General features: G+C 49.3%; 18 protein-coding genes and 1 pseudogene across 28 annotated transcripts; 9 read left to right on the forward strand and 10 right to left on the reverse strand.

The window, feature by feature from the left end:
- Positions 1-902: 902 nt before the first annotated feature.
- On the reverse strand, positions 903-44,826 carry Mmp9 (matrix metallopeptidase 9). Its single transcript, XM_032902652.1, has 16 exons — positions 44,765-44,826; positions 44,354-44,598; positions 43,998-44,300; positions 8,754-8,911; positions 8,199-8,431; positions 7,821-7,969; positions 7,184-7,312; positions 6,901-7,074; positions 6,553-6,726; positions 5,992-6,168; positions 5,705-5,860; positions 4,614-4,899; positions 4,360-4,499; positions 3,956-4,106; positions 3,749-3,852; positions 903-1,892 (listed from the first exon to the last, which is right to left on the reverse strand). The coding sequence occupies exons 1-16, from the start codon at positions 44,824-44,826 to the stop codon at positions 1,780-1,782; spliced, it is 2,754 nt and encodes a 917-aa protein (XP_032758543.1). The 3' UTR covers positions 903-1,779.
- Znf335 (zinc finger protein 335) lies at positions 43,957-64,213 on the forward strand. 5 transcript variants are annotated; one of them, XM_032904821.1, is made up of 28 exons: positions 43,957-44,202; positions 44,845-45,095; positions 46,279-46,516; positions 47,508-47,585; positions 47,761-48,063; positions 48,222-48,371; positions 50,648-50,794; positions 53,157-53,397; positions 53,531-53,708; positions 54,448-54,560; positions 55,360-55,378; positions 55,502-55,618; positions 55,702-55,778; positions 56,054-56,214; positions 56,624-56,853; positions 57,927-58,020; positions 58,123-58,217; positions 60,036-60,295; positions 60,993-61,104; positions 61,183-61,557; positions 62,279-62,421; positions 62,506-62,648; positions 62,773-62,876; positions 63,148-63,222; positions 63,327-63,410; positions 63,493-63,558; positions 63,637-63,718; positions 63,811-64,211. In XM_032904821.1, the coding sequence occupies exons 2-28, from the start codon at positions 44,895-44,897 to the stop codon at positions 63,933-63,935; spliced, it is 4,011 nt and encodes a 1,336-aa protein (XP_032760712.1). In that variant the 5' UTR covers positions 43,957-44,202; positions 44,845-44,894; the 3' UTR covers positions 63,936-64,211. The 5 variants fall into 5 exon arrangements, with proteins under 5 accessions (XP_032760712.1, XP_032760709.1, XP_032760711.1 ...); XM_032904818.1 differs by having other exon boundaries at positions 43,958-44,202; positions 63,808-64,213; XM_032904820.1 differs by having other exon boundaries at positions 43,958-44,202; positions 48,225-48,371; positions 63,808-64,213.
- Positions 64,214-64,673: 460 nt separating this feature from the next.
- Positions 64,674-77,393, reverse strand: Pcif1 (PDX1 C-terminal inhibiting factor 1). Of its 2 annotated transcripts, XM_032904824.1 has the most exons (17): positions 76,071-77,393; positions 73,099-73,269; positions 71,810-71,952; positions 71,600-71,724; positions 70,391-70,528; positions 70,090-70,217; positions 69,818-69,972; positions 69,367-69,514; positions 69,200-69,283; positions 68,874-68,973; positions 67,533-67,695; positions 66,796-66,968; positions 66,581-66,667; positions 66,318-66,502; positions 65,547-65,640; positions 65,281-65,456; positions 64,674-65,180 (listed from the first exon to the last, which is right to left on the reverse strand). In XM_032904824.1, the coding sequence occupies exons 3-17, from the start codon at positions 71,931-71,933 to the stop codon at positions 64,946-64,948; spliced, it is 2,115 nt and encodes a 704-aa protein (XP_032760715.1). In that variant the 5' UTR covers positions 71,934-71,952; positions 73,099-73,269; positions 76,071-77,393; the 3' UTR covers positions 64,674-64,945. The 2 variants fall into 2 exon arrangements, with proteins under 2 accessions (XP_032760715.1, XP_032760714.1); XM_032904823.1 differs by lacking the exons at positions 73,099-73,269; positions 76,071-77,393 and having other exon boundaries at positions 71,810-71,999.
- Positions 75,937-76,386, forward strand: LOC116901089 (putative uncharacterized protein FLJ40606). Its single transcript, XM_032902653.1, has one exon. It carries the CDS (start codon positions 75,937-75,939, stop codon positions 76,384-76,386), a length of 450 nt encoding a protein of 149 aa, XP_032758544.1.
- A 20,514-nt stretch (positions 77,394-97,907) lies between the features above and the next one.
- Positions 97,908-116,516, forward strand: Pltp (phospholipid transfer protein). The gene is made up of 16 exons (XM_032904828.1): positions 97,908-98,144; positions 98,740-98,850; positions 98,934-99,033; positions 100,467-100,595; positions 101,169-101,324; positions 102,728-102,791; positions 102,871-102,934; positions 103,822-103,913; positions 107,843-108,019; positions 108,115-108,174; positions 110,743-110,907; positions 111,001-111,068; positions 115,539-115,581; positions 115,676-115,739; positions 115,882-115,958; positions 116,200-116,516. Exons 2-16 carry the CDS (start codon positions 98,751-98,753, stop codon positions 116,329-116,331), a joined length of 1,491 nt encoding a protein of 496 aa, XP_032760719.1. The 5' UTR covers positions 97,908-98,144; positions 98,740-98,750; the 3' UTR covers positions 116,332-116,516.
- On the reverse strand, positions 116,453-122,257 carry Ctsa (cathepsin A). Its single transcript, XM_032904827.1, has 15 exons — positions 122,121-122,257; positions 121,770-121,948; positions 121,545-121,656; positions 121,226-121,276; positions 121,050-121,136; positions 120,670-120,825; positions 120,290-120,381; positions 119,533-119,617; positions 118,966-119,057; positions 118,787-118,862; positions 118,563-118,705; positions 117,953-118,028; positions 117,309-117,398; positions 117,072-117,176; positions 116,453-116,882 (listed from the first exon to the last, which is right to left on the reverse strand). The coding sequence occupies exons 1-15, from the start codon at positions 122,172-122,174 to the stop codon at positions 116,799-116,801; spliced, it is 1,482 nt and encodes a 493-aa protein (XP_032760718.1). The 5' UTR covers positions 122,175-122,257; the 3' UTR covers positions 116,453-116,798.
- On the forward strand, positions 122,054-124,786 carry Neurl2 (neuralized E3 ubiquitin protein ligase 2). Its single transcript, XM_032904825.1, has 2 exons — positions 122,054-123,262; positions 124,543-124,786. Exons 1-2 carry the CDS (start codon positions 122,521-122,523, stop codon positions 124,656-124,658), a joined length of 858 nt encoding a protein of 285 aa, XP_032760716.1. The 5' UTR covers positions 122,054-122,520; the 3' UTR covers positions 124,659-124,786.
- A 2,368-nt stretch (positions 124,787-127,154) lies between these two features.
- On the forward strand, positions 127,155-129,342 carry Spata25 (spermatogenesis associated 25). Its single transcript, XM_032904835.1, has 2 exons — positions 127,155-127,488; positions 127,859-129,342. Exons 1-2 carry the CDS (start codon positions 127,434-127,436, stop codon positions 128,479-128,481), a joined length of 678 nt encoding a protein of 225 aa, XP_032760726.1. The 5' UTR covers positions 127,155-127,433; the 3' UTR covers positions 128,482-129,342.
- Zswim1 (zinc finger SWIM-type containing 1) lies at positions 129,044-133,498 on the reverse strand. The gene is made up of 2 exons (XM_032904830.1): positions 132,503-133,498; positions 129,044-131,259 (listed from the first exon to the last, which is right to left on the reverse strand). Exon 2 carries the CDS (start codon positions 131,116-131,118, stop codon positions 129,751-129,753), a length of 1,368 nt encoding a protein of 455 aa, XP_032760721.1. The 5' UTR covers positions 131,119-131,259; positions 132,503-133,498; the 3' UTR covers positions 129,044-129,750.
- Positions 133,499-133,573: 75 nt separating this feature from the next.
- Positions 133,574-148,591, reverse strand: Zswim3 (zinc finger SWIM-type containing 3). The gene is made up of 2 exons (XM_032904829.1): positions 148,260-148,591; positions 133,574-135,933 (listed from the first exon to the last, which is right to left on the reverse strand). Exons 1-2 carry the CDS (start codon positions 148,412-148,414, stop codon positions 133,992-133,994), a joined length of 2,097 nt encoding a protein of 698 aa, XP_032760720.1. The 5' UTR covers positions 148,415-148,591; the 3' UTR covers positions 133,574-133,991.
- Positions 148,481-160,281, forward strand: Acot8 (acyl-CoA thioesterase 8). 4 transcript variants are annotated; one of them, XM_032904833.1, is made up of 7 exons: positions 148,837-149,000; positions 150,499-150,635; positions 151,581-151,932; positions 153,606-153,831; positions 157,270-157,427; positions 157,882-158,076; positions 160,039-160,281. In XM_032904833.1, the coding sequence occupies exons 3-7, from the start codon at positions 151,920-151,922 to the stop codon at positions 160,155-160,157; spliced, it is 711 nt and encodes a 236-aa protein (XP_032760724.1). In that variant the 5' UTR covers positions 148,837-149,000; positions 150,499-150,635; positions 151,581-151,919; the 3' UTR covers positions 160,158-160,281. The 4 variants fall into 4 exon arrangements, with proteins under 4 accessions (XP_032760722.1, XP_032760725.1, XP_032760723.1 ...); XM_032904831.1 differs by lacking the exon at positions 151,581-151,932 and having other exon boundaries at positions 148,481-149,000; XM_032904834.1 differs by lacking the exon at positions 151,581-151,932 and having other exon boundaries at positions 148,794-149,000; positions 157,882-157,979.
- Snx21 (sorting nexin family member 21) lies at positions 160,275-168,542 on the reverse strand. Of its 2 annotated transcripts, none has more exons than XM_032904836.1 (3): positions 168,138-168,542; positions 167,600-167,757; positions 160,275-161,313 (listed from the first exon to the last, which is right to left on the reverse strand). In XM_032904836.1, exons 1-3 carry the CDS (start codon positions 168,394-168,396, stop codon positions 160,639-160,641), a joined length of 1,092 nt encoding a protein of 363 aa, XP_032760727.1. In that variant the 5' UTR covers positions 168,397-168,542; the 3' UTR covers positions 160,275-160,638. The 2 variants fall into 2 exon arrangements, with proteins under 2 accessions (XP_032760727.1, XP_032760728.1); XM_032904837.1 differs by having other exon boundaries at positions 161,295-161,313; positions 167,607-167,757.
- Positions 168,543-174,775: 6,233 nt separating this feature from the next.
- On the forward strand, positions 174,776-177,677 carry Tnnc2 (troponin C2, fast skeletal type). 2 transcript variants are annotated; one of them, XM_032902478.1, is made up of 6 exons: positions 174,776-174,873; positions 176,496-176,547; positions 176,640-176,783; positions 176,879-176,993; positions 177,119-177,255; positions 177,506-177,677. In XM_032902478.1, exons 2-6 carry the CDS (start codon positions 176,538-176,540, stop codon positions 177,535-177,537), a joined length of 438 nt encoding a protein of 145 aa, XP_032758369.1. In that variant the 5' UTR covers positions 174,776-174,873; positions 176,496-176,537; the 3' UTR covers positions 177,538-177,677. The 2 variants fall into 2 exon arrangements, with proteins under 2 accessions (XP_032758369.1, XP_032758368.1); XM_032902477.1 differs by lacking the exon at positions 174,776-174,873 and adding an exon at positions 174,972-175,077.
- A 4,438-nt stretch (positions 177,678-182,115) lies between these two features.
- Ube2c (ubiquitin conjugating enzyme E2 C) lies at positions 182,116-184,939 on the reverse strand. Its single transcript, XM_032902479.1, has 5 exons — positions 184,370-184,939; positions 184,048-184,075; positions 183,403-183,489; positions 182,620-182,884; positions 182,116-182,341 (listed from the first exon to the last, which is right to left on the reverse strand). Exons 1-5 carry the CDS (start codon positions 184,468-184,470, stop codon positions 182,283-182,285), a joined length of 540 nt encoding a protein of 179 aa, XP_032758370.1. The 5' UTR covers positions 184,471-184,939; the 3' UTR covers positions 182,116-182,282.
- Positions 184,940-185,740: 801 nt separating this feature from the next.
- Dnttip1 (deoxynucleotidyltransferase terminal interacting protein 1) lies at positions 185,741-209,187 on the reverse strand. The gene is made up of 13 exons (XM_032904839.1): positions 209,007-209,187; positions 208,414-208,484; positions 207,558-207,654; positions 200,647-200,745; positions 196,557-196,625; positions 196,267-196,320; positions 195,952-196,010; positions 194,602-194,647; positions 190,818-190,876; positions 190,664-190,724; positions 188,497-188,568; positions 186,214-186,269; positions 185,741-186,111 (listed from the first exon to the last, which is right to left on the reverse strand). Exons 1-13 carry the CDS (start codon positions 209,109-209,111, stop codon positions 185,973-185,975), a joined length of 987 nt encoding a protein of 328 aa, XP_032760730.1. The 5' UTR covers positions 209,112-209,187; the 3' UTR covers positions 185,741-185,972.
- A 2,766-nt stretch (positions 209,188-211,953) lies between these two features.
- On the forward strand, positions 211,954-225,148 carry Wfdc3 (WAP four-disulfide core domain 3). Its single transcript, XM_032902480.1, has 4 exons — positions 211,954-212,237; positions 221,710-221,841; positions 224,045-224,230; positions 224,951-225,148. Exons 1-4 carry the CDS (start codon positions 212,159-212,161, stop codon positions 224,965-224,967), a joined length of 414 nt encoding a protein of 137 aa, XP_032758371.1. The 5' UTR covers positions 211,954-212,158; the 3' UTR covers positions 224,968-225,148.
- A 1,632-nt stretch (positions 225,149-226,780) lies between these two features.
- On the reverse strand, positions 226,781-227,406 carry LOC116900768 (annotated as a pseudogene).
- A 365-nt stretch (positions 227,407-227,771) lies between these two features.
- LOC116900770 (ragulator complex protein LAMTOR5) lies at positions 227,772-228,192 on the forward strand. Its single transcript, XM_032902481.1, has one exon. The coding sequence runs from the start codon at positions 227,812-227,814 to the stop codon at positions 228,085-228,087; it is 276 nt and encodes a 91-aa protein (XP_032758372.1). The 5' UTR covers positions 227,772-227,811; the 3' UTR covers positions 228,088-228,192.
- Positions 228,193-239,546: 11,354 nt separating this feature from the next.
- Positions 239,547-241,220, reverse strand: Spint4 (serine peptidase inhibitor, Kunitz type 4). Its single transcript, XM_032902483.1, has 2 exons — positions 241,019-241,220; positions 239,547-239,854 (listed from the first exon to the last, which is right to left on the reverse strand). The coding sequence occupies exons 1-2, from the start codon at positions 241,218-241,220 to the stop codon at positions 239,547-239,549; spliced, it is 510 nt and encodes a 169-aa protein (XP_032758374.1).
- Between the last annotated feature and the right edge of the window lie 14,105 nt (positions 241,221-255,325).

The following is a 255,325-nucleotide window of genomic DNA, read 5'->3' on the forward strand; positions in this document are numbered from 1 at the left end:
GAGATGCTATTCAGAGTAGGTCGCTTGGTGGGATCAGGGAACAAGTATCTGGGAGGACTCTGAGAATTGAACCTTAGGGTGCACTACCACGAGAGGACACAGAGAGGAAGAGAAGCAAGGAGGGAAGGGGAGGAAAGTATTTCTGGAGAGAACACAAGGTGGACTGTCCCATCCACGTGTGGATAGAGAACAGAGAGTGTTCACTCTGCTGACTGGGAGTCACAGGTGAACTGGTGGCCTTGTGAGGCGGGTGCCTGTGGTGAGCAGTTGTTCAGGGCCTGGAACAAAGAAGTCGAGAGATGAGTAGGACCTACCTGTGGGTAAGTTCTACTGGGAGTGGGCCTGGGAGGTGAGAAGCGGGATGTAGTAGTAACCCCGGGAGTCGGGATGGAAAGATGTTTTAAACAAGTAGTGTTAAGGAATGTCCAGCAGGAAAAGGAGCACCCCAAATAAACCTGGGGGAGAGGGTGGTTCTCTGGGCTACTCCTCAAACTCCCGCTTGGGCTCATGAAGCAAAACGCAATTACATCCCACCAGCCTCCCTCCTCTTTCCAGCCTTTCACTGAGAGCACACCCCCATGCTCATCCTGGTTGGGCTCTCCTCAGGGCGCACTCATCCTCATTGCTAGGTTCTCACGATTTGAATACCGTGATCGCCATCCTGTGTGTTCATTCTCAGGCTGGTTTGGCGGGATGGTTGGCTGGAGAGAGAGCTCCAATTTAAATGCTCTTGCTGCCATTCCGGGGGACCAGAATTTGGCTCCCAGTCCTGGCATGAGGCAGCACGTTACACCTACTACTCTGATTCCAAAGGATCTAATGCCCTCTTACGGGCCCCCGAGGCATCAGCACACAAGTGCACACAAACACACAAACACACACACACAAATAAACAAATATTGATTTATTCATTTATTTAAAAAAGAGTGTCCCAGGAAGATACTTGGTTATCCTTCCAACTGAGGGATCATCTCGGCTACCCTACCTCTCTAGCACACATGCTTTAAACGGGCTGCTGTTGCCAACAACCATAGGGTTTCCCTGTGAGTGAGTTGGATTCTCCAGAGTGGAGTCTGGGGTCCAGTTTCAGCATGTTTTGAGGACACTGAGAATCCCTGAGCAATTCTTGAAGGAAGAACCAACATCCAATAAATTCCCCTGTCCCTAATGCCCAGTAGAGAGCCTGGCTCCCTAGGGATGCTCACAATAAATGTTTGATGAGTGGATAGCTCGGTGGTGTCCTCCGATGTAAGAGAGGAAATGGTTACATAATACCTTCCAGTAGGAGTAACTGAATACCTTAATATTTATACAGCAGTTGGAGCAGCGCCCGACGCACAGTAAGCATTCTATAGGTTAAATAATGTGTGTGAACATGACCACATACATAATAAATAAAAGGGCCGGTAAGGTGTTGCAGCGGGTGAAGTATTTGTCACAAAAGCCAGCTGAGTTCAATCCCCAGATGCCCCATAAAAACAAAAGGTCAGAACCAACCCTACAAAGTTGTCTTTCTTCGGACCAGCCACAGGCTTGGATGTGTATACAACTACAGACAAGCTGATTGGTTCGAGTAGCTGGTAAAGATTGGGGGATCCGTGTTTATTAGAAACAGTCCAACAAGAAAGGACAGCGTGCAGAGAGGGCCCTGCCCGCCTCCACTCCTTCCTAGTCTGTAGAAGAGATCACCAGTTTGTATCCAGCAAACTAGCTCCTCCCCCTCAGGGGTGGTCTCTAGAGGCTTGCGCTGCACCGCTGAAGCAAAAGAGGAGCCTTAGTTCAAGGGCACTGCAGGAGGTCATAGGTCACGTAGGCCACGTGGTCCACCTGGTTCACCCGGTTGTGGAAACTCACACGCCAGAAGTATTTGTCATGGCAGAAATAGGCCTTGTCTACAGGAAACAAGAAGACACAAGAAAACTGACTCTTCTGCTCCGTTATCAAGATGAAAGGAACAAGATCTTTACAAGCACCCTGTGGTGGTCTGAATGAAAATGGACCCCACAGTCTCATAGGGAGTGGCACAGGAGGAGGAAGGGGGTATGGCCTTATTGGAGGACCCGTGTCCCTGGGGGCAGGCTTTGAGATTTCAGATGCTCAAGCCAAGCCCAGGGTGTCTGTCATCCTGCTGCCTGATGATGATGATGTAGAACTCTCACCTACCTCTCCAGCATCATGTTTGCCTGTGAGCCACCACGTTCCTCACCATGATGATAATGGACCGAGCCTCTGAACTGTAAGCCAGCCCCAATTAAATGCTCTCCCTTAAACATTAACTCTTAAGTTGCCATGGTCACGGCATCTCCTCACAGCAATTGAACCCTAAGACTCACTTCCTCCTGGCTTTTCTCTATCTTTCTATGGTTTTTACATGATACTTCCTTCCATCTCTTCTGCCTGCCGCGAAATGCCGGAAGGCACAGACCTTGATACCCAAAGAACTGGCAAACCCGGGGAATAGGTGTTCCACATACAGGATGTGAACTGATCAGAAGATTAGCGAATGGTTACTATTTTAAAGCTCAGATCAGGACAGGAGAGATGGCCTCGTGGTTAAGAGCACTGACTGCTCTTCCAGAGGTCCTGAGTTCAAATCCCAGCAACCACATGCTGGCTCACAACCATCTGTAATGAGATCTGATGCCCTCTTCTGATGTGTCTGAAGACAGCTACGGTGTACTTATATAGAATAAATAAATAAATGAATGAATAAATCTTTTTTTAAAAAAAGCTCATCGCTTCTCGGCCTTTTGGCTAAGATCAAGTGTAAAAAAAATGAAGCTCAGATCAATTTATCCAATTACATTCATTGGACAAACTCATCCATTCATTCAACAAATGATTACTGAGCACCAGCTATGTACCAAGTACTGAGGAAATACAGTAAAAAAAAAAAAAATACAGACATGATCTCCAGATGTAGGAAGAAATAAAAAGAAGAAAATAAATAACGAGGGTCAGGAAGAGGCTCTCTGAAATGGTAACCTTAGCACTGAACCTGAAGGATGAGAGAGAGGCAGCCGGGTGACAGTTTAGGTAGGTGGGTCTGGGGGAACGACTGACCCAAAGGCCTTGATCTGTCTGTTCAAAGAGCAGCCATCCTAGGCGGAGCAGAGAGAATATGGGGAGAGAGAAGAACTTGGACATACAGACGGGGCCAAGTGAGTTTCTTCTACCTTAGTATTGTTTGGAATCACTGTCAGAACTATTGCCCTCCATTCCTATCTCTCCCCACACTTGGAGAATATCTTAAAGGTTATCGGATACCTAGTATGGCTGGAGGGAAGGGTATAAAGGAAATGACTGAAAAGTAATAGATTTGGGAGGGTTGATCCTTAGAATCAGCCTAACAGGACTCCAGATGATATCTCTATTCTACAGATGGGGAAACCGAGGCCCCAAGAGAGGCAGTGACTTGCCCGAAGACAGCCAGCACTTCCTTGCCTCTCCATGTATCCCTAGTGGCAGTCCTGCACATTATATTGCCTACTGTTTACTAATCAAGGAATGAGCCTTCTAGAGAGCTGTGTTCTCTGCTGGAGAGAAAGATATGCAAGCAATCTGGGACTTAGATCCGGCTGTGTGAACTTGGGGTGCTCTCTACAGGGCTCTTATCTGGAACATTTCCTTGGATCTCCAAGGGCTTGCTCTCTCCTGCTAAGAAACTAAACAGTCGCTAAGGGAGGGAGTCCAGTGTGGGAGGCTTCTCATGAAGGGACCCTCCCCAGCCAGCCTCAGCAATCCTCACCTTGGTAGTGAAAGACGTTGTGTGAGTTCCAGGGCACGCCAGAGAACTCGTTATCCAAGCGAGTAACGCTCTGGGGATCCACCTTCTGAGACTTCAAGTCGAATCTGCAACGAAGGTGAACAAATGTATGAGTCCCTCTCGCTCCCCACCCCAGGGCTGCGGGCGAGTGGCGCTAGGGCTCCTCCTACTGGTGGCCGCGGTGCTTACTTCCAGATACGCTCCCGGCTGATCAGCAGAGCCTTCCCTCCACGACGCGGGAGAAGTCCGGTGACCAGGGTTACGTCTGAGCCTAGACCCAACTTATCCAGACCCCTGGGGCCCAGCACCGACTGGCCGGTGTACACCCACATTTTGCGCCCTACGAAAGAGAAGGGTCATATTGGTCAGTGGACACAAAGGTGGGGGCACAGTCTCTTTGAGAGTTAGGAGGGATAAGCCAAAGAGACCAAGTATCAGAGCTACTCAAGGGGCACTGAAATTCAATCCCCTCCCCCGATGTCAAATCGCACCAGCCGGGCGGGGGCGCACTTGTGCAGTCGCAGTTAAACTAGGTCTCTGTCCTAAGCTGATGAGTTCTGAGGAATAGATGAGCTCGAAACGCTCGCACTAACCAGAGAAGAAGAAAATCTTCTTGGACAGCGGATCCTCATAGGCTGAGTTCAACTTTGCAGGCAAAGCTGGCCACGTGCGGCCAATAAGAAAGGGGCCCTGCAATTGGCTTCCTCCGTGATTCGAGAACTTCCAATACCGACTGAGAAGAAAGGAAATATAATGGCCCTGAGTCTTGGCCCTAGGAAGTTGGTGGAAGATTCGAAGAGATTCCTCTCCAAGCCCCATCTCTCACCCACACACTCTTCCTGCTCACCCGTCCTTGAAGAAATGCAGAGCGCCCTGGATATCAGCAATGGCATCAAAAACATCCACATTGCAAGGATTGTCTACTGGAGTCGAAGACTCTGTAGGGGCCTCAGAAGGACCAGCAGTAGGGGGACCTGTGGGGCCAGGTGAGGGGGCGCCTGTAGGGGCGACTGTGGGGCCCCCTGTGGGATAGGCCATGGGAGGTGCAGTGGGACACATAGTGGGAGGAGCTGTCGGCTGTGGTTCAGCTGTGGTGGTGGCTGGAGGCCTTGGGTCAGGTTTAGAACCACGACCTAAAAACAAGACACTAGGGTCAGACACTCTAGTCGCCATTTCTCTGTAGCCCCAGCCTACTATCACACCCAGTAATGGTGCCTTCAGGCTTCCATTGAAGCTAGAGGCTACAAGCAAACCTCTTCTCATACACCAAGCCTAAGTATCCAGAACTGAGCTCTGTGAAAATATGGACTGAGTTCTCAGAACAGAACGGACAGAATCTCCCTCCCTTCCCCAAGTCAGGCAGGAAGAGAGTCTTTTGGGTCACCACCATGTCAAACAGTGCTGTGAGCTGCCTCTGCTTTGTAAGTGCAACCGTGCCTGGCTGGCTATGCCTTTAAAAGCTTGGGGGCTGAAGATGTGGCTCAATGGTCAAGACCACTGGCTGCTCTTCCAGAGGACCTGGGTTCATTTCCCAACACCCATCCGCTCACAGCAATTTGCTTCTCCAGGTTTCTAACGTAAGCGATCTAACGCCCTCTTCTGGCCTCTGCTGGCATTGCATATACACGGTACACATATATTCAGGCGAAACACCCATACAAATCCCTATGAAGTGGCTTGGCTGACCCTTCTTGGTGAGCATCAAACCCAGGGCCTCGTGTCTGCTTTGCAGCACTTAGTATGTCTCTAACACTAAGCTACACACTCAGCCCTGGGCTGGCTTCTGAACCGTGGGCTAGAGGGCCATCTCCAAGCAGTTACTAGGCACTCACTCAGGCCCTGACCCAGATAGATTCGGAGGTTCCATTTCTCCCCTCCCCCTTCCTACAGCTGAGCCACGCCCTCTCCTCTGCTCTGCCATCTGTCCCCCAGCCTCACCATACAGATGCTGGATGCCTTTTATGTCGTCTTCATGCAGAGGGGAGTCCTCATGGTAGCGATACATGGGGTACATGAGCGCTTCCGGCACTGAAGAATGATCTAAGCCCAGCGCATGGCCGAACTCGTGCGCTGCCACCAGAAACAGGCTGTACCCTGAAAGATAGAAGGAGCTGAAACGTAAACATCAGCCCAAGGCCCCAGCCTTGGCTGCTCCACCACGACTGCCGACTGACTGCCGGGAGGTGACTCGGACCCCACTCCAGGAGCCTCAGAACCCCGCCCACCTTGGTCTGGACAGAAACCCCACTTCTTGTCAGCGTCGAAGTTCGATGTCGTCGCGCACCAGAGGCGCCCATCACTGCGGCCCTCGCCGGTACAGGTAGAGTACTGCTTGCCCAGGAACACGAAGGGGAAGACGCACATCTCTCCTGCCGAGTTGCCCCCAGTTACAGTGACGTCGGCTGGAGAGACCAAGAATCATAAGTGAGCCAGGTGGGTGAATGGAATATGGTGCTGGGGTGGGGCCAAACTAAACGGGATTAGAGAAACTCGATGACCTTTTTTTTTTTTTTTTTTTTTTTTTTTTTTTGAAGCCTACAGGCGCTGTGGAGCACTGCTGGGGCCCGGAAGTGCTAATGAGCAGAGCCTAGGCTTGGAGACCAAGGCTTGGAGACTTAAGTGCAAACAAAAAAAGGCTGCCCAATTGGGAGTCAAGGAAAGGAGATGTGGAGGCAGATGGTGGATGGTAAGTAGAGAAAGGAAATGAATGGATAGAAAAGCCTCCTTTGGAGACCAAATGCTGGAGGGTAGAGTCGGGCTGACCCTGGTAGGCGGGGCAAAGGTACCTCGGCTAGGACAGAAGCCATACAGCTTATCCTGGTCATAGTTGGCGGTGGTGGCGCACCAGCGGTAACCATCGGAGCGACCTTTAGTGGTGCAGGCAGAGTAGGAGCGGCCCTCGAAGATGAATGGAAATACGCAGGGTTTGCCGTCTCCGTTGCCATGCTCCGTGTAGAGATCTGAGGAGACCCAGTTATTACTCCCAAGCCTGGCCCCAGGCACGTTTCTCATTTCACAGAGGAGACTGGACCCAGCGATAGGGAGAGTAGCCTGCCCATACCATTAATGGCACAGAGGGATTGGAAACGAAGATTCTGGACGCGCCCCGCTCTCTACCCCCAGTGCATACTCACTCTCACTGGGGCAGAAACCATATTTTCTGTCTGTGTCGTAGTCAGCTGTCGTGCCACACCAAGGCTTGCCGTCGTTGCGGCCATCCGTGGTGCAGGACAAATAGGAGCGTCCCTCGAAGGTGAAGGGAAAGTGACATGGGGCACCATTTGCGTTTCCAAAGTAAGTGGGGACCACTGTAGAAAGGAGGCTAGAGTAAGGGCGGCTGGCCACAGGCCAGTGTAAGAGAAGGGAATTGGGACAGGGTTCGGGGATCGGGGCGTGGGGGCGGATACTGGATCTCACCGGCGCCTTTGCCCAGCGACCACAACTCGTCGTCGTCGAAGTGGGCATCTCCCTGAATGCCGGGGCCAGGGGGAAAGGCGTGTGCCAGTAGACCGTCCTTGCCGTCGAAGGGATACCCGTCTCCGTGCTCTGCAGAGGCGGTCGGAGAGGGAGGGAATCAGTCAACAACATTTTGCTCTCTTTAAGGGCTAGAGACTAAAGGCGACAGTATCCCCCTCCCCCAGCAGCGCCCCAGGTCTTAAAAGGAGGTGACTGCGGCTCCAACCCTGCTGGAGGGGGAGGGGGCCATTTGTGGGGGCGACGACTAGGGGTTGTGAGGCTGGCATAAGAGTAGAAGGATCTGGGTTGGGGATTTAGCTCAGTGGTAGAGCGCTTGCCTAGCAACCGCAAGGCCCTGGGTTCGGTCCCCAGTTCCGGAAAAAAAAAGAAAGAAAGAAAGAAAGAAAGAAAGAAAGAAAGAAAGAAAGAAAGAAAGAAAGAAAGAAAGAAAGAAAGAAAGAAAGAAAGAAAGAAAGAAAGAAAGAAAGAAAGAAGAAAGAAAGAAGGAAAGAAAAAAGAAGAGTGGAAAGATCTGCTGTCCCTTCTCTTCTATCGGTGGTCATCCGTCCCATGGCCTGCCCACCCCAGGAATTCTCACCCGCGGCACCAAACTGGATGACAATGTCTGCTTCGAGCCCGTACACGCGGGTGAAGGTGAGCGGTGTCACCGCGCTCCACACCGCGAAGGCGCGCGCGAAGGAGTCATCGATCACGTCTCGCGGCAAGTCTTCGGTGTAGCTTTGGATCCTGGAAGTGAAAAGCCGGCGTTGGGGAAGGGGGTGGGGGCATGCAGGAATCACAAATGGAAGGGGGCGGGACAACAGCTACACCGGATGGATCCGCTCGGTCTTCAAAAGACCCAGGGCTCCAGCCTCTCGGAACTTGTATTGCTAAGGATTCCTTGTGCTCAGCCAAGAGGACGTGCAAACTGGCCTCTAGTCCCACCCGGGCACCTGCTTCTAGCCCAGCATCTCACCAATAGGTGATGTTATGATGGTGCCACTTGAGGTCGCCTTCGAAGGTTTGGAATTTGCCCACGTCTGGGACACCACAGCGCGGTGAACGAATGGCCTTTAGTGTCTCGCTGTCCAGCTCACCAGTCTGGGGCAGGGACAGCTGCTTCTGAAGCATCAGCAAAGCGGGCCGCAGGGACTGCTTCTCTCCCATCATCTGGGCTGCCCGACTGTAACCATAGCGGTACAGGTAATCCTGTGGGTGGGGAAAGGGGCGAAGATATCTCAGAGTTCTGGCATCTTCCCTTCTGGGAACACACATTTAGGGACTCTAAGCCCAGGACACCAGTTCTTCCTGCACAGCTAGAATTCCCCTATCCGGATAGCATCACTCCTCCCCACTTCAGATGACATAAGCCATGCCTACCACACAGCCCCCCACAATTTAAGGGCACCTCTTTTTCTCCAGACATGCCCATCACTCCCAAATCCAGAAAGCACTTGAGGCCCCCTTCCTTGGGATAGTGGACCTCTTCCTGGCCAGCCCTTCCCAACTTTCCACTGAGCCATCTGTCTACCTCTGCCAGCTGTGTATCCGTGAGGTTGGAGGTTTTCAGGTCTCGGGGGAAGACCACGTAAGTCGGCTGGCGCTGGTGAGGGGCAGCAAAGCTGTAGCCTAGAGCCAGGAGCGCCAGGAGCAGGGGCTGCCAGGGGCTCATGGTGAGGACCGGAGCTTCTGGGTGAAGCAGAATTTGCGGAGGTTTTAAAGAGGCACGAAAACTGAATCAGTGTCCCCGCCCCTCCCTCCAGGCTTACGCTGACTCAGGGTGTGTGTGTGTGTGTGTGTGTGTGTGTGTGTGTGTGTGTTGGGCAGCCCAAAGAAAGTGCTTACACTACCCACTCCTTTATGCCCTGCCCACAGTCCCCCACTGCCAAGTCAGGCAGGACCCCAGACCCACAGGAAACCACAGCACTCAGGGAAGTGGTTGAGTTTTTTGCAAACTGCAGAATCTGTGGGAAAAGGAAGGCGGGTACGCATGGTGGAGGGGCCATCTAGCCCTAGGTCTGAAGGCCCTGAGTGGTCAGCCTTGTAGAGGATTGGAAGACCTGAAGCCCAAGACCACTCTTCCTTGGGCTTCTGAGATACCCCCTCCCTGACCAGAGGGCAGCCTGGAGCCCCCCCCCCACGCTGTGGGTTCTATCCTCTCATTCCCACCCCCTGTTAGCGTCTTTGACTCAGCTTCCTCTCCTGCCCTCTGGGAGCAGGCTCTTTGAAGCAGGATTTGGGGGAATTCCACGGGGCAACCCCCTAACCCCAGCAGGCTGACTCCTTGGGGAAGGAAAGATGAGCCTCAGGGGCATGCGGAAGGAGGCAGAAGCTTCATCCTCTCAGGCTGGCTAACATCGTTCCTCTTCTGTATAGAGAACAAAAGACAGACCCTTGTCCCTCAAGCCTTTGTCCCTCAAGCCTTTGTCCCTCAAGCCTTTGTCCCCATGTTGATCTGAAGATAAAATGAGACTCAGGAAACACAGAAATGCTTTCAGCCACCGTGTTCACAAGACCTCAGTTGATGGTGTCAGCTTTGTGACTGGAAACTAGACTGGGGTCTTGGCTCTAAGCCTCGGGGTGACCTGGATGGGACATACACCTTCTTCTCCCGAGCTCTGAATTCTTCATGGACCCTTCCCCTCCTCCAGCCCTGCTCCAATCAGGAAAGCTTTTTCCAAAGTCGTGTTGACAGCCAGCAGCCTCCCTGTCTTCCCTCTTCCCAGCCTGCCACCGCAGTGAAGCAGGGCCGTAATGTGCCTTCAGTAAGCTGCTCTGATTGAGCCTCCTGTGTTCAGACTGTCGGATGCTTCCTAAAGCACAGACCCTGTGAGACGGGCGGGGAGGCTGGAGTGCTCCCCGGCTTCTCTTATATGCTTCTGACGATGGTCTGCAGCACTGGATTGCAGTCCTGGGTCCACCATTTCCCAACCTCACCATTTCCCAACTTTGTCACCTTGGGCAAAGCATTTCGCCTTCAAGCCACAGTGATAATTCACTTTTTATGATTTATTGTGTTGAGCATTGTGATGTGCTCTCTCTATCCTATGCCCTAAAGGGACGTATGAGTCTGTGTGAGTGTGAGTGTGTGTGTGTGTGTGTGTGTGTGTGTGTGTGTGTGGCTGTGGCTGTGTGTGGCTGCGTGTGAGTGCGTCTGCGTGTGAGAGTGTATGTGTGTATGTATCTCCAAGTGACTGCGTGTGTTAGTCTGCGTGTGCATATGAGAGTCTGTGTGTATGTGAGACTGTTTATGTGAGTCTGTGTGTGAGTTCGTGTGCATGAGTTTATGTGTGTGTGAGAGTCTGTGTGTGTGACTATGTATGTGTGTGACTGTGTGTGTTAGTCTGTGTGACTCTGTGTGTATGAGTCTATGTGAGTGTGTGAGTGTGAGTGTGTGTGAGTGTGAGTGTGAGAGAGAGAGAGTGTGTGTGTGCTCCCACATCCCTAGGGTCTTACACATGCTAGGCAAGCACTCTACAACTGAGCTGTTCCTAGCCCTTGTTTTTGTATGTTAATTCGTCTTAGGGGGTATGTGTGTGTGCGTACATGCGTGTGTGCAGGGACGCACATCCATAACTGATAAGACAAGAGGAGATGTTGGTTGTCATCTCTGTCATCTTCCCTTTTTTTTCCCCCTTTGAGGCAGAATCTCTCCCTAAACTTAGAGCCCATGACTTGCAGACAGGCCGGCAGCCACCAGGCCTTGGTAATCTGTCTCTGAGTCTCCATCTGTCTGTATTGGAGATACACACATAGGTGACCTTGAGTCTCCATCTGCCATGCAGGGGATGCACACATGGGTGCCATGCCCAGCTGTTTACACGGATGTCGTGGATCCTAAGTCAGGTCCCCATGCTTCTACAACAGATGCTCTCACTGAGTCATTCTCCCAGCCCACCCTTGATTTATTGAGATAAGTCAAAGGGAGGTCAGGTTTGTGCTGCGCTCCCATCTCCTGGCTCCGCCTCCCGAGTGCTATGTTACAGGTGTGCCCACCATGCCTGGCTTACGGGTTGGTTTGGGAGGTAACGCTGGCTTCTTTGGAATAGGAAACTTCGGCTCAGAGTAGTCAAGGGACTTGCCTGTGATCACAAGTCCCCATGATGTGAGTTAAAACAGAGCTCCAGGGTTCAAGCCTTGAGCAGCCTGAATCTTAAAGATTCGTCTGCTATGGGGACTGAGCGGATCAGAGTGCAGGTAGACGAAATAGATGTGTTTCCAGGGCCTTACCACCTGAACCCTTCTCCTCTTCCCCTGCTACCTTACGATAAGGCTTAGGACCTTGAGGGATCATACGCTGAAGACAAGGATCCAGGGCAACTATATTACAGACTTGGAAGTATAGGGTCAAAGAGTAATATAAGAGTTGAACTGGAAGCAAAATATAAGAGGCTCTCCCATCGTGATCTTCATCAAGGTGACAGACAAGAACTTCAGAGAAGGGCTGGAGAGATGGCTCAGCAGTTAAGAGCACTGACTGCTCTTCCTGAGGTCCTGAGTTCAATTCCCAGCAACGACATGGTGGCTCACAACCATCTGTAATGGGATCTGATGCCCTCTTCTGGTGTGTCTGAAGACAGAAATTAAAAAGAACTTCGGGGAAACCTATGAAGTACCCCCATCTTGCTAACAGTTGTGTTGAGGATGTCATACATGTGGATGTCATGTCTGTGGACTATGCCATGTCTGTGTTAGATGTCACATCTATGTATGTATGTCCTATCTGTATGGTATGTTACATCCGTTATATGTCACATTGATGCCATATGTCATCTGTGTTGTATGCTACATATATGTCATGTCTATGTCCTGTGTCCTGTGTTAGATGTCACATCTATGTAGTATGTCACATCTATACCACATGTCATGTCTATGTTTGTCTTGTTTCTTGAGCTTTACACCCTTGTTTTTGTTTATGAGACAGGGTCCCTCTATGCAGACCTGGCTGGCCTAGATGTTGCTATGTCGACCAGCCTGGCCTCAAACTCATAGAGATCCCCCTGCCTCTGCCTCCCGAGTGATGGGATGTGTAAGCTACCACACCCATCAAGTTTGACATCTTTATACTTGAGGCTGATGGTCCTTTGTTTGGGGATGTCCCCAAACGCTGAAGTATGTCTAGAGGTGTCCTCACCCTCTTCCTCCCAGTGCCAGCAGCACCCCCTGTACCCATTGTGACAACTATCAATGTTACCAAATGTTCCCTGGGTGAGTGAGAAGGGAAGAACCTCTGGTGTGTGTTCTGTTTTCTTTATAAATGGTCCAAAAGTTTCATCCAATGCTCAGACCATTAGTGAGGACCCTCCTTTTTTGTTTGTTTGTTTGTTTGTTTGTTTTGGGGTTTTTTTTTTGGTTCTTTTTTTTTTTTCAGAGCTGGGGACCAAACCCAGGGCCTTGCGCTTGCTAGGCAAGCGCTCTACCACTGAGCTAAATCCCCAGCCCAGGACCCTCCGTTTTTGTTCTTGTTCTTGTTTAGTTGGTTGGTTTTTGTTGTGGGGACAGGGTTTCTCTGCATAATCCCGGCTGTCCTGAAACTCTGCAGACCAGGCTGGTTTTGAACTTAGAGATTCACCTGCCTCTGCCTCCCAAGCACTGGGATTAAAGATGTGCACCACCACACCAGATAGATCCTCAAATCTTTAATGACTGCTCAATTTAGCTGCACTAACACTTGGAAAATGAAAGCAGGAGGGGAGAGATTTCAAAGCCAGTCCCTAATACATAGCAAGTTGGAGGCCAGCCTGGGCTAAATGAGACCTTGTTATGAATGAATGAATGAATGAATGAATGAATGAATGAATGAATGAATAAAATAAGCCCTCATGGTGGTGGCACGTGCCTTTTATCCCAGCACTCAGGAGGCAGAGGCAGGTGGATCTCTGTGAGTCCAAGGCCAGCCTGGTTTACAAATTGAGTTCCAGGATAGACAGAGCTAGACAGCGACCCTACCTCAAAAAACAAACAAACAAAACAAGCTATTCAACACATTTTATTGAGTTTCATGAGCTAAGCATTATGCTAAGAAGTGTGCTATGTCCTCATGTGTCGGAGGAAGGGGGTCAGGAGTCTAAGATCATCCTTGGTTGCATAGCAAGTTCTAAGCCGGTCTGAGCTACTTGAGGTCCTAGCTTCTTCCTCCTCCTCCTCTTCCTCTTCTCCTCCTCCCCTCCTCCTCCTCCTCCCTCCCCCTCTTCCTCCTCCTCCTCCTCCTCCTCTTCCTCCTCCTCCTCCCCTTTTCCTCCTCTTCTTTTGTTTCTGAGCTAAGGATCTCAAGTTAGTTACAGAGAGCCAGTGAGATAGTTCAGCAGTTAAAGGAGCTTGTCACAACGCACAAGGACCGGAGTTCATCTTTCATGGCAGAAGAGAACCAGCTCCTACAAGTTGTCCTCTGAGCACTGTGGCACACACACTCACACACTCACACACACACACACACACACACACACACACAGTTGAAATGTAATACATGGAGTGTGCTCCTGTATGTGTACCTGTGTGTGTATATGTGCCCCTGCATATGTGTATATGCATGTATGTGTGTGTGCTCCTGCATGTGTGTACATGTATGTGTGTGTGCACCTGCATGTGTGTGTATGTATGTGTGCACCTGCATGTGTGAGCATGTATGTGTATGTTTCTGCATGTATGCATGTGCATATATGTGTGTGTGCATTATGTATATATGTTCCTGCATGTGTGTATGGTGTGTGTGTGTGTGTGTGTGTTTTCTTGTGGTTTGAGGCAGGGTCTTACCAGGAAGCTCTGGCTCATCTAGAACACACTGTATAGATCAGGTTAGCCTCAAACTCACAGACCTGCTTGCCTCTGCCTTCTGAGTAATAGTACTAAAAGTGTACATTGCGTGACTGGGTAGAAATTTGGGGGAGAAAAAAAAGAGTCAACAGAAATACAAACACCACAAGTGGAGGTGTCTCCATCTACTCTAGTTTCCTTATTGTGTAGATGTGGAAACTGAGGTTAAGCAGAGTCACAGAACTTGGCAGAGAGAGTGTGTATAGGGCAAAAGGGGCTTCCACTCTGGGCCTGGGCTGCCTAAATCCAAGCCTCAACTCATTGTGTGACTCCAGCTACCACACAACCCACCATTTCCCCCATCTTAGAAATGGTGTTGGGGGCTGGAGAGATGGCTCAGCGGTTAAGAGCACCCAACTGCTCTTCCAGAGGTCCTGAGTTCAATTCCCAGCAACCACATGGTGGCTCACAACCATCTGTAATGGGATCTGATGCCCTCTTCTGGTGTGTCTGAAGACAGCTACAGTGTACCTACATATATAGAATCAATAAATACGTCTTTAAAAAAAATAAATGGTGTTAATAACAGTGTTTGCCATGCGGGCCTGTTAGAGTGGTTCTTGGCACACTGTGTAAGCGATGGGTACCACTTCTCAGCTGTGCTTTCCTTCAGGATCGATGCTGGGTTTTACCAATGGGAGAAGGAGATCTCAGGGCTTGGAATCCACCCAAGCAAGAACTCTTCTTTCCCTACCCCCAACTTCCTCCTTTGCCACCCCCACACATACACATACATACACCCTGCTCACCAACCCCCATGAAGGGGAACTTGGGGGAAGCTTGGTTTTCAACATAGCCATAGCAGGAAGTGGTTCTGGTTACCACATCCCCTTCCCCACTTCCTCAGCTCCCCCTAAGACTACCACAGAGTTTAGTTAAAGACCCAGGAAAGAAGATAAATAGCAGGAAGTGTCCCCCAAGGGTCAAAAATCTGTCAAACCTGTCTCCCCAGAGCTCTGAACTCTTGACCTGGAATCATTGCTTGGACCCTGAACCCCTTACAGTAGCATAGGGACTGGGTTAGACCTGGAGTCCTGAGTCACTCACTGGCTGGATGACAGAGCCATGGAAGGCCTCCACAACAGGGATAACCTCAGAGACAAGGAATGGCTTCCTCTGTCTAGCATGGGGGAATTCTAAGCCTGCTTCTCCCAAATTTGCTGAAGAGGAAAAGGCCAGGTAGGCCTCAAAGGCTCTGACAGGCAGGATGTGAGGGAGACTCCTTGTCTGAGATGAAACAGATGCCCCCAAGGAAGTGTATCACTAGATCCCAGGTTCCCACCACAAGCAACCCTCCCAGGTTGCCCCAGGATAGGGGCAATTCCCCTGTCTGACTCCTGGATTATTTCCTGATGCTGAGCCATGCCTCCTGGTTGCCTGTGCTTAGCGTCTTACATGGGGAAGTACTGACTTTGGAATTAGACCTCCTGGCTTCAAACTCGGGCTCCTAGCACTTACTGTGTGACCTCAGGCAGGTCACTTTGTCTCTCTGGAACGCCGTTTCTTCCTGTGTAACACGGGGGGAAGACTGAGGTGTAACTCATCTGTGGGGTGTGTTCTGCTTGCTCAAGGCCCTTCATCAAGAACTTGGTACCCAGGAGTCTACTTCAAAGAGTAATACTGAGGATTTTGTGAGCCTATGCGTTGCAAATTTTTAACACAATGATTGACACATGACAGGCAGGGGGCTGTGTGGGGGGTATGATGATTCCTTTACTCTAACACTCTCATCTCGTTACACAGAACCATTCATTCATAATTCCATTTTAGAGATGAGAAAATTGGAGTTCAGTCAAGTCCACACACCCAGCAAGGGAATCTCCAGGGACTCAGTTCAGCCCCAACCAGGACCCCAACCTTCCCTTCAGAATCTGCATGTGTCCCAGGTGCCTCTGACTGAAGTAATTCTAAATCCGTACACTCGGACACTAGACAGTTTGCCCAGCACCATCACAGAACTTAGCACCTCTGTACTGAGGTCATACTTGGATCTGTGCTTTCAGAACCCTTCATATCTGCTAGAGGCAGAGACTGTGAACTATTTTCAAGGTGTCAGTCACAAAGCCTAGAGAAGTGCTTTTTTAGTTTCGTCTTGCATTTTTGGCACAAAGTCTCATGCAACCAGGCTGACCTCAAACCCACTATACTGCTGGGAATTACCTTGAACTTCTGAACCTCCTCCCTTCATCTCTGGAACGCTGATATTAGAGGTGTGCACTGCATACCTGGATTTATGAAGTGCTAGGAATGGAACCCGGGGCCCTGGAAAAAGCGGTCTACCAATAAGCTGCACCCCAGCCCTTTGACTTATAAGGCAGGAGGGTCTTACTATCTAACCCAAGGTGGTTTTGAACTTCAGGTTCAATTGCCTCTGCCTTAGGAGCATGGGGGTTACGGGAATGTGTCACTATGCCTTGTTCAGAGAAGTGTTTTAAATTGCTCATTGTCCCCCAGCCTGCGAGTGACAGGGCTCCTGCCTCAGCCTTCTGACTCTAAGTCCCATGCTAAGATCGGGTCATTGGTTCAGGCAAAAAGGAAGTCAGCCGGTGTGTGTCAGGTGGAAGCATCCGGGTTGGGGGTGGGTGTTCAGAAGCTAGGCTGGGCGGGGGGGGGTTGTGTCTCAGAACCAGCAGTGGGTATATCTGGCTGGGTTCTGTAGAAAACAAGAACGAGGAAGGACAGGAATAATGAGGAGAGAGAGAGTCAGGTAGCTGGAAGAGGCATGATAGTCCAGAGGACTTCCCTTAAGGCCTGAGGGTCTTGTTCCCAGGAAGAGATGCTGCTGAGGTCAGGTCCAGGGATGGAGGAAGGAGGGTGGAGGTGAGACCCATTCCTTCCACGTTACCTGGTCCACCCACAGTTACGAATATGCTTGGGGTCTCCGCCAAGCAGGTGCAGTCTCAAAATATGCATTTTAAAAGTTGCTTTCGATATTTGGGAGGGAATAAAAACAACCCTTAAAATGGCCAGTGTGCAAAAAAATGTCCACCCTCAGTTGGACTTCCTTATATGGTAATTCCGTGGTTTGGCTTTGGGGGACGTCAGGAAAGCACACTGTGGCTCCTGTGATCACAGTGTAACCTAAACCTGACTCTTCGCAGTGGGGGACAGTTCCAGGGAAGCTAACCCTTCTCCCCCAGCCCCCAGATCCAAGGCTAAACATTCAGTGGGCTCAGCCTTTGCTGACGGATTGAAAGAAGAGGCCCTGAGGAATAATTCAGGAGGGAGGGGTGCACGTAGCACACGGATTTGGCTCCTGTTCCAAAACCAGGTTGAATCTGCCACCAGGAACCATTTCTCAATCCTTTTTCAGGAGTCCCTGATGCCTGCAACAGCAGCTCCTGGGGACATTTAGAAAAGCAAACCCTCACCCGTCCCTACCCAACAGTTTGCCATTCATTCACTCATTCATTCATTCACTTTTGTGGTGCTGGTATTCAAACCCACAGCCTTACGTGCACTAAGCCTGTCTCTGTCTGCCCCACCCCTACATTCTTAGACTTAAGAAGGCTGCCAAGTAATTAACTCTGGTGCCTCAGCGCTCTGCTTTAGTGTAGCTTCATCCACACATAGAATGGGAAGGGTTTTGACCCCATTTCCAGGGGGAAACTGAAGTCAGAAAGATAAAGCCAGTTGCCCCATTACATAACTAGTGCTAGCACTGGTTGCCAGTCTAGGCTTTTTTGACCATAAAGCTGATGTACTCCTTGATAAATTATAGATGGAGGATCCACTCAAGAATTTCAGGAGCCCTGGCTACCAAAACTGGTTCTAGAGGGTCCAGGAGTCTGGGTGCAGCCATGCGGTGCCAGGCACCAGGTACATTCAAAGTCACCCATGGGAATCTGTCGGTATGTTAGTAAGACTGGCACTGTCTTCACTCCAGAAGACCCCTGACGGCTGCAGCACCAGGCAGTCCCTGAGCTCGACAGACTCCAAAGATCACAGATAAAGCATAGGAGTACATGATCAGCAAACCCACATACACGCTGGTCTCTCCTGGTATTTTTGTCTCTTGTGTGTGTGTGCGTGTCAGTGCTGGGGATAGAACCTATGTTCACACACACACCCCATAGGCAATCATTCTGCCCCTAAGGTACCAGCCCTCCAGAGACAGCCTGGGACTTTTTCTGGCTAGTAATATTCATGTTTCATCATCTTCTCTGACTGGGCCACAACCTGAGTGTGAAGCACCTGTGATTCAAACAATCACGACTGATAACACACCTACAAAACCCTTCCCCCACCTGTAAGAGACTCTATTACAAACTCCCGGTTTGCATCAGTATTTATCAAGGTTGGGGACATTTTTCTTTAAAGACCAGGGTCTCACTATGCAGTCCAGCTGGCCTGGAGCTCCCAGTGTACTAGAATTTCCAGTGTAGACCAGGCTAGCCTCCCTCAGACTCACGGAGACACTGGAATTAAAGGCATGCTCCACCACACTCCGCCCTAGGCTGGGGGCTTAAAAAAAAAAAAAAAAATAGAGATTCTGATTCAGTAATCAGTGGGGTCCGGAAATGGGTGTTAGCAAGATCCCTGGATGTAGAAATAACAACAGGAACAGCCGCCCCCCCCATCCGGCTGAGGAAACCCAAAGGTGTTCAGAGACTCCCCGCCCTCTCCCCATTGCACCCCCAACAGAGCTGAAGCAATCGAGAACACCGCCAGGAAGTATCCAGAACCAATTTCCGCAGCGCTTCCTCCCCTGTGCTGCGGAGACACTGCTTCAAAGCACAGACTCTAAAAGAGCACGAGACACCCTCCCCACTGCAGTGCCGCAGAGCCCCGGGGCTGCGGCAGGCCGGGCCAGCTCTGAGCTGCTCCAAGTCGCGAATCCTTAGGCAGCCTCATTTCGATATCTGCATACATTTGCATACTGAGCTCCAGCGCCGCCCTTCCCCCCGCCCCCCAGCTCCACCTCCGTAGCGTGTTAGAGGAAAATAAAACTAATTTATTCACAAAGCCTGCTGAGACATATTCGAAGCTGAACTTCCCGCTGCGCTGCGACTTTGATACACCTGAAGGGGCTGCGGGGGCGGGAAGAATCGGGAGGATGGTGCGGGAAGGCCTGTGGCTTGGAAACAGCGGGTCCCTCCCGCTCCTGCGGATGGACCATGCGGAATTTATCTAGTGGGAGCATTAGTAAGATGGGGAGGTGGCAGCTGCCCCTTTCCAGGGCCTGACCGAGGTTTCTGGCTTAGAGACCATCCAGAAGGTTCTCCCAGCAACAGTCCTGGGCAACAAGTGAAGGCCAGTTAGGTAGCAGATGGGGCAGGTGGCTGCGATCTGGCAGACCCGGACTTGACCGTGTGACCTTGAGTTAATAACTTGATCTCCATGAACTTGAGTTTCTTCATCCTTATAAAATAAAGATGAGACCTGGCTAGATGACTCTGGCAGTAATCACTTGCCTTGTTCACGCCTGATGACCTCAGTTCAAGCAAATCAGACCCCCAGGCCCACAAAGTGAAAGGGAAAACCTGACATTTTTCCCCTTGAGAAACTGTCTTTGCAGAACCCTGGCTACCCTGGTGCTCACAAAAGATCAGCCTGCCTCTGCTTCCCAAGTGCTGGAATTAAGGCACTGCCACGCCCACCTTCACCACCGGACTTCCCTATCCTCCCCGCACTCCTCCCACTCCACCTCACAGAGAACTGACTCATTGTAAACTGCTTCTGACCGCCACATGTGTGTTGTCATGTGCTCCCCCAGGCACACCATACACATCTACTATCCCAGCACTTGGGAAGTGGAGGCAGGAAGGTCAGGGGTTAGTTACACACAAAATTCAAGGCCAGCCTAGGCTAAATGAGACCCTGCCTCCTCCAGTAAAATCCAGGGCGTGCGTGCGTGCGTGCTGTGTGCTACGTGCGTGCGTGCTGTGTGCTACGTGCGTGCATGCGTGCTGTGTGCTACGTGCGTGTGTGCGTGTTCTAACTTTACTCTGTGGTGAGAGGAATTATGTCTTCCCCAGGCCCTTCTGAAATTGGGAAGGAACTGTTAATGCCCTCAAAAACTAAAAATTGCATGGTGGCACTTGCCTTGAAATCTCAGCACTGGGGAAGCTGGTGCCAGAAGAATGTATAGATCCTAGGAATTCAAAACCATCTAGAGTAACTAATATAGTGAGACCCCCACACACACGCCAGCTGAAAAACCAAACCCGCAAAGCCAGGTCTGTTTCATAATAGCACCATTTCTTTTGACTGTAGCTCACTAGTTTGTGGGTAAGGAGTTTAGATAGAAGACACAGGGCCAACACGGTGACACTGCTCTGCCACACGGATTCGTCACAATGAGGTTTCACTTAAATTTCTGGACGTGCTACCCGTGTTATAGTTCTATTGTATGATGCCTCCATATCTAAGCTTCTAGGCCTAGACTGGGACTGCCCCTCCCAGGATTAGCTGGCTCCCAAAGAGAACAACCCAGTGAATAAACAGACAAGTGGGTCCAGAAAACCCACGCCTCTCAAACCTCCTACCTCCTCCTGCAGTTCAAGATCCTAGCCTTATTATGACAAGTCTTATGTGCCCAGGCTCTGGGCAATGGGGCTAACTCCTGGAAACCAGAATTCAGTGAAGTTATTGAAAGCAGTCAGCCCTGGGCTGCAGTGTAGCTCAATGGTTAGAGACCATGCCCGAGGCACTGCGTTCGATCCTCAAGGCTGTCTCCTCCTCCTCCTCACGTCCCCCACCCCACCCAACACACACACACACACACACACACACACACACACACACACACCACAGTTACTGTGGTAGTTTACTCCTGTAATCCCACCACTCAGGAAGCTGAGGCAGGAGGATTGCCAAGAATGTTAACCCAGGGAACTATAAATAGCAATCTCTTTTTCCCCCCTTTATTTTTTTTAAATTTTATTATTTATTTACTTATTTTTAGAAGCTTCCAGTTTCCCAGGCTGGCACAGTGCCACCTCTACGCTGGCCCTTTGACTAAGACAGTCACGAGGGATAGGAAGTAGGGACAGCCTGTTTCTTCATGGAAAGAGAATCCTAGAGCAGGGTTCTCACCCTCCCTAATGCTTTGACCCTTTGATACAGTTCCTCATGTTGTGGCGACCCCCTAACCATAAAATTATTTTTGTTGCTACTTAGCTGTAATTTTGCTACTGCTGTGAATCATAATGTAAGTGTTTGGTATTCGACTCCTATGAAAGGGTCATTCAACCCTTAAAGGGGTCGTGACCTGCAGGTTGATTGAGAACCATGGTCGTAGAGCCGCCAGCCATCTTACCTTCCGGGGGACCAGAGGCAGCTTCCCACTGGACACCTCCCAAGTGTTTCTAGGATGCAGACATCTGACTAGACTCGTGCCATAGGATGCTTCCTCCCAGAGCGCTCCATCCGGGAATGCACCGTGTTCTCACACAGAGTCCTCCTAGGCTGTCTAGAGGCAAGTCACAACCTGTCACACTCTCTGGTGATCGGAGTCTTGGCTCATTTACCAGATCTGGGCCTTGACCTTTACATCGCCAGGGGCCTCTGGAGGCTTCCGTTACAGTCTTGCTTGCTTGAGCTAACTGGAAACAGATGTGATGAGTATAACCAAGGGTCTCAACTGAGACAAGGACCATTCCCCTCCTCCTGCTCAACCAAGTGTCTGGTACCCCAGGCTCACGTCCTCCCGCCTCTAGAGCATCTCCCGAAGTTCCCCCGGGGTTTCCAATATGACCTGGTCCCTCAATGCATTTCCTCACTCTGGATCTTCCCAAACCTTCTGGGTCACATCCCACAGGTCTCTTCCTGTTATGTCCCCTCTTCCTGTCCCTCAACCAATAAACAACCTCAACAATCCTCTTAAACCATCCCCTCTGAATTCACTGGGGTTGTTGTAACCAAATCCCACGGGCTGAGAGACTTAAACAGCAGAAAGGTCATTTTCCACAGTCCTGGAGGGGAGAAGTCACTGAGCGGTGGCTTCTTTGGTTTCCTGGTGGCTTCTCTTTTTGTGCCTTCTTCACATGCTTTTCCTCTGTGCATGTGCTCTAATTTCCCCTTCTTAAAGACATCAGTCATAGTGGATTAGTGACTGGCCTACTGACCCATTTCACCTTAATTACCTCTTTAAAGACCCTATCTCCGAATGCAATCCATTTGAAGGTGCTGGGGGTTAAGTGCCCAACATATAAATGTGGAGGGCACTTGGGTTAACCCACAACACCCTCCTCCTCTCTTCTCACAGCTTCTCCCTGAGCTTCAGGCCTTCCCTCCCTCCTGTTTCTGTAGGAGCTGGGTCCCTGAATACTGGGCACCGTATTCCCAGGTTCACGCCCTTAGTCAGTGATTCCTGGCCATGCCCAGAGAACTTCTGTAGCTCCCTAATGTCTCCAAAATGAACTCTGTATGCTACCGTTGAAGCTTTGCAGGGACTGGCTCCAATCTGCTTCTGCAGTCATGATCACAATTAGGGGCAGAGAGGGAAAGACCGTGTTGTCACTAGACTGGCTTTCCTGTTCGAAGTGTAGCTTACAGATCCACAGTAATGCTGTTGTCTTGGAGTCTGTCAGAAATGCAGAAGCCCAGGCTAACCCGCTTCACCTGCAGGAGCCTCGGAGATGGGGGAAGCCCCCTCAGGGGACTGGGGATGTAGTTTAGTGTTCACGTGCTCGACCAGCGTGTGTGAGGCTGGGTTCAGGTTCCTGAAGGAAATCACAAATTCCAGAAGTCGAGAAGCACTACAAGAAAACAACACGGATAATTTCCTATGAGGCCCTTTAAGAGTTCAAACTTGGCCGGGTGGTGGTGGTGGCAGTGGTGGAGCACACCTTTTATCCCAGCACCCTGGAGGCAGGGGCAAGTGGATCTCTGAGTTTGAGGCCAGCCTGGTCTACAGAGTGAGTTCTAGGACAGCTAAGTCTACACATAGGAACCCTGTCTTCAAAAAAAAGCTCAATTACAGTTATAAACAAATGAAAAACTGGCTGAGCCGGCCACGACCTGCAATGCTCACTGCGTTCAGCCCAGTGTTAGGCCGGGTGCTGGTGCAGAGAGTGGAAGGGCCTGTAAGCTTGGCCCTAGAGGAAGAGAGACAGAGCAAGGTGATGGATTGATACACCGGGCTCTAAGCCAGGGGCTCACACCCACCAGCACTCTACCCCACCCCCCCCACACACAAGCAGAGCCCCCAGCTGCCGGATGCTGGCACTCCCCTCCTTCCTGCAAGCCTTCCCACACCTCCCTCACCCTCCCACTTTGTCCAGCTGTTTGATTCATTTCTTAGATTTCAGCTGAGTCAGCATTCTTCCAGGAAAATCCCGCTGACCACCTAATCTGGGAAGGGGACCTCTTCCCTGCTCCCATGACTCCCCTAAACCTACCACTTCCCTTATTGTGGCATTTGTTTTTTTTTTTTTCATAATTCAGAGTGGATTTCCTGTTTGTCTCTCTCAGCACCACCCGGCTAGGGGCTGTGTTTGCTGTGTTCATGGCGTTTACAGGTATTTCTTTTTTTTTTTTTTTTTCTTTTTTTTCTTTTTTTTTTTTTTTTTCGGAGCTGGGGACCGAACCCAGGGCCTTGCGCTTCCTAGGCAAGCTCTCTACCACTGAGCTAAATCCCCAACCCCAGGTATTTCTTAAATAAAGAAACATAAGTTGCATAGCAGTCTACTTGTTTATTTTATCACTTTATCTGTTTGGAGTATGCAGGTGTTGGTACGTGGCTGTTTGAGCGTGTATGTGCCATAGTGCATGCACGCCACAGTACACGCACAGGGGCCAGATGACAACCCACAGAAGAAGTCAGCTTCCACCTCCAGCATTGTGGCTCCGGGAGGCTGGCGAGGTTGAACTCTGCAGCAGACACCCTTGGCACTGAGTTGTCCTGACAGCACCCTTTTTCTTTAGGTCATCTCATATGCCAGGTACTATCCTAAGACTTTTATTTAATAACTCATTTAATCCTCGTGGCTATCCAGTGACCTGGGCACTGTTATTCTCCCTGACCCTCATTCCCCAGATGCAGAAACAGAGGCACAGAAAAAATTAGGCAAGCTGCCCCAGATCATACAGCTAATAAATGGCAGAGTGGGATTCAAACCCAAGTGCCCATCGGAAGAGGGACTCTGTGAGAAGTCAGAGGTTAGGGAGGTCTGCCACAGGAACAACACCTTCAGCGGGTTTTGAGGACTGAATAGGAGTTTGCTGCATGGGCAAGAAGGAGCAGGGATGGATGACCTTGGTAATCTTCAATCTTAGTCTGCCTGTTATTGCCACAGCCTTCTGGCAGAGCGAATGAGAAGCAGCTGGCCACACCCCAGACACTGGCAACCCAGACTCAGACAGGGCAAATAAATGCCTTGGGGCAAAATGAATACCTGGTCCAGTTTCAGCCTGAGTCACCCATGAGCAGGGTAGAAACAGGGCAGGGTGCACATCCTGAGGTAAAAGGTGCAGCATCCTCTGGCCCTAAGGGTCAGGCTTACTCAAAGGTGAACCTCCTTTCTCCAGGGCACTCCTCCCTCTCCCAGAGGCACTTTCAAGCAGGTGTGGGTCCACCGCTGACCTGGAGCCTCCGGGGAACACCAACGAAGTCCTGTGGCTCTACAAGTCAGTCTTTGTCAGCTTGACCCTGGGATTTAGGGAGTGCCTACCGCTCCTCTTGAAGGATCAGAGGGGGCCCCTATGCTGTGCCTAAATCAGACTGAGAAGAGGGACCACCCACCACCTACGCCTTCCTGGGCTCTGACACTGATACAGCTCAACCTCCCTGACTTCCTACAGGAAAGGACGAGGCTTTGAGGGAGAAGCTGGACAGCACCTGGGTGGAGCCCAGTCTGGCCATAGGGAGACCCCAGCAGCCCAGCAGTGCCTCCCCTGGACATTAAATGAGCAATCCACAAACTCCCCCGCCCTCTTCCCTCTGAAAACTTCCTTCGTTTGCTGTTTGGTGATACTAAAGATTGAACTCAGGGCCTTAGGCATACTAGATAGAGCTTCTGCTAATAAGCTGTCTGTCTGTCTGTCTCTGTCCCTATCTCTCTCAGACACACACACACATATGCACACAGATAGACAGACAGAAACACATATGCACACAGATTGACAGACAGAAGCACACACATATATACACAGGTAGACAGACAGACACACATATATATACACACAGATAGACAGACACACACATATGCACACAGACAGAAACACACACATATATACACAGGTAGACACACATATATACAGGCAGACAGACACACACACACACACACACACACACACACACACACAGAGGTCTCATGTAGTACAAGCTAGTCTCCAACTCGCTGGACAAATGAAAATAACCTCAGACTCCTGATCCTCCCTGGCCTCCATCTTTAAATACCAGAAATTCCAGGTATTTGTACCACACCAGGCTCTCTGGGATCTGTTTTTATGTTTTTGATTTGTTGTTTGTTTGTTTGTTTGTTTTTCTTTTTCTTTTTTCAAATCTTGTTCTGGGAGACTCTCTCTAAGTTCCCTGGCCTTAAACCCCTTATGTAACATAGATGGGCCTTGAACTTGCAACCTCCCTGCCTCACTCTGCTGAGTAGCTGGGATGACAGCCATAAGCCACAGGCCAGGCCTCAGAAAACCTTTAGCAAGCTCTTTCTGACTACGAGGCACAGAGCCAGGCCTCTGACCTCAGAGGATGATAAACGGATGTACAACAACACACATACAGTCACAGACATTTACCGTGACCTCTGTCATAGCCACTGCAGAGACCACATCTGCTTCGTTTATCCCTTAGGACGTGCTTAGTAAATACGCATGGAGCTCTAAGGAAGGAGAGGCAGAAACTTAGTATACAGAGGAAGCAGGGGAACCACAGATGCTGTAGGGCCCTCCCTTTACCCTCCCTTCTCCCAGAACAAAGCAACCCCCCAGGAAGAGGCCCCAGGAACCAGAACACAGCTCTTGTCCCTGCCAGCACTCCCGGCTGTGTGTTCAGCCTGAGAAAGACAGCAGGGGTGGGGTGTTGGGTGCTGCCCCCGTGAGATCCAGCGGTCATTTCAGTTTACAGTGAAATGAAGTAAAATTAGAAGCGAAGCCAGTTTTGGTGTCAGCAGACACATTTCAAGTGTTCGGAAGTCACTATCGATGCTCCACAGGCCTCACAGATGGCTTCGTATTTGCATCTGGACAGTGCAGCTAGGCTACACACACAACACCACCCAGATGTCGAATCCAGGACCAACAGTGTTCTGCATTTCCAAAAGCCTGTGAGGGATGGCCAGACAGCAGGGTAGCGTATTTCTTTATTTGAAACTGTCAACCCGACACAATCTAGATAGAATAAACCAGCCAGCTCAGGTTGACCTGTGGGCACGTCGGATTACATTTATCAGTGCGGCAAGATCCAGCCTAAAAGTAGGCTGCCCCGTCCCCTGGGGCTGGGCTCTGAACTGACTGAAAAGTAGACTGGGAGCTGAGCACTTTCCCAGTACTCATTCATTTCTCTTGGCTCTTGACCGGACAGGATGCGACCAGTTGCTTCGTAGCTCCAGCTGCCTCGATTTCCCCACAGTGATAAGCCAGACCCTGGAGTTGTGAGCCAAATAAACCCTTCCTTCTTCTTTTTTTTTTTTTTTTTCAGAGCTGGGGACCGAACCCAGGGCCTTGCGCTTGCTAGGCAAGCGCTCTACCACTGAGCCAAATCCCCAACCCCAAACCCTTCCTTCTTGAAGCTGCTTTTATTCTGTTTTGAGGCAGGATCTCACTACATCACCATGAATAGCCTAGAACTACTACTATGTAGACCAGGCTGGCCTCGATCTCAGGGATCCACTTGCCTCTGTCTCCTAGAGTTCGGAGTCCAACACTATTCTCAACTCCAATATGAAATTCTTCATTGGGTTCTGGGTGGGGGTGAGGGTGGCACTTGCTTTTAATCCTAGCACTCAGGAGACAGAGGCAGGCACAGATTTCTGAGTTCAAGGTCAGTTTAGCCTACAGATTGAGTTCCAAGACAGCCAGGACTCCACAGAAACCCTGTCTTGGGAGAAAACAAAAACAAAAACAAAATGGGTTGGGATTTAGCTCAGTGGTAGGCGCTTGCCTAACAAGCGCAAGGCCTGAGTTGGTCCCCCAGCTCCAAAAAAAAAAAAAAAGGAAAAAAAAACAAAAACAAAAGCCCAGGAGCATGAGGTAAAAACATTGTTCCTATAGAGGAAAATGGGAGGAAGAAACCATTGTGCAGACCTTAATACAGACTGCCTTCCACAGTCATCCACTGGCTATGCAGAGACAGAGACAGAGAGACAGAAAGAGAGAGATTTGGGTGTAGTGACACACATTAATCCCAACACTCAGGAGGCGGAGGCAGGCTGGTCTCTGTGAGTTTGAGGCCAGCCTGGTCTCCGGAGTGAGTTCTAGGACAGTCAGAGCTGCACAGAGAAACCATCTCAAAACCAAGACTAACAACTATGAAAGTGAATGTGTGTAAACACCAACAGAAACAAAGGGGGGGGGCACGAGGCTGGATGTTCACAGCTGTGCTGAAGTGAAAGTCATCAGTGCCCGCTGAAGTGTTCCTGCGACTTCTCTTGAGTGCTGAGGTTTTTTTTAAAGACAAAAACTCAAAAGGAAATCAAGTCATGCCAAACAGGGTGTGAGGAAGTCTCCTGGGGCTGTATGTTGTTGTCATTGTCTTTATTATTTTGTCACTGTCGACACCGGCTGTCGTCACCACCATCATCGTCGTCGCAGTCATCATCGTTGTCATCGTCATCATTTTGCCACTTCTGGAGACTGAACTGTCAACCTCAGGAGTGTTGATCAATTGCTCTACTACTGAACTACAACCCCCAGCAGAAGGTCCTGTTTCTTGCTGTGGGATTACCACACGTTAGTTACCAGAGGAAGGCTGTGGGCTGGTAGACTGTTATATTTACCTTATTCCCATCCTGCCCAATTCCCACCTCTGTGCTCAGGGAGATGCTAGGACTTGTGAATGTGACCACATTTGGCAAAAGAGATCCTTCAGGGGGAGATTATCCTCGGCTAGGCTGAACCCTAAACTCAAGGACTGACTGTGTTTGCCTTAGTTCTTTTCTTTACCTGAGGCCATCTTGCCAGCTCCAGGGCCCATCCCTTTAAGCCGCTGAGTCCACGGTGCTTAGTTACAGCCGCACTAGGAAGTTACCACAGGTATGTTCCATTAGTGAGTGCTCACTGGGCACAGGGCCAACAGAGAGAGGGCTTGTGCGCGTCTCCATATATGAGCCTAAAAACCAAGCAAAAACAATACACTAAAAAATACCCAGAATGACCTTCTGTTAGTAACATGTCTTAGTCGGTGTTCTATTGCTATGAGGAGACATCACGGCCACAGCAATGCTTGGAGAGCATTTAATTGTGGTTTAAGTTTCAGAGGTTTGGCCCATTATCATCATGGTGGGGAGCGTGGAGTCAAGCAGGCAGCCCTGGTGCTGGAGAAGGAGCTGAGTTTTACATCCAGCTCCGCAGTCAGCAGAAGGAAGCAGAGATCCTGGACTTCGTGTGGGCTTTTAATACCTCAAAGCCTGTTCCTGTAACACACTTCCTTTCAAATAGTGCCACTCCCTGGGGGCCGAGCATTCAACTCTACAAACCTATGGGGGCCAATCCCTTTCAAACCGTGGTGGAATACTATTTACACGTTTTCAGAGCGAGGGTAGTGGATCTCTAAGTGCGAGTCCTTGGCAGGGAATTTAGCACGGCTACTTTCCCCATTCGCTGCCAAGAATCCACTGTTGTTTCTCAGCACAGAGAGGTACCACCGTCAAGCTCCAGGTAGACCGCTGACAGACACCACCAACCAGAAGCCTGCACCTGGGAGCTTGGTATCCGCTGAAGGCAGAGGGGACTACAGATTATGGTGGTAAGCCAGCTTGTCAGTCACTTGGAAGGAATAAAGCTACATCCATCTTCCTCGTTCCAGTTACCTCAACAAGAAACCTTGTTTTGGGGAATGTCCTCTAGAGAGAAGTATGAATTGTTTTTCTTTTATAGTCTTGAGGTAGGAACTGCTTTTAAGCACCACTTACTGTATCCTCACGGTCGCTGGGCTTTGTGCTAGGGGCTCGCTGATGTTCTAGGAGCACTGACCTAGAAGACTGGCTTTGCATTTTTAAGTCCGCATTGACTAACGAGAGAGGTTCGAGGTTCGGTGGCTCCACAGCATTCCCAGCCCTCAGCAAACTGGGGAAAGAGGGTTGTTGTGAATTCCCAAGCACCCTGGACTACATAACAAAGCCCCGTCTCAAGACTTTGCTTTGACCATTAAAAATGATTTCAAAATCCTTTGCTCTTTAATCATCATGGATGGGCAGAGCATTCAAATGTACAATATAACCCCCCCCAAACAACTGAGAGCCTAACGTATGGCTCAAAACCAAAGCAGGAACCAGTGGTCTAGGGTTACAAACCTGTAATCCCTGAAGAGTGTGTGTGTGTGTGTGTGTGTGTGTGTGTGTGTATGTGGTAGGGGTTCCGGAGGAGGAGCAGGATCAAGAGTTAGAGGCCAGGGGGGCTGGAGCAATGGTTTAGTGGATAAGAGCACCGACTGCTCTTCCAGAGGTCCTAAGTTCAATTCCCAGCAACCACATAGTGGCTCACAACCATCTGTAATGGGATCTGATGCTTCTTCTGGTGTGTCTGAAGACAGCTATGGTGTACTCATATACATAATATATACGTTTTTTAAAGAGTTAGAGGCCAGCCTGGGCTACACAGTGAAACCCTGCGTCAAAAAAAAAAAAAAAAAAAAACCACAAAGCAACCTAATGCTGAAAAGGCCCTGCCTGGATTTGCGCCCCATCAATAGTTCCTGCCCCACTGACAGAATGTTCCAGAAGGAGGAGATGGCTGCTTGATGACTATGAGCTTTATGTTTTTGTTTTGTTTTAGGTGTGTGTATATGTGCATGTGATCAAGCTGCCCCATGGTCCTGTGCAGAAGTCAGAAGGACTCAGGTGTCCTCCGTCCCTCTGCCTGTTTCTTTGAGGCAGCATCCCCTAAGTTTAGCTGGGTACTGAGTTTTCTTTTCTAGACTAGAAGCTAAAAAGCCCCAGAGATCTTTCTGTGTATGGAAGTCACAAAGGAAAGGCGACTGTGCACTTCTCTGTCGTCTTGTCCCCTCTCCCCATCCGAGGAGCTCGAGCACGCGTGCAGTGAGGTTTTCTTGCTCTGCTGTGCTGTGAGGCAGCAGACAGCACATTGTTCAGGACTTGCTAGTCCTTATGCAAACAGCACTGCGCCCCATTGGAGTGCAGATCCTGGCAGGTTCAGCCTTGGACCTCAACCTTTAATGATGTCTCCCCCTGGCACTCTGCCACCTCTGCCCTCTCCATGGCTGAGACGTGTTCTCAGCTGGAGTTTCAGACTCTGAGATGTCCCATGCATAGTCCTTGGAACTCCTGAAGGCCCAGCCCTAAGAGCCTCAGGTACGCCTCTAGTGTTCCACAGGACACTTTCCAGGGTCCATCCTCTTGAGAGTGGAGCATGACTCCACTGGCTACTCTTGGTGTAGAGCAGGAGGCTGAAGACAGAGATGAAGCCATACAGTGCTGATAAACTGGAGGGGTTGGAGTGCTCTCTTTACAACCTTCCCCCCACCTCCTCCTCCTCCTCTTCCTCCTCCTCCTCCTCCTTCTCTTCCTCCTCCTCTTCCTCCTCCTCTTCCTCCTCCTTTTCCTCCTCCTCCCCCTCTTCTTCTAAGACAGGTGTATTGGCTAATTTTATGTCAACTTGACACAAGCTAGAGTCATCAGAGAGGAGGGATCCTTAATTGAGAAAAAGGCCCCCATAAGATTGGCTGTAGGTGGGGCTGGAGAGATGGCTCAGCGGTTAAGAGCACTGATTGCTCTTCCAGAGGACCTGAGATCAATTCCCGGCAGCTCACAACCATCTGTAATGGGATCTGATGACCCCTTCTGGTGCTTCTGAAAACAGCTACAATGTGCTCATATACATTAAGTAAATCTTTAAAAAGAAAAAGACTGGCTGTAGGTAAAGCTGTAGCATGTTTTCTTAATTAGTTATTGATATGGGAGGGGCCAGCCTATTTTGAATTGGGGGGTACCCCTGGGCTGGTAATCCTAGGTGCTACAGGAGAGCACACTGAGCAAGCTAAAGCAAGCCAGTAAGCAGTACCCTATGACCTCTGCATGACCTCTCCATGACCTCTGCTCCTGCCTCCAGGCTCCTGCCTCTAGGCTTCTGCCTTGGTTGGGTTCTGGTCCTAACTTTCCAAGTGATGCAGAAATGTTAAGTCAAATAACCCTTTCCTTGACAAGCTGCTTTGATCTCAGTGTTTCACCTCAGCATCTGTAACCCTGGGGCTCGATTCTTGCTTTTCCAAGCTTGACGTGGCATAATTTCTTTAACGATACCATGTTGGGTGCTGTGTTCATATCGTTTGATGTTCATTCCCCTGCTGTATCTCACTGAAATTTTGGAGTTTCTGATGCTCAGTCCATACCCAGCAGAGCCTGATAACCACACAGAGGGCCTGGAGGGTGGGTACCAGGCAGCCTGACAGACCTTCAGGGAACACAGGGCACCACCCTGCAAGACAGGGGGGTAGAGACTGAAGAAAAATACATCAAGAATAACAACATTCTGGTGAGAAGATGACCTGTGACCTCCACAGCACACAGTGACAAGCACCCACACACACAGATAATGTGAGTGGGGGTGGAGGGTGCTTCAAGACACGGTTTCTCCATGTAGCCCTGGCTATCCTGGAACTAGTTCTGTAGACCAGGCTTGCCTCAAACTCACAGAGATCTGTCAACCTCTTCCTCCCAAGAGCTGGGATTAAAGACATGCACAACTATGCCTGGAAAAAATGTATTTTTTTTAAATCAATACATTAAAGAAGCCGTTTGGCATAGGAAGACTGGAAGTCCTCCCCCCAACCTGGGCTACATACAATGAACAGGTTCTCAGCCCAGCATATTTGAGACATACCTCTCCAGCTCACTAGCTTGTCCGCTCCCTTTCTCAGGAGCACCCCTTTTTGAAACTGTATCTGCCGGCAGCTTTTTAAATAAAAATTATGTGTATGCATGTATTTATCTGAGTTTATGACCATGGGTGGAGTCCTCTAGAGTCTGCTGTGAGCCCAGCTGAATTCGAAAATCACTATGAGTCCTGTGTACTCAACTGTTAAGCCCTTTCTCTAGTTCTTCCTTTTATAACAAACAGCTCTATTTCTATATCTGCCCACGAATTCCTGGCCCAATCTTTTGTCCTGGGATGCACAAAACCTGTGCAAGTGCGTTACCGCTCAGACCCAAGCCTGTATCACCCTGGCTTTGCACTGGCTACCTACTCTGGCTGGCCTTTCCAAGTGCTCACGGGACCCACAGGCTAGACTTAGCCTACACCAAGTCGCCAGCCAGAGGCCCTGACCCAGGCAGAGTCAGCGGGCTCCCCCTGCTGTAAGGCTCAGGAAGTGAGTGGACAGACCTGGCATTCCTCCATGAGAACCGCCTCTGGGGCTCATTTAAGCCCTACTCCACTGAGACATGAATAATTGCCTTCTCTCCTGGATCCAAAAACCTAACACAGATATTCTAATGGCTCCCATTTCTGGATCCCTTGTTAGGGATGGCGAGGAGTCTGCTAGATTCAGACTGTCCACTAATCACTCTGTGACCTCTGGCAAGACACTGGACCTCTGGGTGACTCAATTTCGGGAACAAAATAGAGACAGTCTGTCACCCAGCTCAGAGGCCTGCTCTGAGGATGAGAGGCAAAGTGTAAGCTGTTGAAAGTGATACCCAGCATGCAGCCAAGATTAGTCCCTGTGAGGTGCCGGACCCGGAGCTAATGAGTGCAAGGCCACAGAGGGCTACAAGCTACATCCTTTTTAGTTATTTAAGAAAAATCTTACACATATGAATACTTTACCTATATGCATGTCTGTGCCCCAGGTGGATGCCTGACCAGAGCCCACTGAGGGCAGAAGAAGGCATCAGATCCCCTGGAACTGGAGTTAGAGATGGTAATGAGCTGGTCAGATGGGTGGGTGCTAGGAATCGAAGCCAAAAGAGCAGCTTTAACCACTGAGCCGTCTCTCCAGCGCCTAGCCAACATCCTTTCTCTTGATCGTACCGTCTAATGTCACAGCTCAACGAAGCAGGGGGACTTATGTGAACCCCTACTTTACCGAAGAGGGCATAGGCACAGAGAGACTAAGCATATCAAGGTGACAGGGCCAGCTTTGAGCTGAGGTAAGTGTACCAGCAGCCACTCCTAAACCGCTGTGTCCCCAAGTGCTCATGAGACAGGCAGTGGCCGATATCTGAATGGGAAAAGAAGTCTCAGACAGGAGACACGACATAGGTCATAGAGCTAATTAGCACTGGAACCTGGCCTGGACTTGACCCAGTTCTGTCTCCCCACGTTGTCTCGTGTAATGCCATGACAACCGAGCAGGAGTGATGACCCTGCCTGTGACACATGAGGACACTGACTGACCTGCGAGGTTGACCCGCTCAGAGCCACAGGACAAGTATGCAGGGAACTTTGTGTTGGAGGCAGACGTTGGGGCTGGGGCCCAGCACATTCTCCGTGCCTCACTGCAGTTCCCTGCCTTATCTTGTCTTTGTGATCATCCTCTCAGGCTCCAGGGTAGCCACGTGCTTCCAGGCCAGAGAACAGCTGTCAAAGGCCCCTGACAGGCTGCCGCTTAGCCCAAGCCTGCCCTCGTCGTCCATCTTCCTGGCATACTCGCTTTTGTGCTGCTGTGATAGAACGCTCCGAGAAAAGCAACTTGAGTTTCATTATGGCTCAGTTTAAGATACAGAGGATCTTGGGGAGTGGGGAGCCAAGGCAGCAAAACCTCGGAGCAACTGGTCACCTTGCGAGCGCAGTTAGGCAGAAGGAAGGAGTGGATGCTTTTGTTCAGTCACCTTCCTCCTTTGTATGAAGGTCAAGACTTTGTCCAGGGAATGGTACTGTCCCCTAACCAGGATAATCCCTTCCAGGAAGCTCAGACTTCCTTACCAGGCTGCTCGTCTCCTGTCAGGTTGATAATGTTACATCACCGCTGGCTTCTGGAGGCAGCTCGCACAGGAGGCCCCAGGAAGTGGAGGAGAGGGTCCAGAGTGGAGTGCACATACAGATCACTTCTGCACAGCCTCGGTGAGCTTGCCTTTCCCAGAATTCTTCATTCGTCTCTGTGCTCTGTACCATGGAGGCGGCTTCAAGGATAAAAGACAGTGCAATGTGTTCAGCCTCTGTCGCACCATTGTGGATGTCTCCACAGGTCCAGAAGACCCCACCATCACTTGCAAGGTGGTCTCCTGAACTGTGTAACACTGCTGGACTGGGCTGATACTCTGTGGTATCTGGGGCAGAAGGGACGGTCCCAAAGCACTGGGCATCTAGGCAGAATAGTGTCGACCATCACTAACCTGGTCCTTGTTTGTTGACTCAGTGGAGATGGGTTGGGCCCCCACTCTGCCAGTGTCTGAGCTCTGTAATGGAGCTACAGCAAAGCAAATGTGACCCAGGCTCCCCGTTCAGGTGTGTGACGTCACTCTGTGTCAACACTAAGCAAATGCAGGCCATGTATGTTGCATCACTAAACTTTTGCAGATGCCGTGTGATACATTAATGTCATCCCAAGGTTAGAGGTGAGGGGACAGAGCAGTCAAGAGACCCTCATCCCGGGGTTGGGGATTTAGCTCAGTGGTAGAGTGCTTGCCTAGAAAGCGCAAGGCCCTGGGTTCGGTCCCCAGCTCCGAAAAAAAGAAAAAAAAAAAAAAAGAGAGAGAGAGGCCCTCATCCCACCCCAGTGTGGAGCCTGCTCCAGAGCCCAGGACTTAGTTCTTAGCTGCCATGTTCCTGCCTTCCACTCCTCAGGATTACCTGTGCTGTTCCAAGCCAAGATGAGTGGGGCTGTCCCAGGTCAGGCTGGGCATAAATGTAGTTCCTCAGCTATTGGGCCTTGGTTTGGTGTGGTTTTCCTGGCATTCTCTATGCCAAGTCTTCCTACCGAGAGCTGATTCATACAACAATCACTTCTGGGCTGGGGGAGGTAGCTCATTGTGCTTGCTAGTCTGCACGAAGCCCTGGGTTTTACCAGGGATAGCACCACAGAAAACCAAGTGTCATGCCACAGCCTTGTAATCCCAGAACTCAGAAGGCACAGGCAAGATGATCAAAAGTTCAAAGCCATCCTTGTCTATGTAAGGAGCTCAAGACCAGCCTGGACCTCTTGAGATTCCGTCTCAACAACAAACTCTAGGGAACAGAGAAAAAAGCAAGCCCAGGTCTAGCTCAGTCTGCTGGAGACACTGGACGGTCACTGGCAGCGACATGAACTATGACAGGCAGAGGCACATAGAGGGCATCAAGGGAACTTATAATCCATTTATTATATTACATCCACTACAGAGAAATTCCAGTTCCAGGCCAGCCTGTTCTGCACAGAGTGGTGGGCCAGCCAAGGCTATCTAGTGAGACCCTGTCTCACATATATTTGTGTGCGAATGAACAAATAATTATTATTACTATATAATACAATATAGCAGTGGTTAAACAGATGTGTGGTCTCCTGAGCCTACAAACTTCACTAACTGTTGAGGATGCCATAGGCAAGAGATGGAAAAAGAGGCAAATCTTGCCTCTGTCACTTGTCTTCTTGCCATCGGGAGAAGCGTTTGCCTCTGTGTCACCGCCTTCAGGAATTGCCATCACATGCAAAAACTGTCCAATCTCAGTCCATTTTCTGATCCTGAGGTCTGTTCCTCCACAAGCCCACCTTCCTCCAGTGCTGAAAGATGCAGGAGAGACCAAAAGCAGTCTCCATTTCACACCCCGGGGAGTCGACCTTAGGGGCTCATTATCCCAAGCGGGAGGGCAGTTTGGGGCTATAAATAGGTCTTTAACAACAGGTTTAACTCAACCCTAGTGGCCTGGAGAGAAATAGTGACTGGCAACAGTGCGCCTGCCTGGCCTCAGCTCCTTAGTGTCTCGGGCAATGGACGGGGCACTGAAGTGATAGTAAGGAGATAACCAGGACTCCACGGGGTGAACTCCCGAGGGCACGACTCTGGTCAGTCTCCTCAGGTGTCACAGCCATGTTAGGAGTATCTAGGGACCCACCTGTGATTGCAGCACACAGCGCATTTGCAGCCCCCGGTGAGGGCTCAGTAAGCACCTGTTGTGACAGCGCAGGTATCTCCTGCAGAAGATCCGGCCTGGAGTCCGCTAGACCAGATGTTGGGTGCCGTTTCCTGGGAGACATGAACCAACATCTGCTCACCCCAGATATGGACAGCAAACCAAAGGAGCAGCTCTCCTCCAGTCTATCTTGGTGAACCAAGTTCACCGAGTTCCCTGGGGTTGCTATGGGTAACTCCAAGGCATTGCATCTCAAAAGCCCACCCCAATGGATGATTCACAAATGCTGTGCCTTCAGGGCTCCCTCCGGCCTAGCTTGCAGGCAGCTCGGCTGAAGAGACTCCCCTCCCCCAGCAGGCATGTAGGATTTGTATAACCTTGGTAGGGGGGTCTCAAGAGTCTTTCCACTTTGAGCTTCCTGGATCTTATGAGTTTTGTTTCCTGAGCCTCGGAGGTTCCATTTGCTAATGCCTCGATGGCTTGCATCCAAAACAAGACATGTCTTTAGCAGTAGGGTCTCACACCACACTCTGCCGTGGACTAATAGCAGTAGTCTGTTCCTTAAGATTTCCATTGCTGTGATGGAATAGAACACCATATCCAAAAAACAATTTGGAGGTTTATTTGGTTCACACTTCCACATCGATGTTCATCATCAAAGAAAGTCAGGGCAGAGGTTGGCGAGGTGGCTCAGCAGTGAAGAGCACTGGCGGCTCTTCCAGGGGTCCTGAGTTCAAATCCCAGCAACCACGAGGTGGCTGGTGACCATCTATAAGGGGATCCGGGATGTGTGGGTGTACAGGTGCCAGAGTACTCATAAATAAATAAGTAAACAAACAAACAAACAAACTCAAGCAGGGCATAAACTTGGAAGCGGGAGCTGATGCAGAGGCCATGGAGAAGTGCAGTTTACTGGCTTGGCCATGGAGACATTTTCTTGCTCTAGCTTGCTCAGACGGCTTTCTGAGAGAACCTAGGACCACCAGCCCAGGGATGGCACCATATGCAATGATTTGGGCTCTTACCCAATCAATCACTGATTAAGAAAAATCAGGGCTTTTGTAGAGTCCAATGTCATGGAGACATTTTCTTTTTCTTTTTCTTTTTTTCTTTCTTTTTTTTCGGAGCTGGGGACCAAACCCAGGGCCTTGCGCTTGCTAGGCAAGCGCTCTACCACTGAGCTAAATCCCCAACCCCCATGGAGACATTTTCTTAATTGAGGTTCCCTCCTCTCAGATGACTTTCACTTGTATTGACAAAAAAACCTATCCAGTACACGACAACAGTTTTTACTGTTTTGGAGGCCTCAGAGGACTCCATGTCCATGTATAGAGGTAGTCCACCCCTGGCATGGGGGTTTCCACTCAACAGTATATGGCTTCTGGGGTGTCTTTCCCAAGCCATAAGCTGCTGCAGTCACTCTTCCTTCCTGTTGGTTTTGTTCTTTCAGACATTCTCCCAGATCTGTAAGACGCTCAGGGTTAGCACTGTGTACTGAACTCTTTCTGTAGAGGGTGGGCAGGGGCTCTGAAGGCTCTACCAACTGTTCCAGGAAAATGATAATTCATCTTTGGCAGCTAATGGAATATTAAAAAAGAAACACTAGCAAGGCCCAATGCAGCAAGAAAAACCTATCGTTTGTATCAATTATTTCTTTAAAAAAAAAAAGGGGGTTGGGGATTTAGCTCAGTGGTAGAGCGCTTGCCTAGAAAGCGCAAGGCCCTGGGTTCGGTCCCCAGCTCCGGAAAAAAAAGAAAAAAGAAAAAAAAAAACCTGTGTATGGGGCTGGAGAGTTGCCTCAGTGGTTAAAAGCACTATTCTTCCAGAGGTCCTGAGTTCAAATCCCAGCAACCACGTGGTGGCTGACAACCATCTGTAATGAGATCTGATGCCCTCTTCTGGTGTCTGGAGACAGCTACAGTAACTTATAATAAATACATAAATCTTTTTAAAAATATGTTTATGCATATAGGTGCATATATGTCTGTGCTGTGTCCCAAGAGGCCAGAAGAGGGCATCAGATCTCCTGGAACTGCATAAGTCAGTGAGCTGCAGTGTGCTTGGTGGGAATTGAACCTGGGTCCTCTGGAAGAGCAGTCAGTGTTCTCATCTACTGCAGGGCTGTCCCTCCAGCCCTTTAATCAATCATTTCATCAAAAAGGCAGTGCTAGTAGCTGCAGGGAGAATGTCACTACCTGTCCATCTCTCTGCAATCTGATGTCATTCTCCCCAAACCATCCCCATTTTCATCCTGATGCATGGTTGTGGGGCTACAGCTCATCTCCATACCCACTGGGCTTGCTGGGGGCTGTCTGGCATTGCTCAGCCTAGAACAGGACCAAGAGGCAGCAAGCACTGGGCTTGGTAGTGTGTAGTTTTAATCCCAGCACTGGGGAGGGAGGCAGGTGGTCTCTCAGTTCCGGGCCAGCAAGGGCATACAGTGAGACCCTGTCTTTAAAATCAGCAATGGGTGCTGGAGGGATGGCTCAGTAGTTAAGAGTGCTGACTGCTCTTCCAGAGGTCCTGAGTTCAATTCCCAGCAACCACATGGTGGCTCACAACCATCTGTAATGAGATCTCTGCCTTCTTCTGGTGTGCCTGAAGACAGCTATAATGTACTCATACATATAAAATAAATAAATCTTTAAAAAATCAAATCAAATCAAATCAAATCAGCCATACCTACCTGCAGAAAGGGCCAAGACTGAACAGACAATCTCCATTCCTGATACGCTTTCTCCCATGGGACAAGTGCACACAGCATACCTAAGAGAAGTAAGCAACCAGTTCTAGAAGCCTAGTGATTTTCTCCTGTAGTGTGCGAGCATCCGCTCCCTCTTTGGTAAACTGTTGCTCAGGCATTAAAGCTTTCAACAAACTCACAAACACAGCATTTCACTTCCTTTTTCTTTTGGGGGGTTGGGGGTGGAGTGGGGCAGGAATCTAGCCTCACTCCAACGCTCGCTGCCTATGTGCTTTTGACTTACCACATAGGCCCTGGTCTGCTTTGCCACTCTCTCGCCACCTCCTGACTGCTTTAGCACTTTATGAATCGATTTACAGGTTGGTCTGAATCATTCAGCTCCGCTAGAGCCCCGCCTACCTTGTAAAGGTCATGTCTACCCTGGGCTTGTCAAAGCCACTAAAGTTGCACAGCACAGTCCCTTTTGGATGAACTTGTCAGCTGTGAACACAGCTTTACCAGGCTGAGCAAACTACACATCAAATACCAATGGCTCCGTGTCTCGTGTTCTTAGCAGTGTCTGTCCTTCCTGCTATCTACCAATCCCTGACGGCTGGTTTTCCTTGAGTTTCCTCAGGTAATGCGCTCTGTCTAGAAGAGGAGGTAGGTGCTTATTTTTCCATCCCTATAACAATCATAGGAATCCCACCTGCCCCGAGTCCTACAGCCTCCGGAGCTAGGCCCATCCATCTCATTTTAAAAGCTTCCCCAATTCATAGAGCTCAGAGGGAGAAGACTTCTGATTCTCAGTTTTCTACACCAGGTATTAGTCAGGTCAGTTAAATGCTGGGTCACAGGTTGCTCAGCACAAGGCTAACGGTTGGCCCCAAGACACCACAATCAATCCCACCTCTCTCTCCATCTCTGTTCTCTGAATTTTTCTGTTTTTTTGTTTTGTTTTTTTGTTTGTTTTGTTTTGTCTTTCTAGTTTTGAGTCCCAAGAAGGGCTAATTTGTGCCCTCCGGTCAGTCCCGGCCCTTAAAGGAAATGATTGCTAACATCTGTGCCTCATCTCTCACCATGTCTCCGGTCAAATCAGAGGCTAATGTCGTCAGCTCATCGTGACGTTGCACTGTCGTATTGCTGTTTCGAGGAGACACCACGACCAAGGCAACTATTACAAGAGAAAGCATTGTGGGGAGGAGCACAGCTCTGGCAGTGTACCTGAGAGAGCTGCATCCTTATCCACAGGCAGAGAGGCAGGCAGGCAGGCAGGCAGACAGACAGACAGACACTGGCCCGGCTTGGACTTTTGAAACCTCAAAGCCTACCCCTACACACTTCCTCCAACAAGGCCACACTTTCCAATCCCTCTAATTCTCAAACAGTTCCATGCTCTAGTGACTTAAGCATTCAAACATTGGAGGCCATGGGGACCATTCTCATTCAACCAGCACAGCTCACACCCCACCACTCTTCTGTGACCCTGGAGAAGTCTCTCTTCATCCTCAGGTTTCTTCTCTCTGTGTGGAAGACAACCTTTTGCTATGAACTGGGCATAAGGTCTCTCTCTCCTCCCCAAATGGTCTGTATGGAAGGCTTGGTCCTCAGCTGATGATCGATTGAGAAGTGACTGGACTGTGATGTGCTAAATTCACCACTGAATTCATAGCACAGTTGCCACTAGGTGGTACCTTCTTGAAAGGTCACTGCCTTTGAAGATATAGTACTACTTTGTCCCTGTCCCACCCCCTCCCCTCTACCCACCATGATTGGTTCTTTACATTTGTCCCAGGCCCAAAGCAGACATCCGACTGGACAGAAACCTCTGACATGATCCAAACGCAATCATCCTCTCCTTCTGTTGTTACTGAAAGGGTTCAGATTTGGGGGGTGTGCTGGCTAGTTTTATATCGACCTGATAAAAACTAGTCAGAGAGGAGGGAGCCTCAATTGCAAAGATGCTTCCATATGACTGGGCTGTTGGTAAGTAAGCCAGTTTAGTGATCCAGGTAGGAGGGTCTGGCCCCATTGTGGGTGATGACACCCTGAACTGGTGGTCCTGGGTTATATAAGAAAGCAGGCTGAGCAAGCCAGGAGGAGCAAGCCAGTAAGCAGCACCCCTCCATGGCCTCTGTATCAGCTCCTGCACTCAAGTTCCCGCCTTGGTTGAGTCCTGTCTTCATTTCCTTTGAGGAGGAACCTGATATGGAAGATAAACAAAATAAACTCTCTCCTTCTCAAGTTGCTTTTGGTCATAATATTTAATCACAGCAAAAAGATATACCCAAACAGGGTTCAAAGGCCATATTGAAGTTGATTTTTCTTTGTAAAATAAACTTACTCGACGAATATTAATGAATAGACAGACAGACAGCAACATGGCAGGGCACTGAGGGGACAGCAATCTCAAACCTTTTGGTTACCTCAAATATTTTGCCAGTAACCACAACAATAATTAAAAACAAACAAACAAAAACAAAAACAAAAATCCCCCAATATCTTAGATATATTTCTATTGCTGTGAAGAGACCCCATGACCAAGGCGATTTATAAAAGAAAAAAATTATTCAGGCTCATGGTTCCAGAGGGTTGAGTCCATGTTCATCATGGCCAGGAGCCTGGCAGCAGGCAGGAAGGCATGAAGTTAGCCCAGTAGCTAAGAACGTACGTACATCCTCATCTACAAGTCAAAGGCGGAAAGAGTTAACTAGGAATGGGGTGAGCTTTTGAAACCTCAAAGCCCACCTCCCAATGACACACCTCTTCCAACAAGGCCATAATCCCTAGCCCTTCCCAAACAGTCCTACCATTTGGAACAAAGCACTCAAATGTAAGGGGAGGGTGTTCTCATTTAACCCCTCCTCCTGTGCTTTAAGAGGTGCTGGGCATGGCGATATGTGTAGATAATTCTGATGCTCAGAAGGCAGGAGTTCCAGGCCGGTGTGGATTACACAGTGAGACTGTTAAATGACACACTGACACGCCCATAGTGCCTGGTAGAGTTCCTCCTCTTCCTTCTTGGATTCTGGTTTTCTCAACTGTCCACTTTAACATCCTTGGGTGAAAGCAGCTGTCTTCACTGCTTTCAGAATTTTTTCCAACAACACGCTCTGCTGAGACCCCTGGACTGGTGGTCAGGAAAGCAGGGTTTGACCTCAGCTTAGTGGCACATGCCTTGTAATTCAGGCCGTTGCCAGGAGAGGCAGGAGTATTAGGAGGTTGGGTCAGCCTTGGCTAAGCAGCAAGTTCAAGGCCAACCTAGGTCTCATTAGTGTGTGTGTGCAAGCTCCTTTTTAATTGGCTTAATCTCTGTTCTTGAAGTTGTACATGCATGTACGTCTGTGTTGAGGTATGCAAAGGGACTGCAGCTGTCCAGGAAGGGCTAGAAGAGGATCCTCCTAGAGCTGAGTTACTGGTAGCTGTGACCACCAGAAGTGCCTATGCCATTAATCACTGAGCCCCCTCTCCTGCAGACCTAGTTTCCCAAACCCAACACAACAGAGGTGGGAAGCAGAGGGTGAACCAAGGAAACCAGCCACCAAGAGAACCTGAGCCATCTTTGCCTGTCTTGGCCCTGCTCTTTTCTGCTCCATGATCAGGCTGCTAACACCCACACCAGGATATTCTGGAATCCTGTCATCAGGTTAGGGTTGGAATTGGGTAGCCTGACGTAGGTGACCTGGACAGAGACAGAAGGCACCTATAGAAGTGTTAAAACCGGCCTGCCATGAAGCCAGCCTGAACACAGGTCTCAGGGATTGTTCTAGAGGCCTGGTAATGCTGGGTGGGAAGGAGGGTCAGACAGACAGAACACAGACCTCCTGGCCTATTTCTACCAAAGAGGAAACACGAGGAAGGGAGGACTTTTTGTGACAAGAGCGTAGGAGCCCTCGTGTCCAGGTGCTGGCAATTAACTCAAAGCAGCTGTCCTTTTCACTACATTGCTTTTTCTTCTCTCCTCCTCCTCTTTTTTTTTTTTTTTTTTTTTTTTTTTTTAAAGACACGGTTTCTTTATGTAGCCTTGGCTGTCCTGGAACTAGCTCTGTAGACCAGGCTGGCCTTGAACTCACAGAGATCCATCTGTTTCTGCCTCTCAGTTCTGGGTTTAAAGGTGTGTGCCACCATTCCCTGGCTCTTTTTCCTTTCTTTTTGTTTTGTTTTGTTTTGTTTTGAGATAGGGTCCCAGAGCAGGTTGGCCTCTAAGTCACAAAATCTGCCTGCCTCTGCTTCCCAAGTGCTAGGACTTAAACAGCATGCACCACCACTGCCCGGCTTTAAGCATTTATTTATTGTTATGTCTGTGAGGGCACACATGCGACAAAAAGCGTGTGGAGGTGGGAGGACAGCCTGGAAGAGACTGTTCTCTCCTTTTACCATGCGGATTCTGGGAAAAACTCACTACGTAGCCCCAGCTGGTCTATGTGAACTCAAATGAGGTTAGCCTGCCTCTCCCGAGTGCTGGATTAAAAGTCTAAGCCACCACACTGGGCCCAAGAACTGCAGGCTTCTAAAAATACCTAATACTGCGCACGTGTGTATGCTAAGAATCGAACCCAGGGCCTCATGTTTGCCACTGAGCTAATTCCCCAACTTCTAAACACACCTACACTATCTACAATGACCAGAGGACAGCTGGGTGTCTGAACCAAACAGTCCTAATAATGTTAAAAAATACAGCTCGAAGTGCACCATGGTCCAAGCATTAAATCTTCTCCAAAACTCCCTGACCTCCCTATCTGCCAAGTCGCCTTAGCTGTGACTCCGGATCAGCCTTTCCTGTCCTCAAATCTGTTTTCCCATCTGTATACGCTCCCTCCCCACGGTACAGCAAACCTAACCCCGGAGGACCCGATCCGGATCGAGAGGAGCTTTAAGCTATAGGTGAAAAGCCAGGAAAAACACTAACGTCTCCTCCCCTCTGAACACCTCTAAGCCATCCTAGGTCGCTGCGGTTCCCTAAGCGACCCCTGGAGGTGTGGCTAGACGCTAGAGGCCACGCCCACGAGAGCTCGGAGCCTCCGCCGCGCCTCGTCCTGCGAGCCTAGGATGGGACCTGCGTGACGTCACTCCACTTCCCGTGTAGCCATCCGCCACGAGAGAAAGTAGTCCCCGGGCCCAGCTGACCTCAGCCCCAATACTAGGCAACGTACAAACTTCTAGAGTCCTTTTGGGCCCGACGACGGTTCTGAGTCCTCTGAGAGACCTTCTGAAACTCCGCAAATCTGCCTTTCCCCGGGGGGCGGCGGCGGAAGTAGTTCCGGTTCGAGGGAGGCTGATGGGTTCCTCCGCGACGGGGGTGAGAGGATGGCGACCTCGTCGATGCCGGAGTCGGAGAGCGACACAGCAGCCAGAGGCTCAGGTTAGTGACAGCCGGAGGCGAGCCGCCCCACTGCACACTGCCGTGCACTGGGGCTCTACCGCGGGGCTGCCGGGTGGCGAGCTCCCGGGCCGGCGGGGCTGTCCGAACAGGGCCCCGGGGTCCCAGGCCCTTTAGCCGCTCTCGCATTTGCCTGAGCGGAAACCCAGCGCCGCCACAAGATGGCGTCGGGCCTGGAGCTCAGGCAGCGCCGGGGACAGCCCCGAGTCACCAGGCCCCGCGACCGTCGCTGTCAGCCCCCTCCGCTGGGGAGCCCGGGGAGGGGGAGCGAACCACTGACCCCGGGGGCCTGCGGGCTGTACCACTGGCTCCTCATCCGAGGGGACGCGAAGTCCGGAGGGCTGAACTGCCGTGTCCGCCCAGGGTCGATTCACGCCTCTGGGAGGAGCAAAGGGTCGTGATCACCCACCAGGACTACCCTTCCTAGAGGGGCCCTACCCTGAGAGGCCAGGCGTCCCTGTTCTTTTCTGGAAGGTTCCCTTTCCAGGAAACCCCGCCCCGTCTAGTCTGATGCTCAGTCTGTGCATCTGCGGAATGGGCACACCCGTGCATCTGTGTGGGTCCTGCTTGTCCGGGTCCGAAAGGTGGACCACTTGTTGCAACCATGGTCGTATTATCCGGCAGAGTGAAAGCCTCATACCCTGCGCTTCGCTGTCAATCGGTCCCCAGAACCAATGGAGGAGAACGAGGTGGAGAGCAGTAGCGACGCGGCCCCTCGGCCTGGCCAGCCGGAGGAGCCTTCTGAGAGCGGCCTGGGTGTGGGCACCTCGGAAGCTGTGTCCGCGGACAGTACGGACGCTGCGACCGCCCCAGGATTAACGGAGGCCGATGACTCTGGAGTGGGGCAGAGCTCAGACAGTGGCAGCCGCTCTGTGGTATGGATCAGTCTGGATAGTGTGGGCCGGGGGACGTATGCAAAGCTTACTTGTAGAAAACAATTGCTTTTGAGGCAGACACCCCATGTGGTGCCAAACTGCTATCTTAGGTTTTATCGTCTGACACGCCTCATAGTTAAGAGACATACTTAAACCACTTGTTTCCAGAATCTGCAGAAAGGGAAACTGAGGCGGAGCATGCCTTCAGAGCCACAATTCATTATCTACTGTCTTACCCTCAGGCTCTGTGAGCCCTTCCTGGTTCAAGTGTTAGATTGTCTTAGTTAGTTACCTTAGTCCTCCTATCGGTCAGTTGGAATGGGAGGGCCTAGTTCTGTGAGTTCTAGGCTGTAGGGGGAACACTGAGCCATCTCTTCCTCACCCCGTACTTTGTGATTTTTGCATGCTACCCAGGTTCTGGCCCTCTGTTAAGTGAGAATGAGAATATATTTCTCTCTGGTAGCTTCATGAGTAATTTTGGGAGATAGGGGTTGTATCTGGACTCCCCTTGATGGAGATATGAGGCAGTGGCCCTGGATGGACAGTCTAGGGTTTCATTATGTCAGCAGAAGTGGGCCTACTTTGAGTCTAACGTATGCTAAATTACAGGGTTACTGCTAGGGACAGGACAGGTGTGGTCTAGGTCCTTGCAGAGAACACAGCATGGTGTGGAAAACGTTGAAGTGCTGAGTTGGGGTGGATCTGGGTCCATATAAGAAGGCTTCTTTTCTCAGTGTAGACCGAACCTGTCATTCCAGAGTGATGAGGTGACAGAGTCTCTGCAGAGTGCTGGAGGCGAAAGGTCCTAAGTGAGCTTGTCCTCCAGAGCGGGCAGTGCCTAAGTGGTTGTGAGAGGACTGGTGTAGACTTGGTGGGCGACCATCGAAGAGTTTGCAGCAGAGGGAGTTGATTGATGCAAAAGCCCAGAGACAGTTGTCCCTCCTGACTGGGATGATTGTCCCTCCAGGCTATGGCCTGTAGTCTAGAGAGGTTCTTTTCTAACCCTGGGGGAGTACCTGACCACACCCATAGGCTCTAGAGCTCTTACTGACTACAGCGCTTTCCTAGTCCTCTGTAGGGTTGAAGTATGGCTGGCTTTGTTCGGTGTTTCTTGGATGTCTACAGGCTGCTCTGCCCTGCCCCACCCCTGGCTCCTGAACTGCCCTCTGCTTCCTACTCCTAGGAGGAGGTATCCGAGAGCATTTCAACAGAGCCCTTGCCTCAGGGCTACCTCCCTGATTCATCTTCTGTGTCCCGGGGACCAGTGGCAGAAGTGCCAGGTGGCCCCCCAGCCCTGGTGCATTCCAGTGCTCTCCCAGACCCCAGCATGCTGGTGTCTGACTGCACAGCTTCCTCTTCAGACCTAGGCTCCGCCATTGACAAGATCATTGAATCTACCATTGGCCCGGACCTCATCCAGAGTGAGTAGGGAGAGGGTGTGGCCCTATAGAATCCCACAGCCATCCATGTGAGCGAATGAATGAATGAAGATTAGTTACCTTACTGTGGAATGTGTAAGGGAAACTTAGAACTGTCTCCTAGTGGTAAATAGCACAAGAATCAAAGAAGATGTCACACTAAGTTCTTAGTATGATGCCTGGATGTCACAGTGCTCAGAAGTAGGGAGAGTTGTAGCTGGGGGCCAGTAAGATGGCTCAGCTGGTAATAGTGCTTGCCAGGCAGACATGGTGACTGCCGCTGAACCCACGTAACAGCGGAATGATGGAGCCAACTCCCAAAGTTGTCATCTAACTAGTACATGCATGCACGTACACACATGGAGTACATGCAACAGTACTAGTTTTAAGAAGTAGAAGCAGTTGTATCTGGCCTTGTGCGGGGGGCAGTTATAAACACTTGACACATGGGAGGTGGCTGATCTTCCAGGAACCTCCAGAGGAGATGGCTGCCATTAACCTAGTCCATATGAGAAGTATAAGGCACTTGAGAGACACACCAAAAAATGACTTACCCAGTGACACTGTTAAGTAGAAGGTGCTCCTGGCAGTAAGCCCAGACAGCTGAGCCCTGAGTTCAAGCTGCTTACTGTTATGCTGGGTCTTTATGGTTAGTAACTTGCGTAGAAGCACCAGCATTCCAAAAGCTCTGGCATAGTCTGAGAAGGAAGCATTCTGAGACAGGGTGCCTGCAGGATCTGTGTCCCGAGGAAGTTTAGAGAGGATAGAGGACCACTAGGCCCATTTGTCAAACCCCAGGCAGCCAGGGTAGCTCTGGCATCCTGGTGACTGGGCCAGCACATCAACTACAGCAGACCTTGCACCAGCCTGCAGTGGGTGTGCCCAGGGCGCAAGGGGGTGACACAGCTGGTCTCCAGTTGCCAAGTAGAGTCCAAGGGTGTGGGCCTGCTGCCAGGATCCCTCTGAGAGTGTCACCCTCTGCCTTTTCTGCCAGGCTGCATCACTGTGACCAGTGGTGAAGAGGGAGGAGCTGAGACCACACAGTACCTGATCCTGCAGGGCCCAGATGATGGTATGACTACCCCCAGGAGCCTGTGATGATGGGAGTAGAAGACGAGACTCCATATGACCCTGCAGGGTTAGCCCTGGCCTCTGATAAGATGGCCTCTGGGAAATTTGGACCTGCCAGTGAAGAACAGCTGAAGCTCATGGTCAGTCTTGCCTTCTATTTTCTCTCCTGTCCTCAGGTGCTCCCATGGCGTCATCAATGTCTACTTCCACCTTGGCCAACAGTCTGGCAGCCATTGAAGCCCTGGCTGATGGTCCCACATCCACATCTACTTGCCTGGAGCCTGCTGAGCAGCCACCGGGAGAGCCTAGTTCTCTAGCACAGCCCCCAGCACCTGTTGTCGAGGAGCTGGACCTGCAGGGCCTGGAGGCCATGATGGAGGTGGTGGTTGTGCAGCAGTTCAAGTGCAAGATGTGCCAGTACCGGAGCAGCACCAAGGCCACCCTGCTCCGCCACATGCGGGAGCGGCACTTCCGCCCAGGTGCACTGCAGTAGCCAGTGGGCTCGATGGGGGTGGGACGCAGCCACAGTGGGCCTGATGGGGGCAGGGCACAGACACAGTGGGCCCGATGTGGGGGGACACGCCTGATGGGGGGACACAGCTGGAAATGGCAGCTTGTTCTGTTCTCATTCTTTCAGCAGCACTAGCAGTAGCAGCAGCAGCAGCTGGTAAAAGGGGACGTGTTCGGAAGTGGGGTACTTCCACCAAGACTACAGAGGAGGAGGGGCCGGAGGAAGAGGAGGAGGACGACGACATTGTGGATGCTGGGGCAATTGATGATCTGGAGGGTGAGGAGCGTACTGCTTAGCCCTCTGTCCTCACACTCATGTATAAAGACAGAGAGAACCAGGCAGCACAGGAGAAGGTTCAGCTGTGGAGCAGAGCAAGAGTGCCAGCGAAAGCATAGATGCACTGCTGTTAGTTGATTACCTGTGCATCAGAAATGATTCAGTGTGTGCACATAAAAGCTGTTAGTAAAAGTAGGCGTGGTAGCAAATGCCTACATCCCAGCACTGGGGAGGCAGAGGCAGGAGGATGGGGAGCTCATCATCACTTTAACTACATAATTTGAGGCCAACCTCAAACGAGACCCCAATTCAACCCAAAACAAAAATAATTCACTTTTTTCTTGCCCCGCCCCATATGTGTTATATGTGAGTGTATGTGCAGCCAGAGGCAGTGTCAGGCGTCTTCTACAATTGCTCTCTGTCTCACTTTTTGAGGCAGGTTTCTCGCTGCACCTAGAGCTCGCTGATTGACCAGAACAGCTAGCCAAGAAGTCCAGGGACCCCCCTATCTCTCTCTCCAGTGTTGGACTGCTGTCAAGCTCCACTTTTTTTTTAAAACAAGATTCGTTCATTTATTATATATAAGTACACTGTAGCTGTCTTCAGACACACCAGAAGAGGGCACCGGATCTCTTTACAGATGGTTGTGAGCCACCATGTGGTTGCTGGGAATTGAACTCATGACCTCTGGAAGAGCAGTCGGGTGCTCTTAACCGCTCCAGCCCCTAAGCTCCACTTTTTGACATGGGTTTTGGGAGGTTGAACTCAGATCCTCATGTTTCACACCAAGTACTTCATCGACAGGGCCGCTTCCCTGACCCCTTGATTCGCTCCCAAGTTTTTGTTTTAATTATGTGTATGCCTGTGTGCATTGTTGAGTGCAATGCCGATGGAGGCCAGCAGAGGGTGCTGTTCCCCCGGGCTAGAGTTATAGGCAGTTGGGGCTGTGCCCTGTGAGTGCTGGGAACTGAGTATGACTCCCTACAAAAGCAGCAAATGAGCCCTCTCTCTAGTCTCTTTTCCTAACTTAGGGGTGGGATTTCCCTGTGGGTAGCCCTGGCTGGGCTCAGGTGTTTGTTCCTCCCGAATTTTGGGATTCAGTAACTGGCTCACTTTCCCCCCTAAACTTTATGAGATCTAGCATGCATTTTTGTTAATAGGATGCTTGAACCTGATTCTAGTTAGGGTGTGGCTCAGCCAGGAGCACACACCTTTAATCCCTCTGGCTGGAATACACACATGCCCTTAGTACAGGACACATCTCTAATCCCAGGCAGTGAAGAGAAAGTTTGTTTATGGAAGGAAGCACCGTGTTTGAAAGTCTAATTGAGTGGCAGACAAAATGACGACTGATCAGAAAGATTTGACAGAATAGGATATGCCCAACTCATGAGAAGAGGGGGAAGCTACTTAAGGTAGAGACAGTACAGAAGAGTGCAGTGCAGGAATACAGTCGAGCTCACCGAGAGCCGTGCAGTAGAGTTGGGAGGGAGAGTAGAGCATCAGGGAGGGAGAAGGAGGCAGGTTGACTGGGAGAGTTTTACAGAGACAGGTGGAAGACAGAACAAACTAGACATGGGTAAAGACAGATCGGAAAAGAAAAAGGCAGAAGGTTAGAAAAGGTTCCTGGAGTTATTTTGAGGCAAAGCAGAGCAATTCAGAGGCTGAGAGAAAAGCCAGGTTGAGTAAGTCAGCAGGCTTTTGAGCCAGAAGAGCTGAGTTAACAAGCCAGCCAGAGCTCAGAAAGAACTAGAAAGGGTGAGCTTATTCAGCAGCAAGTGTCAGGCTGAGAGCATTCTGGGCCTCGATAAGATCGTACAGAGGCCAGGAAGTTTCCAGGACCAGGCCTAGGTCAGCAGACGGAAGTACAAGCTTCCCAAACAACAGAACAGGAGAGTAAAAGTTACTTTTTACACATTACTTTCTGTGTCGGACTGCACCCATTTTACTATTGAGTGTTTTTGCTGTTGTCCACCTGGTGGGACAGTTCAGCTAGGAGTTTGTAGACACTGCTTTCTACCAGTGGCTCAAGTGGCTTTAGAACCAGATACCTCTTTGTGCTTCTGGTTGAGGTGAGCTATTGGCAGGTGCCAGGAGAGGTACAGAGAAAGGGGGGATAGTCAGACCCTTGTAAGGGAAGATGCAGAGGGCCTCCTAGGAACACCTCACTGGTGGAGAGAGAAGTACGCACTGACAGATGGGGCAGTGGGTGTCAGCAGGGTAAGGGTCAGGACTAGAAGTGTGGGTCTACACGCTGTCCTTTACTGTGGCCACAGAGGACAGTGACTACAACCCAGCTGAGGATGAGCCCCGGGGCCGGCAGCTACGGCTTCAGCGTCCCACACCGAGTACCCCGAGACCTCGACGGAGGCCTGGCCGGCCCCGAAAGTTGCCTCGCCTAGAGACCTCAGACCTCCATGATGGTAAGATTTGGTCATGTGACGGGCTGTATGTGTGGATAACATGTGGCTCTGCTGCCTGGTGCTTGGGTGCACCAGAGACTGAGTGTACGCAAAGCAGCCATTTCTAGCCACTGGCTGCAGGCTTCCCAAGAAAGGAGCCTCCTTTGTCGGTCTAGAGAAACCTAGCCTTGGTGGCCATGCAGGCTTTTGGAGATGCCTTCTGGCAACAAATTGTCACAGTGAGAGAAGGGGCTGGGCCTTTCTTACTGAGCAAGTAGAAGCTTAAACTGATTAGGAAGAGAGGAGCCGGTGGTTGAGTAGTGTCTGAGGCACTGGTCAGAGCGCTGCAGTGGGCACAGGAAAGGCTCAGCACAGCTGTGAGAACAAGCTCTTTCCCAGACTGGCTCTGACTGGAGCATGCCGCTTTGGGGCTCTTGTTTATAAGTGGAGGGGTGACAGTGTCTACTTGTGTGGTGGCCACTGTGTATGCACCATTCGGAGGCAGATTCTGCAGTCTCCAGAAGAACTGTCCTGTACAGAAAGTAAACATGCCCCCCACAGGCCGAGGCTTCATGAAGAGAATGGCGGCCTTGTTTCAGGGGACCAGGGAAGTGGCTCAGTGGGTAGAGAATCTGCTGTGAAAGCATGTCCTGAGTTCAAACCCCAGCACCACAAGGAAAACTTGTGATGTCAGTGTGTGTCTGTGTCCCCAGTGTTGGGCTACAGAAACAGGATGACCCTGGGAGTTCATTGACCATCAAGCCTAGCCAAGATATGGAACTTCGGGTTCGCTGGGATAACCTGTCTCAAGTGAATAAGGCAAAGAGAGGAGCACTTTTGCTGGTATAAGAACTGCTACATGTGGGCTGGGGATTTAGCTCAGCGGTAGAGCGCTTACCTAGGAAGCGCAACGCCCTGGGTTCGGTCCCCAGCTCCGAAAAAAAGAACCAAAAAAAAAAAAGAACTGCTACATGTATTCACACACACCTACACACACACACACACACACACACACACACACACACACACACAGGAGACACTGTTTCTAACTGTATCATTCTTAATTTTTAAAAAATAGTTCATATTTGTGTGTGTGTGTGTGTAAGCATGCACAGTATTCACACACACACACACACACACACACACACACACAGGAGACACTGTTTCTAACTGTATCATTCTTAATTTTTAAAAAATAGTTCATATTTGTGTGTGTGTGTGTGTGTGTGTGTGTGTGTGTGTGTGTGTGTGTGTGTGTGTGTGTAAGCATGCCACAGCATGTGCAGGTCAGAGGACAACCTACTAGAGTTGGTTCTCTCCTTTGCCCAATGGGCACTGGTGATTGAACTCAGTGGGCTGGCTTGGCTGCAGAGGACTGTTTACTCACTAAGCCTTCACTCTGGATCTGGTCTGTCTGTCCGTCTGTCTGTCTTGTTGTATGATCTGAGCCAGGGTCTCACTTATGTAGTTCTGGCAGGCCTGGAACTCACTATGTAGAAAGATCCACCTAAATTCTGAGATTAAAGGTGTGTAGCACACTAGTTGACGTCACTCTTAATATTAACATAGGACTTTGTTGATAATGCTAAGGGTTGCAGTAGATTTTTTTTTTTTCTTTTTTTTGGAGCTGGGGACAGAACCCAGGGCCTTGCACTTGCTAGGCAAGCTCTCTACCACTGAGCTAAATCCCCAACCCCTTGCAGTAGATTTTATGGGTTTGTTTGGTGTGTTATTTCTACATGCTCAGGCATCTGTATGTATGTTTACCATATGTACTCAGTGCCTGTGAAGGCATCACATCCCTTGGGACTGGTGTCACAGACAGCTCTGAACTGCCCTGTGGTGCTGAGTCCTCTGAAAGAGCAGCCAGTGCTCATAACCACAGAGCCTTCTCTCCAGCCCCTTAGATGGTATTTTTACACACTGAAAAGCTATCACATTCAGACTAGACTTCAAAGAGTTTCTACGCTGTCTATGGAAGTCCTCTTGCCACAGACCCTCCCTTGAGTCATCAGCCTTTCAAGGGTGCGCCAGTGTCAAAGACACTGTTGTCTCAGGAACCCACAGTATCCCTGTGGGTGACTAGATCAGTCGGCAGATGGGACAGATGAGGCTCAGGGAGGGAAGACTTGCTTGAGGGTGCACAGCCACCCAGGGAGGGTGCTGAATCTGAACTGAGCTGTGGGAGCCATTGTGAGACTATCCCACTTCAGTCTTGCTTTGCTGAGTAGGTCAGGTCCGAGGCGTGTGGCATCTGTACTGCCTTCTGACCGTGGGCTGTCTGTGTGTGATCTGATGTACCCATCAGTGCTCAGCTTGGGGGTTGACTGGCCTTGGTCCTAGCACGTGTGACTGATGGTTGTGTTCTTTGTGTCCATGGCAGGCATAGGAGAGCCGCTAGTGAGTTCGCAGAGCACACAGAGCCCTCCAGAGCTGCAGGATCTCGAGGCTCCCAGCTCCTCCAACCTAAGGGCCCTGGGCAAGGTGGGGAGAGGCCTGGTGGAAACTGGTGTGAGTCAGTCAGATGCTGAGAACGCAGCCCCGTCTTGCCAGGATGAAGCTGATGTCCCACCCCGCCGCCGTGGAAGACCTTCCAGGCGGTTCCTAGGGAAGAAATACCGAAAGTAAGTAGAACAGAACATAGGTGAGCTTGACTGGGTGTGGGGATGAGGAGGTTGGGGGGTGCAAAGAGGGGGTGGGGAGGGTGGGTGCTCCCTGACCTGCAGCCTAGCCAGTGCCTCCACCCCTTTCTGGCAGGTACTACTACAAGTCGCCCAAGCCACTGCTCAGGCCTTACCTGTGCCGCATATGTGGCTCACGATTCCTGTCCCATGAAGACCTTCGCTTCCATGTCAACTCCCATGAGGCTGGTGACCCACAGCTCTTTAAGTGCCTACAATGTAGCTACCGCTCCCGCCGCTGGTCCTCACTGAAGGTGTGGTGTTCAGGGGCTCCCAGGGCTGGAAGGACCACCCAGGAGTGGGGCGCTTCTGCACTCCAGTCACGTAGCTTGTGAAGGATGCTGGGACATGGGGTCCTGAGGAGGCTGCCACAAGTGTTCAGTGAGCAACACCTGACCTTCAAGGATTCACTTCACATTAGAGAGAACATAGACCTGCTTATTCTGACTGCAGGACTGGCCTGTGGGTGATTTCTTCACAGTGACTCCTTCCAGCAGATGGCAGTGGTCTGTCTCAAGGAAGGCTCCTTTCCTCTTACCTGAGAATGTAGTCAACAGCAGTCCAAGCTGCAGTTGGTCATTCTGTGCCCCAGTGAGGTTTGGTCTGTCGTACCAATGTGCTGTGGAGGACTGCACGTTGGCTGCAGCCGTGCTGTGGCATAGTGGCCTGTAGGTGGGGTCCTTCAGGCCCTGGCGGCCTGGCCTAGAGACCGTTCCATAGGACATAGTTAGGAAAGGCGTGGGCTACAGAGCCACAGTGCCCAGCTCCAAACTCTATCTTGGCAAGGCCCCTGCACTGTTGAGCGTTTGTTTCCTTTCTGGTCAGATGGTAAGCCAGCAGCAGAACTGGCACAGTAGGTGCTCTCTCTCTCCAGGGAGGGTTCTCAGTGTTGCACAGGCTCTGCTGTCCACATTCACCCCAAGGGCGTGAACACAGGTGGGGACTGGGAGAAGGATAGGACACTGAGCCTCCAGTGCTGTCTCTCTCCCCCAGGAGCACATGTTCAACCATGTGGGCAGCAAACCCTACAAGTGTGACGAATGCAGCTACACCAGTGTCTACCGCAAGGATGTTATTCGGCATGCGGCCGTGCACAGCCAGGACCGGTCAGTGAGTAGTGCGGAGGCAGTGGAGGGTAGACAGGGAGAACATGTGTCCTGTGTGGCACACCCACTCTGGGCCTGTGTCGTTCATATGGTATTAGAAATATTCAGAGTCCAGGTGAATCATCCCTGACAGTTGTCCCAGAATCCTCAGGGCCTTGAGGGCCCCAGTTCAGGCTCTTCCTTCTTCTGGGAAATGGAGGCAGTGTTGAGGAGCCTGAGGGAAATTGTGAGACTACGAGGCTTTACACATGATCAGAAGGCCTTATGGTCAGCTGCAGCTTCCCCTTCCTTCCCAGTGCTGAGAGCAGATGAGGACTGGGCGAATCAGATGTCTCCAGGCCTAGTGGCTGCTCAGGGACTTACAGCTAGGCCTGTGGCTTCAGCAGCTAAGAATTGGTTTCTTTGGCATATGACCTATGAACAGAGAGTAGATAGAGACCTGAGAACCAGGGTGTATGACAGTTTTCCAAGATGTTACTGGTTTCTTTAAAGAGAAGGAGTTGTGTTGCCAGCTAGGATTCTGGTCACCAGGTTGAAGCCCATTCCCCAGGGCTTTCTCCTGTGGAACTTGTTTGAGCCTGTCGTGTCATGTAGTGTTCTGTAAATGGCGAGAAGACCCTTGTCCCAGATTAACCAGCATAGGGCGGTCACCAGTGGAAACTTAGTGTTCTCCCCAGAGGACACCAGCTGGTTTTCCATGTGTTCAGAAGGACAGGGCATGGGTAATGAGGAGTGGTAATCAGGCCTAAGGCTGGGCGGCCCATGGGGAACTGTGGTGTAATGCTTTCTTCTTTCCTAGAAAGAAGAGGCCGGATCCGGTGAGTGTGGGGCCCTGGCCTGGGAAGAGCCCTAGACTGCTGATGGGTGGTGGGTGGGCAGGAAGTGAGCACTCCTGCCGTTTCCCCTCTTTTTCCCTCTGACCTCTCATTATACCTTCCCAGACCCCAAAGCTGAGCTCTTTCCCTTGCCCAGTGTGTGGCCGTGTGTACCCCATGCAGAAGAGACTAACACAGCACATGAAGACTCACAGTACGGAGAAGCCACACATGTGCGATAAGGTGGGTGAGCCAGGCAGAGCCGTGACTAGAGGCAGGACTTGCTCTGGCCCATCCCCATCTAATTCCACCTTCCCCACCCTCAGTGTGGAAAGTCCTTTAAGAAGCGCTACACCTTCAAAATGCACTTGCTCACACACATCCAGGCTGTTGCCAACCGCAGGTATGTCCCCACTGGAGGCCCATGGCCTAGGGAGAATGTTCCCACTGGAGGCCCATGGCCTAGGGAGAAATGTCCCCATGGAGGTCTGTGGGCTAGGGAGAAGGTCCCCATGGAGGTCTGTGGGCTAGGGAGAAGGTCCCCATGGAGGTCTGTGGGCTAGGGAGAAATGTCCCCACTGGAGGTCTGTGGGCTAGGGAGAAGGTCCCCATTGGAGGTCTGTGGGCTAGGGAGAAATTCTTGTGTTTTTGAGCTTCCCTTCTTCAAATCACCTCCAGATTCAAGTGTGAGTTCTGCGAGTTTGTTTGTGAGGACAAGAAAGCACTGTTGAACCACCAGCTGTCCCATGTTAGCGACAAGCCCTTCAAATGCAGCTTTTGTCCCTATCGCACCTTCCGTGAGGACTTCCTGCTGTCTCATGTGGCTGTGAAGCACACAGGTCAGGCCAGCCCACCAGTCCCTTTACCCACGGCAGAGCTCAGCTCTCTGTCCCTCACCATAGCCCAAGCCACAAATGAACTTTTCCTTGTGCCATTCTCTCTGGCTGAGCCCAGTGCCAGCAGCAGCTTTCCCTGACTCAGTTATGAAGGAGAAAGTGGGCTGTATCTGCTTGGTCAGGAGGGTGGCCTTGAGAATGAACCCTTGGAGAAAGGCTAGGATGAAAGTAGGTCTGGTCCTTTCCGCTCTGACCCACCAGAGTGGGCAGTAGTGTCCGCTCTGACCCACCAGAGTGGGCAGTAGTGTCCGCTCTGACCCACCAGAGTGGGCAGTAGTGTCTGTCCACATGGTAATGACTTGCGACTAGGGACCCCCGGGGCAGGGCTGCAAGCTTTGCCTTGTTCCCGTAGGAGCCAAGCCCTTCGCCTGTGAGTACTGCCACTTCAGCACTCGCCACAAGAAGAACCTGCGCCTGCACGTACGGTGCCGACATGCGAACAGCTTTGAGGAGTGGGGACGGCGCCACCCTGAGGAGCCCCCATCCCGTCGCCGCCCCTTCTTCTCTCTGCAACAGATAGAAGAGCTGAAGCAGCAGCACAGTGCGGCCCCTGGCCCTCCCCTCAGCTCAGCAGGCCCCGAGGTAGGCTGGGACCCAGCACAGGCATGGGGACAGGTGGTGTCTCGCTTGCCTCTGCCGCTGTGGCAGACACCAGCCTAGATGTGGGTGCACGTCTCAGCTCAGAGACAGGCAGCTTTCCAGTGCTGGTCCAGACAGCAGAGACACCTGGAGCAGCAGCTTCTGATGCTTACACGTGAGACGTGATGTGACTAGGAAACTCAGCGGTCCTGAGCTGCTGCGTCCCCAACTCTTGAATATTTTTGCACACTATTCAAGGATCTGACATTGGTCTTTGTGGTTACCTTCATGGTCCAGCAGAGCTGCAAGAGCACCCTCCTAGCTACATTCCAGGCCAGAAGCAAAAGGAAGGGCTGGGGAAATGGTAAAAAAGATGCCTGCTGTCGTCCACCCATGTATTCCTCATAAACTCCTGGGAATCCCTGCTTAGTTAAGTGGCTACACTTTGGAAAGAGCCCTGAATGAATGATTGAAAAGTCTAGTCTTGTCTGGGTATGCTGTCCTCCCTGACGAAACATAAGATACTTGTGACAAGAAAGAGATAAAGGTGCTTGTGAGGTGGCTTGGCAAGTCAGGGTGTTTGCTGCCGAGCCTGATGATGTGACTCAGATCCCAGGTCCTAGAGGTGGAAGTGGAACGCTGACTCCCCAAGTTGTCCTCTGATATCACTATGTGTACTATGGCGTTCATGTGCCTATAACACGCGCGCGCACACACACACACACACACACACACACACACACACTAAAATGTATTTAAAATTAAAGAGGAGGATGGATTGGACTTGGGGTGAGCAGGCTTGAGATGAGCAGCTAGTATTCTGTCCCGGGAGTTCCCAATGGTCCTGGGAAGATGACCACACTCAGTTCACGGGCTCTGAAGTTGGCTGTTTTGAGTTCAAATTCCAACCCTTCATTTTTCTGATTCTCACCATTCCACTGAGCACTGAGCTGGTAAATACCTTTCAAAATAGTAGGTGAGATAAAAAAGGGACTGGGAGGGAATGGTGGCATCAGATGTACTTGGGAAATGCACTTCTGGATACCCCCTCAGGCTCTACCCATTCCCCTCCTCAGGCCCCCCAAGAACCAGCACCTTTCCAGCCACCTGAGACTCCCCCACTACTCTGTCCTGATGCCCTAGGTGGTGCCACAATCATCTACCAGCAAGGTGAGCCTTGAATAAGGCAGGGTTAAGGTATGAACATGACAGGGGTGGCATTGGGTGCCAGGTATACAGCCTGTTCTCAGGCTCAGGTTCTACCCAACCCAGGCGCTGAGGAGTCCACTGCAATGGCCACTCAGACAGCCTTGGATCTACTGTTGAACATGAGCGCCCAACGAGAGCTGGGGGCCACGGCCTTGCAGGTAAGCACCCAGGACTTCCCAATGCCCAGTCACTGAACATCATCAGCTCCTTTGTGGGACACGAAGTAAAGGAAAGTAGTGACTCCAACCTACCCTGTCAGGGACAGGTCACCTAAGCTTGAAGAAAGTGGACTCTGTAGGGCCAAGGTGGGCAGTCTTTCCCAGTGCATTCCCTGGCTACTAGTAACCATTTGTATTAGGCACTCTTCTGTTGCTGTGAAGAGACACCATAACCAAGGCAACTCTTGTAAAAGAAAGCATTTAATTGAGAACTTGCTTACAATTTCAGAGACTAATTCTATGTGCTGAGGAGTAGCTGAAAGCTAGATCCTGATCCTGCAGCCTTAGAGACTCAGAAGAGAGTGGGTCTGGCATGGGCTTTTGAGACTTAGAACCCTTCCCCAGTGACACACTTCCTTCAACAAGATCACACTACTAATCCTTTCTAAGAGTTCCACTTGGTGGTGACTAAGCATTCAAATATATAAGCCTGTGGGGGCCGTTCTCATCCAGACCACCGCACGACTGCTGTGTGTGGGCCATGCTCTCCTTGGCTTGCTGTCTCAGTCTACCATTCCTGGGAAGCTCCTGAGGGCGAAACAGCTCCCTTCTGTACAGCATATTCCCAAGGCCTTGTCTCCCCAGAGGCAAGGCTAGAGCTCTCTTGGCTCTTAAGCAGCCCTAACACCATCTCATACCCCACACACCTCCCCCCAGTTCACCAATACTCCTCCATATCGACAACCTAGCCCTCCTTCAAAACATAATTCTGTTCAGGTGTAAGCCAACATGTAGATGTCCCTAGAAGATAGGCTCCCTGCCCAGCCCCTCAGTGAGGTTGTGCAGGATGTCATGCACAGCTTGGCCACTGTGTGCACATGTCATTCTTCGTAATGTTGTGCCTCTCAAGGATGGAGGTATAGTTTATGATCCTACTTTTTAATTTTGTTAAATACGGTACAGGGATAGATGTCTGTCCACAAGTTCAGTCTGAATCGCCTGTTTGCTGCTCTTTTCTCTAAGTTGCTAGTCCTTTGTTACTGCTTTGCAAAAGCATACTCTTTGAATATGAAGATGCCTATCTCTCATGTAATTCTTGATAATGTCCCCTCCATATTCTGTCTCCTTTAATACATGGTTTCTTTTAGTTGGTCATGGTTACAAAACTCTATGTACATTGGGTTTTTGTGAGACCATGTTTCATGTAGCCTTAAATACCTCAAATAGCTTCAAACTCTGATCCTAGTGCTTCTGCCTGTGTACTGGAGTTACAAATGTGTGTGTCACCACACCTGGCTATGGGTTTTCACGTGGTTTGCCATTTGACCCTCTACCCCAAGGTGTCATGGTTACAGTGCTGATGTCCTTGTTGTGGAGGTCACTCTGCACTTTGTGAGGTGTTTAGTAGCCTCGCTGGTCTCCACCACCACTTGACAGCATCATTCTCCATACCTAGAAGGTTGGCAGATATTGCTAGATGCTCCCTCCCAAGTCCATTCTTGCCCATCTGTCTGCAGTTGCCAAGTGTGCTTTGCAGTACCTGTGTGTGTGTGTGTGTGTGTGTGTGTGTGTGTGTGTGTGTGTGTGTGTGTGTGTGTGTGTGTGTGTGTGTGTGTGTGTCCTGGAATTTACTCTGTAGACCATGCTGGTTTGACTTTCAGATCCGCCTGTTTCTGCCTTTGAGTGCTGGGAGAAAAGCCCAGCTGCCAAAAGTGTGTTTTAGGAAGGACTTGGGCTGGGTAATGAGAGGTGACAGCAGAGGCCCAAGAAGGGCCTTGGACAGCGGCTCTGTTCCGGAAGTGCCTGTTGGTATTACAGGTGGCTGTGGTGAAGTCAGAGGACGTGGAGGCAGAGTTGACATCTACTGCTAGGCAGCCTTCCTCTGAAGACACCACTCCACGGGTGGTGACACTTCATGTGGCAGAGTCAGGGAGCAGTGTGGCAGCTGAGAGCCAGCTAGGCCCGTCTGACCTACAGCAGATTGCCTTGCCACCTGGGCCATTCAGTGGGGCCAGCTACAGTGTCATCACAGCACCCCCCGTGGAGGGGAGGGCATCAGCTTCCGGCCCATCTTACAGGTAACTCTACCCCTTTCAGTCTTTAATAGGGGCTCCCCATTCCTTAAATGTGCCTATGTGCATCTGTGTACTGTGCACCATGTGCATGCGGGAGCCTTCAGAGACCAGAAGACATTGGATCCCCTGGGCCTGGAGTTACCAGGGTTGTGAGCCATCATGTAGGTACTAGGAACCAATCCTGGTCCTCTGCAAGAGCAGTCAGTGTTCTTAGGTGCTGTACCATCTTGCCACCTCCCCACCCCCCAACTTTTACCATCCTGAGCATTTGAACAAGTATGGGCTCTTTTGTTGACCTGCTGCATGAACCTGTGCTTGGCTTCCCTCTGCTGCAAATCTGTGACATGTTTCTCCACTCACTGAACTCTTCAGCCATCTGAGGAACTCTGACCTGTGCTAGTAGCAGATGCATCCTGTTCACTCCTGTTGGCTTGGCACCCCACCCCACCCCTGTCCCTTTGGCCAGACCTGACAACTCCTGGAGCTATCTTCTTCCTACTGAGGGGATGAGGGTCACCCTTTAACTAGGGTGAACCACTGAGCTCTTGGCAGTCATTTATGAAGAGACAGCTGGGGTCCAGGTTGGAGCCCTACATTCACTCAGACTCCTTGAGTTTGATTGTTGCTTGAAGAGGGATTCTTAGAGCGTTTGGTCCTTTTCTGGAGCCCTACCTCATGCCTCCTTTCTCTGTGCCCTCAGGGAAGAACCTCCAGGAGAGGCAGCCCAGGCTGTGGTTGTGAGCGACACTCTCAAGGAAGCTGGCACCCACTATATCATGGCAGCTGATGGGACCCAGTTGCACCACATTGAGGTGAGCCTTGAGAGTGGACACCCTACCCAGTGTCCCGCCTCTCCCCCTCCACAGCATCTCATGCTGTCTTTTCTACAGTTGACTGCAGATGGCTCCATCTCCTTCCCAAGCCCAGATACTCTGGCCCCTGGAACCAAGTGGCCCCTGCTGCAGTGTGGAGGGCCACCTAGAGATGGTCCTGAGGTTCTGTCTCCAACGAAGACCCACCATACGGGAGGCTCCCAGGGCTCTTCCACCCCACCCCCTGCAACCAGCCATGCCCTAGGCCTGCTAGTACCCCACTCCCCACCGTCTGCAGCAGCTTCATCAACAAAGAAGTTCTCCTGCAAGGTGTGCTCAGAGGCCTTCCCTAGCCGTGCAGAGATGGAGAGTCACAAGCGGGCCCATGCTGGGCCTGCTGCCTTCAAGTGCCCTGACTGCCCCTTCAGTGCTCGCCAGTGGCCCGAGGTCCGGGTAGGTGCTCTCTGCCATGCCTCTGCCTTCATTCCTGTGGCCACTCATTTATATAACAGCTCTTTATTGAGTTATCTCCTCAAGCCTGGTCCTCTGGTCCCCTTTAGGGTCAGAGATGACTCTGCAGGATTCCAGCTTGAGGAGCTGCCTGGTCAGGAAACTAACCAGATATAAAGTGACTAATGCCAGACTGTTCCCATTGTAAAGGGCAGGGAATGTAGATCAGGGACAGCAAGGATGGGAGGGGGAGCCAGGGAGACACCAGGTGACAGTGGAGCCAGGCACAGAGGATGACAACATGAGCGAGGGAGAGAGGGAGGGTGAGAAGACATCAGGGCAGCTTCTGATATGTTTCTGGAGCTGCTTCCACTTGCCAGAGGGTTCCCAGCTTCCATTCTGCGTCTTCTGAGTGCTGTCGTCTTCTGAGCTGTAAGCCAGGGCCTAGAGACCGGGCCTCCAGTAGGGAAGCTAAGACCCAGTGAAGCAGGGCTGAGCCCAGGCGTGGTGCAGGAGGCCCCTCCCCAGTTCCTCTAAGTTACAAAACAGCCACAAACTGACACAGAATTGACAGTGCAGCCTGTGGCTTCAAGCTTTCTGTCTGTGGTAGACCAATCCCTATCAAGTCCGCGATTTTGATCCTCAGTGACACATGGTTTAGTTCTCGTGGAGACTTACTGCCTTTCATGCTGACCCACTGGCGCCTGGCCTCTGCCCTGTCTAGGCGCACATGGCACAGCACTCCAGTCTGAGGCCCCACCAGTGCAATCAGTGTAGCTTCGCCTCCAAGAACAAGAAGGACCTCAGGCGGCACATGCTGACACACACCAACGAGAAGCCTTTCTCATGCCACGTCTGTGGGCAGCGGTGAGACGGGAATGGCTAAGAACGGGACTTGCATGCACACACCTGGTGGAGCTGCTTCCTGCTGACTCTCCTCTCTCTTCTCAGTTTCAACAGGAACGGGCACCTCAAATTCCACATCCAGCGGCTACATAGCATCGATGGTAGAAAGACTGGGACTTCTACAGCCCGAGCCCCAGCCCAGACCATCATCCTCAATAGTGAAGAGGAGACACTGGCCACACTGCACAGTGAGCCACCCCTGGGCCAGAGTGGACCATTTGGGTCCAAAGACTAGAACCACAGCACAAGGGAACCACAGGGATGGGTCAGTCAAGTTTTCCCTAAACCCTGAGTCCCCTTCTCTCTGCCTAGCTGCCTTCCAGTCGAATCACGGGACTCTGGGGACAGAGAGGCTACAGCAGGCACTGAGCCAGGAGCATATCATTGTGGCCCAGGAACAGACAGTGGCCAATCAGGTAAGACCTGCAGAAAGGGTAGGACAGGCAGGCAGAGACTAGAAGGCCTACAGTGGTAGCTCAGAGGGGTAGAAGCGTTTGCACAGCCACATAATAAGCCAGGTGTCTGCGTGTCATGCTCCAAGAAGGGCGGAGAACAATGTGCTTGGCACCCTGTTCTGGACTCCTGGCCTCCATGCCAGGTTGGTGGCACACATACACACCAAAACCACTTAATATCAGCATATGAGTTCAGTAAAAAACCGAAGCTACTCTGGCTTGGCCTTGTCAGGAGGAAGCTACCTACATCCAGGAAATCACGGCAGATGGCCAGACGGTACAGCATCTGGTGACCTCAGACAACCAGGTAACCTGTCTCCTGGGCCCTTGCCCATAGCTGTGTCTTCTACTCTGCCCTCTTGCTCAGCTCCCACTGAGTGGAACCCTGGCATCTGCCCCGACTCCCCTTAGGTTCAGTATATCATCTCTCAGGATGGTGTCCAGCACTTGCTGCCTCAGGAGTACGTTGTGGTCCCTGATGGCCATCATATCCAGGTAGGCCAGGCCTGGGGCAGGGTGGGTTTAGAGGAAGGCTGCAGCCTTATAGGAAGGATCACTGGCCAGCTTCTATCTCTAGGTCCAGGAGGGCCAGATCACACACATCCAGTATGAGCAAGGCACCCCATTCCTACAGGAGTCCCAGGTAGGGTGCCTGGAAGACCAGGCAGAGCTGGGGTAGGGAAGCTCCTTGGGGACTGTTCTTACTGGGTTCTTTCTCTAGATCCAGTATGTACCTGTATCCCCCAGCCAGCAGCTTGTCACCCAGGCTCAGCTTGAAGCTGCAGCACATTCTGCTGTTACAGGTATGGACTGGACACTGAAAGCCAGGAGACTGAGGTGAGGCCTGGCTCTTGGAGCCTCAGGCTTACTGTGCTTTTTCCCTCCCCGGCAGCAGTGGCTGATGCTGCCATGGCCCAAGCCCAGGGCCTGTTTGGCACTGAGGAGGCAGTGCCGGAACACATTCAACAGCTGCAGCATCAGGGCATCGAGTACGACGTCATCACCCTCTCGGATGACTGAGCCTCAAAGGCCCAACGCTGATCGTGGATATCGGGGCCAGCTCTCCTGGAGACTAGGGACTTTCCTGTCCTACTTAGGGCCTCCAGATACTGGACAGTTAGTGTCCCTTGACTCCAAAGGAGCCAGACCTGTGCTCGTGGGGGGCAGCCAAGGGCTCCAGCCAGGACATGCTGGGCGTTTCAGCCTGCTGGCAGGCTATGGGAGAGAAATTTATTTTTGTTTTGATGGACCCACTGGCTCCTGTCTCAATAAAGGGACCAGAGTCCAGCTCTTGCAGCTCTCTTTGTATATGTGCTTAATAACCTGAACCAGGTAAGGGGCAGGAAACCCGGCAGAAGTCCCAACAAGGGAAGGCTACCTGGCTCCAGCCAGCTGACCCTGCCTTGTCTGAACAGTGGTTGCAGTATGGCCAAACCAGCCTCATCTCAGGAGAGAGCTGAGCTAGTAAGAACGCTGCTTCCTCCATGGCTCCCTGTCCCCAGGGTCTCAAGAGGGCAGGTACTACATACCCTGAAGCCCTTCTAAAGCAACGCTTCTCCTAACCTCATGGAAAACATTTAGCAGCCCGTAAGTCTGGTTTAGGCAGGAATTGGATGTCTCTTCCAACCTCCTGAGCTCAGGTAGATGCCTCTAGGGGTTCAGTACCACAAGGACCTGTGGATGGGTGTGAAGGCCTGGGACCTTAATAAAGGGCACCTAGGGAATGGTCACCGAGGCAACCACCCCAAGACCCTCACACACTCTTGGGGAGTTTCTGTATTTCCTTTTACAAATGAAACAAGGCAGCAACAGGGTCAGTGTGGGGCTGGGGAGGCACGGGCCTATTTACAAGGGACTTGGTGAATCTGAAAGGGTGGGAGCAGGAAGGGGGAGCCCTGGCAGAGCCATAATATTCCTATGTCCCTGGCAGCTCAAGTCCTGCTGCCACCCCAGGGCCCTCCAGCCCTGAGGACTGAGTCCCAGCAGTCTGTAACAGCACCCCTGGAGTTCCTCCTTCCCCACAGGATATGTTAGGTGGGGTGAGGCTCTCGACTAGGGCCCTGCTCCCGGCCGGAGTCCCGGTCCTTGGCCTCTGAGGAGGAGGAGGAGGAGGAGGAGCTGGAGCCATGGCTGCGGCCCGACTGCTTATAAGCAGCGGTGAGCTCCTGCAGCCGCTCTGGCGTCGGCCCCCACTTGGCGAACCCGGGGTCATTCTGCAAGAAGAGCACTGCCGTGTTGTGGACGGCCTTGTAGTGCATTTCCTCCCTGTGGGCAAAGGCAGCTGTTCAGGGCAGGGCACGGACCGGGGCCTGCTCACCCAGCCTGCCATCAGACCTGGCTTCCTCCCCATTGCCCGGGCACCTACTTCTTGCAGATGTGCTGGGAGCCACTGCGGTACTCGTGCTCAAAGGCAGACAAGACCAGCTGGTGGCGTTTGAAGCGGCTCTGCTCCATTCGGGTGAGCGCTGGTGTCGGGGGCTCCCGCCACTCCGGGATGAACACAATGAAGGACAGGGGTTCTGGTGAGCTCTCCAGCAGTTTCTGTGGGAGGGACAGTAGGGGGTGGACATGAGGCACTGCCCCCAGGAGGCTTGCAATGTTGCCTGCCCCATCAGCTGGCAGCACACCCACCTCGAAGTGAGAGACCATAGCATCCATGAGCTCCTCGCAGAACGGAGGGTTGGCCTCAAAGGAACCACTCAGCGGGGTGAAGTCCAGGCAGGGCCTAAAGAAAGGTGAGCACTGTAGCCCCACCAACACCTAGTCCTTCACACAGACATAAATGATGTCCCCATCCCTAAGCAGCCACAGTGTGGGCGATCTCACAAAGAAATGGTCACAGTTGGACCAGAGGCCAACATTCTCTTTTAATTGTGCTGGGACAAGGAAATGACCTTGCCCTCAGATAACTAAACTTGGAACGGAGGCTAAGGGCTGGGTGTGCGTGCCTGTGTCTACTAAGTTGAGGAAATAGTCTCAAGCCACCCCAGCAGAAGCCACACCCAGGGCTTTCCCAGCCTCGAGCCTGAGCCTCTCCTTCCTCCAAGTTTTCTTCCTCCTGGACAGTCACCTGTTCATCCGCGCTCCTCACCTGCTATCTCTGAGGTCTGTTTTACTCCCTGGAGCCCAGGATTCCTATTCCAAACCTAAGCCACAGGCCAGCTTAGGCAGTTACATGTTGCGTGTCTGTTACATGTCTGCCCATGGAGCCACAAACTGGAGGCTCCCAGTATTTACATAGCATGGCAGAGGTCAGAGGTCACTGGCTGGTAAATGGTAACCCGGGAGCTGCCTCCCAAAGTGCCTAAGCTCTAAGCATTAAGAAGCAGCTAGTGCCGGGGGAACCGTGCCGTAGGAGACATCTTTATGGGTAGAAGGGGCCCAGGAACTCCTGGATCTCACCCGCGGGAGCCAAAGTAGCCATCTGTGTCAGGGAAGGCAGAACAGTACTGGCGGAAGTAGCAGTTGAGGGGTGAGGCGAAGCACTCGAAACTGACACCAAAGAGTCTGTGGAGGGCCTCAAAGACGTGCACTGGCAGTGACCCCTGCAGGCCAGTCCCCTCATAGAGGCCCACACCAAACATCATCTGCAAATTAGCCTTAGTCAGTGTGAGGCTTCAGTCTCCCTGCTCCCTTCCAGGGGCTCCATTGTCCCAGCTCTGTACCTGATATCGACGGAGAAGACACCAGACTCTAGGCAGGAACCTCTCAAAGGCAGAGTCATCCACACAGCTGTAGCGGTAGAGGAGCCACTGTAGACAGACAGAAGGAGGGATTCCCCAGTGGCTTCATGACCTTACAGTGGCCAGCTGATGAGGACTCTGCTCAGCGAAGATCCCAAGCCTCCACTCAGGCCATCAAGGGCCTCCCCAGTTCTTACCAGTTTGCTGAAGTAGCTGCGGCTGACCTTGACCATCTCTCCCTTGTAGCGGATGCAGACCACACTGTTCTCCATGTGCATCTCCACACTAGGCATGGGGGGTGCAGACACGGCCAGGCGCACTGGGTAGCAGTATACCAGGCGGGGCTCCAACTCTGAGGCCTCTACTTCCTCTGTGGATAGGGAGGACAGTGAAAGACTGTCCACAGTGGACAGCCTCCACACCCACTGTGCAGTGCTTATGAGATGAGACTCCGTTTCCATAACAAAGGAAACCATGCCATTAAGAAGTGCTGCCAGGGGTTGGGGATTTAGCTCAGTGGTAGGGCGCTTGCCTAGGAAGCGCAAGGCCCTGGGTTCAGTCCCCAGCCCCCGGGGGGGGGGGGGTGCTGCCAGGCAAATCACAAGTATGAGAAAGGCAGCCTTCGTCTGGCTAGATGTTAGCGTGATTGTTTGCTGTGGACACTTACGTTGCCACAGCAGGTTACTATTACACTTGGGTCTGGGAAAACAGGTTAAGGGACAGGAATCCAGGTCAGCTTCCAGCTTCTCTGTTCTCATCACATCATTTCCTCAGTGAGCACTGACCCCCAGGGTTGGGACACAGCAGGCCCTACCCAATGCTCTTCAGAAATCAGATTCCCCCAAGTCCATCCAGTCACTGCTTTGAGGCACAGCCTTGTGCGCTCCATCAGGGCCTAGGACAGTAGATGAGTCTGCTCGCCATGCCACCCTACCTGGGATGTTGTTCTCCTTGAGGATGGCAAGGTGCTTCTCTCGGATCCGTTTAACATATTCCAGGGAGATGTGGTAGATCTTGCTGCAGATGCCCTCCACAGAGTCCTTGGCTGCAGCAGAGACATGGGGCCCACACTGCCTCCGCAGGTGCTCCAGGCGGTCCTGAAGAAAAGCCCTCATCAGGACACTGATGGCAAAAGCGCCTCGGTGGGGCTGGCAGGTGGAGCTCTTGTGGGGCTATTGAATCCCAGATGTCCCAGTTTTGAAAGTGGCTCTACTGTTTACTAGCCATGTTGCTTGGACAGATCCCTTGGCTTCTCTGAATCTTGTTCCTATCAAGGTAATTCAAACTAGCAATAGGACATTGTGAATAGGCAGTGTCATTCCCCTCCATTCACCAAGCCCGTCATGTAAACAGTTTTTGTTGCCACTACATTGGCAGAACCCAAGATGGCAGAAAGCGGCAGCCCAGGCAAGCTCCACCTTACAGCATTGGGTGTTTACTGGGAGGGCTGTCAAAGCACAGGGAACCTGTTGGTCCACATTTAAAAGGTTTTGCTTTTTAGTACTTAAAGAGATTCCCCCGTGATCTGCCGTGTGACAATGAGTGACTCTGGATAGTGAGTACTGATCTCAGTCAACAAGTATCAGGTACACTTGCTGATGTGATCTATGACACTTGTCTCTTGTGAAAAACAGTACTGAGAAGAAAGCCCACTGCGAGTTGATGGAGATGGTTGAGTGGCAGACATAGCCAGAGAACACGATGGCTGTGGATACACTGAGGAGGGATCGAATCTGAAGGTGGCCAGCTGTTTTATAATATTTATTTTATTTGTGTATGTATGTGTTTACCTTCATTCATGCCAGAAGAGGGCATCAGGTCCCTTGTAATAGGAGTTAACAGTTGTAAGCAGCATGTAGGTGCTGGAATTGGACCCCAGTCAACGGAGAGCAGCCAGTGCTCTTAACTGCTGAGCCATCTCTCCAGCCCCCTAAAGGTACTTTTTTTTTTCCTGGAGCTGGGGACTAAAGGTACTTTTAATTGTGATGTGGACATGCACAAGGAAAGGTAGATCTCTTCACAAAGATACACTGAAGTGGTGTGTTGGTAATTCATCAGGTTGGAAGATAGCATCTATGTGTCTGAGCTTCAGATTACAGAAACAATGTTAATGGAATTGTTCTTTGGGAGAAAACCGCAGGCCTTAATTATCTCTGTAGTTATGGTTCTGGGGACTGGTGTGCATCAGGTCTGCACACTACAGCCCAGGCTGTTGTGGAAGCCAGCCACCTCACAAACAGTGCCTATCAACTGACCTCTCCCTGTACCCTCTCACCATGTAGTCCTCCTTCGAGGCTGAGTGCTCCTTCCGCAGCCAGCTAAAGGTGTCCTCCACATTCCACTTGACCACTTTTCTGCTGTCAGGGGATGCACTCCTGCAGGTTGATAGCAAGAGAACACTGTGTTTTGTGTGGGGCTCAGCTGTTAGCTGTCTTGTTCCTTGTCCCGATAAGACACCATCTCAGACACTAGCCTCTAAGCTTACGTCCCATCTGTCTTAAGCATTGACACACCTGTGTGAGCATTAGGCAAGTGCGCGCGCGCACACACACACACACACACACACACCATTTTCATTGTGTGGGGCAGAAAAAGCCAAACCTGGACTCAATGAGCCGCCTGGCAGCTTCTGCATATTTAAAGAGCAGGCGTTTGGCTTCCTCCCGGAACTTGATTCGAGATAACCTGGTTTAGAAAATAGGCAAGAGTTAGAACCCTACTATGGGTGACTTGTACGAGGACCAAGCAGCCGAGCTGTAGAGCTGTACCTGATGGGAATGTCATTCATAATTTCACGAAACATGGACGGAGACACAACTGGTTCACAGTTGCTTGGCAACAGAGGATCACAGCCTTTGTCCACCACTTTGCGCTCTAGCATCCAGCGGTTGAAAGATTCCCGGGGTGGCTCAATGCCTATGGGACGAGAGCTGTTAAGGACCTGGAGTAGTTAACGAAGTCCACCAAGACAGAATGGGCACAGCACTTTGGAATTCAAAATCCCCCGAGCCTCCTGAGCTAGGAGGTGTGGGCTCCAAGCTTTTGCTAAGCCTTTTCCCAGTTTCAGGTATGGAAACTGCAGAGAGGTTGAGCAGCACACTCAGCATCACAGAGCCGGGGCCCAACAGCTCTGTTTCCCCACAGCGCACTGAGAGCCACCAGGCCCCTTCCCACATGAGCCCAAGTGGCAAAGCTACGGCGAGGCTGCAGAGCTCTCACCCTCCCGCTGCTGGCACAGTTCCCGGTAGTGCTGGCGCAGCTTCAAGATGAGCTGAGAGCGGAGCAGCTCAACCTCAGGGTGTGGGGGCAGGACCTCAGAAGGACCCCTGTGCTTGATGACAGCATTGGTCTGGATGTCCAGGTCCCAGTACACCCTAGAGGCACAGACAGGAGTTGTGATGAAGGCCTGCCCACCACCACCACCCCACCACAGCCCTGAATAGTCCACTCATCAACAATGGAGGTATCCAAGCCAACCAGCAAAGACTCACTCAGTGGGTCGGAGGAGAGCTGCTTGTTTATCTTCAGTGGATGCACCCCAAATCTTTAGTATTGGGGTTCCTGGGATGCTGGGGGAACTGGGCACCGACTGGCTTGTGGGTGTCACAGGTATTTCAATCTGAAGGAAAAGAATCCAAAAGGCATTAAGTCAGAAGGCTCAGCAGCCAGACCCAGCATCATGTCCTGCAGCTGCACTTGGGAATCCCTCCTGACACAGCCTTTGCAGGGACCTGCTAGCCACATGCCCAAGGTAACCACTTAAGCCAGGTCCTGGAAGCCCCAGATACTCACCTTGGGCTTCTTCACTCCGTTGCCACTTGGCTGCTCTTCTGAGAGCTGTCGCTTTCTGGGCTTGTTCTCTACTGGGGGAGTTTCCACTAAGGTTGAGTCTTGGGGCAGTGGGGTTGCATTTAGCCCCAAAGGGTCCGACTACAGGAGGGAAACCAGCAGAAATGTAAACAGGGCTGTAGTTTTGTCCGACTTTCATGCCTTCCCACCCTGCACTGACTCAGGAAGCCAGAGGTCTGGAATGTAATAAAGAACCCAGCATGGGCTCCTCCCCTGCCTGCTACCTCCGACTGCAGCCAGGGGTGAACTACCTACTTCCGGGTTCCCTGACCTTCAGAAAGGCCAAGTTAACCCTACCTCACCACTGACATTATGACACAAGTCAGTGCTATGATGTCTAACCTTGGATTGGTGCTTTAAGAACAAAACTGAAACCAGGAATCAAGAGAAGTCAAAAAAGTCAAGGCTTTGTTTGGGCCTCCTTAAGTGACATCAAGAATCCTGCACATGCCCCTCTGCCTATAAGCAGCCATGTGGCCTTGGCCCGGTTACTTTGAACCTGTGTCTTCACCTGCGGACTACAGAGGTCCCTGCCTGATGGGTAATAAGGCCTGCTCCAGCTGAGAGGGTCTAGGAGCTCGGGTGGCTGCCTGACCCTATGGTAACTAACACTCTATAACACCCTTCCTTTCCCACTTAGCTTTAAACCCTGATTCTCAGAGGAACTCTTCCTTCTTCCCCAGATCAGGATCCCCAATGAGTTTCAATACCATATTTTTATTTTTTAGTTTTTTAAAAACAGGATTGTCTGTGTAGCCCTGGCTGTCCTAGACTCACTTTGAAGATCAAGCTGGCCTAGAACTCATAAAGATCTACCTGCCTCTCGTCTGCCTCTCAAGTTCTAGGATTAAAGGCAGGCACCATGCCTGGCTCAACACAACTGGAATCTGCTGTCTGCCACAGAGCAAGCATATCATAAAAACAGGAAGGGAGCAAGTCAGCCTTGCTCATCTCACTTGCAATGTGTTCTGGGTTCAGAGTGCTACACTAGTAATCTGACACTTGTCACTCTCTCCAGTCTGAGGGCAGGCTGACTTGCTTTACGTTTTATCTATAGGTATCAGCGCACGGCTAGATGCCTAGTTGTTTAGGATAGCATTTGTAGAAGGAGAGAGACCTGCCCTGAGACCCTTGCCCCAGACTGGCACTCACAAGCACATCGTGCTGACCCAGCACAGGCATCTCCCACAGGGACTGGTTGGTGAATCGGTTGAAGTAGTAGGGACGGCTCTCCCTTCGGCTCCAGCACTTCTCCCAGCCTGCATGTACCAGTTCCTCTGCAAACAAAAGTACAACCCAGACAGTCAGGGCTGTGCACAACACTCCTGCTCTCTTGCCAGCCCACACCACTCCCCCCAGTACCTGGGAGGTCCTGTACCAGGCGAACTGGCTTTGGAGAACAGGGCTGGTTCTGATTGGAGGTGCCTGGAGAGTGACTTAGAAGGGACGCTTCTTCCCGGGGGCTGCCGTGATTCTCATTGGCCATCTCAGCACCCACTCGGGACCTGCCGCACAGGACCAAGAGTGTCAGCTCCATCCCACCCACCAATTACAACCTAGGGCTCTGGTGACTTAGCTAGAGATTGGAGAAGTCCAACAGTCTTGCCCTGGACAGCGGCCAGCTGACACCACAGATGCACTGAGATTAAAGTTGTTGTCCCCTCAGTTGTACAATGGAGCACCCACTGTATATCCTTCTAATTGCCTAGCTTGCCCTTGGGCTCATGTTCTCCAGGAAGCCTTTCCCCCAACCCTCCTTCCCCTGCTCCATGCCCAGGTTTGATGGGCAAAGCTCTTCTAATGCCATGGAAAATGCATTATAGTTCTAGATGGCTAGACCCGACAGTGGAATTCTCAGTAGACTGGGTCCAGGGCATTGCTCTCCAAGGCTAAGAATGCCACCTGGGCCCAAGAGGAGCTCTACTAATCTTGCATATATTTACAGAGCACCAGAGCAGCCAACAAGAGAGAAGTCATTCCTACAAGGACCAGTGCCTTCCTTGGGATAATGGTTTTACTGTTCCCACTAGGTAAAGTCTCAGTGGACCAGCCCAGCTGAAGAGGAAGCATGGACTCTAACTGGTTGCAGTTTCTTGCTAAAGGAAGCAGTGTAACTAAAGAGTATCATCTGGTTCAGTCCTTCAGAAGCCCCAGGCAAACACTGACTCTTAATGCAGCAACAAAGCCAGTTTCTTCAGCTTTCTATTCTCTGCTACCCCTGTGCACACCTGGGACAGGCCCCAAAGGCCAGGTGTATCCTAGTCTGGATCTGTTACACCCCTGGGGACACCTGAGATCAGACTGGGGAGTTTGTTGTTTTTAATATGTTACAAAACCCAAGAGAAACCTTCCCCCACAGTAAGACCACAAAGGCTGATTCAAAGACTTTCTTTGAGCTGATCATGAGTCCTGACTGGTTAACGACATCATAGGAATCATAGAACGTTTATTTTATTTAACACTCAAAGACGCCTGTTAATTTGGAAATGGAAAAATCAAATAGTTACTTTATCTGTACAGTTTGGCAGATAAAAATCACAGGGCAACAGGACATGTAACACAAGAGCCTTGATCACAGAAAGGTTTGGAATGGCTTCTTGAGGGGCTGGCCCATGGGTTTCAAGGCTGAATAAAGTCCCCTTTTCTCTCACCCTCTGGGGTCTGCGATACTAGCATGAGAGTGTTTTCTTCTCTGGCTGATTGAACCCACGCCACGGGGTCCCACAGAAGAGGGGGGAGGCCCACAGGAAGGCGCAGCAGAAGTGGGTGGGCTGGTCAGCAGTTCAGTTGACAAGGACCCAGGGGACTCCGTGAATCAGCAGCTGGAGAGCAAATAGAAGAAAAAAAAGTCATTGGCCTATGATGTGAAACCTTGCCAGGCAGGAACAACAGCAGAGGGACAAGGTCTGGAGGCTCAATGAATCAAAGTTGTGCTTCTTAGAGTTGAAGATCAGCCTGAATGAGACCCTGTCTAAATAAATATGCTGAGACAAACATCCCCCCCTTTTTATGGTGGTGGGGGTTCTTTGGTTCTGAGATGGGTTTCTCTATATAGCCTGGCTGTCCTGGAACTCACTCTGTAGACCAGGCTGGCCTTGAACTCAGAGATTCACCTGCCTCTACCTCCAGAGTGCTGGCCTCAAAGGTGTATGCCAACATCCCTGGCTTTTTTTTTTTTTTAATGTATTTGAACGTCCAACCAACAAAGCTTGCATGCCTAGGCCCTGGACCTGGTTCATCAACAGAACCCTAAACTTAGTTTAATGCTTTCCTAGCACCTCGAAGTTGATTGGTTTGTTTTTGTAGCACTAAAGATAGAACTCAGAGTCTTATACATGACAGGTAAGTGCTCTTCCGTGTGCTCTATCACCAGCTCTTGATTGAGACCATTATGCATAGCTTAACACATATATATGAGGTTCTAGGTCCTTGTTCATGCTACATGAACTTTCTACCACTGACCCAGACCTCTAACTTTTGAGACAGGGTCTTAAAAAAAATGGACAAGATTGTCCTTGAACTTAATCCACAGTTCAAGAAGGCCTTGAATACTTGAATATATGATCCTCCTGCTTTGGTCTCTGGGACTACTGAGATTACAGCTCACCCCACCTGGACTAGGAGACAAAACTTGCTTTACTGGCTATGAAGGCCAGGTCTGAGATTGCTAAGTAGTAAGGGTTCCAATAGGCAACCCCACCTGGGAGTCTGAGGTTGACTCTTTCTTTTCTCTTTTCTTTTTCCAGTTCTTGGGTTGAGATGAGAACTCAAATAGTCCAAGTTGGCCTCAAACTCACTTTGTAGTTGAGTATGATCCTGAATCCCAATGTCTTCTTCGACCTCCCAAGTGTTAGGATTACTGTGAAAGCCACCAAGATCAGCTTTCTTTTTGAATTGGCTCTGCCTGTGTTGCCTAGATCAGCCTTCCCATGAGGTAGAATATAGACACATGCCAATGGGAATCATGTTTTCATCTTGCACAAGAGCCCCCATACACTGCACAGTCAGCTGTGCCAATCAAAGTGTCTGGAAACCAAAGCAATGGAAACAAAGCACACATATGGAAAGTCTGGGGCAATATCTTAGGCCACCCACAATTAGTGAGACACACTTCTTTGAATGTCTTGGAAAAAAATAAAAACATGCAAACACATATAACACATCTCATCCACCTTTATTGAAAAATGTGTGTCCCGGAAAACGTGAAGGGTGCACCTGGTAGATGCATTTGTTAGAGAAGGCAGAAGCAGGCTGGCCCAGTGCCACCTAAACAGGACACTACTGCAATCCCAAACCAGCTGAACGCCATGACACCTGTGAGCAGTCAGAAGCTTGAAGGGTAGAGCTACCAAAGAATTTGTAACTTTAGGGCAGGGTCTCACATAGCTGACACTGGTCTTAAACTCTTAATCATCCCGTCAGCATCTCTAACTGTTGGAATTCCAGATCTGTGCCATCACCCTAGATAAGATTTTGTACTTTTTAAACGCACCCCAGGAGGGGCTGGGAGACAAGATGACAATTTTTTTCACTTTACGCAGCTTGAAAATGTTATCAACTTAGAATTTAAGTGCTCGCAGTGAAGCTACTTTGTACACTGACTGCCCAGCATATGTGAGACCTAGGGTTATACCCCCAGCACCACATACACACACATCAGAGTCCGGTGTAGTGCCGGACACCTTTTATCCCAGCACTCAAGACGCAGGATTTCTGTGAGGGTAACCTGGTCCACATAGTGAATTACAGGATAGCCAGGGTTACAGAGAGAGACCCTGTCTCTTAAATAAGATAAATTCGCGTAGATGGGCGCAGCAGGTCTCTGGCTAAAACACCAGTTCTAAAATTAGCCAGACCCAAGTTCAAGGCCGTACTGCCATCACGACTTTTGTGGCAGAACCATTTGACCCCTGCACCGTAGTCTAGCGTTCTGTGCACTCTCGCTGCTGCTCCCAATTGATTAATGTATTCACTAAGCCTGTGTCTTCCGGACCCCCACGCATACCAAAGTCTGAGAAGCGCAGAGTAGCCTACGAACAAACAAGAGTATCTGCGCAACCAGCGGAACTCAGGCGAGAGAATGCATCCGATTCCCGGATTGGAGGAATATGGGGCGGGAGCGCTTCCCACTGTACCAATCATAATGCTCCGGGTCTGGTGGGCGGGGCCACAGGACGTGCGAAGTGCGCACGCGCGCAGACGGGACCTACCTCCCCAGCGCGCTCCCGCGTACCCCTCCCCCAACCCCAGCGGGGGCGGGATGTTTGGCGCGCGCGCGCGCCGGCCCATCTCCCGGGCTCCGCCCCCCGCCCTGCCGCGCGCTCCCGCCCCCGGGCTGAGGCGACTCAGAGTCGGAGCCCGGCACAAAGGCGGTGGCGACGGCGGCAGCGGCAGCAGCGAAGGGACCCTAGAGGCCGCTCCACCCGGGCTCTCTGGGCCCACTACACTCACCCCAGCCAGCGGCCCTGCTGCCCACCCGCGGGTCTAAGATGGCGGCGACGAAGGAGACCGGGCGAGCGGCAGCCCCGAGCGGGAAGCGCCGGAGGGGCCTCCGCCATCCTGCTTCGGACTCCCAGACCCTGGCGCGGCTCGCAGCAGGACCATGGCTTCCTGGGGCTCTTACCTGCTCGAAGCGGACTCGAGGAGATGCGGCCACACGTTCTGCTCGACCGCCCGTTTTGCCGCCTCCGCCTCGCCCTCCCCAGCGCCGCTGCCGCCATCTTGTGTCCCGGGCCGGGACTCTGCGCTGCGCATGCGTTGGTACCGCCTCTGAAGGACCTCGCCACGGCCGCGCCGCCATCTTGAGTGTGGCAATGTTGGCTGGTTCCCCAGACCTTGATTGCTTTCTCCCTCCCCCTCCCCAACTCCCCATTTTCCGGTCCTTCTCTGTTGTCCCTTGTGGTCCTCAAGAGGAGGAAAAGCAGCTTTGCTGTTCTTGAAATGTAGGTGGGAAGGAATGAATCTATACGCACGCCCCTGCCGAACACGCTCGCAGGGGCCGAAGATCTACTTGGACACTTTAGGGGGCATGAAGCTGGTCTAGAATCTTCTGGGGGCTCTGGCTCAGTTGCCGACCCAGAAGCGGAGTGGTGACGTAGGCCCTGCACGTGGTAGATGCCTGGGTCCTAGTCTGCACAGTGCTCTGCTGCTTCCAACCAGTCTCGTTCTCTCCATCCCTCTGCGCTCTAAGGGTCTTGGAATGTTTTCTCTCTCTGCCTAGAGGCCAGATGACGTGCAAATCGAACCTTTTCCCGTTAGCAACCTGTTCACAAATTGTTCTTGCATAATCGTAGCTTTTGGAGGAGTGCTGGTAGGGCAGAGCTGGCTCTGGGCAGTTGTAAAGTTGTGAAGACTACACAGTTTAGGAGACGCTTCTGCAAGCCTTGGGCTCCCTGCCACAATTAGGCTACTAGCTCCACCCACTTGTGGCCTCCTATGGAAGCTATCACCATTTAAGGTATCTTGAAAGGAGGACAAGTTTGCCACCTGCTGCTGGACTGGGATAGCCACTAAGGTCTGTGACACTGATGATACTGGCTGCCAGTAGTTTGGAGGTGGAATGTTAGGAGGTCAGGAAAAATGGTGATCAGCAGTATAAACTAGTAAGAACTGGAGGATCTTATCTAGTCTGTCCTCAAACACCTGATCCCAGGTGTGTCCATCTTGTATGTCTTGGGGGCTGGTGGGGATAGTCTTGCTATAACCCTGGCAGGCCAAGAACTCAGATCCATCTGCTTCGTGAGTGCTGGAATTAAAAGTGCACCATCATGCCTCTTAAAATCTTTAAGGGTGGTAGTGGTGTGCACTTGTGGAGGTGGAGGCAGGAGAATCAGGAATCCTTGCCTACATGAGACCTTATCAAAATAAAAGCATAGCAGCTGGGCCTCTTGGCTTACAGCTGTAACCCTAGTACTTGGGAGACTGATAAAGAAGGATCACTAGTTTAAGAGGTCAGCAGGGCCGCAAGAAATCTGCTTTTAAAAGGAAAGTTTAAAGGGGATTAGTGGGCTGGAGAGATGGTTCAGTGCTTAAGAGCACTGACTGCTCTTCCAGAGGTCCTGAGTTTAACCTAGCAACCACGTGGTGGCTCACAACCATCTAATGGGATCCGATGCCGCCTTCTGGTGTGTGTGAAGACAGCTACAGTGTGTTCATATAAATTAAATAATACTTTTTAAAAGGGGGAGGGATTGGTAGTTAGGGGTGTAACCCTGTGTTTCTCTAGTCTCTAACTCTGTCCTTGTGCTTTTTTTTTTTTTTTTTTTAATATGCGAACCAGGTGTGAAGGTGGTGGGTTCCTTTAACCCCAGGACTGGTAGCTACATAGGAAGTTTCAGCCCTGATCCTGTCTCAAACAAAAACCAGATGGAGTAAAGTGTGCACCCTTGAAACCCCAGCAGCACTCTAGCCCTGGAAAAGCTGAAGCAGGAGGGTTCTAAGTCATAAGTCAGCCTGGGCTACATAGTGTCATGAAACATTAGCAAAACCAGAGCAGCGCACAAGAGTTGGACATGGCAAGTCCTTGTCTCTAGATCCAGACACTAGGAAAGCTGAGCAAGGGGCTGGATAACACGGGGAAGTGCCATCTGAAGAGAAGAGAAGCATGCCTGCAGAAACAGTCCTCGCATCAACTCCATAAGGAGAGATGGTGGCACTCAGGCCAATTTACCAACTCAGCAAAAAAGCAGAATCTCCTGCAGGTGGTGATGTTCTACTCTGGTAACAGTTACCCCCTGCTTTTTATAGCGCTGCTACCTGACGTTGAGGCCAGCTTGATCTAGCCAGCAAGATGCTGTCTTCTCTGCCCTCCCACCTCCTTTGTGTATTCTGATGTCACTAATTACTCCACGCTTTACATAATTCACCCTTCAGGTCTGGACCCACGTGTGGCTAAACACCAGGTAGCCTCCCTGACAAAGTTCTTTAAGCCTCTCCCACCTCCCAATTCATCCTCCCGCTTCTGTATTCTCATAATGTCCTGAGCATACAGTGTTTGTCAACTCCCTTTGCCTGTACTACAGGACTTCCTTCCTAGCTAAACCTACCATGTTCAAGATTCTTGGTCCACCAACCTTTGAAAGATCACAGTTAGGGCTGTTAACTACCTTCAGCCACAGGTGGTAGGGAAGATCTCAGGACTGTCCAACCAAGTATCCAGCTAGCCATGCAGTTCTGCCCTAATAGCATGTAGTCTTAGGGCTAGAAGGTGTAGGTGGCAGAGGAGAGAGGGTTCCACATATGCAGCCTTGGGGGAGCTAACATTTCTTGGTGCAGAGGTTGGTTTTGGCTGCAACTCTTCACCCATCTTTATGTATGTATGCCTAATAAATACATTGCTACCCAGGAGAAATCTGTGGTGGAATTCTGCCTTGGGGTGCTGTTGGAACATAAGCAGTAGGGGTGACCATTGTATACATCTTTCTCAGGTTTATTTAACAACAGCCATTAGACTGCTTCAGGATGAGGAGGGCTTACTCCTATCTGCCTGGTCCATGCTCGGCCCTGTGACTACTTGTTTGATGACCAGAGACAGACCACAGTGTAAAAATCAGAGTGGCTGTTTTAGGCATCCTGGTTTCTATTCTAGGCTTTGGCTTCTGCAAAGGAAACATGGAAGTGCTGTCCTTGGGAAAACCAAGCAAACCATGAGCACCATGCTAAGGCCCTGTGGTTGGCTTAATCTTCTGTCCTATATACCCCCACTCCCTGACTTAAGATGCTGGGGAGCAAACCTAGAGACCCATATTCCTGGAAGAAACACCTCAGACACTGAGACTGGCTTCAGAATACTCAATTTTGGGGATAATGGCTTTTTTTCTCAATCTGAGTTTGGTTCCCAGCACCCACATCTGGCAGATCACAAACACCTGTACCTCCAGCTCCAGGGGATCTGATGTCTTGTGGCTTCTGCAGTCTACACATGCGCGCGCACACACACACACACACACACACACACACACACACACACACACAACTAAATCTTTTTAAAAGTCAATTTTAGTTTTCTAATGCAGAGTTTTAAAGGTCTGGCAGAGATCATGCCTGTGAACCCAGCACACAGGAAGGAGAATCCTGAGTTCAAGGCCAGTCTGTGCTCCATAGCAATTTCAAGAGCATCCTGGTCTAAATGAGACCCTGTCTCAAGAAAGATCAGTAAGATGGATCAACGAAAACCAGCTTTAAGAACCTTAGAGCTGGGGGCTGGCGAAATGGCTCAGGTTAAGAGCACTGGCTGCTTTTCCAGAGGTCCTAAGTTCAATTCCCAGCCACCACATGGTGGCTCACAACCATCTGTAAGGAGATCTGATGCCCTCTTCTAGTGTGTCTGAAGACAGCGACAGTGTACTCCTAAGTAAAACAAACATCTTTTAAAAGAATCTTAGATGGCTCAGTGGTTAAGAGCTCCGACTGCTCTTCCAAAGGTCTTGAGTTCAAATCCCAGCAACCACATGGTGGCTCACAACCATCTGTAAAGAGATCTGATGCCCTCTACTGGTGGGTCTGAAGACAGCTACAGCATACGTATATATAATAAAATAAATTAAAAAAATATTTTAAAAAGAATCTTAGAGCTGCTGCTGTGGCATACGCCTTCCATCCCAGCATTAGGTGTATGTGGTGCACATACGTGCAGGCCAAGATTCTCACACAAAAATGTTACTGTGATCTAAGAGCCTTCAGAGGCAAGGGCGAGCAGATCTGAGTCCCGGGCTGACCAGGGCTACACAGGGAGACATTGTAAAGATCAAAGGTGACCAGAAGAGGGGATCAAATCCCCTGGAACTAGTTACAGGTGGCTGTGAACTACTTAGTGAGACTTCAAACCTGGACCCTCTGGAAGAGCAGCATTCTATTTCGGTTTCGTGGGACAGTCTGCCTCCATAGCCTCTGACTTCTCTTTGTAAATCAGATTGGCTTCAAACATACACACACAGGGAGCCGGTGAGATGCGCTCAGCGGATAAAACTGCTTATTGCACAAGCCTGAGGACCTGAGTCCAATTCCCAGAACCCATGAAAAAGATGGAAGGAGAGAACTGGCTTGACAAATTGGCTTCCGGACCACACATACATCGTGCAGGAAAACAACTTGTATGAAAAAAGCCTTATCGCCCAGGTTCCCATGCATGTCATTCGTTCTCTGTCACTGCAGCAAGAGCCCCTGGGAGGGAACAAGATCTCACCCTGCCTCCCAGGCCGTGGCAATGGTGGGAGGGAGGCTCTAGCATGATCCTTGAATGGCTGCAGCTGCCCTGGGACCCTGTTCTGTGGTTTCAATTACACTAAGGTAGTTTGTAAAGCAAGAGGGCAGGCTTGCCCTGGAGTGAGGTTACGAAAGGGAGTGGCTTCCTGGCCATTCTGGGATCACATAAGAGAGAAACCCTTTTAGCCAAGAATAGACCAGGGAAAGGCGTGTCTCCTTGGATTTTCCGGGCCCCTGTGTGATGTGGTGGGAGGGTCCCTTCCATTTCTTCGTTTGGCTAGGCAGGATATATGTTGACGCTTGTACTAGAGCCTTGGAAATAAGCAATAAATAAGACAGGCTTTGTGTTCAGGGAGCCCCCACAGAGTTGTGGGGGAAGCAGGTACATAAACAATCCCTCTGTGCTGGGAGATAAGGCCGCAAGGGGATACCAGGCCGGTCAGTGTGCCAAGGAGCCTTAAAAGGAGTTCTCCAGGTCACTGAGGAAAGGGAATAGACTGTAACAGGGCTGAGGTATGGCAGGGGATGGTGAGCTTGGAGAACTGGCCAGTCTTAGCACAAAATAGGAATGGGGATGGTGCAGGCCTTACCAGGGCCTTGATTTGCAATACTGTTCCAGGTTTGTGGACAAGACTGGTGGCAATCTTCTAGCCTTCACTACATCCCTTACAGTGTTGTTTCCCCACTACAGTCAAGAGCCAACATATTTACAGCCAGAGGAGCTGCTGAGTCTGCAGATCTAAATCCCAGAGGACACCCAGTGACAACCAGGTGCTCCCAAAACTCTAAGATCACAAAAAACTACGTCCCACAGAAGAGGGAGAGGAGGCCACCTGGCCGGGTAATCACAGCTGAAGGGATCCTAGGACACTTAAGTTCAAAATCCAGAGGATTTGTCAAGACAACCTTTCTCTGTATAGTCTTGGCTGTCCTGGAACTCACTCTGTAGACCAGGCTGGCCTCAAATTCACAGAAATCCACCTGCCTCTGCCTCGCTGGGGCTGGGGTTTAAGGGTACTTGTCAGGCTGGAGAGATGGCTCAGTGGTTAAGAGCACTGACTGCTCTTCTAGAGGTCCTGAGTTCAATTCCCAGCAACCACATGGTGGTTCACAACCACCTGTAATGGGATCCGATGCCGTCTTCTGGTGTGTCTGAAGACAGCTACAGTGTACTTATATATAATAAATAAATAAATCTTTTTAAAAAAATAAGACAAGGGGTTGGGGATTTAGCTCAGTGGTAGAGCGCTTGCCTAGGAAGCGCAAGGCCCTGGGTTCGGTCCCCAGCTCCGGAAAAAAAAAGAACCAAAAAATAAATAAATAAGACAAAATAAAATACAAATTAAAGGCATTTGTCACCAGCATTTGATTCTCAAGCTAAATAAAAAATAAAAAAATAATAAAAAGGACTGCTGGTCTTCTGCTGGGGCAGTCTCCTATCCTGACTCACCCGCCATTGCACCTCTCCCTGTGCATCTCACTGCTTGCTTCCGGTTCCACTTCTTTTGCCTCCCTCCTACCTCCTGCATCTCCGCCTGCCCAGAAGTTCTGCCAGCACTGGCTGCCCCAGCCTTAGCCGCTGGCTCTTTATTATACAAACAACAACAACAACAACAACAACAACAACAAAATCCATCTCTGTGGGTTGCTTTTTAATATGATAATCTCAGAGAATCTTCTTTTGGGCAGGTCAGGAAGGACAACATTTTCATATAGAAGGCTGTGGAGAGGACAATACTAGCCATTCTGCCAGCACTTAGCTCTCTTTGCACAGCAACCAACAATTGAAAATACCGGGGTACATCTTCTACAAGGTCATCCCAACGCCTCTGGATAGTCATCTGTTCCAAACATACAAACATCAGGTGCTTTCAGCACGTCAGCATTGTACAACCATAACGATTCAGTTTTGTGTGTGTTCGTGTTCATGTGTGGGCACATACGTGGGAGGCCAGAGGACAACCTCCCAGGCCAGCATTCCCCATTCCTTAGCTGCTGTCCTCACCTCCCCGTCCCCCCCCACACACACTTTGATCACAGGGTCCCTCGCTGGCCTGAAGCTCAGCATTTAGGTTGGGCTGGTAGCCAGTGAGCCTCAGGGGCCTACCTGTGTCTGGCTCCCCAAGTCTAGAAAGCTGGGATTACAGATGTGTTCTAGGGATCGAACATTTACTTTAATGGCAAGTACTTTACCAATTAACCCATCTCCTCAGGCCCCCTGGATGGACTCTGACTCTTGTCTGTCTGTCTGTCTATCTGTGCGTATGTGTGTGTGTAAATGTGTGTGTGTAAATGTATGTGCGTGTAAATGAATGTGTGTGTAAATGTATGTGTGTATAAATGAATGTGTGTGTGTGTGTGTGTGTGTGTGTGTGTGTGTGTGTGTATTACATAGGGCACCTCACCCATGCTCCCTCGTCAAACCCAGAATCCCCCTCTCAAACCCCCTTTGTTCTTGGAGGCAGATTCAATTGTACTCTCTTTCTCTCTTTTCCCCGTTACATTCATTACCTGTCTTGTAGGTTTTACTTAAGCACAAACATGACTTTATAGTAGCTGTATAGACTGTAGACCTGGCTGGCCTTCACCTTACTACCTCTGTTCCTCAAGAGCTGGATTCAATGTTTACCCTCCATATAAGTAAGAGAAAACATACAATATTTGTCTCTGCTCAGTATCTGTAATTTCCTGGCCATTTTTTCTGCAAACAACGGAACTTCTTTATAGCTTCAAAACACTCTATCATGAATTGCTGTAAAAGTAACTTTTATTTGCCTGATGTAATTGTGGTCTCAGAGTCATACATACTGCCTCAGCCTGCTAACCTAGTCCTGGAAGCTTCTAGCCTCTGTACCGTCTTATCTAGGCTTAGAGTGTTTTCAGCCTCTGAGACTTACTACTGAAGAAACTCACCCACCCTTTTGTTCTTTCCTAGCTCTGCCTGGCTGACTCCTCTCCAAGCTGACTGATTCAATCTGGCTTCTCTCACGGAGTTCTCTGCTTGACCTCAAACTAACTTCGGCAATGTGTTCTAATCTTCTGGCTCTTCCCCTGTGTCTAGCTTGTTCTTTTATACATTTTTATTTAAGTAATGTAAATGAGTGCTGCTGCATGTATGTCTGCAGGTCAGAAGAGAGCACCAGAGCATGTAATGGTTGCTGGGAATTGAACTCAGGACCTCTGGAAGAGTAGCCAGTGCTCTTAACCACTGAGCCATCTCTCCAGCCCAAGCTCACGGTCTCTGTAAAACTCACCAGGTAGAACTGCTCCCTCCTCCTCCTCCCTTTGTCTGTGTGTCTGTCCCTTCAGTAGCTTCCCTTTTCTTTCAGATTCTATCCAGTCAAATCTGTCTCTGATTCGTCACTTTGCCACCCAATCAGACATCACTTTCAAACACGGGTTCTTCTATCTACAAACTAACTTTACCTACCGTAAAGGAGTGAGCCACCATTCCTAGGCCTTAGCTTTTTTTTTTTTTTTTTTTTAAATATATGTATATTTTTTTAAATATATATATATATATTTTTTTTTTTTGTTTTTTTTTTTTTGGTTGGGGTGGGACCCTGGGCCTTCCTTTCTAGTAAGCGCCTACCCCCTCGGTAAATCCCCCCCCCCCCTTTTTCCCCCTTTTTTTTTTTTTTTTTTGGACCTGAAACTTGCTCTATTCCAGTCTGGCTTTGAACTGAGAGATCTGCTTGCCCCTGTCCCCTGGGATAAAAGGCACGCCCGTATTCTAGCCAGAGTAGCCATGTCCTGAACTAAAATTCTTCTACAAACTGCCCATTTTCTCCATCCATTCTTCTGTTCATGCCAAGGCTGGTTCCTGTCCTAGAATGCTTCTCTGTCGGTGTGACAGAGGGCTCCGACAAAATATTGAGGGAAGCCCTGCAGGAGCTGAAGACAGGGCCGACAGGAGGAGCCCTGCCTTCCGCCTTGCTTCCCATGCCTGCTCAGCTGCTTTTGCACCCCTGCTCCAGGGGCTGAGGACCAAACCCAAGGCCTCATGCTTGCCGGACAAACACTCTACAACTGAGTTAAATCTCTCTCTCTCTCTCTCTCTCTCTCTCTCTCTCTCTCTCTCTCTCTCTCTCTCTCCTCTCTCTCTGTCAAAATTATTTTATTTTATATGATATGAGTGTTTTGTCTACAGCTAGTTTATGTACACTACATGTGTGCTTGGTGCCTGAGAGGTCAGAAGGGGACATTAGCCACCATGTGGGTGCCGGGAACTGAACCCAGGTCCTCTTCCAGAGCAGCCTATATCCTCAATGACAGACAATCTCACAGGCAGTCATTCCTCAATGGAAGCCCCCTTCCTGGTTTGAGCACAGTCCCATAGTTTAGCTCTCGAGACTAGAGCTCCACTAAAAATTGCCATTTGATCTCTCTGCGACGTGCTCGTTTGGGTCCTTAGGGCACAGGCCAGGGAGTGGCGTTGCCGGGTCCTATATCGAGGCGGAACTCTACAACTGGAAAGAAGAGAGGATGAAAACGTGGTAGGTGACTTCATCGGCCTGGAGCACAGCTGGAGAGTCTGAGGCCAGGCAGTTCATTCCCGACAGTTTAAACAGCATGAGTTGGAGGGGGAAAAGGGGTCCTGGTGTAATACAAACCCCTATGCACACGGAAACGGAATTACATTGAAACTGGACTCAGGGTCCATGGTATTTGTCCCAGGAGGATTGATTCTAGGGATAGGCTGCCTATATTAGCTCAAGGGCCTGAGGAAGGGTCCGGTCTGGTCTTGGCCATACGGATAGGGTACAGGTCTTTAGGGCTATTAGCCAACTCTGGTCCTGATTGGGGGAGCTTGTGGGCGCTCCTGGCTATATGGGTAATGTAAGGGTCGTTTGGACTGTTAGGGGCTTCTGGTCCTAGTTGTGGAAGCTTGGGGAGCTGTAAGGGTCCTTTAGATTATTAGCCACCTCCACTCCTGGGTGTAGGAGCTTGGAATGGCCTGGCCCTCCAGATAATGCAGATTTCCCGGCTATTAATGACTTCCAATTCCCAGATCTCTTGATGTAAAAACAGGTTTTACAACTTTTCCATTGTAAAGACGACCCTGCATACTTAACATTCCTGGTTTCTCTAGGGGTCTGTAGGTACAAGAACCTTCCCGATGGTGTTCAAAATACATGTAAAGGTTTTCTATCCCCACACACGTGTGTACGTGCATGCATGTGTGTGTGTGTCTGTGCATGTGTGTGTATGTGTATGTGTGTGCATGTGTATGTGTGTAGGTGTGCATGTGTGTATGTGTACGTGTGTGTATGTGTGTAGGTGTGTGTATGTGTATATATGTGTAGGTGTATATGTGTGTATGTGTGTGCATGTGTGTGTATATGTGTGTGTGTATGTGTATGTGTGTATGTGTGTCGGTGTGTGTATATGTATATATGTGTAGGTGTGTAAGTGTGTATGTATGTGCATGTGTGTATGTATGTATGTGTGTATGTATGCATGTCTGAGTGTGTGCGTGTGTGTGTATGTGTATGTGTGTGTGCATGTGGATGTGTGTGTATGTGTGTGTAGATGTGTATGTGTATATATGTGTATGTGTGTGTATGTGTGCATGTATGTGTGTATGTTTGTGTGTGTGTGTGTATGTGTGTGTGTGTGTGTGTGTGTGTGTGTGTGTACTCCTTGTTGTTCTTTCTTGAGACAGAATCTCACAATATTACTCTGGCTGGCCTGGAACTTACTATGTACACAAGCTGGCCTCACACAGAGATCTGCCTGTCTCTGCCTCCCGAGTGCTCTTATGAAAGTTTGGGTACCAGTTTGGGCATCTGACTTTGATTTTCTTATCCTCCTGCCTCAGTCCCCAAATGCCAGGCGTATACTACTATCCCAGCTGGTTTTCTGTAAAGCTGACCCGTTAGAGTCCTCAGGAAAGAGGGAACCCCGATTGAGAAAATGCCTTCATAAAGTCCTGCAGATATGTGGGTGCTTGTGGACTCACACCTTAAATCTCAGCGCTTGGGGGCAGAGGCAACAGGATCTGTGCATTTGAGGCTACCCTGGTCTACAAAGTGAGTTCCATGACAGCCAGGGCTACACAGAGAAACCCTGTCTCCAAAAAAAGGGGGAGGGAGGAGGAATCCTGTAAGGCATTTTCTTATTTAGTGATTAATGTGGGAGGACCCAGCCCCGTTGCGGGTGATGCCACCCTGGGCTGGGTTCTCTAAGAAAGCAGACTGAGCAAGCCCGAGGAGCAGTAAGTGGTGCCTCTCAATAGCCTCTCCTCAGCTCTGCCTCCCCTTTCAGTTCCTGTCCTGACTTCCTTTGATGATGAATGGTAACACGAAAGTGTAAACAGTGCCTTCCTCCCCAGCTTGCTTTTTGGTCACAGTGTTTCTGTTTCAGTCTCAGCCATAGAAAGAACCACCATGCTTCCCCATTTCCCTCTCCCTCCCCTCTCTTTTCTAGAGACAGGCTCTTGCTGGGGAGCCCTGGCTGACCTCGAATGCCCCAGACGGACCAGGCCACCATTAAGTCCTCTCACCTCTGCCTCCCGAGTGCTGGGATTCCAGGTCTGCAGCATCACAGCCAGGTTCCCCACTTTGGGGTAATGACTGCTGCTACGAATGTTCACACACAGCGTTCCTGCGAGCACACAGTTCCCTTTGTGGCTGAGCAGTGCTTAGGAGTACGAGTCTCTGTGTAGGAAATACACCTTTAATTTCAGGGAACGGCGCAGCTGTGTTCTGAAGTGGCCAAACTGTTTTGCAAGCAAGGCGACCATGAGGGTTCTAGTCAGTTGAATGGCTATGACAACTCCAGAGGCCAGCTGATTATTTAAGAACATCTCAAATAAACGCCTACCTCTGTCCTAATCCAGTAAAGACAGGATCCTGCTTTTGGTTTGGAATAAAATTGTCTACTTTGCCTTTCCTTCTTTCCTTGTTTTTGTTTGGTTTTGGGCCTTGTTGTTGTTGTTGTTTGAGACAGGGAGTCATGAAACCCAGCCTGGCTTCAAAACTACTATGTAGCCAAGGCTGACTTTAAACTTCCAATCTTCCAACCTCTATCTCTAGTCTTCCGGGATTACAGATGTGTGTACTATGCCACTGAGGAACAAACCTAAGGCTTTGCCAAGCACTCCTAACAACTGAACTACATCTCCAGCCCCTTGTTTTTTCCTCCTCCTCCTCTTCCTTCTCCTCCTCCTCCTCCTCCTCCTCCCCTCCTCCTCCAAGACAGGGTTTCTCTGTGTAGCCCTGGCTGTCCTGGAACTCACTCTGTAGACCAGGCTGGCCTCAACTCAAGAGATCCTCCTGCCTCGGCCTCCTGAGTGTTGGAATTGAAGGCGTGTGCCTCCCTGCCCGGCCCCTTATTCCTTGTGAGTCAGGGTCTCACTGTGTAGGCTGTGTGGGACTCATGGCAATCTTTCAACCTCAGCCTCCCTCCCAAATGAATGCTGAGATGACAAGTGGGAGCTTCCCACACCAGAAAAAAAAAAGTATCTATTTTAAAAGCCATGGAGATGGCAGGTCAAAGTGCCCTCTGCGCAAGCTTAAGGAGCAGATTCAATCCCTGGACCCCACACAAAGATGGAAGAAGAGACCCCAAAGCCGTCCTCTGACCACCTTTACATGCCTGACCCAGCATACCCATGTCCTACACATGGGACACACACAATGGCACTAAAGAACTATTAACTGGCTGTTTCTTTTGGAAACTAAAGGAAAGGATGGAAGGAGGGGAGAGAGAGGGAGAGAAAGGAGAAGAGAGAGGGAGAGAGAGAGGGAGAGAGAGAGAGAGAGAGGGAGAGAAGTTGCTGTTGGATCTAGAAAGATGGCTCAGTGGTTAAGAGCAGCAACTGCTCTTTCAAGGGACTGATGTTTGGTTTGTACCACTCATGTTCAGAAGCTCAACAGCCTGCAACTCACAGGGTTGTCTGGTGCCCTCTTCTGGCCTCCACAGGCATTGCACACATATGAGGCCTATACACAAAAATACACATAAATAAACATAAATAAGAAATCTCTCTTTTAAAGATTTATTTAGGGCCAGAGAGATGTACTCAGAGTGACAGTGTACTCATATACATAAATAAATCTTTAAAAAAAAACAAAAACAAACTAGTTATCTAAAAAAAAAAGTTTTATTTATTCTATATAAGTACACTGTCGCTGTCTTCAGACACACCAGAAGAGGGCATCAGATCTCATTACAGATGGTTGTGAGCCACCATGTGCTTGCTGGGATTTGAACTCATGTCCTCTGGAAGAGCAACCAGTGCTCTTAACCGCTGAGCCATCTCTCCAGCCCTGGTCCCAAGCAATTTATAATAGAGCAGCATTGTAATGGTGAAGATAGCTACAGTGTACTCATGCATAATAAAATAAATCTTATCAAAAACAAAAAAACAAATCGTTTCGGGTCAAAGTTGGTCTAACCTTAGGCCTGAAGAAAGAGTTCAGCATGGCCAGTAGCCTTCCTCACACCAGGACACATGTAAGCTGTGAGGAGGAGGCAAGGTACCTCCCACACAAAGGCACTGACGCTGCTGCTCCAGGGCAGCCTAGCGGGGAAAGGGATGGGGGTGGGGGGTTGAATTAGAAGTGCAGATGTTTGTGCAACCAACTGAGATCCCAAGGGGGTACCTCCCATGACCACAGGGATCTGCAGGGCCTCAGAAGAGATTAAGGGAGTATGACATTCCTGGCTGCAAACCAGTTCCACATAACCCGGAGAACTGTGAGAGACCGACAGTGCCAGCATGAAGCAGAAAGGAGCTTAGAGGCTCAGCCAGGAATTAGGCCAGGGCCCACTCGGCCACGGCCGCCACCACACCGCCACGGAACCTCCTCCCTTTGAAGGATCACACATGGTAACACCCACCCATCCTTGAATTCAACAAATGTTTATGGAGTTAGTGTAAACATGAGTACTAGCATGGCCTGAGGTGGAGCTTGGAGTAGGCTGGAAGACACAGGAAATAAATGACCAAGAAAACAACTGGGTGTGGTGGCTCACAAGCCTGTGACCCCAGCAGTTGGGAGGGGAAGGTGGCGGCAGGAGGAAGTTCAGAGTTATCTCCTCCAGCTACAGTGAGTTCAAGGTCAACCTGGGTCAGATGAGATGGGCAAAAAAAAAAAAAACAAGGCAGACAGACAGACAGAAAGAAGGAAGGAAGGAAGAAAAAAGAGAATTAAGCAAACACAATGACCATGGATGGTAGATGTTGAGATGTTGGGAGGGGACTCTCAAGGGACTCTGCATGGCAGGGAAAAGGCACACAAAGCCTGAGGCTGATCAGGTTCCTTGTGTGGTCCAAATAGTGGCAGATTGATGGAATTACAGAAGGAGCTAAATCCCTTAGAGTTGTGTGTGTGTGTGTATATGTGTGTCTATATGTGTGTTTGTGTGTGTCTGTGTTTCTGTGTGTCTCTGTGTGTGTCTGTGTGTGTGCACATCTGCATCTGTGTGCATGTCTGTGTATGTGTGTGTTTGTCTGTATATGTATCTGTATATATGTGTCTGTGTGTATGTCTATGATTGTGTTTGTGTGTGTCTGTGTGTGTGTCTGTGTGTGTGTATGTATCTGTGTGTATGTGTGCACATGTTTTCACCACTTCCTCATGGAACTAGAAAGTTTTTTTTGTTTTTCTTTTTTTTTCGGAGCTGGGGACCAAACCCAGGGCCTTGCGCGCTAGGCAAGCGCTCTACTGCTGAGCTAAATCCCCAACCCCACTTCCTCCTTTTTTTTTTTTTTTTTTTTTTTTCTTTTTTTCTGCCCGGAGCTGGGGACCCGAACAGGGCCTTGCGCTTCCTAGGTAAGCACTCTACCACTGAGCTAAATCCCCAGCCCACTTCCTCCTTTTTTTAACCAGCTGGTTTGAACTCTTTTCTTTCTTTCCTTCCTTCCGTCCATCCCTCCTTTCTTCCTTTTTGTGAAACAGGATTCATTTGTATCACTCTGGCTGTCCTGGAGCTCGCTCTGTAGACCAGGCTGGCCTTAATCTCAGGTCTGCCTGCCTCTGCCTCTCTAACACTGAGATTGTAGGCGTGCGCACTACGTGGAGCACCCTTATTTCCTCCTTCTTTCTCTCCCAACTTATTTATCTCTGTTTTAATTTCTTTTTTTTTCTTTTTTTGGAGCTGAGGACCAAACCCAGGGCCTTGTGCTTGCTAGGCAAGCGCTCTACCACTGAGCTAAATCCCCAACCCTATGTTTTAATTTCTATCCTTCATGGTTTGTTCATTTGATATAGACAGGATATTTTCATGGAACACAGAGATCCGTCACTTTCCCCCCTCCTGAGTGCTGGCATTAAAGGCATGCATTATGGCTGCCTGAGTCTGTTTTAATTTTCAATAAAAACAATGGAAAGGGTTGGGGATTTAGCTCAGTGGTAGAGGGTTTGCCTAGCAAGTGCAAGGCCCTGGGTTCAGTCCTCAGCTCCAGAGAAGAAAAGAAAAGAAAAAAAAAAAAGAAAAAAGAAAAAAGAAAAAGAAAAGAAAAGAAAAGAAAAGAAAAAAGGAGAGATCCTGTTTCAAAAAATAAATGACTAAGGGGTTGGAAAGATGACTCACCAGTTAAGAGCACTGTCTGCTCTCCCAGAGGATCTGGGTTCAATTCCCAGTACCCACGCAACAGCTTACAACTATGTGTAACTCTGGTTTCAGGGGATTTATTGCCCTCTTCTGACCTCTCTGGATACACAATTGGTGCACATATATACATGTAGGCAAAACCCTTCACACACATTAAATACATATATACATATAAACATACATACATACATACAGAGAGGAAGAAGAGCTGAGAGTAAAAGCAGAGTAGAGGGTTGGGGATTTAGCTCAGTGGTAGAGCGCTTGCCTAGCAAGCTCAAGGCCCTGGGTTCAGTCCCCAGCTCCGAAAAAAAAAGAAAAAAAAAAGCGGAGTAGAGTACTCGCCTAGTACAGACCTGGCCTGGTGCCACCACAAGAAAACAGCAACAGCAATTAATGAAAAAAGGAAGTCAGATGTAGCTCAAGGCCCACATCACATTGAGGGGGGGCAGGTGCCAAGACAGAGAGACACAGGTCAGTGGGTATAATGACCTTGGGAGTTAGCACCTTGAACAAAACTTTATTTATTATTTATTTATTTAATTTTATATGCATTGGTGTGAGGGTTCCAGATCTCCTGGAACTGCAGTTACAGAAAGCTATGATCTGCCCTGTAGGTGCTGGAAATCGAACCCAGGTCCTCTGAAAGAACAGCAGTGCTCTTAACCCCTGAGTTATCTCTCCAGGCCCTGAACGAAACTTTGAAACTGGCTAGTTTCGAACCTGGAAAGGCCACCTGGGACCAGAAAGATGGCTCTTCCACAGAAAAAGGAACTGGTTTTCAAGGAGGAAATGGGAAAGAAAAGAGGAACATGGGAGACTCCATCTTCAAACATTAGTAATCTCGGAGAGGCAGGCAACGGTTCTTCCCTGCTGAACTCAGAAAGCCCTAGCCTGTATTTCTTTCTTCCCTATTTGGTGAGTGTCCAGCTCTGCCGGGACTGTTTTGTCCGCTGCGTTCTGGAAACAGATGTAATCACGGTCTTTATGGTCAGACAGCTGCCCTTTCTCATGTCCCCCACCCCAGGTCTCCTGTCATGTGCTCCCAGGCCCGCCTAGGATGACCCTCACAGGCACATGAGCCGAGGCTCCCTGGATGGGGGAGGTGGTGTCAATTCCCGAGGAGCAACTTGGGTGGGCACTGGAGCAGGGGGGGGGGTGGGCAGGGGGAGACGGCTGATTCAGCTTCCCCAAGCTGGGCCGGGATCAAAGAAAACACAGCTGGAGATGAAAGGAAGACGGTGTCAGGGGAAGACTATACATGCTGACATCTTGGGCGGCAATCCAGCTTGGCATCCCGTGGCCAGAGGAGCTTCTGTTTATTTGCTTGGACCAGATATTTGCTCCAATTTTACTTCAGTAGCTCAATCTGCTCAACAGAGAGACATTAATATGACCACAGTGGCCCTTTCCAGTCACCCTAGTTAGGCCAGAGGCCGAGACAGGAGGATCACAAACTCAAGGCCTGGCTGCATTGCTTTGTAAGAGCATGGTCAACCTGGAAAACTCTGTAAGACTCTGTCTCAAACAAACAAACAAACAAACAAGGAGGAGGGGCTGGGGAGGCCTGTGACATGTCTCTGTGGGTGAAGATAACTGCGGCCAAGCCTGAAGTCCTGAGTTCAATCCCTGGGACCACACATTGGAAGGAGAAAAAGGGCTCAAGCAAGTTGTTCTCCACCCTCTACCCACTTCCTGTGATATGCACCGCCGCTCTCCAATAAAAACCTAGATAGATAGGTTTTAAGAAGGCTGGAGATGTAACTCAGGAGCCCAGGGCTTGCCTAGCATGTGCAAGGGACGGGAGTTCCGTCCCCCAACACCTAAAGAACTAAAAGAGAAGACCAACAGCCTAAGTGTGGGCTCGGGATCACACATTACACTGGATTGGGCTGACTCCTAACCCGGTTGGAAGCCATGAGGCCTATTTTATAGGAGACCCTGCAAACGTGGTGTAGTGTGAATGAACAAATTCTCAGTGCTGTCTGTCAAACAAGTAAAGAGTAATTATCAACTCTATCTAATGAGTCCTCTGGCACCCATATACGTCATATACATTGAAAACATTTCGTTTACTTTTTTGCATAAGCCCTCACTGCTGCTTCATTACTCTCATTTTGCAGAGGTGAAAACTGAGGCACGGGATCAGACTTGCTTTTTCCTCTAGAACAACGTGCCCCAATCCAGGCAGCAGCCTATCCACTTAGAAGTTGGTCATGTCTGTTCACACTGCAGCCGTAGAGCCCAGCAAAGGCTAAACTGTGTCTCCTCTAGCCCTCTCCCAGAAAAATTGGATGACATGCTATAGCAAAAGACTTGAGCTCAGGTCTGTGCACAGAGCACTTGGCTAATGGGCTAGTCTGGTGATGAGGACATGGTTGGTCTGGGTGCACCGAGGATTCCTTTTGAGTTCCTCAGAGCCAGAGGCAAACACGAAGGGCTTTGGCAGGGGCTCCCCCTCCATCACTTCAATCATTTGCAAGGCAAATTCTGACACTCAGGGAGAATGCCAAGGTCCTCTCTGGGCTGTACTCTGACTCTGCCAGCGGTCACTGAGGGGTGAGACCACAACACACTGTAGGGAAAGGAGAAATCCACACAAATGAAAAGAGAAGCTGGACCTGCAAGCCCTGAGTCCGACTGAGGGAAGGTACATTCGCCTGTCCTTGCCAGGTCACACCCCTGCCCGGGTTAAAAAGTGACTTTCAGCTTAGATGTCCATCAACATAAGAATGGATGAAGAAAATGTGGTACATTTACACAATGCAATACTACTCAGCTGTTTTAAAAATAAATGACGGGGTTGGGGATTTAGCTCAGTGGTAGAGCGCTTGCCTAGCAAGCGCAAGGCCCTGGGTTCGGTCCCCAGCTCCAAATAAATAAATAAATAAATAAATAAATAAATAAATAAATAAATAAATAAATAAATAAATAAATGACGTCAGGAAATTTGCAGGCAAATGGATGGAGGTAGAAAATGAATGTTGTTAGTCCCGGTCTGTGTGGTGCTGGGGAGACTGCACACTCGACCTTGTGCGTGCTAGGTCCTACCAAGTGAGCTGCATCCCCAGGCTTACGTAAGGTTATTGTAAACATAAATGGGTCTAGGCAGGCTGGAGAGACGGCTCAGTGGTTAAGAGCACTGACTGCTCTTCCAGAGGTCTTGAGTTCAAATCCCAGCAACCACATGGTGGCTCACGACCATCCGTAATGGGATCTGATGCCCTCTTTTTTTTTTTTTTTTTTTTCTTTTTTCTTTTTTTTTTTTTTTTGAGCTGGGGACCGAACCCAGGGCCTCGAGCTTGCTAGGCAAGCGCTCTACCACTGAGCTAAATCCCCAACCTGATGCCCTCTTCTGGTGTGTCTTTTTTTTTTTTTTTTTTTTCCGGAGCTGAGGATCGAACCCAGGGCCTTGCGCTTGCTAGGCAAGCACTCTACCACTGAGCTAAATCCCCAACCCCTCTTCTGGTGTGTCTTAAGACAACTACAATGTACTCATATAAAATAAATAAATCTTGGGGTTGGGGATTTAGCTCAGCGGTAGAGTGCTTGCCTAGCGAGCGCAAGGCCCTGGGCTCGGTCCCCAGCTCCGAAAAAAAAAATGCCAATGCAAAAAAAATCATGTTATAATCCACAGACCCAGACAGCTAAATAACAAGGAGGGGAGGGGGAAAGGAGGGGAAGGGGAAGAGAAGGAGAGGGGAGGGGGGAGGGGTGCACATGAATCTCCCTGTGATAAGGAAACAGAATAGATTTTGGGGGTGGGTGGAGGTGGGTGTATCTGGGTGGCAGTGTCTGGGTAGGGGGTGGGTACAGGAACAGGAGGGTTCAGGTTGGGGCAGCATGTAGGGAAAACGAATGGGGAGGGCATCTCTGGGACAAGCTAGAAACCTAGTGCAGTGTAATCTCCCAGGAATTTAAGAGGGTGACCCTAGCTAAGACTCCTAGCAGAGGGGGCGGGGGGTATGGAGCCTGAGGTGGTTAGGCACGACTTTCAGTGGAGGGACTGGGACACCAACTCAGTCATGGAACCTCTGACCTACAGTTTGTCCTGCCTACAGGATGCGCTGGGATAAAGGTAGCACACCTAATGACTGGTCCAGCCTGAGAGGGAGCTCGCCTGTGACAGTGCCTGGAGGGCCAGGAGCCAGATAGCCTAGAGACATAGGGTAGAGAATGACTCCTGTGGTGTTCTGCTGTACTCAGAGACTGGCGTCTTTCCCAGTCATCATCAGAGAGGCTTCATCCAGCACCCAGGGGAAACTGACACAGAGACCCACAGCCAAACGCTAGGTGGAGCGTCGGGAGTCCTAGAGGAGAGAAAGGGTTGTAGGAGTCAAGAAAACCCACAGAATCAAACCAACCAACCTGTGCTCATAGAGGCTCACAGGGTCTGAGCTGTCAACAGGGACCTAGGCTCTGACCTAGGTCCTTTGCGTATATGTCACGGTCACACGGTTCCGCGTTCTTGTGGGACTCCTAACCGTAGGAGCAGGGGCTGTCTCTGACTCTTTTACCTGCTTTAGGGACCGTTTCCTTCAACTCGTTTACCTCACAGAGCCTCAGGACAAGAGAGGGAGGTACCTAGTCCTACTGCAACTTCATATGCCTTGGTTGATTGCCCTCCGGGGGAGGCCTGCCCCTTTCTGAGGGGAAATGGAGGAGTGGATGGGAAGTGGACAGAGGGAATGTGAGGGGAGGGACTGGGAGGAGAGGAAGGAGGGGAAAGTGTGGTCAGGATGTAAAAAAGAAATACATTTATTATATACATAATATATATTAGGGAGTTCCAGGTCAGCCAGGGTTACCTATTGAGATAACTGGATTGTGAGGTTGGGAAAAAGTGCTAAGTCAGCAGGGAAGGAAAGTTGCTGAAAAAGGTCGGTCCCCATTTAACCAGAGGCCAGAAGCACAGGAGCCAACCTTAGGTGGAAGAGCATTCTAGGTAGAGGGAACAACAGATGCAAAGACCTGAGGGAGAAAGGTGGATGCTCAAAGGACTGGAAAGGCCAGCGTGCAAAGGCAGGATGAAGGGCATGGGGCCGGCACTGAGCTGCGAGACCCCAGGTTTGCTGCTGCTCCTCCCCCCACCTTCCTTTTTTTTTTTTTTTTTTTTTTGAGACGGTTTTCTCTGGGCAAATAGCCCTGGCTGTCCTGGGAACTCCCTCTGTAGACCAGGCTGCCTTTGGAACTCACTGAGCTCCACCAGCCTCTACCCCCAAGTGCTGAGATTAAAGGCTTTCACCTGCCATACCAGGCCTCTGTCACCCCACGCCCACCCCTGAAGGTTATTTACCTGAACTCAAAGTCACAGAGGCCTGTAGTCCTCTGCCTGGCCTCAGCTCGGGTGTGGTGTGCACCTTTAACACTAGGGATATGACCCAGAATATACACAGCACTTGACCAGACCCATTTTTTAAAAAAAGATTTATCTATTTTATAGATAAATATATATGAGTACATTGTATCTATTATATGAGTACATTGTAGCTCTTTTCAGACACACCAGAAGAGGACATAGGGTTCTGTTACATATGGTTGTGAGCCACCATGTGGTTGCTGGGAATTGAACTTAGGACCTCTGGAAGAGCAGTCAGTGCTCTTAACCACTGAGCCGTCTCTCCAGCTCCTCCCCCAAACCTTTAATATATACCATTTTATTTTATTTTATTTATTTATTTATTTTTTGGTTCTTTTTTTTGAGCTGAGGACCCAACCCAGGGCCTTAAACTTCTAGGCAGCGCTCTACCACTATAAATCGTCAACCCTAATATATACCATTTTTAGTTAAGCTTTGGAGAAGAAAAAATCACCTGAGCTAGTCCACCTTAAGAGCCCTAAAGGCTGACATCCTAGGGGCAGTAAGCCCTGGCCCCTCAGAGGAAAGAGTCAAGCATCTTGTCTTGGGCTACCAACCCTACCTCACACTGTTTAGAAACAGTCCTTGAATTCTCCAGCAACAGTCACAGAATTGTCCCAACCTCCAGTTTCCTGCCAGAGAGAATTCCTAAGAGAGCCAGCCCCATAGACTATAAGAAGGTAAAACTTGATCTAGGGTGATTAGCCAGGCTGTCTCGACTGGGACTGAGTGGATTCCCAGGCGCAGTTCTGAATCCAGGAAGGTCCTGGACAAAACAAGACTATGGAGTCAGCTGAGCTGGCTGGGTGCTGAGTGATAAATATATGCTCAGGAAACATCTTTAGCAGTTCCCTCTTTCTATTTCTCCCGCATGGCTAGAGAAAGATAGCCAGCTACTGTCTGTTTTCCACCGGGTTGCTCGTAACAGTGCCCGCAGTGCATGAGGTGAGAGGTGAGAGCCAGCCCCAAGGCTTCACTAAAGAACTCAGAGTCCCCCAGGAAGGCCAAACCTCCCTCTGCGATGATTGCTTCTCCAATAGGGGAAGGTCCCTGGGCCTCTAAAGACCCTCAGGTAGCCTGGGGTCTCATAACTAAGCCAGCGGGAGATGGTTTTGAGAGGAAAGAAAGGGAAATTAGGCTTGGACCTTGGCTTCCGCGGGCCTTCATGGAAGCCAAGTGGGAGTTCCCAAAAGGAGGCACTCTGTGCTGGGTGAGGAAACTGAGGCTTCGCAGCCAAATGACGGAGTTTGTTGAAAGGCCGCGTGACTGCAATTTGACAGTAGTGACTCGGCAAGCCGCTTTCTAAACTTTTCTCGCTCTTTTAGGAGCGAGTCCCCCTCTTGTCCAGACAGCAGTCGGGCTTGTCACAGGCTCGGTACTGCCCTCTCCTCCACCCTCCCGACTGCCAGCGTCCCGCCCCTTCCCCTCCCAGCCCCCAGGGAGGAGGGGAGAACAGCGGCGAGGAGGGGGGTCGGAGGCCCAGACTTATAAAGGCGGCTGGACCCGCGCTACCCGCCAGACCCCGCCGCCCGGATCCCCCGCGCTGCCTGTCGCTCCACGTGACCGCGCCACTAAGTGAGTTGGGGCGCGTCCCCATTGCATCCCCAGACCCTCCTGAGCCGCGTGGCTCACTAAAACCAGGTGGGGAGGAGAGCGAATGAAGAAGGGCGCTGGGATGGGGCACCAGACCGTATGCCTTACAGCAGAGACTTAGGAGCTAGGGGAACCGGGGGACCAAGGGGACAGCGCTCGGCGGGGCCACCCCGGCGCGCGGCCTGGGAGACCTCAAGCCACTCAGCAGGAATGCGCTTGTGGTTGTCGCCATACCAACGTACAAGCTAGCACACGCCCTCCTCTGAAGGAAAAGGGAAAGTGGTGGTGGGGGATGGGGGGGCCCATCCTCCTGAGATCCAAACTCGTCACGCGGCAGTTGCTCGGGGGAGGGGGAACCGAGCCCCAAATCCTTCGGAGGCTGAGCGCGAGTATTACCGTGCTTCGGAACTTCGGTTTTGCATCAGGCAAAAGGAGACAAGATGATTGGTTCCGAGTGCCCCAAACAGTTTTATGGGGAGTAACGGTCCAGGCCAGCACCCTGTTCTAGTTGCACGTCCAAAGAGTGGTTTTGAGCCGCCCAGATGACACCTGCGACCCGACCCTACCCTGCCTCCAGGCTTGGTCACCATGGCCCTGCTCCCGGCCCTCTTCCTAGCGCTTCTGGCAGGTGCCCACGCCGAGCTCCCGGGCTGCAAGATCCGAGTCACCTCTGCGGCTCTGGAGCTGGGTAAGGCGCGCGGCGGGAGACATGGACCGGGTGGGGTGCCCTGGCCTCGGGCGCGGGACCTGAGTGTCTCCATGCTACCTCAGTGAAGCAGGAGGGGCTGCGCTTTCTGGAGCAAGAGCTGGAGGACATCAATATCCCAGATGTGTATGGCGCAAAGGGCCACTTCTACTACAATATCTCGGAGTAAGTAGGCCTGGGGGCGGGGGAGGGGGGACGAGTCTCAAAGGTGGTGGGATGACCTAGGACAACCCCCCCAGACTGGGCGGGCCTGGGTGTGGCCAATTAAATGAGGTGGGACCCTAAAGAAAAGGGTGAGGTTACTAGGTAAAAAGACTGGAGGTAGGCGGACCCAAGAAAGGGAATACGAACCAATAGAATTGAAGCTTGGACCAAAGAACACCGCGAAGGTAACACTGGAAGAATTTACCTGTGGGTGAGAGTGGAATCTAGCCATAGGGTGGCGCCAAAAAAGGGGGAGGCCTAGGATGGGAGAGATAAGAGAGCTGTGATGTGAGGTGAGTTACAATGATGGAGGAAAAGTCGAGCTGAGCCTAGCACACGCCTGGGATCCAGCATTCAAGAGGCTGGGGCAGCATCTCAAGTAAAAGGCCAAGCTGGACTTTAAAACAAAACAACAACAAAAACAAAAAAAACCCAGAAAGACGAAAACTGGTCTAACAAACACAGTGCCGAGAGCAACAAGACCATGGAGCTTTTACTTATTTATTTTTAAGATTTTATTTAAGGGGTTGGGGATTTAGCTCAGCGGTAGAGCGCTTGCCTAGCAAGCGCAAGGCCCTGGGTTCGGTCCCCAGCTCCGAAAAAAAGAAAAAAAAAAGATTTTATTTAATTGTAATGTATGTGCATTGGTGTTTTGTCTGCCTGTATGTCTGTGTGAGGGTGTCGGGTCCCCTTGGAACTATAGTTACAGATGGTTGTGAGATGCCTTGTGGGTGCTGGGAATTGAACTCGGGACCTCTGGAAGAGCAGCCAGTGCTTTTTAACCGCTGAGCCATCTCTCCAACTTCTATTTATTTATTCTTGAGACAGGATCTTACATAGCCCTGGCTGGTCAGAATTCACTGTGTAAACCAGTGAATATAATATAATATAAAAATATATATGTAATTCCAGCGAAAGGCTCATTTGGGCTCACAAATTCAAGATCAGTCTGAATACCAAATGAGCATTCCTCGTCTTTCATCTAGTTCTGTTTTGAGACAGGGTTTCCTTTGTGTAGCCCTGGCTGTCTTGGAACTCACTCCACAGGTCAGGCTGGCCTCAAACTCAGAAATCAGGAGGTTATCTCTGCCTCCTGAGTGCTGGGGTTAAAGGCGTATATGTGCCACCATGCTCAGTAATTTCCTGTCTTTTAAATATTAAATACAGTAAAAAAATAAATAAACGAGGAAGGCAATATTGAACTCCTGAGTCCAGGGAGCAAATCTCTTGAGTTACCCAAACCAGATTGGGCTCTTGAGGGGCAAGGGAAAAAAACAACATCCCACCCACCTAGATTGCCTGGCTTGTGGTTAGAGGAGGAAGGATGGGTCCCGGTGGTTGGGTGAGTCCAACCCCTTGGTCCCCACACTGACCCTGACCCCTGCCCTCTGCAGCGTGAAGGTCACACAGCTGCAGTTGATATCCTCCGAGCTCCACTTCCAGCCGGACCAGGACCTGTTGCTGAACATCTCCAATGCGTCCTTGGGGCTGCACTTCCGGAGACAGCTCCTCTACTGGTTCTTGTGAGGACCCTGAACCCTCAGGAGTGTGGCTGGTGGCTGGGCCCAGTGTCCTTTAGCCTTCCCAGGTTTCAGTCTCTCCATTCAAGAGGAGGGCTTGGTAGGATGTTTGGCAAAGGCAAGAAGAGGTTTCAGCAGGGCCTATAAGGCTTCATCCCTAGCTCAGGGGCTCTAGGCAGTGAATGGCTGTGAGGGAGGAGGGAGTCATTTGTCTAAACTGGTGTAGATGCTGGTAATTTGATGCCGATGCAAGCAAGACTCATTAAACTCATTGGGCTGTTTAAAAAAAAACAAAAGCTAAAAGTCAGGGCGGGTCATCTCGGGGAGAAGAGTTCAGGAACGGAAAAACATGAGAGAGCAATGGGGGTGTATAAGATCACAAACACTTTGTACACACTTAAAAAAAGAAGGTATTAGGGGTTGGGGATTTAGCTCAGTGGTAGAGCGCTTGCCTAGCAAACGCAAGGCCCTGGGTTCGATCCCCAGCTCCGGAAAAAAAAAAAAAAAAAGAGAAAAAAGAAGGTATTGTGTTGAATGGTTTAAAAAGAGGGGTGAACTCGAATCTGCTTTTCACAGCTATGATGGGGGCTACATCAATGCCTCGGCCGAGGGTGTGTCCATCCGAACAGGTCTGCAGCTCTCCCGGGATCCCACTGGTCGGATTAAAGTGTCCAATGTCTCCTGCGAGGCCTCTGTGTCTAAAATAAATATGGCCTTCGGGGGAACCTTCAGGTGAGTTCCAGCCCCAGAGCACACCTTTTGGGGTCCACTGAATCCGTCCAAATCCTGGTTCCGCCACATCTGGGCTGTGTGAACTTGGGCAAGACATCGGTGTTCAGAGCCCCAGAGAATAAAATCTGGTTTAGCAGATACAGATATAGAATATTTGGACAGTCCCCGGCATGTGATAAATGTCTAAGTGTTAGAGTTAGCATGACCACAGCTGGAGCTGGCTCAGTGGTAGAGAGCCTGTCTAGCATGCATGAGGCCCTGGGTTTGTTCCTCAGTACCTGCGTTTAGAAAATAAAAACTTGAGGCAGGTATGGAAGCAGATGCCTTTAAAAGTCCAACACTGGGCTGGAGAGATGGCTCAGTGGTTAAGAGCACCGACTGCTCTTCCCGAGGTCCTGAGTTCAAATCCCAGCAACCACATGGTGGCTCACAACCATCTGTAATGAGATCTGATGCCCTCTTCTGGTGTGTCTGAAGACAACTACAGTGTACTCATATATAATAAATAAATAAAATATATATAAAAAAAATAGGGGTTGGGGATTTAGCTCAGTGGTAGAGCGCTTGCCTAGGAAGTGCAAGGCCCTGGGTTCGGTTCCCAGCTCTGAAAAAAGAACCAAAAAAAAAAAAAAAAAAGTCCACCACTCAGGAGGCAGAGGCAGGTGGGTCTCTGTGAGTTGCAGGCCAGCCTGGACTAGGTCATGAATTAAGTCTAGGTCAGTCAGGGCTATAGAGTGAGAAACTGTCAAACCAAACCAAAGCCACCCCGAAACTCACAGGCTTGGCATGCACTCACGGTTGAGCCTGCATTGTATTCTCAATTATAATAACAAAAATAACATGGTGGCGGGGATCCTGGATCCTTGGTGCTGGTTGTTTGAGGTAAAAACCTGATAGATTTGTCATCCAGTGTTTGCGTACTGTCGGATTTTGTGTGTTCAGCAAGTGTAGCATGTCCCAGGCCCTGAGGATTTAGAAAGCATTCAGAGCTCAGCTAGAAAGATTAAAACGGTTGTCATGAGGACCGAGAAATGAAACCAAGGTAGCATTCAGAGTGGTGAGATTTAGATAAAGGGGGATATGAGAAGCCTGTCTGGAAGAGGGGGCATCTGAGCCCAGTCAGGAGGCCACAGAGGGCAAAAACACCGGGGAGGGCATCGAAAGCATATAGATTAGATATGGGGGTCTCTGAGAGGCTTGAGAATGGGAAGCAGGTGGCAGGGGAGGGGACCTTGAGGGTCAAGCTAAAGAGGGGCTGGGGCTTGGCTCCTGGAGAATTCTATCAAGGAGCTGGCTGAAACCAAGATGTCCCTGTTATACCTGTTTCTTTTGGACACGGTCATTTCTCCTGGGCCTGGCTCACGGTCAGGGCAGGGCTAACCCAGCCTCTCCTCTCCTTGCAGGAGGATGTATAACTTTTTTTCCACGTTCATCACTTCTGGGATGCGATTCCTCCTCAACCAGCAGGTGTGGGCGGTGGCAGGCCTGGGTAGCAGAGTGGGGTAGCCTGGTTCTGAGAATCCCTGACTCTGCCCTGGTCTCCCAGATCTGCCCTGTGCTCTACCATGCTGGGACGGTGCTGCTTAACTCCCTCCTGGACACAGTGCCCGGTGAGTCAGGGTGGGGACCGGAGCTGGGGCCGGGGATAGAAGGAAGCTGTATGTTGCTGTCATACAGCGACTCAGAGAGTCCCCTTCCCAGTCCAGCCATGGAACAGTCCTGGGTTCAGAGGTATCATTGACTTGCTGTGTAATCTTAGGTAAGTAAGCGCTTCTCTTGGGGGGTGTTTAACTGGCAACACCTCCCCCAGGAGTTGTCAAGGTCTTAAATACATGCTTGCTGCCCACAGGGTGGCCATTAGTCTTCATCAGTTTCTATTTCATACGTGCTCCATTAGCACGAATCCCTACTTCCTATGCTCCTATGCCACCCCGTGTGTTTCCTGTTGGTCAGCGATCTTGGCCTATCAGGCCCATTGGGTAAAAAGGATTGAAAAGGAAATCAGGGGAAATGACTCCTTCCTTAGCCATCTTAAACATTTAAAACGCGTTATCATAACTGTGTGTGCAAGCATGCGTGCGCTTGCATTGTCTGTACCTGAATCATGGTGTAGGTGTGGATGTCAGAGGAGAACAACATTGTGGAATCGATCGTCTCCTTCCTATGGACTCTGGGGATTGAACTCGGGTTGCATAGCTTTGGAGGCAAGCTCCTTTTACCCGATGAAGCCATTTCGCCACCCCCCTCCTTTTCAGTCTTGCCTAGTGATTTGACCAAAACCTTACAATAGTCTTAGTAGTACATGGGACTGACAATGGCCTCCTGACTGAGCACCTACCAGCACACCAGACTCTGGCTGCTTTCCACTTAAAGTCACTTAGATCTTCATAAGACCTCTGTGAGCGGAGTGTCACTGCTTATGACTGAAAGACACAGAGAGGTTAAGCGCCGGACCCAGTGTCACCCAGCTTGGACTGATTCGAGCCCCTCTCTCCAGTGCGTAGTCCTGTGGATGAACTTGTTGGCATCGACTATTCCCTTCTGAAGGATCCTGTGGTCTCCAACGGCAATCTGGACATGGAATTCCGGGTGAGCTGCCTGGGTTGGTGCCTGTGACCTCTGACTGTTTGATGGGCTTCCCGCTTCTCTGGGGCTGAGCAGGGCTCGAGGGGTCACTCTGATCTGCTGTGGCTCCCACTGCTGCCGCTGCTGTTACAGGGTCAGGTTCAGCCTCCTGGATTAGAGCTTGAGCCCCAGCTCTCTTTTTCTTTAAAGAGTTATTTTCAAGATTTGTGTTTTATGTTAGTACACTATCAATGTCTTCACACACACCAGAAGAGGGCATCAGATCCCATTACAGATGGTTGTGAGCCACCATGTGGGTGCTGGGAATTGAACTCAGGACCTCTGGAAGGGCAGTCAGTGCTCTTAACCGCTGAGCCATCTCTCCAACCTGAGCTCCACCTTTCTAACTGCATTCTGCATCTCTGTAGCTCCTCCAAAGTCCTTACTCCAGGGACCTGCTTATGACTTGCCTATCTCCTGCCTGTCCTGCCCCTGCGAGTGAGGTGCTGATAGTCTTCTCTTGGTTTCTGAGGGGGGTCGAGTCTAACTAAGCTCTCCATGGATACCACGATCTAAGGATGTTCCAGTTCATTATTTAAAATGGTGTCCCACGTGTGTGACATATTCTCTTCAAGCATCCACTAATAGATACAGTGTGTGTGTGTGTGTGTGCACGTACACATGTGGAGGTTAGAGGACAGCTTGTGAAAGTTGATTCTCTCCTCCCATCTAGGGTCCGAGATATCAGGTATCTAGGGTAGAGGTATCAGGTATCAGGGTTAGGTCCTCAGGATTGGCCCCAAGCTCCCTTACCTGCTGAGCCATCTTGCCAGCCTGACAAGGCTGCTTGTTTATTTGTTTGTTTGTTTGTTTGTTTGTGACAAGGTAGTCCTGGCTGTCCTGGAACTACCTCTGTAGACTAGGCTGGCCTTAAACTCACAGAGATCCTCCTGCCTCTGCCCCCAAGTGGTGAAATTCAAGGCAAGAATGCTTCTTTTCTTCCTTCCTTCCTTCCTTCCTTTTTCCTTCCTTCCTTCCTTTCTTTCTTTCCTTTCTTTCTTTCTTTCTTTCTTTTCTTTTTTTTTTTGGAGCTGGGAACCCGAACCCAGGGCCTTGCGCTTGCTAGGCAGGCGCTCTACCACTGAGCTAAATCTCCAACCCTCTTTCTTTTTTTTTTAAGATTTATTTTATTGGGGCTGGGATTTGGCTCAGTGGTAGAGCGCTTCCTAAAGCGCAAAGCCCTGTTGATCCCCAGTCAAAAGAACCAAAAAAAAAAAAAAGATTTATTTTATTTTCTGAGTGTGGGTGGTTTTGTGGGCATGCATGTGTGTGCACCACACGTGTGAAGAGAGTGTCAGATGCCCTGGACTTGGAGAATAGACAGCCATGGCTGTCATATGGTTGCTGGGAACTGAACCCACATCTTCTGGAGGAACAGAAGATTCTTAACCACCGAGTCATCTCTCCAGTCCACAACTGCTATTTTTACTTATGGTTGAATTTGTGGGTATGAAAAGACAGTTGTATTGTTAAATTTTTTTTGAGTTTAGAAATAAGTATTTTAGCTGGGCTGGGTGGTAGTGGTGAACGCCTTTATTCCCAGCACCCACTAAGTTTGAGGCCAGCCTGGTGTACAAATCGGAACGACCAAGGCTACACAGAGAAATCCCGTCTCAAAAAAAAGTATTTTATTACAGGGAATTTAAGAGAAAGAGTAAGGAGGTCCTGGCTAGTAGGAGGGCATCTCTGGAAGCACAGTGCCATCGAGCTGTTAGTCTGGGACCTTTTTATACGACTGATGGCTGAAACCAGGCTGGAGGGGAGAGGGGAACGAGCTGGTCAGTCCGGTTGGCTTACCCCTGCAGGTGCCAGGAGCCTTTTTGCTTTCAGTCTCCTCCTCTGGTATAGCTTCGAGGCAGGATTGTCAGAGAACCAGGAAGCAGGAAGCAGAGCACCTCCTGGTGTTCCTGCCCCCACTAGGACTCACTCACAACTGGTGCTGTGGGGATTTCTGTTCCACTGGCCTGTTTCTCCCTTCTCATCCCCTCCTACCCAAGGGGTAATTCTAACTGCCTTGAGGGAAGAGTTTGAGTAGCTATCAATCTGGTTTCTTGGAACTGAGTAGGTTGGCCGGTGTGGCAGTTGGAGTACCCCTCCAGTGGGCCCCGTCTAAGGGACCTTGAAGTTTGTTTAACCTTGGGGTGTTAGTAAGGGTTCTTGACTGACCAGGGTGGCCCTTGGGTGGAGGAAACAATTCCCTCCCAGTGGGAACAACAGAGTTTATGCAGCTCCAAAGTACAAGTCCTGGGCAGAGAACCGGGAGAAGGCTGAAGGAAAGGCGTGCTCATCAAATTAGGTCTGGTGGGCACGCTTTTTATCCCAGCCAGGAGCTGGTGGATCTCTGAAAGTTCGAGGCCAGCCTGGTCCATATAGGAAGTTCCAGGACAGCCAGGGCTGCACAGTCTGTTGAGGAACAGACTCAGATAAGCACCCACCCATGACGAGCTTAGTGGACTTTTCCTTCTCCATCCTTCAAGTGACGAACCCACTGTGCCTTCCAGCATTCTTGACATCTGGAATGGCCAGACTCACCAGGTGAGATCCATCCCAACTGGACCCCCCCTTCAGTTCCTGGGCAGGAAATCAGGAATTACTGGGGTGCCTTTGAATTGGATTGAGGCCTTTTCTTTTTGCTCAACATGTGCTTAGAAGTAGGGGAGCCATCCTGAGCCAGTAGGTTTCAGGGCTGTTTTTAGACACAGTCTCACTACGTAGTGCTAGATGGCCTGGAGCTCCCATGTAGACCAGGCTGGCCTCGAACTCAGAGATTTATGTGCAAAAGGTGTGTGCCTACCCGGCCTGGCACCTTCAGGTTCTTATTTCACAAATTTGAAGAAAAAAATGATGGACCGCAGGAGGGGCTTTTTATAAGTATTTTATGATAGGGACAGGAGGAGGAGGCAGGACTCCCATCCAGTAGGAATGGTCCCAGGATATAGGGCACCCCGCTGTCTTCGTTTTAAGGATGTGAAGACTTGCCCAAGGTCAGCAAGCAGTTGGTATGTGACCACCTCTGCTCCTCTCTGTGGTCGGTAGCAGAGAGTTCTAAAGATTCTGCAACTCCAACGTCTTAAGTCCTAATCCTGATAACCCCCACGCAGGCTGAGTGTCCTTAGGCAAAGGGTTTCGCCCACCTGGGCCTGTTGCCTAATACGTAAGCACAAAGACAGCTTGAGAGAACATGCCTTCCAGGGCTGTGGTGGGACACACTTTATGCTAGAGAGGCCGAAGGAAGTACTTCCGGTGGCACATGTCTATTCCAACACACAAAAGGCTGAAACAGGAGGATTGCTGTGAAGTTGAGTCCAGCCAGGGCTACCTCTCAAAATCATACAAATAGAGCGGGGAATGAGTACCAGGAACTGGGTAGCCATGATGGATATGTAAATGCAGCTGTAACCTGCAGGACTGTGCCCCATAACCCAGGTCATTCAACCCCTCCTTTGCCAGGTTACTTTTCCTGACCCCGTCTGCCTTTTCATTCTGTTTCTTTCTGCTTATTTATTTATGTGTATCAATGTGTTGCCCACTTGTTTGCAAGTGTACTAAGGGGTATGCAGTGCCCACGGAGGACAGAAGGGTGAATTCGGATCCCCTGGAACTGGCAGACTGTTGAGCCACTCACAGTGTGGGTACTGGGAATTGCGCCCCAGTCCTCTGGGAGAGCAGTGCATGCTCTTAACGTCTGGGACAGCTTTCCTGCTCCACACCTCACTTCTTGTGCTCCCTGCTGTGCTCCTCCCGACCTCCAAGCCTCTTTGCAACGCCTTTTGAGGGATGAGTTTGTGGCCCCTCCAGAGCAGCCATAGAGTCCAGTTCCCCGTGGCTCCTGACTGTGCCTGGCACAGAGAGATCCAGTCTGCCTTGACCCTGATACTGAGCTCCCACCCCAGGGAGCATTCTTCCCTCTGAAGGGGGGCAACTGGAGCCTTCTCAACAAGGCGGTGGAGCCTCAGCTGGAGGATGACGAGAGGATGGTGTACGTGGCCTTCTCTGAGTTCTTCTTTGACTCTGCCATGGAGAGCTACTTCCAGGCTGGAGCGCTGCAGCTGACGCTTGTTGGGGACAAGGTAGACCAGGGCTTGTCCGAGGGTGGGATAAGAAGGGCCCATGATAGAGAGAGTCAGTCCAATTACTCCATCTCATTTCTAATTCCCCTGTTCAGGTGCCAAGTGATCTGGACATGCTTCTGAGGGCCACTTACTTTGGGAGCATTGTTCTCCAGGTGAGTATTGGTTAGAGGCTAGGGTGTGGCCAGAGTTGGAGGCTATTCCACCTACACAGCTCTGAGGTGGTAGGTGGAGGGTACGTGGGAGGTCTCCAGCCGTGGCTGTGGAGGAGTCGGAGGCCTTTTGCCTGCGGCCAAGCCCCTTGGCTTTGCCAGGTCTATTTCCCACTCCGTGAAGCAGGGTTGGCACTTCTTGCCCGTCGCCCTCACAGAGCGGCTGTGAGGTTGGGAGAGAACCGGAGTCTTCCCAGTGCAGGGGGCCTTAGGGATGATTAGAATGCTTGTTTGCTTACTTTTTTTTTTTTTTTTTAATGCAAGAGGAGAGAGGGAATTAAAATTTTAAAACAGGGTGTTAGAGATATATTTCTTTCTTTTTTTTTTTTTAAAGATTTATTTATTTATTATATATAAGTACACTGTAGCTGTCTTCAGACACACCAGAAGAGGGCATCGGATCTCTTTACAGATGGTTGTGAGCCACCATGTGGTTGCTGGGAATTGAACTCATGACCTCTGGAAGAGCAGTCGGGGGCTCTTAACCGCTGAGCCATCTCTCCAGCCCTAGAGATATATTTCTAACATAGCATGCATAGCCTGCATAGCATGCCTTAAGCCCCGAGTTCCATCCCTAGTCTGCAAATTTAAAGATATACACTGCATGGGACTGGGAAGATGGCTCAGTGGTCTTGCTGCTCTCACAGATGACTCACAGTTTGGTTTCTAGCATCTACGTCATGGCTAACAACTGTCTGCAACTTTAGTTCCAGAAGACACAATGCCCTCTTCTGGCCACTGAGGGCACTGCATGCATGTGACATACAGACCTACATTTGAACAAAACTCAAAACTATCCATATACACGAAAATAAATTACATATAGTACCATTATCCCATATAGTATATATTATATTCTATAATGTGTACACATATAAGATATATACATTCTATGTGCCATTAGTGAGCGTCTTCTTGGTTCAATTTTGTAAATGACAGGAATCTGTGTGACTCTGGGTCATGCTAGCCTCTCCTACATATACCACCTTGTAAGCTTGTCATGAGTTTCCAATGAAGTAACACATGTAATTAGAAGAGGACCTGCTGAAACAGCCGATGTTGTTACTGTCGTCGGCGTCTTTGTCCTGCAGCTGCTGAGTAGTTAAGAGCATCAGCTGTCAGTCAGGCTGTGCTGTCAGGCTGCACTGTCAGTCAGGCTGCGCTGTCAGTCAGGCTGTGCTGTCAGTCAGGCTGTGCTGTCAGTCAGGCTGTGCTGTCAGTCAGGCTGTGCTTGTCAGGCTGTGCTGTCAGTCAGGCTTGTGCTGTCAGTCAGGCTGTGCTTGTCAGGCTGTGCTGTCAGTCAGGCTGTGCTGTCAGTCAGGCTGTGCTGTCAGTCAGGCTGTGCTGTCAGTCAGGCTGTGCTGTCAGTCAGGCTGTGCTGTCAGTCAGGCTGTGCTGTCAGGCTGTGCTGTTAGGCTACCCGCATTGCATCTGTCAGCTCTGCAGCTGAATAACCTGCAGACCTTGCACAACCTTAATCTGTCTGCTTCGATTTCCCCGAGGGAATGCTTCAGTTGGCAAAGTGCTCACCTTAAATGTATGAGGACCTGAGCTTGGGACAGAGCTGAGAGCGGCAGCTCTGGTGAGGAGACAAGACAATCCCCAGAGCTGACTGGCGAGCCAGCCGAGATGAATCAGTCAGTGACCTCCAGGGTTCAGGGCGAGGCTCTGTCTCAAGAAATAATGTTGGCTATATAAAAGTGATAAAGGAAGTCACCTAAAGTTGACCTTTTAGCAGGGATATATCACACACACACACACACACACACACACACACACACACACACACACACACAGACAAAGTGAGGATTATAATAGTATCTGGCCTACTTGTTTGTTTGAGACTTAAATGAGCTAATATGTATGCTGTGATCAGAATTATGCTTAAGGGAATGTTTGTTTTTGGGACCGTATCTCTTTCTCATAGGGGAATGTGTGTGTGTGTGTGTGTGTGTGTGTGTGTGTGTGTGTGTGTGTGTGAATGCTGCCTGATCCTCCTGTCTTTACTCCCAAAGACTGGGATTACAGGTTTTGCTACCACACCCAGCTCGGCATCACGTTTAGCAATGAGTGAGCATGCACATTCAATAGCATTACATGACCTGTAGAGCAGCTCAGAGATGAGGAGGCCAGGGCTGGGATGTTTAAGCAAAAAGGCCGTACCTAGGGAGTCCCAACTGGGGTTTGGGTCTGAATTGAATGTTGAAGAGGAATCCGGGGTGTGAGTCAGAGAGGGACACGTGCTATAATTTCAGTAGTTGGAGGCTGAGGCAGAAGAGCATGTGTGCAGGGTTTCAGGACCAGCTAGGCAACTTAGCAAGAGCCCATCTTGAGAGAAGGAAGGATACTACTTTGACTAATTCTTGGGGGCAGGGTGTAGGCTGGAAGGGGGTGGGGAGGCAGCCCATCTTCTGTACTTGCAACCCCTTGCCTCCAAAAGGGCTGAAGCTTTGTCCCGTAACACCCACCCCCAGTGGTCATGGTGATCTGCCTCCCTTGCTCTGCCTCCAGAGCCCGACAGTGATTAACTCCCCGCTGAAGCTGAAGCTACAGGCCATAAGCTCTCCACGTTGTACCATCAAGCCGTCAGGCACCACCATCTCTGTCACCGCCAGCGTCACCATCTCCTTGGCCCCACCTACGATGCCTGAAGTCGAGCTGTCCAAGATGATCATGGTACGGACCCCAGGATGAGGGTACCTGGGGGGTCAGTGAGAAGTGGGCTGCGGACCTTTCCTGTTTATAATGTTCCCACGCGCTTTCCTTCAGGAAGGTCGTCTCAGTGCTAAGTTGACACTCAAGGGCAAGGCGCTGCGAGCAAAGCTGGACCTTCGAAGGTATGCAGTCGCTAAGGATCCTGGTTGGGTCCTTAATTTCCCGGCCTTAACATCTCCAAGGATAGTAACACCCACTCAACAGAACCGCGGCGCTAAAACTGAGCTACTCCTGTAAGCCTCCAATAAGCTGGTGTCCGTCCTTGTTAGTACTCACGGAAACTGAAATTAAGGCCGGGTGTTAGCAGTCACACCTTTAAGCCCAGCACCTAACATAGGCAGGTGGATCTCTGTGAGTTTAAGGTCACTCTAGTCTACACAGTGAGGTCTAGGCTATCCAGGGGTATCTAGTGAGATCCTGTTTCGAAAGGGAGAGAGAGATAATAGAGAGAGAGAGAGAGAGAGAGAGAGAGAGAGAGAGAGAGAGAGAGAGAGAGAGAAAGACCTGAACTCCAGGCTGCAGAGATGGCCCTACCCCTGGAACCAATGGGAAAAGCTAAACATGACACACGCCTTTAATCCCAGGGATGACCAGAGATAGGATCCTTAGAGGAGAGCTAGCCTGGGCTGTGTGGTGAATTTCCAGGCTAATGAAACACCAGTGTCAAAAAGCGCTACGGACTAATACCCTGGAGGCTATCTGCTGACCTTCACACGCATGCCAGGTACACACACCCGCACCTACACATCCAAAATCCATCTTACTGTGTAGCCAAAGACGCTCTCGCCTGTATCTCCGGGATGCTGGGATTGCAGGCACACACTGCCATGTCCTGTGTATACAGTGCTCCGGGGCTGCACCCAGGGTCTAGTGCCTGCCCACACTATACCAACGGAACTACAACTCCCAGCTCCCAAAGTGCTTTTTATCTCTAGTTTTCTTTTAAGACAATGTCTCACTGTGTAGCACCACTGGGTAGACTAGCATTGGATATATGGACCAGGCTGTCCTCAAACTCAAACTCAGGGAAGATCTGCCTCTTTAGAGCTGGGATTACAGGCCTGTGTCACCGCTCCTGGCTAACAGTGGTTTCTTTTCTTTTCTTTTTTTTTTTTCCGGAGCTGGGGACCGAACCCAGGGCCTTGCGCTTGCTAGGCAAGTGCTCTACCACTGAGCTAAATCCCCAACCCCGGTTTCTTTTTTTTTTTAAACTTTTTTAAAAATTTTTATTTATCTAATGTATATTACAGATGGTTGTGAGCCACCATGTGGTTGCTGGGAATTGAACTCAGGACCTCTGGAAGAGCAATCAGTGCTCTTAACCTCTGAGCCATCTCTCCAGCCCCTAACAGTGGTTTCTTTTTTTTTTTTTTTTTTTGGTTCTTTTTTTTCGGAGCTGGGGACCGAACCCAGGGCCTTGCGCTTCCTAGGCAAGCGCTCTACCACTGAGCTAAATCCCCAACCCCCTAACAGTGGTTTCTTAAGCAACTCCTTTGCATTCTCTCACCTTGTAGAAGCAGGCAAAGCAGGTATTCTTAGAGGCAAGCAAATGGTTTCAGTGAGGGTGAATGACACACTCCTGTAGCCGAGAGGATGGAGACATCGGTTTGAGCGTCAATCTCAGCTCAGCTCAGCGGGAACCTGAATGCAAGTCATTGTATCTTTCTAAGGTTCATTTCCTCCTGTGCTAAATACAGGTGAAATTACCTTGTACTTTCTAGGGCTGGGTATTTAATGTCATCGCCCCAGTCATATGCGACTGGCTACATTTGTGTAATTATAAGTCAACAGCAGTTAGGTTAGTTAGGCTGCAGAAGCCAGGGTTAACTAGTGGCTACACAGTAGACAGTGTAGATACAGAAGCTGCTTCAAAGTGAGACAAAGCTGGGTTGCAGCTCGGAAGCTAGAGGCAGGGTCTAGTCCACACAGCCATGTCACTCCAGGCTATTTACTTAACCAGCTTCTGTTTCCCTCATCAGTAACAGTTTCTAATAGTCCCAGATTCTCAGGTCTCAGGCCTGTGAATGAGGACTCAGTCACTAGGTGTAGCAAGACACTGTTTCAAGCAAACACCATTAACTCCAAAAACAAAACAAAACAAAACAAAACAAACCCCCAAGGACTAGAAAGTTAGCTGATTTGAATGAATTTAAGGATGAGGGTATGAGTTTGAGCCCTAAAACCCATTTTAAAAACTGAGCGTAGAGACTATGGCTTGTGATTCCAGCACTGGGGAGGAGACAAGGTCCCTGGGGCTCACTCCCCAGTCAGCTTAGCCAAACGCTGGAGCCTTGGACCAGTAAGAGATTCTGTTTCAAAACATGGTTGGATGGTGTGACCCATCCTCCATATGCCCAAATTTACGCCCCCTCCCCCCACAGTGTACCTTTTGTGCAGGCGCGCACACATAGGTACACACACACACACACACACACACACACACACACACACGCATGCACACGCACGTGCACACTCACGGTGTATATTTATATGGCCCTGGGAATGGAGCCAAGGTTTTGTACGTGCTTGATGTCCTCAGCATTTCAGCTTCCCCTTTTTCTTTGCTTTTTGTTCTTTTGTTTTATTTTTTTTTTTTTTTTTTTTTTTTTTCTTTTTCTTTTTCTTTTTTTCTTTTTTTTTCGGAGCTGGGGACCGAACCCAGGACCTTGCGGTTGCTAGGCAAGTGCTCTACCACTGAGCCAAATCCCCAACCCCTATTTTGTTATTTTTTAAGCTAAGGTTTCTCCATGTAGCCCCAGCTGTCCTGGAACCCACTCTGTAGACCAGGCAGGCCTCAAACTGAGAGGTCCACCTGCCTGTCTCCTGGGTGCTGGAATTGAAGGCATGAGCTGACACTTCCTACTTTTTTTTTTTTTTTTTTTTTTTTTTTTTGAGACAGGATCTTACTATGCAGACCAGGCTAGCCTGGAACTCACAGAGATCTGCCTGTCTCTACCTTCTGAGTGCAGAGGTTAAAGGCAGGATGTTGGGGCTAAAGGTCTGTGCCACCACGGCAGCTCTCAGGTTTGTATGTGGTTATGTGCGTGTGAGTGTAGATGCTCAGAGGCAGAAGTAGTGCCTTCTGGAACTGGAGTTTCATGTTGTAGTAGGGTGTGTGTCATGGGTGATGGTCCCCTGGAGGAATATGAGTGCTTAGTTGCTAAACCATGTTCCTCCTATCCCCTATTTGATGTGTGTGTGTGTGTGTGTGTGTATGGTGTGTATGTATGGTCTGTGTGGTGTGTTTGTATGTGGTGTGTATGTATGGTGTGTGGTGTGTATGTATGGTGTGTATGTATGGTCTGTGTGGTGTGTTTGTATGTGGTGTGTATGTATGGTGTGTGTGTGTGTGTATGTATGGTGTATGTGTGGTGTGTGTGTGTGGTGTGGTGTGTATGTATGGTCTGTGTGGTGTGTTTGTATGTGGTGTGTGTGTATGTATGGTCTGTGTGGTGTGTTTGTATGTGGTGTGTATGTATGGTGTGTGTATTTATGGTCTGTGTGGTGTTTTGTATGTGGTGTGTATGTATGTGGTGTATATGTATGGTATGTATGTGTGGAATGTGGTGTGTATGTATGGTGTGTGGTGTGTATGTATGGTGTGTATGTATGGTCTGTGTGGTGTGTTTGTATGTGGTGTGTATGTATGGTGTGTGTGTGTATGGAATGTGTATGTATGGTGTGTGTGTGTGGTGTATATGTATGGTCTGTGTGGTGTGTTTGTATGTGGTGTGTATGTATGGTCTGTGTGGTGTGTTTGTATGTGGTGTGTATGTATGGTGTGTGTGTATGTATGGTCTGTGTGGTGTTTTGTATGTGGTGTGTATGTATGGTGTGTATGTGTGGTGTGTTATGTGTGTGTGCCATGCCTGGATAGAGCCTGACGAGGTCAGAAATGGGCTTCAGATGTCCTGAAGCTAGAGTTAGAAGCCATGTGATCTACCAGATGTGGGAACTGAACTCGGATCGTCTGGAGGAGCAGCCAACCCTCTTGACCTGTGGAGCCATTTCTTCAATACTGTGTCCCTCTTCAAACCCCCTCTGAGACAAAAATCTCACTCTGTAGACTGGGCTGAGCTCAAACTCAAAGAAATTAACTTGTGTATGTGTGTGCCTATGTGTATATGCATTTATGTGTCAGGGTACTCACATGTCACACAGTGCACGTGATGGTCAAAAGTCAACATGGTTCTCTCCTCTACCATGTGTGCCCTAGGGATCAAATTCAGGCAGTCAGGCCAGTTACCCTCCACACTGAGCAATTTTACCAGTGCTATTTTGATTTTTTTTAAAATAAGCTTGGTATCTGACAGGGAGTAAAGATTATTGAATTTTGTTGGATAAAACAAACCGTACTTCTTGACCTAGCCGCAGAGGCGGCACACAGGCATTCCTGACTAATGAAAATCAGCAGGCTTAAAGAAAGGGGCTCCAGAGACAAGAGGGTCACTCAGGGATGCACACCCGGAAAATGGCAGCTACTTGGAAGGATGATTGGGTGGGACTGGGAAAGCTGTCATTCTGGGCCAACTTTTACGTAGGGCTCAAGGAAAGGGTGTCCCAAGGTTTCATGTTGCATTTCTGTCCCACAGGTTTCAAATCTACTCCAATCAGTCTGCGCTGGAGTCTCTGGCAGTGAGTTGGGGATGGCATTGGGTGGGTCCAGGTTTTGCAAGGGGGCCGCTCACGCAAACCTGTATGCGCATGCGCTGTGTCCCTTTTCCCTCAGCTGATCCCACTGCAGGCCCCACTGAAGACACTGCTGCAAATCGGAGTGATGCCTTTGTTGAATGGTAGGGGCTGAGGGTGGGAGGAAGGAGTGGGGACAGGGAATAACAGGGGTGGAAGGGTGTGTGGGGGGTTATGGGGTAGTGGACACGATGATGCCGACGGACTGATAGACGCCCAGGCTGAGCTTGCCTCTCCCATCTACAGAGCGTATCTGGCGTGGGGTGCAGATCCCCCTTCCTGAGGGTATCAACTTTGTGCATGAGGTGGTGACCAATCATGCAGTAAGTACATTGTGGAAAGGAGGATGTAGACCAGGGGCTTCCTGTCCCTACAACACCCCAGTGCTATCTGCTTCCTCTAAACCCCCTAACACTAGCTACTCCCTCCTTTTTTTTTAAGTAGTAAAGGACTTACACTGTCAGGGAGCTGGGGCCCCTGAGGAGATTTGCTCCAGAGTCCTGCGTTTGTTTGGACGATGTCTCCAAACTGAACTGATCAGTGAGCCTCCCTGTCCCCTCCCAGGGCTTCGTCACTGTTGGGGCTGACCTCCACTTTGCCAAAGGACTTCGAGAAGTGATTGACAAGAACCGTTCTGCCGGCGGCGCTGGCACTGTGGACTCCAGTGTCCCTCCACCCTCTGCTGCAGCTGCCTGAGTCCTTTGCCCGCCCCTCCTGGGCAGCTGGCATTCAGGAACTGAACTGAGGCTTCTCAGCACCCCCTGCCCACCCCTTGCCATCAGCCTAGTGGTCCCAGTGCCACAGAGAAGAGCCCAGCTGGAAGCTATACCCGATTTAATTCCATAATCAGTCAACCATCAATTACAATCCATCCAACCCTCTCCTCGGGCTTCTCTAGAGCTCTGTTGGGGTCCTGGGATGGGGCATTTTTTATGCAGATCAGGGAAGGTTATCCTATCAAAGCCAGAACAAAGTGTTCATTTGGTCCCAGGCTGTCTGTGAAGCCCCAAGGCCCAAGCTGGGACGCACAGGGCTGTAGGAAGCATTTTTAAAGCAGGACTTGCCCCACAGGAGCACTTTGCATAAAGGAGGAGTCCTCGACATCGAGAGAGGCTTTGAGGGTCTGATCAGGTGCTGAGGACTTCCATGGGTCCTCGAAGCTATCAGTAAGGCTCCTTGTTCAGGAATCGAGAGAACATGGTAAAAGCAGCTCGAGGCTTGTCCGTGGGGACCATGTGTCCGGCACCCTGGAGGGCAAAGCTTGATGAGATTTGGATCCCCAACATGATTACCCCTCACTTCCGGGCACTTCCTTCACCCCTTCCCCTCTTCACCCCGAATGCTCGCCCGACCAATCACAGGTGACCCAGAATGAGTGAGGACTGGGAGGTCACGCCACTCCCCCCTCTGGCCCCAGCTGTCCCTCAGAGTCCTACCTTGATGGTGAGGAAGGTAATGTGTGAGCACTCCTTCACGAAGCCAGCGACCTGCTCTCCGCTCTCCCCGTAGTCCACTAGCCAGGGCCGGCGCTGCACCTCCATCTGTCCCACGGGGAAAGACGATAGCCAGTGGTTCCCACCATCTTTGCTCAAAGCTGCTTTTGAGACTGGAGACTCCTCTCCAGGTTCGCCCTCTCCCAACACACCAGCCCAGCTACCCCAACAGCACTTTACCTTCTGGTTGAGGGAATCCACAAACCACTCATCCCCCATGAAGTTGCAGGCCATGTCCACATCGCCATTGTAAAGCAGGATCTGGTATTTCTGGAGTAGGACAATGGGAAAACAGAAGTGTGGGCTAGGCCCAGGCTCCCTAGCCCTTCTCTGGTTCAAGCCCCAGGGATTCAGAAGCCCAACTAAGAACAGAAACCTGAAATTCTCATGCTGTATGCTACACGTCCAATACGCACCCACCAGATGCTTTAATAAATAGGGGGGAAGTTACTATGCCCCATATAAGACAGTCTTATTGTGAAGCCCAGACTGGCTTAGACCTAAGGTCTCTCCATCTCCCCAGGGCTGAGCTTACACTGATGACTCATTGTAGCTCGCTCATTAGCCTCCTTTTACAGAGGGAAAACCACAGCTAGGAACTCTTCCCAGAGCCAGGCGTAGGCACACATCGAGATAAGATTGTTATGTGTTCAAAGCCAGTCTGGGCTACAGAGCAAGACAAGTCTCAGAATAACAATAACATAAAACAACCAGGGTGTGGCCGCAAGCGCTACAGAGATGCCCCACTCGGTACATTGTTACTCTAGAGCCTACAGCTACACCGGCTGGAGGTGGGTGGGTCCTGCTGTGCCGTGGACATTTACCTGTGAGCTGAGCAACTTCAGGTACTGGGAGTTCATGCTTTCGTAGAGACGGCGGTACTGTAAGTTCACCATGAGGCTGTCGGGAGCATGCGTGTAGGATGCAGGGAAAAAGGACAAAATGGGGAACTGAGCAGGACAGTCGACAGGACAGTCAGACATTCCCGATTCCCAGCTTCCCTATATCAGTTCTCTAGGACTTGCTTATCTGAACGGGAGCTGGCGATGTGTGGGCATAGTTTTCGGCTGTTACAATGATTGGGATACAACTGGTGTTTGGTGTGTAGGCACCGTCGGGTGTGACTGTAATGACGGGACCGGAGCAAGGGCACCAGCCCATCACGAAACATTTAACTGGGCTCCAATGAGCTAGGGTGACCTTTTTATTTAAAGGGGCCCAAGGATGAACGGGGCAGCTCCAGGTGGCAACAGAGCTGTAGTCAGGACAGTGTCTACTCATTAAATGTCAGAGATAACTAGTTGTCAACTAATTTTCACCCCAATTTTCACCTAAATGTCCACACCACCCCCCTTGGAGAAGCCCTAGTAACAGGACCCCTGCGAACCCAGCTGATGGCCACCTCCTACACCACGAGCAGTCACAGAAGCTCACTTGCACATGTCCCAGCGGGGCAGCGACTCCGGGATGTGGAGAGCCTTCCGAACATAAGGGTTGTTGAGGTAGGTGGAGGGGGCTGTGGTGTTGGTGCATGGAGGATCCAAGCGTACCTTGTCCCCAGACCGAAGCAGTAGTGCCTGAGGGCATGGACATGGGATGACGGTCCTTAATTATTTAACCCACCTACTCCCCCAGGGAGAGCCCACACCCTTGCATACCTCAGGAAATCTCCTCTTGAGTGGCAAGCGAGTGAAGATATTGCCAAAATCCTGGACTACGAGTGTGTCCTCAGACCTGTCGGAGACACACAGACAGACAGATGGACAAAAATGATAGGATGGGTGCTGGGCCTCTAGAGGCAGTAGATATGGCCCAAGGCACACCCAGCAGCACCTACCTATCACGGCCAGGTACCCCACCAGCACACGGGGCGTAGAGATTGTATATGTTGAGGCCAGATTTGCCCACAATTCGAGACACTTCCTGGAGCTGTGAAGACATACCGTCCTGTTATTCAGATCCATATCCCTTCAGGACCTTCCCTACTCACCCTCAGGATTAAGTGATCTCCTACCTACCTCATCTCTCTCCCGACACCGCCCTTTTACCTACTTTTTTCACAGGTAGAAGGCTCATTGGAAGGAACCTTCCAGATCTGGGCCCGGTCCTAACTCTACTCTCTGCCAAGTGGCTTAAACATCCTTGGCTTCAGTTTCCTCCCTGGACTTCCCAGAGGAGACCACAGTATTGGATAGATTTGGGACAGAAAGCTGAGGGGGTGAGTCGGCAGAGTGCTTGTCTTGCATGCATGAGGCTCCCCATGCATGCTCCCATGTTCAATCCCCAGAACCGCCACAAAGGGAAGCCCCGGAGCTAGAGAGCTAGGTTCCCAAAGAGAGGTTCGTGTGGTCCATTTCTCGGGACTGGGACAAGGGCTGGCCCAGAGACCAGGGCAGAGGCTTACGTTGTTTACGCAGTCTGGATCTTTGTTGTCATAGAAGTTACACTTGTTCTGAGAACAGCAGTGGGTCTGCAGTGAAGTCCAAAGCCTGCGGATCAGAGAGAGCTGAGGCTGAGCCGAGATGCTAGGAGATACAATAACCTCCCTCCCCCCTCCCATCAGACCCTGACCCTGGTGGCGGAGAGGAAAGACGTGTAGGCTACCTAACCTACTTTCCAAGGATTTGTCCTCTAGTTCATAAAAGTAGCCCCAAGCTCACCCCAAAACTGGCGCCTTTTTAAAAAGAAGAAAAAAAAATGTTTTTGAGAGGTTTTTCTATGTAGCCTGGGCTCAAATCCTAAACTTACTATGTAGCACAGGCTGGCCTAAAAGTCATGATTCTTCTGCCTGGTTCCAAGTGTGGTCACCATGTCTAGCTTCTTTAGTTATTTCTTATAAGTACACTGTCGCTGTCCTCAGACACACCAGAAGAGGACATCAGATCCCATTACAGATGGTTGTGAGCCACCATGTGGTTGCTGGGATTTGAACTCAGGACCTCTGGAAGAGCAGTCAGTGCTCATAACCACTGAGCCATCTCTCCAGCCCCTTTTAGTTTCTTTAAATCCTAGTCTGTATTCTTGGCCATCAAACCCTTTGGCCAACTCCAGCCCCTACCTGCTTATAAACCAAAGCAGGAATAGCATGGGCTGAAGGACAGGTCTGAGATGGCATGACCTGCCCCACCTTAGACGTTGCCCAACTGTCCCTCTCCCATTACCTGTTCCCCAGAAGACCATGGTAGTAGGCAAAGTAGACCAGGGAGTTGTCATTCTGCTCATAGGAGGAGAGTCCATTGCCCACAGCCAGCCCCTGTGAAACACCCAGAGGGCTCAGCTCATCCCAAGGGCGAGAGCAAGGGGACCCTCCCTTGACCTACACTCAGACCTGCAATCTAGAAGCTGAAATCCAGAGTGGCTTGTGGGTGTGGGTGAGGTCATTCAGCCTAGAGAACAGAAGCGGCAGTCTGACAGGTTAGCTTCCTGTAGGAGGAGGCATTCGCGCTGTTGGAGTAGCCAGTGGCCAGTTAGTAGGCTGTGAACGAGCGGCTAGGCTGACCTTACTAATCCTAGGTCACACCGTCATGGTGCCTCCCTTCACCTGAAGGTTCATGCCGGGATCCTGCATGACCAGGACAGCCAAGGTGGGGATGTAGATGCCGGCATAGCTCTCTCCGGTCAGGAAAAGTTTGTTGTCCTTGTACTCCGGAAAGAGGTGGTAGAAGTCTTTAAGGGCTTGATAATTGTTCTCAGCCACCTGAGGATGACATGGAGGAGTCAGGTGACATTTAAGCTAGAAAGCTGCGCAGAGATAAGGAGTCCAACTCATTTTATTTTGTGCAAGAGGAAGTAAATTGGTTATGAGCTTACCACAGAGCACGTGACAGGGCCAAAAGTGGACTCTGAGGTCATGCTCTCCCCCAATCAAGCCATCTTGGGGGGAAATGGGGAATGGGGCAGGTGGTCAGGCAACAGACTCACCTCTGTGTCATTGGTCACATACATCTTGTCATCCGAGTAGGAGAAGCCCACCCCAGCTGGGGACTCGATATACAGCATGTTGGCAATCTAGGGGGAGGAGGGAATGAGCGGAAGAGGGTTCCCACACCCCTTCAAGTACCCAGACACCCTTACAAGACCCACAGCTCCAAGTGTACCAGGTTCCAAGAATAGGGGTTGTACTCCAGGGTGACACCATCTGGCTGGATCTGGGGAGGAAAGAAATAGCCCCTGTGAGTCCCAGTGAACAGCTGGGTGGAGAGAAAGGGCCACCGTGCTTTATATATTGTCACACTCCAACAGAGGTACAGAAAGTTAGGCCAAGGGTCAGATAAAACAAAACAAAACAGAATTGTTAAGAAGGAAAGCAAACTTAGGACACAGTTTCCTTCTCCCCTCCCCTTTCCTGCCTTTTCCTTGAGGAGCTGCCTCTTCCCAGTTCTCCCTCACAGGGGAGAGGGGCAGTGGTCAACTCACCAGGAAGGGGCCGTGCTCTGTAAGTAACCCATCTAGGGAGCTGCAGCCAGGACCCCCATTGAGCCAAAGCACCACGGGGCTGTTCTTAGGGTCGTTCTGCGATTCCACAAACCTAGGAAAAGCACAGGGCAGGATTGGTACAAGTAAGAGGCCCAGTCCTGCCAGGGGTCGTTAGAATTCGTCTGCCCAGTTATCATGCCCTCCCGGGGAGCTAGGGCGGATCACCAGTAGTGGAAGTGCTTGGAATCCGATGCTTTAAGGTAGCCGGAGAACTGCCGGAAAGAGGGCTGCTTGGCCAGGCCCGGGAGGCAATCGATTTCATCCTGGTCCGGAGCTGCTTCGTCCCGGGACGCCCAGGATAGGAGCAGCAGCAGGAGCAGTGGAGACAGTGCTGCTCGGGGCATCTGCGGAAGGAAGCATCGGTGGAGGATGTTTACCAGTTCCCCAGATCCTTTGCGCTTCGGTGCTGCGGTTCCTGGGGAGATGGCGCACATCTCCGGAGGGAAGGCCCCACCCGGGTCCAACTCCCGGCCACAGAGACACGATCGCTGCCCACCAGTCCGGGCATCTCCGTACCTCTGCTTCCTTGTGTCCTTGCTCTCCTGGAGCCGCCTTTGGACTGGAAGTCATGTGTAGTTCTGGTCACGTGAGCTTCTGCAGCACGTGACAGCTTGCTCATCGTTCACTTTTTTATCTGAGGGTCGGCGGCGGTCAATTACCAGGTCAAAGTGCACAGCCCAAAGTGCACAGTCAGGGTGCCAGAAATCAGATGATTTTGGTGTTGACAGCAAAGTTCCTCAGGCTCGTGGGGACCCCTTACTGGTGATATGCCGAGAAACGGCGCTAGGACCCCCGGGCAGAGCCGGGGAAAGTTAGACAAGGGGGAAATGCCTTACATGGTCCCCCCGCAGTCACCATCTGAGCCCGCCGCCCAAAATAGCCCTTGGCACGAGCTGGCCTGCTTAATGGCGTGGAGATGGCTGCTCCCTCCAAACCTGTAGGATTGGGTGGACCACGGAGCCCTGCGTGCCCGGAGCCCCCTCCCACCCGCTTCCACCAAGTGCACGGAGCCAACATTCGCATGGATCCGTCGGGGACGCGAGCCACACGCGTGGAGAGTTTCGCCCACGGTGTGTGCTTCAGTCGCGAGCCCCTGGCCCCCGGTCAGGTATTTCTAGTGGAGATAGAGGAAAAAGAGCTGGGCTGGTGCGGGCATCTACGTCTTGGCCTGACCGCTCTGGACCCGGCCAGTCTGGCTTCTGTACCCGAGTTTTCACTGCCTGACTTGGTCAGCCTTGGCCACAGCTGGGTCTTCGCTATCACGCGCCACCACAACCGTGTGCCCCGGGAAGGTCAAACAGAAGCAGAGGCAGCGGTCCCCAGCGGTCCCCAAGCCCTACTCGTCGAACCCTATTTGCGCATCCAGCAGTTCCGAATTCCCCGGGACCGTCTGGTGGGCCGCAGCCGGCCAGGGCTTTACAGTCACCTCTTAGATCAGCTCTATGAACAAAACGTGCTGCCTCCCACTGCGCGCCGTAGCCGCCTGGGTGTTCTCTTCTGCCCCCGTGAGGATGGGACCGCTGACATGCACATCATCATCAACGGGGAGGACATGGGTCCCAGCGCCCGGGGACTGCCAGCTGCTCAGCCCCTCTACGCTGTGGTAGATGTGTTTGCCTCCACCAAGAGTGTGCGCCTGGTCCAACTGGAGTATGGCTGTAGGTATCCCGCCCCGGGAGGGACCTTCTTCTGGTTCAGGGTAGAGACAGGCACCGGCTAGGACCCCCACAGCCAGCTAGCAGGGCCTTGGACTGTCCAGCCGTAGTTTTGGCCTCACCTCGGGCGTGTGAGTTTGCACACGTCACACCTTGGCTGTGGGCCGGCCTTGGTGTCCTCACCTCAGCGGGTTGACTGAGACACCCTGCAGGTTCTTTTGGTTTGAATGATGTTTCAATAATAGGGTAAGGGCGTCTGTGTTTTTAAAATTTTGTCCTGGCAACCAAGTCAGGGTCTCATGGGTACCAGGCAGGCACTGCACACCCCACCTTCTAAGATAGGGATTCCAAAAACCAATTTTTAAAATTTTTTTTAAACATTTATTTATTTATTATGTATACATCATACAGCTTTCTGCCTGCATGTATGCACCTGCAGGCCAGAAGAGGGCACCAGACCTGATTATAGATGGTTGTGAGCCACCATGTGGTTGCTGGGAATTGAACTCAGGACCTCTGGAAGAGCAGACAGTGCTCTTAACCGCTGAGCCATCTCTCCAGCCCCAGCCAAAACCAATTTTTGATCCGAGGCTTCTTGAGAACTTCACACATTTACTTTTGGTCTTCTGAGAACAATTCACTCGGGAGACAAGGCTCCTCTGGAATTCAGTAAGTAGCCCAGGCAGGCTTCCTACTTTTGACAATCCTTTCTGCCTCAGCCTGAAGAGGGTTGGGATTAGCCTTGAGTCACCACATTCCGCTATGAGTTGTGTGTTTTTATTAGGAAAATGTTCTTCTGAGATTTAGGCCTATGGGTTTGGAGCCGTCGCGAACTCCAGATTGAGAATTTTTTTTCTTTTTTTTTTTTGAGACAGGGTTTCTCTGAGTAGCCTTGACTCTCCTGAAACTCAGATGGACAACTTTTAAAATCAGAGGTCTGGCTCACTGTAGCTCAGTGGACCTTTCACCTATATCTCTGGTCATGTGTCATGAATCCGTTGAGCTGGAATCTGCTGTTACCGTGCTGTGGTTGCATAGACGGAACAGACAAAGCTGCTGGGTGAAGGGAGGAGGGTTAGGCTGTGTTATAATGGCAGAGGGTCTGATCAAAGTCCTCAGAAAGAGGTGCTATGTCAGCTATTCAAGCAGCCCCGCCGGGCAGGCCGAGCCTGAGAACAGAAGGTAATTCCCAAGCTGACGGCAAATAAAAACCCAGACGTAGATCTCAGTTCCAGTGTTACCTCCCCCAGACCCCTTTGCCTTTGACAGTCATCTCTCCACAGTGCCGTCTCTGCAGACGCTGTGCCGTCTTGTGATCCAGAGGAGTGTGGTACACAGGCTGGCCATTGATGGGCTCCGCCTGCCCACGGGACTGAAGGATTTCTGCAAGTATGAATGAAGGCCTGTCTGTGGCCGCCAGAGCAAAGCGGCCGTCGTGCGTCCTGCCGCCGGAGCAGTGGCTGGTCTGAAGCTGGTCACAGGGCGCACAATCAGGGCCAGAAATAAAGAGAGCTTATTTATGTTGGAGTTCTGAGCATTGGAGCGTCTCCTTGCCTCTGCAGCCTTATGAGAGGCGCATGTAGAGATGCCCTGTCAGAGAAAGTATTTTAGAACCTGTCTAGATCAGGGCCTCCTAGTGTGCACACTCCTTTGAATTATCTGGGACACTTGATGAGTGCCAATGTGCCTGCCTCCCTCTCCCTCCTTCCCCTCCCCTCCTCCTCCTCTCCCGCTCCCCCTCCCGCTCTCCCTCTCTGTCCTTACCTCCTCCCCTCAATATTCTCCTTTGGTGTGCGGTTTGTCAGGGAATTGAGCCCAGTCATCATGGATTTTTGTTTTGTTCTAGACAAGGTCTTGCCAACCGTATTCTGAGATTATAGGCGTGAGCCTCCATGGCTGACTTGACACTGTTTTTTTTTTTTAAAGCCCCTTCAGAGATTCTAATGCATGGTCAGAGTGGAGAAGCATGTCCTAGATCAGGGGTTGCAGCTTGGAAAAAGATGGTAATTACTCACTGTTTTGTTTTTGGTTTATTTGGATGATCCTGAACTGTGGTAATTTGATCTCAACAGGAGATTACTGGCATAGTCTGCTATTTCTGGCTTCCTTCTGTCTTTTACAGTACTAGGGACTGAGTTTAGTTTGCAAGGTGAGCGTTGTACCACCAAACCACAGGCCCTGGCCTATCCCCAACCCCCTCCCCTTTAAGGACAGGGTCTCAATATGTAGCCCTGGCTGGCATGTCACTCACAAAGATCTGTCTGTCCCTACCTCCTGAATCCTGGGATTAAGGTGTGCGCCACCTTGTCCAACTGCCAGCCCTCTTGTTGTTTATCCTTTAGGACAAAGTTTAAGTTGCTTGCACTGGCCTTAAACCTGGGGCCCTCGTGCCTCGGCTTCCCAGGCAGCTGGATTCTGCCTGTTGCATCAGGCCTGACTATAATGTCTTCAAGAAGTTAGAAAGATTGACACATAAGTCTGCCCCTGGGATTCTATTAGCTGATCTAAGATGGAGTGGGGCCCTAATGTTATTTGAAACGTCCTAGAGCCTGTGCTGACCACCAGTGACCTGGACCAAACATCATTTTTTCAGAGGCCAAAAGATGAGAATATATTTGTCTAAAAACAAATAGCAAATGAATATTTATTTCATTTACTTGAAGATAGAGAATTCAGCCTGTAGATCAGGCTGGCCGCAGATTCAAGAGATCCGCCTGCCTCTGCCTCCCAAGCGCTGCCATTAAAGGTGTGAGAGCCACCATGCCTGGCTCCAGCAGGTGATTTAAAAAACTAACAAAAGCTGATGAGTGGCTGTAATACTGAGAATTGATATTAATTTTTCCTAGCAGCCCATAAATGCTTAAAGATATAGACCCTCTCCCTTTGAAGATGAAAAAATGAACTCCTTGGTGTAGAGTGGTTATTCGTGAAAGCCATATTCACCTCATTTGGAAAACCTGAAGAGTTTTATTATATTTCTGCCTGAAAAAAATAATGCATTTACAATTCAAAAATCCAGATGCAGCAAAATGTAAGATAAGAATCTAGATATCACTAATAGCTCTACCCCAGATAGAGTGTAACTATTTATATACTAGGATAGCACCCTCCAATGGGTCAGATCAATCTTGTTAAGTGTTTTCCCCCCTTCACAGTGCAATGGTCTATTTAACAAAATGCATGTGGTTGAGCTGTTTGTGATAATAAAGCTCAAGAAGATGAAATTAAAAAAAAAAACTAACAAAAGCAAACAAACAAAACCCAGGGTCACCTGTACCCCGCTTTGCCCTCAGACTTGCTACATATAAAATGGTGGGTGACCTTGCATTTCTGATCCTCCTGCCTCTACCACATGAGTGCTGGGTTGCAGGCCTGTGTCCCATGCTTGGTTTCTGTGGTAGCAAGTGATTCACTACCTTGACACAAGACACAAAAGCCCTGGACTCATTTCTCTGTATGGGTAGTTGCTGATCGCCTCGGGCATCTCACCTCACCATCACAACTCCTGGGGAGTCAGGGGGCAGTGTCGCTCCCATTTTGCAGATGAAGATACTGAGGAACAAAACTGTCTAGGTGGAGCAAGGTGTGATGACACACACCTACATTCCCAATACCTAGAAAACTGAGACAGGAAGATCAGGGGTTTGAGGCCGGCCACACAAAAGCAAACACAGGCTGGGCATGGTGGTTCCTGACTTGTAAGCCCAGCAAGTAGGAGACAGGTCTGGAACAGGAAGTAGACCACAGGGATTTCCCGGCCAGCCGGGGCTAAGTGGTTTGATCCTGTCTCAACAAACAAAACCAAGCAATCAAACAAACCCTGGCACGACAAAAAACAAAACACGCACAGTGAGAATGTCGTTCTGAAGTAGTTCGCTCCTCAGACCGGCAAAGCCCCGGGTTCTAGCCCCAGCACCAGAGAAATGCAAGACAAAAAACTACCTGTCCAGGTGGATGCTGACCAAGATACTGACAAAAGCTGGAACTTCCTGATCCAGGGCCAGTGCCCATTTAATCCCTTCCCATTGTGACATGTACGTTCCATAATGGACAGGTTAGTATTGTGAGGTAGGGTCCGGGTGTAAAGGCGACTATGAGGTGACACTGTAGAAAACTGGAGACAGGGCAGGAGGACTAGGACTATTCCCTCACAAACAGGGACTCTGGGGCAGCCATGTCCTACTTCACCTCTCCACAAACTCATCTGGGTCTTCTGCCTTCTGGCCAAGGTGAGAGGGGTTCCTGAAACTGGGGGTTGGGCAGACAACAGAGCTTCCCACGTGAAGTTGCTTCCTGGCTTTGGGGGAAGTGGAGCTTCTCCTGAAAGCTTTTAGGCTGACCCTGGAATCAGTCCTCTGGAAATTATATCCAAAAGGCCTTGCCAATTGCTAATTACGCACCCGCTCACTTAAACGCTTCCCCAGCACCTGCAGTATCAGGACTGGCTGGAGTTATGGAGATGAGTAATTGCTTACATTCCCAGCCTCAGACCGTCCTCTTGGGCTTGTTCCGATTGCCTCTGGTCCCAGGCCCTGCCCCTCAGGGCCTCTTCCTCCAAGAGACCAAGAATAACATTCCATTTCATTCTTGTCTCTGCAGGTGGGGCTGCTTCTTCGGGTTCGTCCCTTGGCCTCTATAGTCCTGCAGAGCCAGTGCTGGTGGCACCTGGTGGATTAGGCCCACTGAGCCAGAAAGCTGAGCAGGTGGCACCTGCTGCCCAGGCCTGGGGTCCCACCTTGGCAGTGCCTGAAGCCAGGGGCTGCCCTGGGGGTGTTAGCTGGGAGACACCTCGGAGAAAGGAACACAACCGATACTGCCCCAAATTGCCCCCTGTGAGGCAGCTGGAGAGCTTGGGCTGGGCAGACCCCTGCTCCAGAAGCAGAGCTCCTCCCTATCTGAGTGGCCCTGGCAGGCCCCGGCCCCTGCTGCTGTGTGGGCTGTCACCTGGGGTTCTGCCAATATCCTCCGAGGCAGTGGGGAAGGAGGCCAGCTCCCAACCTGACATCTGCATCCTTACCCTGGCCATGATGATCGCTGGTATACCTACTGTGCCTGTGCCAGGCCTGCGGGAAGAGGACCTGATCCGGGCAGCTCAAGCCTTCATGATGGCCCATCCAGAGCCAGAGGGGGCTGTGGAGGGGATGCAGTGGGAGCAGGCGCATGCCCACATGGCTTCTGGACAGATGCCTTTAGTGAGATCCAGGAGGGGCTCCTGCTTGTAGTCAGATGAAATAGCATGAGACACAGGGCGGCTTCTCCGTATGGTTTTTGGGCAGATGAGGTTGGGAATGGCTCTCTCTGGCTGCGATGGGAAGAGGGTGTGGGTAACTGAGCCACCCTGACAGACTGCACAGCTGGGTTAGGACCACTCTGCAGGAAGTTCTTCATGCCACCACAGATCTGAGCAGATAAGGTACCTACCTAGGAAGCCCTGTTGGGAGAGTAGAGGAAATTTTCTGTCTAAAGTCCTAGACAATGTGGATTTTCCTCTTGCCTTGTGTCCCAGTTTGCTGAGGGGAGATGGCACTGTAGACGAATGATGGACACTTGGCTGAGTCAACAGACTTGTTCTTCACTCCAGCCAACCCTGTGGGAAAGCCCACTCTACAGAGAAGCTGAAGCCTAGGGAGCTTCCGGGAGCCTCAGAGCCAGTAAAGGCAGAACCAGGCCTGCAAACCCCAGCAGGTAAACCAGAAACAGTCAACATCTCAGGTGGCACCACTGTGCCAAGGCTCCTCCTTTCACACCACAAAAGGACACGCATTAAACAGACAACAGGACAAGCACGGGGAGACAACATTCACTTTATTGATCCCAGGGTGGGACAGGAGAACTGGGAACTTTGGCAGCCCCACCAAAGTAGCCTCTTCCTTCATGGAGAGTTCCAGGGCCAGAGCCAAGTGAGTCCCATCATGACTGAGCAGGAGTTACCAACACAGAACCTTCAGCCTTACCACCCATTATTTCCCTTAAGGAACCAGCTGTTTCCAGAAACTTCTTAAGTTACAAATCATTCTTACTTATGAAAAAGTTGTCAAAACTGAATCTAGAATGCACAACAGTGACTGTATTTGGCCGTCAAAGCCTATGATATTTACTACTGAACCCTTAACAGGAAAGATTTTCTGATTTCTGTGGAGCATGACACAATCTAGACAAGAGGCTGGAGCAGAGCAGGCTTCCGGAAGGAAGCAGAGTGTGTGTAGAGGGGCGGAAGTGAATGATCCTATGTACATGAACACGTCAGGGCACACATACAATCACAAGTTGGGCCTGTTGACACAGGCTTATAATCCCACTTACTCAGCAGGCTTGTTAGGAGGCTCACAAGTTCAAAGCCCGCCTGTCTACAGTGTGAGTCCAAGAGTAGCCTGGGCAACCTAGTGAGAGGCTATCTCGAAATAAGAAATAAAAAGGCAGTAGAAGAGTTCCTGCCTAACACGTGTACTACCCTGGGTTCAATCCCCAGAACTGGCTATGCCCATGTGTGATTAGAGCTGTACCTGCTCATAAGGGCCGATCCAGCTGTCGGCAAGTTCCCGAAGGGTGCTATAGCGGCGCTCAAACTCCTCCTTGCTGCAGTGCTCTAAGAGCCGACCGACCTCCTCCGTGAGGAGGGTCACAGCCAGGTGCTTATCCAGGCTGGCACTCCACTTGCTGCCTAGGATACTGTCTAGACTGGTGGCACAGCCTGAGGTCCACTGAGTCTGCAGCATGTCAGGCTGGAGCACCTGCTGGCGGGCACTGAGCATGGCGAGGATGTGGCGGCAGGGCAGGTGGAAGGCTTGGTTAAAGTAGCAGCTGCAGCTGGCAGGAGACTGGGGCTGGACGTTGTGCGTGTCCTCCAGAATCTGTATGTTCATTTTTTCTGAGCCAGAGCCAATGAGATGCATGGACTTCTGGACTACGGCGAGCTCACCTAGGCAGAGTTGGGCAGCTGGCCCTGTGCAGATGGCATTGAGGGAGTGCTGGATACGAGCTTCTACCAACTGCTCTGTGTTGGGATTTTCAGGGCTGGCATCTGAAGGAGGCTGACTGTCCTGGGGACTCTCCACCAGGCTGAGGTTTGCTTTGTCTGAAGGGTTCTGTTGCATGTATCGGAACACAGAGGCCATGCCTTGTTTCTCAAATGGGGTGGTGCCAAAAAACTGACTGAGGATGTGGGCTGTGACCTCCAGACTCTGGAAGTATCGGTTGCTCTGGGCTCGGCTTCTCCAGCGGTGGGCCAGCCAGATGCGGTCATTGAGCAGCCAGTGTGAGTGGAGCTCAGGCAGCCTGCTGGGGGGGATGCAGGTATTCAGGAGTGTGTACAGCTTCCGCAGGTTGCCGGCTGTGGCTGAGCACATTGTGCTCTGCAGGGAGGACAGGAGCACACTTTGTACGGGCTGCTCCAGGGAGAGCTGATAGAACTTACCCTGGAGGAATTTACAAATGTGGAAGGCTGAGAGCAAGACCTCAGCAGTGGGGAACTCCATGGTCAGGGTGGGCAGCAGGAGGAAGTGGGGGTCCACCAGAATGGTAGTGATTCTCTCCCATGCTGGGTTAAACTTTTTGAACACCTGGAACATCTGGGCCAGGCCTCGGGCATCTTCATTGGTAGGGATGGCAAAGTATACTGCTCGGGCAAGAGGACCCTCGACCTGTACCCGGGGTCCATCCACCAGGAAGGTGTACAACACCTTGCCTCTTGGGTTGTAGGTCCGGTGTATAAATAAGACATCAGGGAAATGAGCAAAGAGGTCTTGCATGAAGCAGCTTTGGTAGTTGAAGGCATCTAGCTGAGGAGTCTTGCTAATCTGGTGCAGCATGGGTGGGCTGGAGTCCTTAATAAGTAGACCATTCAGCATTGTGAGGGCCATGGAGTGCTGGGAAGTGTCTAAAGCCCAGGCAAGGATCCTTCCTCTGCAGGATCGCTGACAGGGAAGCAGTAAGTTTCTCAAATGCCACGTAATTTGATGCTTGAAGCTAGACTGTAGTTTTAGGTACTGTTTCAGAAGGGCCTAGAGAAAGGAAGAGACACTTAAGAGAGTAGGGACCTGGGTTTTCAACTATTTATTTGGACGATATTTCAAGGCTTATCAAACACTTCTAGGGGCAGATATACAACAAACACATAAGAACATACTGGATGATTATAAAAATCGCAAAGATGAGAAAGAGGCCAGAGAATATGCTGGGGAAGGCAGGGCGCATTAGCTAAAGTGGGAAGCGGTCAAAGGGGAGATTCCCCTGGGTATGAGATAGAAATAACAAGCCAGCCATAGAGACATGGCTCCCAGGGACTAGAAGGGGCAGGAAGTCACGTGCAGTGGTGTACACTTGTGATCTAAGCTACCAAAAGGCTGAGGCAGAAGGATCACCAGGCCAAGGTCCCCTGGATGAGCTTAAGACCAGCACAGGCAATTTAGAACCTGTCTAAAAAAACAAAGCAAAAACCCCCATAACAACAACCACACACTCACATACATACTAAAATCCCAAACCGGGAGGTGGAGGCAACAGGTCATTTTAGATTATAGCTCATTGGCAGTATAGGGGATTGAAAACATATAGCCAATCCCAGCACTTGGGAGGCAGAGGCAGGCTGATCTCTGAGTTCTAGGCCAGCCAGGGCTGTTGTTACACAGTAATCCTCTGTCTCAAAACACAAAACAAAAAACCCATATGACATGTGGCCCTTCTTTTCTACAGAAGGATTCTGCTGTGCAGCCCTGATTTGTCCACAACCCACAGCAATCCTCACCTCAGCTTCCAAGTGCTGGGTTTCAGGCACGTGTCACCTCATTTCATTCTCTTTTAAAAAATAGCATTCTAAATATTTGTATGGCCTTTCTGTTCACAAAGTCTTATAATTCTTGCTCTTTCTTTTGGTCCTGGTATATACCAGGAAAAAAAATTGCTCAAAACTTGCTGTGAAATATAGAGCAAGCCAAGTGGCCTTCTCTGAAACTCAATTCCTTTCACTATAAAAAGGGGCTAGCACGTGTGTAACTTCTGCGCCTACACAGATCCCGATAGGCTGTAGTGCTTTATGCAAATGATTCCCGTTTGGCTCCATTTACTGTCCCCATTTCGCAGATGAAAGACTCAGGTTCAAAGACACATGAGAGACTGAGGTACAAAGACATAGGCTATTTGTCCACCATTACGACAGCTGGAAGCCGAGTCTGGCTCCAGATACTGATGTCATCCTATAGAGTCCCAAAATATGGACCAGGAAGGGAAGGCGGCCTCTGACCTCACCTGAGCCCGGGTTGGGGACGCGGAAGGCTGAGATTCGTTTTCAAGCCCAGCGGAGTCGAAATCCACCTTCCACTGGTGGAAACTGTATGCACTAACCGCTGCGACTGGTTTCACGCCTCCACCACCGGGACCGTTCACGCACGCCCAACGCAGCAGCCATTTCTCCCACTGGGCCCGCCTCCGACTGACTGACGTCCAGCCTAGCCAATCGCCACGCCAGCTTCACAATGACTGAGACCAAAGGAGCTCACTGTGGAAATTGAGAGCTACCGACCAATCCTAGACTGGCAGTTCCAGGACGGGGCTGTTGCCAGGGTTACAGGGGCTCGGCCAGAAATAGCCAATGAGAGCTTGTGGAAGGATGTTCACGCCCGGAACAGGCCGCCCTCGGGCGAAGACTCCCTTCTGCCTAGGGGGCGGGAAAGGCGGTACCTTTTAAAGGCCAAAATAAAATAAAGAGCAGTATTTTATACGGAAACAATTAGTTTGTCGGGTATCGAGCTGTCAAGCTCCGAAGATACAGAATGATGGAAAAAGGTGCAAATGTTATACTGCATTCTTTGCCTCAAGGAGAAACTGAGGCTTGTAATTCAGGTTATTCAGGGCGTGAGATAGGTTCAAGAGTTTGAAGCTAGCTTAGGCAACCTAGGCAGACCAAGTCTTAGACAGCTGGATGTGGTGTCACACTATTTAATCCCAGCACTGGGGAAGCAGAAGCCAGCCTGGTCTACATCAAGTTCCAGGCTAGGCCTTGAAAATTAAAACATTTCTATTAGGAATTTGCCTACAGCGTTCCAGCAAGTGGCTTGCAGTAAAATCTAGGATTCAGGTCACTCTTCCCACCTGGTCCACTGGTCCCTTTTCCTGAAGAGAATGAACAAGACAACCCAAGATCTGTATGGCAGGCTTAGTTGGTAGGAAGAGGGCAGAGTAAGTGGTGATACATTATTAATCCTCTGAATGTCAATCACCATACCCCATTAGACAATACTCAAGTTTCCTTTAAAAGGAGAATGTTCGAGGCTGCTAGTCTGGGCCACATGAGGCCCTGTCTCAAAAAACACAAAAGTGGAGCAAAAACAAAAACGGACTTTATTAGTGTGAATAAAAATACATAACAGATATTTTCTAAAGAGCAGCAACAGTCGACAATCCAGGGCTACCCTCCTCCCCTCTGTCTCTGAAAACAGAGCTTCTTCCTAGGCCCATCATGTTCTATCCTAACCTGGGCCAGGGTTCATCTCTGTAGGCTGGGAGAAAGGAGCACAACCCCTTCGATATGGAGTGACTTTGGCTTTGGACAATGAATGAGGTGTCTATAGAACGCCAAAGGTAGGGCTCAAACAGGGCAGGGTCAAAGGGCTGTCACAGTGAGGTCCCTCTTCCCCCAGTTTTAAGATCTCCTCAGCCCTTACCTAGGAAGACACTGACCCACCACTTTGAACTGTGCAAAGGTGGCTTTTAGATGAGGCTCATTAGTGCAATTGCCTCAATTATGAACCATGGCTTCAGCAGGAGGGGGGCTGTCTCCTGTCTCTAGCTTTCCCCAGAGGAAAGGGAGGCAGCCCGCATCTCTGAAGTCAACTGGCTGCTGCTGACTGGACTCAGGCCGCTGATAGGGGTCTGCCCAGATGTCCACAATCTTGCGCAGGGTGGAGCAGCGCTCCTCCAGCTCTGGCCCCTCAGTCTGCATCAGCAGGTTTGCCAGCTCCCTGCTTAGGTCCCGAATCTTGTGGTTCTGACCTTGCTTTTCAGGCTGATCGGTGTTTGGGATTATTCCACGGTCTTGCAGCTCCCCATTGGGGTCAAGGAGGTGCTGGTATTTCTTCTGCCACCGGCAGCACACCATGGCTTCCCCTACTGGCTGCTGGCTGGTATGCAACAGAGCCAAAATGTGGCGACATGGCAGATGGTAGCACTGTTGAAAGGAGCAGCTGCAGCTGCAGCCGTCTTTGCTCACCTGGTGTGAATTCTCCAGCAGCTGAACAGCTACTGAGGCGCCGGCCTCGTCTACCAGGTGGGTGGAGTTCTGTACCACCTCCCACTCATTATGACACAACTTGTAGGCTAGTTCAGAGCCACTCTGGTGCAAGATGTCTAGCATGCCACCCTTGGAGGACTGATCTTGGGGCTGTGGCGACTTAGACTGTGCTGAGTCTGGCTTTGTCTCTTCTACCTCTTCCACAGGAAGCCTGGTGGCACTCCCTCCACAAATTCTAAAAGGCTTCTTGGGCCTTGGAGGCGTGCTTGGGAGCCGAGTTCTCTTTAACTTGGGAGAATTTGTGGGCAAGCTCTTCAGCCCTTTGGTATTAAAGAAGTCTATGTAATCCACAAAGTGAAGGATGCAGTCCAGCAGAGACCGCTGCTCCCGGAAGAGGCTTGACACCTTGCTGGTGACTATGTCCAGGCTGTCCATGTAGGTGTTACACGCATGTAGGCCTTTCCTCACATGCATGTACCACAGCAGTTCACAGGAGAACCAGTGGGCCTGGAGGAAACTGAAGAGTTCCTCATCCAGTAGGGCTTGGGACATCTCACAGAGATTTTTTAGGCTCGCATCAGAAGAGACAAACACAGCCTCCCTCAGAGCTTCCTTCATGAGTCTTTTAAAAGATGCATTGACTGAACTCTGATGTAACTTCTTCTCCAAGAGACGAGTTGTGTGGTAGATGGAGAGGAGGGTGCGGGCAGCGGGGAAGATCTCCTGTAGAATAGCTCGGTGAGGGAATGAAGGGTCCACAAAAACCACCTTGACCTTGGGCCAATCAGAGTTGAATTCTGTAAAGATATTGAGCATCTTGGCCACAGAAGGAGCTGTCTCAGCCTTGAGCACAGCAAAATGCACCACTCGACTCTCTCGCTCCTTGTTCTCCACCAAGAAAGCATACAGAATATGGCCCTGGCTGTTTTCCACCCGGTGCAACAAGAGAGTCTCTGGGAAGCGGGTGAACAGGTCACTCATCTTGCTGCTCTGGAAGCTGAGTCGGTCTAGGTCTTGGCTGGTACCTACACTGAAGGAGGCCATTGAACCCTCATCCACGGTAAGGAAGTTCTTCATCACTTTCGCTATCTTGGCCATATCAGAAGGACTGATGCCCTCCTGCTCTGGATTTGAGGGCTTGGGTATCTTATCTAGGCAAAAAGATGGCTCCACCGGGGGCTTCTCTGCTGTATCGAGGTCTTTCTTGATGCTGAGCTGCACCGGCTGGAGTTCGTGCAGACAGAGTGCCTTCTGAGGTTTGCTAGCAGGGACCCCTCCAGCAGCAGCACTAGAATCCGCATGTATGTGCTGGGTGTTCAGTTCACTGATAAACAGTCTATCTAGTCTCTCGTTGTACTGCAGGAGCAGGTACGCTGGACACCTGTCCACCTTCCGTGTTTTCTTCCTGTTTGACTGCGTCCGAATACAGACAAATTTCACCTGCACATATCTAGGGAAGGCAGAGGTGACAATGAGAAAGGTGCTGGTTGCCCCTCTCTTAAGATAAGACCTGGTAGCCGTTTATACTGAGCAGTACATTTCCTGGAGACCACAAGTCTTTTTTTTTTTTTTTTTCTGGAGCTGAGGACCGAACCCAGGGCCTTGCGCTTGCTAGGCAAGCGCTCTACCACTGAGCTAAATCCCCAACCCTCCTGGAGACCACAAAGTTGTTTAGAATGTGAGGAAGAAGACCAGGCGGTAACTCTCTAGTCAAAACACTTTTAGCTCCCTCCTTCACAACACCCCTTAGTTTTTCCCACAGAGGTCTAAAGCCAGCTTTTCTGTTTGTATTGTTTTGTTTTGTTTTAGCTTGGGGGACTGGCATGGCACTCATAATGTAGTCCCGGCTGGCCTTGAACTTGCTGCAACCTTCCTGACTCAGGCTCCCATAGCTAGGCTTACAGAAGTGAGCTACTTATAGACCTGGCCTAAAGGCCTAATTTTTGTCATTCTGTCTGTGGCCATCTGTGGCTGCCAGTGAGCCCACTCCGAAGCTATAAGGGCAGCTGACAACAGCAGGAGTGTTTAGCTAGTCTGTTGAGCCAATCCTAGTTGTGCTATAACCTAGTCCGAGCACCTGGGAGGCCATGGCAAGAAGATGGAAGGCGACTCTGGAGCTATGCAGTAAGGCCTTGCCTCAAGAACCAAAGTCCTGGGGGGCTGGAGAGATGGCTCAGTGGTTAAGAGCACTGACTGCTCTTCCAGAGGTCATGAATTCAATTCCCAGCAACCACATGGCGGCTCACAACCATCTGTAATGAGATCTGGTGCCCTCTTCTGGCCTGCGCAGAATGCTGTACATAAAATAAATAAATAAATCTTTAAATCTTTAAATAAATAAATAAATAAATGTTGTTTTTTTAAAAAAAAAAAAAAGAACCAAAGTCCTTTTCTTTTTCTTTTTTTTTTTTTTTTCGGAGCTGGGGCCCGAACCCAGGCCCTTCCCCTTGCTTGGCAAGCGCTCTCCCACTGAGCTAAATCCCCAACCCCCAGTCCTTTTCACTCATTCAGGACACTATTGCCTTAATCTCCTCCACAGTGACATTCTAGGGGCCAGGGCTGCTCACTGAGCTGCTCAGGCTCCTCCAGCATGTGTCTGGGCTTATTTGTAGGAGAGAAAATTTCTGATTGTTCCTGTAAAGAGAAATGTCTCTGTCCTAAGGTGTCTAGGTTTCCATCTGTGATGGGGAGAGTGAACATCTATGAAAGCCTCATCCCTGTAGCTTCAGCGCTCAGGATGGAGAGGGCTGATTCCAAGGGGATAGTCATCAAATTATCTGCTCTCTCTCTTTTCTTATTCCATTTGACTCCTGGGCTCAAGACCCAATGAGGAGGGTTCTCCCTTCTCATCAGCCTTTATGAATGACCCCAAGATTCAGTACTCTTGAATCTGATTTACTGTATTCAATTAAAAGGTCTTACAGACCTATAGATATCAATACAAGTAGAGGTGAAAGGGGGAACACTGCAGGCCAAGTTGAGTCTTTTAAGTCCTGGTTGCCATTGGGAAGCTGTTTAACAATGGACAAGTCACTTCACCTCTGTGGATACAGTATGCCCATTATAAAATGAGACAAGCTCATTAGGGTTATCGTAAGACTGAATGAACCACAGCTAAAACATCCAGCCCAGAGCCTGCCCTGGGCTTTTGTTTATGCTAGAGCTAAAGCCAGCTGCTTCTGCAGTTCCCGTGCCAAGAACATTTAGTGAGGATGTCTCAAGTGCCAAGACTAAATCACTCCTCAGTGTGTTCCTAAGACCTAACACAAGGCTGCCGCTCCTTCAGCAGGTGCTTATCAGTGATATAGTGGATGGATGAGTCATGGCCACGAGTGGGTGGTATGGGCCACACCCCTGCCTCCTCAGGGAGCAGCCCAGCTGAAAAGCCAAGGGAGGGGGGAAAAGAAATCTAAGCCTCTAGCCTGACCTGGAAGCCCAGGAGCCTCGCCTACTCTTTCCCAAACACTTACACCAGCTGGTCCAGTTTGCCCACCCTGTGGGGCAAGTTTAAGGAAACAGGATATGTCAGTCTTATGATAACAGGGTGGAGGGGCTCGGGGCTGAGAACATCTGTGTCTGTTCTGGACACGATGCAGAGGTGGCGCCATCTCTAGTTTTGGTCAGAAGGCCTGGGGCAGGCCAGGCCAGCAAGAGAGGACCAATGAATCTTAGTTTCCACTCTTCTCCACCTTGCTTGTGTCTTAGAACAACCAACTGCCCACAGCTTCCTGTGCCCACTATAAAGTGTCTTCTGGCAGGGCTTATGTTTGTACCTTTGTTTGAATGACCCTCCCACTCTTCATCTCAAAGTATATTCATCATTTAGGATACATGGAGCCATCATTCTAGAAAGCCAGGCCTTACCCTTCTGCTAGCTCGACATCTTAGCCCAATTCTTGTCATTCCATTACATTGACTTGCTGTGTACTTAGTGACAGTTTCAGGGAGAGCCACTGGCAACCACAAAGCTTTTTACGATTCCTGATACTTCTCAGCCAGGCTGGAGTCCTGGCTTTTAATTCTTTTAATTCTTCCTCCTCATTCTTCATCCAATTTCCCTCCTTTCCTTGCTGCTGCTTCTTTTTTCTTTTTCTTTTTTTCTTTTCTTTTTTTGGAGGGTAGGGAACAGGGCCTGACTTCATGGCCATCTTCCTGCCTTTGTCTACCAAGAGCTGGGATTCCGGGCATGACCACCCTGCCCGGCATCTTCCTCCCTTCCTTTCTTCCCCATCATGCTAAAGATCAAACCTAGAGCTTTGCACTGCGAGGCTGCCATTCTGCCACCAGCCTGACTCCAGCCTGTATCTACTATGTGCACAAAACTTTAGATGCTGCCCCAGTCACCATGCATGGAAGATCCTGATGTCTCAGTTCACACTAGAAAGAATTCTAGTTTGTCCTCATTTTACAGAGGAGTGTCTATAAGGAAGCTCTCTGAGGAGTCTGAGAATCTAGGATTTTCTCTTCCAGCTAATACCAGCACATCTGAGGTTTGAACCAAGTTTGCTTGTCTATAGTCTAACTAGTTAACCATTATTTTGCTCAGTTCCTTTAAAGATATTTCTGTCTCTGAGTTCCTTTTTTATCCTCATTTGACCTTAACATTGGTTAGGTTCAACAACCCCCTTCTAGATCTCTAATCACAAGCCGGAGATGCCTCAAAAGGAAAGCTGTTGAGAAGAGACTCCACAAAGCTGTCCTCTGACCTATACACATGCGTGCCCTGCTCTCTATACATCCTGCAAGCGCACTGACACCTCAAATCTCGTGGCGTAAGGTGGGGATGGAGGCTTATGCCTTGGGGAACTGAAGCAGAAAGATTAATGTATGTTTGACACCAGCCTGAGCCTCATAGCAAATTATGGGCTAGTCTAGACTAGAAAGCAAGACTGTCTCAAAAACAAACAAAAAATAGTCTGGGGTTGTAGCTCAGTGGTAGAACCCTCTTTGCCTTGATTGTATGAAGCCCTGGGTTTAATCCCCAATACAACCCAAAACGAGAAACAAAAACAACTTGTCCGTGTTCTGAAAATATACAGACACTTCCCTTATCACTAACCACTGATGACTACATCCTCAGTGCATGAAGGTGGCTATGTGTAGGGTATGTATGTATGTATGTATGTATGTATGTATGTATGTATTATGTATGTAAGTACTATGCCACTCTTTATAAGAGGCTTGAGCATCCAATAGTTTTGATGTCTGAGGGGCATCCTGCAGCCTACCCACCTACTGACACTGAGGGGACAATCCTAATTTCATCTAATCCAAAACTGTTGCTTGTCAACTCAACTCCTTCAGTGTCCCTGCCAAACAAAAGGCCAGTTCTGTCCAGGCTGCGTTTCTCCCCAACACCACTTCCTGAGAGCAGCAACAGTCGGTTAACCCAATTAAGGTAATGTTGTGAGGACTGGGCATGAACACGTGTCCAATTATGGAGAAAGAGCTACAATAGGAAACCCAGGAAGGATTCCTCTTTTGGCTGTGACTTCTGCATTTGTGTCACGGGGAGCTGTGTGGAATATGTCAGGTTTGAGGATATAGAATGGAGGAGGCAAGGAGCCCGATCAGAGACACAATCACATTTGGAGGCTCACTCTGTGCTATGCAATAACGACTCGTAAGCAATTTCAAGTTAGCTAGTTCACTGAGAACTAAAGGATCCAATGACTGGTGTATTAGCATGACTATTTCCAGAGTCTGAAGCAGGAGGAATGCCATGAATTCAGGGCCAGTTTGGGCTATGTAGTACATAATAAAATAAACCATCCAATTTCCCTCTCCCAACACACATACACACAAAACAACAATAAAAACTATTGCAGAAATATTTTATAGAAATTAATAAGGAAAAAAGATCTGAATAAAAATTTACCTTAAAAATTGAGACTACAGGGTGGGGGATGGAGAGGTGGTTGTAGTGGGTCGGCTTGAGGCTGCTTGTATTCCAATGCTAATACTGGTTTCTCAAGACCCGAGAGTCCACACACAGACCCAAGTGACTGGTATGAGACCTTACCCCCAAGTTATTTCTGATTGGTAAATAAAAATGTTGAAGGCCAATAGCTAGGCAGAAGAGACAGAGCTGGGGTTTAGAGTTCCCGGGTCTGGGTTATCTATAAGAAAGTAGACTCTAACAGCATAGAGGCGGGTGTCTGCTCAGGACTTGTACTGTTTAAGGCTTATTGTGATAAAAGCTGTGCTGTTTTTAAGATAGATTTATTTATTTATTTATTTAATGTATGTGAGTACACTGTAGCTGTCTTCAGACACACCAGAAGAGGGCATCAGATCTCATTACAGATGGTTGTAATTGCTGGGATTTGAACTCAGGACCTCAGGAAGAGCAGTCAGTGCTCGTAACCGCTGAGCCATCTCTCCAGCCCCCTGGTTGTGTGTTTTTTTTTAACTGGGAACTGAATGATCGAAGGTAGGGTAAAAACCCCTGGATTGGGATTAAATAAACTCTACAACAGGTGGCTCAGTGGTTTAGAGCAGTTGTTGCTCTTGCAGAGGACCTAGGTTCGGTTCCCAGCACCCACAATGACTAAGTCCAGTTCCAGGGGATCTGATGCCCTCTCTGACCGACTTGAGCACCAGGCACACACATGCTGTGTACACATACACGCACACACGGTACATATATACATACATGCAAAAAATTACTCCTACACATAAAATAAATATATTTTTAAAAATTGAGACTAAAAGGGGTAGGGAGATGGCTCATTCAGTAAAGTGCTTGCCAAGCAAGTGTGAGGACAAACGTTTAGTCCCTAGCATTCATGAAAAAACAAAACCAAACGAAAATGAAAAAACCAACCAAATCAACAACAAAACTATTGGGTATGGTTGTGTGCAGTCCAATGCTGAGGAGCTGCAGACAGGAGGATCCTGGGGGCCTGCTGTCCAACTAATCGAACCAAATCACTGAAACAAACTGTCACCAACCAACCCAAACCAAAACAGTGGAGAGGACCAACCTGTGACCTCCACACTTAGCATCACATAAGTATGTGTACCTGTGTGACACACACACACACCTGCGCGCACACACACACACGATCACAAGGTACAGTTGTACATGCTTGTGATTTAAACACTGGAATGTGAAGCAGGCCTGTGGGTGAGACCCTGTCCTCCAGACAGACAGACAGACAGACAGACAGAGCTGGGGGTTGTGGCAAATTTGTAATCTCAGCACCCTGCAGGCAGAGGCAGGAAGAGCCTTGGAAATTCAAAGCCAAGCAGGACAATATTAGGCAGAGATGCCTCAAAAGAAGCAAAGCAGGGGGGGCTGGAGAGATGGCTCAGTGGTTAAGAGCACTGACTGCTCTTCCAGAGGTCCTGAGTTCAAATCCCAGCAACCACATGGCGGCTCACACCCATCTGTAATGAATCTGATGCCCTCTCCTGGTATGTGTGAAGATACCTATAGTATACTCATATAAATAAAATAAATAAAATCTTTAAATAAAAAGAAGCAAAGCAGGGCAAGAGACTCGTAAACTCAAACCCAGACACATCTGGGAAGAGGGATTTTTCTTTGTGGAGACAGTCTCTCAGTGTAGCCCTCCCTGTCCTGAAACTTGCCATAGAGACCAAGCTGGCCTCAAACTCACAAGGTCCACCTGCTTCTGTTTCCTGAATGCTGGAATTAAAGGAGTGAGCCACCACACTAGGCGAGAAAGAGAGGCTCTTAATTAAAACTATTAATACCTCCCTAAGACTGGACTGCAGGCAGCAAGCCTGGGGTACATTTTCCTTAATTAATGATTGATATGAAGGGTCCCCATCAACTGTGGGTGGTGCCACCCCTGAGCAGGTGATCTGGATGGTGGAAGAAAGCAGATTGAACAGGCCATGAGGAGCAGGCCAAGAGGAGCAGGACTCTGCATCAGCTCCGTTCGTCCTCCAGGTTCCTCCCTTGACCTCCTGCCCTGATTTCCTTCAACAACAGTGTGATGAGTGTAGACTGCTAGTTGACATAACCATTTTCCTCCTTAAGGTGCTTTTGATCATAATGTTCTATCATAGTAACAGAGACCAAGCTAGGAGTTAAGAGTGCCTGAGGCTTAGTAATGAGGGTTGCAGTTCCGACCCCAGCAACCTGTACTGCGAATTCCAAGTCAGAGGGATCGACGGTAGCCTCAGGCTTTAGTACATGTACAGGTGGAGGAACTCACACTGAAACGCATGCTCACACAAATATTTAAAAAACCAAGTCAAACAAACACAAAACCCAAAACTAACTTTTTTGTTTGTTTTTTGAGATAGGGTTTCTCTTTGTGTGCAGTCCTGGCTGTTCTGAACTCACTCTGTAGACCAGGCTGGCCTCAAACTCAGAGATCCTCCTGCCTCTGCCTGCTCGGTGCTGGGATCAAAGGTGTGCACCTTCACCACCTGGCCTGACTTCCCCAGAGCCTGTGGTATCTCTCAGTTACTGCCCTGGTCTTTCTCAGGCTTCCTGGGGTATAACTCCTTGCTAGACAAAGCCTCTACACGGCAAGCCTCTGGCACCTCTGCCTTCTTGGCTTCCTGCTTCCACTTCCCACTCCATAAGACCATCATTATTTTCAAGGTTCCAGCAGTCCTTCAGCGTCTGAGAGCTGTGTGTGAATTTCAGTTTGCATGGTTCTGCTGGCGCCGTGTTAGTCTGATGATTAGCACTAGTTCGTCAGTACACACTGTCAGTGATGCTAAGGACACTGCGGACCTGGCAGGAGGAACAGCACGTGTGCTGAGAATTAAGTGACATATGTCCAAAGTTCCTAGCAAAGAACCTGGAATGTGTAACTTCAGACAACATGTCTGAAAAGGGTAGTTACTGAACTGAACAGCGATGGACAGAGTCGCTGGAGTGTCTTACGGACTCTGAAGAAGATGAACTCTCAAACAGAGGGACTGGGAGAGGCTCAGTCTGTGAAGTGAATTTAAAAAAAATCATAGATTTTCTCACTTGATAGAGGTTTGAAAGAAAAATAAAAACAGAAGTCTTTTTTTTTTTTTTCTCGGAGCTGGGGACCGAACCCAGGGCCTTGCGCTTCCTAGGCAAGCGCCCTACCACTGAGCTAAATCCCCAACCCCAGAAGTCTTGATATATTTGTGTTACTATGTATTTTGGCCGTTGTCCTGCTCCTTGGTCTATATGCCTAAGTTGCTTTTAGTTTTCAAAATGTAGGCCAACGAAGTGCGGAAGGCTGGAGGCTACTCACTGGAAACATCAGGACAGAATTCATTACAGGCCAGGGTAACGTAAAACGCAGCCCAGCTGTCCTCGAACTCACCAGCAACAAAACCCCGCTCTCCTGCAGGGCACGGTGGCAGGTGCTTGTAATTCCAGCATTGAAGAGGCAGAGTGAAGAGGGTCTCTCAGGTTCAAGTCCAGCTTGTGTTACATGGAGCTCCAGGCCAGCCACACAGTGAGACCCTATCTCAAAGGCAAAACCACACAAAATCCAACAAAGACAAAACAGCCCTAATTACTGTAAAAAGAATGTTAACACAGGGCAGCCAATCAAGAAAAAGGTCTAAATATTTTCTCCTTTACGAACTGCTCCCATGACCCACAAGAAGGATTTCTTACAAACCTGGGTTTGAAGAAGTCTTGTTTGTTTGTTTTTGAGACAGGGTTTCACTGTGTGGCCCTGTTTTACCTAGAGCTCTCTATATAGATCAGGCTGGCCTTGAACTCACAGAGGTCTGTCCACTTCCCTAGTGTTGGAATTAGGATAGGTACCATCACATCCGGCTGAAGTCTCCACTCTTAAGTCATTTGCCACAGTGAGCTTTTGAAGACTTTGCTAACTAGGGAGCCAGTGTATAAGTGCTTGCGGCTAAGCCTGACCACCTGACTTTGATCCCTGGGATCCATATGGTGGAAGGAGAGAGAGCACATGCAGTGTCCCTGAGGCCAGGAGATGCTGGATCCCTGGAACTGGAGTCATGGATGGTTGTGGGTCGCCACACGGGTGCTGGGAATCAAAACTGGGTCTTTTGCATGGATAACAAGTGTTCTTAACACTTAACTGCAACACCTCTGTAATCTTGATAGAAATATAAACATATTATATTTCAGATAGAATCTCATTTTGTAGCCCAGGATAGACTCTTATTTATTTAGATAGGGTTTCTCTGTGTTAGACCCCAATTTATAATCCCCTTTCTTAGACTCTTGAGTGCTGGAATTAAAGGCATGTGTTACCATGCCAGATTTTGATTTTATTTTATATTTCTAATTAGTATACAAAATAGTGCATTACAATGTGCCATTCATACATATATATCATTATATACACCATACTGATTTCATTTATATATGTCTTTACTGTGCTTTTGAGGCTGGGTCCTACACTGTAGCCCAGGCTAGCCTGGAACTTGCAGTAATTCCCTGTGTTAGCCTTCCAAGTGCTGGATTTATAGGAGTCTACACCACATTGGTTGAGAGACAGAACCTGGAGCTTTGTGTATGCTAGGCAAGCACTCTAGTCAAGTGGGCTACATTCCCAGGCTGCCTGCTGCCCTCTCATAAGTAATCCCCCCTTCATTTTTGTTTTCTGCAGTGCTGATTATTTAACCTAGTCCCTTAAGAGTGCCAGGGAAAGTGGGGTTTCTACCACCCAGGGCTCCTAAATTACACTCTCTTGTCCCCTTCTCTTCATGATGCTGGTATTAAACCCAGGACCTCGCTCAGGAGGTTCAAGGTCATCCTCGGCTACATCGTGAGTTTGAGGCTAGCCTGAGCTACATGAGACCCTGTCTCAAAAAAATCAATAATAATAAAAGAAAGAGATGGGATAGAGAGATGGCTCAGCGGTTAAGAGCACTGTCTGCTCTTCCAGAGGTTATGAGTTCAATTCCCAGCAACCACACGGTGGCTCACAACCATCTGTAACGAGATCTGATGCCCTCTTCTGGCCTTCAGACATGCAGCAGAAAGCTGTATGATGTGTACATAATAAATAAATATTTAAAAAAAGAATTAAAGATGAAAATAAAGGCCTAAATTCATATTTTTAGAGCATTTCCCTAAATCATGCTTAACACTTGACCAGTCATTTAATCAACAATTAATGTCTACCATGGAAACTGCCATGCTGGACGCTGGATGACCTGTCTGTGGGGGAGCTTAGCAAGGTACCAGCACAAAGGACAGCGTCCAGGCACCTCAGCTGTGGGAAGCACTTTGACAGATTGCCAAGCATGGCAGCCCACTTGCTACAGGATGCCATCTTCTTCACAGATCTGTGCCTTCACTCCCATGGGTCTGTCTCATCAAATGTCTGATGCTCGGTACTTAACCAACACTCTACATTCCTGGCCTCTACTCATTCACAGGCCCAGGGAAAACCAGCCATTTTAGTGGGAAGCCTTGTATGCATCATGCATCTCCAGTTCTCTCTCTCTCTCTCTCTCTCTCTCTCTCTCTCTCTCTCTCTCTCTGGGGGGGGGCGGCGGCGCAGGGTCTTTCTATGCCGCCCTGGCTGGTCCAAAACTCACTATGTAGACCAGGCTAGCCTTGAAGTCATAAGAGACCCACCTTGCCTCTCTAGTGCTGGGATTAAAGGTGTATACCACCATGCCTGATTTTTCTTTTATAACTCTTTTATAGTTTACTTATTTGGTTTTTAGAGAAGGGCTTCACCCTGTAGTCCAGGCTGCTCTGGAGTTCACTGTGTATCGTCGGCTGCCTTCAAGCTGCATCCTTTTGAGTGCTGGGATTATAGGTAAGAGCTGCCACACCCACTTTTGAATATCTCTTTGAAGGCATTTACTACTTAGAGGCATGGTTTTCAGATCCCACATCGTGTGGCTGTTCAAGTCTCTTACATAACACGGTATGCTGTTTGCATATCGCTTCCCATATACTTTAAATCATCTCTAGGTTATAATAACCAACACAATGTAAGTCCTATGTAAATAGTTTGGTTGTAGTCAGACACAGCAGTTCATGTCTGTAATCCCAGCACTTGGGAGTCTGAGATACGAGAACAGCCATGAGTTTGGGGCTACTCAGGCTACAGAGAGAAGGCTTGTGTAAAAAAAAGTGTAAAAAAGTGTATTTGTTCAGGAGACTTTTAGTTTCCTTTAAAATATCAACATTTTTTTGGATTTTTTTTTTTTTGACATAGGGTCCTTTTTTTTTTTTTTTTTCTTTTTTTCGGAGCTGGGGACCGAACCCCGGGCCTTGCGCTCGCTAGGCAAGCGCTCTACCGCTGAGCTAAACCCCCAACCCCGGTCCTTTTTTTGACATAAGAGTCCTTGCTGCCCTGGACTCATTACTTAGGTCACGTTGACCTTCAACCCACAACGCAGACCTGCCTGTACCTTCCAAGTGCTGGGACTTAAAGGCACTCAACAGCACACCTGACATATAGTCAATGTGTGTGTGTGTGTGTGTGTGTGTGTGTGTGTGCCTGTGTGTATGTGTGTGTACTGTGTGCTTACAGGAGCCCTTACAGGCCAGAAGGGTGGAGTGGAACTCCTAGAACTGGAGGTACAGGTGCTAATAATCCACCATTGGGTGCTGAGGGCAAGTGTAGAAAGTCCTCTTGACCACGAGCTGTCATTCCAGCCCCATATGCTATTTTAACCCATACTGGCTGCCAAGTCCAAGTAGCTCCTTAGGGACACTCATTCATCTTTACGTGTACCCAAGAATGACCCTGGACGTCAGAATGGAGCCAGAACACAGTCAGGTTCCATAGTCTGGAAAGTACAGTCCAAAGAGCTCAATCGTGGGCTCAGACTTTGGTGTACTTTGACACTCAGTTGGCCTAGATATTGTAATTAAAACTTGAATTGACTTTCACATTGATTCATACAATGATTAGATTTCACAGCAAAAGTCTGGCCACATGAGCCTTCCTTTTCACAAGGGAGTCAGGGAGCTCTGCTTCTCATCCCTCCTTCTCTCCCTCCCTCCCTCCCCCTCTTCAGTTTTTCAAGACAGGTTTTCTCCGTTAGCCTCGACTGTCCTAGAAGTTGCTCTGTAGACAAGGCTGGCTTCGAACTCACAGAAATCTGTCTGCCTCTGCCTCCCGAGTGCTGGGATTAGAGGCATGCACCATCACCATCCTTTCCCTGTATTTTTTAAGAGCTGATTTGTCTCAAACTCATGCTCCTCCTGCCTCAACCTTTTAGCACTGGGATTCTAAACCTGCACCCTTATCATGCTTTCTTTTAAAGTAAAACTAAAAGCTAAATTTATAGTAGGTTGTTTCACCCGAACCCTAAAAACACTGGAGCCTTCCCCAGCTTTTTAGCCCCTAGAGTCAAATGAGTCAGAGAACTACCATCAATAATTCTAACATGCATCCCTGCAGAGTAAAGAAGGCACCTGGGAAGCACCTTGGATAAGGAAGGTGTTTGAAAACGGCTGTATCTGGAGCTCAGGAGTCATTTACAAAATCAATCAACGAAAAGAACCAACCAACCAACCAATGAGCACATTACTGCTTTGTAAAGGGGAGACTAATGGAGGAAATTGCCAAGGCGTTTGGATTCACTCCCCGACAAGCTTTGTGCTTGAGAGAGATGCTCTCAACAAACAAACAAATAAAACGGAAAAAAAAAAAACAAACAACAAGAGGCAGTTAACTGCGAATTTCCAGAAAAGCTTGTGAATGAAGGAGTGGGACCAAGCACAGCGGGTAGCCCAAGCCCAAGCCCGTGAGGTTTCCCTCGCTTTTCAGCAGGCGTGGGCAACGTGGCCCCATGCACGCCCTCCTCCTCCAGGCAGCCCTCCTCCCCACCCTCCTGCCCCGCCCTTACAGGATGTCCTCGCGGAAAGAGGTGCCGTTGTTGAGGTTATGGAAGCGGACCGAGACGCAGTCCCTGACAATGAAGGAGCACCTGGTCTCCTTTTTGTAGGCGCTGAAACACTCCTTGAAGTCCTCGTAGGTCTTAAAGCAGCTGCCTAGCTCCATGGCGGGGTACCGGCCCTCACAGAGCCCAGCCAGAATCACGCCAGGGGTCAGAGGTCACTGGGTAACGGCTGGCAAGGGCCCAGGTGTGGCCCGGACTGAGTGGCTTATTGGGAGCTTGGGAGGAGCCGGAGAAGAGACCGGTAACAGCAACCTGGGGGCGACTTTGCTCTGTGACAGAAGGGAAATGACACTCATCCCTTATTATTCATCTCCAATGCTCCGCCCCTTCGCTGATTCACCCAATCACACGCGGATCTCCTAAACTGGCACAAATAGTCTCCAATCTTAAGATAGATGTGGTCACACCCACTCAGAAATTGACAAGCACAACGACCAATCAGAATCTGCGTCTCGCACACCGAAACCCTAGGGATTTCCGGCCCCTGGAGCGACCTGCCGGAAGCGCTGGGTGCCTATATAAGTTTCCGCGTTTCTCTCATCTGCAGCAAGCAGTGAAAATGTCAAAGCCAGAGGACCTAGGAGAAGCTAATGGCGACGCCGACCGCGGCGACCTTTCCGGGGACCTGCGTAGTGTGCTGGTCACCAGCGTGCTCAACCTCGAGCCTCTAGATGAAGATCTCTACAGGTAGCCGGCGGCACCTCGGAACTAGGCTCGCACCCTTGTTTCAGTAGAGTCGCGATTACTGCCATCTCCCCGTGAACCTTAATTCTGGAGTTAAGAGTTCAGTGCCCGGTGCATGCTCTGCTGCAGTTAGAAGGCGTGTCCCTGACATCCATCCTTGCTCTTCAGGAGGCGATCTGGGGTGGGGGAGGAGTGTGTGTGTAAGAGAGAGGGGGAGAAACAGAGACAGACAGAGATAGAGACAGAGAGACTGTTACTCTACAAGGCAGCTTAATCTGAGTCAATAAAGAAAGGGCAGTGATTTTCCCTGAGGGTAACAGCTGATCGGTGTGTGTGTGTGTGTGTGTGTGTGTGTTCAAACCATCCCTGCACCATTAATTGGGGTCTGGTAAGTTATTACTTAACTTGGGGTATGTTTTCTTCCAGGCATCACTGAACTTGGTGATTGCAGAGTGGGTTTGTAACAATTTTTTGTTTTGTTTAGGGACAGGGTGTCACTATATATAGTCCTGGATGACCTGGAATTCACTATAACCCATAGGGCTCCACCTGCATTTGCCTCCTAAATGCTGGCAGGAGTTCACCACCAAGCCTGGCTGGTTGTTTTGTTTTGAGATAGGCTCTCTGTATAGCCCTCCCTGGCTGACCTGGAACTCTGTGTCATCCTGGCTGGCCTTAAACTCACAGAGATCAGGGTATCACTGCCTCCCAAGTCCTGGGTTCAAAAGGTGTGTGTCACCATGCTTGTTTAGTGACAGTTCTGACCTGTACAGCTCTTATGGTTTTATCAGAAGCTATCTTTCTTACCTGCTAGGTAATTACTGTCTTAGGCCAGGAGTGCTTTTCAAATTGTATTGTAATGAAAAAAGTGACAACCTCCGGGCTGGGTGCTAGGACTCAGGGTTCAGGCTCTAGCACTGGGCAAGGCCTTTCACCTAGAAAGCTAGATCAATGTGCATCTGCATTAAATTTCACAACCTCAGACTCTGACAATTAGACCTTTTTTGGGGGCGGGAGGAGATAAGGGTAATCTCGGAGTCCTTTCAGCTCTGAAACAGTTCTTGTAAGAACTGCCTTGTCAGGTTAAGGAGTGCCAATGGCAAGCCTTCATCATATGATCCAGCCCCAGATCTGTTTTTTGGAGTTCCTCACATCTACTCAAAGCCTCAGTAAACTTCTGGTCTCTCCCTTTCCCTGGTTTGGGGTGGGGAAGAAGCCGTGGACTTGAAACCGCCCAGGATTGGTAATGGTTGAGTTGTGTGGACTTGCTTCATGTACTCCTGCTGTAAACGAGGGAGTTAGCTCGTTCTATTTGACTGAAGTCCACGGAAAACTCGGGTAGATGTGAAGTCTAAAGGTTTATGCGGTGATGTCAGAGATGTGAGAGCGGACTCCTCGGTCTCGCTCAGGTTCTGAAAAAGGACCCAAATACCCTTAGATCCTTTCGAGGCTTATGGGGTTCAGAGCACCCTCAGTCTTTTCCACTTTCCTCTCCCCACAGAGGAAGGCATTACTGGGTACCTACCTCCCAGCGGCTCTTTGGGGGTCAGATTGTGGGCCAGGCTCTGGTGGCTGCAGCCAAGTCCGTGAGTGAAGACGTCCACGTGCACTCCCTGCACTGCTACTTTGTCCGGGCAGGTAAACCCCGCACCCTGGCGCCTTGCTTGCAGCCCCCCTTGGTGGCCCAGTGGTTACTTCTTGCTTCCTGGCTTTGAAGGCTGATTCAAGAGAAAGAGGAGAATTAGAGAAGAGGATGAGGAAGGGGGAGAGGCGAAAGGTACCTAGGGGCTGAGCATGTGGCTTAGTGGCAGCACACTTGACTGGCACAGGGAAGGGTTTGTGTTCCATCTCAGGTACCAGGAAAAAGCAGGGGGAGGGAGCCCATCGCTTGGCTCAGGTCTGTAACCTCAACGCCTGGGAGGCTGAGGCAGGATCCGGAAATAACCTGAATCCTTATCACACTCACTGAGATTCATTATGTGAGACACAGTCTGTTTCTTTTTCTTTTTTTTCTTTTTTCTTTTTCCTTTTTTTAGGAGCTGGGGACCGAACCCAGGGCCTTGCACTTGCTAGGCAAGTGCTCTACCACTGAGCTAAATCCCCAACCCCTCACGGTCTGTTTCTTAATGACGTGGACCAATGCTTGTCTGCTCTCGGTGGGCCTTTCCTGGAGCTTATTTCTTTTTTTCTTTTTTTTTTTTTTTTTTTTTTTTTCAGAGCTGGGGACCCGAACCCAGGGCCTTTGCGCTTGCTAGGCAAGTGCTCTACCACTGAGCTAAATCCCCAACTCCTTGGAGCTTATTTCTTTATTCTCTTTTGAGATGGGGTCTCATCGTGTAGCCCTGGCTGGCCTCAGCCTTTATGTGTGACATCAGGCCTGGCTCTGTTCTTTATTCATTCTTTCTGCTTGCCTCTGCCTCCTAAGAACTAGGATTAAGGGCATTCGCCACCATACCCAACTCTCATTCATTTAAATATATATATACGTGTGTGCGTATGTGTGTGTTTGCTTATTTTAAAAGATATATGGGTATATGTATATGCATAAATGAGTAGCATGTTGCTTTCCTACTGTCCGAGGAGGCATTGGATACCCTGGAATTTGGAGTTACAAGGGATTGTGAGCCACCATGCATGTGGTAGGAACCTAACCCGGGTTGTCCGCAAGAGCAGACAGCGTTGTTAACTGATGAGACCTCACCTTCCTCGCTTTTGTTGTTATTTTGAGTCAGGGTCTCTCTATGTAGCAGGACTGGCCTGAAACTCACCATTCAGACCAGGGCGGCCTGGAACTCACAGAGCTCTGCCCACCCCTGGCTCCCGAGTGTTTCGCACTAAGGGCCTGGGACGCCACGCCTGGCTCTCTTCTTTACTCTCTTCTAGTGTCAGCACTGCTAAGTCCTCATAGGGCTATAAACTGCTATGGAGACAGAAGGTAAGCGGTTTGGAAGTTGAGCGTCAGCTTTGTAGTCATGGCCGAGGTGATCTTGAATGAGGTTAATGAGGTTACTTTCTTTTGCTACGATGGAACTCATCTGTGAAACAGAGGCGAGGCGGGACCAGCGATGTGTCAGTAGGATCTCTTAGACTCTTAAAGCTCTGGGCTCAGAGACAGGGGAGTTCTCATTGCAAACTCTTGGTCTGGACTGGGGACGTAGCTCAGGAGTTACCTGCTGCTAGCAGGGTGGTAGCCTCTTGTGTCCCTGGCTGACCTCAGACTTGCTGTGTAGCCATGGATGTCCCTGACTAACAATCTTCTTGCCTGCGGCTCCTTGGTACGGGGATTGCAGATGCCGCCAAACCTGCATGCTGGGTAGAACCCAGGGTTCTCTATCCCAAGAGGACCTCGTCCCAGCCCAACCCTGGCCTTCTTATCCTGTGGTTCTTTCAGCTGAGGAGATGCCCCACTGGGTTTTGTTTGATTTTTTTAAACTAAATTAGCAAGTCTGACTTGGAATTCTAAGTCTCTTGCCTCAATCCCCTGCATATTGGTATTACAGACTGGTGCCTAAATATATTGATTGGTTTTAGTTTTGATTCTGAAACCAGGGACCACTTCGTTTCAAAAGTAGAATGAGTTGCCAGGCGCATACCTTTAATCCAGCGCCTGGGAGGCAGAGGCAGGGAGATCTCTGTGAGTTCAAGGCCAGCCTAGTTTATAGAGTAAGTTTCAGGAAAGTCAGGGCTATGCAGAGAAACAGCTTTGAAAAACAAAAGAAAACAAACAAAAGAGTAAGTGTGGATCAGCACGGTGGCTCATGCCTTTAATCTTAGCACTGGGGAGGCAGAGGCAGGCAGATCTCTGGGAGTTGGATGCTGTCCTCTACAAAGTTCCAGGGCTACAGTGAGATCCTGACTCAAATAAATTAATTCATTATTTAATCAAAAAGAAGAAAAGAAAAAGAAGAATCGTGTTTCAGTCAGGCAGAAGAGACTGGTATTTATACGCAGAGAAAGGCTAAAAACCTAGAAACAGGAAGCAAGTTGGCCGTTTCACTCTTGTGGGGCTGGAGGTGCATTTCAGTGGCAGGGCACTGGTCTTAGCGTGCATGAGGGTGACCCTCTTCAGCCCCAGACAGCCAGGACTTGGTGAATAACTGATAAACTAACCGACAGCTTCCCTAACTTCACCAGTTTCTGACTTTGTACCAAGTGGAGAAAGCCAAATGTGTGTCCCTAACCCAATTCCATGAGTGTCCCCTTCTCTGTGGTTCACCTGCTCCCCAGGCCCACAGCCTCTGGTCTGGGCACACCCAGCACGTCCTCTGATCTCTGCTGTAGACATGGCCCACCATCATGCCTGTGTGGGTCTCTGGCAACAGCAGGTGACAGCAACACATTGAGAAGTCTGTCTTTGAGAAGAAAAGAAGATGGACATGATAGCTCACACCTGTAATTCTAGCATTTGAGAGGCAGAGGCCAGAGGATTGCCCCGAGTCCCAGGCCAGCCTTGGGCTATAGAGTGAAACCCTGTCTCAAAACAACAAAAACCCCAACCAGCCAACCAAGAAATTAGGATGAGAGGAACAGAGGTGGTGTTTTACTAACTGTAACGAGGACGACCTGTGGATTTACTTAGGGTCCTTGTATCCCTTATGCCCACTGCAGGGGACCCAAAGGTGCCAGTGCTGTACCATGTGGAGAGGACACGAACAGGAGCAAGCTTCTCCGTGCGTGCAGTGAAGGCTGTGCAGCACGGCAAGGCCATCTTCATCTGCCAGGCCTCCTTCCAGCAGATGCAGCCCAGCCCCCTGCAGCACCAGTTCTCCATGCCCACTGTGCCCCCCCCAGAGGAGCTGCTGGACCATGAGGCCCTCATTGACCAGTACCTAAGGTGAGGCCAGAGGACTCCAGAGAGTGGTTGTTGTTGCTTACTTTTTAAGTTTCTTTTATTCTTTAGTTTTTATGGTTCTGTGGACCACACCTAGGAGCCTAGTGTGTGGTAGGTATGTTCTGCCACCCAGCTACACCCCAGACCTTAAAAACATTTACTACTTTGACCTATAGTAGAAACTACATTTAGGTCCCAAGCATAATCTGCATGCCTTTAGAGACAGGCAAGTCTGGGAGAGCTCAAAGGTAGCCTGGTCTAAATGGGGAGGCCCAGCCAGCCAGACCTATGGAGAGAGATCGTGCCTTTAAATAAAACAGTACTCAGATGACTAGATTTAGATGCATTCTGGTATTTCTATACTATTCTCCATTTCATTTTAAAAAATCAGTATTGTGTGTGTGTGTGTGTGTGTGTGGCGTGTTTGTGTTTGTGTATGTGCATGTGCAGGCCACAGCATACGTAGGATATGTTTGTTGTGTTTGCACGTGCATGCCACAGCATATGGAGGACAGAGGATGACTTTGTGGAGCCCTCTCTCTTCTGCCCTTACCTGGGCTTGGAGGGTGGAACTCAGGTCCACAGGCCTGTAGGCCATCTCACCTGCCCATCTATTTAAATTTATGTATTTACATGTAGGAGTGCTCTGCCTGCATGTACACCTACACGCCAGAAGAGGGCATCAGATCCCTTCGTAGATGGTTGTGAGCCACCATGTAGTTCCTGGGAATTGAACTCTTGACCTCTAGAAGAACAGCCAGAATTCTTAACTGCTGAGCCATCTCTCCAGCCCACTCCTTTATTTTTAATTAGTGTATATTGTATGAAGTCATGGGTTTCATTTTGACAGCTTCATTCATGTGTATAATGTATTTTTATTATATGGCCCCGCATTAGCTTTCTCGTCCCTTTCTCATACAGTACCAGGGCAGTGTTTTCAAGCTCTGGCTCCTACTCATTAGTGGGCCAGAGAGCCTCTAAGTGGGTCTTGACTATGGACTAAAAGTATAAACTGGGTCCCAGCACTTGGGAGGCAGAGGCAGGTGGGTCTCTGTGATTCCCAGTTTAGCTAGGGCTACATGAGACCCTATCTCAGAAACATGGGGGACGGCTGAAGAAGGCTCAGCCATTAGGAGCACTTGCTACTCTTGCAAAGTGTGGGTTCCGGCATCCACATGGTGATCCATAACCACCTCTAGTTCTTCTTCCAACGGCTTTGACACCTCCTTCTGGCCTCCACAGCCAGTAAACACAAATGTGCACATGCATACATGTAGGTAAACACTGGTACAAATTATATATGTATATGTGTGTATGTATATGTATATGTATATGTATGTGTACACGGATGAGAGAGAAGCGGGATGGGAAGGTGGAAATGTATGTATATTCACAGAAATGTATGCATTTTATACGCAGTATGTAGAAGCAGGGAAGGAGCTATTAGAGCCCAGTCGCACGTAGGGCAGGAGCCCTCTGAACCACTTGAGCTTCAGTGTTAGCACAAGTGCACGGGGGATCATGGTGTAAAGGGCAGAGCTCACACTCAGCCATCAGCCGGCACAGGCATGGGGTAGCTTTACTGTTACTGCAATATTGGCTGGGGCCAGTGAGATGGCTCAGCAGGAAGAGGTGCTTGCTGGGCAAGTCTGATGACCTGAGTTCAATCCCTGGAACCCCTGGAAGTAGAAAACTGATGCCTCAACATTGTCCTCTGATCTTCACATTCGTGCTGGAGGACACATACTCTCCACGCCCACCCGTAATAAATGAAATATTTTAAAAATTGACCCTACGTTCAATTCTCAGTACTTGAATCCAATAGTAAACGACCTTTACAACCACTCGGTAAGTAAATAGCCTCGAGTCCTGGGCTGATGACCTTCCTGCCTCAGGCTTATGGCGCAGCAGCTTGGTTAGTGCATGGCAGAGTGAGGCCCGGGACCCCGCTGCAGGGTGCGGCCCACTGGTCAGTGTGTCCACTTTAGTGTCTTCTGAGTATTTTGACTCTTCCTTGGTAACACATTTCTCATTGACATCACAAGGAGTAAAGTTTGACAGATGTTGGCTATGGGGAAGAGCTCTGGATCTAGACACAGACACACAGACACACAGACACACACAGACACAGACACACACACACACACACACACACACACACACACACACACACGGAGGCTTGCGCCTCTTGCTGTGGGATTTTCTAGCCCCCAACCTCACAAGGCCCTAGACTCTTCATCTAAAATACAGGACCAGTCATTTCTCCAGCTGTGCCAAAGGGGAGAGGCCTTGTTGCTTGTGTTACATACTGGGGGGCAGCAGTGGGGCCTGAGGGGTGGGTGTGGGTTCAGAAGGCCCAATGGCCAGGATTCAAGTCTAGACTCTGTCCCTGATAGCTGTGTGAGGTTGGGCAAATGCTTGCCCTCTAAATCCATACCTTTGGTTATGATTTGAGCTAATCATAACTCACACTTCATAAAATTGCTTTGAGGATCCAGTAAGAGGTATATAGGCACTTAGCTATGTAGGGGTGCATCAGGCTGCCATGTGAGTAGTTACACCACCAACAGACATGAGGCTTCATGTGTGCAGAAGTGTAAATAATGTATTATTGTTAAAGGAGCCTGAATTTAGCCTGTGCTCGTCAATAAGGTAGCCACTGACCCTATAGGCTATATTAAATTTATGAACTAGGATGAGCAGTTCTTTAGTGTGTGTGGTGCTAGGGATCAAATTCCCCAGGGCTCTGTGCATGCTAGGCAGGCTCCCTGCCATGGAGACACCTCCTCAGCCCACACCCCTCATTGATCTTGGCCTCTGGGGAGGATAGCCACATTTCAAGTTCGCAGTTTTGTGCAGCTAGTGGCTGCTACAGTGGACAGAGCAGAGCAACAGTCCACCATACAGGTGGGAGCGGCAGAGCCTAAGAACTGAGGGTTCCATGGAAATGGTGTCCCCTGGCACACAGTGCTTCCGCCTGCTTAGGATAGAGAATGCAGACACAGCAGGAGGCTTCTCTTGAATGTTCTCAGGAATGGAGTAGATAGATACATAAACTGCCTGACATGAGATCTCCCTTCATGCTCTGAGCTAGCCACCTGGGTTCCTGTGCGCACCTTTTACCAGCTGACCACACTTGTCACGTGAGGTTGTGCCAAGGCTTGAGTTATGGCCGTGTGCAGTGCCTGAATCCGTGTGCTGTGTATAATGTTTGCTGTGAGACAGGTCACATCATTACTCGCATGTTTCAGGGGGAAAATAGGCTCAGAGAGAAGACTAACTTGCCCAAGGCTGACTCAAGGAAGGGACTCAAACACTCTACTGTTTTGTCAGCACTGTGAGGAAGCTTTGCAGAGCCCCTGTGGCAAATGGTGGGGATCAGAAGAGGCAGCAGAGAAGTCCCATCTCCTTGGACTTCCTTGTCCCTGTGTTTACTTCCAGGGATCCTAACCTTCATGAGAAATATCGAGTGGGGCTGAACAGAATTGCTGCCCGAGAGGTGCCTATTGAGATCAAGCTGGTGAACCCACCCGCCCTGAACCAGCTGCAGACACTGGAGCCCAAACAGATGTTCTGGGTGCGAGCCCGGGGCTATATTGGTAAGAAGACCCATGATTTGGAGGAATACACTTCAGGAGTCTAGGCCTTACCACTCGTTTGCCCTCTGTGGCTTGGGCATACCACTGTCTCTTTGGCCTGTTATGAGAATGACAAGGTGACTGTAATCTCATTGTTGGACCCTATTGGGGGGAAGCAAGCTACCTTGCTGAAGTTCTTACCTAGGTCAACAGCTAACCATGGATGTCTTTGTGCAAATTGGTTCCAGGACCAGAGAGAATGGCTGGGGCGAGAGAGAGACTTGGGAAGAACAGGGTTGCATTTAACTTACCTTGGTCCCCTCTTAGTCCCCCTTTATCCGTACCCACAAACCCCTACCCTGGGTCAGGTGCCCTTGCACTACGACTAGCTTGTGTGTGGCAGCCCTTTCTCCCTGCAGGTCCTGAGCTGGAAAGGCCAGGAGCCCAGGGCTGATGGGATTGGGACCTGTTGCAGGGGAAGGCGACATCAAGATGCACTGCTGTGTGGCTGCTTACATCTCTGACTACGCCTTCCTGGGGACGGCACTGCTGCCTCACCAGTCCAAGTACAAAGTGAACTTCATGGTCTCGCTGGACCACTCCATGTGGTTCCACGCCCCATTCCGCGCTGACCACTGGATGCTCTACGAGTGTGAGAGCCCCTGGGCTGGTGAGTGTGGGCCCGTGGGTCCGTGTCTGTGGGATGCTAGGGAACCGGCTTTGTTTTGGGATGATGCTGCCTCTTCCCACTTCCTGGGGCTGCCGCGCTGGCTCCTGGCAGCCCCTCTGGGTATTTGTGTTGTCTTTAAGAGTACAGGAACATGCCAGGAGTGATTGACTTTAGCTCAGAGACCAGTCCAGGTGGCCAGACAACCACTTCAGATCCCCCATGTGAACTTGGGCAGATCCGTTTTGAAACTGTTTTGTTTTTTGAACCCAACCAGAGTCTCATGTGTCTGCTGGTCTTGAGCTCTGTGTGGAGTGGAGTTGGCCTTGAATTCATGCTCCTCTTGGCTCCACCTCCCAAGTGCTGGGAGTCACCTTGCCCTGCTTCCCAGTGTTTTCGTCGGAATAAGTAGGCTTATGTTAGACCGCGCACTCCATCAGACTGCCACTAGAGGGAGCTGTTTCCAGGAAAGTCTTTTTTTTAAAGACAGTTTCCTGTGTCTTAGGTTAGCCCTGAACTCACTATGTGACTGAAGGTAATCATTACTGCTTGGTCCTCCTAACTCCTCCTGAGTGTGGGGATTAAATCTAGCACCAGCACCCTGTTAACGGAGTTACAGCCTCAGGAAACTGTTTTTTTGGGGTGGGAGGTTTGGTTTGGTTTGGTTTTTTGAGATAAGGTTTCTCTGTGTAACCCTGACTTACTGGGAACCTGCTTCTATAGACCAGGCTGGCCTCGAACTTACAGAGATCCACCCGCTTTTGCTTCCTGAGTGCTGGGATTAAATGTGTGCACCGCCACCACCTGGCTTTAAACTGTCTTTCTTTTTTTTTTTTTTTTAAGATTTATTTATTTATTTTATGTACAGCATTCTGCCTGCATATGTGTCTGCAGGCCAGAAGAGGGCACCAGATCTCACCACAGATGGTTGTGAGCCACCATGTAGTTGCTGGGAACTGAACTCAGGACCTCTGGAAGAGCAGTCGGGTGCTCCCAACCACTGAGCCATCTCTCCAGCCCTAAACTGTCTTTCTAAGGAGCTCCCTGAGTGATTCTGTGAGTTAGCACAGTGGGGCAGGGCACTGTGGTCTGTAAGGGTACCACTCCCAGAAGCTCCTTGTAGGGAACAGAGAGAAACTCAGACTCCTCAGGGTCTACTGTTAGAACCCGGCTTCTTTATAATGAAGTCCACTTCAAAGGCATAAACACTTTCCTTTAGAAACGGATGAAACTTAAGCAGCCCCTTATCATCAGGAAAGGGTTTCTCAAGTACAAACAACATTGCTGCCCAAGATTCATGACCTTGAAGTTAGGACACTCAGTCAGCTTTGGCCTGATCCCTGGGGCCAATTCCTGAGCCGGTTTGTACTTTAGTGTCATTGTCTGGAAAACAGGACATGGAGTGAAGTCCACGCTCTGTGGCTACAGTTAGATCTCAGTGGGCTCTGCTGGGTAAGGGAACCTGAAGTTAGCCTCCTGAGGATAACCAGATCAGGCTCAGAGTCACCAAGGGAAAGACCCTCCAGATGCCAAGGGAAAGGAGGCCACACCTCCCGGGCACAGGTCCTCTCAGGTGCTCCCCTCCCCTTGTGGTGGTTTGGGTGAATCTCCAGCTGGGAGAACTTGGCTTGGCTTCTCAGAAAGCAAAGAATGGGATTTCTGACGAGGGGCCAGAGATGGCAGTCTGCTTGGCCAAGCCTTTGCAGACTGTTGTCAGAGCCCCTCTGTGTGTGAGGAAGTGAGCAGATAATGTGAAAGTGCTTTTAAACCATCAAGAGGTGCTGGGGTGTGGGCAGCATGCCCCCTGGCGACTACAATAGGCTCCCACAGGGCACTTGGCACTTTGGAATCATGATGTCCCAATGTGCTCTTGTATGGGGGCAGCTCTGCCCTGTATCAAACCCTTTGCAGGCAAAGCAGGTTGTCTGAAGCAGGGGCCATTCTCACCCTTCTCCTTGCTTACAGGTGGCTCTCGAGGGCTGGTACATGGGCGGCTGTGGCGTCGGGATGGGGTCCTTGCTGTGACCTGTGCCCAGGAGGGTGTGATCCGATTGAAGCCTCGGGTATCCGAGAGTAAACTATAGTTGGAGATTAACTCGCTCGCCTGGGGCTCTAAGGACTCTTTCTGCTGCCATTCCTTTGGCAGAGGTCACAGTTGAGCTGGGCTTCCTGCCTCTTACATCCAATAAAGAGATTGCTAACACTGGAGTACTGACCTTTAATACAACTACAGCCCTCCCCGTGCCTCTGAATTCCAGGACTCCAGTAGCAGTCCTCAGCCCTTCACCAAGCTGTCTCACTGGGTTAGAGGCCCATGGAAAAGAAAACATTGATCCTGACCTTGGCCACAGCCTCCAGATGGGGTAGGCTGAAGAGCCCGTGCCAAGACTTCCTCCTGGTATCATCCTAGGGTAACCCCAGCCAAAGCCTGTTCCGAATTCTGTCTGGCAAAACAAAGTTCCTCTCAGTCTGTTGCAGACTCTTTCTGGAACTACTTTAGGAGCTCCCCTGCCCCCTAACCCGGGGCAGCCCTTCTCCTAGACATGGCCTTAAGACGGGAGCAAGTTAGTCCAGCACCTCTTTGATGAGCAGCTCCTTGAGGCTGGGGGGTGGGGTAGGGGTAAGACCTGCCTCCTGTAGGGCCTGAAGCTGGGCCTCTGACTGCCGTTTGTCTAGGCCCAGGCGCCAGGAGAGCCGGACATGGGCCTCGAGAAAGGGTGCCAGGAAAGGATGGGGTCTCTTGTCCCCCAGCAGCTGCAGAGCCTTCTCACTACAGGCTCGTGCTTCCCCAGGATCCTCCAGCTCCTGATGGCACACAGCCAACCCAGCCAGAGTCAACAGGGGGCGGTCTGGGCCAGAAGGGGTGCCCAACTGGGTCTGCAGCTGCCAGGCGTTGGCCCACAGTGCCAGAGCCTCACGATAAAGGCCAGTGCAGGTGAGGCTCTGCGCCCGCCGCAACTCGGGCAGCACAAAGAAGTCCTGAAGTTCTGGAGCTTGGCGTAGCTCGGGCACTGCCTGCAAGTGGCCCAAAAACTGTTCAAAGGCCCTGCTGCGACGGGCAATGGTTTCTGCAGTAAAGTTCCGGCGCAGGCGCTTACGGGGAAAGGAGATGGCAGACATGGGGCCCCGGAATTGCCGTTGCAGGTTTCTATGCAGCCGTTCAAAGTCTGAGTATCGGCGAGAGATCTGGGCTGGCTGGCGATCTGGTGGCCCTGGGCCCATCACGGCGAGGGTGTAGAGCTGTAAGAAAGGTGGATGTCAGGGCTGATGTAAAGCGTGTGGGTCTCTTTCCTCCCCCCCCTCCCTTCTATATTCTGGCCTCTGCTCTTCACCTCTTCCTCCTGGGACTTCCTCCTGGGAGCAGGCAGAAGCTGCCAAGCGGTGGCCAGGAACCCATTCCCATCCCATCTTACCTGAGGCTCCTCTGAAATGACCCAGGCCCAAGGCAGCATGGGGGAAAAAGACAGAAATGAGCTTCAATGTCTGGGGTTGCCACCATGTAACTGCTCTGGGAAATGTTCCTGCTCATTGGGAGTTCGTTTTTGGGAAGGCCTTAGGAAAGCCAGTAGTGAACTGAAACCCAGACCCTTCTTTTGGGCCTCTGAGCCAATCTGAGAGCCAACTTGGAACTATGTGCCACTCTGGATACATTACTGGCCAAGCTCGTTCAAACCAGACCGAAGGACAGGTCTTCAGACAGCCTCAATAGCATGAGTTCACTAGACTCATGTAACCGCAAGTCAGCCTCCTTCCTGTGACCCCAGTAACCCTCAGATTCACCTCTGCTCTAGTGAAAGGTTCCTAGGTTAAGGTCATTGTTTGCTCAGGTATGGAATGCATTGGTGCTCAAGGTTTTTAGGTGACACACATTAGAGTATACTGCAGCATAAACATGATGGTTCCTGATTCTGTCTGATTCTTTTCTGGTTTTGGCCCTTGAGATAGTCTTACCGTTCAACCCACAATGGCCTCTAATTCACAATCTTCTGGCCAGACTCCTGAATGGTAGGATTAAAGGAATGTGTCACCATGCCTTCTTTAGTTCTTTTTTGTCGTTTTAGGTTTAGTGTCTCTCTCTCTCTCTCTCTCTCTCTCTCTCTCTCTCTCTGTGTGTGTGTGTGTGTGTGTGTGTGTGTGTGTGTGTGTGTGTGTGTGTGTGGTTACTGTTGTGTTTGGACACACATACCTGAGCCTGATGCCGGAGGTTACAGATGAGGGTTAGAGGAAACCTTTCAGGATTCGGTTCTCTTCTTCCAGCATGAGATTTGAGGACAGCTCAGGGCATCGGGTCATGAAAAGTGCTGGGCTATTTTGCTTGGCAAGATTGTGTTTTGTGTTCTGAGATAGTCTCATGGGTCCTGGCTGACGAGCTGACCTCAAGCTTGTTCTGGAGTCAAGTGCTGACACCACAGGATACCCTACCACACCCAGTGTGTGCTGCGCTGGGGCTGGAAGCTAGCCAGACACTACCAGGGAAACAAGCTACACCTCCAGTCCCCTGCAGTGGTCCAAGGTCTCTGTAGCCCAGGCTAGCCGTGAGCCTTTGCTTGCCTCAGCTCCAAGCGTGCTTTTGCTTACAGGCATAAGGCACCATGCATGGCTTTCTCTCTCTCTCCTTCCTTCCTTTCCTTCCCTTTCTCTTCCTCCTGGTCGTCGTCGTCATCCTCCTCCTCTTTTTGAGACAGGGGATCTGCCGTTGTTGCTTTTGGCTTTGACCACCTAGGCTCAGGTGATCCTCCTGCCTCAGCCTTCTAAGGAGCTGGGACATGGTCATGCCCTGCCATGCTCGCCCTTTGTCTTAAGCACACACTGAAGTTCCTTTTACACAATTCACCTTTACTTTTAGGAACGAGCCGGACTCTCAGCTCAGAGCCTCCTCAGGAAACAGCACTTGGCAAGGTTTAATGACCCTTGGGCCTTCTAGGCACGCTGTACCTCTGACTGGCATCTTCAGCCTCCAACTCCGTGCGTGTGTGTGTGTGTGTGTGTGTGTGTGTGTGTGTGTGTGTGTGTGTGTGTGTGTGTGTGTGTGCACATTTCTGGGCATTGAACCTAGGCTTTGCCCATGCTGGGTAAGTATCTTACTACTAAGCTGTATCTTCAGTCCCTGACTCCAGTGTTCCAGACAGGTCTCATGTAGCCCAAGCTGCCTCAGACAGGCTATGTAGCTGAGGATGACCTCCTCCTGATCTCCTTGTCACATATTACAGGTATGTTTCACTTGCCTAGTTCTGTCTGTCTGTCTCTGTCTTTCTGTCCCTCTTTTTCTGTGTATGCGTGTGTGTTTTCCTGTGAGATGGGGTCTCATTAAATTGCCAGAGATTGCCTTAAATTCACTACGTGGCTAAGGCGAGCCTCAAACCCATGACCGCAGCCTCCCAAGGAGATGGGGTACAGGCCTGAACCACTGGCCTGCTAGCTGTTTACTTTGGAACTTTTCTTTCTCACAAGCAATGCTAAAAAGGCGGCTTTTAAATGTATTTTAGAAAAAGAGGGGCTGGAGAGATGGGTCAGTGGTTAAGAGCACTGACTGCTCTCCCAGAGGTCCTGAATTCAATTCCCAGCAACCACATGGTGGCTCAGAACCATCTGTAATGGGATCCAATGCCCTCTTCTGGTGTGTCTGAAGACAGCAACAGTGTACTCACGTACATAAAATAAATACATCTTAAAAAAAAAAAAAAGAGGGTTCCTTTAAAGAACAATGTTACAAGAGCAGGGCAGAGGCAGGCAGGACTGAATGCTCAAGGACTGCCTGGGTTACACAGTTCAAGACCATCCTGGGGCACTTAGTGAGACTATCTCAAAATAGACATTACAAAAGAAAAGACTGAGAATAAAGCTCAGGTGTGAAACACTTGCTTAAACAAGCACAAGACCCTAGTTTCAGTGCCACCTGCCCCTCAAAAGTTAAAGCAAAGAGTAGCACAAGTTATACTTTATTTTAATTGTATGTGGTGGTGGTGGTGGGGGTGGGGGGGGGGTGGTGGTGGAGGGTGGTGGTGGTGGTGGGGGTGGTGGTGGTGGTGTGGTGGTGGTGGTGGTGGTGGTGGTGGTGGTGGTGGTGGTGGTGGTGGTGGTAGTGGTGGTGGTGGTTGTTGGGTGTTTGACATAGGAGTTATATTTGTGTATACGTGCCACAGTATCATATGGGGGTCAGAGCAACTTTGGGAGGTTGGTTCTTTCCACCATGGGTTCTGGGGGTTAAGCTCAGGTTGTCAGGCAAACACCTTTTCTGGCTGAGCCATTTCCCTGGCCCACTAGCAACATTTTAAAGGAAACAAAAGGATATGATTTCTGTTTGGTAAACATGAACCAGGAAGTCTGCACAGTGTCCCACAGATCCGAGATCCGATGTGAGGATTAGTTAGTGCTAATAAGGATTGGTGCCACACTGAAGGCTTACACGGGGCACAGTATACACAGACATCTTTCTCAAATGTAGCCAGTGGAACTGCCAGTAGTCCCACTATTCCAGTTAGGTTTACCTGGCCTTTCTTCTTTTGAAGATTCACAGTGCATTAAAACAACAAAAACCATTTCACACCTATCAACCCTGTATTGTTCAAACATACTAACTAGATTACATTTCCTTTCCATTTTTTCCCCCCAGGCTGGCTTTGAACTCCTGACCCTCACTCATGCCTCCATCTCCCAAGTACTGCACATATAAACCCACCTGCCTTGTTCTTTCTTGTTTTTACAAACCCAAGAAAAGTTGTTTTCCACAGGACGCACTGTTGGAAGCTCTGCAGCAGACTTTTATGTATGCAGGTTGATTTTAAAAATGCTAACGTGTTCTTTAAGAATTCTATATACATTTGAAACATACTTTGATCATATTTTTTTTTCTTTTCTTTTTTTCGGAGCTGGGGACCGAACCCAGGGCCTTGCGCTTGCACCACTGAGCTAAATCCCCAACCCTCACTTTGATCATATTCATTCTTCACTCTTCCCTTCTATTTTTATTTTTACTTTTTTGCCAAAGACCATTTTCTATCTGCTTGTTTCATCTGACGCTCATAATGACCCACTGAGTTAGGTAACCGTGGTTGTGTGTGTGGGGGTGCAGGGGGGCTCAGCTGTAGGTCAGTGCCAGAGGACGTCCTAACTTGCATGAGGTCATGGCTTCAATCCACAGGAGCACAGCATGGCATGACTGCTGTTCTGTTGACTGCCTCATGCTGGATCACATCACTCTGTCCTGGTGTCACTTAACCATCAACAGCCCTGCAAGGATAGTGTCTTGTCTCTGTCGTCTGAGGAAGCAGGCTCCAAAGAGGAGGGGCAGGGTATAACACTGGCCCCGAGATCTGGTGCTAAAGCCCTTACTCTTGACCTCCAGGAGAAGAAATATGGAGATACGGGGTGCCCAGTGTACAGAGGGGGAGGCTTCATTTTCTAGACACAGGAGGGGACAAAAGATGGCCCCTGCCCTTTTTAAGGCTTTTCACCTAGGTCTCCTGAGTCACCCACATTCCTTTCTGAAAGAGCTGCTCTTTGCTGACTGGTTCTTGGTGTCTCCTTCTTGTGCATGACCCCCTACCCACCTCAGAGCTCTGGAACATTTACCACTTAAGATTGGACCATCAGGGGGCTAGGTGTGTATAGTCCGTGGTACAACAGCTACTTAGCACGCATAGGAGTTGATGCTTAACAAGATACAAAGCCTGCATCATGTATCAATCCCTGCACAAAGTGGAACAGTCACCCCATGGGTGTGGTCCTTGTTACTAACAGCAACAGAGAAGGGTGGAGAGACCCAAATGTGGGACAGGACTCCAGACCTCATGTCTGGCTGAATCGGAGGGAGAAGCTAGAAGAGACAGGCTGGGAGTTGTTACTGCCAGGACTGACCAAGGGTCCAGCTAGCTTAGATGGGTTTCAGACCTGAAGTGAGCAGAGCCCGGTATATCTGACTCTCTGCCAGTCTCTCCTCTTCATAGCAAGGAAAAGGGACTCTAGGCCCGGCTCCAGACTGCTCTCTACTCCTTAGCCCTGACGGTGCTGGAGGTGGGAAGGCTGGAGAACTGACTCGTCAGGAGGCTGCAGCAGGCTCTCCATACCTTACACTGCCAATCTAAAGTTAAATCAGAATACAGGCTGAATATCCCTTATCGGAAGTGCCTAGGATCAGAAATAAGCAGTTCAGATTTGGGAATATTTGCACATTTATGTACATATATTTCTTAGAAATGAGACCCGACTCTAAATACAAAATCAGTACAGTAAATGAGTATTTTGAGGCAGGGTCTCCCGTCTTCCAGGAGACTGGGCTTGAGCTTATGAATCTGAGGCTGATCTCGAACTCCTGATTTGACTCCCCTTTCAAGGGCTGCAACAGGTGTGTGCCACCACACCCAGTTTATGTAGAGCGGGGCAAACACTCACCAACTGAGCACTGCATCTTGGCTCTTAAAACTCACATTTCTTCTTCACTCTAGAGACACAGCCTGAGGTTGGTTTTTATAGGGCTGCCCTAAACTGACACTTTCGCTCTGCTTCCCAACTGCACTAGCAACACTCAGCTCTGAAGGTAGTTTTATACCATTCCCGGGGGTTTGCGACAAAGCTCAGAGTTCTTGAGCACTGTAAGCAAGTGCTGTATCAATGAAATACGTTCCAATTTGTTGTTGGGCCTTTTTTTTTTTTTTTTGAGACAGGGTCTAAATATGTAGCCTTAGCCCAGGTTAGCCATGAACTTGGGTCAGTCTTATTGCTTCAGTCTTTCAGGTCCCTATGCAATATTTTTAAACATTTTGAGCACACATCACGTGAAGTTAGGTGTGGAATTTTCCACTTGTGGCATCACGCTGGCACTCAAATGCTTTGGATTTTCAAGCACTTCAGATTAGGAAATTTGAAACTGTATAGCTGCCATTTTAATCTATCACGGTGCCAGACAATGCTAAGGTTTCCATGCCTGGTCTCACTTACCTCCTACTAATCCCCTATATTGTCCTACTGCTCAAATGAGGAAACTGGGGGCCATTGAGGTCACAGAACCCACCCAAGGGGAAGCCACTGGTAAAATACAGGGGATGTGAATCAAGGCTGATTTGGGTCCAAGGCCCATTTCCCTAATTTTGACCCATGCAACCCAGTCTCAATACTGTAACCTGCCGCAGTTGACAAAAACCCACAGGGTACAGGACAGCACACACATCAGTTTTCTTTTTTTTTTTTTTTTTTGTTCTTTTTTTTCGGAGCTGGGGACCGAACCCAGGGCCTTGCGCTTCCTAGGCAAGTGCTCTACCACTGAGCTAAATCCCCAACCCCAAGTTTTCTTAACCTCAACACTAGAACAGGAGGCAACTCCCTAAGGCCACTTTCTCAGGTTCGGAGAAACTAAGTCATTTGTTGTTCACTGTGACACCCATCTTCGTATCTGGTCTCAGTTCCCCAGGTATAAAATAAGGACACTATAACTGCATGGCCCGACCCCCCAAAAACTGTGGTATTCCGTACTTTCTCTCAGCAGAGACTTCTAGACACACAGCTTAAGGGTTCCTGGAACCTCACTCACCACGTACTTGGAGGGAGGGTCCTTGACAACATTGGCGCTGGTCACCTCAAAGAGCAGTCGCTGTGGAACTAGGGTGTTCCGAGACTTTTTCCAGAAATCCTGCAGCTGGCGAGCCAGGAGTTGACTGCCCCGTTGTCCATCAGGTGGGGGACTTCGTTCTGCACAAGCACATGACCAGTCATTATGGGGCTAGCGAGCTCCAGAGTTAACGTAAACAAAATGCCATGACCTCATTCACGGGAGCGAGATGTGCTTTATCCCAGCGCCTGGCTTACAGTAGATGCTAAATCTCCACCCAGCTAGCACACCATACATTCGTTTCCCTGGTTCTTTGCATTTAACACCCACAAAAACCCCCGAGATAGTGTGATTCTCATAGTATTTGACTCAAGGTCACACAGCCAAACGGTGTCTGGAAGAGCTTATAGTGTCAATAGTTTCAGGGAGATAACTCAGAGCCCCCAGGATGCTCTCGGATCGCGTCCAGCCGGGAGGCCTAACCGAGCCCCGGGGCTCCTGTCTGTCCTCCCGCACTCGCCTGCGTCTTCCCCCGATGTCCCGTCTCCAGAGGGCGGCGAGTCGAGATCCGCCTCGTCGTCCTCGTCTTCTTCGTCAGGGTCATCCTCTGCACTGGTGAAACTGAGGGTGCCACTGAGGCGGGAGGACAGGCCCTCGGCGTCGTCGTCCTCCAGCTCCGAGCTCTCAGGGAACTGCTCGGCTTCTGGGCCCGCCGCCGCCTCTCCGGGGCCATCGCTGGCCAGGGCGTGTCGCAGTCGGTGCAGGAGCCGCGAGGCCATGGCACCCAGGGGGGAGCGCGCCACGCTGGGTCCAGGGCCGGAGAGGGAGGGGACCCCCGCCCGGAGAGGGGCCTGGGGGCGTGTCGGGGGCGTGGCAAAGAGGCCACGCCCCACGGGCAGCAGCGGCCTCCACCCACCCGGTCCCAAGTGCGTTCAGGGCGGGCTCCCGGGATTTGGTGCAGCGGCCCGCGGCTTTAAGAGGCTCTCCGCCCAGGCAGCTCACGGCGCCGCCTCGCTGCTTCCTGCCGCCGCTCCGCCCCGGCCCCGCCCGCTCCCTTTTTCGGAGCTGTTAGAATCCCCGGCCGCTGCGTGCGGGAGGGACGCGGAGGGCAGCCCGGCGAGCCAAGGCTTCCCCGTGAAACCGTCCGGGATCGTGCTGGCCGCGCCCCTTCTTGCACTCGTCCCACCCCCTCTGGACTCCAGGGGCAGCCCCAAGCTTTACCTCTAATTTCCATACAGCGCTGTGTAACTTTACAGTAATTTCACAGCATTTGGGAGCTCGGTTCTCCCTTGAGAGAAGCTTAAATCCGGCCTCGACCAGCTTAGGTTTTTCTCACATGAAACAAGATTACTAATACTCGTACTAAAATTTCAGCTTTTGTAAGAACCTCAGTCCAGTGCCTGTGTGAGTGACCCTAGGCCTTCCCAGTTTCGTTTGAACTTCCCATCCAGAGAGGCTGTTACTTGTCCAAGGCTGCACAGTTTGTCAGAGATTTCTAGTGTGGAGCTCTTGGGACGATTCATTTTCCCACGCGTGCGGGTCCGGTCGGGTAATCACCGTAACTCTCTTGGAGAACTGCAGTTTATCTTTTACTGCAGGGTAGCAGTAGTGAAGAAAACTGCTGATCCCTGTCCCAAGGCTTACATGTCAGGCCTAGCAGGGCAGATTCGACTAGTTAGACAATAAAACAAGTTATCTCAAAGGCCAGGTGTGGTGTCACTGTGCCTCATGCCATTAATCCCAGCCCTGGCACTGGGGAGACAGAGGTAGGAGGATCACTGTGAGTTCAAGGCCAGCCAGAGAGAGAGAGAGAGAGAGAGAGAGAGAGAGATACAGAGAGAGAGAGAGAGAGAGACAGAGAGACAGAGAGAGAGAGAGAGAGAGAGAGAGAGAGAGAGAGAGAGAGAGAGACAGAGAGAGAGAGAGAGAGAGAGAGAGAGAGAGAGAGTGTCCTGTTGTATTTCATACACTGTCACACGTCGAGCTCAGAGGATGAAGTTATAGTAGTGGTTTGTTTTTAGTATGAAGAAACTAAAGCTGGGCTGCAACCATGGCTCAGTGGTTGGGGGCCTGTACTGTTTTTGTAGAGGAACAGAACTCACTTTTCAGCACCCACATAGGCAGTCATAGAAGCCAGTAACTTCAGGGGATCTATCGCCCTCTTCTGGCCTCCAAGGGTCTACATGCACACATGTACACAAAACCCAAACCCAAACACACACACACACACATAATTAAAAATAGAATAAATCTTAAAGAAGAGCCAGGTGTGGTAGTGCACACTCTTTTAAAAAAGATTTATTTATTATATAGAAGTACACTGTTGCTGTCTTCAGACGCACCAGAAGAGGGCATCGGATCCCATTACAGATGGTTGTGAGCCACCCTGTTGCTGGGAACTGAACTCATGTCCTCTGGAAGAGCAGTCAGTGCTCCTAACCACTGAGCCATCTCTCCAGCCTCATAGTGCACACCTTTAATCCCAGCACTCGGAAGGCAGACAGGTGGATCTCAATGAACTCAAGGGCAGCCTAGTCTACATAGTGAGTTTTACGTCAACCACGGTCACATGGTGAAACCTGAGAGAAAGGGGGAGGTGGTCTCCTGTGGCAGAAAGTAAGGGAGCAGGGACTTAAGCTCATTGGTGATTTGAAGCTCTGACTATTCTGCATTTGCTTACAAGGCAGACTGTGAGGACAAAAGAGACGCCACACATTTTCCTACCACTGGCTGATTATTAACTTTTCCTCTGGTATATGCCATGCAAGTCTGGGTGCACAGCTGAGGGTCAGCCAGGCATGATCGTGCACACCCGTGATTCAAGTACTTGAGAGGCCATGGCAGAAGGATCATCATGAGTTCAAGACCTAACTCAAAACAGCAAGTAAACAAACAGGAGGAAATGAAGGGGGAAAGGGCTGGTGTTCATAGCTTTACAGCTAGAAATCTGGTCTGTCTGGTCAGGCAGGATGGCCAGCATACCCGCAATTATGGCACTTGGAAGGCTGAGGCAGGAGGATTGCAAGTTAGAGGGCAACCTAAACTATGTAGTGAGGCCCTGTTTCAAAAGAAGGAAAGAAAAAAGTAAAAAGAAAGAAAGAAAGAAGGGGAGGAAGGAAGAAAGAAAGATCTCTCCCTACCCTCAACATAAGTGGGTCAGTGAGATGGCCCAGTGGGTAAAGGTGCCTCCAGGAAGCCAGACATCCTGAGTTCAATTCCAAGGATCCAGATGGTGGAGGGAGAGAACCAGCTCCTGCAAGATGTCCTCTGACCTCTGACTGCCACCTGTGCACTGTGGTGTTCCAGCATGTGAATGTGCTCGCGCTTGTGTGCGCAGATACACATACACACACACACCACACACACACACACACACACACATACACACCACACTCACACACGCACATACCACACACACACCACACAAACACACACTCACACTCACACCACACATACACACACCACACATACATACACCACACACACACACACACACACACACACACACAGAGTACTTCTAACACCATTAATCTATCAGTGAAAGTTATAGACTACTTTTTAAAACCTTTATATTTTATTTGTGTGTGTGTGTGTTTGTGTGTGTGTATGTGTGTGTGTGGTGTAGTGTACCCCATGTGTATGCATGGAAGTCAAATGTTACTGGAGCTAATTCATTTTGCCAGTGAGTACCAGGGATCTACTAGTCCCCATCCCTGCCCTGTCACACCTCCCATTGCTGGGTTTATGGTCCCACATGACTAATGAGAATCTGAATCCATGTCCCAATGGGTGTGTGGTATGTGCTTCACAGACAAAGCTATCCCTGTCTCCTTCTTTCTCTTTTTTTCTACGATGTGTCCAAGGCTGGCATCAAACTCCTTACGTAGCTGAAGGTGGTCTTGATTTCCCCATCAGCTTACCTCCTCACAGCTACCACCCTGGGCTTTTGTTTGCTTGTTGATATTATGATTGTGTGACTGTGGGCCCACATGTGACATGGTGCAAGTGTGGAGGTCACAGGACACCTTCCGGAAGCACTCCCCTCTCTGAACCACATAGCTGCAGTGTAGGGGAGAAGGACACAGGAGGTTTGAAGGTTCAGGAAGATGGCAGGGAACGTCTAGCATACGCAAAGTCCTGCTCTTCCTAACGGGTGGTGTTCGGGGCTGTATTTAAGGAGGATGCAGCAGAGGAGCGGAGCAGCATGTAAGTCAAGGAGAGGACGTGGAATTAACGTAGGAACAGTTATGATCTTGTTTGACTACACGCAGGGCCTTGGTTCTTAATTGTTTCACCAAATAAACATAGGGACAAATGGGGAGGGATGTTGCTAAGGTTGGCCTCCCTTTCGCTGCCCAGACAAGTGACCCCAGTGTGCATTGTCCGAACTGGATTCCCCTGAGTGCCATGCCTTGATCCTCCGCCTGGCAGGGGGAGGCCTTATTTAGCCCGGCCTGGCTCCTCTGAGCCTTCTTGGGAATGTCTATATATAGGGGAAGAGGGCAGCCCAGTTGCCACTGTCCATCTGCCTTCCTTGGACTCTGGTCCACCACTCCCTGGCCCTAGACTTCGCTGTCTCCATTTTCTCTCTGTTGAAAGAAAGCAGCTGTCCATGAGCCTTGCCCACCTCAGTGCTTAGCCTGGACCCTGTGGCTTCTCAGAATGTGTTCCCTTTGGGCTTGTCCCCTCTCTCTCCACTACACTTTCACTCCACAGAGGATCAGAGGGACTCTAAGAAGGGGGCATATCTGTATGTGTATTTATGAATATTTCGGATATAAGCTCACGTCTGAACCCTAGGGGTTTCACACTAGGAATACAAACTGGAGTAACTCCATTGCCGAATGAGCTTTATGCCCAGAGAAACGAAGCCTCCAGTGCTGGGGCTGTAGCTCAGAGGGTAGCACAACGCTCTGCTTTCAGCTCAGCGTCAGATAAAAACAGGCGACGTACGGGTAAAACCTCACGACCTGGGAGATAGAGGCTAGAGGCTCAGGAGGTTCAAGGTCATCCTCGGCTACATTGTGAGTCTGAGGCTAGCCTGGGCTACATGAGACCCTGTCTCAAAAAAAAATCAATAATAGTAAAAGAAAGAGATGGGATAGAGAGATGGCTCAGCCGTTAAGAGCACTGACTGCTCTTCCAGAGGTCCTGAGTTCAATTCCCAGCAACCACATGGTTGCTCACAACCATCTGTAATGAGATCTGATGCCCTCTTCTGGTATGTCTGGAGACAGCTTATATAAAATAAATATGAAATAAATAAATAAATCTTATTTATATATTTATTTTATATAAGTACTTATAAATAAATTTATATTTATTTTATGTAAGTACTTATATAAAATAAATAAATAAATCTTTTTTTTAAAAAAAGAAAGTAAGAAAGATAAAGAAAAACGAGAGAAGCCTGGGCTTCTAATCCTCTAAGCCACATCAAACAGGCCACTCGCACTCTAGAACCTAATTTTATAGCTGCGGGTAAGGTTCTAGGTATACAATGTCTAGGACAAAAAAACCCTTGCCGTCTTTATTATTTAGAGAACCTAGCATTCTCACCAGAGAGTGGGCGTTTGCCTTGCCCCGGGTGAGCGACAGGGAGAGAAGCTTTCGTCAATGCTCATTTCTCCTCACAACATGAGGTGCACGCTCTTTACTCTGAACGCTTCTAGGAGGGCCCTTAGGGTCAGGCTCATCCTAATTTTTCCACAACAAAGGTTAAGTAATAGGAGTTGCCAAGGCCGCAGCTCAGTACTTAAGACCACTTGCTGCTCTTCCAGAAGACCTTGGTTCAATTCCTAGCACCTACATGGTAGCTGGAAACTGTGGGATCCGGTGCCTTCTTCCGGCCTCTTTGGGCACTAGGCACGCACATGGTGCACAGACATGTGCAGACGAAGCACATTAAGAAAATTAAGTTTTGGGGTTGGGGATTTAGCTCAGTGGTAGAGCGCTTGCCTAGGAAGTGCAAGGCCCTGGGTTCGGGTCCCTAGCTCCCAAAAAAAAAAAAAAAAAAAAAAAAAAAAAAAAAAAAAAAAAAAAAGAAAATTAAGTTTTGAAAGAATCACCAAGGCTGGGGGTGTAGCTCAGTGGGTAGAGTACTTTACAGCATGCACATAGCCGAGGCTTGACTTCCCACCCAGCACCATAATCCAGCATGCCTACAGTCTCGGTGATTTGGTGATTCCGGAGACTAAGGCGAGAGGATCGCTTGAACCCAGGAGTTCAAGGGCAGCTCAGTTGACAGGGAAGACTCTTTTGCAAAATAAATCAAAGGACTTAAATGGGCTTGGTATATGCCTGTAAGCCCCAGCACTCTGGAGGTGGAAGTAGGGGTGATTAGAACCTCAAGGTTGAGCTGGAGAGACAGCTCAGAGGTTAAGAGCACTGACTGCGGGGTTGGGGATTTAGCTCAGTGGTAGAGCGCTTGCCTAGGAAGTGCAAGGCCCTGGGTTCGGTCCCCAGCTCCGAAAAAAAGAACCAAAAAAAAAAAGGTCCTGAGTTCAACTCCCAGCAACCACATGGTGGCTCACAACCGTCTATAATGGAATCCAATGTCTTTTTCTGGTGCGTCTGAAGACAGTGACAGTCTAGTGCACATACATACAATAAATATACAATCTTAAAAAAAAAAAAAAAGAACCTCAAGGTTAACGTTAGCTACATCAGGTGTTCAATATATGAGATCTGGCCTCCGAAGTGGGGAACAGAGTTCCTCTGTGGATGCACGACTTATGCTCTAAGCAGATGGAATAATAATAGTTACCTCTTCACGGGATGAAGAGTAGATGAGATCACAGAATCAAGACGCTCAGCCCAGTGGGGGGACAAGTTGTGGGAGTTCACGTCGCTACCTCAGTACTGTGTATCACTTCCCATTCTTGGGCCAAACGCCAACCCTAGGCACCCAGCGCAAGCTTAGGTGACTTAGTCATCTGGGCTCACGCTTACCATTTCTGTCTTGGAGGACGATGTGCCTGGAGGGCCCTTGCCACCCGCCCCCATTCACATGGCTCAGAGGGAGAACAGAGTCTTGAATGGATTTTGGACCTCAAGACTGGCCTCTTTCCACTCTACTGTGCTCTTGTTCTAAACATCCTTCCCCCATTTTGGAACAAGTGTGCTGGGGGTGGGGGAGGAGCTCCCTAAGACAGTGGGGCAGGGCGGGGGCCCCCTCCTAAGAATCTAGGAGAACGTCAGAGACTGCCACCTGCTCCAAGCTTAAATTTCCCTGCAAAGGACCCTGGCTAAATTAGGTAATGGGCTAGGACTCTGGGAGGGGAGGGGCTTGCTGCCCCCTGCACCTGATTGGTCAGGGTATCCAGTTCTGGGGAGTAGGGAGGAGGGAAGAGAGGATGCCCCTACAAATTCTGAAGGCTAGAGAGATCTGGGGCACCTTTGGGTGGTAGAGTGCGGAGGAGAGGACCCACAGCAGAGGAGTCCCATCACCAGCAACCATGGTAAGGACAAGAAGGGTCTTCACGCTTTTGTCCACAGGCCTCTTTCAGTCCTAGAACTGTGGGCAGTAATGTGGGTGCCTGAAGGTAGAAGATAAGGGTTGTTGGAACCCAAGTCCTGTGGAGACATCCTGGGAAGGCTGGGGGAGGGCTGGTCAGGATAGTCCAGGAGTTGATCCTCAAGGCTATGACTTCCTGGCCACCTTGAGGCTTGGGACAATGCTATTGGGCACCCAGAGCTGTGCGGGAAGGGTCTTAGCCTGTCTGCTTCCTAGGAGAGACGGAGACCATGAAAGCAGAAAAGTCTCCCAGCAAGGCAGACAGAGTAGGTTCCATAGGCCCAGCCAAGCCTGTGGCAACCAGAGAAGGAAGGCTTCCTCTAAGAATCCCGAGGAGAGGATGGTGGTTAGTGGGGCTGGGTGACAGGGTAGAGGTAGAGACCCTGACCATCCACAGAGGGGCCCTGATCTGGGGCTGCCACTTTCTTCTGAGTACCCTCCCGCTTCACTTGAAGGAGTAATTGGACTCCAGAGACCAGCTGCCATTGACCATGCCCAACTAAAAATAGCCTATCCTCTTGGATCAGGCCAAGGGACGGAGGAGGGAGGAGGAACTGGGCCAGCTGGCTGAAGAATGTCTTGGGACTCACCCCTTCCTCACCACCTCGAGTCCAAAGCCCTGACCCAGATGGCCTAGATTGGATGTGGTCTGGAAAAAATTCACAGAAACCTTATTTTCATGGTCACATGTGGAGCTCCAGGCCAACCCGAGCTACACAGCAAGACTATCTAAACACCCAAACCAGGACGTCATAACAGAACAGAGGTGTCTTATTTTCACACCAACGCACGGCCCCATCACATTTGACAGTGAGAGAGGTGTTTACCCCGATGACCTAGTGAGAAGTTTTGCCCCCGAGAACCCTCTGACGCAAAGCTGCCCATCTCTTCTTGTGGTCTCAGCGTCCGAGTGCTTGGTAGATGTTCTGTGGCTTTGCATTCTGTTATTTAGTTGAGGACAAATACTTATTGACCAGCTAGTCAAGTCCCAGGCAGCATTAGGAGACAGGGACATCAGAAAATCATACTCGAATAGTGCTAACACATTCAAGCCCTCTCTTACCCCCGATGTCCTATTATCCCAGCAAAGTCACAGGAAGGGTGACTTGCCAAAAGTCACTGCTGGGATGGGGGTTTCCTGATGTGGCTCTCTGAAGATAAATGGGAAACTGTGGGTATAACCAATGTCCCCTTTGCACTGGGGATGGTCACCAAGGGTACCTGGGAGGTGCAGCTGGCTTTGGAGTGGCTCTGGAAGACCGGGGTGGGGGAGGCACTTCCTAATATAAGAGAGGGCTGGGGAAGCTGAAGCTGGGGTGAGAGTCTGCCCTTCCACGTTCTGATTCTCTCTGTTTCCTATAGACGGACCAACAGGCTGAGGCCAGGTCCTACCTCAGCGAGGAGATGATCGCTGGTGAGTGAGAGTGGGCCGTTGGGGGAGATTAGGTGTAAAGCTGACCATCCAACTGGCCTCACCCATCGCTTCTTCCGTCTCATCCCCGCTAGAGTTCAAGGCTGCCTTTGACATGTTTGATGCTGATGGTGGTGGGGACATCAGCGTTAAAGAGCTGGGTACCGTGATGAGGATGCTAGGGCAGACACCCACTAAAGAGGAACTGGACGCCATCATCGAGGAGGTGGACGAGGATGGTGAGCTGGGCTCCCCCAGGGCAGGGACGGGGAGGAAAGGCTCAGCACACACTGGGCTAACACCTCCCGCCCCGCCCCCGCTTTGCTTCTTGCAGGCAGCGGTACCATCGACTTTGAAGAGTTCTTGGTCATGATGGTGCGCCAGATGAAAGAGGATGCGAAAGGGAAGAGCGAAGAGGAACTGGCTGAGTGTTTCCGCATCTTTGACAGGTGCGTGGGGCTTCTGGGATTCCGAACTTGGGAGCACATGGAGCCTGCGGGCTTGAAGCGAAGAAGGAGCGGGCTGGCCAGGGTGTGGCTGACCCTGTGTCCTGTTCTGTTCCTCTCTCCCAAAGGAACGCAGACGGTTACATTGATGCCGAGGAGCTGGCTGAGATTTTCCGGGCTTCTGGGGAGCATGTGACAGACGAGGAGATCGAATCCCTGATGAAGGATGGTGATAAGAACAACGATGGCCGCATTGATTTCGACGGTGAGGGCTAGCTTTGTGGGTGGGGCTCTTGGCTTTGTGGGTGGGGCTCTTGGCTTTGTGGGTGGGGCTCTTAGCTTTGTGGCTGTGGCTCTTGGCTTTGTGGGTGGGGCTGGCTTAGGCTAAGTTTCCTCCCACTCTCTTGGGGGCCCTTAGGATGTTCCGCAGCTTAGTGCAATGTCCCCATTAAAGACTAGGCACCCCTCTGCGCCCTGAGCGGTACGCCTGACATCATCCCACTCTTTCTCCGCAGAGTTTCTGAAGATGATGGAGGGCGTTCAGTAAGGAGCCGGTCTTCGTGTTCATCCAGACTGCAGGTCCCCTGGGCGTGGGCAACTCCACCCTTGCCTCCTTGCCCTACCAGGGAAAGGCTGCTCCTTTGGGCTCTGTGGCTGGAAGGAATAAAAGCAGACAATGTAAAGCTGGCCTGACTGACCAGGGGACTGATTGAGGGCAAGGGATCTTAGGGATTGCCTGGCTGGATTGACGCACAGAGCGTCTCCCGGAGCCGCTGGGTATGAAAAGAAGGAGGGGTCACGCGAGCCGGAGGCTTGGGTGGCTCAGTGCCGGGCGAAGCTCGACCTGCTCTGCAGGTTCTCAGCCGGCTGGCTACCAGCAACTGGCGCTGGCAGTGGGCGACTCTTGGCAAATGGCCTGCACTTGCGCCTGGCGCTGGAACAGGGCGGTCGCAGGGTGAGCCGGCCGCCCATCAAGCGAAGGCACCTGGGATGGATAGGGTGAGGGTGCGCGGAAGCTGGAACTAGGGAAGAAGCAACGCTTCTTTTCCCCCAGCATTTCTGGAACCTCTTGGATCTTGGGTGTGGTACGTTCAACTCTCTGCAGGCCATCCTGCTGAGGAGAAAGAGTCTGTCCATCCATCCCAGATGGATGGACTTTACACACAAATAAGAGGCAGCGTCCCCGGCGCAAAGCGGGAAAGGGGCATCAGCCACCCATCCCCCTCCATTCAGCCCCCTTTCATTGCGCTCCAGAGGGTCAAGGGTATGACCTAGCTAAAGAGGGTCAAGGGTATGACCTAGCTAAACTGAAATTCTATCCCCAGGTAGGGTGGAGTTTTTCTCACTCCTGGCACGTCGTTCCTCTTAGGAACCCGGCAGATTTGTGCCCTCCCTAAATAATTGTAGTACTTTAGCCTCGGAGTCGGGTTGTTTGGGTTTAAATCCTCATTGCCTATGACAAATTCAACCGCTCTGTGCCTCAGTTTCCTCACCTGTAAGATGAAGATATCGAATATTTAGCAGGGGACAGGAGTTCAAGAATACTTGTGTGTCAAGTGTCACATAGCAACTGTCATTTCGTAAATGCTGGCACTTACTTGGCTCTGGAGAGGGAGGATTGCTAGGCAAATGCTTGCCACTGAGTCACATTTCCGTTTTTTTTTTTTTTAAGATTTATTTATTTAATGAATATGAGCACACTCTGTCTTCAAACACACCAGACCCCATTACAGATGGTCGTGAGCCACCATGTGGTTGCTGGGAATTGAACTCAGGACCTCTGGAAGAGCAGACAGTGCTCTTAACCGCTGAGCCATCTCTCCAGCCCCCTGTTTGTTTGTTTGTTTGTTTGTTTTAAAAAGATAGGACCACTTTATGTAACCCTGGCTACTCTGGAACTCACTCACTTTATGTAGACCAGGCTGGCCTCAACTCAGAGATTCACCATGCGTCCTGAGTGCTGGGATTAATGGTGTGCACCATCATGCCCAGCCTACCGTCATTCTTTAAGCTCTGAGATTCATTCATACTACAGACCATCTACTCCATCCTGTCCTGTCTTCTTTGCCCAACGTAAACAGTTAGATTTATTTACCCATGTAAATGTTTTACCTGCATGTGTGTCTGTGCACCACATGCATGCCAGACAATGGCACTGAATCCTCTGGAACTGGAGTTAGAGATGGTTGTGAGTCATCATACGGGTACTGGGAACCAAACCCAGGTCCTCTTGCAAGAGCAACAAGTGCCCTTAAGCACTGAGCTCTCCCTCTAGCCCCTCAACTTAAAACCATTTGAAAATTACATTTATGTTACATGTGTTTGCTGGTGCCCATGGTATACCATACATGTAGAGGCTAGAGGACAGCTTTTGGGAGTCATTTTCCCTTTGCACTTTGTGGGGACTGGGATTGAACTCAGGCAGTCAGGCTTGCTGGCGAGCACCGTACAGTTCCTCTTCCTCCTTTCTCTTCCATCACATACTTCACAGCTTCTGGCTTCAGTCCATACTGGTGCTGCTGGGGTCTAGAAACTTCCAAGTGCCTACTATGTGCTGTGTCGTTGCTCATTCTGCCTTGTAACTCAAGCCATTGCTTGCCTGGTTCCTGGTTCTTTTTTTAAAGATTTATTCATTTATTATATATAAGACACTGTAGCTGTCTTCAGACACACCAGAAGAGGGCATCAGATCTCTTTACAGATGGTTGTGAGCCACCATGTGGTTGCTGGGAATTGAACTCATGACCTCTGGAAGAGCAGTCCGGTGCTCTTAACCGCTGAACCATCTCTCCAGCCCCGCTTGCCTGGTTCTTGATAACAGGTAATGTCTCCCCTGCTCTAAAGTACAGCCAGGAGGATCTTTCTAAACATGCCGCTCCTGTGTCCTTTAGCTTCTGCTGCCTTCAAGATGAAGCTTAGGCAGCTGTCCTTTCCCCTCCTCCCTGCTGTCCTGGGGCCTGAACTTAGATTCTCAGTAACTGAACTCTCGCAGACACCTAAGCATTTGGTATGGTTGCAAGCCCTGAGGAAGCGACCTTAGCAACCTGTACTCCTCCCTGGAGAGCTTGCACCCCAAGAAACAGCCTCCTTTCTTTCCACTCCAGTGCTCTACAGGAGACTGAGTTCCTAAAAATCTTTTGACTTTAAGAGAAGGTCTCACTCTGCAGCCCAGGCTGGGCTCGAACTCTCAATCCTCCTGCCTCAGCCTGCTGAATGGTAGGATTACAGATGTGTGCCAGAGCACAGACTCCTTTGTTCCATCTCTAGAGCTTCTCTGTTGGCAATTCCACTGGTAAACCTTTTCGTTCCACTTGTAAAGCTTTGATGTTATGTGTATGAGGTGGTGGTGGTGGTGGTGTGTCTGTGTGTATGCTACAGTGCACATGTGGAGGTCAGAGGATGCTGTTCTGAGTTGATGGAGCTCAGATCATCAGGATAGATATTCTCCAACCACCCACGTCCTTATGTGGCTTTTAACATACAGCTCTGAGTCCTCGGAACTGGGTAGGTCAGTTGACCACATAGGGAACTAAACACCATCATGAAGGACCACACAGTACAGCCTTCCAAGGCAGACACAAGTACCACCACTTTAGCATTTATCTGGAATGGATTTAGTGCCAGTTTCTGGGCACTCCCATTCTCAGACATTCTTTGTTCTAATCAGTCCTGGGCGGTGCCTGTGCGGCTTCAAGGACCATGCCCCTTTCCTTTGCTGGAATTACAGGCTTGTTCCACCCCGTCGACCTTGAGATAGAACTTGATAATGCTAAGGATTCCTAGACCAGGCCGGCCTTGAACTCTTAGCCATCTTCCTGCTTCTGCTTCCAAGGGCTGGGATTACATGAGTCACTACCAGCATCTGGGTCACTTTCCCTCCCTTAGATAGGGCATAGCTCAGGCAGGCCTTAAACTATGACCTCAAAGATGATCTTGAACTCTCTGCCTGTACCTCCTGGAGTTTTGGGACGACAGGCATACACTAGGATAATGCTGTTCTGGGGACTGAATGCAGGGTCTCATGGATGACAGGCAAAAACTCTTCCAACGAAGCCACAGTCTTTGATGAAAAACTTGGATGTTAACTAGACCACAGCAAAAGTAACCTGGGGCTCACCAGAAGTGCGGCTCTTCCGCCTCCCTTCCTCCCACAGTTGTATTTTGACAAGATCCCAAGTGGGTTTGTCCACATTAAGATGGATTATAAAGTTCTATGCCCTGGGGCTGCAGAGATGGCTCAGTGGTTAAGAGCACTGGCCGTTCTTCCAGAGGTCATGAGTTCAATTCCCAGCATCCACATGGCACCCACTGTCTGTAACTCTTGTTCCAGGGGACCCAATACCCTTAAATATACATGTAGTCAAAACACCAATGTATATAAATTAAAAATGAGTAAAGTATTTAATAAAAGCTCTATGCCGAGGAGGAAACTAAGAGCACAACTCACTTCAGAGCGGACTTTTTCCCACTAAAAGAAGCCTAGGGAAGAGCAGGGGCTAACAGTTAACAGGAGCCCAGAACCTTCCTGACAGGCCAGGCCCTCTGCCTCCCCTCCCTCTTCCCACAGGGCTGCAGAGCCAGCTGCTTGACACTTGGGTAGGACCCATAACACCTTGTGGAGATGGAGCAGGAATCACCCACCTGGGTCTAGAGCTCAATCTTCCTTATCTTCTGAGCTTGGGCCTGCTACAGGGCAACTTGAGTGGGGTCTCCCAGCCTCCAGATCTTTAACATCTTAGAAAGTGGGTGTCTAGCACTCCCACACTACAGACTCTTGAGCTGAAGGTCTGGTTTAGCCTCCTCTGTATCCCAACCGGAACTGTTCTGATGGAGTATTTGTAGTTTATGCTGTGACTCCACAGAAGTGTGAGCTTTGGTGCTGGGCACCTCCCTCGGATTAAACAGGCTCTCTGCCCGGGAAGCTATACCTCCAGGCAAATACACAATGTGACACCCACTTGAGAAGAAATCTATGCAGAGCGATAAGGTAAGACACAAGGTCACTTCTCAGGGACCACACTGTCTTATCAGCTGCTTCCAACCCTGTACACGTCAGGTCAGAACCCAGATTTTAAGCTAGTGCCCCTCCCCCATCCTCTGGCTGAGGTTAACTTTGAGACAGCAATTTATACAAAAACAATCAACGTGCATTTATTCAATATACATTGTATGGGTTCAAGCAGACTTAATTTAAAAAAACAAATAAAACAAAACAGCACAGCTCAGAAAGCACGGAGAAAGGACAGACATCTAAGAAGAGAGACGACACAGGAGAAAGCGGGAGAGCTGCCGTCAGGGCTCTTGGCTGGAGACCTGCTTTGAATAGGTTTCTCGCAGGTACTTCTTAAATGCTGGAAGAGAACATAGGGGGCTCGGGTGAGGATGGATGGGGGAGGCCAGCGGGCCTGTTCTCCCTGTCCAGCAGATACCCCCGTGTTGCCATCTGGTTGGCTCCCTGGGACACTGGTTTCCAGAGTCCAGAAAGGAACAGGAGATATATTCTACCCCCCGACCCCTTCATCTTTGTGATTATGGAGAAGCAGTGAGGGGGATGAGGGAGAAACCAACCCAGCCCCCAGGGTCCCTTTGTACGTTAGCAAGGGTCACTCTGAGCTGGACAAGGCCCTACCTGTGGGGTTTTTCCAGAGCTCTGCAGCATGTGTGTTCAAAGGGCTCTCGATGTTGGGTTCTCCTAGCAGGCTCTGGATGGAGAGCAAGATGGTCCTGACATCATACAGTGCAGACCACTTGTCCTTGAGGATGTCCAGGCAGATGTTGCCCTGGGTGTCCACGTTGGGGTGGTAGCACGGTGTGAGGAATTTCACTGTGGGTGCGTTGTAAGGGTAGCCACTGGGGAACTCTAGGGAGAGTTTATACCTCAGGTCTTCATATACCTGGCATTCCAGGAAAGAAGGGCAGGGTAAGCCTGTGTTCACCTTGTGCCCTCACTTCCCCCATCCCACCCCAGCAGGCCACATTCTATCCAAGCCCCAAATAAGGGCCATGCAGGTAGGAACTTAGGAGTGCGTCTGCGTCTGACTAGCAAACTGTATGCTAAGTTGGCCTATGACATCAGTGACCTTCTGGTCAAAAGATTGACCTGGCATCCCGAGCGAGGGCTACCAGAGTGGTCCGACTAATATCTCAATTACTAAAGGGAAAATTTAGATCCAATTTCTGACTTAAAACCAGATCTGCAGTAACTGGAAGCTGTTAGTGCCCTCCCACAAGCCAAGATGCCCCGCCTACTCTATCACGTCACTGCCTTGAGAGTGCCTTTCCCTCACACTGAAGAACATGACCACAGGGCTCAGAGCCTGTGAACAGGCTCAGGGCACTGAAGCTGACCTAGCACTTGGAGTTCACTTCCTCAGCTAAGTTCACCACACTTAGCAAAGTGTTGCCCACTTACAGTGCCGGCCGCTCCATGGATGGTTCCTACCCATTTGAACAGGTTGTCTGATTCGGGGAAGGCGGAAATTCCTTTGTCACCAGACATCTGAGGAAGGAAACACCCAAATGCTGCATTCGAGCGTACACTTATAGGCACAGCAAAAGGGATCAGTGGGTGAGCGACTGCCCCGCCCGAATCATGCTATGCCTCTAAATAAAGCAGCCAAGCCACAGGCTGATCACCACGCTAAGAGGAAGGGGGCAGCAGGGAAGCACCTTCAGTGCTTCCAAATTTTGCCTCTTCTGTTTTTCATCTGGGATTTAAATGTCACTAAAACATGTAGATTGCTACTTAGGGGTAATGTAGCAATGGACAACCAGAGGAGAGAATTCTCTAAGGGATACCAATTCCAAGAAGGGTGGGGATGGGCAAGGTTAGAGCTGGGGCCAGAAAAGTAGGATGAACCCAGATAAGGTTATGACTCCATAGACAGCTGCGGTGCTCAAGTGAGGGCTGGCGTTCAAAGGGCTTTCCGTAAGAGAGAGAGTGAATTACATCCATAGTATGTATGAGCAGGTAGCCACAGTAGTAAAGGAGGCTACTGATAATTGGGTGGGGGATGGAAAGATAGGCCAATTGATCTTAGAACACGCAGTCACTCACCATGAGGGTCATCAGCTCCTGCTGTAGCCTGAAAAGAGAAGTCAAGGTTACTCGGGGGCACTGTGGAGGTGATACATCACTTCCCACCAAACTATCCTGAAGAGTTGTCATGGAGGCCTTGCCCCTTCTTCAAAGGCAGGTTTAGCTCGGGCGCTCATCATCTACAGGAGGACCCAGATGAGCCTTCTGGCCGCATGTTAACCCCAGCGCTCGCAGAACCACCCATGAGAGTTGCCTGGCAGCGCCGTCAGCCTTCTATTTCCTGCGTTCCTGGTACCCCTCTTGTGTCCCAAGGCCCCCGGGTGACCTCCGCACCACTCACCTCTTGCCCACAGGGCCCCGGGCGGCGCCCCCGCAGGGTTCTGCTCCTTTTCGAACGGCGGCAACGCTGGCTGCAGCTGGGTCGCGGTTCTGCGAGGCCATCCCAGAGGTGCTGGCACGGAGACAAGCGTGTGGAGACGAAAGAGCAACTGCGGGGCTGCGGGCCGCCGCCCGCGTTTGAATTGTAACCCTCCTGCTGCGCTAGCCAATCAGAGGCTCGCTTGGGTTTGATCCAGCCAATGGGACGCCCAGGATTGCTCTGCCTCTGCGCAACTGCTAGGCCACCCAGTAATGCACTGCGATTGGACGGCGGGGCGTACTTCGGATAGCCGATTGGTGAAGAAGGCTGCCATTAACTAACGAATGAGTGGCGGATTGGTGGCCTTTGGACGACGCCGACCATTAAAGGGTCAAAGGACGGGTCCACGTGTGTACGCCGCCCCTCCCCCGCCGGGTCTCTTGGAACCCCGACTTCTGCCGTCAGTCTGTAATTTGGCTATGCAGCCAGGTATGAATTTGACTTCTTGATCCTCCTTGCTTTCACTTCCAAGGGTTGAGATTTCACGAGCGAGTGCTCCACACGCCCGGCAATGGTTGGACCTCCGTCCAGATCCGCTGGTCGGTCCAAGCACACGCCCAGCAGGGAGCACATCTTCCGGAAAAGGGAGAACTTGACAGTGTTATTCTCCAAGCCGGAAGCCTTTTCTCCTCATCCTAATAAAATGTTAGTTACTTTTTGGGTTCCCAAGAACTAAAAAAAAAAAAAAAAAAACCAACTTAGAAAGGCGCCGGTTGTCAGAGCAGACTCCCCATCTATTAGTAAACGTGGGTTCAGGTGGTGCATGCCTGTAATCCCAGGGAAGGTGAGGACAGGCAGGTCAAGAGTTGAGGGTTATCTCTAGGTTAGCCTGGGCTATATGAGACTGTGCCTTAAGGAGACAAAAACAAGGTCTGATGGTGCTCAAGGCCTTTAATCCCAACCAAGGCGGGATCTTTGAGTTTTAGGTTAGCCATGGCTACATGTAAGAGATCCTGTCTCAATCCCAAAAGGCAAAAACAAAACAAAAACAAAGAACCCCCCCAAAAAACCCATACTCTACTAAGTTTGCTTACAGCCTCAGCAGTCAGCGAGTGTGTTACCTATAGCCTATAACATTGGGAAAATAAAAGGCAACTGCATTTTTCCTTTGGTAGGCCATCAGACCCTTTGGGCTAGCCTTCACACTGTGCAACATTCCTAAGCTGGAACAAGGACAGAGACTGTGGGAGAGCACAGATGAGGTGGGTGGGCATGTAGGTGGTCCGTTTCTGGTGTGCATACTTATTTGGCCCTTGCTCTGTCAGGTCCCACAAGGCAGTCATTACAGCAGGCTCACCACCTGTGTTTATTACAAACTTGTTTAATTGCTTCTTATTCCAATAACTTTAGAAACAGAACCACAAGCCAGTCTGGGGGGCTCTGCAGTGAGTCACTACAAACTAGCTCATGTACAGCTTGATGCTGCTAAGAGCCAACTAGACCACATCCCCATGATGGCCTCAGCCGGGCGGGGAAAGAGGGTCTGGGAGGCAGACTGCCAAGTGTAGTAGCCAGGACACTCGGCTCAGGTCTGGGGAGTTGCTTCAGCAGCACGATGCTCATTTTCTGTCCGTAGTGTCTCCATGTATTTCCGCATCTTCTCAACCATCCAGGATGGCAGAACAAAGGACTTCAGCTCCTCCAACTTCAGGTCCAAGCATCCTCTGTAGGAGACATTGGGTGGACATTAAAGGGAGGGTGCCAGCCTCCTCTGTGTGCCTACTGAGGCAGAAGGAGATTGGGGGAAGGGGCTCCCTTCTGTATACCTGTAGTCATCGCTGGCAGCCAAGTCTCGGATGTCTTCCTCAATGAGAAGGTATGCCTGAGGGCAAGGGAGAGGGATTCAGGCCTCTGATTCATTTCACAGCAAATCAGAAACTCTATTAGGTAGAAGATGCAGGCTGCAGCTTACAGGTCGCTAGGGAGGAGGACGCAGGAAGACACTGGGAATGGTTCCTTGACAGCATCTTTCACTTAGAAACTTTACGGGTGGAGGAGTAGATTCCAGTGACAAAGGAAAAGAATTGCCCAGGCTGTACCTGAACTTCCTGACTCAAAAAATTTATCTATGGCCTTCCCACTAAACAACAACAACAACAACTACAATAACTGACGTGATTTACAGCAGATGGTAAGAGCTAGCAGAATACAGAGATGAGAGTAGGAAGCGATATTTACCCTGGGGACTCAGACAACGATGTAAGGGTTTGGTCAACAATGCCGCTGTGCAGTGGTTGTAGCACTGAGTTTTCCTGGGGCCCTGAACTCACACACTATTTGTTTCTGTTTTTGTAGCTGGGTTTGGCTTGTAACTCCTGCAGCCTAGGCTGGCCTTGAACTCATTGCCATTCAACTGCTTTAGCTTCTAAAGTGCTAGGATTGTAGGCAAGTGTCACACAGATAGGCACAATGTACACTAAATAACGTAATCATTTTTTATAAGAATTAGTACTGGGGATTAAATCTGGGGCCCTCCATAAGTCAGATACGCACTCTACCCCATATATATCTGGAGCAGCCTGCCTTACCCCCCCACCCCCAACTGCTTTTTTGAGATGGGGTTTCATGTAGCCCAGGCCAGTCCTAACTTTTCAGATAATAGAGGCTGGCCTTAAACTCCTGTCCTTGCCTCAATTTCTCAAGTGCTGGGATTACAACATCCCTAGCCTTTTGGAAAAAGCAGCCTACTCTAAAAATTTGACACAACTTCTTGCGCTAAGCCTGGTCTTGAACTTGGTCTGTAGCCTAGCAAGCTTTGAATTAAAAATCCTCCTGGCTGGGCTGATGGCATCTTTAATCCTAGCACTCAGGAGGCAGAGGCAGGCTGGTCTACACGGTGAGTTCTAGAACAGCCAGGGTTATATATTGAGACTGTATCTCAAAAGAAAACAAAACAATAAAGAAAAACACAGAAATCCCCACCTCACCTTCCTGAGTAGCTGGGATAATGGGCTCATGTCACCAGGCCTGGGCAGCCCAGCTTTAAAAGACTAGTGCTGAAGCTCTGGGCCTCTACTGCTGCCCTCTTCCTCCTTCCTTCCTTTGGGGCAGGGTTTCACTGTGCAGCTATGGCTGCCTAGAACTCACAATCATTTGGTTTCCTCTGCCTTCCAAAGGCAGGCTGAGGTTACAGATGTGCACTCCATGTCCTCCTCTGCTCATCTGTTTCCACTTCAAGTCATGCTGCATTCTGTTACTTAAGTGATAGCAATTTGGAGTCACTGATAGAAGTGTGGCACTGACTCACAACATAAAGAAAGCTCTCACTGCCAAAAGGCAGGTGGCGTACACAGGAATTCAAGGCCATCAGAGTACACTGCCTGAGGAGAACGCTGTCCACGGTCATCTGAGGACACACAATGATCCTGACTGCTGCTTGATTTGAGCTGAGATGTCTTGGAGTAGATAAGAATCTGGAAAGTGCTGCCAGGTATGGTGGACATCTTTCTTTTTTTCCTTTGTTCTGTTTTGTTATTTTGAGACAGGGTCTTTCTGTTATGTAGCTCTGGCTGCCCTAGAACTCACTCTGTAGGCCAGGCTGCCTTGTACTCACAGAAATTCACCTACCTCTGCCTCCAAAGTGCTGGATTAAAGGTGTCTGCCACTATGCCTGGCTGTTAACATCTTTAACTTGTGTCCCTACTGTGTTGAGAAACTATTCTATAGCTGTATCTGTGATGATTCCCTGTATCCCTACTATGCTGTGGTCAATGAATAAAAACCCAGGTACAGACATATTTGGAAAGAAGCATTGCTGGGCGATGAGTTCCAGGACAGCCAGGGCTGTTATGCAGAGAAACAAACAAGCAGCTTTTTCTATGGGCATCTACCATGGTCCAACTTACAGGAGTGGGAGGGAAGTTGAGAGGGAGCCCTGGGAACCTTAGTCTGCTCTTCAGCACCAAGGACCAGGTCTCATGGTTCCCTTCCACCATTGTGAAGCTTAGGGTGTCTACAAAGTTTGGAGACAAGCTGTGGCTGAGAGCTGGGCCATGACCCCTGGCCCGGGTGCGTCTCTGGCAGTGAGTGGTGCATTTGAGCAAGCTTACCATCTTTCCTCCTGTTGCCCGCATATGATGCTGCTCAGCCAGCCAGTGCTTGTCCTGAGGATCTGCTGCATACTGTGAAGGATAAAGTTGGTACGAGAATGTTAGCTTAGTGGGAAGGGTTCTTCTCTTTGCCCCTTGGCCAGTTCTTACCAGTGGACCTTGTCTTGGCAGGTGTGTAGAACCAAGGGGTCATGAATCTCTACAGTGCAGACTCAATCATGCCCAGGGAGCCCGGGGTTGCAACCTAGTTGTCAGAGTTCAGGTACATGTCCACGCTCCCTAGATTCCCTTTCTTAAATTATAGCATCCCTGGAGACAGGCGACGGTTATTTTAGAATCCATCTAAATCGACCACCTTCTAACACCTATTGTTATTGGGCTCAGTATTTTTTTTTTTTTTTTTTTAATTTTTGGTTTCTGATAGGGTATCACTGTGTAGCCCAAGCTAGGAGTACCTCTGGATACCCCGTCCCTGCTTCTGAGTACTGAGATGACGAGCATGTGCTATTACTGGCAGGAAAAGGACCGTATTTTCTAAAACAAAAGTCAAACCACCTGGTTCTAGAGTTCAATATGGAAGACAAATACGGCTAAACCTCCTACAAACCTGGGTAGTAATTGCCTCCAGATTTTGGTTTCCTCATTTGTAGAGTGGAGAGCACTGCCACCAGGCATGGTGGCACAAGCCTGTAATCCTAGCACGTGTGAGGTGGAGGAAGCAGGACCTGGAGTTCAAGGTCAGCCTGGGCTAACTAAGACCTTGTCAAGAGAGAGCCAGCATTTACTTCACAGGTTCTTGTTAGGAAGCAGAATGGTAGTCCAAAGTGCTAATGCACTATGTGACACTCACAAAAGACCTAGGTCATAAGCTGGGCAGGCTATTTAAACAGAGGGGGGACCTTAGCTAGGGGACTGATTGCTTGGAGCTGTGGTCGAGCTAGATAGCCCAGGCAAACCTCAAAGTCATGGCAGTTCCTCTGCTTCTGCCTCTCAAGTGCTGGGATAGCACATGTCATCACACCTGGGTAGGGAATCACGAGTGTTAGGTCAGCGCTCTACCACTGGGTCATCCCTGGTCCCCCTGCTTAAAAAACTGTCATTATTTTGTGGAGACAGAGTCTCATATGCAGAATAGGCTGATCTCTAATGTGATCTTTCTGCCCGTGACCACATCTGGTACATGCATGCACACATATGCATGCACGCGTACACACACACACACACACACACACACACACACACACACACACACACACACACCCCACACACCCCTTTTGCATTTTTAAGTAATAGCTCACTTCTCAAGTATTATTGTAATAAAAAACTAAGAGGGTATGACTGCTGACACAGAAATTCCATTTTTGGGCATTTACCCTTAGACTCATCTAGAGATATAAACAAGAACACTTGTTGGAACAGTTTTATTACAAAAGTTTGGAAGGGACTATCCACCAGTAAGGAAGGGCTGGCTGGGCATGGTGGCACAGGCCTGTAATCCTAGCACTCGGCAGGTGGAGGCTGAGGGCCTGGAGTGAGTGAGGGAACAGCCTGGGCAGCGTGAGACTCCGTTTAAAAACAATCCTGTGACGTCTATGCTGTTGTTACAAGTAAGATGATGGCAAATTATTTGTGTAGGACAGATAAGCCATCGAGATATCACTGACAACAGGTTTTTCTGCAAAAATATCAGTCAGTTGCCTGGTGGTACTGGTACATGCCTTTGGTCCCAGTACTCAGAAGGTAGAGGCAGAATTTCTGAATTTGAGGCTAGCCTGGTCTACAGAGCCAGTTCCAGGACAGCCAGGATTACACAGAGAAACCCTGTCTCCAAAACAAACAAAATAAAACTGTACAAGACTAAAGGCAGAAAAGACGCTGGGCAGGGTGGACCGTGCCTGTGCGCCATGCTTTAGCTTGAGCTGCAGAGTGTAGGGGACTGCAGACTTGCACCTGGCTGCACTTTCATTCCAGGAACAATCCCATGAGGCAGGCAAAGGGAGCTCTCTACACTGGGCTTGGCATAGCTGGGCAAAGGGTGCAGGTAAGGGAACCCAATTCCAGATGTTTTGACTACCAGGTCAGTGTTTGTCCAAGCTTCTCTATGCCTCAGTTTCCAAGGCTGTCTACAACCACAGTGGCATGGCTCTCCCCTCCAGCGCTCACCTACCTTAAAGAGGTGTGGGTGCTTGATGTAAATCCTCCCTCTGGTGCCTCCCATCCCTAAGGCCCTGAAAAATGAAGGAAGAGTGGCAGTAGGTGCTGGCCCCGTTAGTGAGCCATCAGCCAATCCTCTCCATTAGTACCAAGGGTCTCAGACTTACTTGTTGGCTCGAGACCCCAAAACAAAGGTGGTAGATTCATTCAGCCGAGCTGGGTCCCACTGGAAAAACAAAAACAAAAACAAAAACAGGCCAGTAAGGGGTCGTGACACTCCTTCCCTGTCCTTTCTTCCTCCCTCCTTATCCATTACTTGATAGTTTATGCAGGGAATAGAGTACTTACAATGTTAGGCTCTGTGCTAGACACTGAGGATAGAGAGATGAGTTAAGACACAGACTGATTGAAAGACTATCTGATGGACCATCTGAGGGGGCCATGACATGGCTGGGTGCAAGACATGGGAGGTGTATAAAGGGATGGATAAAATAGACAGGTCTCTCTTGAAGAGCTAACCCCTGAAGTTACCTCTGGAACGGTGAGTGCAAATCAAACAGGTAGGGAGGGAAGGGGCATCCTGCAGAGTGCAGTACATAAAGGTGAGGAGCACTGGTTTGGAACACTGAACAAACTAGGTAGTTTCTGTGTTACGCTAAGAAAGGGAAAATGAGTGAGAGGCAAGTGAGAAAGCACAGACAACTGGAGTCCCTCGCCACACTGACGGGTTGTGCGGTGGTCACACAGAACCACTACAGCGTCTACTGGAGTAAGCCTGATGTGCTTTAAGGATAGTTTACTCTTTCAGCAATGTGGATGACACACAGGAGAGTGAGGCTGCTATGACAAATCAGAATGAAGGGCCTAAGCTGTGGCAACAGTGAGGAGGAGGAGAAAGCAGACAGGAACTGTAGTGCATTCACAGGTAAGGGCTGGACTGGATGCAGAGGTGAGGGAAGACAACAGGCAAAATTAGCTAAGGTAAGAAATAGGCAGGAGCTGAACACTCGAGGCCCTGTGTTCAGTCCCTGGCACATACGAGGCCCTGTGTTCTGTTACAATCATCAGCACATAAAGTGGAGCTCACTTTTTGTCACAGTGGTACACACCTGTGAGGCTGAGAAGGATACCGAGTTCAGGGCTAGCCTAGGCTACATACAGTGAGAGCCTATCTCAGAATAACAAAACAACAAACACTAATGTTTTATGAAGAGAGATCCTCATTACAATGTTGGATCTGCTGTGTCTGAGAGCTTATTTGGAGGTTCTGGCTGGGGGCATAGCGCCTGTGTACCTCTGACCAGAAAATGACCGTGCTCTGCCACGGTGAGTCACTCTCTTAGGATGAGATGCAGCTTTAGGAGGGGTGCACATGGAGTGGCGAAGGTGGGACAGTCCACCTGCCAAGCCTGCCACATCACCTTAGTCAACTCTAGGCACCACTGAGTGACATATGTTGTAGGCAGATGGCCCTCACACCCTAGATAAGCTGTTTGCCACGCCTGTGCAACTTCCGGAAGCGAGGACTAGCAAAACAGGAAGAAACTACAAGGTTGAGAGCTGAAGGTGTGAGAGGGACAAAGAAACCTGGGAAGTGTGTAAGACTTGGTCTGAGGCCATAAGCGTGGATGAGTAAGATTCCTGAGCCCACCATGGACAAGAGGCACTGGAGGTCTTACAGAGGATGAGTTTGAATCAGGCAACTTACAACCACCAGCTTCAAGGGAATATAATGCTCTCTTCTGACCTTAATGGGCACCCACATACATACTCACATACACATAAAAGCTTTATACACATAAAAGCTTTATACTAAAAAGACCCAGAGAGCTGGTGAGGTGGCTCAATGGGCAAGATCATGTGCCCTGAGCATGGTGATGTGCATCTGATCCCCAAGACCACACAGTGGAAGGAGAGAACCAACCCCTGGGAGGGTCACTGAGCTTCAGATGATCTTGTGCACGCATGCACAGTAAGTAAGTGCATTAATAGCCACACAGAGGAGATTTGGGTGAAGTGGGCCAGGGAAATAGTACTGGAGATGCCTACCATATGGGTCATGCTGAGGAAGACCTCTTTTTAGGACCAAAAAGGGGGTTTGGAGAAAACAGAAAGATTCAGGAGAACCTGGATCACCAGTTTTAGAACTCAAGAAATTTCTTGAAGATTTTAGAATCTAGTGGTTCTATATGGTCTGTGCTGTGGTCACACAGCACAACCCATCAGTGTGGCTAGGGACTCCAGTTGTCTGTGCTTTCTCAGTTGTCTTTCACTCACTTCCCCTCTCTAGAGCAACACGGAAATTACAACTGTAGGGAAGCAGAGGGAGGGCTAGATGAGGTGGCTCATTCAATGCCAACGTCTGGGAAGAGGATTCTTTCTTAGGTGAGAAGATGCCCCTCTCTGCCTGCAGACAAGTCTGTAGAGTCATAATTAGTGATTTATGGGGAGGTCCCTGCCCATGGTGCACGCCACCACCTCTGGGCTGGTGGCCCTAGGTTCTACAAGAAAGGTTAACAGGCACAGTAGCTCATGGCTTTAATCCCAGCACTTGGGAGGCAAAAACAGGCAGGTATCTGTGAATTCAATGGGGGAGACGGGGACGAAGCAGGCCAAGTGGGGCACAAGGAGCAAGTCATTAGCAGCACCCTCTATGGTCTCTGCGTCAGCTTCCTGCCCTGAGTTCCTGTTCTGACTTCCCCTTGCTGACGGACTGTGATGTGGCAGTGTAAGATGAGATTAACCCTGTCCTCCCTAAGTTGCTCTTGGCCATGGCATTTTACCACACCAATAGAAACTGTAACAAAGACAGTAGCTAACTTATTTAATAAAGTTCTAACAAGGAGAGGGAATGCCTCTATGTACCTCACTAGGCATCCACATTTCAATAAAGAATTCTGATCATAAATAAAATTGCAAAAGTATCTTGGAGGTGGCAGAGGCTAAAGGCATTAACAGATCTGGGCCTCATGCTTGGCTTTATCACCAGCAGCTGTATGCCCAGGCAAGCTTCAAGTGTATTGGGAGCGTGAGATAATGCCAGGAAACGAGATCCCACCAGCCCAACAGGGGATGGCAGGAAGGACTCTCAAGTCCAAACAGGAACACGGTCTGCATCTTGTCACAGCATCGCAAAGATAAGTGAGCCAGCAGAGCACAAATCCTGGGTGGTGTCTTCACAAACAAAGTAGTAAGTGTTAGCAGCTGTCAGTTTAAAGACTTAATTCTCCCTTTTAGAAACTTACTTTTAGCCTTGAACTTGCAGTGATCTTCCTGCCTCTGCCTCCCAAGTGTTGGGATACACGCGTCAGCACTGTGCTCTGAATTTTAAAATTATCTATTAAAAACTAATCAAAACCAGGGCCTCGTTCATGCCAGACGAGAGCTCTACTACAGGGCTGAGCCTTTAGCCCAGCTTTTAAGTTTCCCTCTAATTCCAGGAAAGAAGGAAGTCATTCCACCTGCAGGAAAATGATGCAACTGCAGGGGTCACATTAAATTAATCAAGTAAGTTTCAGAAAGACAATACTGTACGCTTTCTCATGTGCAGTTCCTAGATCCCATATATACATATAAATCACCTATGTACATATGACATGAATGTAGACATGAAGCTTAGGGAACAGAGGGGGCTGACGGAGGGCCAGACAGGCAAGGGAAGGAGCAGAGCGCGGAGAGGGCGTGTCCTCAGTACAGCGTGTGTCAGGATCACACCTAGGGCCTTCATACGCCAGGCAGCATCTGCTACCCGGCTGCCCAGCCCAGCTCTTTACTTTCCTTCTAATTCTAGTCCTTCCTTGGAACACTGTCTGGAGGCCATAGTGGCCGAAGGCAGGGAGACAGGGAAGATGGGTCTGGAATGGTGTGAACATAGCACGCATCATCACTTCCAATCTCTTTGCCTCACAGGGGCCCAGAGCCTCGGTCACTGTCATGTTCACACAAGCATACCTTGGGGCCTTCTCGGCGAATTGGTTCACAGGATTTTGGTTTCCATCTGCTCAGAAGAAAAAAAAAACCAGGTGAATTCTCCAAGTGATGGAGGGAGGGATGTCACTGGAGGGCCAAGTGATGATGGTGTACTGTTTTCTGGCAGTCATTAGAAATAAAAAGGAGGGGCTGGAGAGGCGGCTCAGCAATGACAGGCACAGCTGCAGCACCCACACAGCAGCTCACAACCGCCTGCAATTCCAGTTTCAGGGGATCCGACATGCAGACATACATGCAGGCAGACCACCAATGTACAGAAAAATAAAACCCTAATTTAAAAAAATATGAAGAAAAGAAGGCCTAGAGCAGAAACTACCTCAGAGCCTAGCAACGGGCAAGGCCAGGTGTGCCCCGCTGCAGCTTTCTCCTCGGTGGGAAGGAGGTCAGGCCGGCAGCCCCTGCCCACCTTGTGTTCACGAGGGATGAAAATGCCTGGTCTACTTAGTGAGTTCAGACCCAAAATGGTTTAGAGTAAGACCTTGTCTCCAAGACAGGACTTTTAAAAAGGCTTCAGAAAGGATGCTGTAACTGGATACAGATCGTTATAACTTTGCCCAAACTCAGACTCACAACAGCAGGAATGAACCCCACAGCAGCCTGCAGGCTCCATGATGGCGTTAAGCTGAGGCAGTCATAAACTCTAACAAACGTGCCATTCTAGTGTCAGTTGTTGCTAACAGGTACACATATATGGGGCAGGGAGGGAGGATTTATAACCCTGAGTCTTCTACTCATTTTGTGATGTATCTAAGAATGCTCTCCAAATAGAACTTAAAAGAGCTCTTTGAAAAGAAAAGAACCATCCTCTAGTCTCTAATAGTGCTTCTAATAATTGTATGATTAGTTTTTTGTTTTTTTTTGTGACAGTGTCTCATATAGTCCAGACTGGCCTTTAAGCCACTAGTCACTGTGTAGCTGAGGAAACCAGAATCATCCTGACTTCACCTCCTAAGTGTAGAGATCTCAGGTGCCTGCTACTGGAGCCTACTAAGGCAAGTAATAGTGACTTTTTAAAAAAAAAAATCTGCTAAATTTTTACAGAGTACTCTTTACAGAGTACTTGTAAGCTTGTACTTAGATCAACTCTGAACATTCAGACATGAATCAGGTCTGGGGTTTAATCAAGTTGGAACTGTTGTGGGCTGTGTAAAGGCAGGACAAAACAACTCCATCTCTGGGTCGGGAATCCTCTCCCACAGTAGCTTACACCAATGGACCCGAGTCTACCAGACTTTCATTTCTGGCTTCTTCCCACTCATGGCAACCCACCTCACCCCCCAATTCCCTTTAGCACTGGTAACCCCTACTCACACCATGCCAGCAGCTGCGCGGTCATTTGACAGGACGTGTCCAGGAGGCCGACCTTTCCTCTGCACAGAGAAGAGCTGTCAGAGCCCTGGTCTGGGGGGGCATCCCTGGTCTAGTCTGCTGGGGCCAGGTCAGTCTCCAGGACAGATGATTGTCCAGAGAAAACAAATGACATTGGAAGTGCCCTGGAGAGCGACTGTTTCTCTCCTTGCCACCCCATGCCTGGAAAAGCCCAAAGGTAATGAAAGCCAAGGTCTTCTTTTGGAACTGAAGGGCCCTTTCCCAGCTGGAAGCTCCAACAAGGACTTACTTGCTTACCTTTTTGGGAATGGGGCTTCCTCGGTGGGACTCCTCTTCTGCCTGCCGGCCACGCTGTAGAAAAAGGGAAGAAGTCCATGCAAGGCTGGTGCCTGGGAGCTGAAGTCTTATGCGGCTACAGTAAACGGGCCCTGGACTCCAGAGGCTACCACCTGACCTAGGTCTCAGAAGTCTTGAATGGTGTCTTTTGGACCTGGCTCTACAGATGGTGTGTCATTTCCCAGGTCCACATACTTTACCTGCCTCCCACTTCACTCTCCTCTCCCAAGGCCCTAGGCAGTGATTCTCACCTTGATCCCTGGAAGTTCATGGGCCAATCTGGGTATCACTTTTTCTCCATCTGAAAAGAGTAGCTTTGCCTGAAAGGGAAGACCAGTGTTGACAGTCAGTGCTTGGTGGGGAGTACAGCGATTGTAAACAACCTCAGAATGGTTAGTTTTCCTGTAGTTCACACTCACATTATGTTCAAAGAGGAGCATGCCAGGAAGGCACCAGCACACATATCCATTTATGAAAAGTGGCTATGAAGCACATTCTGTTTCTGCCTGTGACTATGGAGGAAAGGGAAGGGGCTGGTGAGGCACCAAAGGCTGGCCTGTGCTCAGTGTGTATGAGGCCTCGAAGCACAACAGCCAACTCACGTTAATCTCAGCACTTAGGGGGTTGACCCTCAGGACTGCTGCACATTCATGCAGCTCTAAGGGAAAAAAGATGTGTATGCATTTGTGTGTGTATTCGTGTGTGTGTGTGTGTGTGTGTGTGTGTACGTCAGACCTGTCAGCTGTCTTTCCCACATGCTGTCAGGAAGCACCTTTAATTTCAGAGCCATCTTGCCAACCCTTGTTTTGAGAAAGGGTCTTTCCATGAAGCCAAGCTCACTGAGGACTTGCTAGGTAGCCAGGCTGGCATCCAACTTAAAACTGCTCTGCCTCTGCCTCCTCGTTGCTGAGCTAGAGGCTTGGAATATGCCCAGCTAAGTCTATACTCTTAAGCATTACTCGGAGAGCTTGTCATATAGGCCAGGTTGGCCTCAAACACAGAGATCTGCCTGGTTCTGATTCCTCAGTGCTGAGATTAAAGGCGTGTGCAAACACCTCTCCCTCCCTCTAATTTCTGAGACAGGTTTTTCTGTGTGGCCCTGGCTGTTCTGGAACTCACTCTGTGGACTAGATTGGCCTCGAACTGAGACCACCTGCCTATGTCTGCCTCCTCAATGCTGGGATTAAAAGTACGCTCCACCAGTGCCCTGCTGTACAAATCCTCTCAGTGAAATATGCTATCTGCAAAAATAAAGTGAACAAACGCAAACGAGAAAACTCAAGGGAATACATGGGAGGGGAGCTCAGCCATTTCCCCCAAACAAACACAAGGAAGGGTCAGAGAGAAGGAACACTGAGAAGGAAGAAAGGGCATAAGGAGTGAAGGCAAGAGAACCAGGACTTAACCTACCCGAACTAAAACACTGGGCTGGAAGTTGGCAGTGGGTAAGGATGCTTCGGAACCCACAAGGTTAGTATAAAATAAATAACTTCCACCAGCAGTGAATAAAATAATCCTAGTGTAAATCATCACGTGTAGTCTGAAGAATTTTCTAATCAAGTAAATGTGTATGTTTTAGACAAGGGAGGCCTAAAACAAATTTTATTAATGCGTGTGTGTGTGTGTGTGTGCGTGTGTGTGCGTGTGTGTGCGCGTGTGTGTAAAACATTTTCTTTTGACAGTGTTTCTCTGTGTAGCCCTAGCTATTCTGGAATTCAACTCTGTAGACCAGGCTAGTCTGAAACTCAGAAATTCACCTGTCTGTGCCTCCCAGATGCTGGGATTAAAGGTGTGCACCACTATGCCCAGCTATTTGTTCCCATACTAGAAGAGGGCATTGGATCCCATAGGACTAGAGTTATAGACAACTCTGAGCTCCTCTGTGGGTGCTGGGAACTGAATTCATGCCCTCTGGAAGAGCAGTCAGTGTTAACTGCTGAGCCATCTCTCCAGGCCATTTTTGTTGTTTCTACAGACAGGATCTTACTGTGTAGCACAGGCTGGTGTAGACTTCACATGCCTTCACCAGGCTGGCCTTAATCTCAGAGATCCTCTTGCCTCTATTCCTGAGCCCCAGGACTACCACACCTGGCATTCGAAAGCAGGGGACAGTGAATGCTGGTCATGCCTACTTAACATTCTAAAAAAAAATTTATTATTATAACTACTATTAGTGTGTGTGTGTGTGTGTGTGTGTGTGTGTGTGTGTGTTTGTGGGGGTTGTGGCATATATGCCTCAACCCCTACACACACGAGGGAGTCAGATGACAACTTTATGGCGTTGGTTCCCTCCCCTTTAGGTGGGCTTGGGGGGTTAGTCTCATTGTTAGGCTTTTGTGACAAGCACCTTGCCCACTGAGGCATCTCTCCTGACCCTTCTTCATCTTCACATCTTATCCGAACTCCTCAGGAGTCTCCTAAATCCTTTTCCAATTCAGTGTTCCCGAAGCAGCCAGGACGATGTTTCTTTTACCTTTTGATTATTGGGGATGGAGCTCAGGCAAACACCTTGCTGCTGAGCTGTACTCCAGTTAATAGGAATCTTGCTAAAATGCAAATGACACTAGGCCACTCTGTGATTACACACCCACACCATCCACCGGGGCTGCATGCTCTGCCTACTACAGCCATGCTATCTATATACCACGCCGTTACCCTATGGAACTGGTAACACTCTCCTCACTCACTCCTTAGACACACCGCACCCTTTCTTGCCCTGAACTCTTCATCTTCTAGCAAGCTCTCTTACTGGACATTTGTTGGGTATTGTCATGGGAGTGGACTGTGGCCACAGTGCACATTGATGGTGCCTGATACTAAGAAGCACATAGTAGGCCCTCAATAAATAACAAGTGGAGTGAGAAATAAAAAGACAGGGACCAGTGAGCTAGCTCAGAAGGTAAATGCATTTGCTGCCTGATGATCTGAGTGAGTTCCATGTTCAGGTATTACTTGGAGGAAGGAAGAACTTCAGACAGTCATCTTCTGACTTTATTTATATACAGTTGTCTTCTGACTTTATATACTTGCCGTGGACCACTTACACACATGCACACGGATACACACAAACACCCAGAGGAAAGGGATTTGAGATGCAGGTGAATGAAGAGAGATCTTTCAATTTATCCTCCTTCAGTTCAACCTTAGGGACACTATCAGCAAATGTCTGTTAACAACGGTTACAGTTGTTCACACATGACGCTCATTCCTGCAGTAAACAGTCTGGCCTCTTAGGAATTTGTTGGCTAAAACATCATGGTCTCCAAGAAGCAGGTCTGTTTCCAGTGTTCTTCTGGGGAGCTGTGCCCTCCCAGAGCTGCGGTTCAGGCAGTGTCTTTGCTCCTTTCTGAATCTCGTCACAGCCAAGCAAGGCATCGTTAACAAGTTCACAGTCAAGCAAAGCACATGCTGGATGCTGACAGTCTCCATTAATAGCACAGCTGACACAAGCATCAGGTTCTCTAGTGTCTGAAACAGTCACTTATAGAAATGATGTCAAGTCTCCTGACCACACCTGAGATGCAGGAGGACAAAAAGGGTGCCAGGCCCCATGACCCCCAAAGAAGCTAAGACTACTTGAAGGGGATTCACTAACCACTTGCAGAGGCAAGGCAGATCTTAAATTACAATGTGTTTTCCTTTTTAAAAACGTGACAAAGTTTTATTTATTTATTGACTGCATGTGTGTATGTGTGTGGACACTTATGTAGGTCAGAGGACAGCTTGTGGGAATGGGTTCTGGAAATTAAACTCCGCTATCAGGCTTGGTAGCAAACATCTTTTTTTTTTTTTTTTTTTTTTTTCGGAGCTGGGGACCGAACCCAGGGCCTTGCGCTTGCTAGGCAAACGCTCTACCACTGAGCTAAATCCCCAACCCCGGTAGCAAACATCTTATTGGCCCTTCTTTGCCTTTTTCATTTGCTTTATTGTGGCAAAACTAACAGATATTACATACATGAGGGGGTGTAATGTGTTGGTTTATATCACAATACACTGTTACCACTGCATTTGTGTATGTGTGTACAATTTACAAGTACTTTCCTAAGCAGATATCAAGTAAACAAGAATGACAACATGTACCAAACTGAATCAACCTTCTACCCGCTAGCTACTGTAGCTTCCCAGATAACCACTATTTCCTTCTGTTTCTGTCAGTTTGGTAAGCAGTTTCTTCCTTGGTCACACAGGGATGAACATGCATGACCTGTATGGGCCCTGGCACATGTGTATGCTGCTTCAGTTGTCAGCAATTGCCCTAAGCTCAACCAGATGTAAGTGGCTTCCTCATGTCCCCCACTCTTAGCCCACCTTGAACCTTTGTCTGCATCCCTTGGCCCTTACCTGCTCCAGGCAGCTGCGGCAGGCCTCCTGAATCAACTGTTCTGCATCCACCTCTTCACCAACGTTGTCTCGCACATTCAGCGCTGCCTTCTGGAAGAACTAGGGGAGAACATCAGCACAAAGTCAGAAGACTTTCAAGTCTGCATTAAGCAAAGGGAACACATGTGTAAGGGGAAGGTGGTAACATTGTGGAAGATTGTTGGCTTTGCTTTTGCACAGCCTCTCAATTTCATAATCACTTGTAAAGAAAAAATGCTATGCCACAAGCAAATGGGTCAACATATGCAGAAAATCAACACAATGGAAAACCATGACTGCATTTTCATTAGTCAGTCCCTTATCTTCTGGACAGGGAAGGTGACCCAGGACCCCAGCAACACCAACAGACAAAGGTTGAGTAAGGCATAAGATAACAGGGAGAGCTTGGTTCTAAAAATGCTAAGAAAGTGCATGATGAGGCCAAACATCTGAGGTGTCTGAGAACACATTTATTTAAGTATACAAGTTGGACCAAGGGGATGCCTCAGTGGGTTGTAAGTATCCAAATTGTATCTCTAAAAGAAAGTTATCAATTCAGGCTGGAGAGATGGCTCAGTGGTTAAGAGCACTGATGCTCTTCCACAGGTCCTGAGTTCAAATCCCAGCAACCACATGGTGGTTCACAACCATCTGTAATGAGATCTGATGCCCTCTTCTGAAGATAGCAAAAGTATACTCATATATAATAAATAAATCTTTAAAAAACGTATCAATTCTTAGATATAAGAAAGTTCTGGAAACTACAATGTTTCTGTTGTGAGAGGCAGCTATAAGGATGCATTGCCACTTTTTAATTAGCAAGTCCAGTGCCTCTGTTGTTAACATAAGAACCAGACTAAATGTGCCAGCTTTTAGTCCCAGCACTTGGAAGGTAGAGGCAGGTGGATCTCTGTGAGTTCCAGGACAGCCAGGACTATGTAGAAAGACCCTGTTTCAAAATAAAATAACAGACAAAATAAAAGGGAGAACACATGAAATGACTGTATATAGCACCACCTTTCTGGAGAGCAGCTTTCTTTCCCTCATACCCCTTAATTCCATCTCAAGGAACTGACTCTTCAGAAACCCTCAAGTGGATAAAGATGTACACTTACAGTGTCATTGAAGTATAATTCTTCTTAATAAAAAAAAAAAAAACCAAAAAAAAACCAAAAACTAGGGGTTGGGGATTTAGCTCAGTGGTAGAGCGCTTGCCTAGCAAGTGCAAGGCCCTGGGTTCGGTCCCCAGCTCCGAAAAAAAGAAAGAAGAAGGGAAAAAAAAAACAAAAACAAAAAAAACCCACTATATGAACTGTTTATTTGGTTAAATGTAGACACCATGCAGGAATTGGTGCTTTCCTTCTGTGATGTCTTGGGATTTGAACTCAGGTCTTCAGGCTTGGTGGCAAGTGCCTTTATCTCCTGAGCCATCTCATTAGCCCCCACTGAAGTATTTCATGTAACATGAGAAAAAGTAAACAATCCCAAGGAATCTCCTAGGCACTAGCTAATTAAGTCATGGCATATCGGTGAAAGAGATGCTCTGTAACTATCATGAAGAGTCAGGATGAAGTACTACATGATGATCTAGAAACATGACTCATATACCAAGTGAGGTCAGTCAAGGTGATGAGGTTTGTGCAAGTGACACAGCTAGAGGGCTGTACAGCCACTGTTGGCAGTCAGCTATTACTACTATGGTGCATGTGTACAGAGGTCAGAGGACAATCCTGTTTTCCTTCCATCATGTGGGGTCTAGATCTTCCTCCAGGGTATCAGGCTTCATGGGAAGTGCTTTACCCACTGAGCTGTCTCACTGGCCCTGTTTTCTGATTTTAGGAGGCCTCACAGACCCTAGGCTGACCTCCAACTAGTGGAAGATGAGCCTGAACTCCTGATCTTCTTGTCTCTACCTTCTAAGTGCTATTACAGGTATGTGCCACACCTGGCTTTAGAGAATATCACAAAACTGAAACAGAAAAATTGAATTATAGAATAAAAACCTAACACTCTCTACACAGACAGTCCAAAGTCCTAGTGTTTTACTATATATCTACTCATTCTTTTGCCTATCTATCCATCAACTCAATGTTATTAAATATTATTATTTGCAATGTTAAGGTGCAAACCCAGGGTCAGCGTATGCTAGGCAGGCTTATCCACACTGCTAATCTTAAAAAGTGGTATTACATTTATACATACATATAGAGTGTGTGTGTGTGTGTGTGTGTGTGTGTGTGTGTGTGTGCGCGCGCGCGCGCGCGTGTGGGAGCACATGTCTTGGCATGTGGTAGAGGTCAGAGCATATCTGTGGAGCTGGATCTTTCCTTCCACTATGTGTGTCCTGGCGATTATATGCAGGTCATGAGGCTTGGCAGCAAGTAAAGTACCTTAAGCCCCTGAGCTCGCTCAATGCTCCAGCCTTTAGTTCTTTGAGACAGAGTCTTAGTAGGTAGCTCAGGTTGGTCTTGAATTCATAATTTTCCTGCTTCCACCTTCTGGGTACTGGGGTTACAAGCTTATGCTTCAGTGCTAGGCCTGTTATTAAGCATTATAATATTAAATAGTCTATATTATAATTTCTTTGAAAAAGCCTAAATACATTCTTTAGATTTAGTGTGTGTGTGTGTGTGTGTGTGTGTGTGTGTGTGTGTGTGTGTGTGTGTGTGTGTGTGTGTGTGTCTCTGCCTGAGGGACCAGAAGAGGTTGCTGGTCTCGAACTGGAGTTAGGAGTTATGCATGGTTGTGAGCCACCAAGTGTGTGCAGGGAACTGAACGTTAGTAAAAGCAACAAGTGCTCTTCTTTTTTTTTTTTTCTTTTCTTTTTTTCGGAGCTGGGGACCGAACCCAGGGCCTTGCGCTCTACCACTGAGCTAAATCCCCAACCCTGCAACAAGTGCTCTTAATCAGCCTTGATTTTTGTTTTTTTTTTTTTAAAGATTTATTTATTTTATATATGTGAGTACACTGTCACTGTCTTCAGACATGCCAGAAGAGGGCATTGGAAGCTGGGAATTGAACTCAGGACCTCTGGAAGAGCAGTCAGTGCTCTTAACCTACTGAGCCATCTCTCCAGCCCTTATTTCTTTTCTTTCTTTTTTTTTTTTTTACATTTATGTATTTGTTTTGTGGACACATTCCATGGCATACTGTGGAAGCCAGAGGATAACTTGGAGGACTTGGCTGTCACTCTTGGTGGAAGAGCTTTCACTCGCTTAGCCATCCTGCTGGTCCTGGAACATCTTTTTTTTTTTTTTTTTTTTTTTTTGGTTTGGGGACCGTCCCCAGGGCTTTGCTCTTCCTAGGCACGCGCTCTACCACTGAGCAAAATCCCCAACCCCCCTGGAACATCTTTTTTAAAGCAGCAAACATTTAATAGACATGAATAAAGACTCACTTGAGCAAGAGCAAAGGTTAAAGAGATGGACTGAAGAGATGGCTCAGTGGTTAAGAGCACTGACTGCTCTTCCAGAGGTCCTGAGTTCAAATCCCAGCAACAACATTGTGGCTCACAACCATCTGTAATGGGATCTGATGCCCTCTACTGGTGTGTCTGAAGATAGTGACAGTGTACTCACATACATAAAACAAAAAAACAAAACAAACAAAAAAACTTTACTGAGAACACTGTTAGGGTGCTCAGATGAGGCCAGGCTTCACAGGAACGACACCACTGGATTTATTTTTATTTCAGAGGTTTCTCTGATAGTTGTATGGAGGGTAGATTTAAAGAAGGAAACAACAGTCAGAGCTGGATGAGAAACAGTGAAGGTGTCAAGCAGAATGGGGCATGAACTCTGCAGGAGAGCACTATACATGAAAGACAGAACAGAAGGTCTCTACACAAATGACCCCAAACTGAGCTCTGACCCTGACTGTTCCTGCCCTCCTCACAGTATGCCAGTAGCAGCTCTGCTCTCATAGCTGCCCAGGGTAAGTGAGTTGGGAGGTGTACACCTCCTCTCAGTCTGCATCACAGTTGTGGATGTGAAAATACACAAGCTACTGCCTCACTGCTGGGGCTCCAACACTGTCACTTCCTGCTGGGATTATTTCGGTCCCCCTGCAGTCTATTCTCTATATGATAATAATTCTTTTTTTAAATAAAATTATATTAACTAATTTATTTCTCACTATGCATGTATTCTCATTGTGTAGCCCTGGCTCATCTAGAACTTGCTCTGTAGACCAGGCTGACCTTACCCACATATCTGCCTTCCAAGGGCTGGAATCTTGAATTCCAAGGGATTAAAGATTATGTGCATGCCACCATGCCTGGCTTATAAAATTATTTTTAATTATATTTATGTGTTCAAATGTGCTTGCAGAAGTCAGAGATGCTGAAGCTTCCAGAGCTGGAGTTAGAGCCAGATGTAAGCCAAGCCACCTGCCCTGAATGCCAAGAACCAAACGAGGATTCTCCAGCCACAAACAGTGTGTGCTCTTAACTCCCAGCCCTCCCTAAAAACAGTCAGTCATTCCTTTAAAGCATTACATTCAGAAGCAGGAGAATCAGGGTTTGAGGCTATCCTGGGCCATGTAGTGGATTTTAAGCCTCTCTGAGCTACTTTAAAAGCCAAACCAAAAATCCCAAAAATGGTTGGGATTGTAGAGATAGCTCAGGGGTTAAGAGCACTGGCTGTTCTTCCAGAGGACCAAGGTTCAGTTCCCAGAACCCACATGGTAGCTCACGACCGCCCACAGACTCCAGCTCTAGGGGATCCATTGCCCTTTTCTGACCTCTGTGTATACCAGGCACACACAGTACATACCTACATATGTAGGCAGAACACTCATAAACATAAAAACAAAGAAGGGGGAAAAACAACCAAAACAAACCCAAAAGCCCAACAAAACCCCTAAACAATCCAGAAGACAAAAACCCAAATGGCCTCAAAGCCTTCACATGATCTGCAGCATTTCTTTTTATGTAGTCCGAATTATCCTGATACCAAAACAGAATAAAGAAAATTATAGCCAAGCTCCTTGAAGAAGATAGAAGAAGAATTCTCAACAACAGAGTTGCAATCTGATTTCAAGAAAACATGGTAAATATCATGAGCAAGCAGGCTTTAATCCTGAGACATAGGGATGATTCACATTTGCTAATCAATAATGGAATTCATTAAGCAATAGACTTAAGACAGAAATCAAATGATCATCTTACTAGATGCAGAAAAGGCTTCTGACAAAATAAAACATCATTTTGTGATAAAAATCCTGCGAGAGAGGGAATGTATCCCAACATAACAAAGGCTACAGATGACAGACCTACAGCCAACATCCTATTAACTACAGGAAACTCAGAACTGAAATCAGGAACAAGACTGTCCACTCCCATTCAGCACCGTACAGTCTCAGCTACAGCAACCAGACAAGAGGGACAAAAACAAAGCACACAACAAGGAAGAAAGCAGCCAGCGGAGCTTACTTGCGGGTGATGCTTTACACTCCAGAAAACATGGGATTGACAAGCACTTTACACTCCAGAAAACATGGGATTGACAAGCACTTTACACTCCAGAAAACCATGGGATTGACAAGCACTTTACACTCCAGAAAACCATGGGATTGACAAGCACTTTACACTCCAGAAAACCATGGGATTGACAAGCACTTTACACTCCAGAAAACCATGGGATTGACAAGCACTTTACACACCAGAAAACCATGGGATTGACAAGCACGTTCAACAAAGAGGCAGAATTAAAAAAATTCAACATTCAAAACCCTACAGCCTTTCTCTACACTGCCAGCAAAGAGGCTGAGGAAGAACTCAGAGGAATCGTCCCATTCACAATTATTACAAAATAAATCTTCCAGTAAAGCTTTAAAAACAGAAGGAAATTGGTGAAGACCCTACAAGATGGAATGACACCCCCCTCCACCCCCCAGCTCATGGACTGGAAGAATCAATACTGTGAATTGGCATTACCAAGCAATCCCCATCAAAATGCACGAGTGTCTCTAATAAGAACAGGCACCCTAGCTCTGTTTTCGAGTAGCCCAGTGGTCACCTCTTCTTTTCACTCATTCCCTACCACTGTTTAAAGTGAACGAGGGCATTATTTGTTGCAGTGGAAAAGTTTTTGGGGTGTATATTCAGAATGAAGCCTATTACCTCTGTGTAGCATGCATGTGAACAGAGACTGTTGACAGGAGGAAGGACCAACCTGCTTGGAAGTACCCTCTATCTCCCCACCCCCTTTCTTTTCTTTCTTTCCTGATAGGATCTTTCTATGTAGACCAGGCTGACCTCAATCCAAAGATTTGCTTGCTTCTTTCTCCTGGGTGCTGGGATTAAAGGCATGTGCTACCATGCCTGGCTTTTTCTAAGAATTTTTAAAAAAAATTATTTATTATTTATATGAGTACACTGTAGCTGTCTTCACACACACCAGAAGAGGGCATCAGATCCCATTACAGATGGCTGTGAGCCACCATGTGGTTGCTGGGAATTGAACTCAGGACCTCTGGAAGGGCAGTCAGTGCTCTCAACCACTGAGCCATCTCTTCAGCCCCACCAGGCTTTTTCTAAAAATTTTTCAAAAAATTTTTGTGTATGTACCTGTGGAATTTATACTCCAGGTATAATCTGCAGAGGCCAGAAGAGAGCACTGGATCCTGGACCTGGAGTTACAGGTGGCTGGGAGTGGCCTGATGTGGGTGCTGGGAACTACAACTGAGTCCTGTGCAGGAGCAGCAAGCATTCCTAACCACAGAGGCTGTGTTTTCCAGCCTCCGTTCTGTTTTCCCCTCGTCTAAGGGGTCTTACTGTGCTGCCCAGGCTGGCTGTCAGCTGCCTCAGCCTCCTGCATGGTTGGGCACGCTGCAGCACCTGGCTGTACGATCTTGTTCAGCAGTGCTGTTGGCTTTAATCACCATGTCCTCACCTTCATGTACTTGTTGAAGACACTCTGGATCTCCTCATTGATGCTAGGCTGCAGGACAGCACGGAGGAGATCCATAGAGATGGCTGGATCTGTGAAACTGCATTTGGGGGTGGGGGTGGGGGAGACAGAATCAGGGGAGTGTTCCAAACATACATTCCCAGATTACTCAGCCAGTTGGCGACATGGGATTTTAAATTTTTATTTCATTGTAACTCTGTGAAATGCAAATTATTTTCCAAGTGTTTTATGAACTATAACATATACACATATATTTTTTCTTTTCCTTTTTCTGAGACAGTCACACTATGTAGTCTGGCTGTCTCGGAACTCACTATATAGATCAGGCTGGCCTTAAACTCACAGAGGTCCACCTGCCTCTGCCAAGCGCTGTAATTAGTAAATGATTATTAAATCATTAATAAATGATTATCGCTACCCCAGGTCAAAAATAAAAGAATTCCAAAGGCTCATACGCAGTTTTTCCCCTTCCCCAGACCGGACACTCACTAGTAGTCCCCTGTCAAAGCTGAGAAAACAGAATCTAAGAAAAGCTAAAGGCTTGCCCGAATGTATCCAGTTAACAAACATCAGAGTCTGCATTAGAACAGATGCCTGAAACTTGAATTCACATTCTCTGACTTACAGATCTCAATCGCTGAGATGGTACTCGACTTTTTATTCCTTCTCTGCTTTGTAGAGGAGTTAGGGCAAGAACTGTCAAGGTTACAGGAAGTTACAGCACCGGAGTCTCTCTTCCCCCGATTTCTGTGCTCTTTCTACGTGTTGTTGATCTCAAATTCCTGCAGTTGGGGGTCCCAAAGCACTCAAAGTCCACATAACCGGATATCGGTCTTACCTTGTGGTCATCTGAGATCGGCGGCCTCTTCGCTGCACCTGCCGGTGTTTGATCATTATGTTCCAAGGGTTCTGTGGGGACCAAGTGGGCAAATGTCACCGAGGCCTCTCACAGCGAGGATGAGGAGAAAGTGAGTATAGAGCGAAACCTAGACGTTCCTGCTTCTCACTTCTCCCACCTTGGGGTGAAGGGGAATTCAGTGGCTGGAAGACCCTGTCAGGGTGGAGGAACTGGGAAAATGTTTTCTGTCACCAATGTCCAAATCTCGCTTTTTCTGGAAGAGCAGCAGCGTTTACCGAGGGTCTTATGAGGCGGGTGAGTCAGACGTTCTACCCGCCTTTATCAGCCCATCCCACCACAACTCCATCAAGCTCAGGTTAATGTTGTTCATTTCACAGAAGAGAAACCTGGCGCTCAGAGGGTGTCACATCAGGCCCAAGTCACCTAACTAGACTCTGAATCCGGGTCGTCACACGGAGAAAACGGCACCCCCAGAGCCGCACAGCCGCCGCGTTCTTTCGCCCGCGGGCCCGGGGCCCGGGAGCCCGAGGCCCTGCCCGGCCCGAGCCCCGGCCTCGCCCGGGCGCCCTCACCGTGAGAACCGGCTGGCCTGCCGCGCCCGCGTCGCCCAGCTCCAGGCCGCCTCGCTCCGCCCCGCCGGGGCCCCGCGGCTGCTCGGTGTCGCCAGTCGCCCCCATGGCGCCCCCGGCCCACAACAACCTCAGCTCGACTCAGTCACCGGAAAGCGGCGCCGTGACGTCACGGGAGCGCCCGAGCCACCCGGCCGGAAGCGGGACGCGGGTGCTCCGAGGGTTGCTATGGGAACCGAACTGCCGCCTAGGAGCCGCGTTTGAGTGGTTTTCTTGATCTTTGGTGTAGGGCACCACGTCGGGGCTTCCGGATCTCTGGGAGAAAAACGGCTGGGGACCGAGTGTGGGTGTTCGGGTCCATTCAGTCAAAGGACGAGGGCGGGTGTGAGGGCAGCAGAGCATACACTTCAGCTGGGGAGCATAGGACTTCGGATGAGGGCAGTCCGAAGTTCAGTCTTTGAAAACCGCAGGAACATCTGAAAACTTGGCCCAGCCTCTCCCGAATTGGAATAGTCCGACTCAGGAACCAGGAAAGCCAACAAAAGAAGGGCTGCTGGTGCCACCCGAAATGCCCAAACACCTAAGCACCCTATCACTAGCCTTTGCGGGCTGCCGCTTGTGACGGAAGGCAGCAGAATGAAGGTTGGGTTTGGGCTTGCAAACTAGTCCTGTTCTGGAGAGCTGGCCTCTCCTCTAGTTGGTTGGGGATGGAGGGTTTAACAACTGTGGCGTTCTCCAGAGCCCCCCTTAGCATTGTCTCAGAGGTGAGCTGTCCGTGAAAGAATTGGATTCATTTACGGGTGATGAAGTTACTCTTCTCGGGTTACAATAAGCGGGTAGCGTAACGTGTACGAGTTTTGTGTGAGGAAAGATCGAGATTCAAATCTGATGTGATATGATCATAAGTGCTGGATAGGGCCTGGTGTGATAACATAACCCCAACACTGAGGAACTAGTAGAAAGCTCACTCTGTGCAGCATAGCAAGATACTGTCTCAAAGCCAAAGCCTAAGAACATTGGCTGCGGGACTGGATCACCTACCGTTGTTCTCCTGCGTACTCATTGCACGATCATTCTTCCACAGTCTTCCAGGCTGGACTCAAATTCACCATGTAGCTAAGGAGCGGCCTTCATCTCCACAGTATGCCACATGCATGCCGCACCATGTTTGGTTTATGTGGTGCTGGAAATTGACCCCAGAGTCACATGGTTGATATTAGGGCTGGGTTATTTTATACAAAGCACTTAAAACTACGGTATAAGCAACTCCTTAAATTATTCTAATACAATAGTAATTTTCAGCCTCCACTTAAGGACGTTTTCCTCTGAAATATCATTGTGTGGATTAAAGTACTGTACATGAAGTTCGTATTAGATAATACCAGTTTTCTCCGTGTTCCAACATCCACTTTTTAAAAGGTTTATGTGTACGAGTGTTTTGCTAGTGTGTGCGTATTATGTATGTACGTATCTATGTACATACATCATGTATGTGCCTGGTGTCCGAAGAGGTCAGAAGAGGGTATTGGATCCTTTGGAAATAGAGTTATGGATAATTGTAAACTTCCGTGTGGGTGCTGGGAACTGAACCCTGGTCTTCTACAAGAACAACTCAGGCTCCCTGACTTCTGAGCCATCTTTCTAGCCCCAACACCCACCTTTTAACAAGGGCACTTCCTTGCTTTAAATGATGGTGGCTCCCCACCTCCCACACCCTGGGCAAGAGCCTACTCTGTAGCTCTAGGCTGGCCTTGAACTTTGGCTCAAGCGGGTTTTGTAATTTACCTGCCTTTCTCTGCCTCCCAGAGCCTGGAATCACAAGTAAACCCTACCATGCCTGGTTTTGGATCTATGAAGATTTTTTTTGTTGTTATTTTGTTTCTGCCTATACTCTGCCCCTAACCTTATTGGGCTCGGCAGTGTCAGTGGACACCATTAGACATCACAGCCAACTGAGGACACGCGCTATGCAAATAAGAAGCAGGGGAAAAGGAGACAAAGGAGACATGTGAAAGACGGAGTCACAGCAGCTGTCCTCTCTGAGTTTGATGACTGCCCTTCATTTTGTCTAAGAGTGGCATGTGTGATCTTATGGGGACCGAGCTGCAAACTTTTTGTGCTCTTGTATCGATGCTGAGACACTCTGATGCTGCTTTCCCATGGGTTGTGACAGTTCCCAGAGATGGACAGGAATCGTGCTTAAGTTATATCCTTAGCTCGGCTATTTTCTTCTCAAGTTGTCCATCCAGTTCTTCCCTCTGTCTAGAGGCCCTTCTAGATCCTGTGGACGGAACAAGGAACACAGAGCTTTTTGTTCCCTGTCAGGGTCATTCTTGGCAAAGCCAGCAGTGGACTGGTGCCAGGGCTCTGGGGGGCTGAGACCAGGTTTCCATGTAAGCTGTGGTTAACTGTTCCAGACCCTGAGGTATGGAATGCTTGCTTACCGTACCAGAATACACCTTGCAAAAAAGAAGCTAGAGCTCCCTGCAGTCCCGCTGATTTCCCTGTAACCTTGCTGATTCGTATTCTGCTGCTCCATCCGAGGCTGTGTAAAGAACTGTGAGGATAATCAACTTGCTGGCTTGAGTCATCAGCCCTCGGCCCCTCACACCCCCAAACCCCAGCTGTGGACTGTTTATTTTTCTCATCTCTGGTCGTCTCCCTCAGAATCCCAGTGTGAACCCAGCAAGAACTGCTGGTCTGGTTCACCCTCTGTTGTTTTGATTGCAACTGAATCCTTCCAAAGCCCTTCTGGTCTCTCTTTGACCTTTAACCCAGAGGCTACCTCTCCATTTTTCCAGCCTCCCAGGGGACCTCATCACTTGTTATGTATATGCCTACATAACAAGTGTTATGTAGATATCGACGTAAGTGTTATGTATATGCCTACGTAACAAGGGCTATGTGTATGTCTGCATAACAAGTATATTGCATGGCAGTATTTGGTCCCTCCCATCACATGTGCTCTTTGGTAGTGCCAGGAAAGTTCCCACACACCAGCAGCCAATCACTGTTGTCATTGTTAGGAGAAGCTGTTCTTAGGGGATAATTGCTTAAGTGAAACCGTTGGGATTAGACTGACAGGAGCCACCTAGTCCTTCCTTCGGCTGCTACCTCTTCCCTGAACCGAGCTCTCGACTCTCACAATCAGCAGGATGTTAAGATACCTCTTCCTCATGAACGCACTTCTTGCTCTTGGGCTCCTGGCATCTTGGGTAGCTGCAGGAGAGCACGGTGAGCTATCATTTGGGGTCCTTGGCTAAAACTAATAGAAAGTTAACCCGGGGAGAGGACATCTCCCACCTAAAGTTCCTCATTGGTGGAGCTGATCGTCTCTGTAGGAAGCACTAGATGGAGAGGTTGGATCCTGAGGAGCAGCTGGCTGGGCTTTTGCTCCCCTCACTGCACCAAGGAGCTAGGACGCACAAGGATATGTGTTCCAGTTCTCTTCTAGAGCTCATGAAATGAGGGCCGGACCGTGCAACAGGCCCTCTTTGTCTGTCTGTCTGTCTGTCTCTGCAGCACTACTGGTGCATTTTTCTTGTAGTAGTAGTAGTAGTAGTAGTAGTAGTAGTAGTAGTAGTAGTGTGTTAGTCTCTGTGTGGCAAGGAGAGGTGGAGGTCGCAGAGATAGTCTGCATAGAGATGCATGGAGATGCCGAGTTCCTTGAGGTACAGTTGACTCTCATTCCCTGATTATTTTTTTAAAGATTTGTTTATGTGTGTGTGTGTCCCCATGTGTATAGTGTGTGTGTGTGTGTTATGTGTGTGTCTCTCCATGTGTATAGTGTGTGTGTGTGTGTATTATGTGTGTGTGTCTCCATTTGTGTAGTGTGTGTGTTATGTGTGTGTGTCTCTCCATTTGTGTAGTGTGTGTGTCTCTCCATTTGTGTAGTGTGTGTGTTATGTGTGTGTGTCTCTCCATTTGTGTAGTGTGTGTGTCTCTCCATGTGTGTAGTGTGTGTGTCTCTCCATGTGTGTAGTGTGTGTGTGGGTGTTATGTGTGTGTGTCTCTCCATGTGTGTAGTGTGTGTGGGTGTCTGCAGAGGCCAGAAGAGGGAGCAGGGTCCCCTTGAGCTGGGGACACAGGTGGTTGTGCGGTGCCAGAGACTGGTACTGGGCAGCACACTGTGTCCTCTGGAGGAACATCAAGCATTTTCGATGTTAGCAGCTGGGTCATTTCTGCAGCCTCCAATTCCCATTTCTTTGAGGCCTAGCCAGTTGTCTGAACTTCTGTGAAATCTTTTTCAGTTAAGGAGGACAGTGCCCGACTGATCAGAACCCATGCAAAGAGCAATAGGTCGTGTCCCACTAGGCAGAAGTGTGCAGGCTGAGGTGAGGCCTGCTAAGCAGACCTCCCTAAGGGCTTCTGGTCATGATGGGTGGGATCTAAGTGTATTCCCTGGCCTTACCTCTCGGATGGACAGAACCATGGAGTTTCTCACCTGCTAGATTGTCTTGAGACTCCAGTGTAGGCCCCCTTCCCCTTTTGAGGTCTCTAACCATTTTTTGCTCCAGCTCTTTGTCTTCTCCTATCAGGAAAGAAAGTGTCATTGATGACACATGTTGTTGGCTTTGGACTTGAGTAGTGAAGGGAAGCCTGGGAAGGTGCATAGGCGAGACACTCAGCAGGTGAAGGTGCTTGCCTACCTGGTCAAGAACCTGAAGACCTGGGTTCTACCCTCAGAACCCATGCTAAGGTGGAAAGAGAACGGTCCCCTGAGTGCCACATGGATGCCATGGTACATGTGCCGCCCCTAAAGTAGTACTACTTAGAGAAGGAGGCCCTAAGGAGTTAGGGATATGCCTCAGGACCTCATGATGAGCCCATGCTGACCATACTCACGATCCTCCTGCTTTTGCCTCCCGAGTGCTGGCATTGCAGGTGCGTACCATTATGCCTGGCTTTCCCCGACCTTCTAAAGTCAAGGTCTTGCTTCGTAGTCCAGGATAGTCTTGAACCAGCAGTCCTGCTGCCTCCCTTTCCAGAGTACTAGGATTTTCGGTGTTAGATCACAGAGCCTCTAGTTGCCTTTCTCACTCTTCCCTGGGGTTCTGGTCTCGGTTTCCTTCTGGTGTAGCAAGGACTTGTAAACCAGTGTTCTTCCTCGGCTCTGTAAAGGACTCTGATGCCTACCCTGAAACAGGCTCCTGCTCCCTGTGAACAGTTATAAATCTAAGAGATTTCTCTGAAGAGCCCTCCCTTCCCCCACCTCCCACATGTTCAACACAGCTGTCTTGTCTTTCACTTTAAACTGTCCCTCTAATCCTCTCCCTCTCCCACAGGCCCAAGGATCATGGCCTCCATGGTCCTAGGTATTCCCTCCCAACAGAGCTTGTTTTGAAGGGTAACTGATCTCAACTTCTTTCCACTGAACCCACCTCTTTAAAAAAAAGTTATTAATTATTTAGCGTATGTGCACCAGCTAGGGCATGCATTTGTAGATCAGATGACAGCTTGTGGGAATTGGTTCCGTCCTTTAATTATGTGGGACTCGAGGATCAAACTCAGGTCTTCAGGATTTCGCTAAGCACCTTTTTCTCACTGGTTTGCTTTGTTTTTTGTTTTTAAATAAACTTCTTGTTTTTCAAGACAGTTTCTCTGTGTAGCCCTGGCTGTCCTGGAACTCATCCTATAGACCAGGCTGGCCTCAAACTCAGAGATCCACCTGCCTCTGCCTCCCAAGTGCTGGGATTAAAGGCCAGTGGGTTACTACCACCTGGCTTTTTTTTTTTTTTTAAATGTGGGTGCCAGAGATTGAAACTCAGGTCTTCAAAGTCATTTCTTCATGCTTGTGCAGAAAGCTCCTTACTGACTGAATTCTCTCCCTAACTCATGCCTTTAAACAGTTTTATTATTATTATTATTATTATTATTATTATTATTATTAACTATTTTATTTTCTCTGTATGTGTGTGTGCTTGTTGAAGTTTATATGTGCCATAGGTGCATGGGTACCCTCATAAGTCAGAAGAGGGTGTCGGATTCCCCTGGAACTGGAGTTACAGATGGTTTGGGGACTGAACCCCGGCCCACTGTAGGAACAATAAATACTCTTACCTGTCAAGCCATCTCTCCAGCTCCTTGAGCCAGGGAGGAATGGAGGCAACTCCAAAGTTGTTCAGAGACCGTGCTGTTCTAATATGTGCACCCCAGATGAGGCATGACCATAGTGCTGCACATCTGGCTGCAGCAGGACACCTGCGGTCTCACTCTTCAAACAAAACTCTCCATACCCCATGAGACGAAGCTTGCTTCTTTGTCATATGCACAGTGTCTGGTGCCAAGGCACCAACCATTCCCTGACAATTGATTTTAGTTTGCTGTGAGGAGCAATATAAACGCCAGATACATTCTGAGAACTGAACAAAGACGTGCAGAACACCCAGGTCACATTCACTTGTTGGACTAGTGCTAGCCAAGCAGAGCAGGATGCCAGGAGGCCATGCCACATAGCCTTGTGTGGAGGTGGACTAGGAAGTTGCTGACTAATCCCCGATCCACTCGGTCAGTTGAGATATTCTCTACTAAAATCCACCCCAAGGACCCGCAAAGAGGCAGCAGACGAGAATCTTGATGTCTGCAGAAGACAGCACACATTCCCCTGTTCATCTGCTTCAGAGACTTTCCGCTCTCTCGGCTCTCACGCAGGCCAGTCTCTTGTTAAGAGTTGAGGCAAGATGTCTTTTATTCTGGCAATCTTAGACTTCTCCCTCATCCAGGGTCATCATGAGCTAATTAATCCTATGCTAACATATTTATCTTTTTTCCCATGAACATCAATTGGATGTTTGTTATTTGTTCCACCCAGTGCCGAGTTCTGGATACACTGTGCTGGACTAAGCGTGAGAGTAAATACATGATCTTAAACCATGATAAGGACAACACAGACCATTAAAGGGTGCTTAGAGAATAGTGGTTTCTCATATTGCATTGGGCGGTTCAGGAGAGTATGTCCTAGATTGTGACATTTAAGCTAAAACCGGGAGAAGAAAAAAGTAGATGGAGGGGGGAGGGTGTGGTTGGATATTAAAGAGAGAGAACCCTTTGTAGAGGTCTTGAGAGGACAAGGCGTATGTATGGTTAGAGACAGAGATGGGAGGACAATGCTGGTGGAAGACAGAGACCGTTGACACTGGGGAGGTGGCAGTGGGAATGGAGAAAAGCCCTCCGTTCTGGGCCGTGTTTCCTTTACCATTAAAGAGACTCTACAAGTTTTTAGAAGCTGGTGATGTTGCCGGGTGGTGGTGGCAGGTGCCTCAGGAGACAGAAGCAAGTGGATCTCTGTGAATTGTGGGGCAGCCTGGTCTAAAAAGTGAGTTCCAAGACAGCCAGGGCTACATGGAGAAACACTGTCTTAGGGAAAACAGTTGTTGATGCTGCCTGTGTGGAGCCCCTCCTTACTTCCCTGCTCTTTTAGAATTTTCATGGATACTTTTGCTTGTTCATACTTTTTTCCTTTATGATCATATTTCCTGCGTGTCTTCATTCCTCATACTACTTCTCTGGGAGGGATGTTAGATACATACACTGGCTTTTGGAGAGCTAACCCATATAATACTCAACTCTGTATGTCTGCCTGCTGCTCAGGTTGTAGACTTATAGGATTTTTTAATAGATTTAAAATATTTCTTGATACATTTATTTCTTGGATGATTACCTTTCTTCCATGATTTTTGAAATGAGGTCATTTATTATTTTATTCTCTTTTTTATCTTTCTGAGACAGAGTTTCAGGTAGCCCAGGCTGGCAACTAATTCTCTGTATAGTCAGTGCTGGCCTTAAGCCCTGGTCTTCCTGCCTCTAGCTCCTGAGTCCTGGGATTACAGACATGCACCACCAAACCTAGCCCTTTTTCTTCTTTTTGTTCTTTTCTTCTTTTGGAAACAGAGCCTCACTGTTTTTCCCAGGCTGGCCTAGAGCTTGTGACTTTCCTGACTCTGTCTCCTGAATGCTATTCCGTTGTCTGTAGAACCTGGAGCCAGTCTCACACCTGAGAACGCCTGGCAGTGTGTTACAGTTGTAAGCATAAATTTGGGTTGTCTGAGACAAGCAGATTCCCAGGCAAGATCTCTTGTGCTTCTCTGTTTCTTTCTCTACAAGAAAAAGAAAGAGACTGGGGAGAGCGTGCATTTGTCCTTTAATATACATTAGGTCCCTTTCTTTTGGCTCCTGGGAGGACCAGGTCGGGGTTGTAATTTCTTTCCTCCCCCTCCCCTCCCCTTCCCCCTCCTCTTCTTCCTTTTCTTCCTCTTCCTCCTCTTCCTCTTCCTCTTTCTCTCCCTCTCTCTCCTCCTCTTCCTCTTCCTTTCCTCCTCCTCCTCTTCCTCCTCCTCATCCTCTTTGTGCCTTCCGGTTTATCCTCTTCTAAGATAGTCTTTCTATGTAACATGTAATGGCTTTTAATCCTCCTGCCTCAGCTTTCCAGATGCTGCAGTTAATAGACACACGCCTCCCACGGATACAATTTCTAGCCAGTCCTTTAAGTTCAGAACCAGGATAGTTCCCACTGCCCACCCTGCTGATCAACCCCTCTCCGAGACCCTGAAACTCCACAGCACGTGTCATCTTCCCTTTCTACCATGCCTCCCTGGTAGGAAGCTCTTTTCCAGTAAGTACCCAGTGGGGTGATCTGTACTTGGCTCTACAGCTTTCTTGGACAGACTGCCCATGAGAGAGTTTAGAACACTTGTCATCTTGCCAGGACTCTCAGTGCCCAACCCTGGGACCAAATCTGGAAAGCTGTTGTGAGAAAGTCACTCATTGTTAGCTAGCAGAGGGCCTCCTACAACCTCCTCAGTGTCTGAAGTTGAAATCTGAATTGTGGGGATTGAGGGCAAGACTGGTTCCCAGGTGTGGTGCCTTTGTGAGCTTCTCTGGCCTTTGGCCATTAGAGACGGGACTTCCTTTTCCCTTGGGACTAGGCAGTCAGACTGGAAGAATTCTCCAGACCTCTCAGAGCCTGAGGGCCCTGCCAGGCTGAGCAGGAGTCCACCAGTTGCTGAAGTTGGTATTTAACTGCTTCTTCAGCATCTATAGCTCCTGCTGTAGAGAAGGGTTGCTTGGTGAGGCTGATTCCCAGGAAGCACTCCTTCCTGAGCTTTCCCCAACCTTTGATGTCATCAGAGGCATACTGGAGCACAGCTGGTCTGGGATGTCAGTCAGGTTACCTGGGGCACAGGGAGACACTGGAATGTACTCTCGAGTAAGTTCTGGTCTAAACATGAACTTGTGGCGAATCTTCTGTCTGTCTGTCTGCTCCGTGGGCTTGGGCAAGTGTGTTCATCTCTTTGAATCGCTTCTGTCATCTTCATAGAGTGATGATGTAGTTTGGAAGAAATGCATTTGAAGAGCCAGGTAATGCTCAGGACCTCCCTACAGCCCAGCACTGCTCTGGTCTGTTTCCTGCTCTACTCATTTGCATTTGACCCACCTACTTACCTGTCAATCATTCACTTACACTGTGAATGGAGAGTCAGCCCTACCTGGCATGTGGGTATCTATGGTGAGCAAGGTCCACACCTTCGGTGGAGTGTTGTGAGGAGGGAGCCACAAAGGCAGAGAGGCTGGTGGGAGGGAAGAGCTGCGTTCCTAAGAAAGTGATTGGAGACAAAGAGGGCGGTTCAGCTGTGATGGGGGAGCTGGCAGGCCTCAGATTTGGGTCAGCTTCCAACTTCTTTCCCAGATTTTATTCTAAGTGCAAAAGGAAACATTAGAGCCAGGGAGATGGCTTATCGGGTAAAGGGCTTGCCACACAGACCTGAGGATCTGAGTTTGGTTTCATGGTGGAAGAAGAAGACTGACTCCCAGAGGCTGTCCTCTGAGCAGACAGGCACACTGTGGTATTCGAGCACCCACAGTCACACAGATCACTCCCACACACTAAGTACAAACGCTAAGACACGTATAAAAGAAGTAACCACGCCAGGCGGGGCGGAAGTGTAATCCTAGCACTGGGAAGGCAGATGCAGGAGGACCATGAGTTCAAGGCCACTCTCAGCTCCATGGTGAGTTTTAGGTAGTCTGGGAAAATGAGACCCTTATCTCGAAAAGCCACCCCCTCCTCCCAAAGTCACTGAGGCAAGTCTAAATGAGGGAGAGGCCTATTCCACTTTTTATTCTGAAAAGGCTGTTGAGGTGTGTGAAGAATGGATGACAGTGAGTGTAGAGGACCAAAGTCCAGCTGAGCAGCCACCAGGGCAGAATAGGTGAGAGGTCGGTCACAGGGCAGGCGTGGGAAAGCAGAGACTTAAAGGACCAGCTGAGGAAGTAAATGGCTGTGGACACTGAGGGAGAGGGGCATCAAGGATGCCATGTTGTGTCTGGCCTGAGCGATGGGGGCAGTGATGCTCTCTGACAGAAGGGGATGGAGGGCAGGGGGCAGGCAGAACTGGAGCTGATGGCGGAGGGAAGCCGGCATCCTGACTACAGCTTCCTTGTTTTTTGGTGACTGGTGGATTGTTGGGAGAGGAGCACATAGAGGGTGGGGGTGGTCCCCCCCCAGTCCTGTTTCTTGTCCTGATCCCTGGTAATGTGATCAGTTGTGAGCTTACTGAGGTGAATGCTTTGTAATGGCCGAGTTCACCTAGGCTAGCAGAACCAAGACATTGAGGGTAGAGTGTCCTGTCTAAAGGCATCACAGGGACCATGTCTTTACAAGGTTCCTGGGGACAGGACAAGGGTGGGCAGTTAGGGACTACAAACACTGTCTGGCTTAAGAATGAGAGATGGCTCAGCAGTTGAGGCCACTGCTCTTCCAGAGGTTCCAGGTTCAATCCCCTGCACCCACATGGCAACTCCATTTCCGGGGCTCTGACACCTGCACACAGAGGTGTACAGACTGGGAAAACACCAATGAACAGAAAACACATAAATGAAAAGAATGAGGGTGACATGCATAGTCTTAGGGGCAGTGATGTCCCATCGTGGCCAGGTGTTTGAGCTGACAGGAATTATCTGGCGTGGGTCTGAGTCTGAAAGGACGGCCGTGTGAGCGGTGGACAGCCATGCTCTGACCCTTGGCCCTGGCCTGCTTCCCAAGGGCTCCATTCCGTGTTTCTAACTCAGGGCAGACCAGGTGAGAGATAGGCCAAGCAGGTCGGTCACAGGGCAGATGTGGAAAGGCAGAGACTTGAAGGACCAGCTAAAGAAGGAAATGGCTATGGGCACGAGGGAGTCAGGATTCTGTGAAGTGTCTAGTTGAGCGATGAGGGCAGTTCTGGGCAAAACTCTGGGGAGCTTAATGGAAGCTGGGCTGGGAGAAAGCAGGGGCTCCTGGCCTTCATCCACCAGACTCATTAAAGAGGTGACACCTGGTACACTGGCCCTCTTTCTAGACTCATCGGTCAGCTCTCTGGATGATTTCCATATCCGGCTCTCTCAACTATAACATTTTATTTTATTTATTTTTTTTATTTTTTGCCAAGAATATTGCAGTGTTTGCCAAGTAGATGATGAGTAGGTCTGGAGGTACATGAAGTAGTTATCGTGACGACATATTCCAAATTAAAAAAATCCAGGTCACATGGTTTTGGAGTGACATCATAACAGAGCATACCTGTTCAGGAGAATCCCAGGACACAGGACTGTTGTGGTTTGCCTTTGGGGGTCAACCCGTGCCTTTTCATCATGGCCGAGTGCAATCACACATACCTGTTGCTTTTGAGGCTCTGGGACAGACTCGTTTTGTTTTCTACGTAACTTTTCATTGCCTGTCATGCCTCCATATTTAAGGAAGTGGAAATAGCGAAATGAGTCGTGGTGTGTGAGTCTGTATCATGGGTACTGGAGTTCTCCCATCAGCACCTCAGCTTGTTGTTGCTCTGGTTACAGGAGAGAATGGCGGATGTGAATCATCTGGGCTGGGACTTTATGAAGGAGTCTCATTTCCAGTATAGCAAACTGTCCCCAGTGGCCTGGATAGTTCATCTCCTGATGTGCTACGGCTGAGGTCATCCGTGCATGCAGCTGGGAGCTCAGGAGAGCTGGAATGTCTGGGTCGGTGGTTATTTTAATTAGCTTATCAATTAACGTGTGCATTTCTGCATGCTTCTATATGTGCCCGAGCACGTGGTGGCCTGAAGTGGACCTGGTGCGTCTTAGGAGTTTTCCGCCGCGTGTTTTCTGAGTCAGGGTCTCTCCCTAGGACTCAGGGCTTGCTGATCAGGCTGGGCTGACTGGCCCGTAGGCTCTAGGTGTCTGCTGTCTCCACCGTGTTACTCCTGGTGATACCACACCCGGCCTTTTGCATGGACACTGGGGATCATGCATGGCAAACATTTTACAAACTGAGCCTGTCTTCAGCCCCCTCCGATGGTATTTCTCCTTCCCTGTCCCCTGCCCAAGTGGCATCTCGGCACACTATAGTCTAACCAATAGGATGAAGCCCAGGTCAGTATGGAAAGGGACTTCACCGGGGCACACATCCCGGGAGATAGTTGACTGGGGACAAATTCTGTCTGTCTGTCACAGTACAAAAGGAAGGAGAGTGAACATAAGGTGTGTAATTCATATGTTTGCTACAGTGGGTTAGAGCTGACGCAAACCCCAGAGCCGGGGGAGCAGTTCATGGCCAGAAGAAACAGAAGGATTGTGGACTATTAGGGTGTATTGCGTATTAAAAATCTATATTAACATCCACTGAAAAATGGATTTTATGTTCTTGGCTTAAGCACATCCGAGTTTTAACGCTTTCATTTTATGACAGAATTAAGAGGTGAATGTCCTGCTGACCCTCTCCCATGTCAGGAGCTGTGTACTGGGGATGCGTCCTGTCCCCAGGGGCACAAATGCTGCAGCACTGGGTGTGGCCATGCCTGCCGAGGAGACATTGAGGGAGGTACGTTGGTTCTTTGGGAGGAGTCAAAAGTGCTCCCTGGGCCCCAGGTCAGTTTGGAGGAGCTTCCTCAGGACACCTTCTTGGGGGAACCAGCTGCCACTTTTACCATGCTCTGGCTTCTAACCAACACAGTCCTTCTAGGGTCAAAGGGGCACCATTGGCATGAAAAGAATTAGCAGAGGGAGGTGTGGTGCCTCAACTTCTGGTCTGAGCTCTGCTGTGGGTTTGCTTTGTGACTGGGGGTAAATAATCCCAGCTCTGAGCCTCTGTCCAGTAAAGAAGTCGCCCAGGACCACTGGTTTCTCAGATCTTTGTTTGTTTTGATATAGGGTCTCATTATGTAGCCCAGGCTGGTCTACTCACAATCTAGGCTTTGTCTCCCATGTGCTTACTCTACAGGCTTGAGATAACTATTCTTGGCTTCAGATGTCTTATACACACACACACACACACACACACACACACACACACACACACACACACACACACACTTTCCCTCTTCTTTCCCCTCCTCCTCCCCTGACCATCCCTCCCTCTCAGTCTTTTTTTTTTGGGGGGAGGTGGGATGGGGACAGAGTCTCATGCAGTAGGGCTGACTGAACTTCCTATGTAGCACCACCCCCAGTTGATGCACTCCCGGGGACTTGAACCCAGGGCTTCATAGTTGTTGGGCAAACATTCCACCAGCTGAGCTGTTTCTAGCCCCTTAGTCTGTTTACATTCCCGGGCAATGCTTAATCTTTGTCCTTACATGCATGTAGCCTGTTAGGGAAGAGAAATGAGGAATTACCGATGCATCTTAATTATAACAGGATCCCACCTGATAAATCCCCTGCGAACGGCAACTCTTGTAAGCCGAAAGTACCTTTAATACTTGGCCTAGGTAGGGGTGCTGTTGCTGTGATGAAATACCATGGCCAGAAACAAACTGGGGAGGAAAGGGTTTCCTTGGCTTACATTTCCACACTGTAGTCCATCCCTGAAGGAAGTCATGGCAGGAACCTAACAAGGCAGGAATTTGGAGGCAGGAGCTGATGCAGAGGCCATGGAGTGCTGCTGCTCACTGGCTTGCTCCCCATGGCTTCTCTCCTTTCCCTCCTCCTCTTTTTTGTTTGTTTGATTTTTGAGGCAGGGTCTTTTAGTGTAACAGCCCTGGCTGTCCTGGAGCTTGATTTGCAGACCAGGATGGCCTCGAACTCTCTGCCTCCAGAGTTTGGGATCAAAGGCATGCACCACCATGCCTGGCTCAGCCTGCTGTCTTAGAGAATCCAGGACGACCGGCCCAGGGATGGCACTACCAAGAATGAGCTGGGCCCTCACTCATCAATTACTAATTAAGAAAATGTCCTACAGTCAGTTTCTCAGTTAAGGTTCCCTCTTTTCAAATGACTCTAGCTTGTATCAAGTTGACCTAAAACTAACCAGTACAACTCCGGATCCACTTCTTTAAATCTGCTAGCTTTGCCACACATACACAGCCCACTGTGGAGTGTCAATTATATGCCATGACAGACCATGGCTGACTGGGTTGTGGCTGCTGTTGCCTAACATTGAATGAGTCTTGTACTGTATATTGCTGACCTGGGGAAAGATAGGACTGGCACGTTAAGGGACACTTCCCCCCGAGTCTGTGCCATTCTCATACCTTTGAGAAATGATTCCAAGACAAGCATGCACGCATATCACATACTTTATTCATATACACCACACTACTCACACACATACATACACACCACAATACACATTGCACATATATCACACACATATACCAGACATACAACACACACACATACCATACATAGAACACATATACACATACAACACACACACACACACACACACACACACACACACACACACACTAAATTTTGATGAAAGAAGATTTACACAGGATTATGGTAGCACAAAGAAGAAGCATAAAACCTCCTTAGGGAAGAAGATAGGAACTTGTCTGTCTGCTGTTATCTCTATTGGGAAGCCTGTACTCTACCAACCACTAAGGAACTGGCTTTGGGAGTTCGGGAATTCCTAGGTCAGAGTTGTTTGGATGTGTAGTCTCAGCCCTCCAGCTTCCCTGCTTCCAGCCACATCTGTTGGGAGTCAGGGGTGATTTACCTGGACCCTGCATCTAAGTTGTAGATGGGAACTTGAGAAGAGAGGACTCAACTCCGTTTGTCTCTCCCTGTCCTGGTATTCACCACAGGGCGGGATGGTCAATGTCCCAGAATTCTGGTAGGCCTGTGTATTGTCCAGTGCATGATGGATGAGAACTGTCAACCTGGGGAAAGGTGCTGTAAGTCAGGCTGTGGCCGCTTCTGCATCCGGACACTCTGGCCCCTCCAACAGCTCACAGACTCCAACCCGACCGATAGCTTTAACTCTACATTAGGTGAGTACTGCCCATAGTGACCTTTGACCGGGTGTGAAGGTAACAGGCTTCACTGCTGGGTGGGGAGGCTTAGATACTGAAGGCCATAAAGAATGTTGTGTGGAAGATCCCGAGTCACAGACCACACCCTCAAATGGACTCTGTGGGATCACAGTGTTTACAGCAGGTGTGGCTCTGTGGGGAGGTCTTTCCGTGAGAGATGGGATTTGATCCAGGCACTATAGCCTAGATCAGACAGTGAGTATGGCACAAGCCTCAGAGGGTAGGATACATCTGATTCGTTTGGGCCATGAGGGCTGGGGACAGGGCCAGAACAGAACAGATACTGTTCCAATTTGATAACAGAGGCGAGGCTAACTTCTAAGTGACAAGTTCCAGTTAGGAGGTCTGGAACCTTTTAAAGCTTTGAGGAGTTGATGCACAGGGATGGAGAGATGGCCTTGTGGTTAAGAGCACTGACTGCTCTTCCAGAGATCCTGAGTTCAATTCCCAGCAACCACACGGTGGCTCACAACCATCTGTAATGGGATCTAGTGCCTTCTTGTGTCTAAAGACAGTGACAGTGTACTCACATATATGAAATAAATAAATCTAAACAACAACAACAACAAAAACCCAAAGAGTTGATGCACACTGACGCTCCCCAGGGTAGGAGGGAAATGGCTGGGTAGCTGAAGCCAGCATGGTACAGCTGTGACCTGAAATCTCTTCTACTTACAGAGGCTCAAGTACCCTAGCTGACCTGATTTGCCTGGAGCTCCAGGAAGCTGCTGGAAGGCTGGAAGGGGTGACATCCTGGGGTTTGTGACACTCCCTGGAGTATCAGGCCTTCTCCTCCTTGTTTCTACTGCTACTTACTGCACATGGAACTGCCCTGATGATGGGTGCTTCTCTTTCCCAATAAAATGCTGGCATGGACCCTCTTGTCTGTACTGTGAAGGGGCCACTGAGGCAGACGACCTAGTGAGTCTACCTGTGCGTGGCTTTGGCACTGGGAAACCTATGGACTAAGGAAAGATAGCACATTCTTTTTAAAAATGTAGCATATATGGGGAAGATATTTTTTTTTTATCGTGTCAAGCCAGGAGAGGAAGAGAGGAAGAGAGGAAGAGAGAGAGAGAGAGAGAGAGAGAGAGAGAGAGAGAGAGAGAGAGAGGAGATGGAGAGCGGAAGGAAGAGTGAGTGTGAGGAAGAGTGAGAGTGAGGAGGTATGGGGAAGATATTAATGACCAACTTAAGAGGACTAGTTACACGAATTAGCCATTGCCTGGAGAAGCAGTACAAGAGTTATATGGAAAACCTTCAGCGGCTGGAGCTGGAGAGATGGCTCAGTGGTTAAGAGCACTGACTGTTCTTCTAAAAGACCTGGGATCAATTCCCAGCGCCCACGTGGCAGCTCACAAATGTCTGTGACTCTTGTTACAGGGGATCTGACACCCCCTCATATAGGCATACACGCAGTCAAATCACCAATGTATGTAAAATAAATAAATAAAAATAAAACAAAAAAACCCTAGGCAGTCTTGGGTGTGAGTTTAGTCATCTTGGAAGCAATACATCCAGGCTTGTTTGGTGGATAACAAGGTAAACATATTTTTTCTTTTAAATGTTAATAATAATTGTGTGTGTAAGTTACATGTGCACAATGTGCATGTAGCTTTCAAATGACAACTTTGAGGAACTGTTTCTGTCCATCCCCTGTGTAGGTTCTGGGGATTGAACTCAGGTCATCAGGCCTGTACTCCCCCACACATTCTAAAAAGCCTTTCCACTTTCCTCTTCTGTCTTCTGCCAGATGGTAAAAATGTCATTGTTTTATACCAAGTGTGTTACCCTGCCTTAACCTGCCCTTTCTCCCTCCTTCCCTCCCTTCCTCCCTCCTTCCTTTTTTGTTTTGAGACAAGGTTTCTCTGTGTAGCCCAGGCTGCCCTCAAACTTAGAGATCCCCCTGCCTTTGCTTCCTAGGCTAGGATTACAGGTATGCACCACCACCCTTCATACAAAGTTGTTTTCTGTTTGCTTTTTTGACTTTTGAAGTTTCTCATAGCCTAGCATTAGCCTCAAATTTCTATGTAGCTGAGGCTGGCCTTGAACTCCTTCCTGATCTTGTGCCTGCTTCCCTAGTGCTGGGATCACAGGTGTGCACCACCATCTCCTGCTTGGGTTTTCCTTGGTTATACTCAGGGTCGTTCCCACTGGACAGCTCAGCTGAGGATGGAACTTTGACATGGTTTCTGGTTCCCTCCCCTTATTATACACCAAACAAATCAGGATACCACCTCCAAGATGGAGATTTACTCGAAGATTGTCTCTGGTGTCACACATAACTCTTTACTTAGAAGACCGCCTTGCAGTGGTTAGTTTATTTGACCAGTCATCTCACGTTGGACATTGATACCCTTTTATACCCCCTGCCCTCACATCCTCCCAACACCCATACACACCCATATCCCCCACTTCCCCCCATATACATACACACCCCTTACCCACCCCGCATATTTTTTTTTTTTTTGCTTTATGGAAAATTTATTACGACTCTCCAACCGCGCATTACTTTTTCTTTTCAACGTCTTGCTCTGCGGCTTCTTTCGCTCTTTGCTCGGATGCCAAAGAGCCGGGCATTGGCTCGAGCCATGCGAAGGCTGGCGAAAGCCTTCAAGTTCTTCTCCTCTTCCGTGATGGCTCTGGCCTTTTCCTTTCTGTACACATTCCGGATGGGCATCACAGGTCCTGTTAGCTGCGTGGCCAATTTAAGTTCTTCAGCAGAACTGTCTCCCTTTTTTGGAGCAGAAGGCTTCCTGGGGAAACGCAGGAGTTTGGAGCGGAACTCCTTGAGGTGCTGTACGTTGGCCTGCAGTGACTCAGTGGATTTGTTTCGCCTCCTTGGGTCCACAGAGATTCCGATGCTGCGTGCCATTTTCTTGCGGATACCAGCCACCCTGAGTTTTTTCAGGCTGAAGCCCCTGCCAGCCCGGACCTTGGTGTGGTATCTAACTGTAGGGCACCTCACGATGGGCCTAATGGGACCGGACACCGGGCGAGGGGCGATACGGCGCGCTTTCACCTGCAGGTCTGCGGATCTTGCGTGCCGGCTGGTTAAACCACGTGTCCACTCGCTGCTGCCAGTCCTTGTGGAAGTGGGGCTTCAGGATCATGCCATTCCGGCTGCGTGCCATGGCTGCCTCCTGTACAGGAGAACGGCCGAGCGGAAAGCACCCACCCCACATTTTTTATGTATATATCTTGGTCTATATTTTTTCCCAAGGAAATGGGACAATTTCTTAGCAATAGAATTCTAGTTTCTTTTTTTTTTCTTCTTTCTTTTTTTTCCGGAGCTGGGGACCAAACCCAGGGCCTTGCGCTTGCTAGGCAAGCGCTACTACCACTGAGCTAAATCCCCAACCCCAGAATTCTAGTTTCTTAAATAGCTTCCCTTCATAGCTCTCAACACATCTTTGAATGAATAAAAGAGTGAATGGCATTTCTTAGTACATCAATTGAAAGGCTTTGGACTGCAAGCAGTAAGAAATGCAACAAGGGTTTTGCCGAGGGGTCTTGGGCTGGGGCGGACAGTGTACGGGATGGAGGCGACTTTGGAGCAGCATTTGGAGGACACAATGAAGAATCCATCCATTGTTGGAGTCCTATGCACAGATTCACAAGGACTTAATCTGGGCTGCCGTGGTACCCTGTCGGATGAGCATGCTGGAGTGATATCTGTTCTCGCCCAGCAGGCAGCTAAGCTGACCTCTGACCCCACCGACATCCCTGTGGTGTGTTTAGAGTCAGATAGCGGGAATGTTATGATCCAGAAACACGATGGCATCACAGTGGCTGTGCACAAAATGGCCTCTTGACATCTGATGCCAGCTCTCCAGTGGTCTCCCACCGGGATTCAGTCATGCCTGTCTCAGTTAACTTGTAAAACTATTAAAGTTCCAGAAATCGGGCCATTCACTTAATGTCCAATGTGGACTTCTTATTAATATGACAGTCAGTTACCAAGACGTCAGTTAGGAGTGTGGTGACCTTGTCTGGGCTTTTGTCACCCTGCTCTTTGGTGACAGCCACTGTAGTCCAGGATCATATCCCATCATGGCCTAGAACTGTGTAGCCCAGGCTGACTTCAAATTTATGGTCTTCCTGCTTCAAACTCCTAAATCCTGGGATATAGCATTTGTCATGGTCTAGGTCACTTTGTATATAGAACTTTGTTGTGGTCAATAAACCTATTCTGAGGGAAAAAAAAAAAAAAAAAAAAAAAAATGCAACAAGCCAGGGCTTTGGTCAACAAAGACACAGTGAGAAACAGCATGGGGCTGGCTCGGTGGCTCAAAGCCTCAGGTTTTGTCTTCGTGCTGCCTGCTCCTTGCTTCACAGGTAGAGCAGGGTCAGCTGGAACTCTAGATGGCACAGCAGGGAGAAGCCATGTGTGATGGCAATGCAGGAACACCTTCAACTCACAGCATCCTCTTCCTGTGAGAAGTTGTCACAGAGGGGCCCGGAAAGCAGATGTTTGCAGAGGGAATGGCTTAGATTGGTCTTACCTGGGACAAGACATAAAAGCCAAGCCTCTGCCAGCGGAGACGGAAAGGATACTGTCTGGGTAGCAGGGCAATGTAGAAAGAAGCTGTGCTGGCCCAGGGCCACATGCAATTAAATCAGGGTTGCTAGGTGTGGGCCGCTGGGATGGCTCAACGGGTAAAGTGCTGGTCTCCAGGTTTGATGGCCCAAGTTTGATGCCCAGGACTCACATGACGGAAGGAAAGAATCTACTTGGGCAAACTGTTGTCTGACCCTTTTACATGTGCATTGTGACATGCACATCCACACACGCACACCCACGGTGTAATACATATAAAAAGTGTTAAGTGTGATTCTGGATATTAGTAGGTTGAGAGCACTCATTTTTCTGAGGAGACGCGCTGGTCTTGCCTGATCTGTTGACAGGTGGCCACATTGGGCCACAAGCTGTGCAGTGGCAGCCCCAGGACTCAGGAAGGGCTGACGTGAGGCTGCTGGGCTGCCGACCACTATTTTGCTTATCATTTTATTGTTTTCTTAAAAATCAAAAGTAAAAAGTGTGTTTGGAGTGTTGCTTGTGTTGCTCAGGCTGGCCTTGAACCCGTGGGCTCAAGTGACCCTCTTGTCTCCCAAAGCCCTCAGTGCAAGGCTTCTTGTATAGCCTTATGTACATAATTAAAAATCAGGATGATAGAGACTTCCGTGAGAGCAGTTGATGCTGTCTGTCCCCGGGAACCCTCGGAGGCTGTAAAGTGATTTTCTGCCAGGTGAGAATGGGATCAGAGGCTGAGGCCTGTGAGCCAGCCTTTCTTTCCATCCGGTGGGGGCTACTCTGTGCAGTCTGTGTCCATAGCAACGGCATTGAGGAAGGAGGGATGGAGGAAGGATGAGAGGGGAGAGAGAGACAGAGAGGGGCATGCCCATGGAGAGATACACAGAGACAGAGACAGGCATGGACACACACATATGGGTGGGCACATTCGCATGGGGAGAGAGGATAGACAGACATACCCACAGAGAAATACACACACACACACACACACACACACACACACACACACAGATAGAGACAGACAGACAGACAGAGACACACACAGAGATGGAGAGAGAGATAGAGAGAGACAGAGAGAGACACACAGGGAGACAGAGACAGAGACAGAGACAGAGAGAGAGAGAGACAGAGAGACAGAGAGAGACATACCCATAGAGAAATACACAGAGACAGAGACAGGCATAGACACACACATCTGGATGGACACACTGACACGGGGGGGGAGAGGAGAGACAAACAGACATACCTTCAAAGAAATACACACACACACACACAGACAGAGAGACAGAGAGAGATAGAGAGAGGTACAGAGAGACGGGCATAGATACACACAAATGGGTGGGCACACTCACATGGGTGGGGGAGGCAGACAAACATACCCACAGGGAGATACACATACACACACAGAAACAGAGACAGAGACAGGCATAGACACACACACACACACACACGGAGGGGCAGAGAGAGAGGGGGGAGGGGAGGGGGAGGAGGAGGGGGGAGGGGAAGGGGAGAAGGAGAGGGAGAGGGAGAGGGAAAGGGAGAGGGAAAGGGAGAGGGAGACTTAAATTTCAGATCTTTGTGGAATCTCTAGGCTGTTTTTTCCCCTGATGTGCCCTAAACAAAAAATGAAGAAACAAAACAAAAACCAAACAAACAAAAATAAAACCAGACAAAACTTTCCTTCCTGGAGGTTTAAGTCCCTTTGGGCCTGAATTCTGCAAAGCAGGTCCCCATGAGTCCCGATCCTACCTGCTGCTCCCAGTCTTTGAGCCTCATATTAACCTTTGACCAGGCTGAAAAGTCACCCTGGCTCCCACCCTCAGCTTCATTACAGTGTGCTTCTGACCTCCTGTGTGGGGGCTGCGGATGACCCATGTCCTGTACCCCTTTCCTTGACCATCTGAGACCTCTGTGTTCCTCCCCCCCGCAACACCAAGAGCCACCAGCATCACTCTCTGCGGTCTCATTCTTTTATCCCTTGGGGCATGACATGGATGGTAAGTGGGGGTGTAGGGTGACGAGGGTGGGAGTTGCTATTGAGTCAAGATCCGTTATGGAGGGAATAGGGTGTAGACAGACCAGCTTGACAAACCCAAGAACAAAGAAGTCCCTGGGGGGATGGCTTGGGGGGAGAAATTCTTTGCTGGGTGCTTTGGTCTCTGAGCCACCAGGGGGCAGCAGAAATCTAGGCCACAGACCATTGAAGACCACAGTAGAAGCCTAAAGGCAAAGCTCACTGTGGTCAGAGTTTCTGTTTCCTTACTGAACCACGCCCAACAAATGGTGGTGTCAGGTCATGTCCTCTCTTTTTTTTTTTTTTTTTCTTTTTTTCGGAGCTGGGGACCGAACCCAGGGCCTTGCACTTGCTAGGCAAGTGCTCTACCGCTGAGCTAAATCCCCAACCCCCCATGTCCTCTCTTTTTGTGATGTGACATGTTTCTTCAGGTGGGGAATACTTATCTGGGGAGAGTTATTCCTGTTTCAGTGCTTCTTATACAAAGCATGCAGGGTCAAATGGTTGAAATCAAGAACAGAGAAACATTTTTCTGCCTATGAGGGAAGATGAGGAGGGTAGGGAGTGCCTTGCAGGCATCACCAATCCTGCCAGGCTCCCTGGTTGGTGCTCTCTACACCCGACGGCTCTGCCTTGGCACTTGTGCTTGTTAGTAAACATCCCTCCTCAGCTCGTCTTGTCTCTCCGTTGCTTTCCGTTCCTCAGTTTTCCTGTAACTTCATAGCTCTTTTATGTTTAAGACTGGGGCACCTTCTCTATCTTCTCTCTCTTTCTCCTCTTCAGTTTTTGAAAAGGGACACATGATCATCGCTGGGGTGGTCAAGATGCAAAAATTCAAAGGTCTTTTCAACCACAGACACCTGTCATTAACATGCTAGAGAATGAATGTCCATCTAGACTTGATTTGTGAGTGCAGATTTGGAGGCATACATTTTTTCTTTTTGCAACCTTCTTTTAATAAGGGTTCGACCTCTCCTCTAGCCCGACACCCAGGAGAAGCAGTGGAAGAGAAAAGTTATTAGGATATGGGGGAAGTGGACCTGTTCAGCAATAGTTCTTTGGGGGCGAGCAGTACAGTCCCACAGCAAACGTCAAATATGATTAAGCATCTGAAGACCAGTCCTCTAGGCAGGAAGACACCAGACACAAACCGGCAGCTACAGTTCAATCCTGAAGGAACCACAAGGCTCGTCAACCAGCCTGCGGAGAGGCCGTGGAAGCGGCAAACTGCCACAGGAATCTCTCACAAGCAGTTCTGGGGCGAGCTTCTCTCAACAGTGTAGTGAAGAATAGCAAAGTCAAACAAACCAAACCGATGCCCAGTGCTGATCTCCTACTGTCTGTGGGGTCACATTTATACTCCTCCATCAAGTGTCCCTTCACACGTTTGCTATACCCAAACATCCTTTCACCTGTGTCTGCCTCAGGAAAACATGGTTTGACATAACTAGCTTTCCAAAGAAACTACAAGTTTCCACTTCAAGGATTAGTTCATTTTTCATAGCTGCAATGACAAACCGGATGCAGGCTACTCTAGGGAGAGAAGTTTACTTTGGCTCTTGGCTCTAGAGGTTTATGATCGAGGGGCCACATCTTACAGTTGTTTTGCTGGTAGAGTGCTGGTGTGTCACAGAATGTCAGCAAGGGACAGAGCATGCACTTATGTCTGTATATGTCTGGCCATTCCCTTCTTGTTGTTCTGTTTTGACACAGGGTTTCCATGTGTAGCCCCAGTTGTCCTGGAATTCATTTTGGAGACCAGGCTGGCCTTGAACTCAGAGATCCACCTGCCCCTGCCTCCCAAGGGCTCAGATTAGAGGTGGCCACCTCAAGGCTAAACATTATTTTTTATTTCTTCAAGACAAGGGTTTCTCTGTGCAGCCCTGGCTGTCTTGCAATGGTGCTCTGTAGACCAGGCTGGCTTCAAACTAAGAGATTCCCTTGCCTCTGCCTCCTGGGTGCTGAGACTAACTGTGTACGACACTGTGCCTGCTTTATTCCTTTCTCTTACAAGAGCACACGAATCGGATGAAGGGAACTCTGCTCTTTTCCAAATCCTATTCCCATTCCAAGAGCTCTAAACACTGTAGTCAAATGAAGTTTCAAGTTTGTCTAATGGGGGTAAAATTTTAGCACGAGAAGCCTTTGGGCTGTGCAAACTGTATTCAAACCACAGTAGCATTTGGCCTGGTAGCAAACCCAGGAGGCATGAAGTTACTGGTGTTCTCCCATAAACTTTTGTCATTGGACACTGTGTCATAGCTGGATCTGGGTTTTACTTGTGAAGGGATTTTATTTCTTACAGATTTAGCTGTTTATATTTAACAAGAACCTGCAACTCCATGGCTACTGCTCGTCCTGTTCTTTTCTATTGCTGCAAAGAGACACCATAACCAAATACTTGTAAAAGAAAGGATTTAATTTGTGAGCTCATGGTTCTAGAGGGTTAGAGATCATGACCATCATGGTGGGGAGCACGACACTGGACAGCATACATGACATCTGAGCAGCAGCTGAGAGCTCAGGTCTGATCACAAGCCCTGGGCAGAGAGAGCAGGCTAACTGGAGCTGGCATGGGCTTTTGAAACTCCAAAGCCCACCCCCATTGACACACCTCCTCCAACAAGGCCACACCTCCTAATCCTTCCCAAACAGTTCCATCAACTGGGGATGAAGCATTCAGACACAAGAGCTTACATGTGGGGTGGTAGACCATGAGAGGACGCCTGGTAAGGACAAGCAGGGCTTGAAGCCCTGGGGACCCAAAAGGGACAGTAGGAGCTTTGCCTGCTCCTGAAACCAGGCTCCAGTCACAGCTCCCCATAGAGAGAATTGTGGCCATCGGTCACATAGGGGCAGTGTCCCCAAGCCCTTTCCACATGTAGATGAGGCATTCTAAACACCTCAGACCAAGCCAATAGGAAGCACCTGCTGTCAGACCCTAACACACACCAAAACTGTATGTAAGATTCTATCCAGAAGGAATAAAGGTGTGTGTGAGAATTACGCCATCATCTGAGAACATCTGTCATAAGAGCTGTAACACAGCCTGGGAAGAGAACTCTCTCCCGAAGCCTTTGCCACTAGAGACTCCTGTGCACCAAGATCCCATGTGCCTTTCTAGCTAGCCAGCCCTCTGCTGGCTTGGTTCCCGCAGCCATACTTCCCCTCCTGCTTGAGTTCTTCTCCCTTGACCTGAGATCTCCGGTACCCAGACCGACACTTATGGGGACCATTCAAACCACCACCGTGGTTTGCTAAGATCTTTACCAAACGGTTCAAAGACTTCCATGACATCTCAGTTAAGTCAACCGAACATTAGACAACAAAACCTACATTCTTCCTGCCATAGTTTTTGGATTACGACTAAGTTATTATTGATATTTCTTGATGCATATAGTATTTTCAGTTGTCGTTAAACTCTTCTGTTCTACGGAGGCCATATTGTAGGTTGCGTCTTTTCGTTTTTAATTTTTTTTTTCGTTTTTAATTTTAATATTCCCCGAGTTTTACTCTTTTTCCTTTAAATAGAGGCTTTTCAAGCAGAGGCAAGACATAAGGAACAACTAGACCTCCTTTCTTTCCTCTGTTTCTTCTTTCTTCTTAGCACTGAAATTCAAAATCAAAACAAGAGGTTGTGGCCACAGCTTAGTCGGCAGCCATTTTGTTCCATGCCCACCAGCTATCTCATATTGTTGCTGTAATGTGCCCGCCAGTCATTGACGCAGAAAAGTGACTCAGAGCAGGGCCCTGCTGACCACACACCCTGTTCTGTTCTCTATGTTATGAGGTTTATTAATCCTAAGAGATTCCACAGCCACAAGCTTCATGTAGGACCCATCAAATGAAAGGTCAGTATGAACCGTTGTGTCTAAAATGGCTTGAGTCAGGGGCCGACCACCTGTTGGAAGTTGGAGTTTTTGAGGTTTTAGCCTTTATCAGCTGACGCAGAAAAATGTTTCGGGTTGTAGCCTCAGCTCCCGGCTTCTGAGCTATGGCCCTGATCAATCAGTCTGAAGGTATGCGTTCAATAAACCGTTCCTCTCTAACTGATATCAGTGTTTGTGTGATTTGCGGGGTGACTCCTGGAACCCCAACACAGAGGAAGTTTAAGGCAGGGACTCTGCCTCAACAACGAAAACAAGAAAGAAAAAAATCTAACAACAACAAAAAGCCAAACAGGAGTAGACTGTGGTGGTTTGAATGAGAACGTTCTGTGTTGTTCCCCCCCCCCCCGGGCTCACCTATTTGAATGCTTTATCCAAAGTTGGTGGAACTGTTTAGGAAAGGGTAGGCTGTGTGGGCCTGTTGGAGGAGGCGGGTCACCGGATGAGCTCATACCATTCCTAGTTAGCTCTGCCTGCCTCATGCTTTAGGATCAGGATGTAAAGCCTCAGCTCCTTCTCCAGCGCTATGCCCGCCTGCCTGCTGCCGTGCTCCCCACCATGATGGTCAAGACCGCACACTCTGAAACTGTAAGTAATCCGAAATTAAATGTTTTCTCTACAAGTTGCCTTGGATGTGGTGTCTCTCCACAGCAAAAGCAATCCTAATTAACCCGAACAACGAATGGAGCAAAATGAACCGAGTATGTTGGGGCTGCCATGAATCACGGAGAGATATGGACCCCGGCTGGGAACAATGACATCATGGAGGGTTTAGAGGTGGGAAGCATGTCACCTAAGCTGGGAACTCCCTCTCTCAAGATTAGGATTTCCTGAGACAGGGAAAAATATACGGCTGACAGAGGATTTCTCAACCTTGGTCTTATTAACATGTTTTAAGATTTTATTATTCGTGTGTGTGTGTGTGTGTGTGTGTGTGTGTGTGTGTGTGTGTGTGTTTTCCCTTGCATCTGGAGTCACAGGCAGCTGTGAGTCACCTGATGTGGATGCCGGCAACATGGCAACATAACCGGGATCCTCTGGAAGAGCAGCAAGCACTCCCCCCACCCCCCAGCTGGGGACCACACAGGGCCTTGCGCTCACTAGGCAAGTGCTCTACCGCTGAGCTAAATCCCCAACCCCAGCAGCAAGCACTCTTAAGCACTGACTCAGCTTGCCAGTCATAACTGTTTTGTTTTGGGTAATTGTTTGTGTGTGTCTGCTCCTTATGTGACATTCAGCTGCACTTGTGGCCCCATCATTAGATGCCAGTGGTTCTTCCTTTTGTGACCAAAAATACCCCCAGCCACTGCCAGATGTCTGGTTGGGGGTGGGGAGCAAACTGGCACCCACTGGTGAGCCTTGGTCTTAAAGGACCCAGTGTCCTCCTGCTGTGGTGTCTGGAATGTGCTCACCACCAGGAATGTTGCTTCTCTGACTTCTGTTGTGATAAAAAGGTGCGTACAACACCCCCCCCCCCCAACCAGGCACCATAAGAAGGGGAAGACGTGAATTTCATGAAAGGAAACCGGCTGCCACCAGGAAGAAAGGAGACACGCTACTATGCACAGTTATGGGTATATAAAACATTTACATTTCAAAAAGGATTATTTTATATGTATGAGTGTTTTGCCTGTGCCCTCAGAGGCCAGCAGATGGTGTCTGATCCCCTGAAAGCTGTGAGCCTGTTTTATGTGAAACATGTGGATGTCGGGAATCAAACGTAGGACCTGGAAGAGCAGCAATTGCTCTTAACCACTGAGCCATCTCTTCAGCCCCTGTGTAGAGCCTTTTGAGAATATGTCCTATATGTATTTTGTGTGTCGACATGCATCTGTAGGCATGCATTCATGTTCCTGTGTGTGTGTGTTTGTGTGTGCATGCACACACATGCCCATGTGTATGTAGAGGTCAGAATCAACCTTGGGTGTTATCCCTCAGGAGCAGTCCACCTGTTCTTGTGGTGGTTCTCCTCCTCCTCCTCCTCCTCTTTCTCCTCCCCTTCTTCCTCCTCTTCCTCATCCCCTTCCTCCTCCTCCTCTTCCTCATCCCCTTCCTCCTCCTCCCCTTCTTCCTCCTCCTCCTCCCCTTCCTGCTCCTCCTCCTCTTTCTCCTTCTCCTCCTTGTCCTCTTCAGAAAGGGCCTTTCTACACAGCCCTGCCTATCCTTGGCCATATAGAGACCAGGCTGGACTTGAACTCACAGATATTCCCTTGCCTCTGTCTCCCCAGGGCTTGGATTAAAAGCATGTGCCCTCAGGTCCAGGGTGTTGGTTTGTATATGCTTGGCACTATAGTGGCCTTGTTGGAGGAAGTGTGTCACTGTGGATGTGGACTTTAAGACCCTTGTCCTGGCTGCCTGGGAGCCAGTCTACTCCTAGTGGCCTTCAGATGAAGATGTACAAAACCCTCAGCTTCTTCTGCGCCACGCCTGCCTGGATGCTGCCATGCTCCTGTCTTCATGATTATAGACTGACTTTCTGAACCTGTAAGGTGTCTCTTCATAACAATGCAAACCCTAACCAAGCCAGACAGCTACCTTGTTGGGGGGGGCGTTTCCTGGACCCTGGAGTGCACTGATGACACCAGGCTGCCTGATTTACCTGTCTCTGCCTCCCCATAACCATGTGCCCCTGTGTCCACCATGCCCAGATTTTTATGTGGATTCTTGGGATAGAACTCATGCTCTGTGAGTGAACGTTCACCCGAGCCCTCAGCATTTAACTTGTTATTGCATCCATTAATTAATTTTTAATTATTTGTGTGTTGGGGGCAGAGGCGGATGCTGGGTGCCTTTCTTGATCTTGCTCTAGCTTATCTTTTGACGTAGAGCCTCTTGCAGAACCTGACACTTGCTGATTGTCTCCACATGAGCTCCGGGAAACCTACACGTCTTAGGCCTTCCTTGCATTGGGATTATAGACATGCAGTCTTTTTACATGTGTGCTGGGTGTTGAACTCAGGTCTTCATGCTTGTGCAGTGGGCACTTTGCTGACTGAGCCATCTGTCCTGTGCCTACATTTGCCTTTTTTTTTTTTTAAAGGAAGCATCATTAGGATCTATTGAAACTTAACAGGAAATTGTGTCATGAATTCCTTGTCTCTACCAAACACGTTACTTATAGTCATCCTTTGAACTAGAACATCGCTCTCAAAGACTTTTTAAAGAAGTTGCACTTGAGCCACTCTTATAAAACACCAAGTCTTTGTAAACCAGAGGGAGAAAACCGTTCCAGATTGCCATGAATGGCACCAGGAAAATCAACTCTACAGTGTCAGGCCGGAGAACAAAACTACATTTGACACAGCACAGCATGGGATGCTGGCCTTGGAGATTTCGACCCAATACTTAGAGGATACTAGAATCTTCTTGTTTCCTTGCCCTCACCACTTTGTATCATAGTAATCTCCTGGGAAAGGGAGTAAGAACGCTAAGGCCTCTGATATATTGCTTGTGCCCCTTCCTAAGGGCTTCTCCAAGCTGTGTCCATAACCTAGGGTCTGTGGATGTTAGTGTTCGCACAGAGCTGGAGCCATCACGGGCTGACTCATGTGGGGCCACAGGTCCTATCAGCGTGTACAAGCACTAGGGTACCGGCTCACGTGGATAGATTCCTCTGTGAGGCTCCACTGTTGATAAGAGTTTGAATAATCAGAGTTCCCCGATGCAATGCCATGGCTTCTACGGTTCTGCCAACTGGGATGCTAGAGACAGGTCCCCAGAACGCGAACATGCCTGAAGGTTGACTAACAGATGATTCTCGGCAGATTTGAGAATTGAATGCCGGTTATCTTGGTGGAAACAGTGCCAGAGTGAGAGCGAAGACAAAGAATACCACGGGGACTAACTCATGAAGGAAGAGGTGGGTGCCCATCAAGGGGTCATCTATGTAGTTTCTGTTGGAAGCATCTTGGATGGGAATGATGTACGAATTCATACCGCGGCTGACGTTCAAGAAAATATCAATTAAAACTGCATACAGCTAACCATCGGGAAAGGTCATCCTAGGCAAGGGAACCAGCAAGAATTTTGAATTCTAAATGTCGTCAGAAGTTTCAACTTTTTATTCACTCTGCATGAGTCCAGCGCCGCTCCTCTCATCCTTGGGTTTGGATTAGTCCTTCTGTTAATAAATAAAATTTGCAGTTGTTAGGGTTATCAGTACAGATAAAAGGACCCAATCGACTGGTTCTGAAGGTGTCACCCAAATATCACAGTTGTCTATAGATAATATTCTCCTATCGGCTGTGCCGCGGGAAGGTGCAGATTGAGTCCTCTGTAGACGGTGGTGTCAGGTGCTGTATCGTGAGTGGGGCCTTCCTCACTCTCTGGATGCCTCTGGAGCTTTGCTTTTAACCACTAGACAGCAACCTGTGAGGTTCTCAAAGAGCCAGGTCACTGCCATAGTAGTGAGATGCTGGGTGGAGAGTTAGGGTCTGTACCTGCATGTTCTTCCAAGTAATTACACACACACACACACACACACACACACACACACACACACACACACACACACCTATGAGTTTTTTTGAAGGTTTCATATGACATGTTTGATCATGCTTATCCTCTCCCCCAGTCTGTTTATCCCCTCCCCAGCCCTCTCCACATTCCTTCCCCATCTTTCCTTTCTAGCTTTATGTTTTGTTTTTTTGTTTTGTTTTTGTTTTTTTTTTAAATGTAGCCTAAGTTGACCTGGTACTCACTACATAGCCCAGGTTAGGCTCAGACTCCTGCCTCAGATTCCTGAAGGTTGGGATGACACAAGTAATCCAGTAAGCCACCATGCTTGGCCAGGCTCTACTTTTCAGGTAGAAAACAACACAGGACCGCAGGATTTAAGACTCACATATCTGTATGTGGAAGTGATTTATTGATTCTCTGCTCATTTCCTGCTAGCCTCTTTCTAGATGTTGCCCTGTAAAGCAGTGATCCCAACCACGCAGTATCCTTAAAGGTGGGGTGAGGCAACAAGAGGCTTACCTCTACTTCTATGCAATGGAGTTCACAGAGGTATTTATTTTTAAAGTTGTTTCTGTTGCCCCCACAGCCACTGAAGACGAAGAGTTCACATAAGGCTGTGTCCTTGTTGAAGTAGTATCTGTGGAAACGGAAGGTGCAGTGGCCTTGCTTTACGGGTTGGTTGCACATTACTGTCGATGAGAAGCCCAGGTTCAGATCCTCTTACTAAAAGAATCATCACTGTTTTCTCTATGGACTCAGACTACTAATGCTCTCCTCTGTTCCCATATAAATCTGATTTTATCATTGGGGAGCAAGTTATAATCCCTCGAGCATGAACTTTGCTCTATATGTGAGACAGGGAACCTGGGTTATCGTCTGGGTTGATGTTACAGAGCATACGTAAAGCAGGACCATATCCTCCAGCTTCCCCAATATTCCTTATTCACACTAAGCATCCCACTTTCAGAGTCTCTATGCATTTTCCTTGGTGCTACAATGAGCATCTAACTCAATGCCCGTAGGTCCTCATCCATCGGAACCCAAGCGAGCATCTAACTCAGTGCGGGTAGGTCCTCATCCACCGGAACCGTTCCTTTAGTCCTGTTCCTCTTCACCAGAGCACATATGTTAAAAAGCCTTCCCACCTTGCACGTCTACTCCTGAAGGCTAGGCTTCCGCTGACAGATCTGGCAGACTCTTTTCTCTTCATGTCTCTACTGTCCTCCCCCCCTCCTGTTTCTCTTCGTTCACACCCCTAGACTCACTTCTTTTCGCTGTCAGCATACACGTGGGTTCCAGCAGGAGCCATGGTGACCATATTGGAGACAAAGAGAGTTAATGTTGCTCTTTACGAAGTCCAGATATAGTCCTTTCCGTGGTTGGGATTTCCCGACCTCCACTCTGAGTTTTCCCAAAATGCCCATTAGAATTCAGATTAAAAATGACAGGGGTGTAGAGGATGGCCTTGAACATTCTGAATCCAAGGAAGGTAGCATAGCGCTCCTATGATTATGTATTGAATAGAAATGAAACTCATCACACACACACACACACACACACACACACACACACACACACACACACGCGCGTGTCAGAGAGAGGGAGGGATCTCTTGAATACCCCTAATATCAATCCAATCTTTACGACTTTTTGTCACTTAAGTTGATTCTACTTTTCTTTTTTCCTCTTTCTTCAACCTATAGTGGGAACTCAATATAATCAGAAGCCCCAACCCATGGGGTTTGGTAGAAAAGGATGGTTCGGCGCTGGTCATCTGCTGATACCACCCAGATTACCCGAATTTCCTTCTCCGTCACCATTTTTCCCTCGGCCACATTCCCATTTTTGCTTACTTCCAAGATGCCCACTTTCACAGAGTTGATCCCTGACTCCTGGAGGGAACATTAACTCAGTAGAAAGCATCGGCAGGAGCATGGTAAACGTTAGAAGCCACAGGGCAAGGTGGATCCCTGGAGCCTCCATGGCGCTCCTGACAGCAAATGGGAGAGACCCAGGATACACTGAAGTGCTCTGTCTTGGAGGTGGAGCCTCCATATTTGAATTTAATTTCCTCAGGGCCTGGACAGGGCTCCGGTGAAGCCAGAATCAGTGTAGTGAGCAGGACACTAAGAGCTTGGGTACCCAGCCATGGAGTGTTTGAAAGACCATGTTTGACAGAGCCCTGAGGAGGAACCCCCACCTCTTTCTCTCTTGTCATCTATGAGTCAGAGCTGCTTAGAACTTAGTCAATACATTTCTTCTCATTGTTTTAAGAATGCGTAGAGAAAACAATGGGTTTCATCACAGAATTTTCATACTTTTTTTTGTTGCCCCCCCCCATCTCCTGTCCCCACTCCTCTCCGCCCCTTTCTGTCTCCATTAACCCTCCTGCCTTCATGCCATACCTGTCCCATGACTCTTCTTTCTCTAGTGTCATTTGTCCCCTCTCAGGTTTTACGGCTTGTTTCTCCTTATACATGTATCCACATATCGAGAACACAAATCTGTTTTAAGAACAGCTATGTAGGATTTGTATTTCTGAGTCTTGAGTCTGAGTCTGGAATACGTTGCTTGAGGTAGTAACTTCCACTTCCATCCATTTCCTGCAAGTACCATGACCTCATTTTTGAACTTGTACATGAAATTCTGCTGTGTACACAAATTATCTTTCCTTCTTTCCTTCCTTCCTTCCTTCCTTCCTTCCTTCCTTCCTTCCTTCCTTCCTTCCTTTCCTTTCCTTTCTCTTCCTTCCTTCCTTTCCTTTCCCTTCCTTCCTTTCTTTTTTCTTTTCTTCATTCCTTTTTTCTTCCTTCCTTTGTTTCTTCCTTTGTTTGTTTGTTTCTTTTTCTTTTGAGATAGGGTCTCTTTTACATAGCCCAGGCTGTCCTGAAACTCCCTATGTAGACCAGGCTAGCCTTGACTTCACGGAGATCTGCCTGCCAGTGCCTCCCCAGTGCTGAGATTAAAGCTGTTCCTCACCATCCTGTGGATCACATTTTCTCCATCTCCTTGTCTGTCTGCAGACACACAGGCTGCTCCATTTCTTAGTCTTGGGAATCACAAACGACGAACGTGACCATGCAAATGTCACCATGGTGGTACACAGAACCTTTACAGCTGGAGCATTTGGCACTTTAATTGTTAGCTTTTTTTGTTTTGTTTTGTTTTGTTTTTGAGGAAATTCTTTAAGGGTTATCATAGCGGCTACATAAGTTTGCATTTCTACCAGCAGTGAGTAAGTCTTTCTCTTCCCTTGCTCTGTTAGAAGCTTTGTTATTTCTACTTTCTTGGTGACAGGCAGACTTTCTGGATGGATGAGATTGAATTAAAAAGGAAACAGTTTTAAGAGGGCTGGAGAGGTGGCTCAGCAGTTCAGAGTGCAAACTGGTCTTGCAGAGATCCTGTGTTCAATTTCCAGCACCCACATGAGATGGCTTAGGCTACCTCTAACTCCAGATTCCTGGGGCATCCAATGTCTCAGGCATCTGCACTGACTTGCACATTCCATCACCTGTACATATTAATTATACATGTCGATATATAATGGATGTAAAATAAATCTTTAAAATATTCTATTCTATGTGTATGGGTGTTTTTGCCTGCCTGCACATCTATACTGCTTGTGTGCCTGGTGCCTGCAGAGGTCGGGAGATGGCATTTCATGCCCCGAGACTAGAGTTGCAGATGGTTGTGAGTGCCGTGTGGTTCTGGGAATCAACGTTGGTCCTCCGGGAGAGGGTTAGTATACCTCTATTCTGTTAGTATTTCTTGCATGCAGTTTAGTAAGACTTCCACTAAGAAAGGCCAAAATGACTCCACTGAACAGAGAGAAGAAAATGAGACCTGCTCATATGGTTAAACAAACAAACAAACAAAAAAAAGTTGCCTGCCATGACTGACCTCGTGCAGCAGTAAAGAAGAAAGGATGTGAAAAGTTCCTTTAAGCACTCAGTGCAGCCTTTATAGCAAGTAGCGATTAACAGAAGAAAGGATGCTGGGGATATAAAAGTGCAAAATGACCATTGCAGCCCATTTTTTTGTCTTAGGGTTTCTATTCCTGCACAAAACATCATGACCAAGAAGCAAGTTGGGGAGGAAAGGGTTATTCAGCTTACACTTCCACATTGCTGTTCATCACCAAAGGAAGTCAGGACTGGAACTCAAGCTGGTCAGGAAGCAGGAGCTGATGCAGAGGCCATGGAGGGATATTACTTACTGGCTTGCTTCCCCTGGCTTGCTCAGTTTGCTTTCTTACAGAACCCAAGACTACCAGCCTAGGGGATGGCACCACCCACAATGGGCTCTACTACCCCTAACCACTAATTGAGAAAATGCCTTACAACTGGATCTCATGGACACACAAAACCAGCCAGGACATCTTTCCATGTTAGAAATGAAAATCCGGTTCATTACAGGACAAAATCTTCAGATTATCCAAAACACCAGCTGGAGGGTTTTATCTTGTAGAGCATGCCTTAAATCAAATCAGAATGTGGCTGATTACTTCTTTGACATCTGCACCACTATTGTTCCCATAGGCATGTCTTGTCAGGCTGTTCATTGTTGTAGCCTATATTTTTCACAGCTGCAGGGTTCACAGCTGTAGGTTTCACAGTTGCAGAGTTCACACCTGCAGGGTTCACAGTTGCAGAGTTCACAGCTGCAGGGTTCACAGCTGCAGAGTTCACAACTGCAGAATTCACAGCTATAGGGTTTACAGCTGGGCAAAACCAATGATTATTTTTCTCATCACTTTCTAGTGTTCTGAAAGCTAGCCAGTAGGGATGAATCTTCCAGAAGAGTATATGGCTGATTTCTCCAGTTCTATGACTAAAGTTTTATGGTATCATCAGTGGTAGAGCCTTATTACTAAGTTCTGGAGGATTAACAAAAAAATGACAATAGTCTGTGATGTTTGGGGACCTCACTGATCAAGAACTCCATAAGAGGTAACACACTCCTGGCACAGGGCCTTTTCTTTGTTCGTTTGTAGTGTCTAGTAGGGGCACTGTCACCCTGTTATAGTGTGATTCCATTTAAACTCTTCGTGTGTGCACATTTGTACTTAGGAGGCTTCTACAATAGTAAGTTTCCACAGGACTTAAAAAAAAAAGTCTTTGGTGTTAGTTATTTGTTTCTATTTTCTCTTCTACTATGCCCTCTCATTTCCCACCCCATTTGACTCTTCTGTTCCATTATTTTCCTTTAACTCTTTAGACCACTATATCCTATCTCCCCTCTCTTGAAAGCTCCCCTCACCATGACCCCTTAGTAGTCTCCTGACCTCAGTGGGTATTCTTTTTTTTTCTTTTCTTTTCTTTTTTTTCGGAGCTGGGGACTGAACCCGGGGCCTTTCGCTTGCTAGGCAAGCGCTCTACCACTGAGCTAAATCCCCAACCCCTCAGTGGGTATTCTTAACGAAGTACACATATCTGAAAATTCAAAGCTAACATCCACAAATGAAAGAAGCCACCTTTATCTTTTTGAGCCCGAGTTACCTCACCCAGAATGATGGTTTCCAGCTCTATCCATTTCCCTAAAAATCTCACAATTTTGTTTTTAAACAGCCGAATAATGTTCTATTGTGTAAATGTGAAAGTGTGTATTTTCATACATTTACTCACTGATAGACATTTAAAGCTGCTTTTATTTCCTGGCTAATTGTGACCAGAGCAGCAGTCAGCATGGATGACCTGTAATCTCTGTAGTAGGACATAGAATCTTTTCATGTGTTTGTGTAAAGGGAATTGTTAGCACCTGAGCAGAGCTAAGCTTATCTGGAGACAAAGCAGCAGCAAGGAAAAAGATGGTTGCATAGACACTATTGTGGAGGCCATTGATGTATGAGCAGTATGTGTGTGCACGAGTGTGCATGTGTGTGTATGCACACTTGCATGTGTGTGTGCAAGTGCGCACATGTGTGCATGTGTGAATTTGCATGTGTGTGTTGTGCATGTGGGTGCAAGTGTGCACATGTGTGCACGTGTGAATTTGCATGTGTGTGTGCATGTGTGTGCAAGTGTGCACATGTGTGCATGTGTGAATTTGCATGTGTGTGTGCATGTGGGTGCAAGTGTGTGCGTCTGTGCGTGTGTGCATATGCGAGTGTGCATGTGTCTGTGCTCTCGTGTGTGTATGTATGTGTGTTTAAGCACACACAGATCAGAGGCGAATGTGGGGTGTGCATGGGCTCCTCTTTTAATCTGCGCCTTATTTTCCTGAGACTCACAGATTTTGGCTCCCCCTAAGCTGGCTGGCCAGTGCGCTCCTAGGATCTGTTTTCTTTTCTCCCAAAGCTGGGTTTACAGACACATGCATGTGGCCATGCCTGGCTTTCTCCACGTGGCTGATGTGCATTTGAACCCAGGTCTTCGTGACTGATCAGGAAGCACTCTTACTCACTCAGCCGTCATCCCTAAACACCTCTTTTGACGCACAGCTCCCCAGACCACACTTAGAAATAGTATGAGAGAACTGACTCGGAGAAGAACTGATAAAGCCAAAAGGGGGAGGGACTCTAAAGTCAAGAGTGAGTTACCTGGGCTGGAGAGATGGCTCAGTGGTTAAGAGCACTGACTGCTCTTCCAGAGGTCCTGAGTTCAAATCTCAGCAACCACATGGTGGCTCACAAACCATCCATAATGGGATCCAATGTCCCCTTCAGGTGTGTCTGAAGACAGCAACAGTGTACTTACATACATGGAATAAATAAAATAAATCTTTAAAAAATATTTTAAAAAAAGAGTGAGTTACCTTAACCTGGAAAAATGGTATTTGGAAATTTCTGCAAAATTTATATAGATTTGGGAAGTCTAAGGGCTTAAATCCTTTATAGAAAGGATTGCCTTTAAAAAACGTCTGTGTTTTACTGCCATAGTTTTGGTTGGTTCTTCTTTTTATTTTAGAATTATTTCTTTTTATGTCATGTGCATTGGGGTGTTTTGCCTGCGTGTATGTCTGTGTGAGGGCATCAGATCCCCAGGACCTGGGTGGGCAGTGGCTTTGATACTTTGTGCCACACTTTGAGCTGGGCTCTGGGCGTAGTGAACTTGATAGTTTGTAGTTTCTAGGTGTGTGTGTGTGTGTGTGTGTGTGTGTGTGTGTGTGTGTGTGTGTCCGCACACATGCCTCTGGTCTCCTGCACTCAGACACACCACCCTACACACGCACACACACACAAAGGCATTTTTCACCCTGACCCCACAGATAGAGAACAGAGGCTAACATCTTGCTGCTTACTCAGCTGGAAAGTAATTCGGAGGTGCCTCACCCCATGCTCTAATAGAATAAATGTCTGTCTCTTCTGCGAACCAGCTCAGTCTTCAGAGAAGGAAAGGCAGGGTGACGGGGAAATGGGATGGGAGTTGAACACCTCATTGCTCTTCTTTTGGAGACCTGGGGTTGACCCCAAGGCCAGTGCTCTACAATGCCATGACCCCAGCATTCCTTTTATCTGTAGAAATTTATTTTTTATTATTTTAAAGTATGTGTGTGCGCGTGTGTGCATGCGTGTGTAGGGTGGTGTGTCTGAGTGCAGGAGGCCGGAAACGTGGGATCTCCTTGGAGCTGGAGTTATAGGAGGTTGGGAGGTACCCTATACGGATGCTGTAAACAGACCAGGAACAGCAAGCGCTCTTAGTCATCCAGCCGCCTCCTCCTCCCCAACGCCGTGTTTTAAAATTTGAGACAAGTTGTTATTAAGTCCCAGGCTGGCCTTGACCTTACTCTGTAGCTCGGGCTAGTCTTGAGCTTGGGCACCTCCCGCCTCAGTGTCCCAGGTTGCTGAAATTCCAGACCTGTGTCACCTGTCCGGCTTGCTGAGTGGGGCAGATTAACTCCCAGAATTCAGGACGCCTTGATATTTTGCATTACACTCCTTTTTGTGGTTCCCATGCAAATATGGGAAAGGAGGTTGTCTGGGGCTTCATGTCTCTGGGGAGAGAAAGTGAAGCGTTCCGTCTCGGAACACGGCGCTTCAGACGCAAGCCACAGAGCAGAAAGGACGGTCGTTAACTCACTTGTTTTTTTTTTTAGATTTTTATTTTATATTTTACCATTGTGTTTTCTGCTCTGCCTCCTGGAAAACCAATGACCAATGGTTCATGATTAAGGCTTGGGGCACTGGAGTGACTGCTAGCACAGCTCAGGGAGAGGAGCGTTCTATGTCAGACTAAGCATTCCCACTGAGGTGTGTCTCCCTCTCAGTTCTTTGCTTTGCCCTATGGCAGCGGCTGCCTTAACCCTTCCTTTCAGCTCCAGTGCTAATTCTCACCCATTGGACGGGGGTGGAAAAGGAAGGCTATATTTTTATCCAAATAGAGTGAGCCTTAGGGTTGGAGAGAGGGCTCAATAGAGGACTCTGGCTTCTGTGGGCACTGCAGGCGCAATGTGTACATATATACACGGAGGTGTCTCAGTTAGGGTTGCTGTTGCTATGATGAAAGGCCATGAGCAAAACCAAGTTGGGGAGGAAAGGGTTGTTTCTTCAGCTTAACTTCCACCTCACCGAGGGAGGAAGCGTTATCATCTGAGGAAGTCAGGGCAGGAACCTGGAGGCAGGAGCTGATGAAGAGGCCACGGAGGGGTGCTGCTCACTGGCTTGCTCCCCCTGGCTTACTCAGACTGCTTTCTTATAGAACCCAGGGCCAACAGTGTAGTAAAAATGATTAAAAACCCCAGCCTGGGGCTTCTTCCCCGCCTTAGACCATCGATGTTCCTGAATGAAAGAGACACGGTCTTTATGTTTTAAAATGCCGTAGGCAGCACAGTAGCAGGCAGCTGCCTGCCCTCCATGCTGTTAGAGCTACTTTCCTATGATAACCCAAATTATTACTATGTTTCATCTGGGCTGCTCTTAGCTCCAATTGGCCGGCCCACACGGCCATGTTTGTATGGCTCAGCTAACCGGTGCAGCTGTCCTTTCTCCTCCCCTGAGCGTTCTTCTATCCCATGGCGGCTTCTTTTTCCTCTCCCTTCCTGGTGGTCTTTTCTTTCCAATCCTGTGAAACCTAAACCCCACCCATGTCTCTTCTGCCCGGCTATTGGCTGTTGGCATCTGTATTTACCAATCACGGCTAACTGGGGGCGGGGTCACTCAGTGTCTTATGTGCAGATTCTCTCATCTTTGGGGTAACCAGTCTTGGGGGTCCCAAATTAGCATTAGAATACAAACAGCACTAGGCCGACCCACTATACAGCAGCCTTGGGTGGCACCACCTACAATCGGCTGGGCCCTCCCCAGTCAATCACTAATTTAGAAAATGCCTTACAGCTGGGTCTTATGGAGGTATTTTTTTTTTTTTCGTGTCAAGCCAGGAGAGGAAGAGAGAGAGAGAGAGAGAGAGAGAGAGGAAGAGAGAGAGGAAGAGAGTCAGAGAGAGGAAGGAATGGAGGTATTTTTTTAAATTGAGGGTCTCTCAATTATATATATATATGTGTGTGTGTGTGTGTATTTATATAATACATGCATACACATACAAGCACATAACTATAAAGGCTATTACGGTTCATGATTCAGTGAAGAGGCTCTGAAGTCCTAGGAATGGCATAGTGCTGGGCCCCACCCTCCAAAGGTCACGTTTTGTGGATATTGAAAAAGTGATAACTCTTACCACTCAGGAAGCCCCACTGTGAGTTTGCATTTCTTCTCTGTAGGTTATTTATTTCAGTGGCATATGTGTGGTGAACACAGCTGAACAGAGGCTCTGGCCCAGGGTGGGGACTGTGGTAGGCACACCGGAGGAGAGGTGCTCTCAGACCAGCCACAGGCCTGCAAAGAGTACACAATGTGGCTTACTTCCCCATGGCTGTGCCATAGAATCAAAGGAAATTCACTCTTTTCCGACTCATCTGCTGCTTTAAGGTGCCGGCTGAGGCAGAAGCTTACCGAGTGACACACTATAGAGTTTTCTGCCATGATTCAGTCTGTGACAAAAGAGAGTGTGTGAAGGCTTGCGGGAGTCATCATGTAGGGCTTTCTGTTGTCTGTAATAGTTACTTTCCTTCTCCTGGTATAATTGTCATCTCTGAGGCTTACCGCCTCCTTCTGCTAACCTAGGCCTAGTCCTGGAAGCTTCTGGCCTCTGGACCTAGGCGTAGAATGTCACAGCAATGGAAATGTTATTAAGACACTGGGCTAAACAAACAAACAAACAAACAAACAAAAAACCACAATGTTTCCTCACACTTCCGGGTAACCCCATCATGGAGCCCATGTGGGAGTCAAAGGACGCCTTTTGTGCAGTCAGTTCTCTCCTTCTGTCTTTACATGGGATCCAGGTATTGCGTTCAGGTCACAGGCCTGCTGGCTTTTGCTGGATGCGCCCCCCTCCCACCACAGCACCACAACGGAGGACTTGAGTGTATCTTCTTCTGCACCATTTAGTGCCATCTAACACTTAGATGCGAAGCCCTGAGAGGCCTTGAGAGCTGACACCAACCCTCTCATATGCCACCTCTCAGGAGATCCTCATTGCCTTTGCTGAGATCAGTCCCGAGTCAAAGGATGAAGAACATTAGGAGTCTTCCTTCCATCCTCTTTTCTGCTTGTCCTTCCGGCTGAATGCTTTTCTTTGTGGTCAGCTTTCTTGTATATTTTCATCTGAGTATCCCTTATAGGAAGAACTGATTTCTCAGTGACTCGCCCAAGTTTCATGCGAGCCTTTTGGGTGTCACATAGATGTATGTCCTACGTGGTTTTGAGTGTTCTGGTCTAACACCGGAGTATGTTTGGTGGATTGTGCTTTTAATTTTTCTTTTCATTTAATGTGTTCAGGTGCCTCGCCTGCCTGGATATCTGTGCACCACATGCATGCCTGGGGCTGAAGGACACTGGGGGAGGACATAAGATCCCTGGAACTGGAGTTGTAGACAATTGTAATCTATCTCTCTATTCTTTCTTTGAATTCTTAGTCCTTTTATAACTTTAAGGTTCATATAAAAAAGTATTCAAGACCAGACAGTACAGACATAACTGCTTTCTTAGAGACGTTAGCAACAGTGTGTATACCTGTGTGTATGGTGTATACATGCATGTGCACACATATGTATGTGGACATATGAGGTCAGTCAACATTAGATATCTTCTATTGCTCTCTACCATGTTTTTGAGACAGGCTCTCTCACAATACTTGGGCCTTATCAATTGGCTAGAAAGGCTGGCTATCCCAGAGGTTCACTAGCTTCCGCTCCCTGTTCTTGCAGGTGCATACCATCGTGCTCCATTTTTTAATTGAGAGTTGGGCATCTGAACACAGGTCAAACTTACACAGTGAGCGCTTTCCCCACCAGACGGAGCCTTTCTCTGCACGTTTCAGGTACTCTCTCATATTGTGAATTCCAAAGCTCTTTCTATTCCTCTCTCTTTCTCTGGAAAATCATCTACACCTTTCCCCCTGCTGATTCCTTTCTCCAGATCACCTGGAGGCACTTTCCAGCCTCCCGCTTTACCTGGAAGTTCTCCATTTTTCTTACATAAGATTTTTTTTTTCCTACAAGAGTCTCAAATTTTGTTAGATTTTTTTTTTTACGTTTAAGTTTCACCTCTTCCTTCCTTCTTTCTTTCTCTCCTTCCTTCCTTCCTTCTCATTCTTGGCCTCATAATGTTCTTTAGCAAGTCTCGAAGTCTTGGACTTGAGTCTGGAAAGGCGGCTCATTAGATAAGAAGAGTTCGTCTCACTCTTGCAGAGGTCCAGAATTTGGCTCCCAGCACCCATGCCAGGTGGTTCACAGCTGCCTGTAACTCCAGCTTCAGGTACTACATTCTGGCTTCTATGAGGACATACACAGACACATGCACATAATTAAAAATAAAATCTGAAAGGAAAAAAAAAAGAAACATTGAACTTAAAGTATCCTCTTGTGTCAGTCTCCAGGGTAGCTGGACTACAGGTGTGTATCACCCCTCCCAGATTTATTTATTTATATGTAGCCCTGGTTGCCCTGAAGCTGCCCATGTAGACCAGGCTGGCCTTAAACTCACAGCGACCTGTCTTCCCTTGCCTCCTGAGTGCTGTGATTTAAGGTGTGCACGGCCACTCCCAACTCAGCTTTCTTATTGTCACTTTAAAATCCATTCTTTAAATTTCTCCTGCAGGGTCATAAAAATTCACTCTAGTTCAGGCTGCCCTTGAATCCTCTTGCTTCCCCTGACCTGGTAGGATTACAGATGTGTACCATGACACTTGGCTTCTATTCTCTTAACAGTTTTAATTTATTTATTTATTTTATGTATGTGTGTACACTGTAGCTGTCTTCAGACGCACCAGAAGACAGTATTGGATTCCATGACAGATTGTTGTGAGCCACCATGTGGTTGCTGGGAATCAAACTCAGGACGTCTGGAAGAGCAGTCGGTGCTCTTAACCGCTGAGTCATCTCTCCAGCCCCATTTTTTTAAAAAACAGTTTTAGTTTATTTATTTATTTTATGTATGTGAGCTTCTATTCTCTTATATAATACATTTGACTTTACCTGTTGGTAGAAAGTATTTACTATTTTGGCTTTTGAAAGCTTTCTGAGTTTTAGCAATTATGTGTATGTGCTTATGAGTGCAGGTACTTGAGGAAGCCAGAAGAGGGTATCTGGTTTCCTGAAACTGTAGTTACAATGTGTTGGGAGCTGCCAGACCAGGACACTGGGAATCAAACTATGGTCCTTTGTGAGAGCAGAAAGCGTTTTTTTTTTTTTTTTTGGTTCTTTTTTTCGGAGCTGGGGACCGAACCCAGGGCCTTGCGCTTCCTAGGCAAGCGCTCTACCACTGAGCTAAATCCCTAACCCCTAGAAAGCGTTTTTTAACTGCTAGGCCAGCTCTTCAGTGACTTTTTACAAAGGTGTGATGACTCTTGCTTTTGAACACATGATTTTCTTCTCAGAACACAATTTTAATGTTTATCAAGTTTGCTGGTGACTTAGTTCATATGCTAACATGTATCCACCTTGCAGGTGACTTAGGTCATATGCTAACATGTATCCACCTTGCAGGTGACTTAGGTCATATGCTAACGTGTATCCAGCTTGCTGGTGACTTAATTCATATGCTAACATGTATCCAGCTTGCTGGTGACTTAGTTCATATGCTAACATGTATCCAGCTTGCTGGTGACTTAGTTCATATGCTAACATGTATCCACCTTGCAGGTGACTTAGTTCATATGCTAACATGTATCCAGCTTGCTGGTGACTTAGTTCATATGCTAACATGTATTCAGCTTGCTGGTGACTTAGTTCATATGCTAACATGTATCCAGCTTGCTGGTGACTTAGTTCATATGCTAACGTGTATCCAGCTTGCTGGTGATGCTCTGGTTCATTTGCTAACGTGTGTCCAGCTCGTTTGTGACCTCTAGTTCATAGATTTTCACTGTTGCATCTTTGTCTAGTGATTTGACACAAAATGTCTTTTTTTAATTGAATATTTTCTTTATTTACATTTCAGATGTTAGCTCCTATCCCATCCCTCCTCCCCCTGCCTCCATGAGGGTGCTCCTCCACCTGCCCACCCACTCTATCCCGCCTCCCCACCCTGGCATTCTCCTACACTGGAACATTGAGCCTTCACAGGACCAAGGGCCTCTCCTCCCATTGATGCCTAACAAGGCCATCCTCTGCTACACATGTGGCTGGAGCCATGGGTTGCTCCATGTGTCCTCTTTAGTTGGTGGTTTAGTCCCTGGGAGCTCTGGGAGACAGTAGTGTTAGAGATATGGCTCCGTGGATAAGAGTGCTTGCTGCTCTTGGAGAACACCCAAGTCAGGCAGCTCCTAGCTGCCTCTAACTACAGATCCAGGGGATTGCATGCTCTCTTCTGACCTGCACACACACACACACACACACACACACACTTTTTCAGTGATTTGTAGTGTCTTTGAGGCTGGTGATTGCCAGATGAGGAGTTAGATTTTGAAAGTTAGACAGGGTAGGTATACAGAGGGCAACTGTTCTTCAGTGAAAACTCATTTGGGATACCCAAGACATTTTAGAGTTTTATGGTCAACCCGAGGATGCTGGAGTTCAGCAGATCATGGCCAACCCCACCTGGTCACTTTCTATTCAGGCTTGAAATTCTACACTAATGATCATTCTTTTGGTAAGAGAAACAGCTATGAGATTAAGCCTTCCTTTTCCAGGAAGGCTGACAATGGCCAAGTCAAGCTTCAATCACCGAGTTCTTAAGGCTACCTAAATGATCACTAATAAACCAGGAACAACTTAAGAGATCAGTTAAACTAACTGGCCTTTGAGGATTGGTAGACATGGATCAGGAAGTCTGACAAAGAAAAATTTGTTTGAGTGGAGAAACATTTCAGGTAAGTGTGAGGTGTGCTGCTGTATTTGATTTCAAGATTAACATTGAACACAGAGCAAAGAATAACATAACATGTTTTGGGGATGTAGCCTGGCTATAGCCACCACAAACCATCTGGCCTCGATAAGGCCTGACTCAACAGTCCTGAAAAAAAAAACCAAAAATTAGGGTCAGCTTGCCCCAGAAGCAGTTGGCCTAGAGTTGAACTGAGCCCAAGTTAGATCATGTGTGCCAATGTAAACCAACCAATGAAATTGCTTTGTGTGACTGTTGCCAACTGCCTATGTAATTTTCCCTATAAATACCTTCCCCTAATTGGGCTCGGGGTTGACTACTCTGTCTCCTGTGTGAGATACGTGTCGTCCCCAGAGCTCTGGTTCCTCAAATACACCTCTTGTTTATTACATCAAGACCGATTTCTCATGAGTTCTTGGGGGGGGGGTGTTGCTTCGTCTTGAGATTTGAGTGGGGGTCTTCCCCACCCTGGTGGTCTTTCAATAGGTTTGCTGCTCTTGGGGACACTGAGCAGCCAGGTTTCATAAAGGAGGATCCCAATCTGGACACTTTGGTCGGCTATCCTGGAATGACGTCAGCATGGTCAGCTGTATGAGGAGTTGGAGTGAAGAGAGAGAGAGAGTCCTAGGGTAGAACCTGCTGACACTCTCTGGATAAGGCAGCAGGATAAAGACACAGACAGAGAAGAAGGGCTCACAGGGAGATGCTCTCACTTTTAATGATTGTAGTAATTTTTATTCCAGGAAAGACAAAACTAGGAACAGGAAAATAGTGAATCGAAGTGTCAAAGATTATGGACATGTTCCACAAATCTAACCATTGGTTCGGAATCTTCTTGAATCTTTACTTCAGCCCCTCCGAGAACCTCTGTGAACGCACATACTTTTAAGTTCAGGCTCAGGTTCAAGTTCGGGTGTTCTGTTTAAGTAGAGAAATCAGATTCATGTTGCAAGTTATGACAAGTCTCCCTGGATTAGTGTCAGTCATCTCTCTCTTGGGACACTCCTAGAGGATGGTCCCTCCATCGGTGATCCCTCTGTTCCATTAATATGTTTCATTCGCCCAGAAGATAACCACTACCCATGTTCTAGTCACTACAAAGATTCATTAAGAATGATCAAAAACAGCATTAGTGCTTCTGAGTCACTCCCTAGGCTACTGCACTTCTCATTTCATGGAAATGAGTCATAGCTCTGCCTGCATGGGATCCGTTGACTGTCTTGTTCTATTAACTTGGAAATCGTCAGTTGCAGGCAGGAAGTTCAGGTGTACAGAGTAGCATGTCTCCACAGAGATTTGGAAGGTGCAAGGATTTGATTTGGGAGCATATAAGCAGGGCAAGAGCCTTGTGATGTCAGATCTAATTAAAAAAAAAAAAACCAAAAAATGAAACTAACTTGTTATGGATTGGTTACCCCCCGCCCCCAAGATGGGTTTCTTTGTGTAGTCCTGACTGTCCTAGAGATTACTCTGTAGAGCAGGCTGGCCTCGAACTCACAGAGATCCACCTATCTCTCTGCTTTCCAAGTGCTAAGTTTAAAGATATGCTCCACCACCACCACCAGGCTCCAATGGACTTCTAATGGACTTGTTTTCCTTATCTATTAGGTGAAAAAAATCACACTATAAATCTACTGTATAGTGTCTTAAGCTTAATCTTATTTTTTCAGATCATTTAGTAATTAATTCTTTTTCATACATACATGTATACAATGCGTTCTGCTTATTGTCACCTCACGTACTCTTGCTCCTTTTCACACCCAAACCCCAAAGGTCACTTGCTTATGAAGATTTATGTCATTTCGTTAGTGACCCGTGGACTTTTGGTGAGAGCTATGCA

Source organism: Rattus rattus, chromosome 5 (assembly GCF_011064425.1).
Source record: "Rattus rattus isolate New Zealand chromosome 5, Rrattus_CSIRO_v1, whole genome shotgun sequence".
Classification (NCBI taxonomy): Eukaryota; Metazoa; Chordata; class Mammalia; order Rodentia; family Muridae; genus Rattus; species Rattus rattus.

What these genes read in the sequence shown, in the direction of transcription:
- Acot8 (XM_032904831.1), top strand. Translation starts at nt 148,873, where the DNA reads ATGTCAAAGCCAGAGGACCTAGGAGAAGCTAATGGCGACGCCGACCGC. An exon ending in CTCATTGACCAGTACCTAAG is followed by an intron (nt 153,832 to 157,269) that starts GTGAGGCCAGAG and finishes GTTTACTTCCAG; the next exon opens with GGATCCTAACCTTCATGAGA. An exon ending in GCGAGCCCGGGGCTATATTG is followed by an intron (nt 157,428 to 157,881) that starts GTAAGAAGACCC and finishes GACCTGTTGCAG; the next exon opens with GGGAAGGCGACATCAAGATG.
- Spata25 (XM_032904835.1), top strand. Translation starts at nt 127,434, where the DNA reads ATGTCCTACTTCACCTCTCCACAAACTCATCTGGGTCTTCTGCCTTCT. An exon ending in TCTTCTGCCTTCTGGCCAAG is followed by an intron (nt 127,489 to 127,858) that starts GTGAGAGGGGTT and finishes TTGTCTCTGCAG; the next exon opens with GTGGGGCTGCTTCTTCGGGT.
- Dnttip1 (XM_032904839.1), bottom strand. Translation starts at nt 209,111, where the DNA reads ATGGGGGCGACTGGCGACACCGAGCAGCCGCGGGGCCCCGGCGGGGCG. An exon ending in TCTTCAACAAGTACATGAAG is followed by an intron (nt 200,746 to 207,557) that starts GTGAGGACATGG and finishes GTTCTCCCCTAG; the next exon opens with TTCTTCCAGAAGGCAGCGCT. An exon ending in TTCGCCGAGAAGGCCCCAAG is followed by an intron (nt 190,877 to 194,601) that starts GTATGCTTGTGT and finishes TTGTTTTTCCAG; the next exon opens with TGGGACCCAGCTCGGCTGAA.
- Neurl2 (XM_032904825.1), top strand. Translation starts at nt 122,521, where the DNA reads ATGGCTGCTCCCTCCAAACCTGTAGGATTGGGTGGACCACGGAGCCCT. An exon ending in GGTCCAACTGGAGTATGGCT is followed by an intron (nt 123,263 to 124,542) that starts GTAGGTATCCCG and finishes ATCTCTCCACAG; the next exon opens with TGCCGTCTCTGCAGACGCTG.
- Zswim3 (XM_032904829.1), bottom strand. Translation starts at nt 148,414, where the DNA reads ATGGAGCTAGGCAGCTGCTTTAAGACCTACGAGGACTTCAAGGAGTGT. An exon ending in TCTTTCCGCGAGGACATCCT is followed by an intron (nt 135,934 to 148,259) that starts GTAAGGGCGGGG and finishes TGCCTTCCCTAG; the next exon opens with ATATGTGCAGGTGAAATTTG.
- LOC116900770 (XM_032902481.1), top strand. Translation starts at nt 227,812, where the DNA reads ATGGAGGCGACTTTGGAGCAGCATTTGGAGGACACAATGAAGAATCCA.
- Ctsa (XM_032904827.1), bottom strand. Translation starts at nt 122,174, where the DNA reads ATGACTTCCAGTCCAAAGGCGGCTCCAGGAGAGCAAGGACACAAGGAA. An exon ending in TCCAAGCACTTCCACTACTG is followed by an intron (nt 121,657 to 121,769) that starts GTGATCCGCCCT and finishes TGCTTTTCCTAG; the next exon opens with GTTTGTGGAATCGCAGAACG. An exon ending in GGGGTACCTGGCCGTGATAG is followed by an intron (nt 118,863 to 118,965) that starts GTAGGTGCTGCT and finishes TGTCTCCGACAG; the next exon opens with GTCTGAGGACACACTCGTAG.
- Mmp9 (XM_032902652.1), bottom strand. Translation starts at nt 44,826, where the DNA reads ATGGTTGCAACAAGTGGTCCACCTTTCGGACCCGGACAAGCAGGACCC. An exon ending in CATCATAACATCACCTATTG is followed by an intron (nt 7,970 to 8,198) that starts GTGAGATGCTGG and finishes TTTCACTTCCAG; the next exon opens with GATCCAAAGCTACACCGAAG. An exon ending in TGGTTTCTGCCCCAGTGAGA is followed by an intron (nt 6,727 to 6,900) that starts GTGAGTATGCAC and finishes GGGTCTCCTCAG; the next exon opens with ATCTCTACACGGAGCATGGC.
- Snx21 (XM_032904836.1), bottom strand. Translation starts at nt 168,396, where the DNA reads ATGGCCTCGCGGCTCCTGCACCGACTGCGACACGCCCTGGCCAGCGAT. An exon ending in GACATCGGGGGAAGACGCAG is followed by an intron (nt 167,758 to 168,137) that starts GCGAGTGCGGGA and finishes GTGCTTGTGCAG; the next exon opens with AACGAAGTCCCCCACCTGAT. An exon ending in ACCCTCCCTCCAAGTACGTG is followed by an intron (nt 161,314 to 167,599) that starts GTGAGTGAGGTT and finishes CCTTTCTTACAG; the next exon opens with CTCTACACCCTCGCCGTGAT.
- Pltp (XM_032904828.1), top strand. Translation starts at nt 98,751, where the DNA reads ATGGCCCTGCTCCCGGCCCTCTTCCTAGCGCTTCTGGCAGGTGCCCAC. An exon ending in TGACGCTTGTTGGGGACAAG is followed by an intron (nt 108,020 to 108,114) that starts GTAGACCAGGGC and finishes TCCCCTGTTCAG; the next exon opens with GTGCCAAGTGATCTGGACAT. An exon ending in GCAAAGCTGGACCTTCGAAG is followed by an intron (nt 111,069 to 115,538) that starts GTATGCAGTCGC and finishes TCTGTCCCACAG; the next exon opens with GTTTCAAATCTACTCCAATC.
- Wfdc3 (XM_032902480.1), top strand. Translation starts at nt 212,159, where the DNA reads ATGTTAAGATACCTCTTCCTCATGAACGCACTTCTTGCTCTTGGGCTC. An exon ending in GGTAGCTGCAGGAGAGCACG is followed by an intron (nt 212,238 to 221,709) that starts GTGAGCTATCAT and finishes ATTTTATGACAG; the next exon opens with AATTAAGAGGTGAATGTCCT. An exon ending in CCGAGGAGACATTGAGGGAG is followed by an intron (nt 221,842 to 224,044) that starts GTACGTTGGTTC and finishes TATTCACCACAG; the next exon opens with GGCGGGATGGTCAATGTCCC.
- LOC116901089 (XM_032902653.1), top strand. Translation starts at nt 75,937, where the DNA reads ATGGCGGCGACGAAGGAGACCGGGCGAGCGGCAGCCCCGAGCGGGAAG.
- Pcif1 (XM_032904823.1), bottom strand. Translation starts at nt 71,984, where the DNA reads ATGGAGCTGACACTCTTGGTCCTGTGCGGCAGGTCCCGAGTGGGTGCT. An exon ending in AGGCGGCTCATTGAGTCCAG is followed by an intron (nt 68,974 to 69,199) that starts GTTTGGCTTTTT and finishes ATCAACCTGCAG; the next exon opens with GAGTGCATCCCCTGACAGCA. An exon ending in TCCCAGCACATCTGCAAGAA is followed by an intron (nt 65,181 to 65,280) that starts GTAGGTGCCCGG and finishes CTTTGCCCACAG; the next exon opens with GGAGGAAATGCACTACAAGG.
- Znf335 (XM_032904818.1), top strand. Translation starts at nt 44,895, where the DNA reads ATGGAGGAGAACGAGGTGGAGAGCAGTAGCGACGCGGCCCCTCGGCCT. An exon ending in CCTGCAGGGCCCAGATGATG is followed by an intron (nt 47,586 to 47,760) that starts GTATGACTACCC and finishes TCCTGTCCTCAG; the next exon opens with GTGCTCCCATGGCGTCATCA. An exon ending in GCCGCTGGTCCTCACTGAAG is followed by an intron (nt 53,709 to 54,447) that starts GTGTGGTGTTCA and finishes TCTCTCCCCCAG; the next exon opens with GAGCACATGTTCAACCATGT.
- Ube2c (XM_032902479.1), bottom strand. Translation starts at nt 184,470, where the DNA reads ATGGCCTCGCAGAACCGCGACCCAGCTGCAGCCAGCGTTGCCGCCGTT. An exon ending in CGGGGCCCTGTGGGCAAGAG is followed by an intron (nt 184,076 to 184,369) that starts GTGAGTGGTGCG and finishes TTCTCTTTTCAG; the next exon opens with GCTACAGCAGGAGCTGATGA. An exon ending in TCCATGGAGCGGCCGGCACT is followed by an intron (nt 182,885 to 183,402) that starts GTAAGTGGGCAA and finishes CTGGAATGCCAG; the next exon opens with GTATATGAAGACCTGAGGTA.
- Tnnc2 (XM_032902477.1), top strand. An exon ending in CAGCGAGGAGATGATCGCTG is followed by an intron (nt 176,548 to 176,639) that starts GTGAGTGAGAGT and finishes CATCCCCGCTAG; the next exon opens with AGTTCAAGGCTGCCTTTGAC. An exon ending in CGAGGAGGTGGACGAGGATG is followed by an intron (nt 176,784 to 176,878) that starts GTGAGCTGGGCT and finishes TGCTTCTTGCAG; the next exon opens with GCAGCGGTACCATCGACTTT.
- Spint4 (XM_032902483.1), bottom strand. Translation starts at nt 241,220, where the DNA reads ATGGAGGCTCCACCTCCAAGACAGAGCACTTCAGTGTATCCTGGGTCT. An exon ending in TGAAAGTGGGCATCTTGGAA is followed by an intron (nt 239,855 to 241,018) that starts GTAAGCAAAAAT and finishes TCTCATCGACAG; the next exon opens with TAATGTGCAACCAACCCGTA.
- Zswim1 (XM_032904830.1), bottom strand. Translation starts at nt 131,118, where the DNA reads ATGGCCCTCACAATGCTGAATGGTCTACTTATTAAGGACTCCAGCCCA.